Source organism: Phoca vitulina, unplaced genomic scaffold (genome assembly GCF_004348235.1).
Source record: "Phoca vitulina isolate PV1807 unplaced genomic scaffold, GSC_HSeal_1.0 scaffold7, whole genome shotgun sequence".
Lineage (NCBI taxonomy): Eukaryota > Metazoa > Chordata > Mammalia > Carnivora > Phocidae > Phoca > Phoca vitulina.
This window is the reverse complement of record NW_022589710.1, coordinates 59,933,282-60,142,311: the sequence shown is the minus strand read 5'-3', so window position 1 is coordinate 60,142,311 and position 209,030 is coordinate 59,933,282. Positions and strand designations below refer to the sequence as shown.

General features: G+C 40.5%; 4 protein-coding genes across 13 annotated transcripts; 3 read left to right on the top strand and 1 right to left on the bottom strand.

Annotated features, from left to right (window-relative positions):
• Positions 1 to 43,648: 43,648 nt before the first annotated feature.
• CPSF2 (cleavage and polyadenylation specific factor 2) lies at positions 43,649 to 76,503 on the bottom strand. 5 transcript variants are annotated; one of them, XM_032405810.1, is made up of 17 exons: positions 76,144 to 76,503; positions 75,516 to 75,645; positions 73,021 to 73,082; positions 67,866 to 68,044; positions 66,732 to 66,891; positions 66,547 to 66,652; positions 65,414 to 65,543; positions 63,397 to 63,512; positions 61,380 to 61,567; positions 60,429 to 60,719; positions 55,097 to 55,197; positions 53,554 to 53,754; positions 50,621 to 50,773; positions 48,991 to 49,216; positions 47,602 to 47,901; positions 46,320 to 46,454; positions 43,649 to 45,942 (listed from the first exon to the last, which is right to left on the bottom strand). In XM_032405810.1, exons 4-17 carry the CDS (start codon positions 68,012 to 68,014, stop codon positions 45,850 to 45,852), a joined length of 2,349 nt encoding a protein of 782 aa, XP_032261701.1. In that variant the 5' UTR covers positions 68,015 to 68,044; positions 73,021 to 73,082; positions 75,516 to 75,645; positions 76,144 to 76,503; the 3' UTR covers positions 43,649 to 45,849. The 5 variants fall into 5 exon arrangements, with proteins under 5 accessions (XP_032261701.1, XP_032261699.1, XP_032261700.1 ...); XM_032405808.1 differs by having other exon boundaries at positions 67,866 to 68,041; XM_032405809.1 differs by having other exon boundaries at positions 67,866 to 68,041; positions 76,148 to 76,503.
• Positions 76,504 to 76,662: 159 nt separating this feature from the next.
• NDUFB1 (NADH:ubiquinone oxidoreductase subunit B1) lies at positions 76,663 to 83,269 on the top strand. The gene is made up of 3 exons (XM_032405813.1): positions 76,663 to 76,846; positions 82,071 to 82,215; positions 83,158 to 83,269. Exons 1-3 carry the CDS (start codon positions 76,753 to 76,755, stop codon positions 83,192 to 83,194), a joined length of 276 nt encoding a protein of 91 aa, XP_032261704.1. The 5' UTR covers positions 76,663 to 76,752; the 3' UTR covers positions 83,195 to 83,269.
• A 4,196-nt stretch (positions 83,270 to 87,465) lies between these two features.
• Positions 87,466 to 124,555, top strand: ATXN3 (ataxin 3). Of its 5 annotated transcripts, XM_032405801.1 has the most exons (11): positions 87,466 to 87,542; positions 94,439 to 94,603; positions 94,836 to 94,880; positions 96,959 to 97,044; positions 97,460 to 97,526; positions 102,158 to 102,245; positions 107,355 to 107,487; positions 108,139 to 108,305; positions 109,609 to 109,705; positions 115,742 to 115,830; positions 120,656 to 124,555. In XM_032405801.1, the coding sequence occupies exons 1-11, from the start codon at positions 87,519 to 87,521 to the stop codon at positions 120,748 to 120,750; spliced, it is 1,056 nt and encodes a 351-aa protein (XP_032261692.1). In that variant the 5' UTR covers positions 87,466 to 87,518; the 3' UTR covers positions 120,751 to 124,555. The 5 variants fall into 5 exon arrangements, with proteins under 5 accessions (XP_032261692.1, XP_032261694.1, XP_032261695.1 ...); XM_032405803.1 differs by lacking the exons at positions 115,742 to 115,830; positions 120,656 to 124,555 and adding an exon at positions 110,638 to 110,707; XM_032405804.1 differs by lacking the exons at positions 96,959 to 97,044; positions 97,460 to 97,526.
• A 9,345-nt stretch (positions 124,556 to 133,900) lies between these two features.
• Positions 133,901 to 199,366, top strand: TRIP11 (thyroid hormone receptor interactor 11). Of its 2 annotated transcripts, none has more exons than XM_032405799.1 (21): positions 133,901 to 134,462; positions 139,336 to 139,397; positions 145,595 to 145,705; positions 148,575 to 148,853; positions 150,465 to 150,533; positions 152,918 to 153,083; positions 154,733 to 155,107; positions 157,120 to 157,160; positions 157,731 to 157,817; positions 161,058 to 161,270; positions 162,297 to 165,317; positions 166,259 to 166,399; positions 167,661 to 167,854; positions 172,242 to 172,405; positions 173,509 to 173,612; positions 177,736 to 177,835; positions 189,396 to 189,477; positions 190,518 to 190,632; positions 191,060 to 191,176; positions 192,768 to 192,912; positions 195,687 to 199,366. In XM_032405799.1, the coding sequence occupies exons 1-21, from the start codon at positions 134,324 to 134,326 to the stop codon at positions 195,905 to 195,907; spliced, it is 5,946 nt and encodes a 1,981-aa protein (XP_032261690.1). In that variant the 5' UTR covers positions 133,901 to 134,323; the 3' UTR covers positions 195,908 to 199,366. The 2 variants fall into 2 exon arrangements, with proteins under 2 accessions (XP_032261690.1, XP_032261691.1); XM_032405800.1 differs by having other exon boundaries at positions 139,339 to 139,397; positions 195,687 to 195,994.
• Positions 199,367 to 209,030: the final 9,664 nt, after the last annotated feature.

Here is a 209,030-nt window from a genome sequence, read left to right as displayed (position 1 = left end):
TTTCTCTGACTTATTTTGTTTAGAGGCAAGTTTCTATGCCTTCCCGTTTGCAAGCTTTGCTTTCAATCATTGCAATTTGTGAAAATGTCTTAAAAGCTGAAGTTCACTTTAGTGTACCATTCATTGAGTATTTTGATTAATATTTCCAACTGATTTTTGGCAAAAATATAGAGGAAAAAGGGAAAACAAAATGAAACAAAACGTGGTACCATTGGAAGACTCCAGCTGATGTACAAAATAGTCCTGCAAAAGCTCAAGCTTTTTCATGTCTGATGAATGACACAGCAAAGAAAGCATGGGTTACTATGCCAAAGTATTTTTTAAATACATCAGCTTTATCACGGTTACTCTGAGTTTGCAGGCAAATATTTGTAATTTTTAACCACCGCAGCTCCTCACAGCTGGTCGGAATGAATTAAAAAGTACATGTGCATCACAATCAACTCCAAGGTCACTGCTATTTGAAAGTTTAGTAAAAACATCATTTTGATCATAAAGCTGTGTTTCACCAAAACGTTTATTTCTGAGACCACAAAGACAATTTTAATCTTCAGTGCCAGATATTTTAATTAAATTTACAGTAGTGTTTACACTAATTTTGGATGTTTTACCTTTGGCAGGATGCTATGAATTGGTTGAAAAAAATCAAATCTCTGTCAGAGCCACTTAAAACTTCAGATGACACTGATACCAAATTGGCATCATTTAACTGTTTGCAAAGTCGTGCTTCTGCCAACAGAGGCCACACATTAACAGTTACCGCTTCTTACTTAGAATCAAAAATGAACAAAATTAATTTTTTATTGTGGTAAAATACACATAACATAAAAATGACAATTTTGACCCTTTGTAAGGGTCTAGCTCAGTGGCATTAAGAAAATTCGCATTGTTGTGCAACTCTCCAGAACTTTTTCATCATCTCACACTAATTCTCATCTCTCTCTCCCTCCGGCTTCTGGTAACCACCACTCCACTTTCTTTCTCTATGAACATAACTATTCCAGACACTGCATGTAAATACAATCATGCAATATTGTCCGTGTCTGGCTAATTTCACTCAGCATGATGCCCACAAGATTCATCCACATGTAGCATTGTATTTCGGGTATTGCGAATAACACTGCCATGAACATGGACATCCAAATATCTGTTCAAGTCCCTGATGTCAGTTCTTTGGGGTTGATCCCCAGAAGTGGAATTGCTGGATCCTATGGCAATTCTATGTTTGACTTTTTTGAGGAATTGCCGTACCATTTTCCAAAGGGGCTGTATGATTTTATATGCCCATCAACGATGCACAAGGGCTCCAATTTCTCTACAGCCTTGCCAACACTTGTTATTTTCTGGGTGTTTTGTTGTTGTTGTTGTTGTTGTTGTTTACAACGTGGGGCTTGAACTCACGACCCTGAGATTAAGACCTGAGCTGAAACCAAGAGTCAGACACTTAACCGACTGAGCCACCCAGGCGCCCCTATTTTCTGGTTTTTGATAATAGCCATCCTAATGGGTATGAAGCAGTATCTCACTGTGGTTTTGATTTGCATTTCTCTAATGATCAGTGACATTAAGCATCTTTTACATGTACCTTTTGGCCATGTGTATATCTTTTTTGCCCCCAAAATGAGCAAGATTAATTTTAAAAGACAATCATTTGATATGAATGGACAGTCGTGGAGTGGTGTGTAAATGTAATTTTTTGTAGCTGCATATGGTAAGTCATCCTCCTTGGGCATCATCTCCTAAAAAGAATCACTACCTTTTGCAGTGGACGTTGATGCTTCTTCCACAGATTTGTGCCTTCTGATTTTCACATTTGACTGTTCCTCAAAAACTGGAATAGTCTAGCCCAAGGAGGATGACTTGTTGTTTCCCGCCCCCATAGTGTCTGGGAAACAACATTTTGTGCTAGGTGTATGTTCATCACCAACTTTCTTGAGAAACAGGAATGTGGTGCTTCCATTTTCATTAATGTCCATGTCATTAATGACAGGGCATAAATTTCATTAATGTCCATGTCCATTAAAGATGCATGCAAATTTTTGAGCTCATGATGGCTAGACGGGGGCATATTGAAAAAACATAAAAACATTACCAAACAATACAGTGAATAAATAGAGTTACACCATAGAAGGGACAACCACTGGAGCAAAAGACTCTGACTTCTCTCTATAGGCTCCAGGGTAGGGCTGCTCAGCTTTACTTCCCACACATATTTTCCGACACCTGATCTCCACCGACTGCACGTGATCCGCGATCTCCCGTATGTCCCGCTGACACCATCAACTGGCAGCCTGCTGGCTGTGAGCCTTTGGCAGGATGCACAGGCTCTCGCTACAGACCATGGGCACAACTGGCTGGCAGATCAACAGCATCAAATCCTTTCTCCTACCACCAGACAAGCCTGGCAGCAGCTCGCTTTCCCTAGTCACTCATGGGGGAGCTCACTGTATTTCTTCGCCTGAGCACCGCACACTGTCCTTGAAAGAAAGGTGTTGGTTAAGTGGTGCACCATGAAAAGAGAGACGCCGCTAGGGAACCTCTGGGTCGAACCACCTATGTCGCCCACTACCCGATGAGACCGAGGTGGAAGCTAGAAGTGCCACGCGGAAATCTACCAGACCCATGCAGTTCCATGAATGGAACTATTAATATGATATACTTTGTTTAAAAATGCTCCACCAAGGCAGCTCTCTTGTCTTAAAGATTTCCCAGGCAGGAATAAAATGCCAGTTCACCGTGCTCCCCAACCCCTTGACAACAACAAAAAGTGACAGGGAATTCATTATTTTGAGATACAGTGCGCCTCCCTGTTGGGAGATAGGAAGCCAGTCAAGGTTCTACTAAGAGGGCAAGCCGTGGAGTTAGACTCCCTGGGTGCACAGCCCCGCCCTCCTCCTTAGCAGCTGTGTGACCCTGGATAAGTCACTTAACTGCTCTGGTTCCTCACCTGTGAAATGATGCTAGGAGTACTTGCCTTATAGTATATAGGATTGGCAAAAGTGTGTCCCAAACGTCACCAGACATCCTGAATTTTTAACTACTTAATCTGGCAACTCCGTTGGGGTTACGGTTAGCAAAGTGCCTGGCACATGGTGGGTCATATAGAGTTAACTTTGTTGCTGGTGCTGCTGGGGCTTTGGCTCTGAGGAACAGAAACCTTACTGCGTACGGAAAGGGGACTGTGGTGTGTGGGACAGAGCTGTTCCTTCTGCTTCACAGGTGGCTTGTGACTCCTAGCCCCTGAGTCTCTCAGAGGCCACATGGACCCTCACCATCAGCCTCTCTCAGACCATCTTTCTGTTGGCTTGGCTTCATGCTGCTGACGGACCCGACACGGCCTCCAGCCTCCTAGTAGATCCAATTCTGTCTTCATTCAGGTGGTTCCAGGAGGAGACCCTGACAAAAGGATTCTGGGAAAGTAGTTTATTTGGGAGGTATCTCGCAAACATGGGGCAGCTGGGGGTGGTGGGGAGGAACTGAGACAGAGAAGAAAGAAGTCAAGAAAGAAAGAAGTCACTATCGAGCAAGTTACCACCCCAGGCAACTGAACCTCAATCTTTCCGGGAAAACCTGGAAAACAGAGTTATCCTAACTGAGGGGTGGGAAGGCTGAGCGTTTATCCACTGGGTCTGTTCATCATGTCGAGGGCTGCTTCTGGGGACATTTACTCTCTGGCATTTCTGGCTTACCTTGTGCATGGGCTAAGCATGCTCCGCCTGACAGACTAAAGTTCTCAGGTGCAGAGCACAGGTGCGCCCAAGAGACCACCTTGGGCTTGTAGAGACAAAGGTGGAGGGGACATGCAAGGGCACCGATGCATCTCCTGCAAGCACCCACCCCAGTGGAGGAATCTAGATCTCTTAGTTCAGATTCTCAAGGGAGAGCACCTGATTGGTCGCTGGTTGGTGTGGGTCAGGTGGTGACGGGCATCCGGGCATCCAGCGCCAGATGTTCAGAGCCTGGGAAAGCATCATGACCCGTTCCTTCAGCAGAGGCATGGGCTGGATAGTCATCACAGAAATTGGCCAAAGGGGGGAAAGCACTCCATACACAACCATCTCATCCTGATAATCATGTTTGTGCTTACAGATGAAGGGAGAACCTGTCTTGTGAACCTGCCCCCTCTGGGTCAGGAGCCTCCCAGGCCAGGCCTAATCAGTCTATGAGGCTCCTTCCCCATGTCAGTGTTGCACTCACCAGCTTCATGTCTTCTCCTTTCTAGGCTGAATCCACATCCTCAGTTTCTTCAGCTCTTCTTGGTAGCGTGCTTGTATTTTCATCTGGTCAGAAGAACCACCAGTCCAAGCAAGCAGATGTGAGTGAGGAATGCAGAGGCAGGAAGTTCGACTCCCTCGTGTTCTGACTTGAGCCGTGAGGACGCAGGATGGCTGGCAAGGCCAGCTGGAAGGCAACCGAGGGGCAGAAGGCCTGCCTTGGTCTGAACTGTCTGGTTCCAAACGTCTCAGAAGCCAGATGGTGCCGCGCTCCGCTGTCTCCAGGAAGAGCTGCTGGGCAGAGAGGTGAGGGACCTGCTCTCGGCCACCCATGCCAAGCCAGCTGTCCAGGAAACTGAAGTAAACCATCCTCCTGGCAGCTGGGGGGCGTGCTGCTGCCAACGGGAACCCAGGAGGACAAAGGAACTGGCTTTGCAAAGGGAACATCTTCGTGAGATGGGCCCCTAACTAGGCCATGTCTCTCAACAGGGACCTCTTCATCAGAGGGAGAAAGTTATCATCAGGGGCACGAACTGGTATCGGACAAATAACAAAATGGAAAAAAACAAATAGGAACCAGACCAAAAGGAACACAAACACCCACCTTGGCTAATAACTCTCTCTGTCTTGAGTTCTCTCTCTGGGCTCAGTAGGTCCAATTCACCCTGGAGCTTCTTAGGATTGAGTCCAGCCAATGACTCAATGCGGCTCAGAGGCTTTCTTCACTCCTTAGTGGCTTCTGTCACTGTCAGAGCTGGCTGTACCTTTAGTTAAGGTCACCAGCTCTGTTCGTTTCCTGGGACGGCTGTAACAACTGACCAAAAACCGAGTGGCCTGACGCGACAGGAATTTATTCCCTCACATTCTGGAGGCCAGAAGTCTGAAATCAAGATGTCAGCAGGGTCGCACTCCCTCCAACAGCCCTAAAGAAGCCCGGTTCCCCGTTCTTCCAGCTTCAGCTGGCTGTCGACGTTCCCTGCCTCGCTGGCACATGGTTGCGTCCCTCCAATCTCTGCCTCTGTTTTCACGCGGTCTTCTCTTCTGTGTGTCTCTGTCTCCTCTCCTGTCTCATGAGGACACTTGCCATCAGATTTAGAGGTCACCCTGTTAGTCCAGGGCGATGGCATCTCGGGGCCCTTAACTACATCTACAAAGACCTTTTTCCCAAGTGAGGTCACATGCACAGGCTTCTCCCGGGATTTATAGAGAGACATCATTGTTTTGGAGGCCACCATTCCACCCACGACACCAACTAATTTAAAAGTCCTGGAAATTTTGTTTGCAAAGTACTTTTTTTTGTTGTTTTTATGGTGGGGAAAGGGCAGAGGGAGAGAGAAAATCTTAAGCAGACTCCATGCCCAGCACAGAGCCCGACACGGGGCTCGATCTCCCAACACTGAGATCATGACCTGAGCCGAAATCAAGAGCTGGACGCTTCACGGACTGTGCTGCCCAGGTGCCCCGGCGAGGTACTTACTGAGTGCCCACTGTCTGTGGGCTCGTGGGGGCTGGGCCTGCTCTGCAACAGCCCCCCTCCTGAGGCCTGGTGGCGGTTCAGGGGAGTACTCCACCTTCAACTCAGCCAGCGCCTGGCCAGACAGCAATAGGCAGTGATCGTGCCCAGCGAGCCGGGGAGGGCCAGGCTCCCCAGGGAAAGAAGCCCCATCAGGAAGCCAGCGCAGTGCGGACCCTAAACGCCTACTCAGGAACCTGAACTGGAAGGGTGAGGGCATGCGTTTGCTGGGGCTGCTGTAACAGCCATACATGGATGACTTGAAACAACTTGAACTGTCTTCTCTCACAGTTCTGGGGAGCTAGAATCGGGAATCAGGGGGTCTGGAGGCCATGTTGCCTCTGAGGCTCTGGGTAGAATCCTTCCCGCTCCCTCCCAGCTTCTGGCGGCGGCCGTGGCCTTGTGGCGTTCCGTGGCTCACAGCTGTGTCCTTCCAGTCTCTGCCTCTGTCGTCACGTGGCCCTCTCCCTGTGTGCCTGTCTTCACAGCTCCTCTTTACGTCTTCAAGGACACCAGTCATCCTGGATGAAGGGCCCACCCTGCCCCTCTCATCAACTTACATCTGCAGTGACCCTATTTCCAAATAAGGTCATGTGATGAGGTACTAGACGTTAGGACTGGGACGTATATCTGGAGGGGGACACAGACCAGCCCACTAGGCAGAAGTCAAGGCAGGCTGGCACCTGGGGCTTGACGGCGTCCGGGAAGCATGGCTCAGGACCACAGGCGTGCTGTCTGGGGCAGTCCTACGCAGCCCAGGCCGTCCCCGCCAGACTCGGGGTGGAATCTTTGAGGGAACCACTGACCTGGAACCTTCTCTCAGGGCAAGGAGGATGAAGGCAGCACCAGCAGATCCTGGCTGCCCCGGCCTGAAGGTGCTGGGTGCTCTGTACCCTCCCCGGCGGCCTGGCCTGTTTCCCTCAGAATATACAGACCATTGTTACCGAGTTCCAGAACATTCCTCTCCACTCACTCTTGGGGCTCCAGCTCTTCCTTCAGCTCGCAGTCTCTACCGTGGACATGGAGCTTCGCACCTGCTGTTTCTTTACAACACCTGCCCGCTGGTTCCTCATGGAAGTCGGAGCCCGTCACTCCTCTGCCCGTGGCCACAGTGGCCCCTGCCTCGTCCCTCATGCCCCTCAGGTCTTCGCTCAGCAGGGACGTGCTGAGGGAGCCGGGTCCTGGCCCTTCCTGCTACAATTTCTGCACCTCCCACAGTGTCCGATCGCCTTGATTGTCCGTGGGTGTCTCCCCGGGGCCCAGCACCGCTCCTGGCCAGGCCGAGGCGGGGTGCGTTCGCTCCTCAGATGCTTACCACGGGCGTGCGGTGTGGCGGGCTCTGGCCAGGCATCAAGCACACAGTCGTCATCCCTCGTTGCTGGCCTGGCTTGTCTCCCCTTACCTGCCTCGGGCTCACTGCTGCCCACACCCTCGGGCCTGCATTCACCCTGCGTTGCCGTCGCGGAGTGCCCGGCTTCCAGAAGCCCCCAGCAGGAGCTCTGCCTGCCCTCCGCTGCTTCCCGGGGCTGGACCGACAGAGAGGACGAGCGAACCCCTTCCGTGCGGCACGATCACAGGCGAGCCTCTCCTGACTGCTTCCCACTGCTGTTTGAGGCTGAGCTGTTGGAAGCCAGAGTTTCTGGGTTGGCTCATTTTTAAACAATGATACGGTTTACACATTCAGCACTTCTGCACAGAGCCCTTGGCAACCACTCGGGCTGGCTTCCTTCCAGCTCTCTGATAAAGCGGCTTCTGAGTCAACCTCTTTCAGTTCGGTACGAGCTTAGCAGAATCTCACCTTCAAAACTCGCTTCATCAGAATGTGACAAGACCGTGTCTGCGGAGGTGGGAGGGAGTTTCTCGGCATTATCTCTCGGGCATAGTGTTTATGGAGTTGACCAGAGATTCTCTTGCAACTTTTTCTCAGCGTTCTGGGAATATAGCTAAACATAAGCAAAAAAAAAAAAAAAAAATCCATGCGTGCAAAATAACCTCGTTTTAGCAGGCACATCCCTTCTGCTGATGGAGATCAGGGCCTGTATTTGCTGAAGCCCTGAAGGCAGCAAATTCTCCCAGAGGGGATTGAGATGCCGGGTTCAGGGACTTATCTGAAGTGAGTTGGAAATTCGGTGGGTCAGTACAGCACAGGTGTCAATATGGCGGGTGGTGGGTGTTTCTGGTGCCTTCCACAGGTGGGACAGGACACTCAAAATATTACTTCTGCACTCTTCCATGGTTCCAAGAAACAGAGGGAAGAAGGCTCACACGGAGTATTCATGGGTCTACTGCTGAAAGATACTGCTTCGGCTAGCACGTGGAGATTTCGTGTCTTGTTTGGTTGAGGGAAGAAGACAAAAGGAAAGAAGCGACTGGAGGGAACTAAAATAAGGAGACATGAGGGCCCATGGAATGGAACTGGGGAGCTCTCCTGCCCCTAAAACCAGGGGGGGTGTTGTGCAGAGAGCATGAGGTACCGCACTGCTGGTGATGTACCCCACAGGACCTCAGCACAAAACAGAACGGGGGGAATTCTGGCATGCAGCCCCCAGTGTTGGATGCAATGCAACCCTTTTGATCCTTTAGACAGAAATCTCCCCCAATGCCTCCCCAACTCCAAAGACCACAACAGTTTTGCAGAAGAACCTTAAGAGATTGAGGTTTGCCTAGTGGGGGTGTCATTTCCTTAGGAAAGTTGTAGACTCCAGGTTTGACATCATTGGTACCTGAGATTTTCTCAGCCAATCAGAGCAGTCTCACGTGAGGTTCATGCCACACATTACACCATCACCCTGCGTGAGCCCCCCCTCCAGCAGCTCCCGCACACTCATGAGTGGTTCCTTAGGGGCCTGCTGCCTGTGAAGCCATTCTTGCTCGCACACTCGGGTAGGGTGCAGATGGGTACGCCAGGGGTGATGCCCCACGGTGTTCCCTGACACCAGTCAGAGGAAGCGCAGGGTGCTGTCCCCCCGGGGCATCTTCACTGAGCAAAGCTCCTCTGGGACCTACCGGCAGGGGGCTGGGTGCTGCCCCTCACCTGGCCTCACGTTGGGCATCGAAGTAGCACGGCCCATTCCCTTCTGCTCTGCCTGTTCCTCCAACAGTTCCCAGCCAGGCAGGGCCAGGCCAAGGGGCGGCTCGGAGAGGCTCCAACCCTGTGTCCTTATCCTCTCGGGGGCCCGTGCACGACTCCTGCAGCCCACAAGCTTCGGATTCCTCAGTCTCGGTTCTGCCCATTGGTTCCTCACACTTGCTGAGGTAGCTAAATCACAGCCACGGGCACACAGATTTTCAGCTTCTGTTTGTCTCTTGGTATCTTAAGCCAATGTTTTGACACCGGATTAGAAGTGCCTGCAAGGTGTGGGGAGCAGGGAGGCAAGTGAGGTGGCCGAGAGCTCTCAGGCTGTTTGTAGCCTTGGCCTGTGCCCTGTCCAGCTACCCTGCACCCCCACTGCGTCCTACTCTCGATCCCCCTGGCTCAGACCCTTTGGTTTGGGCCCTGGTTTCCTATCCTCTTTGCCTCTTGTACTTGGCACTGTCTTTTCTGGCCTTGACCTTGGCTTCCCCTTGACAATTTTCTGACTTACACCAAAGACACCCTGGATATGCTGTCTCTAGCAGATGCTCCTCCCAGCTCAACATGGTCTTGACAGCCTCTTATTCCAGAAATGTCCCTCACCCCCACCCTGCACCTGCTGTGGATGAGGCTCAGGCTGGGCACCACAAGTAAAAACAGAAAATGTTCTTAAACTTAGCAACTTGGGCTCTAGCAGAAGGGCGGAAACTGAAGCAGGTGTTCTATAAAGCTTAGCTATACCTCCCGAGGTTAAAGAGTATGGGGGGGAAATGGGTAGATGCATGGTGTATCTGGATGTAGCTTTAGTGTGATCTAAAATGCAAACGTCTCAAGAGAGATGTTCATGGTCCAGTTCAATTGGATGAATGGACTAGGAGGGGGTGGGGACTGATTCTAGACCTGCCTGTGGCGGTTAAGCCAGGGGAAGGACTCAGTAGTGGGTGCCAAAGAAAGGCCCTTTGATACTCAGTAAAGACCGTGGTACTAAAGGGAACAGTGATTGACAACCGATAGTCCAGGTAAAGAGAGGGCATAGGGATCATTGTGTGTTAATTCAGAAGCCAGGTGCAGGAGGGCAGGTGGTATACTGGGCGAGTTACAAGGAACACAAGTCTAGCAATCATACCTAAGGACTGAGATGGAGTTTTTAAATGGTGAGTTTCACAGAGTTAGGCACGGAATACTTCACGTTGTCCTGCTCAATGGTCGGCAAACTTCAATGTCTTTGGAACAGGGCACACCTCGGGTGGCCACTGGCCGCCATTCCCCATTAATGTTGGCCCTGATTTCCAGGATCTCACGTCCCTGCCTCCTCTGCAGTTAGGAAAATCATATGAGTTGCTCTGGCCAGTAAAACCCAAAGGCCATGTGTCCTTCCGGAAGGAAGCTTTAAGAACCAGTGAGCTGCTCACTTTCTTCACCGCTATAATGGACTTGCAAGCATATGTCCAGATGTGCCTCCGCCAGCCCAAGTCCCTGGGTGGACACGTGAGCAGAACCCTCTGCGGACACATCCTTGGACATGTTGCGTGGACAAGGAATAAACTCTAATTGTGTTAAACCACAAAGTTTGGGGGTTGTCACTGCAACATAACCTAACCTGGCCTAGCCATTGGGCCCTCACTCTGTGCATGAGTCTCTGTGATGATCATCAAAGAGTTTCCCTTCATCAGGAACTCTCAAGAGTTTCTGAGTCTTTGTCAGCATTATGGGGTTAAGAGAAAACCACCAAAAGTCAACACCCCCATGCCTGAGCATTCTCATTTTGTTGAGAAATCATACAATCCTCACCAGCCTCATCAAGAGGGCATTCAGTGGTGGCCACCTAGTGACTCATGGCCCTCGAAACAGAAACCAGCCTGGTGCAGGCAGAAGCAGGGATGCTGGGGAGCCTTGGCTATGTGGCGGCCCCATAGGGATAGTCACAGCCCAATTTGCAATCCCTTGAAGGGGAAAATGACACTGGGCTTGATTCCAACTGGTGTCACTCTCCCAGGAGAGAGCTCATCCCAAATGGATCTGTCGGGCTAGGAGGGAGCCCTGAGGTTTATAGGGTTGAAGCAGCAGAACTGAGAGGCCACCTCACCATGTCCCTGCTTCCACATCTGCAAAATGGCACAATTCTGATCCACCAAATGCCCCTCTGGACTGGACACTGCACCAGGCGCTGGGGATACAGAAATGAACATGTCACGGTGTCTGTCCTCAAGGATCGCACAGTCCAGCACGGTGCCTTTCAAAGTGCTGGGCTGCAGGAAGGCAAGGGGCTTGCGCCCGAATGTAAATCAATTCTCGTCGCTAGGGACACTGTCTAGATCAACTGACTTTTTAAATTTTTTTTAAAGATTTTATTTATTTATTTATTTATTTGAGAGAGAGTGAGCACAAGTGAAGGGAGGGGCAGAGGGAGAGGGAGAAGCAGGCTTCCTGCTGAGCAGGGAGCTCAACAACGCAGGGCTTGATCCCAGGGCCCCAAGATCATGACCTGAGCTGAAGGCAGACACTTAACCAACTGAGTCACCCAGATGCCCCTCAACTGACTTTTTATAGCCAGACTTTCTCATTGAAGAAAGCAGGGAGCTGGTTTTCAAATTCTCTATTGTGAATGGCAACAGTTTGCGCCATTTATCTATTGCCCAATATTGAGTCATTGATTTCCCAAATATCGTCGAATAGTATTGCCCAGTAGTTTTTGAGACTTACTCTAAAGGGGTTAGAAGAAGTGAAACGTTCCACCCGAGGGCTTTCCCTGAGGCGCCATAATCCCTTTATGGTTTTCTTAGGTCTCTCTGGATGTACTCGAGGGGAGAGCAGATGTACTGAGAGCTGATGCCCTTGGGAGTGCCCTCGGTCCATGAAAAGAATGTGGAGGATAAAGAGCCCAGCTTTTTGCTGCTTGGGTGGGACAATCCTGAATGCTTGTTCTCTGCTCTGTCTCAGAGGTCCCCAACAAGACTACACCCCGGTCACCCACACTGGTGACCTGCTTGCTAGGAAACCCTCTCTGAGTTCCTTCCCCTCCTTGTCTTCACCTGCCTGTGCTTCCTGAGATCACCTCCCAATTAAACTACGGGCACTCACTTTCTTGTCTCAGGACCTGCTGCCGGGGGAACCCTTCCTAAGACACAGCTAATTAATGATCCCAGTAATCAAACAGTGGAACTTGGGCTGGATAAGCACTTTGGAGGTGATAAGAAAATGCTTTCTTAGAGCTGTTGCTATATCCAGGAATCTTTCCATGCTTCCTGTTACCACCTCATTGGTCAGATTTGCCCACACCGAGTGTAAGGCTCATATTTGATTAACTTTAAGGAAGCAGTGGAGTAGGATGGAAAAAAAAAACACAGGCTCTGGACTCCAAAACAGAACTCTTGATTTTTGCCCCAACCTCCTTCTCTTGCATGAGACAGCCCCATCTGTCCAGTTGCCCAAGCCCTGACCCTGACGCTGAGTCAGCCCTGACTCCTCCCTGCACAAACAATCTATTGGTAAGGCCTATTGCTTATGCCGGGAACCTGCTCAGAATCCATTCAGCCCTCTTCAGGCCACCCCTTAATTCCAAGCCACCATCACCACTCTCTAGGGCCACACCAATGGCCTCCCAACTGATCCTTCTCCCTCCATCTTACTCCTTACAATCCAATTTCCATAAAACATCCAGAGAGACCTAAGAAAACCATAAAGGGATTATGCCATCCCTTGTTTAAAGCCTTTCCGTGACTCCTCATCTCAACTGGAAAGATACCCGGACCCGCTACCATGGCCTACAAGGCCCTACAGGAGGTGGTTCCTGCCTGTCTCCAACCTCAGCTTCCTCACTGAGCTCCAGTCAGTGGCCTCCATTCAGTTCCTCCCATGTCCCCAGCTCTTTGCTGCCCCAGGGACTTTGCACTTCCTGCTCTATATGCCTGGAAGGCCCTTCCCTGGTCTTCACACAGCAATGCCAGCTCTTTGCATCTGTCAAAGCTTAGTTCTAGTGTGACTCCTCTACCAGGCCTTCACCCGTCACCCTAACTAAAATGTTCCCTCCCCCTGCGACGTGCACCAGAAACCCCAATTACTTGCCACCATATCACCCTATTTATTACCTTTCTAGCAATTATTACTAATCTAAAATACCTTGCTTACCTGTTTACATTTTCCTGCCACCCTCCTCTACTGGAATGGAACCCCCAGGAAAGCCCCAATTTACGTTTTCTTTGCACCACATCCCCAGCCCTTGGAGAGTGCCTAACATCTAGTTAGTACTCAATACATTTTTTTAAATTTTTTTTTAAGATCTTATTTATTTATTTGGGGGGGGAGGGGAAGAGGGAGAGGGAGAGAGAGAATCTTCAAGCAGACTCCATGCTGAGTGCGGAGCCTGATGCAGGCCTCGATCCCACAACCCTGAGATCATGACCTGAGCCGAAATCAAGAGTCAGATGCTTAACTGACTGAGCCACCCAGGCACCCCTCAATACGTTTCTTTAAATCACAATAGCTTAGAGTCCTGCCTCTGGCATTTAAAATGTGACCTTGTGCACATAAGCCTCAGTTTCCTCAAATGTAAAATGGGGATGATATAGTAATTACCTTACAAAGCTTCTAACATGATCTTACACACTGGAGAATCTGGCAAATGCTGCTTTATTTCCATGTCCATCAGAATACTTTCAGCTGGTCAGAACCAAACACCTCACTACGAGAGGATTCAACAATAGGGGGCCTCATTATCTCCCATACTTAGAACACCTGCGTTGGGGGGCGCCTGGGTGGCTCAGTCGTTAAGCGTCTGCCTTCGGCTCAGGTCATGATCCCGGGGTCTTGGGATCGAGTCCCACATCGGGCTCCCTGCTCGGCGGGAAGCCTGCCTCTCCCTCTCCCCCTCCCCCTGCTTGTGTTCCTGCTCTAGCTATCTCTCTGTCAAATAAATAAATAAAATCTTTAAAAAAAAAAAAAGAACACCTGCGTTGGGGATGGCCTCAGCGGTGCCATCAGGGTCCCAGACTCCTCTTCGTCTTTCTGTGCAGCCTTCCGCAGCATAATATCTCGGTCCGAGGCTTGTTCCTGTGGCCACCAAATGGCCGCCAAAGTTCCCACATCACACGTGACAACACATGACAACATCGGGCTGGAGAAGAAGAGCATTTCCACCCATGCATCTCCTTCTACTGGGGAGGAAAAGCTTTCCTGGAAGACACCAGCAAACTCCTCTTCTCATTAGTCCCATTGACCAGGACTGGAGCGAAGGAGAATGGGAAGTCTCCCGTCTGGCCATACCGGCCTCTTTGGGGGGGATGGGATGGAGAACGGTTGCGGGGGGTGTGCATCCAGGAGGTTCCCTGTGTCTTCCTTCTCTTTCCTCTCTGCTCCCTTTGCCTTGCCTTCTCCTGACGTGCCCTCTCAGGCTGGGTTGGTTTTGAATTAGGGAGTCCACACATTTCGCTCAGCTGCGTTATTCCCTGCTCGAAAAGAAGGGCCTGCAGCTGTTATCTGATGGGAGCGTGGGTGTTTTGAGGCTGAGACTGAGGATGTACAGAGGGTCAGTAAGAAGTAGATAGAAAGAGATCCAGATATCCCCGCAGGGGGAAGAGGACCATGTGGAGCAGCCTGGAGGAGATAACAAAGCCTGAGCCCAGAGGCAGGTGAGAGCCTGGGCGGCCTTGAGCAAACCTTTTCCGGGAACAAAGGAAGTGGGCAGAGGGAAAGAGAGGGCTTTTGTTGCCAAACCTCAAGTGGACCTCTACTTTTCTTCCTCAAGCCACCCTGATTTTCCTCTCCCCTGTCCTGTTCTTTCTGGACACTGATGCTTCTCAAAGCTCCCGGCTCCTAGTGCTCCAGCCTTGGGGGAATGCAGGGAGGGGGCGCCCCTCCTGTTCCTCCTCCTCTTCTCTGGGGCCTTGTCTGCTCCTAAGCTGGAAAATGACATTCCCGACAGCAGACACACATGGTGCTGCAGGATTCAGACAGGACGTCAGTGTGGGCAGGGCTGAGAGGAGCCGCTGAGCCGCAGGGAAGCCCAGAGCTCTCTACCCACGTGATGGGAGAATGTGTGAGTACAGCAGGCGGTCGTGGGTCCACAGTTCTAACCCATTCCAGCCTGAGCGGTTCTGGATTCTGGGAGCAGCGTTTAGTTACCACCTCCAGACCTGCCCTGTAATAATTAAGACATTGGCCTTGGCTAATAAGGATTAGAAACCCAACTTGCATATTTACCAGCTAAAGTGGACATTCGTCATTCCTTTTGGCCTCTAGAATCCAAACCCCTTTATTTTATGGTGAGTCCTTCACCTGGAAATGTGGATCCTCTCTCCTACTATAGAAGTGGAAAATACCAGAAGCTCCCAGTCCCCATCCCCCTTGCTGCTAAGGCATGGGCACATGGCCTAGGCCCCACACAGTCCATCATTGAGTCCCCAGATTAAGTCCGTCTCTGCTTGAAAACCTGGTGCTTTCTATTTTCCTGACTGGGCACTCATTGACGCTGGCTAAGCCCAGTGTCCAGGAGGACTCTGAGAATTTTTCATGGCTGCAGAGTTCTCTGGCCCTCCCAATGACATTTTTTTTCTAGATTTACTGAGATATTTCTTTTTCAGCTTTATTGAGAATTGAGATGTAATTGACATATAACATGTAAGTTTAAGGTATATACAATGTGATGACTTGATACGCTTATGTATTGTGAAATGTTTACCCCAACGAGATTAGTTAACGCCTCCCTCACGTGACATAATTATTTGGTTGCTGCTGTTGGTATGGTGAGCACACGAAAGCTATATAGTGTCTTAGCAACTTTCACGTATTCAGTACAATACTGTTAACAGCAGTCTGCATGCTGTGCATTAGATCCCTGGAAGTTACTCATCTTAGAACTGAAAGTTTGTACCCTTTGACCAACCTCTCCCCATTTCCCCCAGCCCCTGCTTAACCACCATTCTCTGTTTCTGTGAGTTTGATGTTTTTAGATCCCACATGTAGGGGAGGTTATACAATATTTGTCTTTCTCTTGATGACTTATTTCACTTAGCATGATGCGTTGGAGGTCTAACCACAGTGTCACAAATGACAGGATTTCCTTTTTATGTCTGTGTAATATACCGTGTGCGTGTGTGTGTGAGAGAGAGAGAGAGAGAGAGAGAGAGATCCCATTTCTTTATCCATTCTTCTGTTAATGGACACTTACATTGTTTCTGTGTCTTGGCTACTGCGAATAATGCTGCCATGAACATGGGGGTGCAGATACCTCTGAGATAATTTCATCTTCTTGAGATGTATACCTAGAAGTGGAATTGCTGCATCATATGGTGGTTGCATTTTTAATTTTTTAACAACCTCCATACTTTTTGTTGTGGCTGCACCCATTTACATTCCTACCAACAGGGCACCAGGCTTTCCTTTCCTCCACATCCCCAAAACCCACACTTTCATTTCTTGTCATTTGCGTACTAGCCATCCTGATAGGTGTGAGCTGACAGCGCACTGTGGTTTTGATTTGCATTTCCCTGATGATGAGGGATGTGGAGCACATATTCACGTACCTCTTGGCCATTTGTATTGGGGTATATTTTTTTTTCTAAATTTGTTTTTAGATTTTATTTATTTGACAGAGAGAGATCACAAGTAGGCAGACAGGCAGGCAGAGGGAGAGGGAGACGCAGACTCCTTGCTGAGCAGGGAGCCCGATGCGGGGCTCCATCCCAGGTCCCGAGGATCATGACCTGAGCTGAAGGCGGATGCTTAACTGACTGAGCCACGCAGGTGCCCCGTGTTGGGGTGTATTTTATACGCAGTGATGTTCAACCTTTTTAAGTGTAAAGCTCTATATATTTTGGCAAAATTATACAGTGGCATAACCATGCCCACAATCAAGATATGGAACATCTCTTTCATACCAAATGTTCCCATGTGCCCCTTGTGGTCAACCCCCTCCCCCCTGCCTCCACACCCTGGCAATGATATCCTTCTTGGTAGTTTGGCCTTTTCTAGAATGCCATATAAATGGAATCACGCCGTATGCTGCCTTTTGAGTCTGGTTTCTGTTACTTAGCACAATGCTTTTGAGAGTCCTTCACGTTGCTGCATTACAAATAGTTTGCTCCTTTTACTGCTGAGTCGGATCCTATTTATTTAACGCATCAGAATTTAATGCACCAGTTGATAGACATTTGGGTTGTTTTCTGTTTGGGGTGATTATGAATAAAAGCTGCTATAAACGTTCACATGGGGGTCATTTATTTTGGGTAACTACCAAGGAGTTGAATTACTGAGGCCTATGGTGAACCTATGTATAACTTTATCAGAGACCGTCAAGCTGTTCTCCAAAGCGGCTGCACCACTTGGCATTTCCAACAACGTATGAGAGTTCCAGTTGCTCCACATCTTCATCAGCATTTGATATTGTCAGGTTTTTAAAATATGAGCCCTTCACTAGCATTTGATATTGTCAGGTTTTTAAAATATGAGCCCTTTTAATATGAGCATAGGAGTATCTCACGGTTTTAATTTCCATGTGTTTAATTAGAAATACTGTTGAGCATCTTTTTATGTGATTATTTACCATTTATATATCTTGTTTGGTGAAGTATCTATTCAAATCTTTTGCAGATTTTTTTTATTGGGTTATTATTGAGTTTCGAGAACTCTCTATATGTTCTGGTTACCGGTCCTTTATCAGTTTTGTGTTTTGCAGACATTTTCTCCCAGTCTGTTGCTTGTCTTTTTATTGTCGTAAGTGTCTTTCAAAGAGCAGGAGTTTTTAATTTTGATGAAATTCATTTTATAGTTTTTTTCTTTTATGATTCAGGCTTTTTATGGCTGAACCCAAAGTATCAGATTTTCTCCTGTTTTCTTCTAGAAGTCTTATAATTATATCATTGACATTTAGGTCTATAACCCATTTCAAATTAACTTTTGTATATGGTCTGATTGAGGGGTTTGGGATGTGGGGTTTTTCTGTTTGTTTGTTTGTTTGTTTGGTCTGGTTTGGTTCTTTGTTTTTGCATGTAGATATCCAATAGCACCATTTGTTGAAAAGACTATCCTTTCTCCATTGAATTGTTTGACATCGATGTAAAAAAGTCAATTTCTGTATGGGTCTAGATCTGGGTTCTGTTTTCTGTTCTGTTGCTCTATGTGCCTGTCCTTTCACCAATACCACACTGTATTGATTGCTACAGCTACAAAGTAAATCTTGAAATCTGATAGTATGAGTCCTACAATATTGTTTTCTTTATCAAAATTGTTTTGGCTAACTGAGGTCCTTTGCTTTTCTACATAAATATTAAAATCAGCTTTTCAGTGTCTCCAAAGCAGGCTGCTGGGATTTTGATTAGGATTACATTGAATCTGGAGATCAGTTTAGGGAGAATTGACATCTTGACAACATTGCATCTTTTGATCCATGAACACAGTATGTCATTTATTTAAACCTTCTTTGATTTTTCTCATCAATGTTTTATAGTTTTTAGCTCACATATCTTACACATTATTTATCTGAAAGTATTTCATGTTTTTGGTGCTACGGTAAATGGTACCTTTTAAAAATGTTCCATTTCCATTTGTGTATTGCCGGCATATAAAGATACAACCAATATATGAATTAATTTTTAGTACATTGACCTTGTACCCTCCATTCTTGCTAAAGTCACTTGCTAGATAATAGCATCTTTGTGAATTCTTTGGAGTTTTCTATGTAGATAACACTATTGTCTACAGTTTTATTTCTTCCTTATCATTATGCCTTTTATTGCTTTCTCTGGCCTTATTGCACTGACTAGGATATTGAGAAGGAGTGATGAAAGCAGACATCCTTGCCTTTCCCCCAGTCTTTGGGGGAAAGTGTGGGGCATCTTGCCATTAAATATGATGGTAGCTATAGGGTTTTGTGGCTGCTTTTTATCGTAGTGAGGAAGTTCCCATTTATTCCTAGTTCACTGAGTGTCTTTTTATCATGAATAGATGCTCAACGACCTTTTAATACATTTCTTTTCTGCTTAAATCAGCTAGAGTTGGTTTCTGTTGCAAGTAGGTGCCCTGGCTGACATACTACCTTGCAACATTGGACAAGTCCCTTAACCTCACCTGAGCCAGGATCTAAAGAGAAGCCTGGTGATGAAAATTTAAGCCCTTTTCCTTGCCCCCACCTTAAGAGAATAACCACAGTAACCTTCAAGGCTATCCACTGTGTTGTAGACGAACCTTGAGTTTTTTTCTCCCTCCCTACCCTTGGTAACCTTGTTTATTATATGTAATTATATAAATAATATATATTCAGTGTAAAGAACTTGAACAATTCATTAAAATGTAAAGAAGACGGTGAAGGTCCACCTGGACATCACTGACCTGAGATCATGGCCATTAACAATTTGATAATTACCTTTCAATCCCTTCTTTATGCAAGCTCCCACATACATCCATGATTTCCCACAAGCGAGCATACAGAACATACATGCGGTTTTATCATGGGCATGGCACCACCTCCCCTCTCCTCTCACATCACAACACCCCCCCCCCACCGCCACATCTCTGATGGGCCATGGGGTTGACTGGGCTCAGCCAGGCGGTTCTCACACGGGGTCTCTCGTGTATTTACAACCAGATGTTGGCTGGAGCTGTGGTCAACAGAATGCCCATGTGGGCTGGAAGTCCTACTTGGTTCCCTATCATGGCCGGCAGTTGATGAGCTATCAGCTAGGAGCTCAGCAGGGGTTGTTGGTTGGAACACCTTGGGCTGCTCAAAGCAAGAAACCCCGGTTCTGAGAAGGAGCAGTCTAAGAGTTCCAAAACACCCAGGTGGGACCTCTCATGCCTGAGCCTCAGAAATCCCAGAAGCCACTCTTCCATGTTCTGTTGGTCAAGCAAGTCCGTAAGGCAAGGATTTAGAGTTTGGGGAATTAGACTCACCTTTCCGTGGGAGAATTAGCAAAGAATTCACGGCCATCTTTAACTTACCACATTTATTAAAAAATAATATATGTTGAGAACTTACTATGCACCAGGCGCTGTTATAAATGCTGGGGATATGGAGGTGACAAGACAAAGTTCCTGTGCTTATGGAAATTTATAGCGTGGGGACACAGACAATAAACAAGGGAGCAAATAAAGCTCAACAAAAATATTTTAATTCATTAAATCAATAAATTCAGTGCTGTCTCTCTGAAGTCCTGGGAGCTTCACGTGCACTTTGCTTGTGGCCCTGTTCTCTTTGTGCCTTCTAAGTCAGTGTTGCTCTTCCAGTCTGCGTCTGTGGGGGATAGATCACCCCCATCTCTGCCATCGCGAAGGGCCGCATGGGGAGCACCATTTAGCTGGGACCATACAGCCCAGTGATGAAGAACCGGAGGGCTTCGAAGCTGCAGCATGAGTTCAAATCCCCATTCTGCCCACCTGCTCACTGTGTGGCCTTGGCAGGTAACTTAATTTCTCTGCTCCTCAGTTTTCCCATCTATAAACTGAGGAACTGGGGCCAGTAACAGAACCCACTTCCTAGGGTTGCAGCGAGAACTAACATTTGTGAGCTGCTGGCAACGGTGCCTGGCACACAGTAGGTGCTTTGTCCGTGTTTGTTGAATGAGTGGACAGCTCCTCGAGCCTCTGACAAACTGAGTCAGCCCTTCTGCTGCAGGTGGTCCGCCACCACGTGGAGACCCGGAGCAGCCACCCCCCTGCCCACAGGCTAGCCTCCACCCGTGTGTGCCGGAGCCAAGGTGAAGTGGGCTCCACGGTGCCCCTTCCCCAAGTCAGCCTTTATGTTGATGAGCAGGCCTGGTCCACCTGTCGTTTCAGGAACACTAAACAGCCCTTCCCCTCCGGGGCTGCAACAACGCCGACTCACTCATGAGGCAGACAGGCTCCAGGAGCACAGGACCAGACCTTGTAAATGATTAATGGCTCACAGCAGAGCCATTATCTTCCCACGGAGCTTCACGGTGCAGCGTCCGAACCCCAACCCCAGGGATGTGCTGGCCTGCGGAGCGGGGATACCGGCACCCACTCTTCCAGGTGCTTTGTGCTGCTGACAGACTGCAGGCTCAGAGGCTGGCTGCTCTGTTGTTAAGCCAAGTGGCTTACCTCATGTGCCGTCCAGCCCCCGGGAAGTAGGCTAAGCCCAGCCTGGGAAGATTATTTGCAGGGAATTAGAGCAGGAGGGAGCAGGCTTAGGGCAGCCTTCCGACTGGTGGTGGCTCATCTGTAACTGCCATCTGCAAGGGATGGGGGCCACCTTTAGCTGAGGATAAGCACCGACTGGGGGAAGAAACCGCCAGGGGAGGCACCCGCACAGCCCTGGGCAGATGCACCCCTGCTCCCCGCCTCCCCCTCCCCCAGGACTGCTAACGAGCAATACCAATTCTGCAGATGACTGGCAAGTTCTGGCTGGGAATGAGGAGACGCGAGTGCTCCCTACCCTGTCACTCCCTGTGGGGCCTGAGCGAGCCACCTTCCCTTTCTGGGCCTTCTTTTCCTCACCTGTGAGAAGAGAGTGCTGGGCCAACGGACCTGTCAGACCCACCAACCTCTCCTTCTTGAGATGCCACCATTCAAAGTGGGGGACGTGCAGGAGAAAAGACCCATTTGGGATTCCTACTGGGTTTGAAGGCAACAACATGGAAAGAGACAGAATTGTCACCTGTGGGGTGAGGATTAGAATTCAATGAGGAAGGAAGGAAACAGTCGATGTGGATGACACACAGGACTGTCCCAGGGCAACATATTCCTCCCAGAGACCTGGAACCAACATAACCAAACTGACTTCTAAGGGTAAATTATATAGTCCCCATAAAATGGATAAAATCAGAATTACTCAGATGCTTTAAATAACATGAATAGTTAGTGTTTATTGAACACTTATTCACCAGACATTGTTCTTGGTGTATAACCTCACTTAATCCTCACAAAAATATAAAGTGGATAATATTAGAAGCCCCGATTTACAGATGGAGAAACTGAGGGGCAGCAATGTCCAAGGCTAACCTGATAGTCTGCCTTCGGAGCCCATGGGCTAACATTCCCCAGTTCAGCCTCAGAGTAGCCAGGATGGCTCTTAGGCTAGAGTGAGCCTTGGCCACAGCCTCACTGAGGTGGGGACTGTTTACCTGGAACCCACCTTGATCACCCCTTCGGGGGTAAGAGTCCTCCTTACCAAGTAGGACAGGAAGTCTGAGCTTCGGACTCCCTAGCTTGTCCATTTGGAAACCCTTGGGTTCCCCAGTGTCCTGGGCCAGCTCTGCTAGACCCACACCTCGGCTGCTTGCTGCCCGGAGCCTGGAACCCAGGCCACCATGCTCCCCCACCCCTCCCATACCAGCAAAGTCACGCTGTGGGGGCTCCCCAACCCCTCGCTCCCCGTGTCACATGCAGGCCTAGTCTGACTCCAGGCTCCTTACCCCACCCTCAAGATCCAGTAACTCAGGGGCCAGTACCAGACTTGCCACAGGATGATGGCATGAGCAGAGAGACCCCACGTCCTGCGCAATGTCAGTGCCTAGAGGTTTGGGGAAGAGATCGTGGTGGGCTCGGGTCCTCAGGCTGGTTCCACTACTTAAAACTGACTTCAGTAGGTCATGGTCTTTACCTGATCACCAGGACCTAGAGGGTTTGAAAAACAGATGAATTGATTGAAGGACAAGTGATTCCAGGGGCCTGTTCTGAGGACAAGCCCCGTGCTGCTTCTAGGGCCCCGCATCCCCCAAGGTGTGCAAGGGGAGGATGCAGAGGGCCAGCCCTGCAGACAGAGCTGCCTGGAGATCAGCGGCTGGTTATGGTGCCGCGGACGTTCTCGTGCAGGGGACCCTCTCATTGCAGTGAACTCGGACGGCAGACAGGAGGGCTGGTCACTGTGCAGTGGGCATGGGGAAGAAGCAATGCTGGAAGGGCAAGGACGGAAGGCAGGAACAGCCCCAGTGAGGGACGAGAAGGAGGGTGGAGGCCCCTCAAATCTTAACCCTCCTACTTATCAGCTGAGTGGTCCCTGCCCCGAAGAAGCCACCTCTGAGGAGGATCCACAATGAGATGCTGAAAAGCAATGCCCTTGGAGAATCGTGAGGTACTCTACGAATGTTTCCTGGTATCACAAGTACAAACACCCCCGGGCGGCTGTGTGGGGCCCATCTCAGCGCACGATCACGTGCAAAAGAAACCCCAAAACCATCTCTAATCCCTTGGGGCGGCTGGCTGGCTCAGGAGACTGTGTGACTCTCCATCTCAGGGTCGTGAGTTCGCACCCCACATTGGGCATAGAGATTACTTAAATAAAAATGATTTTTAAAAAATTTAAATCTTAATCTCTTGAAAAATTCCAAAAAGGGATTCCATGTCTCTCTTGCTTGTCCTGTATGATACAAGTTGTATCTATCCCTCTTTTCCTTTCTCTTTCCATGAATTTCCAAAACTTTTGGAGAAAGAATGGAAAAGAAAAGCTACTCAGCCCGATGGCCTTTCTCCCGTCTCAATCCCTCTCATTTCATGATCTGCCCTTTTTCTCTTGCGTGCAGATCTCTGCCCTTGCAAATAATTCAATCTACATTTTTCTTTACCCTTTAATTCTGCAGTTCTATCCCCCATCGTAATTGGCACACTACTGCCAGACCCAGAAGCTGCCCCCATAGCAAAGCATCATTTCTCATGGGGGAGTGGGGCGCGTGTGAAAACTTTTTGTTTCTAGGGCGCCTGGGTGGCTCAGTTGGTTAAGCGACTGCCTTCGGCTCAGGTCATGATCCTGGAGTCCCTGGATCGAGTCCCGCATCGGGCTCCCTGCTCGGCAGGGACCTGCTTCTCCCTCTGACCCTCCCCCTTCTCATGTGCTCTCTCTCTCTCATTCTCTCTGTCTCAAATAAATAAATAAAAAATCTTTAAAAAAAAAAAAAAAGAAAAAAGAAAACTTTTTGTTTCTGGCACATAAATAATCACTGGTGCTCTCTTGACCTGTCACAAAGCAACCGTCGGATTTGTGATTGTCAAGTAAATATAATGGAAGGTCTAAGTTCTGGTGACTTAGGTGTTATTATATACATACAAACATATGACAGGATTCCCCCCCAAACTTTCCCTCACAAAAGAAGGACTCGCCTTGTGTCCAGGTCCGTACAAAATGTAGTGTGTTATAGGAAAATCTATTCTTGCTCTTGTTGTTCTGAATGCTAAAATACTGTTTTGAGAAGATACATCAGCCTGAAAAAATAATCAGTTGATGCTAATTTGGGAGGCTTATAAAGATCGCCTGACAGAAACCAAAAAAAGAGCCAAAGACATTTAACAGATGTAGTTGTTAAGGGGAAGGGTCTGAGATGTTGTTTTAAAAAAAGAGAAAACTTTTTAAAGACCACTAAGAAGCAATGCATCTCGTTTAGCAAGGCTGGGTACCTGCCGGGTCCCCGCCAAGCTCTGGTAATCTGGAGGCTTCTCTCCACCCATCCTGGGCTTTCAGACCTAATTCAACATCACGCTGGGGAATGAGCTCAACCAGAGAGCCTCCTCTGAGGTCCTGCGGCCCCTCCACTCACTCTCTGTGGGGGGCAAAACAGTGCCCCCCCCCAAGATGTCCATGTCCTAATCCCCGGAGCCTGTGAATATGGTACCTTCCATGGCAAATGGGATGTCACAGGTGAGATTAAGGACCCTGAGAAGCGGAGATTATCCTGGATTATCCAGGTGGGCCCAGGGCATCCCAAGGGTCCTCATAAGAGAGAGGCAGGAGGTCAGGGAATATGACAGCAGAGGCCGAGACTGCAGTGACACAGGATCGCCCTGGACCACGGGCCCGGAAATGCAGCAGCCTCTAGAAGCTGAAAAAGGGAAGGAAATGGACTTTCCCCTCTAGCCTCCAGAAGGAAAGCAGCCCTGCTGACACTTTGATTTTAGGCTGGTGAGAGCCTGTGGAAACTCTGACCTCCAGAACTCTAACAAGTTGGTGTTATTTTAAGCCAAAAAAGGGCACCGCAGCTAGTCCTTATGGTGTGGAGGTCATGAATATGTATCCACAAGAGGAACTGTTCCCCAAGTCTCCAACGACAGTGTCAGGCACAGTTTCAAAAGCACCTGCATCTCTAGCAGGACGCTCGGAGGACTCAGAGGAGAGAGAACAGAGATGCGGATGTCAAGGGACCCCCAGCAGAACTCGAATACCGTGCTCCGTGAAACCTGAGAGTCAAGAAAAAGCAAATTTCTAAATTAGCATAACCTTTTACTTAATATGTGACTTTAGATATATGAAGGCACGTTTATAAATCAATCTTTTTTAAAATTTATTTTTTTAATTTTATTTTGTTAATCACCATACAGTACACCATTAGTTTTTTTTTATTATGTTATGTTAATCACCATACATTACATCATTAGTTTTTGATGTAGTGATCCATGATTCATTGTTTGCATATAACACCCAGTGCTCCCTGCAGTACGTGCCCTCTTTAATACCCATCACCAGGCTAACCCATCTCCCCCCCTCCCCTCTAGAACCCTCAGTTTGTTTCTTGGAGTCCATAGTCTCTCATGGTTCATCTCCCCCTCTGATTTCCCCCCTTCATTTTTCCCTTCCTTCTCCTAATGTCCTCCGTACTATTCCTTATGTTCCATAAATAAGTGAAACCATATGATAATTGACTTTCTCTGCTTGACTTATTTCACTTAGCATAATCTCCTCCAGTCCCATCCATGTTGATGTAAAAGTTGGGTATTCGTCCTTTCTGATGGCTGAGTAATATTCCATTGTATATGTGGACCACATCTTTATCCATTCATCTGTTGAAGGGAATCTCGGCTCTTTCCACAGTTTGGCTATTGCGGACATTGCTGCTATGAACATTGGGGTGCATGTGGCCCTTTTTTCACTACGTCTGTGTCTTTGGGGTAAATACCCAGTAGTGCAATTGCTGGGTCATAGGGTAGCTCTATTTTTAATTTTTTGAGGCACCCCCACATTGGGGTGCCTGGTTGGCTCAGTCGGTTGAGCGACCGACTCTTGATTTTGGCTCCGGTTACGATCTCAGGGTTGTGAGATTGGGCTCCATGCTCAGCGGGGAGTCTGCTTGAGATTCTCTCTCTCCCTCCGCCCCTCCCCCTTCATGCACATGCTCTCTTTCTCAAATCTTTTTTAAAAGAATATTATAAACCCTTAACTATTTCTCTACAAATTTGTATATTCAAGTTGGCTAAAAACATTGGCTTTTGGCTGGTTAGTTGGTTAGTTTAGTTTGGGGGACGCTTTAACTCTTTTCACTGGGAAAAGGGGAAATTGCTTTATTTTTCGAGTTGTGTATATGAACTGGGCACATACGGGCATAGCAGGAACAGAAGTACAAGACTGGAGTTTATGGTTTAGTCTGAAGGGAACTAAAACCTGCACTTGCCTGCAGTTTCAAGAGGATGAATCCACCAGAACATGGCAAACTTCTAGCGTGGGAGGCCTTCCCCTTACGGAGGCCAGGCTCTCCGCATATTTGTTCTCTAGGCTGTGACTTGAAGGGCAGTAGTTGGAACATTCAAGACAGACAAGGAGCAGGTGAGCCCCTTAACACTGTCATGGGAAGCATGAGGTCGCGAATTCCTTCTCAAGATCTTTAGAAGACTGTGTTGGAGCAGTGGGAGGGGAGAGTTCAGCTAGCATTGTCCTTTCCCTTCAGAGATTTACTCTAGAGAGAAATGTCCTAGCTTGACATAAAAGCCCAGGTTTTCCCCAGTGTCCTTCAGAGATGGAGTGAGAAGAGCAGAGTGAGTTGGGAGGAGGCCCAACTCACCTCCCCATGTCCTGCTTGTCCCCTGCCTTCATGTGTGTAATCCATGATGTTCTCTCTCCTGGGATTCAGTGTCTAAAGAATTTTCCAGATCAAGCATCAGCAAATTCTAATCCAAACTAAACCCTACCTCCATCCAATAATTCATTTTCCCTATAACAGTCAGAAACCTTTATTTTTTTTAAAGATTTTATTTATTTATTTGACACAGGGAGAGAGAGAGCACAAGGTTGGGATCAGCAGAGGGAGAGGAAGAAGCAGGCTCCCCGATGAGTGGGGATCCCGATGTGGAGCTGAGGTCCACATGATCCCTGAGATCATGACCTGAGCTGAAGACAGACGCTTAACTGACTGAGCCACCCAGGTGCCCCAGTCAGAAACCTTTAGAAACCCAAACTCAACGTGTGTCCCCACAGGGTCTACTTCGTGCTTCTCTTATAAGAAAAGAAAAAAAAATTTTGAAGGAATTTGGTGCTGTATTTTGGGGGAAAATAAAAAAAGGAAAATCTCTGACTTGGCAACATTTCTGCTCTACTTAGAATTCCCCGAAGAATCATGATTTGCAAGCACAGTTTAGTTGGTACAGGTGCATGGTGTTTTGGTTTTCAAAGGGCTTACCTGTCTGTCTGTCCTGTTCGATCCCACCCAACAACACTGCCAGGTAAGCAGGGAAGGTACTGTTTGTGGTTTGCAGATCAGAGGAGCTGAGGTTAAGAGGGAAATGAAAGCCAACACACATTTTGTGTGGCTCTCACAATTGTTTGGTCCCGTGCGGCAGGCACACTTTAGTATGAACTCTTGTATTCCTAATTTTAGAAAAAAAAAAACAGCTCAAACTAACTTAAACAAATAAACCAAAAAAGGGAATTCTTTGGTTCGTATAAGAAGTTCAAGGGGTCGGTTCAGAGGGCCTCAAACAATATCATCCGTGTGCATGCTTTACCCCCTCCCCTCCCTGCCTCCATCTCTACCCCCCCAACCCCCCTTATGCCTCCATCCTTAGCTTTTTTCTGTGTTGGCGTCCTTCTCAGACAGGCTGTCCCCCCAAGAAGTGGCAAAGAGGCAAAGATGATCAGCACCCACAGGATTAGATCCTACCAGTTTAGCAGCTTAGTAGAAAGCAAGGTCCTTTCCCATCAGCGTTTCAACAGAAGTCTGGAGCTGGGCCTCTCTAGCCTGGCCTGAGTCTCAGTCCCAACCCCGCACCAATCACTGTGACTGGGGGCATTGGTCATTCCCCTCCCAGGCAAATGACACGAGAGCTGAGAAAGGATGGGTCTCCAAAGGCAATCCAGGCGTTGTTACTAGCAGAAGGGGGACTCGCTGGGTAGGCAAAAACTGGGCAAGCCTATCACATTCACCATGCTCATGATTCCAGTGAGACACTGGAAGCGGAGAGGCCTGGTCCTGGGTCCCAGAGCCAGACCTGCCTCCAGATCCTGTGGCCCGTTTGCACGGGTGTGTGCGTCCACTGGCATGCCTCCAAGCGGCAGAGCTGACCCCAGCCCCCTGCTGCTCAGCTCTAAGCCCCTGCGCCCCATCAGAAATGTCAGCTTCTCCTTATCCCACAGAGCTTCACACTGTTAGCTCACCACCCCCACCCACCCCCCCAGGCCCCTAAAGCAGCACCTTTCATTTAGGAAGAATATAGTCCTGGGGACACAGTAAGTCCATGGTTGGCCTCCTTCTGTCCTTCCTTTCGATTTTCTGGGAGGCAAAGGAAAGCCATCTAGGCCCCAGCCTCCGTTTCTCCTTCTGAGGTTGGCCCTGCCCTACCCTGGCTACCCTGCCAGGAGCAGGTGCTCTGTGGTGCTCACGTCCGCCATCCCTCTGTCTGCCTCCCTGCTCTTGGGCATCTGTCCGTTCTGATCTATTTAAGAGACTGCTGTGTCTATGTTCTTAAACATGTATGATGTCCTTCAAGGAATAATGCCAGGGACTGAGCCTTATTTCTCCTCTCCCCCCGAGTGACCAGTTCTACACTTTGCATATGGTCAGCCTTCAATAAAAAAGTGATTTGCAGGGCGCCTGGGGGGCTCAGTCCTTTAAGTGTCTGACTCTTGATCTCAGCTCAGGTCTTGATCTCAGGGTTATGAGTTCAGGCCCCGGGTGGAGCCCACTTAAAAAAATAATAATTTGCTACTGATTTGCCCTAGACCCATTTTTGGGGTGACTTGAGGTTTAGCATTCAGTAGACTAAGAGAAGACACGGTGTGTGGTAGAGGCATTACTCATTCCCATTTCTAAATTTTCTGATCACAGATTGTTCCAGAAGCCACAGATTGTTCCAGAGTAGATAGGAGCAATTCCATAAGCATTACATAGGATATGAATTGGTCCTAGGGTTATTTTTCTAATCAAAGCATCTTTCACTTGCTTCGCAGTGTATTTTTTAGAAAGTAATTTCTCCCAATGGTGTCCTTTCTTAGTTCCTCACAATTAAAAAAAAAAAAAAAACTCTTTTACATTTCTCTTTTCATTCTTTGGGATACTAATTTTTTCTATAGATAGATATAGATGAATTAATATATTTCATTTCCCTCAAATTTTAATGTGTCTTCTTTAGATTCTATCCCCTACTTCAGGCTGAGAATAGGGAGTTAGATTACCCAGAGCATTAAAGATTTATCACCTCCATCACTCTTTATAGGACTTTTCTTATTTCTAAGGAATAGCTCATTTGCTTAGGTTATTTTGCAGAAGAAAGGGGAATTACAGTTTTCTGAAGCCCTGCAAGAATTTTCAAAAATCTATAGGATGGCGAGTTTTTAATAACTTCAACTAATTACCTTTTTTAAGATTAGATGTTAGGTTGAAGCCTTTAGGTTTACCACCATTGAAAATGACTAATAAAACCAACTTATTATGGACAAAATGTAGTTTCAATACGAAGATACCTCCAGGGGACAGCCATTTGTACAAGAAAGATTTTTCCCCAGTTCAGGCTTGAAGAGATCTATAGTAAATCCATCCAACAAAGGAATGTTGGTTGCAAGTGCTGCAATTATGTGAGCAGTTTTCCTCTTTACTGAGAGCAGTGAGCTGAATTAATGTAATATTTGTTTTCTACCCACTGGGTTATAATGGTAATGAGGAAGGGGAGGGCCATGTGGAGGATGAGAGCTATTGGGACCCAGAAAGGCATTCATTTGCCAGGTCTTGCTTTATATTACCTATTCCCCACAGTGTTTTGGATCTAAACAATAGAATGCCCTTCCCTAAGCACCGCAATATATTTGACATGGATGATAGACTCATAATGTAAAAGAGGGTCTTATCACCCCACCCCAGGACCATTTTACAGATAAATGAGGATCAGGGAGGACTAGAGATTTGGCCAAGGTCCCATAGAAAGTGACAGTTTCAAGCCTTCCAAATCTCTGATGTTCTTTCTACACCGAGACTCTCCTCTGTTCTCAATCATCAGACTCGTCATCCATTTTGGGCAGCCAAAATGGGGATGAGACCCAAACACGAGGGCTGAACCAAGTGTACATGTTCTTAAACATCTCACTTGAAACCATATTTAACATCAGAACTTGTCCAGACTTCACGATTTTTAAAGGGCAGTGGATCATATATTGGAAATGAGATGAACAGTGATTGTACTACTCTGTGAAGCCTTCAAAGTTAGGGGTCCTCTTGTGGCCAGGGTAGGCAAGGGGAGAGCAATAAAGGACAAGGGCAGTGATGCTGGGTTGGGGGGGGGAATGCTTCCTATCTCCCTGCTCTGTCTCCCTCCCCACCTCCTCCTCTCCTGCTCTCCGGAGCTCTGTTGCACCCTGCACCACCACGGGTTGCTGAGAAAGAGGAGCTGAGAATTTTCATGTGATATCCGTTAACAGTCTCCTTTCAGACTAATTACTCATCAAGGCAAAATAAAAGCATTAGTAAAATTCATAAACTAAACACTGAGGGAAAAGTTCATCTTTAAGGTAGACCTGGGTTAGAAGCTTCCCTCCATCATTTGTCTAGGTAGTTTCACAAAAATGGCATCATACCTTCTATATTGCTCTGAAATGGATTGTCATTTTAATATAACACAAGCATCTTTCCAGGTCAGTATGTAGTGTCAACCTATCGATCAAAATTATTTTTTTAAGGTTTTATTTATTTATTTTAGAGAGAAAGAGCATGGTGGGGTGGAGAGAAGCAGAGGGAGAGGGAGAGAGAATCTGAAGCAGACTTCTAGCGAGTGCGGAGCTGGATATGGGCGGGGGGGGGGGGGGCACTCCATCTCACAATTGTGAGATCACTACCTGAGCTGAAGCCAAGAGTCACAACTGAGCCACACAACTGAGCCCCTCAATCAAAATTGTTTTTTAAAACAGTGTTAGCTCTTCCACAGCATGGCTACACTGTAATTAGCTATTCCCTATCCATGAATGTTCAGTGTCAATCAGGTTAGCTCAGGGTCATGAGATGGAGCCCTCGTCCATCTCCGTGCTCAGCACGAGTCTGCTTGAGATCCTCTCTCCCTCTCCCTCTGCCCCTTCCACTCATGTGCTTTCTCTCTTTCAATTTCTCTCTCTCTCAAACAAACAAATCTTTAAGGGTGCCTGGGTAGCTCAGTCGGTTAAGTGTCAGTCTCTTGATTTGGCTCAGGTCATGGTCTCGGGTGAGATTGAGCCCTGTGTTAGGCTCTGCGTTCAGTAGGGAATCTACTTGAGATTCTCTCTCTCCCTCTGCCCCTCTCCCCCGTGTGCATGCTCTCTCTCTCTAATATAAATCTTTAAAAAATAAAAATAAAGTGCCTAGCCCAGTGCCTGTGGTATAGTGAATCCATGTGTCCAGATCCCTATCTTCCTTACCTCTTGGTGCCTTCATGGTCAGAAAGAGAGTTAGAATGGAAGTTACGGTCAGCAACTCCAAAGACCTGCTAATCATTTTGTCCATCTCTGTTTGCTGAGGTCATGGGTTTTCCTCGGTTTCTGAATTTGCGTTTGACCATAGTCCTTTTCCTACTTTATCTCGAAGGTGGAGATTTCAAAATGTGAAATCTGCCTGGAAAGGCTCTACCAGTAGCAGAAAAATGCTCCCAAAGTGGAACGGGGAAGCAGCATGATGCTGTGAAAGCATTTACAACAGGGAAAACGCCACAGGATCCCCAGTTACACACTAAGGTGACCACTGCTTCTGTTTTGAAATGGTAGTGAGGAAAGCAAGTTGAAGCCCTGGGAATATCCAGATCCTGGAGTTTCAACAACAGACAGCGAGGCATGGAGGGTTCCTTCTCTGAAAGATAGGAATTGGACTTGGTTTATGAACATCTTGACATTCACGAATGTTCTCTATTCAATCCATGCAGCTGACCCCTTCCTCTTTCCCGAACACCTATTTGTGGCTGCACTGGGGTAGGTCTACAATGGTAGTCACTCTTTAATCTGTCGTAGTCAAAGAGTGTGGACTTTGGAAGAATTCTCAGATCTGGCTGCATATCCTGGCTACAGCTCTTAATTTCTAGCAGTTGACACCTGGAGAATGACATGGTCGATCTGGCAGAGACTGCGCTGTGAGGATTCAGTACAAGTAATGCAAAGTGAGGAAGTGTGGGATACGTAGTAAGCATTCACTAGAAGTCCTCTTCTATCTGGGTCAGCAACTGAACAGAAACACAGATCCTTTCTCTCCCTGGTGCCTTAAATAGTGCATAGCATACTCTCTTACTGCAATTTATTTGTTGCCCTCAGTCAACTGCCGTAGGATTGCCAGTAGAAGTTAGTCCTTTCTGAGTACTCGAGAGCTAAATATGCTAATATTGGCCTCCGTTTTTAGGAAACTGAAGTCATGGAATGAACTCACCTTGGGATGGCTGCTGGAGGCTGACGTCTGTGGGGGAGTTTTGTACAGTTGCCGCAACAGCTGTTTTTTCCCCACTGCGAACCCCGTGTTGATGATTACTGGTGCTAATGTAACGAGAATGATGGTTCTAACAAATCTTTTTTTAAAATGTGTTCTGGCTCCCTTGGGTTGGTCAAGGTCAAATGTGATCTCACAAAATTTGAGAGAGAGAAAACATGAAAAAAGAACGGGGGCGCCTGGGTGGTTCAGTCGGTTAAGCATCTGACTTCAGCTCAGGTCGTGATCTCAGGGTCCTGGGTTTGAGCCCCGAGTCAGGCTCCCTGCTCAGCGGGGAGTCTGCTTGTCCCTCTCCCTCTGCCCCCCACCCCCACTTGTGCTCACGCCTGCATGCTCTCAAATAAATAAAATCTTAAAAAAAAGAAAAAAAAATAGAACTAGAGACCGTTATACTAAATTTTACACCTGAAACCAGTATTACCTTCCATGTTAATTGGGGGGGAAAAGGCAGCAAGAAAAAATAAACATAATTCACATAGAAGATGATTCTCACATAAGATGCTGGAATGGAAGCAAATTCTTGGACCCATTATGTTTGCGGGTTGGTGATAGGCACTGATGCTCTTATTTAGGGGTTGAATGTTGAAGACTTTTTTTTTTTAAGATTTTATTTATTTATTTGAGAGAGAGAATGAGATAGAGAGAGAGAGCATGAGAGGGTCAGAGGGAGAAGCAAACTCCCCACTGAGCAGGGAGCCCAATGCGGACTCGATCCCAGGACTCCAGGATCATGACCTGAGCCAAAGGCAGTCGCTTAACCAACTGAGCCACCCAGGCGCCCCGAATGTTGAAGACTTAACTCCTCTTTTTCAAAGAGGCTTTATGGCACATAACCTAAAGCCGGGGGTTGCCATTGGGAAGCTGAAGATCTGCAACTTACCTGATGGTCAGCTTCTCGGATGTTATAGTGATCCTCAGCTCGTTTCTTTGTAAGGTACACTTTTCCCAAAAGTAAGCCCTATTGCATATTCCAGCCTATATCCTTAGTGCCCATTTGCTATGGTTATGAGGCTATTCAACCAACTGGTTACTCTACTAGGGACCTAACTCAGATATTACTGTCGTTAAAATGTGGTATTTTGTAATAGTGGCTCTTTGCCATTATATGCGGGTATTAATATCACCATGATGCATGACTTTATGAATAAACCTGTCTGCATTTCAGATTATAGAGAAAAATTGGAAACCATCCAACAATTGGGTAAAGCTAAACAAACAATGGTACAGCCATATGATGGAGTATTTATAGCCATTAAAAGATATTTATAAACATGGGGAAATTTTCTCTAAAGGCACAAGGAAAACTTACATATCATTACATAAACATTTCATTTAAAAAAAGATGGATGGAGGCCAAAATGATAAAAGTACTATATTTAGTAAAAGATTTTTTTCCTGTTTCTCTGTCTTTTCTATACCCTCTAAATCTTCTATAATATGCATTTATTACTTATTACAGAGAAAAGTTAAAAGGGAAGGAATGTCTACTGAATGAAGGGCTCTAAACAGGGTCTTACCAGTAGAATGAAGCAGAATCACCATCTTTATTTTGAACAGTCTATTAGCAATTAGTCCACTAGTCTATTAGTACTATGGCCCTAACTCATTACCCTTTTTGGCATCCATCTTTCTACTCAGTTTATAGTACAAAAAAAAAATGCTTTTTTTAAACCTAGAATTCTAGTTTTTTTTTCTCTCCATTATATATTTATTTATGCCACTGGTTTAGAAAGACAGGTGAAATTCCACTCTCTCAGATTTTGCCCATAGTCCAAATTGTCAGGATCCCTGTAGGTACCAATTTTCTGTCTTCTCATACAAGAGCTAGTTCTTCCAGTGGCAGGTCATTTGCAAATTTTCTGAACCTGCTACTCATATCCTCAACCAGAAAATTTATAAAAATGTCCAGTTAAGATGAAGACAGTCTAATTCAGGCTAGCACATATTCATCAATGAGCCTTTGCAAATAGCTTTGGAAGAGTTAGAAACCCACTTGACCAGGGGCACCTTGTGGCTCAGTCGGTTACACATCTGCTTTCAGCTCAGGTCATGATCCCAGGGTCCTGGGATCAAGCCCTGTGTAGGGCTCCCTGCTCAGCGGGGAGTCTGCTTCTCCCTCCCTCTCCCTCTGCCCCTCCGCCTGCTTGTGTGCTCTCTGTCTCTCTCAAATAAATAAATAAATAAAATCTTAAAAAAAAAAAAAAAGAGGGCACCTGGGTGGCTCAGTCGTTAAGGGTCTGCCTTCAGCTCAGGTCATGATCCCAGGGTCCTGGGATCGAGCCCCGCATCGGGCTCCCTGCTCCGCGGGAAGCCTGCTTTCCCTCTTCCACTCCTCCCTGCTTGTGTTCCCTCTCTCGGTCAAATAAATAAATAAAATCTAAAAAAAAATAAATTAAAAAAAAAAAAGAAACCAACTTGACTAAATCCTAACCCAACCCCCATATCTCCCTCTTGTAAGTGTTAGAGTTATGGAATTAATATATAAGCGTTCCTGGATAATAAATATGTTCCAAGATTTTCATGCTCATTTTTCACCAAGGGATGCCTGTTTTCTGTAATTCTATGGGAAATAGCATAAAATCAGCAATAAAGACAAGAAAAGATTCAATATCTCTAGATTAATGCATTATCACTTTGACCAAACCAGAAAGTTCGCTGCGTTTAAATTATCTTAGTAAATGTCCAAAGATAAAAATGTCTTAGATCGGGGCGCCTGGGTGGCTTAGTCAAGTGTCTGTCTTTGGCTCAGGTCAAGATTCCGGAGTCCTGGGATGGAGCCTCGTGTCCAGCTCCCTGCTCAGCAGGGAGTCTGCTTCTCCCTCTGCCCCTCTCCCCCAACCCCCTCTCATGCATGCATGCTCTCTAAGAAATATCTTTAAAGGATTCTTGTCTAGAAGCTAAAGGGTAAATATTAGAGGACATTTTGTAGATCAAGTGACATGGTAAAAGAACCCGATCCACTATGGATCAGGTGTGTGACTTTGAATAAGCCATTTAGGAACTCCCTCCCCCAGAGCCAGCTTCTGATTTGTAAAACCAGGTGAAACGAGCATTTAGGGTTAGAATGGAGTAAATAAGGCAATATATGTGAAAGATGCACCAAATAATTGTTAGCATATACTGAGCTGCTTACTACGTGCCAGACACTCCAGGTGTTTGCATGGTTCATAGCATTTGATCCTCATGCCACCCTTAGAAAGAATACCGTTCCCATTCCCATACAGGCTCAGAGACATCGCAGGTTTGGCTCTAGACAACCACAATAAAGTGAATATTGCAATAAAGCAAGTCAAATGAATGTTTTGGTTTCCCAGTGCCTATAAAAGTTATGTTTATACCATACTGGAGTCTATGAAGTGTGCAATAGCATTATGGCTAAAAAACAATGTACATACCTTAATTTTAAAAATACTTTATTGCTAAAAAAATGCTAACCATCACCTAAACTTTCAACAAGTTGTAACCTTTTTGCTGGTGGAGGGTCTTGCCTCAGTGTTGGTGGCCGCTGACTGACCAGGGTGGCGGTTGCTGAAGGTGGCTGTAGCCATTTCTTAAAAAAGAGATGACAGTGAAGTTTGACACATTGACTCTTCCTTCACTTGAGCACTTAAGAACCCACTGTAGGGGTATTAACCGGCCTAATTTCAGCACTGTTGTGTCTCAGGGAATAGCGAAGTCCAAAGACAAGGAGAGAGGTGGGGGAATGGCCAGCCGATGGAGCAGGGAAAACACACACACGCTGTATGAAGTTCGCCATCCTATATGGTGCCCTAAAAGAATTACAACAGTAATATCAAAGATCACTGATGGCAGATCACCACCACAAATTTAATAATAGAAAAGTCTGAAATACTGGGAGAATACCTAAAATGTGACACAGACAGGAAGTGAGAAAATGCTGTTGGAAAAACAGCTCCAAGACTTGCTCGACGCAGGGTTGCCACAAACCTGCACTGTGTAAAAAACACAGGAACTGCAAAGTGCAACAAAGCGAAGCACACGAAAATGAGGCGTGCCTGTGTATTTTAAGTGTTCAGATATAAGTTTACCGGCCCAATCCCCACAGAAAGTGCTGCCCTAGGCGGCTGAAGCCCTTGACTTCAGAGCCCGTGCTCCTAACTACGGCATCTTCGTAGAGTGGGGATTGTGCTCTGCCTTCCAGTACCCATCCTTCCACCTTGTGGGAACAGCCCGAGATTCTCATGGTGAAGTGTCCCTATCAGTGTCTAACCTCAGTGAGCCTGACAACCAGTGTGCCCATCTCTAGCCATAGAGCCTGCTCGTGACAAAAGCCAGGACGATGATGGATTTCCCTCATGACTTTGTATGGTGAGTGGCTGAGTCATTCCCTTAGTGGTGACTTCAAAGACTGTTCGGTCAGGTGCCTGGATCCCCAGAGCTACTTGGGGTTTTTGTCCCAATAAACTCTGGGGTTTTTTTCCTAAGTTAGCCAAGAGAGTTTCTTTTGCTCAGAACTAAAGAACTTTGTTAATATATCAAAACCAGTACAAACTGTTTTAACGCCTGTTATATGTGAGAGCTGGAGGACTGTGGACAGACCAGAAGCTTCAGTTTCCTTATCTGTAAAATGGGGTAGTAACAGGGCCCATTCCACTCACAATCATTATGATTCAATGGGACAATGCATGTAAAGTACTTGGCACTGTATTTGGGACAGAGAAAATAGTGTCAGATACTCTTGCTAGGCGCTCAGTTATTTTTTTGTTAAAAAAAAAAAAACACTTGAGCAATTATTCCCATTAGGTGAACCAAATCTCTCTCAAATGTAAATAATTATGGCCATAGACTCCATTTCCCCACAGGTAGGAATAAGTTCTAATAACTATTATGCAGGCTCCCACGTTTGTTACATAACTGGACTCCATCCTGAGCTTACCGAGGAATCATTTGTCCAGTGGCACAATAGGATTCCTCCTATAACTAACTGAAGATTGAAGAACTGACGGTTTCATAGAAGAACCCCTCAGCGCTCAGTATAGTGAACTTGGTCCCGACGCTCCCAAAGTGTAAGAGTTCTAAATGATGAACTCACAAAGGTTTTTTTTTTTTGCAAGGACGGTTATAAAATCATATTAACACAGAACTGAAGATCTTTAATCACTAACGTGTTTTCACTTATAGGGCGTTCTGGATTTCGACCGCTCCTGGGCGGTGTCCTCCCGCCGTGCCCATTACCCCCCTCGAGGCTATGGTGCCACCCGCTTCCCTTTCATGCTCTCCTCCACTGACCCCCTCCACCCCCCCGCCCACACACACAGCAATCATGACTTTGTCTGGCTTACCTAGAGTAGACAGTAAGAAAGGAAACTATTGTAACAAAATAACCAAAAGACAATTGCCTGGACCGAACAGGCCCATTCCAGGCCCATTCAACGTAGAAACTTCAGCATCGGCGCTTGCTTGGCAGGTGCCGCCATGGTTGGGAATGGGAGGACATTCGAGTCACGGCAGCCGAGTGTAGGGGGCTGGGAGGAAAGCAGTCAGCCCCGTGGTCACCTTGGTTAATCACAGGGGGAGTGAATAAGTGAATTATTGAGGATTATGGGATCCTCATTTTTTACTATAGGGTAGAGGAGATAGGAATATGGAGAGGGGGAAAACTAGAATAAACCTTGTGGAAGAGTGGAATTGGAGATCTGTGTGCACTTGTAGTTTTTAATATATAGAGATGGATGGATGAGGAACATACATAGATGTATATATTCCCTGCTCTCTGCTTGGAAGACCTGGTAGCAACGCCAGCACAGTGGCATGAGCACCCAGATCTTCTTTCTAAATACCATTACCCACAGGGGCACCCGGGTGACTCCGTTGCTTAAACGACCAACTCTTGATTTCGGCTCAGGTCATGATCTCAGGGTTGTGAGATCAAGCCCCTGCGTCGGGCTGCTTAAGATTCTCTCTCCCCCCGCCCCACCGCCTCCCTCCGCACCCCCACCTCTCTCTCTGACTCTTAAAAAAAAAAAAAAAAAGTAAATACCATTCTCCACTAAACCAAAACAGGACTCTTTGGAGAAACATCTGATCCCAGGACGGGGTAGGAATAACACAAGATGGAACCTGAAACACCTTGTGGTGCCTAAAAGTAAGGAAGTGCTCAAAGAACCATGGGGAAAGCCATTATGGAGCCATTACGGAAAACAACTGGAAGTTCCTCAAAGAATTAAAGATAGAATTACTATATGACCCAGCAACCCCACTGGATACATAGCCCAAAGAACTGAAAGCAGCATCTCCAAGAGATAGTTGCACACCCACGTTCATCACAGTGTGAGTCATAATAAAGTGGTAGAAGTAACCCAAATGTCCACTGACAGATAAATGGATAAGGAAAATGCGGTATATCCACACAATGAAAAATGCAGCCTTAAAAAGGAAGGAAAAAATTTAAATAAATGAAAAGGAAGGAAATCCTGTCACATGCTACAATATGGATGAGCCCTGAGGACATTATGCTGAGGGAAATTAGCTAGTCACAAAAAAGACAGATACCCTATGATTCCACTCACAATCTAAAGCAGTCAAAAATCACAGACACAAAGTAGAAAGGTGGTTACCAAGGGCTGGGGGGGGGGGGGGGGGGGGGGGGGGCCTGGGGGTTAGTGCTTAGTGGGTATGGAGATTCAGTGTTACAAGATGAAAAAGTTCTAGCGCTCTGTTGCACAACAACGCGAATACACTTAACACTACTGAACTGTACACTTAAAAATGGTTAAGATGATTTAATGTTATGTTTTTTCACACAATTAAAAGAAAAAAAGAAACCTGAGACCATGTTAAAGAGCACAGAAGCCAGCTTGAGCGTGCTCCCACTAGCCAGACCTAGGGCAACTGGAGACTCACAATCCATCACGATAGTTTGTAGATTATAAAACAGAATCCATGTTCCATACTGCTATAAATAAACAAATAAATGGGGGAGAAGAGAAAGTATGACACTAGAATGCCAATTACATGTAGATGTTAAGAGTATAATTAGAAAGCCACCATTTGGCAATGACTGATTCAGATAAGAATCATCAATGGATGCTAAAATCAGAGGATAAAAATTTATACAAAAACAGATACTGATATAGTCCCATAGTAGCTCCCCATAAGACACTTATTCCTCATTAATTATTAAGTACAAGATACTAACTTCACAGTGGAAAAACCTTGCAGACATAACCAATTATTAACAATTAACATCACTGGTAATGGCAAAAACAGACACCGAGCACCTCCTGATAGAACACAGAGAACACAGCATCACTTCTCTCGTATTCCTGCCAAAAATTCATAACCGGATTCTAATTGTGAGGCATCAGACAAACCCAATGTAAGGGTCATTCTACAAAGTAACTGGCCAGCACTCTTCAAAAATATCAAGGTCTTTAAAAAAATTTTTGTTAAAAAAGGAAAAACCGAAGAAGTGCTCCAGGTTGAGGAAAACAGGAGGGAAAAACCTAACTGAACACATGCAGCACCGTGGACAAGACCCTGGAGCAAAAAGGCAAGGATTATTGTAAGGACGTTTTTAGAGTAATTGGTAGCATTTGAATGGGGTCTGTGGATTAAATGGTAGAATTTTATCAATACTGGTTTCCTGATTTTGATGGAAGTACTGTAGTTATGGCTAATGGGACATCATAACTGCAACTTGGTATCAATTCAAAAATTAATACGTATACAGAGAGAGAATAAGGTAAATAGGGCAAAATGTTAACAGGCAAGGGATATATAAGATTTTTTAAATTATTCTTGTAAATTTCCCATCAGTTTAAAATTATTTCAAAATAAGTTAAGAATTAAATATATACAAAGTGGTCTTTTGGCCATAAGAAATTTATGACACCGGTTTTTATATTACTGGAGAAATCGCTGCTTGACGCTTTCATTATCTCAGGTAAAACTATTCAAAAGAATAGCTGAAATAAATGTGGAAGCAGCTTTTCTGAATGGACAATAATGTAGATATAAAATCCTACTTAACTGTTAAAAATGTGCAATATTCTGAATCTTCATTAAACATGCTTCTTTCTTCCTGCAATGGTTTATCTCCTTGAAAAAAAATAATCACACACATGATATGGAAAAACCTTGAGAATTTGAGTCCTGTACATTTAAGTAACTTTTTCTCATAACTGATAAAGGATTTACATGATCTCATTAGAGATTTATGTCCCTTGATATTTAAATACGAAATTTAACCTGAACCATGACTTACGTTGGAAATTAGAATATCTTTACGATTTCTGGTATATTCTGCTTTAAATTATAGTTTGGGGTTAAATAACTGTTTAATATAAAAAATCTCCAATGGTAGCAAATGTCTGTCTATAGAAGAGGTTTTTTTTTTAATCTCCCCCCCTCCCCCGCCCTTCATTTAGAGTCAAGGGATAATGTCATGTTGGGTCAAGACTGCAAGTTGTTTCTAAAATAATTTACATTCCTCATAAGCTTGGTAAATGAATCTAAAGAGAAATGAGAGCTCCCAGAATATTAAAAACAAGGACAGCAGCAGCACCCTTGGAATAAAAACAGCTTCCCACAGAGATTGGTTAGAAGGACTTCACTAGTTGTGAATGTTCAATTTAGCAGTGCCTTAAAAACAAAAATTTCAGAGGAAAAGAAGGAAATATAATAAGCTGGATACTGAACATTACAATCAACAAAACCTCAGAAAATGATGTGGTAAGCCTGTATGAATCCTTCATACATTCTCCACTTGAGATTATCATTCGATATCAAAAATTTGAGCAGGATCCATGGAATCCATTAACAACTTCACAAAAAAGGCACATATACTTCAACTACAGTGAAGAGAAATTTAAAATTCTCCACACTTCTATTTTGCTCTTTGCAATCGTATTGACTTCAAGAACTAAAATGAAATAGGCCTGAGCACCCCCCTCCCCCCAAAAAAGACAGCTGTGTGTGCTGCACACTGTGGGGAGGAAAGGGGAAGAGAGAAAGGACAGAACAAAGATACTCTCACTTCCTGCAAAGTCCTGGGTTTATTTATTTTGGTAATTTTTGGTATTTTCTCAGAGATGCATCTGAGGTGGTTAAAAGTAAGAGACAAGCAAAAGGAGAAGAAAAACACCCCTCCTTGATCCCTGCTCAGGTAGGCAGATCCGAATGTTCCTTCTCTAGTTCCCGCTACATCTTCACTTATGTGTTCATTCTACAGTTGCTGAATGATGAATAAAAGAGGGGAAGGCGGTGGCCCGGAACAGCCAGCCCCAAAACAATCAGCGTCTCAAGCACGGACTACTAACCACTACTAGCACGCTTACACAAAGTGAACATAAACTAAGGAACGAAAGCACAGCAGCACAGAAGACAAAAAGTAGTTGAAATTTACAGCCTTACATCTCATCATGTTAGGGTAGGGACTGTGGAGCTGACCTAGTTCAACTCACTTATGTTAGTGTTCAGTGGGTTCTATAAGGATTCTAGATCCATTCATTTAGTACCGAATGAAGGGACTCTCTAAGACTGGGTCCCACTCCCACTCTGACCGGCTACGAGGCTCTCAAGCAAATTCCTTCTCTTCCTGAGGCCCATTCATCCAACAGTAAAATAAGTGAATTGAATTAGATGAATTCCAGTCTTCCTCGGCCATAATGTTGTAAGATTCTACGCTGTAAATTTCAACTACTTTTTTTTTCCCCCTATGGGTTTTCTGCAGACATCGATAAGCTGATTCTAAAATTCACACTGACATCCAAAGAGAACCAGAAAAACCAAAACAATCTTGAAAAAGAACAAAGTTGGAGGACTCACACTTGCCAATCTCAAACTTAATAGTAATCCAGACAATGTGGTATTGGCATAAGGATATATTATATAAATCAATGAGACAGAACTGAGAGTCCAAGAACAAACTCATACATTTATGAGCAACTTTCAACAAAGGTGAAATTTGATGAGGAAATGGTCTTTTCAACAAACCATGCTGGGACAACTGGATAGCCACATGCAGAAGAATGAAACTGGACCTCTGCCTCATACCATATACAAAAATTAACTCAAAAGGACTCAAAGACCTCAAGAGTTTAAACTATAAAACTCATAGGGAAAAGGTATATATCTTTGTGACCTTGGATGAAGCAATGGTTTCTAAGATATGACACCAATAGCACATGGAACCAAAAGAAAAAAAACATAAATCCTAATTCATCAAAATTAAAACCTTTTGTGCTTCAAAGGATACAGTGAAAAACAAACAGAATGGGAGAAAATGTTTGCAAATCACATATCTGATAAGGATTTAAGTATCCAAACTGTATTTAAAAACTACTATAATTCAACAACAAAAAAGATAACTAAAAAATAACTAAAAACAGACCTTTCTCTAAAGACATACAAATGGCCAGTAAGTACAGAAAAGATGCTCAACATCATCAGTCATTAAGGAAATACAAATCAAAACCACAATGAGATACCTCTTCACACACCCTAGGATGATTAGAATAAAAAAACAGGGTAACAAGTGTTGCCAAGGATGTGGAGAAACTGGAATCCTTGAATCCTGCTGGTGGGAATGTAAAATAGTATAGGCATTTTTTTGGGAAATAGTTTAGAAATAAAGTTTGGAAACCTGACAGTTTCTCAAAGGAGTTATTGTATTATCCAACAATTCTTTTAGGTATATACCCCCCAAAACTAAAAACGTACATCCACATGAAAAACTTACATAGGAATGTCCATGGCAGCATTATTTATAATAGCCAAAAAGCAGAAACAACCCAAATGTCCATCAACTGAAGAATGGATAAACAAAATGTGGTGTATCCACACAATGGAATATTATTCAACCACATAAAGAATGCTGATACATGCATAATGCAATATATGTTAAGAAAGAAAAAAAGAAGAAGAATGTAGCAGGAGGGGAAGAATGAAGGGGGGGAAATCGGAGGGGGAGAGGAACCATGAGAGACGATGGACTCTGAGAAACAAACTGAGGGTTCTAGAGGGGAGGGGGGTGGGAGGATGGGTTGGCCTGGTGATGGGTATTGAGGAGGGCACGTTCTGCATGGAGCACTGGGTGTTATGCACAAACAATGAATCATGGAACACTATATCTAAAACTAATGATGTAATGTATGGGGATTAACATAACAATAAAAAAATTAAAAAAAAAAAAGAATGCTGATACATGCTACAGTATCAACCTCAAAAATATTATACTAAGTGAAAGAAGTCAGACACAAATGGTCACATATTGTATGATTCCATTTTTATGAAATATTCAGAATAGGCAAATCCATAGAGACAGAAAATAAACTGATGGTTGCCTAGGGCTGGGGTGAAGGGAAAATGGGAGGTGACTGCTAATGGATGTAGAGTTTCTTTTGGGGGGGATGAAAATGTGCTGGAATGAGAGTGGTAATGGTTGCACAACTCTAAATATATTAAAAGCCGATGAATTATATACTTTAAAAGAGTGAACTTTATGGTATGTGAATTTCAATTTTTTTAAAAAAAGGCCCTCCTTAGAAAATTGATTTCCTCACTTCTATTTCAGACCACCTACTGGTTCATGAAAATAGAAAACTTTGCAATGATACTTGACATTTATAATCCATGGTAACAAATACTACAATAAAATTTCTCTTTAACCAAATTATTCTACATGTCAGCTGATGGTCCACTTGTATTTAGTTTGCCTCTAAACAAAATCTGAAAATTCCTCTGAGTTCATGATGTATTTATAGTCCTTTTTTAAATTTATATTTTTCTTAAGTAACTAACGCTAAACAAATGTCATTTTAGAAATTTTAGTTATTCTGTCATCAAGAAACAGGTCAAAGTACTGCTCTTCCAATGACATTAGCACAGCCATCTTCAAGAAGTACTTTAAAATTTAATTCCTTTTTCATAAGACAATAAAAAGGCTAAGCGAGAAATAATTTTTCAGTATCAGTATTGCAATGTAATATGTATAACCAGATGCTTTAAGCCATGTAACAAATGCTGACTTTCTTTCTCCTGGAATATAAATAGGATGATTCCAGGCTTACTCTCTTCAGTAACAAGAATTTAAGTGAAATTTTTTCAAAGCTCTACAAAAAACAAAAAAAATACTCTTTATTGTCACCTTCTGTAATATTGTTTTGCATTCTGGTTTTTGGTATCAGAAGACTGTAACTTTGTGTTAGCACTATAATCCACAATAAATTCTCTGTAAGCTTTGAAAGAGAATATTAATTCTACTCTGATATCACTGGGTAGTACCATACTGTACATAGATCTATATAAGTTAAACAGGAATGATCCTTCTAAAAATGCTAAGTATGAGGAAGAGGGCTTAATTACTTAAGAAGTAAAGATCAAGGACTGCCATGATCAAGCTACACACTGAAAAAGCATCAACAGATTACAAGAGGGCAACATGATTTTCATTTTTAAGTTCAATGAAAATTGCATATGTTCAGTTTTTACTCTTAAACACAGTGGCTTATAGAATACCAGGGCTGCCAGCCCCAACAAAGACAGGAACACAGAAAGGATGACCTTATCCAACTTCAGTATTATTTTTGTACTTAGGTGTATAAAATCCATCCACTGCTTCAGCAACCTTAGGAGGGAGCAAGCCTAAGTGTTGAAAACATTTACACCTTTTGATTAAATTATACTATTATCTTATAAAAATATGAGGTTCAACATTTGTTTCCTTAAAAACAGAGCACTAAACAGTTTCCAATAAAGTAACCTAGCTGATAGCTAAAATGTATACAGAATCCTTAAGACTGTAACACGGCAAGGAGTTCTTTTGCATTATGTGTATTCAAATGATGGTGGTGTAATTCAAACTGAACATCTTGATAAAACAAGAAATGGGAGAAATAAAAATTGATTTCTGAACCAAGTGTGCACCACCTTCCTAGACTGACTAACTGGGAAATACAGGTAAGGTAAGGAGATATGCCCCATGTGAAGACAACTGCCTATCAGAATTCAAAAGAAGAGTTAGAGCACAAACTCTTTTTTTTTGTTTGTTTTTCAAACACATAGGCCTCAAAAAACTGTTCCACCAGTTATTTTTTATATAGCATATCTTTTCTAAATAATTCTCACTTTTCATTCCAGAAAATGTTAAGAAACCATTTGCAAGAACTCACAACATGCAAACATGTTTCTCTAAGGCCATGAGCTGGTTTGCTAAGTTGCATTGTTTTATTCAAGTAAAAAGTCCTTCTAGAATAAGGGGTCTGTAGAGGAAACCAATCACCTTCAATACTCGGGCCTGCACACTTGTTAGGATCTCTTATCACTCTGAAAGCCAAAAGGTAGAATGCTCATTTGAACATTAGCAAAATGGACTCTATTTACATTTTTTAAAAAATCTAATGCATGTTAAATTTTTCTGGCAATTCTTTTTGTATGTTACAAAACAAAAAAGCAAAAGCTTAGAATAAGAACGCTTTTTTCTTAGAAAGGTCAAACAGATACTTCTTGACATCATATCCTTTACACAATGGCATACTGTTCATATAAAAGGTCTCTTATCCTATAAAAATCTTGACAAAGGCAGCCTTCTAATCCAATGCGTCCAGTTTCCGTCTAGAAAGTAAAAGTAAAAAAAAATCTTTAGTACATTTCCTGTTCATTAATATGCAGACATAATAAACAAGATATATTAACTAGGTTATTTGGTGATTGGTCTGGAAATGGGTTGCTCTGCACAGAATATGGATATAACATTCAAATCATGAATTTTACGACACGTAAATATCAGGATTCAAATAATAAAATTTTACAATAAAATTATACATCATTTCTTTGAGAGTCACTTTTATAAGCCTTTAAGTTCATCATTACGAATATAAATTATGGTCTTCAGTTTGTGAAATTACCAATCAAGAATTACAGAATTCAAAATGGCATTGCATCAGAAGGAAGTATTTATTCAATTCATCCCTTATTAAAAACATACTTACTCTACGGACTGCTACTTGGTTGTTGCAAACAAGTACACCTCCTACAAATTCAGCTTGAATCCCCTCCCGTAAGAGAACTTGTTTGAAGTCTGACAGTCTTGGTTCATTCATAAAAACTGACTGATGTCCAGGAACCTTAGAAAAGGTTAAAGGGGAAAGAATAACTTCAGATAAAACACCAGACACACAGTTGTACTGAATAAAGTCAAGTAACACATGATCTCTAAGATACTTTCTATCATTCCCTGAAGACCTCTGACAGATCGTATCAAGGCTGTAAATCACATTCCAAGTTGTTATTCTGAATTTTACCTCCTATTTAACATCACAAAGCCCTTCACATTTTCTGAATGTTTCCCAATTTTATTAGTCATGCCTCACAGTAACAGAGAGACATTTGGTGATGTTATGCTCTTCACTCACCCACTTGCCTGAGGGGGTCAAGGAGAGTGCCAGTAGGCAGAACTGAACCAAAAAATTCATTTTCTAGTCCTTCACTTAGTTCTGAGGGGAGTTCACCCCTGATCCCACTTTCACCTTCCCTTCTCCCTGAGAGTAAATGCAATGGACGCCAAGGATTTTAGAATCAGAAAAACAAGCGGTTCAACCTATTGCTGCTACCTGGAAATTACCTTGAAGAGCACTAGCTTTAGCACAGAGGGGAAAAAAAGATTCTTATTCCTCCCCCAATCTCAAGAGTATTACTAGAAGGGAATCCAGTGACAGCAGCTGTCTCTCTACTCCTGCTGCACAGAAAGGCTAGAGTCCCCGACATGCACGCAGGACTCTTATCACACAGTTTTAACACTGTCATTGTAAGTTAATTACCTGAAATCTTTGCTAACTAGAGTATCTCCTGAGAACATGTAAATACTATATTAAAATTATATCTACGCTTAATAAAAGATTTCTAACTGTATCAAAACCAAAAGTGATTTCAGCTGAATTGACAACATACAAAAATGGAGTACAAGAGTTTCAGTCTTAGAAAACTATAAATCTCCTGACTGGAAGCAGGTATAGGATATAATCCTCACAATCAAAATTTAAATACTGAAAAAATAAATTACAAAACAATAATGTATCTTATAATATTTGCTAAACGTTTCCTTTAAATTATCATTCCCTTGCCGTCGGGATATATACACATGCTGGTGTGTGCACACACACAACCGTATCTTAAGTAATCTTTTTCTAGAACTCCAAAATCAGCCTACACAGGACACATATTTTAAAGAGTTAAAAACATAAAAGAAAAATCCAGAGGCATGTGCTTTTTTACCTCGTGGGGGGGTAAGGGCTCCAAGGTCGGAATGATCTCGCTTTCTTCACCTGTCTCTTTCTCATCATCCCCAAACAGACTCTTCATGGCCTTCTGTTGTGCTATAACACTGGAATCCGAAGGAGCGTCCACTTGCATTTCTGAGTCTTCTCCATCATCCTTCAGTTCTCCTTCTTCTAAAATAACTCCTGTGTCCACTTTGGAAACTCTCATGTCCAAGACACCATCTATCCAAGCTAATTCGGCATCTTTTGCCTTACAAAACTGAAGGGAGCTGACAAGTGAATCTTTCAATCTCACCTAGAGAGGGAGAGAGACAAAACCCAGAGTATAAATTAACAACAAAATATAACCAGTTATTATTATTTCCTAACTCTGGTAATGTGTATTAAGATTCGAAAATCTTTCACTCATCTGATCTTCACCATGACTGGTAATGACCTAGTGACCTGTGAGATCATTAGGACCGCTGTCTACTCTCCAAAAGGTTTTTAACCCTTGGCTGCACACTGGGATCACATGGCAATTTCTTAAAATACATGTTAATGCCAGGGTCCCACCTTCAGTGACTCTAACACAACTGGTGAGACTAAATCCAAAGCACTGAGTCCCCCCATCACCCCCAAAGTTCCCCAGATGGCTCTCATGTGCAGCCAAGGTTGAGAACCACTGATAAGCCTCATCCTCTAGTCGTTGCTGCTCTTCAGGAGTACTGAATTACTTACTGTTTCCTTCATTACCATGAATTTCACACATCCATATTCTTGGAATGCTGCTTCCTCTTTTCTGCCCAGAATAACTTTGCTGCCTGGTGAATTCCAACCCATTTTTTCCAAACAAATCTAGACATCGCTCCTGCTTTAACTGACACCATCTCCCCCCTTCCAGATAAAATCTATTCTCTCCTCTGTGCTATTTCTACTTTTTATACCTGCTTCCATTTTTTTCAATTAGGAATAGACCCTTGACATCAGTGCATTTTTATAAAACTTCTGAATTCTTGACTAGTCCCCATTCCTCTCACCTTTACACACTTGCAAATGTTGTTCCCTCTGCCCTGGAATACCCTTCCCCCAAACACACACACTCTATACCACCCTGATGATCCATCTAAACATGTTAGGATTCAGATTAGTTATCACTTCCTCTGGGAAATCTTTTCTAAACCTCCACATCTGGGTTGGGGTCTCACAACATCCTGCACTTTCTCTATCAGAGATAATAACAATGTGAGAAATGCTCTTTCCTTGTTATAAGCCCCACAGACCATAAGATCTACTAAGACAAGGGGACGATGTCTGTCTCATTCACCACTGTATTCCTAATCTACTGTCCTCATCTGCAACAAAAGTATTTATTTCTGTATGGCCCAAATGCCAGCACACTCACCTGGTAGATGTGAGTTTCACTAGTGGCATCAACCGTTTCGTGTAGCTTTGGCATGTACACCTTAATATCTTTCCCACCAAACGCACGGCAGCACTCTGCAAGATCCTGACTGGCCTCTGGTGGTCCATGGACAATGATCAGCTGTCGTGGTTTCATCTGATTAATGATCTTTTTAATGGAATCTCCATCAGAGCGTCCTTCATAGTCTATGTAAGTAACCCTGGCTCTGTAATTAGGATTATTCAAGCTTACTTTTCGGATAAGTTAACTCCAAAACTATGTTATTGATGGCTTTTATCATCAGGAAAGAAATGTATACAATATATAAAATGAGGATTCGAGGAATACACATGTTATATTGTTAATATGTATTTGAACGGGAAGGATTATGGATTATTCAATAGGTATTATTAGAAAAAAATAACTCACATATTATATAAAGAAAAATAAAACTGGATCCTGATCTAATGCCACATACAACAGCAGGTTGAGTTGGAAGCCATAAAAGAGAAATGTGAAGATTTAAATTTAATAGAATAAAATGTACGAATTATGTTTGTGACCATGGACAAGGAGGGACTTCCTTATATATAATCCCAAAAACCATAATGGAAAATATTATTTCATTACATCAAAATTAAAGATTTTTTTTAAACAAAGTAGACCATGGACAATTCTTATAAACAAGTAACAGAATGGGAGAGGATATTTGCATTGTCTGAAACCAACCAGGGCTAATATCCAAAATATACAATGAACCCCTGCAAATCAGTAACAAAAAGGCAGCAACCGCTAGAGAAAAATGTACGAAGGCCACGCACATGGACTTCACAGAAAACAAAAAAGGTAACATGCATTTGAAGAAGATAAACTAATAACCACAGTAAGGCAAATTTAAACAGTAGTGATACGTTACTCTATACCTACTAGGCTGGAAGACGTTAAGAGTTAGATAATGCCAAATGTTGGTAGGGAAGCAGGAATGATAGGGAAACAGGATGATTCTGCTAGCAAAAATATAAATTGATATACAGCCATTCTAGAGAGAATTTTGTGATACTGTTAATATGCATTATTTAGATATCAGCTGTACCCCAAAATATATACTAAACGATAGCACTAGACAAACCACTTTGCTCTCTAATGACTTAAAAAAAATTCCAGAATGATGATTTACTGGCGTTATTAACTGTACCGAAAGAAAAAAGGTTTATTTACTACTTCAGGTTATAGTAACATTTTTAAGACATTAGGGCCCTAGAGATGTTTAAGTCAAGGAGTATGTTTATAAAACACTTAGAAAAATTAAACTTGTGAACTGCACAAGTTCACGTGCTACTGGACTTACTAAAAAGGCCAGAATGTTTCTTCGTATAAATGTGCAATTTAATGTTTAAACCCCACCTCACCATCAACTCAATCACACTGGCATTTAAATACCATTAATGAAAACAAAATGCCACCACACTTCACAGGTCTTTGCATTGAAAAAGAAATTAAATTTTAAAAGTACAAACTTACTAGAGGATATTCAGAAATTTCACTTTTGAAACAATGTAAATTATATAATTCAAGTTCTTAAAATTTTATCTTATAATCTAGTTTCAAAAATGCAACAAAAAGCACTTACTTTATTTCAATAGACTCTGTCGTAGAAATACACTTGGTAGGAACGTCAGATAAATCCTGATCCATGGGTTCATCTCCATTTGTCAAGCCAGATTCTAATTTGCTTTTCTCTTCTTCAGTTGCCTGAAGTTCTGGCACTAAGAAATCCTCCGGTCTAAATGATAAGTCTCTAATTAGAAGCAGTAACGAGCAAGCTAATATTATGTAATATATGTAACTAGTAGATGGCACAAGTTTTAGACTCCTCACATATCTCAGATTTGAATACACAAGTGATGCAAAGCTAATGCAACTTTATAATATCAATTACCAAATGACTGCATATATTCTGTTCTTCCTGACCACTGAGGAATGCTCTTTAAAACACGCCATGTGGGCTAGTAAAGAGGCCTACACCATTAGAAGATCTTCATGGCTATCATAAATACTGTTACAACCTGGCCTTGCATTTGTTTCAATCATTCTTTCTCTCAGTTTCTGTGGTTTCTCTTGCCAACTCCCAATTCTTATAAATCTCAGACCTCTTTTGATTTCCTTAAGAGCCCCAGTTATTCCAAAGAAATAGAAAGCAAGCATATGACTCTCCATTGGCACATCACCAAGACTGAGATACAAAATCATGAGCTCCCTCAAAAGCCTTCGCTTTTATTTCAACAAATTATGAATGCATCTATCTCCCCATTTTTACTTCCAGTATCAGAGAGAGTTGTATGTTAAAATTAAAAAACAGGGCGCCTGGGTGGCTCAGTCATTAAGCATCTGCCTTTGGCTCAGGTCATGAAACCAGGGTCCTGGGATCGAGCCCCGCATCAGGCTCCCTGCTCCACGGGAAGCCTGCTTCTCCCTCTCCCACTCCCCCTGCTTATATTGCCTCTCTTGCTGTGTCCCTCTCTGTCAAATAAATAAATAAAATCTTTTAAGAAATAAATTAAAAAAACAGGGGCGCCTGGGTGGCTCAGTTGGTTGAACAACTGACTACTAGTTTTGGCTCAGGTCAGGATCTCAGGGTTGTGAGATCAAGCCCAGCGTTGGGCCCCCATGCTCAGCACCAAGTCTGCTTCAGATCCTCTCTCTCCCTCTGCCCCTCCCCACTCTCCACACTCTAAAATAAATAAATAAATCTTTAAAAAAAAAAAAATTAAAAAACAAACTTAAAAATATTCTCTCTCACCTCCTGTATTTGTCTACGCCCCACCCCAAATGCACTCACACTCCTCTCTGGGAATGCAGGCCTCTGTTAGCCAACACCTAGATTGCTATGGTAGCTTCTCAGACCCTGGAACCCAACTTCTCCATCTGTAATCCACATAATTGCAATAGCAGTAGCAACCACTTAAAGTGCATTTACTAGGAGCTGTGAGCCACAAGTCAGATTCTATGCTAAGGGCCTTAAAAACACAACCTCATTTAATTCTTATCCCCACTTTTCAGATAAGGAAATTGAAGCAAAAGAACACTTGTCCATATGCTCAACAGATTGGACACTAATTAAGGGGAATGGTAAATAAACTCACCAATGCGATTTAGATTGTTATTTTCCCTCTCTACTATTTTAGACAGTGCAATTTTCCTAATTAAATCCAAGAATGACCTAAAACCCACTATATGCTCAAGAGGGCATTACAGAGGAACAAAGAAAGTACAAGCGAGGGACCCAGACTGTGTTGGGGTGGAAAGGAAGAAACAGGAAAGGCTCCCAGCAGTTTGTAAGGGCCAATCCAGCAGGCTGGAGACCTGGGAGGGGAAGACGGAACAAAGCCGAGGGATGAACATGTGCAAGGGTGTGACGTGGAAAAGCCGAGCAAGACACTGAGAAGGCTGGTACCGCTAGAGCAGAGCGCGCACACCGGCCTGACAGAAATGTACAGAAACCTAACAGCAAAGTAGGGAGAAACCAGGTTGTGAGAGACCATGCACTGTGCTAAGGCGTCTGACAGTCACCTGGAAAGCAACGGGGACCTTGAAGAATCTTCACACAGGGTGGCAGGGTTTCCAAACTTAGATTAGAACGTGTGATTTCAGTTGTTTTTCCAATAGTGGTGGAAAGCTGTTGATTTTCCATGGTTCCACCCATGCTATCTCATATTCCTCTTGTAACTTAAACATTTGTGTAACACTGCTTGAGATGTAACCCATTTCCCAAACTTCACACATCACCATCCATCAAAAATTCTCCCTATCCTGTGTCTTTCTCCAGTGCATGTCCCTTACCCTCTTTCTCTCTTTATTTTAGATTTATTTATTTGAGAGAGTGTGAGCAAGCAGGGGGGGGAAGAGGGAGGGAGAAAGACTCTAGCAGACTCCCTGCTAACAGGGAGCCCCGTGCAGGGCTCAATCCCAGGACCCTGAGATCATGACCCGAGCCAAAATCAAGAGTCAGAGGCTAAACCAACTGAGCCACCCAAGTGTCCCCTTACCTCTCTTTAAGTGGGGAAAAAAAAGTCTTGCTCACCTTTTTAGACTTTTCACATACCTAGGTAATAAAACTGCTACTTTGCCTTTAATATTAATTCTTTTTTTTTTTTTTAAAGATTTTTATTTATTTATTTGACAGAGAGACACAGCGAGAGAGGGAACACAAGCGGGGGGGTGTGGGAGGGAGAAGCAGGCTTCCCGCAGAGCAGGGAGCCAGATGCAGGACTCAATCCCAGGACCCTGGGATCATGACCTGAGCCAAAGGCAGACGCTTAACGACTGAGCCACCCAGGTGCCCCTTTAATATTAATTCTTTAGATGTTCAATCTTTCTATTTTATACTATACTTTCAAACTATACAAGTCCTCTGTATCTTTCAAAGTGGGGTCCTCAGAAACTATCAAAGTACACGGTATGACCAGAAATGCCAAATTTATTGAGTTCTAATGATACACTGAGTTATACACAAAATACACAGTCTAATCTGGAAGAAAAGAAAAGCTTGTTTTGTTCACATACTTGATAATTTCTCCATATTCATCCCATTTAATTCTTTCTTCTGGGGCAGGAAACATAGGGTAAGACTTTTTAGCCTGTTTGAAGAAACTTCCTTTACGACTACCTTCACCTTTCATCATCAGGTCATGCTTAGTCTTATGAGCTGACGGCTGGTCAATGTCTTCCTCAACATCACTCTCATCACTGGAATCTATGTCTGCCCTAAGAGGATTGTGGAACAGATAAAGGTCATAAAGTCCCCACAAGATTTTGAATTAATATTTACAAAATTATTTTTGAATTAATTCAAGGGTAATAATTTTTTATTGGACTGATAAGTTTGTAAAATAGCATTAACTGCCGGTTAATAAATACACATTAATACTAGCACTGAAAGTGCGAACCATACTTAAAAAAATGTTTTAAATAACACAACACACTAAGGTACATCATAATCAATGGAGGAAAACACATACATACACACACACACTACAGAGGAACAAAGAAAACAATGACAGCATTGTCTGAGACTGCCTGCCAGAAACAAAGCAGTGAAGTCTGTAAACTGCTAACCATATTCCCAGGAAAAATATCATTCAAATATAAATATAAAAAGAACTTTGCCAGACTAAAAAACAAACAAACAAAAGAAAAAACACCAAAAATCTGATGGAGGTATTGCCTGCTGATATGCAGTCCATGAAACAAAAATCAAAGGAATTTCTTCAGAGAGAAGGGAGGATGATACCATGTGGCAATATGTCCACACAAGGGAGGAATAAGAACAGGAAACTAGAAATGTGTGCAATATAAGTCATTTTAAAAAATCTCTTTAAAAAATAAAATTGAGGGGCGCCTGGGTGGCTCAGTTGTTAAGCGTCTGCCTTTGGCTCAGGTCATGATCCCAGGGTCCTGGGATCGAGCCCCACATCGGGCTCCCTGCTCCGCGGGAAGCCTGCTTCTCCCTCTCCCATTGCCCCTGCTTGTATTCCTTCTCTCGCTGTGTCTCTCTCTGTCAGATAAATAAATAAAATCTTTAAAAAATAAAAAATAAAAAAAAATAAAAAATAAAAAATAAAATTGATTTTTTAAAAACAAAAAAAACTAGCACTGAAAGAACTTGGCATTCTAGCACCATTTAAAAATGTTCACAAAAATAATGAAGTCAACAGAAAATTTAAATATTTTTTTTTTAATTTAAATTCAAGTTAGTTAACATATAGTGTATTATTAGGTTCAGGGTATAGTTTAGTGATTCATCAGTCATATATAACACCCAGTGCTCATTCCATCACCTGCCCTCCTTAATGCCCATCACCCAGTTATACCATCTCAGCAACCACCTCCCCTTCAGCAACCTTCAGTTTGTTCCCTATAGTCAAGAGTCTCTTATGGTTTGTCTCTCTCTCTGTCCTTATTTTATTTTTCCTTCCCTTCCCCTATGTTCTTCTGTTTTGTTTCTCAAAGAAAATTTAAATATTTTCAAATAAACTTTTGTATCTTAGAAGTAAGTTCTTAAATTATATGTAATTTACATATAAGCTTCTGTCTGAAAATAACTCACTCTTTTGACTGCTCAAGTTTTTTTGCCGCTTCTTTCTTTAGTTTCTCTTTTTCCAAGTATTCTTCTAGTTCTTTCCCTTCAAGCTTCACACGTTTCCTCAACTAGAGAAAAACAGCAGACAGAAGGAAGCATCAGTATCAGGGGTTAGGCGGTAGGGTGTGAGATGTAGCACGTCTGTGAATTTATCATCTTAAATTTGAAATTATTCAAGTTCCCATTATATGCAATTACAGATCCTATTTAGATCAGCACCAAAATTGAGCTGCCACATTTCTAGGCTGGGTTTAATTTAAACTGGTTAAAAATCACCAATCAGGAAAAGAAAATACAGGTAAGTATTTTTATAATTTGGAGTAGGTGAGGCCTACACAGGACATAAAACCCAAAAACCACAAAGGAAAAGATGAATAAATACGGCAACATGAAAAAAAATACATTTCTTTGACATTTAAAAATCTCATAAAATTATAGGGAACGGAGAAAATTATTTACAGCACTACATGACTATCAGAAGCTCTTTTTTCCTAAGAGCTCTTCCAAATCAGTTAAGAAAAAGATGATCAACACATCAAAAAAGGACAAAACCATATATAAGCAATTTACAAAATAAGACAAATAAGTAACTAATAGCTACGAAAAGAGGTCTCATTTCACTGGTTTTTGAAAAATGCAAAATTTTTGAAATGTAATACCATATAAGATTTTATTTATTATTATTTATTTATTTGGGGGGGGTGGCTATGAGAAAGGGAGAAGCAGACTCCCCACTGAGCAGGGAACCCAACGTGGGACTCAATCCCAGAACCCTGGGATCATGACCTGAGCTGAAAGCAGATGTGTAACCACCTGTGCCACCCAGGTGCCCCTGTAATACCATTTTAAAATCTATTAGATTGGCAATGCTAATTACTATATATCTATGGGAAAATTAGCGTAACTATGGTAGAAGGCAATTTGCCATAAAAATGTGCCTGTCATTTGACATAGCATTTCTACTTCTAGGAATTTATGCTACGGAAACAATCACAAGTGTTAGGAAAAAAGTACAATTGCAGCAATGTGTGTAACAGTAAAAAACCAGACTCAACTTTAAAATCCATCAACATGGGATGATTAAATCAGTAGATCTCCCCAACTTTTTGATCTCGGGATTGTCTTAGACTCTTAAAAATTACTGAGGACCCCAAATAGTTTTTGGTTTTTTGTAGATTACGTTTATTAATGTCTACCATATCAGAAATCAAGAATGAGGAAGTTTTAAAATATTCATCTGTAAACTAAAAAATAAAATCACTGCATATTAACATTATATTTTTATAAAAGGTAATTAAATTTTCTAAAGCAAAAACAAAAAATAGTGGAAAGCACGGCATTATTTTACATTTTTGCAAGTCTCTTTAATGTCTAGCTCAATAGAAGACAGCTGGATCCTCACATCTGTTGAATTCAATCTCCTGCAATATGTTGTTTTGGTTAAAGCATATGAAGAAAATGCAGCCTCACACAGATGTATAATTGGAAAAGGGAAAAATATTTAAGTAGCATTTCCATGAATATTCCTTGGTATTACATTAAAACTCAAAAACTGGTGGTTTCTTAAAAGATTAGTTGTAATGTGGAATCTGAAACCAACAACTTTTTATACTGTTATGTTAAAATATATTGATTTATCTTGCACTTTGAATGGCTCTTTTATTTGAGCACTATCTTGTACCTACAGGCATCGGTTATTTGCAAAGTACTGGTTCACCAAGTTACACAGATCTTACAAATGTTGACAGTATTTTAAAAATCACATTTGCAAATATCACCACCAATCTCATCAGCAAAGCCTTCTAAGTTTAAGTTGTCCATTTCATGGTGATGGGCATCGCTTTCCAAAATTCTAATTTTCACTTCAAAGTTTGAATTTTATCAGATTTAGGCAACAAATGCGACCAACTGTTTTCCTTAGAGTGACAAGCTCAACTTACTCATCTTTGAGAGAATATCTGCCGAACACCCAGTCTGAGTAATCATGTCATTATTTCAAGTAAAAATGGTGTTCTGAGAAAAAAGTGGCCAGTTAACTCTATGATACAAGTGGCTTTCTTCGAGACAAACATTGTGTATTAGTATGCAACACAGGTGCTGTACGCATACTTCCCATCTTGCCATCCAGATTATTTTTAAAAACCTTTTAGTGAAAGGATTTAATAAATAACTTTTACTGCTTCGTCAAGAACATCCTTAAGAGAAACGGGCCCTCTTTTGGCACTTCGAGTATGTGCTCATGCACAGTGCAGCGGCTGCTGCTGGCTGGGGCCACGCTGGATTGACACTAAGGCACCAGCACCTCTCGCACCACTGCTTTGACTGTGCAACGTTAAATCTAGGCACAAGCGGAAAGGCAAGTAATATCTTAACATTACTATCAGAAGTAGTTTTGACCTTGGGCACTCCCTGAAAGGGTCTCAGGGACCCCCTCTCAGGGGCCCTCACACCGTATCTTGAGAACCACTGGATTCAATAATCACAGTACACATATACACGTGTGTTATTATAAGGTTACTAAAATGAATTCATTTATTTGAAAACACTTGAATGTTTATAATATAGCCATCTGTGCATGAGAAGTCAGGATAGCGGCTTCCCTCGGAGGGGAAGGATCCAGAAGGGGATGTATGAGGTACTGCCGATACGTCTTGGTCTGGGTACAGGCTAGACAGATGTGTTCAGTTTGTAAACGTGTATCACACCGTGCACTTGCACATGCACACTTCCAGCATATGTTACATGGCAATGGACACTGAAAAAAATCTGTGGAAAGTGCTGCTATTGTCTGAGATGAGGAAGACTCAGAGAAGAGTAAGTCTGGGACTAGGGGGAGGAGAAAGAGTACAATGTTTTGCATATGACCAAGTAGAGGGAAAAACTGATAGGTCATAGAGAGAGAAGGCATAATTACAGAAGAAACATCCCTACAAGGGGAGAAGGGAAAGAATCCTAAGTGTTAGTACTACTTATTAAAAAGTCAAAAACCTAATGTTTCAAGTTACAGCTCCAAATGTCCTTTTCTATTTTTTTCAAACTGAAACCGCTTTTAATATTCTTTTATTAATTCCTCAAACGGCCTATGCCTATCAACCTTAATTGAATTTCTAGTAATTATTATTTTCAAATTCAGTATTTCATATCTGATGAAACTATTTCAAGTATTTCAAAGAGCTCTTTTAATTTTTTGCTTAAAGATTTATTTCAGAGAGAGAGAGTGTGTGTGTGCACGTGGCGGGGGCGGGGGAGGCCAGAGGGAGAGGGAGAATCTCAAGCAGACTCCCTGCTGAGCACAGGAGCCTAACTCCGGACTCCATCTCACAACCTCACAACCCTGAGATTATGACCTGAGCCAAAATCAAAAAGCTGGCCGCTTAACTAACTGAGCCACCCAGGTACCCCTGAGCTCTTTTCATTTTTAAAGAAAACTCCTTGTTTCTAAGCTATTAAATAACCCAAAGGACAGTTTTTACTTTGGTATGTTTGCTCTGAATCCTTCCTCAACAATTCTGTATTTATAGTGAATGTATATGAGATTTTAGTTACTATGTTTGTGCTTTTCTTAAGTAGAGTTAAAGACTAAGGTACACTTATCACTCAGCTTCTAACAAACAACATTCCTTAACATGGCTACTAGGAAGGAAAAATAAAAAAGTCATCCACAACTGTGCCCAACTTTGGCAATTGCCCATTCAGCATCAATTGCTAGAGACTTTACAACTAGCTTTGGAAAACTGATAGATGTGATGGGTTGGTTATTAAGCAAAATGATCTTTTGGCATACTGATCACTTGGCTACTTGTTTTGCTCCCGTTAAAACGAGATAAAGCAGCAAATGCGGATACAGAAACAAGTTAGGCTATTTAGTGTGGAGAAGATAAGGGGATTCTTGTCTGACTGCTTCTACTTCTTAGCTAAGTTTGAAACAAGTTCATGTGCTATGGGTGAAGGCTGAGATGAGTTGTAGGGTATTTGAAGAGAAGGAAGGTATGAAGCTACCTAACTGGAGAGTAGGAAAACGAGTATCTTAGAGAATGTTGGGCTGGTGCTGGGTGCCCGTCTGAGATGTGAGGTCATGAATGTGAAAGGCAACCTGTCCACACGTGTTTAACACCAGTAACATAAGGTTGCTTGGGTATAGGAACAGTTAAGCAAATGGTTCAAAGTTTTGCCAGGTGAGTATAATGAACAGGAGAGTAACAGAGTTAAAGGTGTTTGTAAAATAATGATGGACCACTGACTAGAAGCTGGAGCAATGATGGATAGTACACAAATTAAAAGTCCCAATGGAACCAAAGAATTGCTGGCATGAGAGTATTAGAGCAAGTCAGCTGTAAGATCAGAGTGGGATAATTGAGATGGAGATCTTCAGGGGTAACCCGTAACAAGGTGAAGGGTATGACCATAAGAGTAGACAGTATGATTGTGGAAAGGGATGGCTAAGGTGGAATGGAGGAAAAGATCATTAAGAAACAAGGTGTCAAGGAACTAAGAGGGCCAAGGCCTTGGACAGATCACACATATGGACACTAGAGTCATCAAGAATGCAGTCCTGAGTGAGTGGACAGGAAGACTGTGGACCAGGGTTAAAGTCACCAGTGAAGGACAGAGAATGACCAAGGGATCAGTAAATGTCAGAAGGGGTCAGTGTATTGTCAAGTCTGATGGCATGACCTAGAGAGGGAAGAGAAATGGCTTGAAACCTGCAGAACAGAAAAAGGACACCTACCCCACCCAAAGTATATGAAGCATGAAAGAGAAAAAAAGAGCGTCTACTTGAGAGGCCTACAGGAAAGACTATTGTTACAAAACAGATTTCAATGAGGGAAAGGATATGAAAAGAACTTTTCAAAGAGCACTTGAGAATACAGGGTGGGTGACACCTTCTGGGCGTGGTTCCAGAGGATAACATGGAAGGCTTAAAGAATGGGACTTTCCAATAAGGAGCTCTGAAGTTTGTGCTATTAAAGGCTCTCTATTGTTACTCTGGTAAAAATCTGGAAACAATTTCATTTTTGGTCCCTGATTTCTATAAACATCATGCATGTGTCCCCCAGTTTTGTTTTGTTTTTTTAAGATTTTATTTATTTATTTGACAGAGAGAGACAGCGAGAGAGGGAACACAAGCACGGGGAGAGGGAGAAGCAGGTTTCCCGCGGAGCAGGGAACCTGCTGCGGGGCTCAATCCCAGGACCCTGGGATCATGACCTGAGCCGAAGGCAGATGCTTAACGACTGAGCCACCCAGGCGCCAACCCCCCCAAACAGTTTTAAGATAAAGTTCACATATAAGCACTTACCTCTATTTCTGTAATTTTTTCAGAAGGATTATCAATTAGGAAACGTGCTAAAGTCCCAGGAGTAGTTCTGTAAGTTAGAATGATTGAGTTTTTAGGGTCCTGACACCACTGAATGAAGAGATCCCTTGAAAATCCACATTCCAGGTCAGGCTGGCTGGCGAGTACCACTTTGGGGCTAGGTACCCGAGCCAAGTCGGAAAGACCGTGACATAAAGAGAGATGGCGAAACTGAAATGGATTATTTCTTTTGTCTTCAAAACATCTCATCAATTTGTCACTCATCCATTCTACCTAATATAGGGGGAAAGGATGACCATAATTAGAAAATACTAGATTATAACTGCAATGTCTTCCACAAAGTCTAGAAGTTCCTGGTCTGTCTTCTTTTAAGTCTTTACCACCAATGGTTCTTTAAACATGTACCATTCTGATGAGCAGCTTATTCTCTGTTCTATTCCCCATTATACCCTCCCACCCCCATAGTTCATCCCTAAAAATCCAATTTTGCATTATATTTCAGTTACAAGTCACCTTAAATCTTACTGAGAAAGCAGAGTATAAGTTTTAAATAAATATCTTACCCAAGATTGCTATTTCAAGGGAAAGAGCTTATTCAGAAAGAAGAGAAAAATGGATTCTAACATTTATATCCTATGAAGTAGGTTCTACTTTTGTCCCCATTTTACAGATTGTGATACCAAGCGTTAGAGAAGCAACTTGCCCAATCTGTAAGATGGGGACAAAAACAGAACCTACTTCATAGGATCCAGAAGGACTAAACGAAATATTCCATGTTAACACACAGAACAAGTGGTTCATTACCATTATCATCATCACCATCAACCTCTTCAACAGAAGAATAAAATCCAAAGGGCAACTAAAACATTGTTTTCCAGAAGTCCAATTTCTGTAGCAAACTGCTGTATTACAAATGACACCATGAAAACAAACCTGGGACTTGGAAAACTCCACCACATTATAGCTGACATTATTCAGGAGTGCCAGTGAGTAGACACCCAGTCCTGCATCTTTAGTTCTCCAGATCTGATCGAGGAGTTGAGCAAGTTCCAAAACTCTGCCTGCAGTGTCCACTGCTATTAATACATTTCCATCACCTCGGAGTGTTTCCAGGACATTTGCTAGAAAACAAGAATGTAAAATCCATAGAGAACATATCAATACCTTGCTGCAAAATTAAAGATGACTTAATCTCCAGTATAAAGTCTGAAATTTATAAATAAGCAATTATTAGGCCAGGTACACAATTTTAAAAATTCCACTCAGGTTATTACAACTACTTTTTATTCTGTGAATGTATCTTCATAGGAATGAAAGACAATGCCATTAATTCTCAATTTTTTTTCACTGAAAAAGTATAAATCAGTGGTCCCCAGCCCTCTTCACCCACAGTCCACATAAAAAATGACATTCATATAGTACACTGGGGCCAATTATTTACAACTTTGTTACAAATGATTCCCAAATTTATACACACAAGTACACACATTCATACTTTATTTTGTACGTACACATTTTGTGTGTATGTATGCCTACACAATAAAATATAGATCAAATTCCCTCTTCCAACAAAAGTATCTTTAGGAGTAGATTTCCTCGCTCTACATTAAAGTCGGCTTGGAAACACTTGGTAAAACCAAACTCTAGCAAAAACAAACAAAAAAACATAAGAACTAAACACCTTCTTAAAGTGAATACAACACAATACACAAACTCTGCCTTTTTTTTTTTTTTTTTTTTTAAAGATTTTATTTATTTGTCAGAGAGAGCGAGAGAGCGCGCACAAGCAGGGGGAGCGGCAGGCAGAGGGAGAAGCAGGCTCCCTGCTGAGCAAGGAACCCGATGCAGGACTCGATCCCAGAACGCTGGGATCATGACCTGAGCCGAAGGCAGATGCTCAACCGACTGAGACACCCAGGCATCCCACAAGCTCTGCTTTTTAAGTAGGTAGATGAAAGCAGTGGTTTCAAACATATTTAAAAGTAGAATCTAATTTTCCTGTTGAAATCCCATGTTGCTTATAAAAAAAGAAGGTAAAGCAGCTGGAGCCAAAGCAGAAGCAACCAGGGATGGCCCAGAGGCTCCTCTTTAGAAATGAGACTACTAGATTAGAGTGTAAGACTCCCAACACCAAAAATCAGTGGACTATTTGCATCCTCATGTATCTCCTTTGCTCATTTTTTTTTCTTTTTTTTTCCTTTGCTCATTTTTTCTTTTAGAGTATGTGTTTTTCTAATAGATTTTTTTTTAAGATTTTATTTATTTAAGAGAGAGAGAGAGAGAGAGAGAGAGAATGAGCACACAAGCAGGGGGAGCAGCAAGGGGAGAGGAAGAAACAGACTCCCTGCTGAGCAGGGAGCCTGATGCGGAACTCGATCCCAGGACCCCAGGATCATGACCTATGCCAAAGGCAGACGCTTAACTAACTGAGCCACCCAGGCGCCCTTTTTTAATAGATTTCTATGAGCTCTTTATATATTCCGGCATTCCCTAGATCTGTATCAGTGAATGCCACGTAGAGCTAGCTATGTGCTGAATGACAGGGAGAAGTCAATCTCTACACCTATCCCATAAAAGCTGAATTCAGATGAACTAAAGCATCTTTTTGTACAAAATAATGATATGGTCACATAATATTTTTTCAAAAATATTAGAGTTAGAGGCACCTGGGTGGCTCAGTCAGTTAAACATCCAACTCTTGATTTTGGCTCAAGTCATGATCTCAGGGTCGGGAGATTGAGCCCCACATGGGCTCCACACTGGGGGTGGAGGCTGCATAAGATTCTCTCTCCCTCCCTCTGCCCCTCCCCCACATCTCCCTCTCTTAAAAAAAAAAAAAAATTAGGGTTAACCAATCTCTCATGACAAGAAAAGTGTTAAACAAAATAGAAGAAACAGTAATTCATACTACCATGCACCTCCACAGAGGACATTACTATGTAATACGTACTCAGAAGCTGCTCGTCTCTCTGTTTTCTCCGAGGTTGCACATACGTAGCATTAAAGGAATCTGTGATAAGCAGGGAGGGTCTGCTTAGCATTTCCAGGGAACACCCATTTAAATGGCTATAACAAAGTTGAAGAAGAGGAGTATTACATCACTTCAAATAAACAGCTGCTTATCTCACCTAAAAAATAAGCAACTTTCTTTTAGAAGATTTTTCCTTCCCTAACTATAAAAGGACAGGTGCTCATTAATAAGAAATCTAGTACATTAAAAAAAAAAAAATAGGAAAATTAAGATTTTCCAGAGTTCCATCACTCAGAGAAATCGATATAATATTTTGGTATACATCCTTCTAAGCATATAAATACACTTTTCTTTTTTTTTTTTTTAAGATTTTATTTATTTATTAACAGAGAGAGAGACAGCGAGAGAGGGAACACAAGCAGGGGGAGTGGGAGAGGGAGAAACAGGCTTCCCGCGGAGCAGGGAGCCCGATGCTGGCTCGATCCCCGGATCTTGGGATCGTGACCTGAGCCAAAGGTAGACACTTAACCAACTGAGCCACCCAGGCGCCCCCAAATACACTTTTCTAAGCATATATATGTGAATATATTTTACAAAACCGGTATCTCATGTATATGCCTCTATACTCAGTTCTATACCCTGGTTTTCTCCCATGACACTAAAACTGGTTTCTAAATCTATTTTTTAACAATTGTAAAAACCTCTTACTGTGTATTTTATCTGATCACTTCCCTTTGTTTAGGTTACTTTTCTCATCATTATAAATAATCTCAAAGAACATTTTTGCAAAAAACTTTGATTGCATTTCTGACTGTTTCTTTAGGCCACATTCCTAGAATATTTACTACAATACACAATTTTGCTAAATGGCTTTCCAGAAAGATTTAACCTTTTTCAGAAAGCTCTACCTTTTCCAGAAAGAATGAGCAACTCACTATTTCCTAGAAGAATACTACCATTTAAACATCATTTTAAGGATATTTAATTTTAAAAAGAATTACCATTTAAAGTTTCTTACTTTATAACTTTTGTCCATGTTGTAACTGGCATCTTTTTGATTGGTTAATACCTGGTCTTATACACGTAAGTCTTTAGCCAACATGCTGCAAATATTTTCCCTATTTTATTGGTCTTTAGTTTACTGTTTCAGATGTTTTGAATCTGTATGTAATCAAATCTATCAGAGTTTTCCTTTGTAACTTGATCCGCTGCCTTTACACTCACAAACTCTTATCAGAGATTAGACTCACCCATACGGTTTCATTTTCTATTTAATTCTAATCCATCTGAAATTTATTTGTTATGTGGTAAAAAACAAACAAGAAAAACCACAAACTGACTTTTTCCCAAAATGTTTGAATACCATTTACTCGAATATCCATACTTTCCTCATTAATCTGTGATTACAAGAGCCTAAAACTTATTAGTCTTATATACTTCTAAATAGAATGATACAAAAGATCTTGAGGCTACTGTAATCTCATACAAAATAACTATGAACTTAATGTACAGAAATTACAAAAGAAGCCTCTATGAAACTAAACGCCAAAACAATTTTATAGTAATGCTGTGAGTAGAAAACGAAGTATTTAAAATTACAACTACTGTGTCCCTTTTAAAAGGAGTTTGACTTTAAATATAGTTATATCATAATTACTAACTTTACAAAAAAAAAAAAACCCACAAAGGTCCTCAAATAACAGGTCAAGTAGCATATAAAATATAATTTTACGTACAAAAATTAATCTCCTTTGCAACATCTCCAGAGAGTTATCTGTTTTACAGACTGAATACTTACAGGTCAGTTTTTAAAATACATTATCTCTTATATCAAAGTTTCCCCTCACAATGCAAAAAATTCACTATTTGAGGCCTTTAAGTAGTTCTAGATTTCTAGTTAAAAAAAAAAAAAAAGAACTTTTTAGTTTAATTTTCCCTCCAAAGAATGAAACAATACCAACTGCATTTCCATTAGCTTTTGTCTGGATATACCTACATCTCCCTCTTGTGGTTAAAGTCAACTGCATACACAATTTCTTCTTCTCCATCTTTGACTATTTTCCATATTGTTCCACCTATCATATGACCAGCTGGCAGAGGTGTGATAGACAAGCCATGTCCTTTACCTATGTCAATAAGAGAGAGACAATACTCAGATTTCTTTTACAAGCCTAAAGAAAGCTTATTTATTTGTAAACTATTTTTAATAGCTAATATATGCAGTGATACAAAATCCCAAAGTAAAAAGGCAAACACTGAAAATGCAAGTCTCACTCTTCTGTCCCCCAGCTACTCCATTCCCTCACTGTAGACAAACTCTCTTGTCATTTTGTTATGAATGCTTGCAGACGTATCTGTGTTCATAAACTGAAATATTATAAAGAGATTGGATTTAAAAGCCAGTACCCTATTAAATTACTTAATATGAACGAATAAATTTGAATATTTATTCGGTACACACACAATCAAATGTTTCCATTTTTGCTAACCTGAAATTGACAGAGTAACAATACAAATCTCATGGTAAAAAATTTATCCTATAGAAAAATTAAGTACAAGCCAAACTGTTGTGACATTGTTATTTCTTGGTCAAATCATCAGAGTACACCATGGCACCATTTTCTCAATTTCAACGCAAGGCTTCATATTTAATCTCCCTCCACAGATGAGAAATCTATACTTAACAGAGGACTTCCTGACCTAATTAAGTAATAAACTTCTTAATACCCAATTCTAGAATTCAGTTATCTTCTACTATGCTGCCAAGGCACTGCATTTCCTTCAAGACCTCAATCACTACATTTAGTCATCTGAGCCCCTCAACCATGAACCCCTAGGAGGAGGATCTGGCACGTTACCTTTGTGCACCATACACAGTAAACACTAAATAAGTCATTCCCGAGTTAAATGTGAAAAGGCTTGAGCTATTAACATTGTGTTAGTATTTAATCTGGAATGTTTTAAAATCCAAATGACTTGGGAGAAGTTCAGAGTTCCATATGAGAACATGCTAATCTTTTCTTTTTCAGACCACAGTGCCTATGATTTTTACTACAAATTCCCCTTGTACTTTTCAAAATCAGTTAAACCCCCTTAGTCCAATTACTTACTATTGGAATCATTTTTTACCTTTCAAATTCACAATCTGAGAAAATTTTAACTGCTGTATTTTATCAAAGGCTGCATCCACATCATCTAACGTGAAGAGTGTAAAGTCTTCTGTATTGTGTCGAGACTAAAAGAAGCACATAAATCAGAGGTTAAACATGATCACTACAGGAGTGTAAAAAGCAGTTTTTAATTGCTTGAGTTACCTGGTAAAGATCATACATGAACATCTGTCCCATTTTATAAACAGGAATGGTCGCGTAGATAGCACAGTTCAGACCCAGCTTCCCGACGGCATACGGGAGAGCACCAAGATGAAGAGGATCGGGGTGGGACAACAGTACTGCATCAACTTGGTGAACATGCCTAGGAGAATACGATCAAAATGGCTTCTCAATTTCTCCAATCTCGTTTTTAAGAGTAAAGACTAGGCTGGGGTAAAAGAGCAAAAGAGCTGAAATTATGATACCTAGCAATACCAGTTATTACTACCCCGTCCTGCATAGATATCAAAAGTATGGTATGTGTTGCACAAAACAGAGGATGTCTATACACATAAAAAAAGAAAAAAGAGAATCAGTAGATACCACACATAAGCTGATTGTGAATGGCTGTTTCATATACTATTAAAGTTCAAGAACTCAACTTGAAATTTCAGAAATTGTTAGGGAGAGGATATTTAAATGGCCATATATTTATTATGGATTTTTGCCTCTGCTTTTTAGCATGGTGACTGATAGCATATTCACTATAGTGAAACTTCAATTAATAAAGCATATGGTCTCACTGACAGAAGAAATTAGAAAAAAAAGTTTTGCTAAAAGTTCTCAGTTTTTAAATATTTAAGTTCTCTTTCCTTCCATACTTAGTACAATACTACAAGCATTAAGTGAATTTTTCTTTGATAGATTAGTATCCTTTTGTATCTCATGGTCATTATTCTGGGCACCAAAGCTCAATATGAAGGATCAAAAGACATAGAAAGTAAGCTAATGTGATCTGATGGCAGACTTTTCACATGGAAGGTTTTTCCTCTCTTCAAATTCTTACACAATTATTCTTCTCTAAAATTATGGTGCAAAAAATCTCTACTGGGATCCATTAGCCAAGTAACACTTAACATTTTACTGAATTTCAATAAACACAGTTTATAATGCAATCAAAACTTTACAAATGGAAACAGTCACTATTTGGCTCTTTGGAGTAAGTAAAACTAAGTCTTTTACTATAAATCAAAATAGAGGAAAGAAAGCAAATACTGTATATCATCAAGATGGTATTACAGTGTAGAAAAGAGAAGTTCATTTAATAAAAGTCTAGAAATATGAAAAGTAACTTACTTCCTCAGGGAATCTATAATATCCATAGAAAAGTGCTCATCCCAGCCACAGTCCAACAGAAATCTAAACTCATCAACTTGCAGAAGATAGCAAAGAGCAGACTCTTCTTGAACCCCAGAGAGGGTAGTTAATTTGATAATAGATGTCATTTTTGGTCCAAAAACAATCCAAAAAGTCTTCTCAAAAGAAATAAAAACATAATTAAAAATACATCATAGTCTAACAAACAACGTACAAATTAACATTGCATCAGGTTTCTAAGTGGGCAGAAATTCCATAAACATATCTGAGAGAGAGCAAGAGAGAGAGCATGAGCAGGGGGAGGGGCAGAGGGAGAAGCAGACTCCATGCTGAGGAAGGAGCCCGATGCAGGGCTCGATCCCAGGACCCCGGGATCATGACCTGAATTGAGAGGCAGACACTCAACTGACTGAGCCACCCAGGCGCCCCAGAAAGCAAACACTTTAAAGACCTATTTCCATCATTGCTAAATTTCAAAGTACAAACATGATCTTATGTACTCTTGTTTACAATGAGTCCTTCAGTGGCTCCCAGTGTGGCTTAATGAAAAGCAGTAGACATGGGGCGCCGGGGTGGCTCAGTCTGCCGTCTGCCTTCGGCTCAGGATCCAGCCCTGCATCTGGCATCAGGCTCCCTGCTCTGCGGGAAGCCTGCTTCTCCCTCTCCCATTCCCCCTGCTTGTGTCCCCCTCTCGCTGTGTCTCTGTCAAATAAATAAATAAAATCTTTAAAAAAAAAAAAAAAAAAAGAAAAGCAGTAGACTTTAGAATCAGTTTCAGATTTGAAACTACTACTAATTAAGCAATTAATTAACCTTTCCTCACTTATGTATTCCAGCCTATAAACATGAGTATTAATAACACACATAAAACGGAGCGCCTTGGCATAGTTGGTTAAGCATCCGACTCTTGGTTTCGACTCAAGTAGGGATCTCAGGGTCATGAGGTTAAGAGTCCCGCATCTGGCTCCGTGCTCAGTGCAAAGTCTACTTAAAACTTTCCCTCTGCTCCTCCCCACTCCACCCTCACCACCCCCCAGTGCACACTCTCTCTCCCTCTCTAAAATAAATCAATCAATCTCATGGGGCACCTGGGTGGCTTAGTCGGTTAAGCGTCTGCCTTCGGCTCAGGTCATGATTCCAGGGTCCTGGATCTAGCCCTGTGTGGGGCTCCCTGCTCATCGGAGAGCCTGCTTCTCCCTCTCCTCCCTGCTCGTGCTTTCTCTATCTCTGTTGCTCTCTCTCTCTCTCTCAAATAAATAAATAAAATCTTTAAAAATAAATAAATAAATCTTTAATATAATACACATAAAAAGGATGCTGGAAGATTTCAAATAATGTGTAAATTACCTAGAATAGAGACTACCAAGTTCCTCAATATATAAATAGATAATTAATGAACTCATTCTTCAAGGTGAATCTGTGCTTCCTTTATTTTTCTCTGTGATGGCAATGATTTCATTGCATTACAATGATTAGCTTTCATGTCTCTCTCTCCTATTAGACCAGGGGTCCTTAAATAGACCCCCTTGAGAATCTGATAAAAAGCTGTGGACTGTTCCTTCTCCCCTCAGTCGTCAAAAAACAAACACATAGAAATCCACATACTTTTCAGGCATTGAATGTTAAAAATGCTTGCGCTGGAAAGTAAGCAACTAAAAAAACAAGAGGTAAAATCTCATGTTTGCAATTCCTAAAAGAGAACCTGACACACGGTAGGTGCTCAACATGTATTTGATGGAATTTATGTTGGGATGCCTACTGTATATATTTCAAGGAGATATAACATGAGCACATCTATTGGGATTTAAGACCTAGAATTGCATGCTATTAAACAGATGTTACAAAAACATTCATTAGCGAAGTACAGCTCCTCAGCAATATTTCAGATCTTAGCTCCTTGAAGTAAATTAGCCTTCCCTGGCCAACTATGCAAGTAGGAGAGGTCACGCATACCTGATGGTCTCTTACCAGCTACCCAAGGTCCTATCAACAAAGTCAGGTAAACTGTCACCTTTCATGACAATGTGTCAGGAGACCAATCCCACCACATTTCCCATCCTTTTTCTCCCCAGTCACAGGCAAAGACCCAAGACTCCTGGGTTGTTCATTATCACTGATGTGCACATCTGCCAGTCGGATCCACTCCTCTACTTTCTATCCCTCCCAAGTCCTTCCAGTATGTCCTCTGGAACGACGCTGCTTACCCTCACCCGAAACTGCACCTCTTCCCTGAAGGTTCTCTTTCTTCACCTGATAACCTTCACAGGAACTGTTTCTCCTGCAGCTTTTCAAGGGTTTCTTCCTTGTATCCCCTGTGCCTCTGAAGCAGGAAGTCTGTGCTCCTTGCTCCTCACTGCAGCTTCCAAACCAGATCTTCTCCTTCCTCCTCCAAATACTCCGGGCCCTCCCAGATAGTTCACTAGGAACCTTCCCTCTTCCCTCTTCACTGCTGGCATAGGTTAATCGGACCTCGTTCCCTGAGGACTTTAGTACCTGATTTCGGTCTTCCTCAGTAACTCCGCTACAGACTCTAATCCCCTTTCTCACTTCCAATAACCTCGTCTCACTTCAGCCTCCCACCACCACGGTTATGCCCTGAACCTCATCACCCCTGAGCTGCACCATTTCCAAATGTTCACCTTCTGGCGTCTCATGCTCTCACTCCCGCCTTGCTTACTCAGTAATCCCACCTCGAACATCCTTTGGCCTCACCAAATCTCTAACCCCCCGACTGCTCTTTCACCCTCTCCTGTCTCCATTCATGTCCTTCCTGTTGATCCACAATCCACCATGAGTATCTTGCAAACACGATCAAGTATCTGGCTGCTCTAGTCCTTCCTTGTACCAGCCTGGCAAAACCCCAACCCTGACTGACTCCAGTCCTTCACTTTGCCTATTCCAGAAACTGAATGTTGCCAGAGAAAAAACAAACAAACAATCCCACCACTGTGCTACTTACTCTTTAAATTCATGGTCAAAAATCTCAAATGGAAAAAATATATATACATATAACAAACAGGCACTAAGCACTAGCTATCAATCTAAGTTTTTGTAGTAGGTTGACTATCTCTGAGATTATGATTTCACATCACCTCTTCTCTGCTCAAGCATCATGCACCACTCCCTCCACCCTACTCTCAGCTGATCATCTCACCTCATTCTTCAGTTAGAAAACAAAGTCATTAGACAGTAACCCATTCTCCAATACCAATTCTATTAATGTATCTGCATGAACACTGTTGTGTCTCTGATTACAAGGAATCAATGGCGCTGCTCTCATCCAAGGCCAATCCCCATGAGTACTCTGGATCCCATTCTCATTTTTTTACCTTCTAGAGGACTGAACCTCTTCAGTCATTCCCTCTTTTCCCTGCAATATCCATGTATCATTGATGTACCATTCCTATTAGCATACGCAGATCCTCTAGAATTCTCCAATTTAAAAGAACCCTCTCTTAATCCTACAATCCCCTGCAAGTACTTCATCACTTCTATGCTCCCCTTTCACAGCAAGTTCTCAGAATATTTGTCCACAAATGTGTCTCTACTTTCTCGCCTCCCATTCAGACTCCCAAAGCTAGCATCTTCCTCCACCAGCCTACCAGAAGTGCGTTCACCGGGGCGCCTGGGTGGCTCAGTCGTTAAGTGTCTGCCTTCAGCTCAGGTCATGGTCCCAGGGTCCTGGGAATCAAGCCCCACATTGGGCTCCCTGCTCAGCAGGAAGCCTGCTTCTCCCTCTCCCACTCCCCCTGCTTGTGTTCCCTCTCTTGCTGTGTCTCTGTCAAATAAATACATAAAATCTTGAAAAAAAGTGCTTTCATCAAGGTCACTGACCAACCTCTATGCAATTTAAGCCAATGGGCATTTATTTCTCTGGCCTCAACTGGCAGAAATCATAGCAACATTCAGTAGAAGTAAGTGTTCGGCCTCCTTGAAATGCTCTCCTCCCTCTGCTTCCGTGTCAACCCTCTCCTGGTTTTCCTTGTATCTAACTCGTCACTCCCCCATCTCCCTTGTTAGTTACTTTCTTTAACCTCTAAATGTGGCAGTGCTCTTCAGTAGGACTTATTTCTTTCTTTCCAGGTAATCTCACCAGTTCCACAGCCATAAGTATCATCTGATCTCTGATGGCATCATCCTTGAGTCCTTCCTTTCCTTTGTATCCCACATCCAATCTATCGGTAAGTGCTGCATTTTTACCTCCATCCTATTTCTCAAATTTCTTTCTATCTCCATTGTCACTAAGATCTCTAGCTAGTTTGTATATTTTCCCTGCCTCAAATTTATTCTGAGATGGTTTTCTAACAACTCTAAAGTCCTTCCCTACCTGTTACATCCTGCAACATCACTCCATTTCCCTCAAAATACTGCTCTCTATACCTGCTACTTATTTACTTGCTTTGCCCACCCCCATCTCTCCTCCTCACCCCAGCACTAGATCATGGACTCCATGCAAAAATAGACCTTATCTATTTTGGTCACAGTTATCCTCCAATGCCTCCATAGTGCCTAACACATAGCAGAGGGTCAATAAAAGCTTCTTAAATGAATGAAGTATGGCTCGTGTCAAATGAGCTTAGTGCCCTTACCGCACCATTAACAGTTACCTATTTATATGCACTTCCCTTTGCTTGTGAGAGCTCTCTTGAGTGTAAGACCAGGCTTGATCCATTTTTGTATCCTTACTATATTAGCACATGTTTTAAACACATAGCAGTTGTTCAGTAAAGAACTGATGAAACAAGTAAGTTAAAATTAAAAATATATTGGCTTAGCATGTTCCTATTTGTGAGGTATGAGAAATACAAAGATATTAATTCTCCAATTTGATGAAAATCATTTATAAATACAATTTTGGAAAGGATCTACTAAAAATTCTCCCTGCCGAAAAGTTTCCTGTACGATAATTATATTAATGGCCTAAGAGAAACTCTTTTTTACTCAAATCCACCTTAACTTCCACTTTCTTTAGATTATGAAGTGAAAATACGAAAGATCTTGCAGACAGAAGTAAATGAGTTCATGTTAAACCTTTTTGCACACAGACTCAGATTTCAATAGGTGAAGATATTTTTAATACAATTGCTCATAACATAATAAAGCTGTATCTTTATTAGACACATTCATTACTTACTGATATCTCAGTTGTACATAGGATGAAACACCATGAATTCAAGGGAAGAGTTCTTTATAAATCTAAAAAATAAAAAAATGAGAGTCTGATGAATGTGGTACAACAGAGTCACTTTTAATTATGGTGTTTAACTTCTATGTCGTGCCCTAAGATGAACATCACAAGCAGCAGCAAGTAGTATAATAAATGGTCCTTTTTTAAAAAAGAAACTTGTCATAATTTTAGGAAGCTAAAGCTTACATAAAACAGAGATAATAAAAGGATAATAAAAGACAAAAATAATGTACCAAATTGGTTATAATCATGAGCTAAAATATGCAGTTTAGGAAATAAGATTTTAAAAACTGACATTAGCGTATGTTATTGAAAAGCATAAAAGAGGTGGGATCTTAAATTACTTGTTAAGGATTAGTAGGACCTGAGTAGAAAGAGACAAAAAGAAAAGGTATTCAAAACAGGGGAATAACATGATCAAAGGCACATAAAAACTGACAGAGTTTTAGTGGAAAAACCAGCCGAACACACCTTCATATAAGCAAAAAAATGAAAAAAAAGTACTGAATAGAAAAGGGCCAGATAATGGAAGGTCTTGGACTCTGGACCTCGTTCTTCAGGCAACAAACATTTTAAGATCCATTTTGAAGTAAGATGACATAATACAGGAAATTCCGTATTTTAGGAAAATGAGCTGGTGGGTCTGATCGATTAGATAAGATACAGAAAGCAAGGAGATCAAAAGGAAGAGTATTTAGCAGACCACTTCCTCCTTCCAACTTTGCTGGTTCTATTTTGAGACTAAATTCCTCTAGCCTCAGGTGTATTTTATAATCGTATGACATGAATTCATTAGTCCTTATCTAAGTAACCAAAGCTTGAAACTCTACATTTGATTCCTTCCTTTACTTCTTCTTGAATAGTCTGTTACCAACTCCTGATTATTTTTCCCTCAAAATGCCTCACCTGTGTATCATCCCCTTTCCCTTCCTACCACCAGTACCTTAAAGCAGGGCCTCATTACCTTATATTTGGGTTTCTCTGTTTCTCTCCCTCCAGCCTTTCCTCCTTCATCTCAACCTAAACACGACTGTCAGATTAATCTTCAGAAACACCCCTCCACATATTAACCCTTGCTCAGAAATCTCTGAAGGCTTCTCACTGCTTGAAAAAACAAAAACCTGAATGCCTTAACTGGCAATGGAGGGCACCAGCAAGCTGCTGACATCACTGCTCACCACGGTCTCAAGGCCCAGCTCAAATTGCACCTCCATACAAATTCCTTTATCATTAGTCTAGACTACATCGAATCTGCCCAACAAAAATATAATGCAAGCCACAAATGTAATTAAATTTATTTTTCATAGCACATTGAAAAGTTTTACAGGTGAAATTAATTTTAATATACTTTATTGAGCCCAACACATTCAAAATATTATCATTTCAGTATGTAGCCATTATTATTGAGATATTTTACATTGTTTTTCATACCAAGTCTTTGTCCAGTGTGTATTTTATATTTACAGCACATCTCAATTCAATCTAACCACAATTTCAAGGGCTCAACAGCTACATGCAGCTTGTGGCTACTGTAATAGCACAAATCTAGACTCTAAAATCAATGCTTCGTATGGTACAGCATTCCGCTCTCTCACTCCTTAAGGTGCAGGTTGGCACCATTCTATTTTTATGTACATATTTTAGGGTTGATTTTAATGGTATCATCATCCATTTAGTTTCCTGGACCAAAAACTCTGGAGTCACCCTCCCTCCACCAAACTGCAGCAACCCATTGAATCCTATTTGACATTTCAGAAAGGTCTTTCTTACACCCTTCACTATCCTATTTCAATTGAGGCAATCATTACCTTACCTCAATGACTACAATTTCCTCTTATCTAGTTTTCCTGTTCCAAGTTGATCCTCCATACAGCTGTCAGAGACCACCCTAAAAAAAACAAATATACTCATGCCCTTTCCTTGTGCATAGTATGCACCTTCTAACAAATAAAATCTAAACTCCTTAGCTGGAAATCAAAGTCCTTCACAAGTTGCTCTCAATCTCCCTCTTCCTTCACCAACCACCCTTGCACTGCATGCTCAAGCACATTTATCTTCCCACTCTCCCTCCGTATGCCAAAACTGCTCAAGTTTCTGCATCCAGGAATGACCTTCTCCTGAGCCTCATAAATTCCTTTTGACCCTTCAAAACCCAGCTGAAATATTTATTCCTTTATGAAGCTTTTTTGGTGGCCTCAGGAGGTTTGTTTGTTTTTTTACCTAACACAAACTGCGTACCAAGAATATTTATTGAATGGATGCTGAAATGTATAGGCTAAGAGCAAAAGCGATCATCTTTGTATCGCCAAATTCAAGCACAGCACTCAAAGCAACACACATGTGTGCTTAAAGAATGAACCCGAACCAGACCATCAATTCCTTCCTGACGGATACTACTTCATCTCAATTATCTCTCAGTTACTCGCTCTCTCAATAATGACCTTGCATGTTGCTGACAGCGAAAGGGAACTAGGCAAAATCCAACGGAAAACGAAGGAATCTGGGTTGGCCCTCGAGCTCACGAAGACCAAAAAGTCTTTTCCTGGTCCGTTCGGGAAGAGAATTGGTTTCCTAAAAAAAATCACAGGGGATATAAGATAAAAAATTAGGGGATGCGCAATGGATAACTCATGTTCGGCTGGTGACAGGAGGCCAGACTTGCCGGGGTTAAGGCTAGTCTGACCTCGTTTACTTAAGAGCATGTAATAATACAGAGTGATGGAAGCGCTTGAGGGCAAAAGGAGCCTGGAGGGCTGGGGCGCTGGGGGGGTGGGGTGGGTGGGGAGCGGGAGGCCGAGACCATTTTAATAAAACACGGTTAACAGCTCAAAAGGTCCCTGGGAATCGACTAACTAAAAAAGAACGCCTACTTTGTGCCCAGGGCTTAGCAGCCTCGTGGTCTCTGAAGCCGAGACCACGGAAGACCCCCAGCGAGGCGGCTAAAAACACAGCAACCACGAGGGCCAAAGGCGCCGAAGCTGGCGTCGGATTAACTCCTCCAGCGCCGAAACTGAAAGGTCACCGGGAAACAGCAAAAGGAGGGAAGGAGAACACAGGAGTGAATCGTACGGACTGACAAACACCGGGAGCTTTAGACCCACGAAGAAATCACGTCTCTTTCCCTCGATGAGCACTTCTGCCAGGCCCGGCCAGGACAGTCGCCACCGAAACCCCAAGCGCACGTCCCCAGCGCCGACCCGGACGAAGTGGAGCCAGGGTCTCCCTGAGGGCCGAGGACGCCCCCTCCCCCATCCGAAGTCTCGCTCCTTTCCTCCGCCCTCACTTGCCTCGTCAGTCCTCCCCCAACGCCGTCCACTGCCCTTCCCAACCCCTAGTCGAATCCAGGTTCAAGAGCGAGAAAAGCTGATGCTCGCTCAGAGGCACCCGGGACGACCAGCCAGCAGAAGCCCCCCGATGGCGGCCGCCATTTTGAAACTGGAGGCGAGCCTCTGAGGCGGGGAAGGCCCAGGGCGATACCATCTTCGGGGGGGGTGGGGACGCAGCTGTGGGAAGGAGATGGCGCTTACGACTAAAATCTCGTCACCCTGCGCCGAAGTCTTCTTTTTAAATAAGTTATAATGCGTGAGAGCTAAAATAAGTACAAGAAGAGTCCAACGTCAAAAGGAAGACGAGGTATGGTTTCCCAGCGCCACCCCTCTCTTCGAGCGAGCGGAGCGAATGGCAGGTCCCAAGGCCGCAGCTTCCGCCGGCGCCGGTGGTTGGGTCGTCGCTGCCCTTGGTCGTGGGGTCGTTTTTGGCACCAAGGCCGCAGGTGGGTCCGGGGTCCAAGATGAGCCGAGGCGCCGCGGGTCCCCGTTGTGCAGGCGGGGAGGGTCCACCTCTAGGGAAGCCCTCGGCGGCGGCGGTGTCTCTAGGCGAGGGGTGGTGCGGGCCTCCCCTGGGTTTGCGAGCGGTGGAGACGGGAAAGTGAAATGGGGGTTTCTTCCCGTGGACACGTGGGCTCACGTTTCGCACCTGACGGCTTTTGGAAAGGGCAGTGGGAGGCTGTCATTACTGGAAAACGTCTTTGGGGATCACCCGGTGACTGCCCCGGCCGGACCGGAGAGAAGACAGGCCGGGATCACGCTCCTAGGCTGGAGGGAAGGCGCGAGCATCCCAGATTCGTCCAAGTTTCAGCGTTCTGTCTCGGTGCTCAGGATTGGAAACTACCCTCGTTCTCTTCCAAATCGCAAACCCTTTTGAGCCGACCATTCCACACACAAAAAATCACTTTTTAAAAACGTAATACTTAATTTATACTAGGTTATTAAGACACGGTTGGTTCCAGACCTCAAAGAGTTCAGTTTCTCCGAGCATCCAGCACTGCTTTTCATAGATTATGTATTGTTCAAAAAAAAAAAGAGTCGATCTAAAATGCTGTGGGGACCAATTAGAGATTAGGATTTAATTTTTGAAATATTTATTCATCTACGTTTTACAACATGAATTGACTTATAGAAATACCAGATCCAGTTTTCTTTTTAGAAGTTAGGAGGGAAAAATTGGTTGAAGAAAAAGTAATGTTAGGAAAAATAAGATAACGCTGAGTGAGGTCAGTCTAAATGTTTATCCCTATAGTTACCCTAACAGACAATAAAACAAATAGCTTGGACCAAGAAGTCAGACTGCCTGAGTGTTAATCCCAGCTCTGCCACTTACTGCATCTGTGACCTTAGGCAAGTCGATTGCTCCTGGATTTCCTCATCTGAAAAAAAAATATGCCTACTACATTGGGGACATTAGTGAATACGCACATAGTATTGTGAAGATTACATGAGTTAGGGATTATGAAAAGCAATAAGAACCGTACCTGACAGTGCTATTAAGAGTTCTTTCTAGAGCTAGGCAAAAAATTTGAAACGTATTGGTAACAAAGGATAGGTGATCAGTTACGTGATTCCTTGAGTCCATAAGATAAAAACTAGTTTTTCTTAGGAATACCATAGCAAATCCCAGTTCTGAAGTAAAAGAAGGATTTTTCATGAGTCTTAATAAAGAAGACACTAATGGGGTGCCTGGGTGGCCCAGTCGGTTAAGCATCCGACTCTTAATTGCGGCTCAGGTGATGATCTCAGGGTCGTGAGGTGGTGTTCCACGTCTGTGCTGAGCATGGAGTCTGCTTAAGATTCTCTCCCTCTCCCTTTGCTCTCTGCCCCCTCAAAAAAAAAAAAAAAAAAGAAAAGAAAGAAAACACTAATAATGTACAGTACCCTCATGGGCACCCATGTGGATGTCACTCTTTATCCAAACCTCAGCTTGTTTCATTGGAGCCTGTCCCAGGACCTCACTGCCCTTTACCCATCAGATAAAGCCCCCTGTGCTCTTGGGCTCATGACCAGAGTCTGTCTAAATCCCTCCTCCTATCCATTCTCCAAGAAATCGTTGTAGCTCACTTCTTAGGTCCATAAATCTTTGTCCTCCGCAGTCATTCACTCACAGTGAAATACAGAGGACAAATTATGTTCAATGCCACTGCTTCCGAAGTCCATTAAATAGATTATACACATGTAATATGAAATGTCTCATGGACTAACATTTGTCATTTACCTGTTAGCGATGGAATCATGGTGGCTGAACCCAACTCTGGATTTTGAATACACAGAATCCTTTTATCTATCAGTCTTCACTTATAGAGTGTATGTAAGAGCCTATGTGCAGCCAGAGCCTCAGGGGTTTGTCTCACCTCTTCTCAGATTCTCAGACTAGAGCCAGACAATAGCTACTTGCCCTGTTGGAAGAATGCCAACAACAATATGGCTTATAGCCCACAGGTGTCCATGGGCTTATTTAGAACAGTCTTGGGCTAAGTCAATAAGCACTTTTGTTGTTGGTTAAAATACAGATAGTATCTGACTCACCTGTGCTGAGGGTTAGGCTTGACCCCCTGTTAAGAAATTTGAGGAACCTGTGAGGGTTCCGTCAGGGGACCGAATATATGGCCACTTGACTTCTACAGAGACCTACATTGTCTAGTATTTTGCAGTTTTGTGCTTTCAAAGTTATATTAGTTGATTAAGGCATGTATTGTTATTCCTGTACTTGACTGGTTCAAGTTTATTAAACAAGTAAGTGGCTAACTTGGTGGGCACTTGGTCAGATTCACAGAGTGCTTCAGTATCTAAATGCAAATAACGTTACTTAAGGAAGGCATAGTGCTAAGAAAGCCACCATCCTCTAGGAAATAAGGTTGCCCAAGAACTATTTTCATCAAATCATCTAAAAAGTTCTTTCAGCTATAGGTTTTTCCAGTCCCAGAAGGAAGGAGGACCGAAAGTACCTATTTTGTTTGTTTTAAAGATTTATTTATTTGAGCGCACGATCTCATGAACGGGGAGAGGGGCAGAGGGAGAGAATCTTGAAACAGACTCCCCGCCAAGTAGGGAGCCTGACCTGGGGCCCGATCCCACAACCCATGAGATCACAACCTGGGCCAGAACCAAGAGCCTGATGCTCAACTGACAGCCACCAGCCTACACCCCCCGCCCAAAAGTCCCTATTTTGATAAAGGCTCCACAGATGTTTTTGATATGCAGTCAGGTTTGAGAATTCCAGCTGTAGACGGTAGACTAAACCTTTAATTAATGACTAAACTGTAAGTTATGTATTTTAAATAACTTGTTAACATTACATAGTTTTCCAGATTGGAACCTGCTGTATGTAATATTACACTTTATCATATAGAGTATAGAGTAATTGTGCAACTGTTAACTTCATGGCCATTTTCTTGCCCGGTACCTTTAGATAGTGATGAAGTTTGAGAAATAAAGAATTGAAATGTGTTAAGTGTGAGAACCAGTGTCTTAGGAGAGGCAGGAATCCAGTCTACCTAACCCTAGCATAGTTTAGTGCTGAGCACTTTTGTCGGCAGTATTCTCTTACCAGGGTGTTGTCACATGCCTTCTCAGCCATTGTATGTGATTTATTCATCTTAGATTCATGCGTAGGCAGATACATTTTGATTTCATCTTTAGGTACAAGTTTTTGCAGAAACTGACAATTCAACTTTTTTTTTAATTAAGGCAAATTTATTTTCCATATGGTGACTTCTAGTTCTAGTCCTCCTCCTCTACCTTTTAGAAAACCTTAGAACTTAAAAGCCCTTAAGTACCATAAATATCAATTCGAGAAGAGGTCTTTGAGAGAGATATTGAGATCTAATAGAAAAAGATTTTTGGAGGAAACCTGAGCTTGGATTCCAGCTCTGTACTTAATACCTGTTTAGGTTAAGCTGTTTTCTAGTCTATAAAATGAGGATAATAATAGTTATTTCATGTTATGTATAAGATTATATGATGGCCCTGGTACCTAGTAGTTATTCTATAAAAGTAAATTCCCTTCTGACCCTATCTTTTGTAAAATCTTTGAGTTGATATTGAGATCTACCATGACATTGTTGAATGCAGTGGTTTTTTAAAATTTCTCTCATTTTATTTCCTTTCAAAAATTAGTTTTCAGCTTTGTGCATTAGCAGTATTGTAGCTAATGGGGTTTATCTGAGTCACAACTACTGCTAATTGAAAAATTAGTTTTCTTTTTTTTTTAATTTTTTATTGTTATGTTAATCCCCATACATTACATCATTAGTTTTAGATATAGTGTTCCATGATTCAATGTTTGTGCATAACACCCAGTGCTCCATGCAGAACGTGCCCTCCTCAATACCCATCACCAGGCTAACCCATCCTCCCACCCCCCTCCCCTCTAGAACCCTCAGTTTGTTTTTCAGAGTCCATCGTCTCTCATGGTTCTTCTCCCCCTCCGATTTCCCCCCCTTCATTCTTCCCCTCCTGCTACATTGTTCTTCTTTTTTTTCTTTCTTAACATATATTGCATTATTTGTTTCAGAGGTACAGATCTGAGATTCAACAGTCTTGCACAATTCACAGCGCTTACCAGAGCACATACCCTCCCCAATGTCCATCACCCAGTCACCCCATCCCTCCCACCCCACCCCCACTCCAGCAACCCTCAGTTTGTTTCCTGAGATTAAGAATTCCTCATATCAGTGAGGTCATATGATACATGTCTTTCTCTGTTTGACTTATTTCGCTCAGCATAATACCCTCCAGTTCCATCCACGTCGTTGCAAATGGCAAGAGCTCATTCCTTTTGATGGCTGCGTAATATTCCATTGTATATATATACCACATCTTCTTTATCCATTCATCTGTCGATGGACATCTTGGCTCTTTCCACAGTTTGGCTATTGTGGACATTGCTGCTATAAACATCGGGGTGCACGTACCCTTTCGGATCCCTACTTTTGTATCTTTGGGGTAAATATCCAGTAGGGCAATTGCTGGATCATATGGTAGCTCTGAAAAATTAGTTTTCAATAATGATATCTTTAAAGAATTCTGCTTTTGGCATAATAGTATAATTATATTTGTTTTAGCATTGTAAGAGGTTCTAAAAAATATTTTACACGTGTAAAAGTTTTAAATTAATAGTTGGAGGGTGCAAATATTCAGCTTTTGCAGGTAAAATTTTCCGGGGTCCAAGATGAGCGGAGGCGCCGCGGGTCCCCATTGTGCAGGCAGGGAGGGTCCACCTCTAGGGAAGCCCTCAGCGGCGGCGGTGTCTCTAGGCGAGGGGTGGTCCGGACCTCCCCCGGGGTTTGCGAGCGGTGGAGACGGGAAAGTGAAATGGGGGTTTCTTCCCGTGGACAGCTGGGCTCACGTTTCACGTTTTAGTCTAGTATTTTTTATACTCTCCATTTCTCTGTGCTATACCATATCAGACCACTAGTGGAGCTAAAAAGAAAGTTAATTGATTTTAGTGCAGTGCAGTTTTTATACTAATCATTGTCACCTGTATAATTGTCATCAAGTAGATTTTAAGTTGTATACTACATTCTGATGCCAAAGCAAATTTGAAGAGGCTTATTATGCTTGTAACATCTATCTCCCATATTCAGGGCTATCCTCCTTCAGATGCAATTTTTTAAGATATTTCAAAAGCAGTTACATTTCTGATAATCTTTTTTTTTTTCCTAGCACTCAGGATGAATGTAATTCAGATTGTTCGTGACCACTGGGTACATATACTTGTGCCCATGGGGTTTGTCCTTGGATGTTATCTAGACAGAAAGAATGATGAAAAGCTGACTGCCTTCCGGAACAAGAGTTTGTTGTTTAAAAGGTTAGTTTGTACACTTTTTAAATGAACAATTAACCAGTTCTTGGAAATAAGCCTTTTTAATATCATATGTGCCAAAAATAAACAGAAGGGGTAAATTTTCCCCCAAGGACTTATATTTAAGTTATGTTATTTTGCAGCATTAGTTGTTGTTTAACCCTTCTACAAAACAGTATGATTATTTTGGAATGCCAACAAGTCTTCAGTTTATGAACAGGCTATTTCAAATGTTTGAAATTTTTTTTGGCATTCAGGATGCACTGTAATACAGAAACAAAGTTTTAAACCAGCTCATCAAAGCCTTTAATATAGCTTTCACATATTATCATATATTATCTTACTTAAGCCAGAACATAGCTGAAATCTGTGGCACTAATAGTGGCTTGGTGCTATATTCGCAGCAACACTGCTTGAGAGCTTTAGACGTGGTGGGTGAGTGATCAGAAGGCAGCTGGCTGCTGCCTGGTCCCAGTGTGTCTCTGGAGATGGCTCTTTTGGCAGCAGAGAGTTAGTTAGCAAGACAGGGTGTCTGCCACTGGGTATGCAGCGAGGTGGGAAGAAGCTCAAGGGACCAGAGGCTTGAGCAGCACTCACAGTCAGTATGGAGAGGAGGTTTACAGTTAAGGATTTTAAGAAAGATAAAATGAATTAGAAAGGGTTTAGAAAACCTCAGATCAACTCATTGAGAGGATAATCGCTTTCGTACAGACTAAGAAATTGCAGTTCCTTAATCAGGAAAAATGAAATCAAAGGGATGCATGAGAGACTAGAATGAGTATGTTGAGTCTATATAAAAATTTTAATGGGTCAATTTAATAGAATATAAAATATAGAATTTAAAAGAATATAAATAGAATATAAAATATTGAATATTCTTCTGACTCTCTACCCCCCATAAAAATTAAATTTGTACTTTTTCCTTTCTTTCCTTTTTAATTTCTACAGGGAATTGAGACCCAATGAAGAAGTCACCTGGAAGTAAAGGCCCCGTGACTGAATTACAGAATGTTCACATTTTAAAAATTAGAAGAGAAATAAAAACACATTCATTATTTAATTTGAAGTGTGATTCTTTTTATGCCGAAGCAGTCTTCCACATTTCAAGTAATAGGCACACTTAGCTTAAAAATAAATTATTGAGTACTTGATTGTGTATTGATGTTAAATTTACAATTAGTGTTTCATTTTCTTTTCCTCATTTTAGACCATAGTACTATTAAATTGTATAGCCAATTTTTTCCTCAGATATTTTTCAGAATTTTTTTTTTCAAACTGTGTGCTTTAGAAGGATGGTACTAACAGAAAATTTTAGTGACCTTGAGTTTGGCAAAGATCTCTTAAATGCAACACATAAAGTATGAACTAGTTTTAAAATTTTTTGCTTTTCATAATACACTTATGAAAATGAAAATGCAGCCATAAACTGGGAGGAAATACTTGCAAAATGTAATATACAACAAAGAACTTCTATCTAGAATATGTAAAGATCCCTTATAACTTAGTAATATAACCCAATTTTAAAAATTACTCATTTATTTAAGTAATCTCTACACCCAATGTGGGGCTCAAACTCACAACCTTGAGATCAAGTCAAGTGTTCTTCCAACTGAGCCAATCAGATGCCCGAACCCAATTTTTTTTTAAAGATTTTATTTATTTATTTATTTGACAGAGAGAGAGAGGGAACACAAGCAGGGGGAGTGGGAGAGGGAGAAGCAGGCTTCCTGCTGAGCAGGGAGCCCGATGCAGGACTTGATCCCAGGACCCCGGGATCATGACCCAAGCCGGAGGCAGACACTTAACGACTGAGCCACCCAGGTGCCCCCCGAACCCAATTTTTTAAATGAGCAAAAGAATCTTTTTTTTTTAAGATTTTATTTATTCATTTGACAGAGAACACAAGCAGGGGCAGTGGGAGACAGAGAAGCAGGCTCCCTGTTGAGCAGGGAGCCCAGTGGGAGACCTGATCCCAGGACCTGGGGATCATGACCTGAGCTGAAGGTTAACTGACTGAGCCACCCAGACACCCCTGAGCAAAAGATTTTAATTGACGCTTCACAAAAAAAGATAGGAGGATGGTAAATAAAGCACATGAAAAGACTCCCAACATCAGTAGTCATTAGGGAAATGCAAATTTAAGCCACAATGAGATACCACTACACATCTATTAGAATGTTTAAAATCAAAGGACTGATCCTGTTCCTGGTGTTGGCAAGGGTACAGAGCAACTGGACCTCACACACTGCTGGCAGGAATGTAAAATGTAGCTGCCAGGAGTTGTACCACTTTGGAAATCGGTTTAGTGGTTTCAAATGAAAATAACACCTCCCATATGACCCAGCCATTCCACCCTGAGGTATTCGTCCAAGATAAAGGAAAGCATATGTTCACGCAAAGACTTACATGAATGTTCATAGCAGCTTTATTTATAATAGCCAAAAATTAGAGCTAACCCAAATGTATATCAACAAATAGATAAATTGTGTTAAATCCATACAATGGAATACTACATTAAAAAAAGGAATGATCTATTGCTCTGACGTTGATGAATTTCAAATTAATTATCCCGGATGAAAGAGGCCAGACAGCACACACTTTATGGTTCCACTTATATAAAATGTTAGACACTGTAAACTATAGTAACAAAGCCGACTAGTGGTTGCCTGGAGGAGCAAAGTGCAGAAAGGGGTTAGAGGTAAGAATTACAAGGCGGCACAAGGAAACTTTGGGGTATAGGTTGTTCATTTTCTTGTTTGTTGGTTCCACAAGCATGGTTTCACGTATGTTTACATGTCATCTGTTGTATTCAACTACCTCTTTTCAGAAAACATTTTGTTTTAGGTCATACTGAATTTAGGAGAAGTAACATTGCAATAAAATGATACTCCCTAATTATCACTGATAGGGTCTTCGCCAATGTAATTAATTAAAGATCTCAGTATGAAATCACCCTGGATTAGGGTAGGACCTAAATCCAGTCATTGGTACTTAGAAGGCGCAGAAGGAGGAAGGCCACATGAAAACCAAAGCCAAGGTTGGAGTTCTGCAACCACAAGCCAACTAATGCCAGGAGCCTCTAGAAGCTGGAAGAAGTGAGGAAAGGATTCTCCCTGTGACCATCGAGCATGGCCCTGCTGACACCTTGGTTTCAGACTTCTGGTCTCAAGAACAGTGAGAGAATAAATTTCTGGTTTTAGCCACCAAGTTTGTGATGATTTGCTGCAGCAGCCATAGGAAATGAATACAAGCACTTTTTTTTCTGAATAACTAATACATTAGTTTAAAAGTCAAGAATAAAACTGTATACTGTGAGAAGTCTCCTTCCCATCCCTGTCTCCTATATGCCTAGTTCCCTTCCCATCTCAAACACATACATAACCTCTGGGTTTTCTGTATATTCCTCCAGAGATTTGTAATGTATACGAACAACAACAAAAAAAAATAGATACGTGTTTCTGTACACACTTTCTTTAAAAATAAATCGGGAAAAAATGGTTTGCATATTTTTTCACTTCATGAGACCATAATTTGTTTCCCCAATTAGGCCACAGTTCCTTAAGAACATGCATGGACTGTTTTCCCCAATGCGGGAGTGTAGACTGTGCACACAGGGGCATTCAGAAAAGGGTAACTAAATCCTACCCTTGAACACCTGGTCCTCACTGGTACTCTCCATTTCCTTACCTCCTGCTGCCCCTTCTGTTAGTCTGAGCCTGCACTCACCAATGTCCCCAATGGTCTCCATAGCAACACAATTTAGTGGACTCTTGTAAGTCCTTATGTTGCTGGACCTCTTGGCAGCAACCGACACTGATTCTTGAAACATTCCCTTCTCAGGGCTTTGATAATTTCACTCTCCTGCTTTTCCTCTCTTCTCCTTGGCTATTCCTTCTCTACCCTCAGGGTTCTACTCTAGATCCTCTTTTCAATCTCTTCCTTTTCCCCTAGATGATTTTATTCACTAACTCCCCATTCTACAGCAAAACCAAGCCCCTGAACTCCAGACCATTTAGATAGATAGAGATAGATAGATAGATGATAGATAGATAGATAACCTCCACTCATTACTCGTCTTACGTATCATAGGTATTCCCCAAACTTTGCCCCTTCCTCCAGTATTCCCTATCTTAGTGAATACTATTCCTGCCACAGTGGCTGCCTAGGGCAGAAACCCAGACATCATCCCTAACATTTCTGTGTCCCTCACTCTCCACTCTCACCAAGTTCTGTTGAGTCTCCCCACTTACTAATCATCTCTCAAAATGGTCTCCTCTCCACTGCAGGTCATTATTCTTGCCCAAACACCATCATCTCTCCCAAGATTCTTTCCACAGCATCAGCTTTTTTTTGCAACTAGAGTGATCTTTATAAAATGCAAATCTGAGCGTCTCTTCTTTAAAAACTTTATATAACTCCCCAGCTGTCTTTAAAAAGCATACCTTCCTTAACCTAATTTCAAGGTGCAAAATCTGCTTCTTTTCTACTCCTCCAGCTTCATCAAACCCCTTCCCCCACTTTACTGGACTTTTCAGTTCCCCCAAGTCATGTTTCCTCTTCAGGGTCAGAATGCAGACTCTTAGAAACAATGTGTCTGGATTTAAACCCCAGCAAGGGCAACTCACTAGTTGACCTTGGAGACAGTTCTTTTCTTAACCTCCCTGTGCATCAGTGTCCTCATGTGTAAAATAGGGATCATAACAACACCTACATCAAAGGTCGTTGTATTAAATTCGTTAATATATGCAAAGTAGTTAAAAAAGAATGCCTACCCTACAGTAAGCTCTTTATAAATATTAATTACATTTTTACACAAGCGCTAGGTGTTGGGGGATGCAATGACGTCTTTTTCTTAATCAGGCTTTCAGTGGGGAAAGAGGAGAAAGATAGTAAATAATTATATGTACATATGATAAGCAGAAAGTACAAAGTGGAAAACATAAAAAAACACAGAACCCAGGCGTTCCTTATCCAGACCCCTTAATAGCCTAAAAATCCATAGCAATGGGTGGGAAGCAGAGAAGTTCCTCCAGACCGTAGGTGGCGCTGCAACACCCCCAGCCGGCCAGATAAAGGGATATGGGAGGACCCGCTACAAAGGTCACGTGTGCTCGCATTTACCGCCCTGGCGTTCACTCGCTCTTCGTTCCACGTGATTCATATCCTCGGGGATGATTGGTCTGTACGAGGCACGTGGGCAGGGGCGACTCGAGGCGGGGCGGGGCAGGGTGGGAGGAGGGGTGGGGCCGAGGGGCGGGGCTGGAGGGGGGTGGTTCGGCGCGGGGGCCGTTGGCTCCAGACAAATAAACATGGAGTCCATCTTCCACGAGAAAGTGAGTGTCCGCGTTCGGTGGGGAGCTGTCTGCGGTGCAGTGGCTGCGGTGGGGCGTGGTATCTCCTCTTCCGGGAGCGCTGGCGGGGGCCCGAGTCGCCCGCATCCCAGTCTCGCCGGGCGGAGGAGCTTCATAGGGAGGGGAGCTTCACCAACGCCCCCACAGCACCCTGTGCCCCGGAGGCGGGTGCCCGAGGAGTCCCGGGCCGGGGGCGCCGGGGAGCTGGGAGGGAGTGAAGCAGGGCCGGGGGCGCCATGGGGCACGGGAGAGGAGTGGCACCGACTGGGCTAGCTCCTGCGCTTGCCCTCCACTTTCCGTGGGATTCGTTCTCCAGTCCCTTCTCCACTCTCCCTAGGTGTCTAGCTAGTCATCTCTTGGACAAGTCCCTCGACCCTTCCCAACTCCACCCCACTCCCCCAGTCCTACTCCTGGCAGAATTAACTTTTCCTTCTCTGGGCTCCTCAATTCTATAGTGGAACCTCCCATACACTTAGATCTCTGGGGTTGTGTTCTTGTCCTCCTGCACTAGGTCCAGGAGCCTCCCGAGGGCGGGGTCCTTGGCTCGTCCCATGTAGGGCCTGACACTTAGGGAAGTGAGGTTGGAAATCCTCCGCGTCCCTAAATAGGGAAGTCGTCACAAGAGTTTTTGTTACGGGATGTTTAGGTTTCATTTCTTTTGGTAGTTGCATCTTTCCGGACAAGGAGGCCAGCTCGTTTATTAGGTATTAGGGGTGGACTGGAATAATTGTGTTGTTGTCCGCCTAGTGTTTGTCTTTTATTCTTGGATGACCACGCACTTGAAGATGCTGTGGCATGTGGAGGAACTCTCTCGTCTTTTCTCACATACATAAGCTATTTGGGTGTGAGTGATACCTTCCTCAGGACAACTTTGGCACATGATATGTTGTTTCATAATAGTTTAATGTTTGGAAAGTGTTGCTGGTGAGGCTATTATTTAGTAGGAGCAAAGGGATTTTGTTTTGTTAAAATACTTGTAAACGATCACTTATCCATTTAAAAATTAACACAAGTCAAAGCCATCAAAGACAAAAGAGGCACAGTATAAATCTGAACAAATTGTTAAAGGGAATGCTTTTCTTTATAGAAAACATTTTAACACGTTGTGGCCCTGGAGTAGACCAGTTTTTATGTGTGGGGAAGGACTCAGTGGTATAGTTATCACTAATCTTTTGATTTGATTGACATGATTTATGAATCTTGGACAAGAGAAATTTAGTTGCTTGGCTAAGGAGACTGGATGAAGAGACCCTACATGTATGTATTTTTATTACTATTTTTCAAAAGCTTTAGTGTAGGGCCAGATGTTTCAAATGGAAAATTTTAAACATTTCCACACCACCTCTTGAGATTCATATGTTTTTATAAATACTGATTGGCGGATATGGGGCTCTATTTGGATAGATTTCAGGGAAGGTAACGACTGAACCACCGGATCAGAAGAAGCTGGGTATTAGCCTCATAAAGGTGTACTTTCTGAAAAAAGTCACTATCAGGGATGCCTGGGTGGCTTGGTCGGTTGAGCGTCTGCCTTCAGCTTGGGTCATGATCCCGGAGTCCTGGGAGCGAGTCCCGCATGGGGCTCCCGCTCTCCCTTTGACAAATAAATAAATTCTTTAAAAAAAAAAAAATTCACCTTCAGCATCAGTCACTAGGCTTAAAGATACTTAAGTACAATTTACCAGGGCGCCTGGGTGGCTCATTTGTTAAGCGTCTGCCTTCGGCTCAGGTCATGATCCCAGGGTCCTGGGATCGAGCCCCGCATCGGGCTCCTTGCTCAGCGGGAAAGCCTGCTTCTCCCTCTCCCGCTACCCCTGCTTGTGTTCCCTCTCTTGCTGTGTCTCTCTCTGTCAAATAAATAAGTACACTTTACTTTTATCATCAACTTAAATGTACTTTATAGATGAGGCTGGTAAGATTTTCGGGGCGTATTTCAAGAATGGAAAGCACCTGTAACCATAGGGCCCATTGTTGATCTCATATACAGTCCATTCTGGGAATGTTTTAGCATAATAAGCCATTTTCTAGCACACTCCCTTCCCCTCTGCCACACACATTTAACCTTTGCTAGAGCCGGAGAACCAGCTTTGGTTCTAAGGAAGCTGTGTACGTAGAAATACCTGCCTACAACAGGCCTTGCAGCTACTTCCTCTTGGGATGTTGGTTTCCCCGTTTTCAGAGTTCTCACTTTGAGTGTCCTTTTTTAAGTTAAACTTAACAGTTGTTTGGTGATCTGTCCCCAGTGCCTAAGATAGCACCTGGCACATAGTAATTGCTCAATAAATATTTTATTGACTCGAGAGTTTCTTGAGCTTCTAAGATGTGTATGGTGCTATTTATTAAAGTAAATAATTTTTCTGTAAATATTTTAGGCTTTGCAGGTTATATATGGTCTCTCATGTATTCTTGTTTGTATGTGTGTATGGGTGTGTTACCCAACCATCTAAAATCATAAAAACCAGGGCGCCTGGGTAGCTCAGTCCGTTGAGCATCTGGCTCTTGGTTTCAGCTCAGGTCATGATCTCAGGAGTTGTGGGGTCCAGCCTTGCATGGGGCTTCATACTGAGCATGGAGTCTGCTTCAGGTCCTTTCTCCCTCTCCCCCCACCCCTGCTCCCCTCTCACATGCATGCTTGCTATCTCTAAAATAAATAAAAACATCTTTAAAAAATAAATAAAAACATCTTTAAAAAATAAATAAAATAAATAAAAAAATAAAATAAAAACCATTCTTAGCTACTGGAGCAGGTTGTATTTGGCTTATAGGCTAGAGTTTGCCAACCCCTAACTTAAATCCTAATGCTAAATGGCCACTAACTGCTGGGTGTTTTGGTTTTTGTTTTGGTTCTGGTATCTGCTTTCTGTCATTTTTGTTACCATTTCTCTTGCTGCCTGCTCTTGGTCCTGTCACTGTGCCATCTCAGTTGGTATTTTTAATGTAATGTGAACTGAGAATGTTAATCAGACTTGTTGGGATTGTGTTTAAAATTAATGAAAATACTTAAAAGATGCTGAGCTTTGACTATGATACTCACTTTGCCCTTTGGTGATTGTTGGTTTCTAATTGTCTTAGGATATTTGAGGTTTAGGAATAACCAAATTCCAAATGAGTGCCCTGAAGAAGTAGTAATGTCACAGACATGAAACTTCTGCCTGGCCTTGAATCCCAGCTCTGCCATTTACTACCCATACGATCTTGGGCAAGTTACTTATTCTGTCTCTCTGCTCCAGTTTCCTCCTCTGTGGTGTGAGGATAATAAAGTGTCTACCTCAGTTATAAGCACTTGGAATGCTTCCTGGCCAGCAATATAGACATGCTGGTTATTGTTATTCAGTTGTGTTTGCTGAACCTCATAATAGGGAGTGAGACCTTATCATCACTGAGATGAGATGAAGATCTGCTAGGTTGATTGTGTGGTCCTTTAGGTTAGACCATTTCTGAGCACACACCCTTAGGTTTATGCCTGGTTTCTGTTGTAACCTGTTGTAATCAGTAGTATCTCGGGGAATTTGAACTAGTTGCAGGTTGGTCCTAAAGACTTTGGGGACAGTGAGGGAATGATGTGGTTACAGTTACCATTTGTGGTATCTTGGTAGGGGCACCTGGGTGGCTCAGTTGGTTAAGCGTCTGCCTTCGGCTCAGGTCATCATCTCAGGGTCCTGGGATCAAGCCCTGCGTGGGGCTCCCTGCTCGGCGGCGGGGAGTCTGCTTTTCCCTCTTCCTCTGCCCTGTGCTTTCTCTCTCTCTCTCAAGCAAATAAATAAAATCTTAAAAAAAGTAAAATAAAATATCTTGGTAAAGCTGAACCTACAGTTTGTTCATCCTCTGATCCCAACACAATAAGTCTGGGCCTGAAATCATGGAATTTCAATACTGCTGAAATTTGACTATGGCACAGATAAACTTCTATCCAACTTTGGTTAAAGCTCTGTGAGAAAGAAGAGGGTGGGGATAAGTTGGGCGCAGGGAATGCATAATCTTAAGTGGTGCCCTGGTACAATTTTTTTTGGTTCATATAGAATTTGATTCATCTTGTGACTTTAAAAAATGATTTTAAATTTGGACTGAACAATTTGTTCTTTTCTTCCATTAAATTGTATTAGAAGTACAGAACTTGATATTTCCTATAGCAGTACAGTTTTACTTAGACAAGGTTTGATTTTAAGTGCTTATCTTTTTGTATTTCAAAGCTTTTTTATAGAGAGAATTTTTAAACAAATAGTTGGATTCACAATTTCAATCTATGTATTAAATGTGAGTAGTTTGAGAGTACCAAGTTGAGGCATGTATCCTGACAGCCGGACAGAAAATTTGCATTAGAATTGTTACCAGAAAATCCAGTGTCTGGTCACCATAGTAGGTAGCTCTTGATATGTGAAATAGCTGTATCTTAGAAGAGGTCTTTTTGTTGTTATTTGAATTTTTTTACGTGTAACAGTCACATGTTGGGGGCACACAGATCATCAGAGTACAGCTCAGTGAGGTCTCACAAAGTGAAAACACATGTGTAAATAGTTCTTAGATCAGGTAACAAAACATTTACCTGCATTCTATAAGCTCCCTTTAGGCCCTCTTCCAGATACTTTCCCTCTGCCGTACCTTCACCCCTGCAAGGGTAATCACTATCCTGAATTCTAACATCAGAGTTTAGTTTTGCCTGTTTTTGAGCTTTTGTAAATAGAATCATATAATGTGTACTCTCTTGAGTCTGTCTTCTTTTTTTTTTTTTTTTTTAAGATTTTATTTATTTAGAGAGAGCGAGCAAGGGGAGGGGCAGAAGGAGAGGGAGAGAGAATCTCAAGCAGACTCTGCTGAGCGTGGAGCCCAATGTAGGGCTTGATCCCATGACCCTGAGATCATGACCTGAGCTGAAATGAAGAGTCGGACACTTAACCAACTGAGCCACCCAGGTGCACCTTGAGTCTGTCTTCTGTAACATTGATTGATCCATATTGTTGCAGGTAGTTGTAGTTAATTCATTCTCATTGTCATATAGTATTCCCTTGTGAATATAACACAATTTACCCAGTCTACTGTGATGGGCATCTGGGTGGTTTAGGTTGGGAACATTATGAACAGTGCTTCTGTGAACATTTTTATAGATGTCTTTTGATGAATGTATATTTACATTTCTGTTGTTGGCATTATGGCCTAGTAGTAGAATTGCTAGATCATAGGGTTGGTATATGTTAAGCTTCAGTAGATACCCCAAATAGTTTTCCAGAGTGGTTGTACTAATTTACATGTCTATCAGTAGTATACAGTAGTTTTAATGTCTCTAATCTCCAACATTTCAGCTATTTTGGAGAATGTGTAGGAATAACATATTGTGGTTTTAATATATCATTCCCTGATGGTTAATGAAGTGGAGCATCTTTTTGTGTTTTTTAGCCATTTGGCTATCTTCTTGTGAATACTTACTTGTCTTGCCCATTTTTCAGTAGAATATTAGTAGGATGTCTGTGTCCCCCTTCAATTCACATTGTATTATTCAGAGGGAGTTGCTTTCTGGCAGCAGGAATACAGTAGAAGGAAAAAAGATAGAGACAAGTTCTCTCTCACTATGTGGCTGTGACTTGAGAGAGAGATTGTGTCTTCAGCTTCAGGCTACTTATTCTGTACCAAAATATGAAGATAAGCTTATCTCGGTCCCCTGTCTCACACTCAGACTGTCTCAGTGCTCCGTTCCTATTTGTTGTATGCATATACCCTGTATCATCTTCAGAAGCTGAATTTTGTTCCTAGAAAATTAATTCATCAGGAAAAATATGTGTCTTGCCAGGTGTTGCTCTTTGGGGTCATCGTCTGTTGAGTAACATAGCTCAGAACAAATTGCACAAGGTAAGACAGGCTGGATTAAGGCATAGATACTGGGGAAAAGGAGAACTTAGAAGGCCAGGGTTAGCAGAAGAAAAGTGTTCTCATCTTCTGCCATCATCCTGCAGAGGGGTCTGTGTTCACAGGAAGGGATCTCATCTGCCAGTGAATCTCCCTTTTTATAAGGCAAGTGTGGGAAGGTGGCATTGTTGTGGGGAGTGGGGTGATAGGCAGACTGCTCAGTGCCAGGCAACTTGGATTTAGATTTGGGGTGCCAGTCGTGTGAGCGCCAGCTGCCCAGCACTTGAAAACCCTGGGGCCCATGGGAAATTGTACTCCCTCCACCCCCCACATAGGAAGCCGGTGATCCCAATGATCCCATGGTTGCTTGGATGCAACTCTCCTTGCTGGTTTGTCTGGAAATGAGCTCCAGGGGTGGTTTTTGGAAGTTTTGCTCATTGTACCGTACTACATATACATTTTGCGCTGAGTTTCCGGAAGAGAACCTTGGCTTTGTTAGCTACAAGTCTTCATTAACGTCAAATGGGATCTTTCTTACCTGTATCAGTTCTTGAGATTCTTTTGTTCATTGATTTCAAATTCCTTGAGTAAGCATTTAGATTGAGTAGATTGTCTTGTTAAAAGAATACAAATGCTCTAGGGGTTAAAATTCCATTTCAGCATTTTTAATTTGCCATGGAACCTCCAAAGATGTATGTATCTTAGGTACTGAAAATGAGAAGTGCTAATATTTTTTATAGAGTAATTTCTAGTAAAGTGTGAAATTTGGCATATCTGATAGAAAATGATATTTGTTTAATATAAATCATTCTTAAGTTTTTGATCATATAACTAAATAATTGTAGTTTCATTAGTGGTAAAATTATAAAATAAGTGTTAACAAATAAAAACTCATGCACTTATGTTAATCATGCTTATCTAAAGCCAAAAAGGTTCAGTTTGGCTGCCTTAAGTTAATGATTAAATTCCTCTTTAGAGGAAGCTACTGTACAAATCTGTTTAACGAGTCACATTTGAATTTTTTCTTTTGGAAATATTAGCAAGAAGGCTCACTTTGTGCTCAACATTGCTTGAATAATCTATTGCAAGGAGAATATTTTAGCCCTGTGGAATTATCTTCAATTGCACATCAGCTAGATGAAGAGGAAAGGATGAGAATGGCAGAAGGAGGAGTTACTAGTGAAGACTATCGCACATTTTTACAGGTACTGATTTTAAACTCACTAAATCATGTTTTTTTTTTAAATGTGGGTACTGTTTAGAAAAGGATGCACCATTCTTCCTTATGGGGCTCTGACTTGTTAATTATAACTGTGCTCTTGACTGTATAAATGGGAACGCACAAGATGTTATTTTAAATATGCACACTAATGACAGTTTTTATCCTTCTCTCCCCACCCTCAACTCCCACCTCAACTACCTATCTAAATTAAACAGCAGCCTTCTGGAAATATGGATGACAGTGGTTTTTTCTCTATTCAAGTAAGTAGTCACAAGCGTGTACTAAGGGTTGTTTATGTCCAGGCCCTGTTCAAGCTGAGGATATGATTGATGTGAATATCTTTTCACAGCCTTTCATGGTCACTGTAATGATACAACCTTCAGAAAGTCCTCCAATAGATAATGTCAAGGAGTATAAGATTATTAAAAAAAATAAAAATGAGCTATAGAGGGGTGCCTGGGTGGCTCAGTCGTTAAGTGACTGCCTTCAGCTCAGGTCCTGATCCCAGGGTCCTGGCATCGAGCCCCGCATCGGGCTCCCTGCTCCGCGGGAAGCCTGCTTCTCCCTCTCCCACTCCCCCAGCTTGTTTCCCTCTCTCGCTGTGTCTCTCTCTATCAAATAAATAAAATCTTAAAAAAAAAAAAAAAAAAAGAGCTATAGAGCACAAGGAAAAAAACTGAAAAAAAGTGTAAGATTATACTCTAGAGTACTAGATTTTTGTAGAGATAAACATGAAAATTAGGATTGTAGAGCCTTCATTTTATTTTATTTCATTTTTATTTATTTATTTATTTATTTTAAGTAGGCTCCACGCCCAGCCTGGATCCCAACGCGAGGCTTGAACTCACGACCCTGAGATCAAGACCTGAGTTGAGATCAAGAGTCAGACGCTTAACCGACTGAGCTACCCAAGCGCCCCAGAACCTTCATTTTTAGAGCAGGGCTTTTTGAAAGGAGACTATTTAATTTACATCTGGATGCTGATAACCGTAATTCCAATAAGTCACAGGATTTCAAACTTACTACTTGTGTAAATTTGAGAAAATGCAACACCTCATTACCTACCATTTAAATCCACCTACCAGGATTGGATTCCTTTATTATGGTCTAAGGCCTTTGCTTGTTTTCTTTTTTTGAAACTTACATCTCCCCCTGAATTCTGAGGGTAATTGTACATGTACTTGTGAGATCCTTTTGTCTGTGGGTCTTTCATTCTGTTTCTGACCCCTGGGAGGTGTGTCCAGAGTTCTTTCAGAACCTCTCCTGAGGAGCCTGTTTCTACAAATACCTCTGTTGCACTCCCCTGTGCTGTCCTGCTGGCCTCCTCGTGCAGCGGCATTTCCGCCCAGCGCTCCATGGGGGACTGCAGCCCGCCGCGGCTGCCGCAGAGCTGGAAGAGGCCGGGGCAGGCCCAGCACCCACCGCTGCCTGTGCACGCAGTGCTGCCCTTGGCGCCCGCTCACGTGTGCCTACTGCGTTGCGTTCGCTTTGTGTCTGTGCTGGTACCTGGTTCACTTCCTGCTTTGTTGGCCACCTTGGAGGGCAGAGAGTGAGTTCTCAGAAATCCTCTTGTTTTCTCAGTTTGAAGTAATCAGATTTGTTTTCTGTGGGGTTTTTTTCCCCCTACAGATTATAAACCCATGATAATAGGAGCTTAAATTCTGAAAGCTTCCGTTTAAATTCCCAGGAAGAACTCCTTTTAATAGACAAGATTTTTGTCACTACTGACATCCCAGGTAGTGAGTTGAATATAACTTTTCTAAAGCAGGACCTGTAGCAGCCAAATTATCGTGCGTATGTATTGGACTAGTTTTTTGTTGTTGTTGTTTTTTAAAGATTATTTATTTATTTATTTGACAGAGAGAGAGAGAGCGAGAGAGGGAACACAAGCAGGGGGAGTGGGAGAGGGAGAAGCAGGCTTCCCGCTGAGCAGGGAGCCTGATGCGGGGCTCGATCCCAGGACCCTGGGGTCATGACCTGAGCTGAAAGCAGACGCTTAACGACTGAGCCACCCAGGTGCCCCTATATTGGACTAGTTTTAAGAATAGTACCCACTGAATAGAATGTACATCTGGATTTTTGAGGCAGTTTTATCTAGGAATTGTGTGCTTCTCTGGAACGTTCCAGAAACCTAGTGTAAATAGCGCTCTTTTCATGCTATTTTTTTTTTTTTTTATGGATTTAGTAGTGTATCTATATACACAGACTTTTTAAAAAACCATAACCTTCTGGGGAAAATTATATATAAAGTACAATTGCTTATACACCTGACATGACTATACTACTTAAATTTGGAATTGATGGTTTAGCTCATGGAAAGTTGCTATTTTTTTAACAGGTTATAAGTAATGCCTTGAAAGTTTGGGGTTTAGAACTAATTCTCTTCAACAGTCCGGAGTATCAGAGGCTCAGGATCGATCCCATGTAAGACTTTTTTTTTTGCTTTTCCTAAATTTGATTTTTAAAATTATAATTTCTTAAAGGATAAAAGTATATTTTGAATGTTTCTGTTGTGATGCTTCCTGTTTCAGTCCCTCAGAGTTTCCTATTAAATCTTTTGGGGATGTCCGTGCACATCTGCGCACTGAGCCTCCCCCACACCTCAGTGTCCGACCACACAGCACAGAGCTGATCCTTAAATGCTGTGTGACGCCAGCACTTTTGCCTGGCACCACTAATCTGCAGAGAGATTTATACTGTTCTGTAATTTCTTAAAAACCAGTGATCCTTAACTATAAGCGTAATCCTAATGTTTTTTATAATACTTGCCAGTAGATAAAGTAAATGAATATGAACTCTACTATTTCAACTTGTGTATGTATTTTTTTTCTTTTTCTAGAAATGAAAGATCATTTATATGCAATTACAAAGAACACTGGTTTACAGTTAGAAAATTAGGGAAACAGGTAATATTTCTCACCTTCCCTTTTTTCTCATTTTGCACTCCATTTGCCACTTAAATGTAAAGGATTGGTACCTTAAAGATGAAGAAACTTACCAGTAATGTGTGTGTCTGGTACGGTTTTAATCTTGATAGAGATTTGCAGTTTTAAAAGACAGTGTCAGTTTCCCTTATAGATTTATTTATAACAACCATACAGAGTTGACTCTTGAACAACATGGGTTTGAACTACATGGGTCCACTTATATGTGGATTTTTTTTTACAGTACTGTAAATGTATTTTCTGTATGGTTTTCTTAGTAGCATTTTCTTTTCTCTAGCTTTATTGTAAAAATAAATATATAAGGGGCACCTGGCTGGTCATAGAGCATGCAACTCTTAGTGTCAGAGTTGCGAGTTCAAGCCCCATGTTGGGTGTGGAGCCCACTTAAAAAAAAACAGTATATGATACATTATACAAAATATGTGTTAATTGTTCATGTTAGCAGTAAGGCATCTGGTCACCAGTAGGCTATTAGTAGTTGAGTTTTTTGAGGAGTCAAAAGTTACATGTGGATTTTCAACTGTGGAATGGGTCAGCACCCCTGATCCCCACATTGTTCAAGGGTCAACTATATCCTAAGAAAAACTTTCTATTTAATACAATACACATGTGGTTACTTTTAGTGGGTTTTTATGTGATAAAGATGTTTTTCCAGTTAACTGTGACTTTATAGATTTGTGTTTAACGTATAGTAGTGTCATGAAGCCTGAAACAACGTCCAGCATGAGTAAAAGTTTTCAATCATGTTAGCTTTAGCATATCAAGATTATTCACATGCCAAAATGCCATGTAATACATACATCTACGGAAAGTCATTTCTGGTTTTGGGTTTTTTCCTTTGTTTTTTTTTGTTTTGTTTTGTTTTGTTTTCAAAAAAGAACATGGAATGTGTCTTGAACAAGCCTTTCTTAAGATCAAGAAATGTACCTAAGATGTCATTTTTGTAAACAATTACCGAAGATCTTTGTATACATGGTACCACTTTTGAAACAATTATTTAAAGTCCTTTTTATTAGAATTTTGAATTTTCGAAAAAGGGTTATTATAAATGATCTAATAAAAAGAAATGAACTCTTGATATGTTCAATAACATGGATGGATCTAAAAATAATTAAGCTGAGTGAAAGAAGCCAGACACAAAATACTACATACTAGATGGTTCCATTTACATAAAGGTCTAGAAAATGCAAATTATTGGGACAGAAAGCAGATCGACCAGTGGTTTCCTGGGGATGAGGAAGGCAAGAAGCAGTGAGAGAGGAGGATCATAAGGGGCGCCAGAAACTCTCTTGGTTGTGGTGATGGTTTCATGGGTGTATGGATATGTTAAACTTCAAATTGGACATTTTAGATGTGTGCAATTTCTCGCATGTCAGTTACATCCCCATAAAACTGTTTTTAAAAATAATACAGAGCAAAAAAGAAAATGAAATCAAGAATGAGTGCATTGGATTAAATCAATAAGAGATCACTCGAAAGCAGAAACCCTACTATTATCTTATAAGTCAACCACCTAGAAGCAGCTTCATGTGACATGGTTATTTCTAAAGGTCCCTCCTGAGTTACAAAGAGCAAGGAAGGCAGCGTGGCATAGTAGAGGCTGACCTGAGTGGGGATCACCTCTAAGGAAAGACCAGCAGGACACTGCCAAGACTATTTAACCTTTGGCTTTTATTTATATATTTTTTAAAAAATATGATCAAGTATTCCTTACTTCTTCTGTATAAGGTAATCACTGGATGTTTCTAAGATCTGAAGACTTTGGTCCCAAAAGTTCCTTTATATTGATTTGCATGTAAACTTAACATCATTATTTTGAGAGGTTTTAAAAATTTCAGTTCTTTATTTTTTTTAAGATTTTATTTACGTATTTGTCAGAGAGAGAAAGAGAGTGAGAGAGCACACAAGCAGGGGGAGCTGCAAGCACAGGGAGAAGCAGGCTCCCCGCTGGGCAAGGAACTCAATGCAGAACTCGATCCCAAGACCCTGGGATCATGACCTGAACCAAAGGCAGACACTTAACTGACTGAGCCACCCAGACATCCCAAAAATTTTAGTTCTTTAAAATTGAATTTTCAGGGCACCTGGGTGGCTTAGTCGATTAAATGTCCAAGTCTTGGTTTTGGCTCAAGTCTGATCTCATGGTTTGTGAAATCCAGCCCACTGAGCAAGGAGTGCACTTGAGCATTCTCTCTCCCTCTGCCCCTCCCCCCCACTCACACTCTTTCTCTCTCTCTCAAATAAATAAATAGACCTTTTAAAAAATATATATAAATAAATAAAACTGAATTTTCACATTTTAAATTACTTTATCTTTGACAAATACAAGAAATGTTATATTTTGACTTATCTTTGGCTCTAATTTATCTTTTTGTTTATAGTTATATTTTTCATTACACACTCTTTTGTATGAGTTAAAAAGATGACTGGAAAAGTTTCTTTTTTTTTCTGTGTATTGTTTTTAATTCCAGTATAGTTAGCATACAGTGTTATATTAGTTTCAGGTGTACAATGTAGTGATTCAACAAGTCTGAAGGTTACTCAGTGCTCATCACGATAAGTGTATTCTTCATCTCCTTCACCTATTTCACCCATCCCCCACTGACCTCCCCTGTGGTAACCATCAATTTGTTCTCTGTAGTTAAGAGTCTGTTTTTTGGGGTTGTCTCTTTTTTCTCTGTTCCTTTGTTCTGTTTCTTAAATTCCACATATGAATGAAATCATACATTATTTGTCTTTCTCTGACTTATTTCACTTAGCATTATACTCTCTAGATCCATCCATGTTGTGGCAAATGGCAAGATTTCATTCTTTTTTTTTTTTTTAAGATTTATTTATTTAGAGAGAGAGCATGAGTTGGGGGGGAGGATCAGAGGGGGAGGGAGAGAGAATCTTAAGCAGACTCTGAGCTAAGCTCAGAGCCCGACTCAGGGCTTGATCTCTTGACCCTCAGATCATGACCTGAGCCAAAATCAAGAATCGGAGGCTTAAACGACTGAGCTCCCCCAGGTGCCCCAAGATTTCATTCTTTTTTATGGCTGAGTAATATTCCTCTGTGTGTGTGTGTGTGTGTGTGTGTGTGTGTGTGTGTATCTTCTATCTTTAGCTATTCATCTGTCAGTGGACACTTGGGCTGCTTCCATAATTTGGCTATTGTAAATAATGCTGCAGTAAACATAGAAGTGCATATACCTTTTCAAAGTAGTGTTTTGGCATTCTTTGGGTAAATACCCAGTAGTGGAATTACTGGATTGTAGGGTAGTTGTATTTTTAATTTTTTGAGGAACCTCCATACTGTTCTCTGCAGTGGCTGCACCAGTTTGCATTCCCACCAGCAGAGCATGAGGGTTCCTCTTTCGCCACATCCTTGCCAACACTTGTTGTTTCTTGTGTTTTTGATTTTAGCCATTCTGACAGCTGCTATCTCATGGTAGTTTTGATATGCATTTCTGTGATGAGTGATGTTGAGCATCTTTTCATGTGTCTGTTGGCCATCTGCATGTTGTCTTTGGAGAAATGAATGACTGGAAAAGCATTATCTCTGTCAAAATCAAGGAAAAGCAATTGGTCATGATGCTGACAGTAATTTTTGAAATTTCTGTATCTTGTGGGTTAAATTAGGAGTCCTATGAAGTAGTGACTAAATGATTTTAACTACATGTGATAGTGGCTTAGTGATGTTTGTAAAATCAGTTGGCAATTATAAATTCTCTTCCTGGAATGTCTAGTTTTCTCACAATTGAAATATTTTTATATTTTATTTATTTAAGAGAGCGAGAGGGAGGGAGAGCGCACACAGGAGCAGGGGGAGGGGCAGAGGGAGAGAGAATCCTTGAGCAGACTGCACTGAGCCTGGAGCCCAACATGGGGCTCAATCTCATGACCCTGAGATCATAACCTGAGCTGAAACCAAGAGTTGGACGCTTAACCGACTTAGCCACCCAGGCACCCCTGAAATCTTTTGACCAAAATTAATCAGCAGTGGGAAAATTTTGTGTAGTTTCATTTTTCTTCAGTATAATGTGATTAGGATTTTGTTGGGCTGATACCTTGAAAAAAGATTTAATTACACCTATCAATAAAGATACGTTAAAGTACTATCAATTTCTATACTCTTTTTGGGAGTGGGAGATTTAAAATTTATGACTTAGAGGCGCCTCGGTGGCTCAGTCGTTAAGCATCTGCCTTCAGCTCAGGTCATGATCCCAGAGTCCTGGGATTGAGCCCCTCATCGGGCTCCCTGCTCCGTGGAAAGCCTGCTTCTCCCTCTCCCACTCCCCCTGCCTGTGTTCCCTCTCTCACTGTGTCTCTCTCTGTCGAATAAGTAAAAATCTTTTAAAAAAAAAAATATGACTTAAAGCAAAATTTTATTTTTAAAACATTTGTAAGGGCATTTAATACTGATAAATCTGCAACACTTAGTTCTTAAAAATCACATTGCTTAATTACTTTAAAAAAATCTTGGTTTTACAGTGTTTCCAGTATTTAGATAGTCTTAGTAAGTTTAGATGGGTTATGTTTATTCTTAACATATGGAACTTCCTTATTACTTATAATGTGCCTTAACTTAAATATTTACAATTTTTTTCCAGTGGTTCAACTTGAATTCTCTCTTGACGGGTCCAGAATTAATTTCAGACACATACCTTGCACTTTTCTTGGCTCAATTACAACAGGAAGGTAAATAAAGACTGACATTTTTATAATGTTATCTTTCAAAGTAGCTAAATAAAACTAGCTCTATTAGGTGTAAGTATAAAAATAACTGTTTTTATGGCAGTGAAATCATCTTGGTGAACTTTAATCTGTGATTTGGATGACACCATCCGGGCAGAATTTTCACTGACACTTCGCCCTCGCCTGAGGATGCTGCTTCCTTAGCAGCCCCACTAAGTGATGGCTCTTTTTCCTTCCAGAACCCACAGACCCCATGGCTAAGAGTGGGGGGGGTGGGTATTGTTCTTGCTTCTCTTTGCCCCTCCTAGGCCACTATCTTTCACTTAAAACTCCAGCTCTTTTAAAATACCTGACACACACACACACACACACACACACACACACAAAATTAAAAAACTAAAATAAAACACCTGACACTAGAGTAAACTCTCCCTCCTGCTCTTTTGCATTCATCTGTGATCGTCCTTTTCCACAGAAGATTTTTAGTCTGACTCGCTGTTCTCTCAACTTGAACTCCTTTTATCATTCTTAAGTGATTTCTACATCAAAAATTCACCCAATTCAGTACCTTGCTTTTTATTTTCAAAGATCATTTTCTTCCCTCTTGCCTTGCCATTACCAATAACTGTACCACCGTCAAATCCCAATCACAGGCATTTTACACTTTGACAGTCGCCTTCTATTTTTATAACATATTTTCTCTGTTGTCTGTATCCAACAATTCTTTAAACCCTACCCAGGGACGCCTGGGTGGCTCAGTTGGTTGGGCGACTGCCTTCAGCTCAGGTCATGATCCTGGAGTCCTGGGATCGAGTCCCACATCGGGCTCCCTGCTCAGCAGGGAGTCTGCTTCTCCCTCTGACCCTCCCCCCTCTCATGCTCTCTCTCTCTCATTCTCTCTCTCAAATAAATAAATAAATACAATCTTTTAAAAAAATAAAAATAAACCCTTCCCCTTACATCCTTACTTCCTGTCTGCCCCTGCTTATTTCTGTAACCCATCATTATAATCAATCTGATGCATGCCTCAACTCCTCTTTCCTTCTTTCTGTCATACTTTCATGATAAAATGCAAGCCCTGGTTAAAATCAGATCTTGGGCTTGTCCATTCCGGTATCAGAGCAGCTGAACATGGCTACAGATAACATAAAAAAAACAGATGACTGGTTTTGCTTTAAATTTATGATCACAAATTTCAAAGGATCCTTTAGGGCTACTTGACATTCCTACTGTGTTTTTGTAGTAAGTTCACTTGTCACTCTCCAAGATGCTTATTTCCCAGTTCCTCTCTTCAAACCTCTGACCACTCCCCTCTCTCTCACTCCTAGCTTATGGCCTTCCTTTGTATTCTATTGACAAAACAGAAGCAATTAAAAGAGAACTTCCTGGGACACCTGGGTGGCTCAGTCGGTTGAGCGCCTGCTTTCTGCTCAGGTCATGATCCCGGGGTCCTGGGATCAAGTACCGCATCGGGCTCCCTCTGCCTGCTGCTCCCCCTGCTTGTGCATGCTCTCTCTCTCTCTCTCTGACAAATAAATAAAATCTTGAAAAAGAAAAGAAAAGAGAACTTCCCCATCTTTCTACCAGCAAATCTGTCAGCTTGTCTGTATGTCAGCCTGTCTGTATGTCAGCCTGTGTGTTGAGCCGAGTAAAGTAACTAAATTGTCCCCCGCTCCTGACCAAAACCAACTTGTTCACTCTGGGACGGGATCCCAGCTCCTCTTACCTACTCGAGATCTTTGCTCTTGCTTTTGCCTTTCTGCTTTCCTGCATGATCACTTCACCCCCTTTCTGTATTAGTCCTATCAGCAGAGAAATAAACCTTTTATTTCTATTGACCAAAAAAGAAAAAGCCTCTCTTTGATTCCAGGCAAGTCCAGCTGCCTGCCATTTTTATTTTCCCCTTAGACTCACCTCTGGCATGTTGTCTCCTGTTCTTGAACTCATTCCAGTCACACTGTCATAACCAGCATTTCACCAAAATCCTTCTTCCCAAGGTTACCAGTGACCTTCATATTTGTATTCAATTCTCAGCCTGCCTTTTATTTGACCTCACTACTTGAGGGTATAGTTGATTATACCCTCATGTAGAACAGAACAAAACTTTTTCATTGAAAATTTCAAACAAATAGAGAAAATAATGTGATAGATTCTCATGTACCCTTTACCCAGCTTCAACAGTTATCTCATGGCTGATCTTGTTACACCCTTTTCTTTCCCCTGCTTATTTTGAGCATCTTATTTTCTCTGTAAAATGTTTAATAACATAAGATAACGCAGTAAGTGTTCACATCTTCAATCTCTTTGGTGTGTCTTAGGATTTTCACAGGTTAGCCAGGTTGAAATAAGGTTCATTAATTGCATTGATTGATATGTCTTCGAAGTCTAACTATAGGTTTCCTCTTCTCTTTTTTTTTCCCTTGTTTTTTGTTTTTGTTTTTGTTTTTTTAAGAAAATGGGTCATTTGTTCTTTCCCATGCTCTGAATTTTGCCGATTACATCTTTATTTTCCTCTGAGCCCTGGATACCCAACAGACTGGCCTTTAGAGTTTGAGGCTTGATCAGATTCAGGTTAATTTGGGGGCAGGGTGGGGAGACAGTGGAACACTTCACAGATGGTGTGGCACTTGATGTCTGGTTGTCTCTCTTTGTGATACGAGCAACTATTGATGATCAGTTCTTAGATCGATTATTTCATTAAGGGTTGCAAAAGGGTGGTGTTAGATTCCCATTGTGCCTTCCTGTATTAGCTAGATACTTGTACACCGATAAGCTTTGATCAGTGATTTGGTTACCCTGAAGTAGAGTTCATATGGGAAAAGCAGGATACATGTTCTTCCCTTTTATCACTTTTTAGGATGAGTTGGGTTTCATAGTGTCCTTCCTCCAAAGGTAACCAGTTAGTTTGGGGTTTTCTTGTATGTGATGGTAAACTAATCCATCAAAACATAGTTCATGTGTTTCAGTCCATTGTAATTATTATTCATATTGATATTCAAATTGTCCCACGTGGACCAGGGGGAGCCTTTTGAAGTTGAGTCCTAGGTTTCTGAAATGACCACTGTAGCTTTTTGAAGGCTTTCTTTCTCATTAGACAAGATGTTTCAGGCTTACCTTGTATGTTTCTTGCCCTTTATGTTGCTGTGAAAGATCAGTCTGGGTACTAGCATGCTTATTGCTACTGGTTTTGTTGTCATGTTGTTCTTTCCCATTTACATTTAGGATTATAGTATCTTTATTTCTTTGATTTCATATACTGGTATGTTTTTTCTTTTATGCCTAAACGTTGGTACCTAAGTGTGTCCTTCCTTCTTGAAATACTGTCCACACTTGGCTTCCAGGTCACTGTGCTCTGGTTTTCCTCAAATCTCGTTGGCCTCTTTCAGATTCCTTCTGTGGGTCTTACCCTTACTAATCTCTTGTGGTTGAAGTGACTCAGAGGTCAGTCCTTGAACAATTTCTTGATTATGTGCTGTCCTATTATTGTTGTTGTTGTTGCTATCCCATTATTTTAGATATCATCTCTAAAAAAATCATTACGTCCATAATTCCTAAACTTTTATCTTCTGCCTACACATCTATCCTGAACACCAAACTCCTCACATTGACGTCTCCACTTGGGAAGTCCAGGAAGCATTTCAAACTGAACGTGTCTGCAAAAGACTGATTTTTCTTCTCCCAATATATGCTGTCCCTCAGGTTTTCTGTTTTAGTCAGGCTCTCTCTTCTTGTACTCTAGTTCCTGTACGTTAGATTGATAAAGTAGCCCAGAGTGCTTTTTAAACAATGTAATGCATGTTACGGCACTTGCTCTCTTCATCCTTCAGTGTCTTCCCAGCATACTTAGTATGAAAGCTAACATCTTGAATAAAACCTGAGGTATTTACTGTGCCACCTGAACAAGACAGTTTCTGTTCTTCATGATGCTCTTCACGGAATGCCATGGTGCTGACACATTTACTTTAACATCTGGGAACAATTTTACTGTCATGACATGCTAGACCATCTGAACTCTGAGCACATTTTGTCCTTATTTTTAAAAAGTATATTAATCATATGTCCTTGTTCAAAAAATAAATATTAATGTACTGTTTTGAATTTTTCCATTAACAGTTCTTTTGATCTTTGTTCATTGTTTCATTATCTTTTAATGCTCACAAAGGATATCCAGTAATAAGTACCAAAGTTTAAGAAAAATTTATGGTAGAAAAGCTTATATTGTGTAGAATGACTTAGGTATAGTCCACCCATGTTCAGTTTTTGTGTGGAGTATTTAGCTGGGAAAACTTTGGCTTTAAATCATATTTATAAAAAATTACACTGAATCAGTGTAATTCTTTCAAAATATGAACCATATCAGCAACACCTTGACTAGATTTTGAGCGTTGGTTTCCCAACTCCTGTTTTCAGTGAGGACGGGGTTGTGTGTGCGTGTGTGTGTGTCAGGGTGGGAGGGCAGCTGTTTCTGCAGATGGTTCGTTTTACCTGTATTTCACATTATTACACACATTATCTGATTGTATCCTCACAACAGCCCTCTGAGGAAGGTACCAGTATCATCAGTTTAACAATTGCTTACACACATTATCTGATTGTATCCTCACAACAGCCCTCTGAGGAAGGTACCAGTATCATCAGTTTAACAATTGCATAAACCAAGACATAGCTGGGTAAAGTGATTTACCAAAGACCATGCTCAGTCTTGGAATTGGAAGAGCTAGGACCAAAATCCTGGCCATCTGATTCCACACTCCTTGCTCTTCCCCACTCCTTTACCTGCCTCTCTGTTACCATTTAGTGAGTAGTCTCCTTGGTTCACACACTCTTTTGGTAGGGCCCTTTGTAGACATTATTTCATTTATTCCTCACAGTCACTCTATGAGATGGCTATTCCTATCTTACAGATGAAGAAAGTGGGGCTTAGAGACTTTCAGTAGTTTGTCCCAGATCACCCTGCCAGTAAGTGTAAGAGACATTGTTTGTACCCAGGTCTTTCTCACTCTTCAGCTTGTATTCTTTCCGCTCTACTGTGCTACCTTTCCATCTACTATCATTTTAACCTATTTTTAATCTCTTACTAGCTGTTTTAGTTTATTTTTGCCTTTTTTTTAGGTTATTCTATATTTGTTGTTAAGGGTGATCTGCCAGATTGTGAAGCTGACCAACTTTTACAGATGATCAGGGTCCAACAGATGCATAGACCAAAACTCATCGGAGAAGAATTAGCACAACTAAAAGAACAGAGGTAAAATTAAGCCTGCAGTATGGAGTATATGTTAGTATTTCATTACAAGAATTGCACTTTCTTTTTCTTTTTCTTTTTAAAGATTTTGTTTTTTTAAGTAATCTCTGCATCAGTGTGGGGCTTGAACTCACAACCCTGAGGTCAAGAGTTGCATGCTCTACTAAGTCAGCCAGGTGCCCCAAGAATTACATTTTATGCTTACATTGGATGTGTGGTCCTTTTATTGTTGGTGATTTTTTTTTTTAGCTCTCTTTTATTTTTAGTGAAGTTTTTTTGTTCAAACTTGAATCAACTCTTTGAATTACTTAATTAGCTTAGATGCACATCACAGCACAATCTTCATATTATTAGATTATCTGCCAGAAAATGTGTAATTTTTGACTTACATAAACTCTTTGGGGGCAACTGGCTGGCTCAGTCAGTAGAGCATGCGACTCTTGATTGCAGGGTTGTGAGTTCAAACCCCACATTGGATGTAGAGATTACTTAAAAAAACAAAACCTAAGTTTGAGCCCCATGTTGGGTGTAGAGATTACTTAAAAATAAAATCTTAAAAAAATTACTAAAAAAAATCTTTCGTTTATAAGTGTCTCTATGTTTTATTTAAAATAGAAGACTGATCTGCAGTTACTATCTGTTTTTGTTCTTTAGAGTCCAGAAAACAGATCTGGAACGAGTCTTAGAAGCAAATGATGGGTCAACCATGTTAGACGAAGATGAGGAAGATTTGCAGAGGGCTCTGGCACTAAGTCGCCAAGAAATTGACATGGAAGATGAAGAAGCAGATCTCCGCAGGGCTATTCAGCTCAGTATGCAAGGTATCGACATTTAGATGTGTACTTCATTTGTTGTTGAAGGCTGATGCAGATTATTCTTATTTCCCCTGGAAGTTAATGTACTGTTGGTAGAAGTTCTTTGACAATTACTGTAGAAGCAGTAATTATGTACATACAATTAGCTATTCTTTTAGCTTTCTTATAATACAAATAACTTTTTACAACCTAAGTTATATTAGGACTAGTTATATTTTTATTCTGGTTTTTCCATTTGGTTATAATACTGTACTAACATAACAAAAAATGGAGCTTAATCTTTGTGGGCAAAAAGTGGGGAGGCCCTTACCCAGATCAGCTATTTTACAAATGTATGCTGTTATATACAAAGGAAGGCCTGGGCAGAAAATATTTAAAAAGTCTAACACTTAGTGGCTGTGCAACTTAACAACTTAAGCCCACTTCGATGGGCCCACATGATAGTGACATAAGCCAAGTAGCAGAGGAGAATGAAGATGTATCCCCTTGGCAATCCAGGCAGAGGGAATTGTCAGGGATATAGCTCAAAGAGGCTTACTGAAAGGTATGCGTGGTTTTCTTTGGCAGTTTTGTTTTCATCTAATTAATGTGAATTTGCCTTTTACGTAATGAGATTACTCAATGGAATTTCTTAAATATCTAAATAAAATTGAGGTTACGTTAATATGAAGATTATCCTTTTTATCCTGAATTCTCATGCCTCCTGGCACACCTTGGAGTGCTTCATATGTGCAATCCCATTTTTGATTAGTAGAGCCCTGCTGGATTAGCCCAATAATTAACAGACAACAGCTTTTATAATTTTAGATATTTTTATGTCCTTCACTTTTCTTCCCGCTTTATTTCACCATCTGGGCAGGATCTCTGGTTGGTGCAGTTATTAAGTGAGAACAGGGACACACACTTAAGTTGGTATAGCATGCAACTATTTTAGGATAGAGGAATACAGAGAATGGTTTACGGTCACCCACTTTAAGTTGTTTCTAGTTGAAAGTGCCCATTCATTTCTAGTAAGTTAAAGAGGGCACACAGGTGTGGTATTAATGGCTCTTCCTTCCAGGTTGGTTGTTGGACTTACATCCTCACATCTGCTATATCACAGATGGGTGTGGACACAGGTTATATTTGAACTGCCTTATTCAGATTTGTCCTTGAGCATTTCAGAGCCTTTCTTATATTTACAGAATAGTAGCGCAATATTTTTAAGAAGAAAACTTTCAAAAATTTGCTCAAATAAGTATAAACATAGCATTGCTTAAATTGGTAAATAAAATGATTGGTTTTTTGTTCTGTTTTCTTTTGTTTTCAGGTAGTTCCAGAAGTATATCTCAAGATATTCCACAGACATCAGGTACACATCTTACTTCAGAAGAGCTCCGGAAGAGAAGAGAAGCCTACTTTGAAAAGTAAAGTAGTTGGTACAATATTAAAATTGCATATTTAATGTGTACTTTGTTTTGTCTACAGTTTATACACATAGAGCTTTGGTTTAAACTATTTTATGTAGGATTCTCTCCTTTTAAAAGATTGGTTACCACCTGAACCCTGTGAACATCTGAGTGTATTTTTTTAAAAATTTACGGCGAATGAACTGAAATGATACGGAGTTTTAGGGAATACCTTTGCCTCAATACCAGTTAAGTTTATATGAAATAAGGTGAAGGAAACCCAGTAAAATTTCAGTCATCAAAAGAAAATGGCGTTGGACCAAAGCAAGAACAATGCCTAATGATCCTCTGGATGTGCTTCTTGGTTACCTGACCAACCCAGCAAAGTTCTTCTGTCAGTTAAAAGGAAAAACAGCATTGTGGTCAGGGAACACTCTCCCATCCCAGATAGAGGTGGTGGTTAATTGTTCTCATTGCCTCTTATTGCCACTTCAGGGGTTACTGCAGGCCTGTCACATAGGGACGTGGGGACAAACCATAAATCTGAATCATCAGCTCCCAAAACCCAACTACACTATGTAAGTGCTCTCAAATTAGAAAATAAAAATGTCATCCTTTTCAGTAACTACCATTCACAAGTTGTCTTCCCTTTTTCTTTTTTTAAGGATAAAAGTTTATTTTAAAGGTTACACAGTAGTCTTTAGATAGATATTCAGATCCTCTAATCCCAGATCAGAAACCAGAAGGCCCGAGGCTGAATCTGGCCTCTTCCCTGTGTTTCTTCAATTCTGAGATGTACATATTTTCACACTTCAACATCTCTGCAATTGAGAAGCATCTTAAAGTCATAGCTGGCAGTATTAGTGGGATCTACAATATTGGAGCATTTTACATTTGATGGTGTAATGAAGATAATATTTACCTTGTTTTCTGTTTTGTTTTTTTTTAAGTCACAACTCAGAAGTATATGGAGGAAAGTTCTGATCAGCTGACATCCTCTTAATGTGAGATATTTCTAGTCTTTATTCAGTGATAGATTAATGGATTTAATTATATAAAATTTCAAAATAGTGCTTACTTATTAGTGCTTCACTTCCTTTCAGATTTTTAATTTTTTTAGTTTTTTAATTATGGTAAACTTCAAATATCTATAAAAATAGAGAAACCAGCATAATGAACCCCTGTTTACCTAACATTACCCAGCTTTAACAAATATCAGCACATGGCCAGTCATGGTTTTCTGTGCCCCGCATCTCTTCTGCTTTCCCCTCTCCCATTCCCAGGCTGGGATTATTTTGTGACAAATCTAAATTATTGTATCCTTTCATTCACTTTTTTGGAATATAGAGAAGTGTTATTGCCACACTGTAATGTTAATAATTATCACACGATAATTACTGGTAATTATACAATATCATCAAACATCTAGTTAGTGTTAAAAAATAACTTAAGGGATGGGACGCTTGGGTGACTCAGTCGTTAAGCGTCTGCCTTCGGCTCAGGTCATGATCCCAGGGTCCTGGGATCGAGTCCCACATCGGGCTCCTTGCTCAGTGAGGAGCCTGCTTCTCCCTCTCCCTCTGCTGCTCCCCCTGCTTGTGCTCTCTCTCTCTCTTCCTGACAAATAAATAAATAAAAATTTTTAATAAAAAAATAAATAAATAAATAACTTAAGGGGTGCCTGGCTGACTTAGTGGAGCATGCAACTCTTGATCTTGGAGTTTAAGTTCGAGCCCCACATTGGGTGTACATATTATTTAAAAATAAAATCTTTTTAAAAAATTAAAACTGTTTAATTAGATAAAAACCGATATTCTAGAAAATTTAAGACATATCAAAATTAAAAGAAAACAATCCTATCCTTTAATAATGAACGTTAGTATTTTGACACATTCTCTTCTAGTCATACAGACACACATATATTGTATATTAGTTACATCCATTTTCCCATCATAGTAAATAGTCTTTGTAATAGGCTATGTGATATTTCATAAAATGAATGTATGTATCATAATTTATATGTGAACCTTTGATTTTTACTATTACAATTAATAGTGCAATGAACAATCTTTGTACTAACCCTGTGCCTCAAACCTCTTATCATTTCTTCCAATTATTCTGAAATTTTTGGGTTAAAGGACAGAAACATTTTTTAAGGTCTTGGTACAGATTTCTAAACTGCTTTCCAGAACGTTCCCAAATGATACTTCTATCATGCTTATTTCACATTCCATTTTTTGCCAGATCAAATTGGTCCAAACAGACATACTTTATAGCGAAACTACAAAATTCACAAGTAGATCTAAGAAAAAGAAAATTTTTTATACTTTAAAAAACAAATCCCTTTTTTATTTAAAAAAAGTTTTTAGTTTTTTTTGGGGGGGGAAGGCAGATTGAAAATATAGAACTTTTTAATAAATTTAATCTTTATAGTAGAAAGGATTTAAAATGTTTGAGCACCAGTGCAGCTCTTTCCCGGTTGGAGGATAGTTGACTGGGGAGGAAGGTGTGCGGTGATGGTTTCTAGCTTCAGCTTCATCCTGTGCCTCCTGGTCTGACCTTGAAAATACTGCTGGGAACTTAAGGAGAACTAGAGAATATTTTACAGAGTCACATGTTACTGAGAAGCATTAAGAGCTAACTTCTTGGTGTTTCTTTTCAGCATTGTCTAGCATTCAGAATCTTGTAGGACTCATTAGTAAAGGAGCTGAGAAACAGTATTAGTTTCCAATATGAGGCCTTTCACTAGAATTCCTGATTACTAAAACTACAAGGTCCTTGTCTCTCTAGCTTCAGTCTTTGGGAACTTGGCCCTAAGGTTATTGAGCTAACTCTTTGTTTCTGACCTTCTCCAAACTGACCCTGGTGCTAACTTGTTAGTCAAACAAATTTTGAATTCAAAATAAGGGGTTTTTTTCCATTCAGATGGTTTATTTGTTACTCATTCACATAGTTTTTTTTCCTATACAGTATTTGAAGCTTCATGCCTAATGTAGTAATCACAGTATTCATGCATCAAGCATAAAAATACTGTTTAAACACCTACCTGTTACAAAGTCACAGTTAATGGGGGCGCCTGGGTGGCTCAGTTGGTTAAGTGTCCAACTCTTGACTTCAGCTCAGGTCATGATCTCAGGGTTGTGAGATCCAGCCCTGCGTTGGGCTCCCCGCTCAGCAGGGAGTCCGCTTCTTCCTTTCTCTTTCTCCCCTCTCTCTCTCTCCCTTTGCCCCTGCCCCCACTCGCGCATGCGTGCACTCTCTCCCTCTCTCTAAAATAAATCCTAAAAAAAACCAACAACAAAGTCATAGTTAAGTTAATGAATGAGTGTTAAGTAATATGTTCACAGCCGAGATATATTTTTCCAGTAGTAATATCTAAATCCATTTTAAAACCTATTAAAAAAACCTATTAAAACCTATTATAAAACCCTAAGTAAAACTCTTACTATATCAGCAATGTCACTATAAAACCTACCTTAAAAAGTCACAAACTGAGCATCAAATTAGGCAATGTGTGTAAAACTATTGTGTAAACCATAAAGTATTCCACAGATATCTTAGTATTTTAATGTCTTCTCCAGGTGTAGCTCTGAAACGATGCATTCTTTTCTTCTGTTACTAAAAAGGTGTTTCCCAACAAAGAGGGAATTACTGGGCATTGTCTTTATGGTCATGGATTGCTGTGATTTTTTGATTGTCTAACACTTGAGCCACCACCTCAGTGGCATGGCATAACAGGATTCAGTTTAAGAAACAAGCTAGTAGGGACACCTGGGTGGCTCAGTCAGTTAAGCATCTGCCTTCGGCTCAGGTCATGATCCCAGGGTCCTGGGATCGAGCCCCACATCAGGCTCCTTGCTCAGCGGGGAGTCTCCTTCTCCCTCTGCCTGCCGCTCCCCCTGCTGTGCTCTCTTTCTCTCTCTCGCGCGCGCGCGCACGCACACACACATTCTCTAGCAAATAAATAAATAAAATCTTTTTTAAAAAAAAGAAACAAACAAGCTAGTAGAGGTATTTTAAACAGGAAAGTAGTACAGAAACTTGGGGCTTACACAGTCTCAGGAAGAGCTGGAGGTGCAGTCTGTAGGCCAGGCTTCCGGAATTCCACAGACCGACTTGTTCCAAGAGCTGCGTCCACTGCCCCAGTTGGCATGATGGGGAGTCGGGATATGGAGTTGAAGAACACACTGCTTTAGCTGTGATCCTAGGATCAGGAAGCTGCCACCACAGTTGCCTAGACATGGGAACACGAAGTCTAGCCCCGACTGCAGCTGCCATGAAGCAGAATCCTGGGACAGGCAGCTCCTTGACTTTACTTGCCAGCAGAGAACAGCCAAAGCAGCAGGGGGATGGCTGTGTCTCATTTCTGCGAGGGCTTAATTGGTAACCAGAATCCTAGCTGTTGAGAGACCTAAGATGTTGTTTTTAGCTTTCTGGCCTCTATGATTCCGAGGGCACATTCAAAGCCACAGTGGGAATGGTGCTGACTTGCTGGTGGAACATGTTGCATTTTACTGTGTCATCAAATATGAAAGGTGTCAAAATTGTTTCAAGTTTGGCAATTCATTTACTTCTCACTTTTCATAAATTTAAAGTAGAATAAAGATTATCCCTCTAAGGTCACTGCCTCACCTACCATGCTCTTGTGTTCTGACATGTTGTCTTGATTGGAGGGGGAAAGGGCATGGAGAGAGATCTGATGGACCAAGATTCCTCCTGCCTCACAGCCTATCTGTCTCATGCACATCTCAGATTCAGGGTATGCTGATGGGAGCATCCTGCCCTCTTGTGCATCATTAGCCACGCATGCCTGAGAATAAACCGAGACAGATGTCAGTATACTTGGGTTTTCTTTGGTACTCATATTTAAAACAGAAGATTGAGATTCTAAGGGGAAAAAAGTATGCTATTCTATTAATAGTGTTACTGGTAAATTTAAAATACTGGTTCCTTTAAAAATCCTTCCAAGCATTTTTTTAAAAGCTATGGCTTCTCAGAGTATCAGCTGTTTGTAAGTTTTAATTTTCAACATATATGTGTGTATGATGTGAAATAATTTGAAATTTTACGTACAAGCAGAAATAGTTCACAGAACTCCTTTATACCCTTTGCCCAAATTCCCCAATTGTTGACATTTCTGAGGGATTTGAGAATAACTTGCAGACATGATCTCCCATTACATCTCAGTACTTCAGTGTGTATATTTTTACATACAAGGACACTGTCCTACATATTTACATCATAACCATCGTGTTTAAAAGTTTTAAAATGTGGATTTTTCTGAGATTGTTTTTCCATCTGAAAAAAATACAGGGAAAATTTATTTTAATGCAATAAATGGTACTGAAGCTTGATCATGCATCTTAAAAAGTTAATTCTTTCATTCATCAAGTATTTGGTGAATGTCTACCATGTGACAGGCACTGTTTTAGGCACTTGGGAAACAAGATAAGGTTTGTGCTCTTGTTAGCTGATGCTCAAAAGAGGGAGACACAGAATATCAGATGGTGATAAGCTGATGCCGGAAATTGAAAGGGAGCAGCGATGAGATAGTGAGGATGCCTGGAGGCTGCTGCAGGCGGCTGGTCTGAAAAGGTCTCTCCGAGGACCTGCTGAAGCTCAGAGCTGAATGACAAGGAGGAGCCGGCCATGGAAAGAGCATGTTAACTTGCATGGTAATGGGGATGGCTTTATATTCTCAAAGGTGCTTATTTTTAGTGACTTCCAACAATATTAAGGATCTGTAAAGCAACACATTTGCATAAGAATAGCTACCAGCGAATGCTTGTGTTTATGTGTTCTGTTGTGGTGAAAATCTGTACCTATTAATTTGTCTGATAATTCAGATTTTATACCTAGGTTTCCTAGGATCGGCACTGTGATACCTTTAAGTAACATAAATCAGACTGATGGCTCTGGCATTCTTTTGTAGAGCTCGTGGCAATGACTCTTGTTTTGTGGAACCTTATATTTTCCATGTGAATACTTTCTCTCATGGCGTATTTATTCTTAGGGTTTGTTTTTTTAATGCATATTCACTTTTGACTGTTTCAGGCAGCAGCAGCAACAGGATCCACCAGGGCAGCTTTCACAGCCAAGTGAGAGGCCGACCACAAGTTCAGGAGCACCAGGCAGTGATCCAGGTATGCGTCTCTGACCATGCTCGGACATAGGCTCCCTGTGATTTTAGCTTTACAGGCTTTTTTTCTCCCCTCTTTAATTATACTGAAACTCTTGTATGAATTCGTAATCTGCTAAATATCCTTAGATTAAGAAGCAGCAGACTAGAGCACTCAGTGAATATGTTGCTTTAAAATTACAAACAACACTTGCAACTTTACAGTAACTAATACATTCTCCAAAAATTCCTCAGAGATAATGGATATTAGTAGGTGGAAGCTGAATACATTTTACCACCTGGAAAACTAAAACACCCAAGTGTAGTCTAAATAATAGGCAATCTAGAATTATTTATCAGGCCTTGGTTTAATAGGTCTTAAACTTTGGCCAATTATTGGTAGTACAAATTGAGTAAGAAAACAACTGTATGTGACAAAGGCCAAAGGCCTTATAAGCAGACCATGTAAAGAACTCTCAGACGGAAAGGGGAAAATTCAGATGGGTGAAGGGCTAGAATAGATACTTCACCAAACATATGGTTGACAAATAAGCACATGAAAATATGGTCAGTAATTGATAATCGTTAGGGAAATGCAAATTAAAAATACAAAGAGATACCATTACACACCCAATTATAAGAATGGCTTAATAAAAAAATAAAATTGACAGCACCAAATGCTGTCTAGGATCAGAGCAACTAGACACCCATACATATAAAATGGAACAGCAGCTTTGGAAAGCGGTTTAGTATTTTCTTATAAACTTAAATGTACACTTAACCATGTGATTCAGTAGCCCCACTCCTAGGTATGTAACCAAGAATAAAAGAAAACATAAGTTCACAGAAAAACTTGTAGGTGAATGCTTACAGCAGCTTCATTTGTAATTGTCAAAAACTAGAAGTTACCTAACTGTTGTCCTTCAGGGGTGAATGGATGCACAAACTGGGGTACTTGCAAACAATGGACTACTGTTTAACAATAAAAAGAATGAACTGGTGCTTTTTCCTATTCCTCCTACTGTTTACGGCTAACAACCGTGGACATTTATCGCAAACAAATGTAAGAAAAATCTGAAAGGTAGAAAGAAGACAGGTTGTGTAGGAGGCTCAAGGACCAGAGGAATGACATAGTGGTGTGTAGCCTGGATTTTTTTTTTTTTTGTCTCACATATTCTGAACTTGGTGCTGAAGAAGCCACAGCAGAGACGAAGTAAAGCCTGTTCTATGTAGTCAAAAGGTACTACCTAGCAAGTAAAATTAGATAATAAATACTCTATTCTAGCCAAACAGAATTAGGTAAATAAACTGGCCTTAACTGTCACGCCACCCCATCGGCACAGGCCAAGTAGGAGCGTAGACTGGTACCCCCCCTGGCAGGAACGAGGTGTACCTCCTGCTTCCCCTGGCCAGGGTGATGTCAGAGAAAGCCAAGTGGGGAGCTGGGACTTCGGTTCCCTCCAGGAGACAAGGAAGGGCCCTTTCCCATGGTGTCCGTGGTCATAGGGAGCCTAGACTTCCACCCAGCGATACAATATGGAGGCATCCCTCTGGCTTCCCGCCTGGGTGGTTTCAAAAGAGGCCCAATGGAGAATCAGGAGTTACTGATTCGAGGCAGTAACAAGACCACACCCAGAAGGTCAGTGAGAAGCAGTAAGGAGGCATTCCTACCCCTTCCGGTCAGGGAGGTAGCAGTGGAGGACAGTGGGGAGCCAGAACTCCCACGTGTGCACAGCAGTAATGATCACACACACGCTCCCCCTCTCTGGCCGCAGCAGGGCAGCATCCGTCTCCCCCATGGTGCTGTGTCAGAAGCAGCCTGCTAAAAGAGAAGATTGAAGTAAGACTCACAGTCTTGTAACATGCAACACCGCAGATGTTCAGGATTTGGTCAGAAGTGTTACCATACCAAGAGCCAGGGAGAATTGAGAAAAGACAGTTCATAGACACCATCACCAAAATGACACTGATATCAGAATTAATCTCACAAGGATTTTTAAAGCAGCCATCATAAAAATGCTAAACTGAGCAATTATGAACTGCTTAAAACAAATGAAGAAATAGACAGCTTCGAGAAAGAAATAGAAGGTATAAAGGTGAACTAAATGGAAATTTTAGAACTGAAAAATAACAGTACCTGAAATTTGGAAATGCAGTGGATGGATCCAATAGGTGAATGGAAGGACAGAGGAGAGACTCTGTGAACTTGAAGACAATAGAAATTACCCATTCTGAGCAACAGAGAGAATTAGACTAGAAAAAATTAACAAAGCCTCGATACCTGTGGGACTATAGTAGAAGATCTAATGTGCCATGGGATTCCCAGGAGATGAGAAGGAGGGTGCAGCTGAAAAAATATTTGAAGACATAATGGCTGAAAATCCCCAGCTTTGGCAAAAGATCTAAAACTACAGAATTGTGGCACCTGGGTGGCTCAGTAGTTTAAGCGTCCGACTCTTGATTTTGGCTCAGGTCATGATCTCAGGGTTGTAAGATCGAGCCCCATGTCGAGTTCCACACTGCGCATGAAGCCTACTTTAAGAGTCTCTCTCTCTCCCTCTCTGTCTGCCCCTCCCTGCCTAAAAAATTAAATAAACTATAGAATTAAGAAGGTGAGTAAGCCTCTAACAGTTAAGCCCAAAGAAATTTATGCCAAGACATCATAGTCTAGCTTCTGAAAACTGAACAAAAGAGGAAAATCTTAAAACCAGCTAAAAACATCTTGCCTATAGCAATTTGTATGACAGCACATTTCTCATTTGAAATTATGGAGATCAGTAGGAAGTGGCACAACATTTTTTTTGAAGATTTATTTATTTTAGAGAGAGCATGCGCATGCATGCACGAGCAGGCGGAGGGGCAGAGGGAGAGAGAGAGAGAGAATCTTCAAGCAGATTCCCCACTGAGCACAGAGCCCAACACAGGGCTCAGTCTTGTGACCCTGAGATCATGACCTGAGCCAAAATCAAGAGTCAGATGCTTAACCAACTGAGCCACCCAGATGCCCTTCATTTTTCAAGTGCTGGAAAGAAAAAACAACCCAGGGGCAGCTGGGTGGCTCAGTTGGTTAAGCATCTGCCTTCAGCGCAGGTCATGATCCCAGAGTCGTGGGATTGAGTCCTGAGTCGGGATCCCTACTTAGTGGGGAGTCTGCTTCTCTCTCTTCCTCTGCCCCTCCCCCTTGATGGTGCTCTCTCTCTCTCTCTCTCCCTCTCAAATAAATAAAATCTTAAAAAAAAGGGGGGGAGAAAAGAAAAACAACCCAGAATTCCCAGTGAAAATTTCAGGAATGAAGAGAAAAATTAGAATTTCTCACCGGTAGACCCATCCTAAAATAATGGCTAAAGGAATTAATCTAGGAACATCAGAAAGAAAAAAAAGAATAGTAGAAAGAGTAAAAATATGGGTAAACCATAGATATTTCTCTCCTTTTGAGTTTTGTAAATTATATTTGATGATTGAGGGAAGAATTAGAATATTGATTTTGTTCTTAGTGTATATGTAGAAAATATTTAAGGCAATTACATTATAAATGGGAGAGTAAAAGGAGGTGAGGTTTCTACGTTTCATTTCAACTGTTACAGCCATTCTGGAAAATAGTTTGTCAATTTCTTTAAAAACTGAACTTGTACTAACCATACAACCCAGCAGTTAGACTCCTGGACATTTATCCCAGAGAAATGAAAACTTACCTGTCCATGCAAAAACTTGTACACAAATGTTCATAGCAGCTTTATTTCTCAATCTGGAAACAACCAAAATGTCCTATAGGAAGACGAACAGTTAAACAAATGGTAGTACATCTGTGGAATACTACTCAGGACTAAAAAGAAACCAGCTCTTGATACATGCAAAAATTTGGATGAGTCTCAAGGGCATTATGCTGAGTGCAGGAAAGATCTCTTGGAGTGTGATTATATTTGTGTAACATTCTAAAAATGACAAATTTGGGGCCACCTGGGTGGCTCAGCTGGTTAAGCGTCTGCCTTCGGTTCAGGTCATGATCCCTGGGTCCTGGGATCAAGTCCTGCATCGGGCTCCTTGCTCAGCAGGGAGCCTGCTTCTCCCTCTGCCTCTCCCCCTGCTTGTGCTCTCTCTCTCTCTCTCAAATAAAATCTTTTTTAAAAATTAAAATAAAAAATAAAAATGACAGATTTGTAGAGATGGAAAACAAATTAGTGGCTGCCTGCAGTTAGGAAAAGTGGGGGCAGAGAAGTGGGTGTGAGTCAAAAGGGACAGCAGGAAAGAGATCTTTGTGATACTTGAACAGTTCTCCGTCCTGATTGTGGTGCTGGTGGTTACAGGGATCTAAATGTGTGATGAAATAGCATAGAACTACACACAACTTTGTACCAATGTCAATATCCAAGTTTTGGGTTAAGCTATAGTTACCTAGGATTTAACTCTTCTGTGAAATTGAGCTGAAATGTACACAGGGTCCCTCTGAACTATATTTGCAACTTCCTGTAAATAAATTATTTCAAAACAAAAGTTGACAAATTATATATATATATATGTATATATATATACATATATGTATGCACAACTAAGTAAAATCTTTTACTTGGCATAATGCACTTGTTTTGAAATACAGAATAAATGTATTATGGGGATTGACCACAAAGGGGCGGTGGAGCATTTCCGTATCTGGGTGGTGATGGTAGTTATACAGCTCTGTGTATTTGTCAAAACTTACAAAACTGTAAAAGAGTGCATGTTGCTTTACGTAAGTTCTAAAAATCAAAAAAGGAAGCTATAGTAGTTAAACATACATTTTCTAAGAGCTTACCTTTTGATGACTTTGAGAATTTTCCAGAAATGTCTGAGATGCTTGTTTTCTTTCCCAACAGGAGATGCTATGAGTGAAGAAGACATGCTTCAGGCAGCCGTGACCATGTCTTTAGAAACTGTTAGAAATAATTTCAAAACAGATGGGAAAAAATAATACCTTTTACAAATCATTTAGATATTCATACTTTCCAACATTATTATTCTGTGTGGTTACAGCATAGAGGGTCCATTTTAGTAATGTGTCAAACAATGTTCAACAGAGGAGATAAGACTTTTAGGTGGTTTGCAACAAAAAGATGAGAAAGTGGAAAAATGAGTCAATTGTAGGACTAAATAGTGATCCTCCAAACACTAGCCAAAGAGGCATTTAGCAATTAAAGAAATTTAAAATAGTTTTCTAAATGTTCCTTTTTCTTTTTGAGTGTGCAATATCTAACATGTCTAAAATTAGGGCATTTTTCTTAGATCTTTTTGCAGACCAACTAATTAGCTCTTGCCACAGAACTTTTTCCATACGTGTTCTTCTCATCCTTTCTGTCCGGGTTGCTTGACTCACTTTCCATCATCTCATAGTTGCTTTTCTTTCTCATTAAGCAAGTTAACCATTTAGGACAGTGTCTCTTCTCTGTGTTGATAGTAGTACGGTTCCAGAAGGATTCGCTGCTTTCCCTCCAATTATGTAGCTTGCCCTTGGATGTTTTCTCATGTTATTTCTCTGATCACAATTTCTTTGATACTTGGTTTTCCTTACTTTTCTACAGCTCTTTTGAAAGATGGTAATCTTTCTTGAGGTTTTGCTTTTTAAGCCCTCTAAGATGGGATCATTAGTTCATGATACATGATACATGCATTCCGAAACTCTGAAATCAACTCTGCACAAATATTTGAGAATAAATGAGAATTTTTTTTAATGTGTGAGCACATCCTTTTCCAGATGTTTTATGAATGTCTTCTTAATTATGTTAGACCATCACAGCTCTACTGAGACCTTTTCTCCTGCACCTTGATACTTCCTTTTCTCCAGTTGAGAAAAATAGGAGAAGCACAGTATGCAAGCAAGTTTCCTTCTGTGTCAGACTTAACAATACCACCATGAATGTATGAGAGACAAAATTTGGCTTTCGATTTAGCGGCAGCTTCATTTTATTCTCTCTTGTGACCGGAGCTCTCTGGTTACGGTGGAGTCACGGAACGTAGATGTCTGCTTCTGCTGCATATCTTGTAGTAGGTATCGCTTGCCAGAGATGATGCTCTGGAACATGAAAATAATCTACTAACAAAAGTACATTTACATTTATACTGTGTTTTGACACTCACATCATGTTTAAGTAGCTTAAGAATTACAGAAGTCACACAGTACTTAATGGGTCTGTAAATAAGAAAGCCTTTAGTTTTGATAAACATTCTTTAATTGGGATGCACAGAGAGTTCCTTGCTGGGTCGATACAGTGGTATGATTTTGGTGAAAATTAACTATGTCTCTCTGAAATGGACATTTCGGATTCTGTCACTGATTCCCCATCCCTCATTCTCCACGCCCTTTGAAGCCGTTTGGAATGTTGAATTGTTCATAAGCTAAAAGTTAGGAAATTTCAGCCAACAACATAGAAAATTAAAGTATGATGTGTTGCCATGACCAGTGTATGGCTGGACACATTTTATCAGGGAAATTTTTTTGACCTAGGATTTATTGCCAAGGTGAAAAGAGATGAAAAAATGCCTTTTATGATTATGAAATAGCTTTTTTTTTTTTTTGGATAGAGACAGATTTTTTTTTTAGTCATTATTTTGTGCCAAATAACGTTTTCTGAAGTTTCCCTTGCAAAAGTAGACCACTTTAAAATCTAAAGTTTTCTTTTGAGAATTGAAAATGTTTCAGAAGAGTTCTAAAACTTTAGAATTGCAAGGGATGTTGGAGTTTAGTACTGCTCCCTCAAGATTTATAAACCAAAATATTTTAAGATTGAACATTTCTGTAGTTATCCCCAATATGCTTGTCCTGTTTTCCATGGATATTAGTTTTTACCTTGTCCCATTGAAAAATTACATTAAACTTTTCATACGCTTGAATGGATGAGTTACCTAATATAAAAATGAGAAAAGAAATATGCATTTGAAAGTTTTAACCTTAGAGTTTATAAAGTTCTTATATTACACGCCTTTATTAAAGCACTTAAGGAAATGTGGCATGTTGACCTTCACTTAGGGATTTTTTTTTTTTTTTTACAGCAGAGCTGAGCACACACTGGATACATTTGAATGTGTTTATTTAATTTCTTACGAATGTTGCATTTGGCAGGCAGATCCAGAATGACTAGAGAACTGCCGACTTGTTTGGATTGGCTTAAACTTAATTTAGATTCCATTCCTTAATTGATTGGCCAGTATGAAGAGATGCCAATGCTCATAACTACAGTATCAAAAAACTTAGTTATACAAAGGTATAGTTCACACATCAGGAGCTGTTATTCACTGTAAACAACCTGCAAGAAAGTTAGAAACAATGAAATTCACAATAACTGTCCTGCTAAGAACTCTATATAAAGATTTCCATTCTGTTTTACCAATTGGGAACACCTTAATGTTTAATATTTAAACTGTTGGTGTCATTTTTCTAATGTATAAATTGTGTTACCAGGATAAAATACGTACAGTGGTGATGCTAGTGTTTAAACAAGTTTTGGAAACACCACTTTCATATTTTGAGATGTCATGGATATAATAAGTACTTATTTATGTTTTAAAAATTCACAGTAGTTAAAAGAAATTAACAGTAGTAACCTCTGCTCTAAAACCATCAAACATTTTTTATAGTAATTCACATACAAATATCTCAGTAATGTAAATTGTTTGAAAAGATTGCTGCAGGTAGACTATTAACTTTTAAGATCTTGGTCAAATAATTTACAGTTCAGAATATTTAAGGAGGTGCTTTTTTGCTTCTTTAAAACTTTATTTTCCTTAATTAAGACTTTATTCTTGCCAAAGTTAATAAGGAAAAAAGTTCAACACTTGTTGAAGGTCATTATAGGCAAAACTACCGATAGTCTGTGTTTTTTTCATTTAATATTAAGTTGAATAAAGTAAATTTTATTCCTGTCAGAGCCTAAATCACATTTTGAATGTCTGCATGTTTGATACTCTTTTTAAATAGTATCATGCTAGTGCCAAGATTTATTAAATGTCTTAACATTGGCCTATTGGTCCCATGCAAATTTAAAGAAGATTGAGTCAGTGCATAAGCAAAATATAGTGATAGAAATTAAAATATCTCCAGTTGAAATAAATCTCGATGTTTTTAAATTCTCAAGAGAACTCAATAATATTGATGACTTCCTATTTAAAACTTTATGTGCAACTGGAGAGCCCAACGACTACTACTCTAAAAGTAAATAGTTTGTTGTATCTGGGCCCAAACAAGTATGGAGATATTATATATGTGATCTTAATTAAGAAAAACAGATTGGATCAACTAATCATTTCAGCAGTGTCTATTTAATAATTTTTCATATTTTCAAAAGAAAAATTTTCCTTTATTCCTGGTCCCTTTATGAATCAGCTTCTTTTGCTAAAAAGATGAACTGGCTTGTATTTTTTAAAGTCTTATATTAGGGAAAATATTTTGTTCCATTTTACTTTTATGAATGAAAAGATTATTGACATGGTTAATTCTTGAATTTTGATTTTTTTTTTTTATTTGAAGAAAATCTTTGCTATTTTTTTTTCCAAAATGTTCTGACATTTTAAGAATTAATGCTAGTAACATAATTTCTAAATTTACAGTAATTGGCATGTTGAATTAACAATAGTGTATCAGTAAATATTTTAATTAAAACTATGGATTCACAGACAAGGAATGGGAAGCAATAGTGAAATATATGTGAAAATTCCTGATTCATTTAGGAAGCACTTCACCTGTTCCTTGCATAGGTCAAAGGCGAATGTCTCCAGGAACTTTTTAAATTTTTTTTTAAAAGAGAAAAATGTACATTTTAATGTGAAAAATTAATTTCTACAACACTGGACTACTAGAAATAACTTTGTAAAAATTACTGTTCTGTATAAACTATTTGAAATTCAAGTACAAAAAAACACCTGAAAGAGCATTGTCTTTTGGCCATGACACCAGTGCCCTGTGGCAGTGCCATTTGCTCAGGACCCAACTCTGCAGCCCTCTCCGTGTGTGCCCCCCTCCAAGCTCTGTTGCTGTTACTACACACACAGGCCTTCCTGTCTGGTCCATAGAAAAGCCGGGCTTCCAAAGCACTGTTGAACACTGAGGATTCTATTGTTAATGTGGATGTTCCATGAGTTGTATTTTAAATATCAAAGATTATTAAATAAAGATAATGTTTGCTTTTTTATTTCTGTTTTTATTTGTATTGACGGTTAATTGCTCGCCTTGCTACGCGAAGGATGGTGGGAAGACCAGCAGCCTCTGCACCACCTGAGAGCTTTTCAGAAATGCAGAGCTTCAGGCCACACCTACTGGCTCAGGACCTGCATTTTTAACAAGACCCCCGGGGAATTCACATGCAGATTGAAGTTTGAGAGGCGTTGCTTTATGGGCTGCGAGTGATGAATAAAAGGGCGGGGGCATTGATAACTCCATTCCAGGTCACGGCTGCCCAAGGACCCATTATTACTGGAACCTCTCCTCTTTTTTCTAAGAGACACTAAGTCCAAATTTTTACTTGAAATTTGATTTTTAAATAGTTGCTCCATTTTTTTTTTAAGCCTGAGGGCCAAACAAAGCACGTTGGTAACAATTTTTTTTTTTTAAAAGATTTATTTGACAGACACAGCGAGAGAGGGAACACAAGCAGGGGGAGTGGGAGAGGGAGAAGCAGGCTTCCCTCAGAGCAGGGAGCCCCATGCGGGGCTTGATCCCAGGACCCTGGGATCACGACCTGACCCGAAGGCAGATGTGTAACCACTGAGCCACCCAGGCGCCCCACATTGGTAACAATTTTTATGAGTGCTGTTTTTTCCTCACCCAACTCTGGACACCAGAATCCAACTGTAGTAATTGGAATCCACCCACTTGGACTGATCGAGGATTCTAGAATCCTCAAATCATAATGACAGTTGTATATCCATTTTATCCTTAATTACGGTTGGGCACAAATATTGAAATACAAAATTTTCAAATTGATTACATGAATCTTTTTAGCAAAACCTCATAGCTTAATGCTTAAAAGGACCATTTCATTGAATTTGGATGCCACCAAATGGCTCTGATCTCAACACCTACTTGTGGGCCCTGTGAAATATAAGTTGATTCGAAGGCCCATTTTATGTTAGCTAAAAACTTTATCTTTTATAAAAGGGAATTTGAGGGTTGTCTTTATCCTGAAGATTTGCATGTTTGAGGACCCTTTAACCATTTTGTATCTGTGTCACCAAATGCTCAGAAATTCATTTTTTAAGTAATTTGGGTCAGGCTGACCTGTTCTCTTGACATTTCCCCTTTACACACTGTGGTCCTAGCAGGCCTCCCTGCGGGTATTTCCCACCCCCAGGTACTCCCTCACATTCTCCTCAACCCCTTCCCTTCTCTCTTTTGGTATCCCAGCCCCAGAAGTTTGTTGGCCATCCCCTGCTGGGAGGACTCTTTCAACTGGACTACCACCCTTCACTGTGCCCTGTTCTCCCCCACCATTGTTCCCGTTCTTTCTGTGTTGGGAACGCACCGCCACCCTCTGTCTTGGGCTGCTAGGGAAAAACAATAACTGGGGCATTCATTCACTCATTCAACAAAACATTTGAGTGCTCCCCATGTGCCAGGAATGGTTCTGGGTCCTTGGAAACAGAGTCATGAATAAGATACTGTGCTCTCATGCTCCTTGCATTCTGGTTGGCTGTTACGCAGAGGAGACCTTTAAGGAACATAACTTCATAACACGTGAAGAACTGTGCTTGTTCTGTGAGATATGAAGACAAACAGGGCGATGTAATGGAGTGTGATTGAGAGGGAGAGCCGTTTTGTACTGGATTCAAGAAAGGCCTCTGCAGGGGTGACCTTCACACAGACACCTCAAAAATCATGAGGCAGCCATGCAGAGGTGAGGGGCATGATACCTGCCTGAGGAAACAGCAAGCACAGCAGCTCTGAGATGAGGGGTGGCTGCTTGTGTCAGGGGAACAGAGAGAAGGCTGAAAGAGGCTACCGGGTAGTGAAGAAATACAGAATTAGGATGTAGACAATTTATGTAAGCTTTTATAAATACAGATAAGTTTGTATTGTATTTTTTTGCTATTATACCAAGACATCTGCTTCCATTTTCTAAAATATTCCCCACTTCTTTCTAGAATATTCCCACGACTTTAAAAAAAAATTTTTTTTAAGGCTTTATTTATTTGAGAGAGCGAGAGAGAGCGTGCCTGCCTGCATGAGTGTGAGCAGAGGGAGAGGCAGAGGGAGAGGGAGAGAATGAATCTCAAGCAGACACCCAGCTGAGCATGGAGCCCAACTCGGGGCTCAATCCCCCTGACCCTGAGATCATGACCTGAGCCAAAATCAAGAGTCAGACACTTAACTGACTGAACCACCCAGGCGCCCCCGAAAAAAATAATCTTTTAAAAGGTTAGTAACTACATCTAACAAAGAGCATGCCAGTGCTCACCTTAAGCAACCCAAAAAACTGGCTGTATTTTTAGCATTAAAGACACTGCTTAACATTCCTCAGATCAGGATTTCAGGCAAGGCTCCCACTCCCCAATTGTGCATTTTGTTTTTCTTCCTCTTATATCTATGCAATTGTTTTCATCACTATCAGACGATTATAGTTCCGTTTTGAAATCTTAGCATATTTTGGTTGTTAATCCACATCATCAACTGTAGGGATTAATATCCAGATACCTCCCAGTTATACTCCTTCTGTCTCTCTGCCCCTTTTCGTCCAGGACACCATCATATTATAGAAGCATGAGCAACAATATCATAGCTCTTCACTTAGACTTCAGCCTTTAGATTTGGTTGTCCTAGAAAAACTTAATATATGACTTTATAAGCTCTAAGTTTTTTCTCTCTCATCTTAAGGAAATCAGAGCTGATTGGGAAACACACAAAGATTTTTTTTTTTTTAAGAATCTGCTTTCTGGGAGCGCCTAGGTGGCTCAGTGGGTTAAGTGTCTGCCTTTGGCTCAGGTCATGATCTCAGGGTCCTGGGATCGAGCCCCGTGTCAGGCTCCCTGCTCAGCGGGAAGCCTGATTCTCCCTCTCCTCCCCAGAAAGTGCTCTCTATCAATATCTCCGTGTCTCTCTCAAATAAATAAATTAAAAAAAAAAAAAAACTTTAAAAGAATCTGCTTTCTGTAAAGCAAATTCTTGCTTTACATACATGGATGGCTTCATTGCTAACATTAATTCATGGTTCAAGAAAGCTGCTGCGGAGCCCATGATTACATCTGCATCCCAGCAGTCAGAAAGCAAAAAGAGGATGGAAGAAGGCCATGTGCCCGCCCTTTTTTTTTTTAAGTAATATCTATAGCCTAAAGTGGGGCTCGAACTCACGACCCTGAAATCCGCGTCACATGCTCTACTGAATGAGCCAGCCAGGTGCCCCCATGTGCCTTTTCTTTAAGGTTACCTCCTTGAAGTTGCATACGCCATTTCCACTTATATTTACATGGGCCAGAACTGAATCACATGGCCACTCCCAGTTATAAAATGGTTTTTATTTTGGGGCGCCTGGGTGGCTCAGATGGTTAAGCGTCTGCCTTCGGCTCAGGTCATGATCCCAGGGTCCTGGGATCGAGCCCCACATCGGGCTCCCTGCTCAGCGGGGAGTCTGCTTCTCCCTCTCCCTCTGCCTCTCCCCCTGCTCATGCTCTCTCTCTCTCTGTATCTCTCTGTCTCAAATGAATAAATAAAAAATCTTTAAAAAAAAAAAAGGTTTTTATTTTTATTTATTTTTTTTTAATTTTTATTTATTTATTTATTTATTTTTAAGATTTTATTTATTTATTTGACAGAGAAAGACACAGCGAGAGAGGGAACACAAGCAGGGGGAGTGGGGGAGGGAGAAGCAGGCTTCCCGCGGAGCAGGGAGCCCGATGCGGGGCTCGATCCCAGGACCCTGGGATCATGACCTGAGCCGAAGGCAGACGCTTAACGACTGAGCCACCCAGGCGCCCTGGTTTTTATTTTTATTTTTTTAAAAGATTTTATTTATTTGACAGAGAGAGAGAAAGCGAGAGCAGGAACACAAGCAGGGGGAGTGGGAGAGGGAGAAGCAGGCTTCCCGCCGAGCAGGGAGCCCGATGTAGGACTCGATTCCAAGACCCTGGGATCATGACCTGAGCTGAAGGCAGATGCTTAATGACTGAGCTACCCAGGCGCCCTATAAAATGGTTTTTATTCTGGGTGATCATGAGTCTTAGCTTGGGCATCCTAGAGGCAGACCCCAAGATCAGGATTCCTGTGAAAATGATTTTTTAAAACGTGTTTTCAGGGGTACCTGGGTGGCTCAGTCAGTTAAGCGTCTGACTTCATTTCAGGTCATGATCTCAGGGTCCTGGGATTGAGCCCCCCATTGAACCCCACATCAAGACCTACATTGGGCTCTCTGCTCAGCAGAGAGTCTGCTTCTCCCGCTCCCTCTGCCCCTACCCCTACTCGTGCACTCTTTCTCTCAAATAACTAAAATCTTAAAAAAATAAAAAGTATTTCCAGGAAGTAAGGGAAGGGGCACGGTGGGGTAAGAAAGTGGCATAAGGAAAGGAAGCCAAGCAAGGGTGTAACAATAAGCAAAGCCTCAATCCTGCAGACAGGTCTGGCCGGACACAGTATATTCACATCTTGGAGCTGTTACAACGTGGGCAGGGGAGCTGCATCATTTTAAATACTACTAAACAAGGTTGTTTAAGCATTTCTGGGCACACACGCAGTGTGGGCTCTGGGAGCCTGAAGGCACTCCTCTGCCAGAGAGGAACACCTGTTGAGAGTGAAAGCACCCCAAGAAAAGGTGTGCACAAAAGTGGTAAAGGGATGAAGGCATCAGGAGGGGGCCCTGGCATTTTCTGCTCTACCACGCATCCAGGCAAAAAGTTAGGGTTCAATAACTGTGCACGAAGGGGGGAACAGACTCTGGGGAACGATTAGCCACTGCTAAGCGAGGCAACAGCAGAAGCGAGATGTAGCATTTTGGGCAAAGATGGAAAGTCTGTACGGGAGTGAGCAGAGCTGAGGAAGCTGAATACTGTGTTGAAGAGAAGTACACCCAATAGCAAACAGGAAACAAAAGCAACAACTATCTTGGAAGGTGGGAGTGAGATGTGGACTGAAATCAAGAGGACTGATTAAAAGTCTCCGAAAATAGCAGATTCCCCAGAGAGGAGGCATTCATCAAATAAAAAACAAACAAACAAGCAAAAACACTCTTTTAAATAATTTGCAGAACTAAAAGACATGGTTTTTGAAAGCGTTTGCTGAATGCCCAGCATAATGAGTGAAACTACGAACAACCCATCGCAAAACACATCATTATTAACATGTTTCAGAGCATCGGGGCACCTCGGTGGCTCATTCGGTTAAGCATCTGCCTTTGGCTCAGGTCATGATCCCAGGGTCCTGGGATCGAGCCCCACATCAGGCTCCCTGCTCAGTGGATAGCCTGCTTCTCCCTCTGCCTGCCGCTCCCCCTGCTTGTGCTCTCTCCCTCTCTCTGATAAATAAATAAATAGATAGATAAATAAAATCTTTAAAATAAAACAAAATGGGGGCGCCTGGGTGGCTCAGTCTTTAAGTGTCTGCCTTCGGCTCAGGTCATGGTCCCAGGGTCCTGGGATCGAGCCCCGCATCGGGCTCCCTGCTCCGCGGGAAGCCTGCTTCTCCCTCCCACTCCCCCTGCTTGTGTTCCTGCTCTCGCTCTTTCTCTGTCAAATAAATAAATAAAATCTTTAAAAAAAAAAGATTTTATTTATTTATTTGAGAGAGAAAGAGAGAAACAGCGTGAGAGGGGAGAGGGTCAGAGGGAGAAGAAGGCTCCCTGCTGAGCCGGGAGCCCAATGTGGGACTTGATCCCAGGACTCCGGGATCATGACCTGAGCCGAAGGCAGTCGCTTAACCAACTGAGCCACCCAGGCGCCCATAAATAAAACCTTTTAAAAAATAAAATAAAATAAAGCAAAATGGTTTTTTTTGCTTTACACTTGCATAAATAAACCCATTTAGATAGTCTTCTCACAAGAAAGGAACTGTTTTTTCTAGAGAAATATTGATGATCCCACCACTTGAGAAACGGAAACCAGGTTCCAGCCAATAATATTTTTGTTTGCTTTTTTTTGTTTCTAGCTATTGAGGTTTCAAAAATCCTAGGTTCAGGGGGCGCCTGCGTGGCTCAGTCATTTAAGTGTCCAACTCTTGGTTTCAGCCCGGGCTATGATTTCAGGGTCGTGAGATAGCCCCACATCGGGCTCTGTGATAGGCATGGAGCCTGTTTAAGATTCTCTCTCTCTGCCTCTGAGCCCCCTGCCCCCACCCCTGCCATAGGGCGCTGGCTCTCTCTTAAAAAAAAAAAAAATCCTAGGTTCAGAATTTCAGCTAGGCAGCCTAGATCGCATCACCTGGAGCCACTCAGATTCATGGGCTCTTTCTGATGTGAAATGTTTGATTGTGCAGGGCTGGTTTTGCTACTCATTATGTGATAATGAACATCCATGTTAGCTACAGGGATATTTGGCAGGAAAAGGAGAAGTTATCTTCAGCCCAAACTTCATCAAACTTGGATGTCTTTTAACTTTTTATTATAAAAAATTTCAAATATATGCAAAAGTAAAAGACTAGTATAATGAACCTCTATGTACCCAGCTTCAACAATGATCAATTCCTGGCAATTCCTGTTTCATCTACTCTGCTCTCATTATTTTGAAGCACATCCCAAACATCATGTTATTTATCAGAATCATTCTTTAAGTCTCTTGGGCCATAGTTCATCCCAGAGGAAAAAAAAAATACCCCATAAGGAATTTTCAGGACATAGCTTTTTATGTTACTTAAAAAATGATGTAAAGGCATGTAATTGTGTTTGTTTTCTTCATTAATTGCAGTATCTTTATGGCATGACATGAATTTATAGGATGGCTCCCCAGAGAATTTACAGCTGTAGGCAAAAAAAGCTTGATTTACACTAGCTAAACTTTCCACTATGGTCCAGAAACCCAGTTAGGTCCCGTTTATGTGACTCCTCTGTTCAAAGCAGTTTTCCCCTCTGCTAATAGTGCCCCATCCTACTCAGTAAAAGCCAGAGCCCTTACAATATGGCCTACCAGGCCCTATGTGCTCCGTGCCCTCCCACTCTTTTTGTCCCCATCACTTAATCACCCTTCCTCACCCCACTCTGTTCCAGCCATCCCGGCCTTTTTGCTAATCCTCTAACCTGCCAAGGACCCTTCTGCTTCAGGACCTTTGCAGCAGCTGTTTCTTTCTGCCTGTACTGCTCTCTTCCATATATATCCACATATCTCACTTTTTTTCCCCCTAAGCAAGCTCTAGACCCAATGTGGAGCTTAAACTCACAACCCTGAGATCAAGAGTCACATGCTCTATCGACTGAGCCAGGCCAGGTGCCCTGACATATCTCATTCTCTTAATTCCTTCAAGTATCTGTTCAAGTATCACCTTATCAGTGAAGCCTTCCCTGACTACCTTCTATAACATTACAAGTGCCCTCTCTCCTATCTTTTGCATATGATCCTGACCCTGTGTTTTTTTCCTCCAAGCAGTCATCACTACTTGTCTATATTTATTACATTTTATTTATCATCTGTCCCTTCCCAGTAGAATGCAAGCTCCATGAGACCAGGGACTACATATGTTTTTTTTTCTCCTGCTGTACTCCCAGTGCCCAGAATAACGGTAGACACATCAACTTGCAGGTCATCTGTATGCCACATTTTTGAAACTTTACAAACACTTAAATAGAACTCACCAGGTACCAGGCACTCTTCCAAGCACTTAAAAATATTACCCTATTTAATCCTCCTTACGACCCCACCCAGTAGACACTATTATTATCATTTTCCATTTTACAAAAAAGAAACTGATGCACAGAGAGTTTAAGTAACCCACCCAAGGTCGTACAGCTAATAAGTAACAGCTCCAGGCAGTCAGGCCCTGGAGTCTGCACATCTAACCCTTGGGCACTGATGTCTTACAAATAAAACATTTAATAAACACTTCCAGAATGGGATGCAATTTTCTTTTAAAAGCATTCAGGTTTCAGGGAGAGCTGCTATTGCCTGGTGCCATCAGATTCTAAATAGTGGAGGCATTTCCAATGTTCCAGTCACAAATAGTGTAATCTGCAGTGACCCCTCCTGTAAACGAAATCAAAGGGAAAGATGCCAGTATATTTAGTGCTATGCTTAAAAGGACTGCAGACCTATTCTTTCTAAAGCAAAAAACGTGATAGTCCTCTGGCCGGGTAATGCATCCCCGGACCATTGCAGCAAGTACTTGTAAGTCACGTGACCTTTCCTCCCCCTCAAGCAAGGCAGGACACTCTGCTGTGTGCACCCACTCGTGTAACAGGACTGTGAGACGGGTGGGCACTTGCACACTTAGTGCCACCAACACCATAGGAGAGTTGCTGTTAGAACAGCATTTCTTCATAGTAAGTTGTCCTGCTGTCCTTTAATGAGTTTTTTTTTTTTTAAGGTGGTCTGTGTTTTAACTTCATGGGTTATACCGGCTTCATGAACAAAGCTCTTGGTATATTAGAGAAGGCAGGGTTTCAACGATGAGCTGTAAAGCTACCAGGAAAAATGACTACTACAGAAAGTAACCAACGTGTGTTTCCTGCCTGGACACGAGTTTGCAGCCCATCCTTTCTATCTGTGTATCCCGAGCTCCTACCGTAGTGTTGGGCACAGAGCAGCCCGACAGGCTGTTGCAGAATCAACACAGTAACTGTGATAAGTAAAACCGCTTGCTGCGCAGTGCAGCGACCCTGCCAAGTGCCCTCGCACCGCTGGCTGCGTGTAGTCAGAATTAAACACTCAGGTTTCACCGACACCGTGAGGGTTCTGGGGCTTCCCGGGCCACGCCGGCTTCCAGAGGCACCCACTGACGAAGGGCTCTGCCCGAAGGGCAGGTGCAGCGGGCGGGGACCGTCGCGTCACCCCTGGCTCTGGAGACCACTCCCTCAGAGGCCAAAGCCGCGGCGCTACGTGGACGCTGACCTTGCCCCCTGCGCCGGAGGTATGCGGCCCCAGGCGCCAGCTCTCGGTCCTCCGCGATCCCATGCTCCCTTGCGCCAAGGACACGTCCGGCAGCTCCGCAGAGCCCTTCTACGCCAGCGCGGCGCCTCTCTATGATCCGTTGCCGCGTTCAGAGTGGGTGTCATGGCGGCTGGCGTCGAGTTGGCAGGAGTTGCCCACGGAACTGGGGAAAGTCACTAAAGCAGAGGAAGAAGTGGCCCACGCTGGACGTTGGGAAGTCGTGGGAATGAGCAGAGGCCTCGCGGGGTTGACAGTGGCACTGGAGGCGGGCCCCTGGTAACGTCCCAGGTCAGGCCTCTGCGTTTCTAGGCAGAGTCCGGCGGTTAGTGGGAGCCCCCCGAAGCCGGCGTTGCCTAGGAACCCCTCATTGTGTTATCGAATCTTAAGTGTTTTGATTTGGACTGGTCCCGTGAAGGCGGCGGTTCGAGGACATTTGGCGGGATCGTCCGACGACGCTGGACGCTTTTCTCGGAGCGGACCAGATCGTTCTCTAAACCGCAGCGATGTCGTCCTGGCTTGGGGGCCTCGGCTCCGGCTTGGGCCAGTCTCTGGGTCAAGTCGGAGGCAGCCTGGCTTCCCTCACTGACCAGATTTCAAACTTTACAAAGGATATGTTGATGGAGGGCACGGAGGAAGTGGAAGGTAACAGCTGGAGCGATGGGAGGGAGGGCTTTTCTGGGAGCGCCCGATCGGTTCCCACTTACATCCGTCGGGAGTGTCAGTCCTCCCTTTTTTCGTTATACTTCTTTTCCCTCTTAACAGATTTTCTCTGATGAAAGACACTGGGGTCCGGGGAAGAGTTCTGGTTCTTCTCCCATTGAATACTGTGGGTATTTCAGAGTGGAGGAAAACTGCTCCTACATGGAGTAGTTTATTTTTGTTTGGTTCTTCCACGCCCACCGCTTACTTTGCCTTTAGCTTGGGGGCGGATCTGATTTTGATCCTTTTCCTTTATACTGACACAATTAAAAAGTATCTGTGCATGACACATAGTTACTTTTTTCCTTCGAGTTTTGTAACAATTGAAACAACTCATTAAAATATTTAGTGAATCTTAAGCCCTTTCTGACTTGAATATATTATTAAACATGGCTATAAGTTTTTCCTATTTATGTTTTTGCTTATTCTGGTGACACAGCGTTCCAGCTGAAATGTATTTTTGTGCCTAATTGCCCATTCTGCCCATATTTCGACAATAAAACAAGGAAGATACGCTACCAATCCTTAGCAACTTCCACTCATTTTTGAAGTCCTTGTTTTGTTTTACTAATGAATAGTGACCCAGAGTTACATAGTAATCGATAGTTACGTTAATATTTTGATTTCTTGACATTTCTTTCCGCAAGTAGTATTTAGATCTGAAGAGTTCTTTCTTTCTTTATTAATTAATTAAAGAGTACTTTAATTTCTTTTTTTTTTTAAAGATTTTATTTATTTATTTGACAGAGAGAGACACAGCGAGAGAGGGAACACAAGCAGGGGGAGTGGGAGAGGGAGAAGCAGGCTTCCCGCCGAGCAGGAGCCCGATGCGGGGTTCGATCCCCGGACCCTGGGATCATGACCTGAGGCGAAAGCAGATGCTTAACGACTGAGCCACCCAGGTGCCCCAAGAGTACTTTAATTTCAATGGAAGTCTGCCTCCACAGAGACGATGGGCTGGTCTTTTGGATGAGAGCACTTCCTTGGATAATTTTATTTCTTATAAATTAATTAGCATTCTGGTTTAATTTTTTTATCCTGATATAATTGAAACTTCCAGTTTATTGGGTTGAAGTAGAGAAAGATAGTTTGAGAAAAAGAAAGTATATTTAGAATTTCTGTCTTTTTAGAAAGGAGAAGCATTGGAGAGCTGCTGAAATCCATTTCACTGCTTGGAGTACACCTTGGGTGGGAGTTGCATCAGGTGGGACAGGTTGAGGATGAGAGTGAAAGGGATTCTCTCTCCCTGTGTTCTATAAAGGATCGTGTGACCTTGAAATTTAGAACAGAAAAGAGCTGGATGACATGGGAAATGACTAGTCTCTCCTTGTAGCCTAGGTAGGGGAAAACAGTTGGCTATTCCTAGAAAATATGCATTCCCCTCCCCCCCGCCACCTGACTGTCCTATAGGCTTAAGGTGGAATGCATTTGTTCTTCCTGTCAAATGTACTCCTGTATTCTCATTCTTAATGGTTTCATCATCTGCCCAATCTACTGAACTAGAAATCTTTGTCACCTTTGTTTTGCCTCTTTTCCATTTCCTGTTTCCAGTTGGTCACCAAATCTTATTCGTTCTATGCCAGAATTGTTTCTTATATTCGTCCTTTCCTTTTTTACCCCTTTCCTTTAGTTCAGACCCCCCTCCTCCTCTCTCCCATGCACTTTCTCCTTCCCATCCTGTCACCCATTTCTCCATACTCCATTTCCATTTTCTGTGTGCTCCCAGTTTTCTAAAACATAGGTGCTTTAAAATCTTTTAGCTCTGTTCCTTACAGGATAAAATCCAAACCTCTTAGTTTTGGGAGACCAGAAACCTATCCTATCTGAGGTCAACCTCCCTTTTCTAGTCTTACCTCTTATTACTTCCTCTTCTCTCCAAATTGCCATACATATGCATGTTCACACACATAAGCGCTTGCACCCAGAGCTTTTGCCACATGAAACTTTGTGAAGTACCTACACAACTCCAAGCCTCTGCATGGAAAGGCCTTCCTTTTCTACTTCCTCCTCTACCCTTCTTTGCTTGGAAAACAGTTTTTTCCTATATGACTTTGCTCACGTGCCAGGTACTTGGTGAAACCATTCTCAGTCCATGGCAGGCTGAGTTGATTGCATGTGATCTTGTGGATCTCTCTTTGAGAGCACTTACCATGTTGAGTTATAATTTACCTCTTTTCTTGATGCCCAAGGTAGGGACTATATATTTTTTTATCCTTATATTACCAGTGTTTGGCACCTTCCTTGGTACATAGTAGATGCTCAGTAAAAAAAATTGCTCAGTATTAAAAATCTGCAAAGTTGCTTAATGCTTTTATTATTTCCCTTTCTGTTAAAATAGGACTTGCTTAACACCTAATTTATTGATTTTATAAATCATTTAAAGGGTCAGAGTACAGTTCATTTATTCATTTAACAGGTATTCATTTAGCGTCTACCCTGTGCCAGCAGTGAACAAGATAACAGTTTCAAAATAGCACTGTTGGTACAGCTTGAAGTACATATTTGTACATACCAGAAAGTTGCTCTTGTACCAAAACTGTACTGATTTATTCAGGGTTAGGAACTTGGGCTTTTCAATTAGACATGGGTTGAAATTCCACTTCCATGCATTATAGATTGTGGGTCTTTGGCAAATTTTTAAATACTTAACCTCTATAAAGCAGAGTTTCCTTACCTGTTAAATAGATGTAATCATACCTATCATGGGGTTGGGAGGATTAAATGAAATCATGAGTGTAAAATGCCTAGCAGATGGTAAGCATTAATAAAGAGTAGCTGTTGTTTTGTTTTCCCTCAGCGAGGAAGAATTTTTTGGTCTGCATAATATCTCCGCTTTATTCTTAAAAAGACCAGGTTTTTGGTTTTTTTGTGTGTGTTTTTTTGGAAGGAGGTAAGAGAGGAGGGCTGCATAAACCTATTTTTATCCCTCTTTGAAGCAATTTCTGCTTCTAACAATGACCCTCCTAAACAGACTAGATTATAATTTGTTCTGAGTAGCAGTTAGACAATCTGTCAGAGTTCAGGCGAGATGTATGAACAACCACAGAAGCACCTGCCCCTGGTGATTTTCAAAACAAGAAAAGTGGGTTTGTCACTCTTCTTTATTGGATGTCACTTGTATTTTCTTTTGATTTAAACTGTAAATCAGACTTCTTTTTTTTCCTTCAGAGAAGTTATTTCTATGGTATTAAAGTGCTGTGACTAATGAAAAATACTAGCACCTAGAAAAAAAATTTTTTTTTTAAAGATTTTATTTATTTATTTGACAGAGAGAGACATAGTGAGAGAGAGAGCACAAGCAGGGGGAGTGAGAGAGGGAGAAGCAGGCTTCCCGCTGAGCAGGGAGCCCGATGTGGGGCTCGATCCCAGGACCCTGGGATCATGACCTGAGCCGAAGGCAGACGCTTAACGACTGAGCCACCCAGGCGCCCCTAGAAAAAAAATCTTAACTGATGATGATGTTCTGGTAGCATCAACAGTGCCATTTTGACAGAGCTGACCTCTGACTCTCTTTTTTGTTTCTGGGTTTTTAATTTTTAAAATTATTATTATTTTTAAAGATTTTATTTATTATTTGACAGAGACATAGCGAGAGAGGGAACACAAGCAGGGGGAGTGGGAGAAGGAGGAGCAGGCTTCCCGCGGAGCAGGGAGCCCGATGCAGGGCTCGATCCCAGGACCCTGGGATCATGACCTGAGCCGAAGGCAGACGCCCAATGACTGAGCCACCCAGGCGCCCCACAAAAATTATTTTTTTTAAGTAAACTCTGCACCCGATGTGGGGCTTGAACTCACAACCCCGAGATCAAGAGTCGCACGCTCCACTGGCTGAGCCAGCCAGGTGCCCTGTCTCTGACTCTCCTTTTATTTTTATTTATTTATTTTTTTTAAAGATTTTATTTATTTGACAGAGGGAGGCACAGCGAGAGAGGGAACACAGCAGGGGAAGTGGGAGAGGGAGAAGCAGGCTTCCCGCAGAGCAGGGAGCCCGACGTGGGGCTCGACATGGGGCTCGATCCCAGGACCCTGGGATCATGACCTGAGCCGAAGGAGGCAGATGCTTAACGACTGAGCTACCCAGGCACCCTCTGACTCTTTTTAAATGAAAATGTACAAGAGAAGACTGAGCTCATTCCCATTTTAAATAATGCCCATGTTACTTAACATAAGTGTTTTTTTTAGTGCATTTTTATTCTTTATTTAGGGGTTATTATTATTTGATAGATTGGGAGCAGAAGTTAGAAGTAGGGCCTAAACCCCAGTTGTATAAGTTTTGTCTAAAATTAAACTAAGCCCACAGAGAGAGATTTAATTTGTAAAACTCAATTTTCCATAATAAAATTTTAATGAACACTTCCAAGGGGGAAATGTAGATGTCCTACCTAGGTACAAAAGATAGGCAAAAATAGGGACGCCCGGGTGGCTCAGTTGGTTAAGCGACTGCCTTCGGCTCAGGTCATGATCCTGGAGTCCCGGGATCGAGTCCTGCATCGGGCTCCCTGCTCGGCAGGGAGTCTGCTTCTCCCTCTGACCCTCTTCCCTCTCATGCTATCTCTCATTCTCTCTCTCTCAAATAAATAAATAAAATCTTTAAAAAAAAAAAAAAGATAGGCAAAAAGAATGACTTACATGATGATAAAGCACATATGTGGCAATAGGAAATTGTGATAAAAATCAAGTGGTATATGTCTTCTGAGTTTATTCTCAGATCAGCATACCATTCTGTTGAAAGCTCAGTGCAATATATGTACTTTAAAATGCCTGTTTATTCACATGGTGTTGATCATATATTTAGTATATGCTGTTTCTTTCGTAGCAGAATTACCTAATTCCAGAAGAAAGGAAATTGAAGCCATTCATACAATCTTAAGATCAGAGGTAAGGAAAATTAAAGACTATTATTGAACTTAAGATTTTTTTTTTCTTTTTTGAAGGCATGACAGTAACTTACACTGTTTTTCAGTTCTCTCTTTTTACTGCACTGCTTGCCAGTTTTATTTCTTCCCCTTTATCCCAGTTCTTTTTCAGTGTTATCATCATCTTTTAGATGAAGAATATATTTACATATTATTCCACTTTGCTGTTTAATATTCCCATCATCTTTTACGTGCTGGAAGTTGGAAAATGGCCTAGTGTAGAAATACTAGTGGCAACAATTTATCAAGGAATTACAGTGTTCTGACAGTGTGCTCAATTGCAGTAGTACATTTATTGAAGTATAATATGAAGAATGCAATTCTATTTAGACCTTTTTAATCTGCTAACATGAAAAAAAAGTGATATTTGTACACAAAGAAGAGTATAGGTATAACTAATTTTACCATTTTTTTTTCCCATTGTTAGTGCCTCGTGGTGACTACCTCTGGACATTGTACTTAATGGGGATGAGGAAAACTTGGGAAGGGTTCAAAGGAAAGCTGTAAAGAAAATGAAATGATTTAAAATGGGATCTACTGTAAAGTACTAATGACACTCAACAATTTAGCCTATGGATAAGAATAATGAGGGAACACTTAATATTTCATTAAAATATATTTTTAGGGGACTGTGGTAAGCATGTTTTCCTCTTTGCTAAGCCCATAAACAGAGAAAATTGAATTTAAAATATCGGAAAATATTTACTGACAAGCATTATTGAACTCTGGCCCAGATTACTAAGGTGGATGTAGAGGGACCTCTCAAGAGGGATTGTCATGGTATTCTGTCTCAATTCTCGATGGCAGTTTGGTGACACTTGAGGTGTTAGGTATAATTACCTAATAAGTAGATGCTTCGGTGACAGATGAACTTAATACTTCTTTCTTTGTACGGCTGAGAGAGAAAATTTTTCCTATAATCCCTAAGAAATCCTTGAGAAAGCACTCATTAGTTAGTACAGGCCCATCCAGAAGAATTAAATGGCAGAGATGTATGTAGTGGCCTTAATTTAGGTAAATTCGCCAGTGTCTATTTGGGGGAAAAAAGTAAATAGGGTGAACCTGCTTAGTGAATGTCTGCTCTCTATTGAGCTTGAGAGGGGAGAGAGAACTCTTCTGTCCCCCTGTTGATCTCACTTTAAATCTCTCATGTGGGGTTAATGCAAGCATGATTCTAGTGTTTAGAAATATTTTTGGTATAATGCATCCCCAAATTAAAGAAAGCCACCTTCCTCATTTGATGCTTATTCACAGTAGCTTGAGCTACTCACATGCTGGAAGAAAAGAGACTGTTGGATTTCCCAAGGGCTTTGTTTTCTAAGGTGACTGATTCTTGCTGTGTGTCAGCACAAAAACACTTCATACCCTCGCCCCATACATGACTGTGTAATAAGGGAATAAGGTGAAGCTATGATTAAAGCCATCAGGAAACTAAAAAATATAAAATTCTATTTAGAAAGTCTTAGATTTTATTTGTTTATTTTAGGGAAAGAAAGAACGTGAGTGGAGGAGGGGCAGAGGGAGAGGGAGAGAGAATATCAAACAGGCTCCGAGCTGTGGGGCTCGATCCCTCAACCCTGAGATCATGACCTGAGCCAAAACCAAGAGTTGGATGCTTAACCAACTGAGCCACCCACGCAGCCCTATTTAGAAAGTTTTAGTATAGACAGAGGGCATTGTGTTTTCCAGAGGAAATTAGATTTGCTTACAGACATTAATATTTGAAGCTGACTGAATTAGTTAGGTTTCTTCAATTTAACCCTCTATACCAAGAAAAAGTCTCATCACATTTACCATCTGGATCCAATGAACTCCTAAATTTTTTTTTTTTTTAAGATTTTATTTATTTGACAGAGAGAGACACAGTGAGAGAGGGAACACAGGCAGGGGGAGTGGGAGAGAGAGAAGCAGGCTTCCCGCGGAGCAGGGAGCCCAATGCGGGGCTCGATCCCAGGACCCTGGGATCATGACCTGAGCCGAAGGAGACGCTTAACGACTGAGCCACCCAGGTGACCCCAATTTTTTTTATATTAAATCATTTTGTAAGTAATTTACAGAAGTAGGAATAAAGTGATAGTGAAAAACTTTATTAGAAATTTTAATAAGAACTTATTTATGGCGGGGCGCCAGGGTGACTCAATCGGTTGAATAGCTGCCTTGGCTCAGGTCATGATCCTGGAGTCCCGGGATCAAGCCCCACATTAGTGGGCAGTCTGCTTCCCTGATCAGTGGGCAGTCTGCTTCTCCCTCTGCTCCTCACCCTGCTCTTGTCCTCTCTCATTCTCTCTCTCAAAAAAAATAAATAAAAAATCTTTTTAAAAAAGGACTTATTTATGGCAAGTCCATATTTTTATTCCATATATTTCTGGTTTTGAAAACATATATACTCAAAATAGACAGTGTTCTTTGCAGTTAACTGCTTTTTAACTCTTATGCATGAACTGAAATGCATGTTATTTTGTAAATACTGATTCCAGACTTCAGTTACATCTCTAATAGGTTTCAGCTGATCATGACTTTGGTTTTTCTCATGTCATTAAAACCAGTATTTTTTAAAACTTTGATGGCTTATGATTTTGTTGAAGAGATGATGACTGTCATCTTTGCTCCATAATTACAAAGCCAATTTATAAATATCAATTAGATTTACAAATACCAATTAGATATATAAATACCAGTTAGAATGATCAGTCCACTGAATTTTTTTCACTTTATGTTATCTTTTTCTTCCCAGTCACCTTTGTATACACACCTGGCTACAGCATTTGTCCACGTATGAACTATATCAAGTAAATGTTGGTGTTCAAATATCATATATAGTAAAAGAATACCGTCACATAGCCATTTAGCAAAGTGGGATGGCTCAGGGCCTTGTCACAAAATACTGTGAGGTAAAATCTTTTCCTGTTGAATGACTAACTTGATGAGGACACCATATTTCTTTTTTGTTCTTAGAAATATATTGTTCACTCATTAATTTTGGAGTTTGAGAAAATTCCTCTAGGGTATTTTTACTTGAAGACTTGGCTAGGATTTTTGCCTCTACAGCCTGCTCACCACAACCATCAGACTCTGGAATGCTGTTTTCTGTCTCTTCACATTTGTCTTCTGAGTTGTCTTAATAACTGAAATGTTTTCCTCTGTCAGTTTTCTTTTCTTTGTGGAAACAAAAGTTCTGAATTTTCATGTGTTCACTGAAAGCAAAAAACAATAAAACCAAAAAGGCGCTACTGAGGTGGGTGTCTCTAGCTTTTTCCTTTTTAAAAGGTGGGACAGTACTTCGGGCACTGCAGTCAGAAAACTGGTTATTTCACTATTGCGTCATTCTTCTGAGTGATTCTGTCAGGCTTCTGTTTTCTTATTATATAAGACTTTTTTTTAACCTGCTTGAGAATAATTGGTGAATAATGATAAAATCATTTTTAGGATGATAAAATATCAAAATGTTTCAAAGACAGAAAAACAAGGTCATTATAACCTCGTGAATATTCTTAGATTTATAAAGGGCTCAATGACCCTTTATGGTAATTGCAAGATAGAATGAGTTTTATTTTATTTTATTATTTATTTATTTTAAAAAATTTTATTTTGAAGTAATCTCTGCTCCCAGTGTGGGGCTCGAACCCACAACCTCGAGATCGAGTTGCACGCTCCACCAACTGAGCCGGCCAGGTGCTCCGAGTTTTATTTTATTTAAAAAATAAGTAATTTTTCTTTGTTTGTTAGAAGACGTCTAAGAAAGAATGAAAGTCTTAAGTATCTGTCCTTACAGATAGTTAGGACTGCTCAAAAAAGAAACTCAAAAAGTAAAGTTGGTTCCAGTAGACCTTGATGGTATAACAGGGGTTGAGCATGATGGAATAATATAAGGATATGAGAATCTCATGGATTTCATGGGCAGAAATCATAACCAGATTTTAGAAAGGGGATGCAAGCAAAACGACCACCAGGGATTTGTCTCTCTCATTTTTACTCCTCTGTTCTTTATGTGTGTTTATTCGTTTTCCTTTCACATCAGACAAGCCCTCCTGGTTCCATATTCCATATAATAGAAAATATGGCCACTCACAAGTAATGTCATAGATCAGCCACATGAAGAGAATCTGTCCTTCATGTACTTTGTTAACTGTGACTCTCACATGGCTAGGGAGGTGAGGGCAGACAAGCAATTAGTTATTGGCCAAATTGGAAGTTTTCAAGTTCTAGTTATTAACCAGAGTTCAACAAATAGCCTTAGTTATTTTTATCTGAAAAAGCCTAGAGTGGGCTTTTATGACTGGGTTTTGACTTCACTATATCGTGTTGCTTCAGTTATGTTTGGTGTTTTTCATGTTAAAAGCTCACAGAAAGTTACGCAGAAGCCACCAGAAGAATAGAAGGTAATTAGTTGCATGGGCCTGGTCTTATTTCTCTTTCTTCAAGATAACCAAAATCTGTATTAGATTTCTGGAGGCAGACTCCCAAACTAGGGTTTATGTTTATTCCTTTAATTTTTCTCTGTGTATTTATATAATCTCCCTGGATCATAACTTTCACATCTGTTGATGTAAGAAATTCCTAGACTCTAAGAAAACGGGTGATATTCTCAAAGTGAAAAAGTCTTTACCTTCTAGCAGGAACTTTTTTCCCCACCACATCTGTCACCTTTCTCTCAGTTTTCATTGTTAAATTGTGTTTGTAGATATATTAGTGGAATTCTTAGTCTTACTAAGTTATCTGTGATAATTTGTAAATTCTTTTGCAAAAAGCTTTAGTGCCCATTTATTTTGCTCCATAATGTCCTTATTCATTGAAACTCAAGGAATGATAATAGGTTAAGGTAATTTAATATTTGAGTACATAGAATTTAAGTAAATTTTTTAAAGATTTATTTATTTGAGAGAGCGCCTGCGTACTAGCATGAGTGGGGGGAGGGGCAGAGGGAGAGAATCTTTCAAGCAGACTCCCCGCTGAGCAGGGAACCCAACACAGGGCTTGATCCCATGACCCATGAGATCATGACCTGAGCTGAAACCAAGTTGGACGATTAACTGACTGAGCCACCAGGTGTCCCAAAATTTTAAGTAATTTTTTATTTTATTTTATTTTTTTTTTTAAGATTTATTTATTTATTTGAGAGAGCGAGAATGAGAGAGAATACATGAGAGGGGGGAGGGTCAGAGGGAGAAGCAGGCTCCTTGCCGAGCAGGGAGCCCGATGCGGGACTCGATCCCGGGACTCCAGGATCATGACCTGAGCCGAAGGTAGTTGCTTAACCAACTGAGCCACCCAGGCGCCCTTAAGTAATTTTTTAAACGTATTTTCCAAAATCGTAGAACAAAAGACTGTGATATCTAGATTCATTGAATTAGAGTATTTTGTGTACTTCTAACTAGTTTTTGAACTGATCTCTAGTATGGTTTTCAAATTGGATTTTTCAGAGGTACCTCAGGAGCCTAGCAGATAGGTAGTATGGAAGGTATGATAGGTAACATGAAGCTTTGGCCTCCTACCGGTACTTCAGCGAGAAGTCTTTTTTAAAAAGATTGCTTTTAAAAAGTTATGTTTGGGAAGAAAACACAAGTTGAAATGTGTAATCTAGTTTATTCATTAACCAGACATATACTGCCTATTATATGCTAGACCCTGGATATGCAGAGATGGGGGAAACATTGATCATTGGCTTTTTTTTAGCAGAAAATCAAACTGAACAAGATTTACTTTTTTTTTTTTTACTTTGGTTCAGAATTTTGCATAATCTCTATAAACATGCTTATTGCTCTTGTAGCTTTTTTATTTTTTTATTTTTATTTATTTTTAAGATTTTTATTTATTTGACAGAGAGAGAGAGACAGTGAGAGAGGGAACACAAGCAGGGGGAGTGGGAGAGGGAGAAGCAGGCTTCCCGCGGAGCAGGGAGCCCGACGCGGGGCTCGATCCCAGAACCCTGGGATCATGACCCGAGCCGAAGGCAGACGCTTAATGACTGAGCCACCCAGGCGCCTCACTGTTGTAGCTTTAATTAAAACTATATTTCAAAGGCCAGAATTCTGAGAACTTTTATATTTTATATCTTTTTCTGTATAAAGTGATATGTTTTTCATGATGCCATGCACATAACTTACTAACATGTTTTACTTTTAGTCTTTTTGTTGAAAATACTTTTTTCTTTGTTTCTAGAATGAGAGACTCAAAAAACTTTGTACTGATTTAGAAGAGAAGCATGAAGCGTCAGAGCTTCAAATAAAGCAGCAATCTACAAGTTATCGAAATCAACTACAACAGAAGGAGGTAAAAGTTATTACAGTTACTTCATATTTATTTCCTAGTAATGTTTTTAGGAAGGTTTTTAAGAGTTATAAATCAAGCTATATACAGATCCATAAAAATACTGAAAGGGTGATGAAGTTAGTAATTCCCAACTCAATTTGATACCAGTGTTTTAACAAGAACTCTAAGCTTTTCTGTTAAATTTATATTTTATAAGCTAACCTTTACTTCCTACTTCCAAAAGCGGAAAACTCTTCCAATAATGTATCTTCAGGCATCTGTTGCTTATAATTTCTGATTTTATGACACCTAATCTTTCCTCTATTTACTTAAAATGGTGACTCAGTGTGATCATTGCTAATGACATTTTGTTTTTAAAAATGATTTTGACTACCAGTGTTCATATATATTGAATTGGCATTTATTTGACTTCCATGGAAAAACAGAATATTAAGTATATTAAGTTGACTTACATTGTTCTATAAATATTTTTTCCCTTTAGTGTTAGAAATGTTTATTTTGGAATTGGCTTATCTTTTCTTTGCCATGCTGGTAATAGATATTATATAATTTAAACAGCGCTATAATGAATCCTTAAAATATAGACTATGTCTCCATGTTTCATTTTGTTGTTAAATTATCTTCAGGGTGTAGTACATAAATGGAATTCAGTAAATACTCTTAGGAATTGAGCTGTTTCTTGTTTTATTATCCAGATCATTTGGGTTTTCTTTAGTTTGTTGATTAAGTATTCATTTCTACCATAAATTCATATATGAGTTGGTTTTTTGTTTGTTTAAAAGATTTACTTATTTTTATCACTTCTTGGCATTTTGGCTAAGATCAAGTGTAAAGATTTATTTATTTTAGAGAGAGAGAGCATGTGTGAGAGTGGGGGAGGGAAGGGTAGCCGGAGAGGAAGAGACAGAATCTCAAGCAGACTCCGCACTGAGCATGGAGCCTGACACCATGCTCGAACTCACGACCCTGAAATCGTGACCTGAACCGAAACCAGGAGTTGGATGCTCAACTGACTGAGCCACCCAGGCATCCCCATATATGAGTTTTTAAAATTTACATGCACTGATTTTTAGTTCTTTCAGTAACATACTAAGTTGAAAAATAAAAGCAAGCCACGTTAAAGATGAATATAAACAAGAGCTTAAATTTCCAATCTGTTGGGAATTGATTTCATAAAATACAATAAAAATAAATTACTACAAAAATAAAATGAATATAAGAAAAGAAAATTACGAGTTCAAGTTAAAGGTAAAAGCCCACTGGTAGTAAACATTTATACCTTCAGTCCACAGACCACTTTGATCAGCACTGACTTATAAGTATTACAATAGTGCAGTAGTTCCCACCCAGGGATTTACAGCTGAATCATCCATGATACTTTAAAAAAATATACACATTTATGTCCTCCAGGAGATTCTGATTTTGGTGTGCTGGGAAGGGGCCCTGGTATTGGTATTTTTCAGAAACTCTATAGGTGATTCTCATGCTTACATCCTAATTGAAAACACTGCTGTGGAAAATCTGGCATTTTATTTCCTACTTAACTATTGATATTAGAGGGCAAATTAAGCATTTTAGTTTAGAAATGCCTCTTTGTTATTAGCTTGCATTTTTTTAACTCAATAACTTGATATAAATACCAGTTTTATAATGAGAACTTTCTTTGTATTAAAGCTACACTTGAAAATAATTTTGGATTTCAGTATTTTGTACTAGAATGAAAGATAATATATGAATATACTTAAGTTCTGCTGTTTTCTGCCCTCATTATGATGTTCATATTCCCCAGAGATGCAATTTAACTCTGTCAGTTATGGGCAAATGAATGAAATGTGTGCTCTCTCATAAATTTTTTTTTTTAGAGAAGGGGTTTGGTACGAGAAACCTGTTTGTTATGACACTTGACATAATTGTGTTTGGTTTTTGTTTAATTGCTTGGCTTTACATGTGTAGAAATATTGTTACTTGTTGGCTAATTCTCAGTATCATATTCTCCGTTGTGGCAGCATGTCTTTTGGGGTAGGTATTTTACAGAAAGCTTATCTCAATTCTCCCTAGCTTACTCACTTTTATATTTTGAGTAATCTCTCACTGAGAATGGATATGGCATTGTGGTAAGTCCGTATGTTCATAATTTCTTTTGGACAGTGAGTTAGTATTGCCCCCCCTTAGTCAAAACTCCACTAAGGGTCTCAGAATTTTTATACTGTTCTTTCCCTGAGTAAAGTCAAATTTTCACTGGCTCTGTTTTCCAAGGCTAAAGCCAAGGCCTCTTTCATTATATGATTTCTTTCTAAGACTCAAGGGCTAATAATAACCACAGGCTCACTGTTATCTAAGAATGGATTAATAAAGCATTCTTCCAGCTATTGTACAGACCACTACAAAGTTACTCCTGATTCTGGTGCATTTGAAGCCTAAATTCCGCCATAATCAGTAACATAAGACTATTCCAGCAGATGCTCCAAAGAAACTTTCTAATACACAGACTACTGCAGCTTTCATTTTCCCATCACTTATGCTTTGATAATACAAATAGAACCCTTGGAAATTGTCTGTACTACCTGATACATGAAGATAGTTAAGCCCATGTTTAACTGAGAATTTCGTTGCTCTAGTTGACATATGAGTGAGGTATTCTGATCTTTGTACTATTTGAAACATTATCTCTGCTTTAACTGGTAGTCATGTTTGGTTTTTAAATAAAAATGTACTGGTTGGGGTGTTATAGAAGACTTGGATTCAGCTGAAAGAGTTACTTGGATAATCTTAAACAAATTATTATAACTTTTAACATTATGAGTCTATAAAGACATCAGTATGGTTATTTTAAAGTACCTTCTCTAAAATACAGATTATAAATGTGTAGGTAGAAATCAGCCATCTTAAAGCAAGACAGATCGCACTGCAGGATCAGCTGCTGAAGCTGCAGTCAGCTGCTCAGTCCACACATTCAGGAGCGGGTGGCGTACCAGCAGCCCCTGCATCCTCTCCCTTCGGCTATCGGGTCAGTCACCAGGCTTCAGCTTTCCACGACGATGACATGGACTTTGGTGACATAATTTCATCACAACAAGAAATAAACAGGTTGTCAAATGAAGTTTCAAGACTTGAATCTGAAGTTGGTCATTGGAGGCATATTGCTCAGGTAGGTAAAATTATCATGAGTCTTTGAAAACTATTAGGAAAAATAGTAGTTCTATATGTGGAACTTTTGGTATCAGAAAGAACCCTGGACTAGGAAATTGAAAACCTGTGTTGTAATTCTGCCAGTGATTTTTCTGAGTGAGTTTGGTCAGGTCATTTTTCTTTCTCAGCCTCTGTTTCCCCCTCTATAGAATATTTGGAAGAAATTTTCAAAAAAATTGAGAGCTGGGCACCTGGGTGGCTCAGTCGGTTAAGCATCTGCCTTCGGCTCAGGTCATGATCCCAGGGTCCTGGGATGGAGTCCTGCGTCGGGCTCCTTGCTCAGCGGGGAGTCTGCTTCTTCCTCTCCCTCTGCCTGTCACTCCCCCTGCTTATACTCTTTCTCTGCCAAATAAAGAAATAAAATCTTAAAAATATGTATATATATTGAGAGCAACAGAACCATGTTTTAAAATAAAAAGTTACAAGTCCAGGACTTAAAAGAGAGAAAAATGGAGTTGCTGTGGATGAACTAGCATCTTTTCCCCTGGAGTCCCTGGGGCTTCTTAAATGGCAACTCCAGGGCTCCAAGACCCCAGATTTGAAACTACTTGTGTAGATGTTCTCTGAGGTTCCTCTTATCAGTTATGTGTAAAATGAAAATCTGATCATTGGTGTAAAATATGTTAAACTTTTGTGTTGTTTTTTGTACATTAAAAATTAAATCCTTGCTATTTGAGGCATAAACTTTCTTTCAAGGGACACTTTTCACTTTATATATCAGATTCTATATACTATTGACGTCAGTCAACATGAGACCCAAAGGAAACTGGAACATTGTACATTTGGATTTCATTTCATCAGTGTGGAGAAAAAGTATATAAGTAAAGAAATTATTTTCTTTTTGTGAGTGCGATCTAGTTATATAAAGGAGAAACCCTACCAATTAAAATTACCTTTTTACTTCCCAAGTTGCTAGACATTCCCAATATCCAAAATAAATCTTAGAACGATCAGTTTGTCCATCTTATCTCTAAAAATATAGTAGTTCTTAAAGTACTATAAAATTGTAGATTCTCTGTCCTACCATTAGAAATTAGGATTTCATAGCCTATTTTAGAGCCTTGGAAATTGCATTCAAACAAGTAAATTCCTCAGGTGATTCTGATACACATTTTAGGAAACACTGCCTAGGATGAGCCAAAATCAAGAGTCGGATGCTTAACTGACAGCCTGGACGCCCTTTGAAAATTATCTTTTATTTGTTGTGTATTACTCACAATTAGACTGGGTTCTTTAAAAGGTGCTTGGCATTCTTTAATCCGAATTTGTCTGGGAAATGCCCCCCCGCCAAAAAAATATAGATATATATATTTAAAAGATTTTATTTATTTGAGAGAGAGAATGAGCAGGGGGAGGGAGAGGGAGAGGCAGACTCCCCACTGAGCAGGGAGCCTGACGCAGGGCTCGATCCCAGGACCCCAGGATCATGACCTGAGCTGAAGGCAGATGCTCAACCGACTGAGCCACCTAGGTGCCCCTGAAAAATATTTTTTAATAAAATTGGTTTGTGACTTTCTCTTTTACAAGAAAGCCAATACAATTATTTTCTAATTCTGTTTTTCTGATCTAGACTTCTAAAGCACAAGGATCAAATAACTCTGATCAAAGCGAAATCTGCAAACTGCAAAGTATCATTAAGGTAAGGAGCTTGTTGGAACAATGACTATTTTTTCTTTTTCTTTTTTTAAGATTGTATTTATTTATTTGACAGAGAGACACAGCGAGAGAGGGAACACAAGCGGGGGAGTGGGAGAGGGAGAAGCAGGCTTCTTGCTGAGCAGGGAGCCCGATGCGGGGCTCAGTCCCAGGACCCTGGGATCATGACCTGAGCTGAAGGCAGATGCTTAATGACTGGGCCACCCAGGCGTCCCATGACTATTTTTTCTTAAGATTTTATTGTTTGTTTATTTGAGAGAGAGCAAGAGAGAAAAGGAGCAGGGGGAGGGGCCAAGGGAGAGGGAGAAGCAGACACCCCGTTGAGCAGGGAGACCAACGTGTGGCTCGATCCCAGGACCCTGGGATCATGACCTGAGCCAAAGGCACACTTAACTGACTGAGCCACCCAGGCGCCCTGGAACAATGGCATTATACACCTAAAATTTGCGTATTAAAAGTAAAAGTACAAGTCTGGGGCACCTTGGTGGCTCCTTCGGTTAAGCATCTGCCTTCTGCTTGGGTCATGATCCCAGTCCTGGGATCCAGCCCTGCATGGGGCTCAGAGAGTCTGCTTCTTCCTCTGCTTATGTGCTCTTTCTGTCTCTCTCTAATAAATGAATAAAAATCTTAAAAAAAAAAAAAAAGTATGAGTCTAACAGAAGTCTCAGTTATAAAACTAATTATATAGATTATGATTGTTTCTTTTTACCATTTTGTATTTTCATCCTTTATGACAGCAAGGTATATAAAATGTCTCTTTCCAAAATCAGTTGGTTTTGAACATTTGTTTTTTTAAGTAGTTTATATTTCATTAGTCTCTACTTGCTATTGCATCTTGTAAAGTTGTCTTTTTTTTGTTATTTTTTTTTTAAGGATTTTGTATTAGAGAGTGAGTGGGAGGGGGAGGGAGAGGGAGAGAGAATCCGGAGCAGACTCCGCACTGAGCACAGAGCCCAACGTGTGGCTTGATCCCATGATCCTGAGATCATGACCTGAGCTGAAATCAAGAGTCAGACGATTAACCACTGAGGCTCACCAAAATGGTCTTTATTAAAACATTTCCGAGGTTGCTAAAGTTTCAGGGTTTAGGGTTAAAGGATATTGACGAAATGTTAATACTGTTCATTGTAAATAATTATTTTCCCTTAATGGTGGAATTTTGCTACTTTTTGTCAGTTATTATTTCAAGAAAAGTCTTAGTTACATAATTGTATCATATGGCAATGAATTGTTTTTAGTGTATAAATTATTGTCAGGCATATGGGGCCCCTGGGTGGCTCAGTTGGTTAAGTGTCTGCCTTCAGCTCAGGTCATGATCTCAGGGTCCCTGATTGAGCCCCATGTTGGGCTCTGTGCTCAGTGGAGAGTCAGCTTCTCCCGCTCTCTCTGCTCCTGCCCCCACCCACCCTGCTTGTCCTCTCTTGCACATAGGCGCGTGCTCTCTCTCCCTCTCTCTCTCTCTCAAATAAATAAACTCTTTAAAATTAAAAAAAAAAATTATTGTCAGGTGTAGAATTTTTCGTTTTTGGTTTTATTTTTATTACAATACTAACATTGGGTGGGGTCCCAAGTCAGACTTGTGTTTGAATCCTGGACTCTGCTGTTTACCAGCTGTTGTACTTTGAGCAAGTTACTTAATCTTTCCAAGCTTCCGTTTTATCATCAGTATAGTAGATTTCATCATACCTTCCTTGTAGGATCATTTTAAGGTTTAAATGTGAAGCTGCTTGCCAACTGCTGGCACATAAATAAGTGCACAGGATTAAAGAATAACTTGTCTTCTCGGGAAATAGAAGCTAATTTATTGATTAGGATTCTTGGTTATAAGCAACAAAAACCACCTCTGGCTAAGTAAAGCAAAAGAGGATTTACTGGAAGGACCCAGGGTAGTCTGTCCCCAGGATTAAAAGAAGAATTGAGCATTCTGGTCTTGGGCAGGACAGGAATGGAAATAGGATCAGGGATCTAGATAGTGGGACACAGTGGACAGACTTTTCTGGGTGCAGCTATCACATTGCTTGTGGTCCTAACAATTTCCTTTTTTGAAGGACTAAGCTCAAGATCCAGATTCCTTAGGAGAGAGACTGGTGGTCTTAACTTGGGTAGCCAAGATATTTTTACTCATCTTTTGTTTCATTTTTTTTCTTGCTGGTATTCTCTCATTAAAGTAGAAAAACTGTTCTTAAGACCCAAGAAAGGAAAGAGTAGAATTTTTCAGATTTGTCCAGATTTGGGGCCTGTGTTTAAATTCTTTACAGCCTTAGCATGTTCAGAGAATTATTTTTAATACAGGCTTTTGCACAACAATGAAATGGCTAGGTATGTCATTGATTATAAATGTAGTTAACCTTGTTTTTATTTTTTAAGGAACTCAAACAGACTCGAAGTCAGGAAATCGATGACCATCAACATGAAATGTCAGTTTTACAAAATGCATACCAGCAGAAATTGACAGAAATAAGTCGTCGTCATCGAGAAGAATTAAGTGACTATGAAGAACGAATTGAAGAACTGGAGAACTTGTTACAACAAGGTTGTTAGTTTTTGTTTTTTTAAGATTTTATTTATTTATTTGAGAGAACGAAAGAACACAAGGGGAGGAAGGGCAGAGGGAGAAGCAGGCTCCCCACTGGGCAGAGAGCCCAACTCGGGGCTCGATCCCAGGACCCTGAGATCATGACTTGAGCCAAAGGCAGCCGCTTAACGCACTGAGCCCCCCAGGCACCCCAAGGTTGTTCGTTTTATTAACTTAATGGATTAGATGACAATTAAATGACAAGCCTAGTACTGTAAGACCAACACACTGATGTAAACTTGGACTACATTCTAAAGAATGAGTGAATGACTAGTTTTTTCATCTGCCTGAGATTTGCGATGGCCTCACTGTTGCAAGATTATGCAGAAATGGTAAGGTCCTTTTGCCTTTGTGGCAAATAGTTACAATATATAGATTTTTTTGCATTGTTTGGTGATGATACTTTGGTAATAAATGATTAGAAATATTTTCACTTTCTTTCAAACTCATATACATAGGTGTTTTAGTAGTTGATTCAAATAATATTTTTCCTCAACTATTTATTTAAAAATGCTTTATTATGGGTGTGCCTGGCTGGCTTAGTCAGTGGAGTGTGTAACTCTTAATCTTGGGATCATGAGTTTAGTCCCACATTGAGGATAGAGATTACTTAAAAAAAATCTAAAATAAAAATGCTTTATTTTGGTAACTTAACTTTTTAAAAGACTTTCTTTTCATAACAAAATTGAGAAGGAAGTACAGAGATTTCCCCTACCCTTACACATGCATAGCCACCCCCACTATCACTATTACTCATCAGAATGGTATATTTTTTACCAAAGATGAACCTACATTGACAGATCATGATCCCTCAAAGTGTGTAGTTTACCTTAGAGTTCACTCTTGGTGTTGTACATTCTCTGGGTTGGGCAGACATATGATATATATTCATCATTATAATATACAGAGTAGTTTCAGTGTTCTAAAAATCCTTTATGCTCTGCCTACTCACCTCCCACCCACCCTCCCCCACAGTCTTTTTACTGTCTCTATTGTTTTGCCTTTTCCAGAACGTCACATAGTTGGAATCATACAGTATGTAGCCTTTTCAGATTGATTTCTTTCACCTAGTAATGTGCATTTGAGTTTTCTCCATGTTTTTTCATGGCTTGATACCTTAGTTCTTTTTAATGCCGAATAGTATTCCATTGCCTGAATGTACCACAGTTTATCCGTTCACCTACTGAAGGACATCTTTGCTTCCAAGTTTTGGCAGTTATGAATGAAGCTGCTATAAATATCATTGTTCAGGTTTTCATGTGGATAAGAGGTTTCAATTCCTTTGAGTAAATACTGGGGAGTGCAATTGCTGATCATATGTTAAGGGTGTAAAACTGCTGAACTATCTTCCAAAAGTGGCTCTATTTTGCATTTCGCCAGCAATGAATGCGAGTTCTTATTGCTCCACATGCTCACCAGCATTTGGTGGTGTGAGTGTTCTGAATTTTGGCCATTTTAATTGGAGTGTAATGATATCTCATTGTTGTCTTAACTTTTGAAGATTTTTCAAGTTCTCAAGTCTGTTAAATCTCTTGGTCGTATATAGCAAGCTACTTATCTCTTGGTAGTTGACATTGGCTGTCCTTGATTTTCTGTTTATGTTCTAGGTGGCTCAGGAATTGTAATAACTGATCACTCGAAAATCCATGAGATGCAAAAAACTATACAGGATCTACAAAATGAAAAAGTAGCGTCTATAAAAAGAATTGAAGAACTTGAGGATAAAATAAAAGACATAAATAAAAAATTATCTTCTGCAGAAAATGACAGGGAGATTTTGAGGAAGGAACAAGAACGCCTAAATGTTGAAAACAGACAAATAACAGAAGAATGTGAAAGCTGGAAACTGGAATGTAGGAAATTGCAGCCTGAGGCTGTGAAGCAAAGTGATACTGTGATAGAAAAAGAACAAATCCTTCCACAGAGTACATCGGTGGGAGAGGGAGCGCTCAAACTGCAGCGAGCACTGTCTGGTGTAAAAGGTTTGGAACTCACCTATGACTGGTGTTTTATTGCATATTAGTTTTTAGAGACAGACTGAGTACTTTATGAAAGTGGAGTATTCATGTAATTGACTGTAGAAGTGGAATAGAATTGTTTGGTTTTGGATTCAGTGCCATAATTAATGGATCACAAATAGGAATTTTCTACTAAAAAGTCTTCATTGTTGGCTGGATGTCTCTCAGCCTCCCTTTCTCATCCTTTAAGTAGTTACATGGAACTCATTGATGTAGGAGGCCATGTAGATTTCTGAGAAATGTATATATAGTTATTTATTGGGAGGAGGTATGGGCCTATTTCTGTTATGCATAGAACCAGATACTTTCTGAAACTCTAGGTTCCAGACCCTCCGATGAGGGAATGCAGCCTTCCTTTTTCAAAATTCTGTATTTCATTTTGAAATGATGTCCTGTATCTAAGCAGACATGAGAGTGATAAGAGCCATAGGTCCTTCACCATTTTCCATGCTCAAGATGATACTTAGTTACCTGTGTTGTGTGTTAGAAAAAGTAAGTTATTAAATGAAATAGGCCAAACACCGGTGTTCATTCATGCCAGGAACACGTAATGGGAGCTCTTAGCTGTGAAGATGTATTTTATTTTGTACTTTTGTCTTCTCACAATATAAACTCTCACTTTATGAACTGTTTCATTGCTGCTCTGGAGGTTTCTAGCCCTTGTGTGCTGTGTTCCCCCCACCCCTTGGCTAGTTGTTTATCGTGAGCTCCTGACCTGGATGGCCAACTCTATAAACTCCAATTAGAGTTAGGTTCAAAGTCACCATGTCCTCCTCCTCCTCTTCCTCTCCTTACCTTGGTGATTTACCAGAAAATTTGAAGTCATCACCTAGCATGTCCTGTAAGTTCTATTTCCTTAGCTTCTCTGGTTCAGTAATATTTCAGGATTGTACCCCAGAGGAGCTCTAGGGTTTCTTAGAAGGGCCTCAGTCCTGGGAGCTGCCATGAAGGCAAAGAGAAGACCATTCACTAGGGTTCTAGACTTCTCTCTCATTTGACTTCCAAGTAGCTCTGCTCCTTTCAAAATACATTTTTCCATTTATTTAGCATATTGGATGACTCATATGGGTTTATTTGCTTTCTTTTCTTTTTCTTTTTTTTTTTTTTTTTTAAGGTTTTATTTATTTGACAGAGAGAGATACAGCGAGAGAGGGAACACAAGCAGGGGGAGTGGGAGAGGGAGAAGCAGGCTTCCTGCAGAGCAGGGAGCCTGATGCGGGGCTCGATCCCAGGACCCTGGGATCATGACCTGAGCTAAAGACAGACCCTTAATGACTGAGCCACCCAAGCGCCCCGGTTTATTTGCTTTAAAAACAAATTTGCTGCCTTAGTCCTTCTTCCTCTTTTTCCCACTTCCATTGCCACTGAAAAACTTCAGCCAGTCATAATTTCTTTTGCCTGGTTATCTATAGCCGTTTCTTTTCTTTCTTTCTTTCTTTTTTAAAGATTTTATTTATTTGTTTATTTGTCCTAGAACCACTTCTGTATGTGGATCTATCTGTAATACCAGCTTGAATGGTCTTTTTATCTGTTGTCATGTCTAAGTCATTTTAGAGAGTTGAGAGATTATTTTATCGTTGTGGTATAAATATACATTTTTGTCTTTAACCATTTCCCCCCAATCTCAGTCCCTTTACTGTTTCCTGCTACACAAACTAATCAACTCATTTTGAAACATTGTTATTAATGTTTTTATCAAGGCAATAACTTATAACTCATCCGCAATACAATTATAATTCTTCTATGGTTCCATAGGACTGCATTTAATGGAGCGTCTAACTGGCATTTATATTTTGATTTCTTTGATACAGTCAAATAGAAATATAAAACAACAAAAATGCATTTCACTACGAACCATTTGGGCTTGCTGATTGTGCCTCTAAATAAATTTTACTTTGTTTTTTTCCTGAGTTCAATATAGGAGGTAATTATTAAGTTGAAGAATTTTAATGTCAGATTCATTGTTGTTTTTACAGATGCTGAAAATGAAATTTTGAGACTGAGTAATTTGAACCAGGTAAACTAATTTTAAAGAGAAAAAGCTTTTGGCTTTGATTTATCAAGAAAAAATATTTTGATTATTGTAATTGCTTGTTTTGTGTTTTTTACAAATTCACATGAACTTATCCTAGGAACTTGCATCTTAGTAATTTTATGTTTGCTGATTAATAACAAACTTTTTGAATCATAAATTGACATAATTTTAAAAGTTACATAATTTAAAAATGCAAGTATATCACTTTCAAGATTAATTTGACAGACATTATGTTTATAGACAGTGGAAGCAGATTTTCCACCACAGTGAGGAATGCATTTTGATTTCTCTGAAGGAATTCAGAGTTGCTTCTATTACTAATGATTACAGGCTATTTTGTAAATGTATTTATATATTTTTTGAAATATAATAAAATTCTAAGAATATTTATAAAATGAGTGACTGGCTTTAGATGGTCCAGTGTTGCATGCCTATAATTTTTATGTATCACTAGAAGAATAATGCTGAGTACAAATGCACAATAGTACAGCTCACCTACTTTTTTGTAAACTTGAAATTTATCTGAAAAAATACTGTTTTAACATTTTTTAGGATAACAGTCTCGTTGAAGACAATTTGAAACTTAAAATGCATGTTGAAACTTTAGAAAAACAGAAGTCCTTATTGAGTCAAGAAAAGGTAGGTACAGTAAAAATGGGGGCAGAATTAAAATGTGTGTATTACAGGTCACAGCCAAGGGCCAGTTTATATCAGAATGGAATGTTTAGGTCTTGAGAGTCCTGAGGATAAAACTGGTGTCATTGATGCTTGTCAGACCAGGATGAGGTATTTGGGCAAAGTTCAAAGTATGAGAGGCTGGCCAGAGTTCACATTTACAGATAAGACAGCCAGTAGGCATACAGTAGGAGCAAAAAAGATAGGTAAAGACTCTGTTTTGGTTTCCGATGAAGTCCGGACAGCAGCAACATACACAGGTGGTTCTAGAGTCTGGAGTGGCCGTAGTGGCATCCTACAGAATCTACTAACTGCTCGAATGTCCTGGAACGTATCTAGTGTGGTGGAATTTCTTAGTGGTGAGGGATGAAGAGGGATACGTTCTCAGTGGTAGAGATAGAATCTTTGTGTATATTGGTAGCAGGGTTGGAATGTAATGCAGTGTTGGGGATGGGGAAAGGTATTTTTATGTTTATAGTACTCGGGGATAATTCCCTGGCTAAGACAGGTGCTTAAATGCAGGATAGTTCTAAGCTGGTATTATGAAGTTATATGCCCGTGTCTTAACTCAATTGAAAAAATTAATTTTTAAAAAATAATACATATTCACTGATGTACAAATTCAGTAATTCATATGGAAAACCTTTAGATGGTACAAATGGAGTATCCTTTGCACCTCTTTTGGTTGACCTCTTTTCCAAAGACAATCTTTTTTTAAATTTTTTTTTTAAGATTTTATTTACTTCTTTGAAAGGGGAGAGAGCGAGAGTGAGCAAGAGAACACACAAGCAGGGGGAAGGGTAGAGGGACAGGCAGACTCCCTGCTGAGCAGGGAGCCTGATGCAGGTCTCGATCCCAATCATGACATGAGCTGAAGGCAGACGCTTAACCGACTGAGCCACACAGGTGCCTCTGAAGGCAGTCTTTCTTACCGGTTTCTTGTATGTCCATCCTTCCAGACTACACTTATGTATGTATGATTATATAAATAGCTTTAAAAAAAATACAACTGTTAGCATACTATACATACTATTCATGTATACCTTAACGTATTTTCAGCATCCTTCCACATTAGCATATACGCAGTGTTTCTCAAAGGGATGTTATCAGCATGGAAATTTCTTAGTTTTATGCACTGTTGTATGCATTGTGGGATCCTTGCCCCCACCCTTTCTATCTACTAAAAGCCAGTGTCTCCTACACTTTTTAATTCTTTTTTTTTTTTTTTTTTTTTTTTTTAAAGATTTTATTTATTTATTTGAGACAGAGAGAGAGAGCACATGAGAGGGGTGAGGGTCATAGGGAGAAGCAGGCTCCCTGCCGAGCAGGGAGCCCGATGCGGGACTCGATCCAGGGACTCCAGGATCATGACCTGAGCCGAAGGCAGTCGCTTAACCAACTGAGCCACCCAGGCGCCCTTCACTTTTTAATTCTTATATTATCTATATTTTCTCTGCTCTTTTCTGCTCCCTTTGCATTCTGCTCCTTTCTCTATAGAACTCTCCTAGGTGTACTTCGTAGTTTGCAGATCTCTGCGCATATCTGATAGATCTGTAACTTTGCCGTGATATTTTTGGATTCTGTAGCCAGGCCTGATAGCTGTTGCTCCTTTCTTTGATGTTAAGTAATCTTTCATAACTTGTCCTTTAATTTTCTCTGATACGGGTCTGCTCACTGCTTAAGAATGCCAAACGTACCTGCAAGGCCGTGCATGTTCTTAACATCTACCTGAGAAAAAACTTGTGATTCTCCTGATTGAACATATAACTATTTTTTTTAATTTAAATTCAATTAGCCAACATAGTATGTCGTTAGTTTCAGATGTAGGGTTCAGTAATTCATCAGTTGCATGTAACACCCAGTGCCTGTCACATCACGTGCCCTCCTTAATGCCCATCACCCAGTTACCCCATCCCCCCAACCATGTCCCTTCGCACATATAACTTTAGAAAGGCATAAGAGAATGCTGTTTTCATCAACTGTAGTTCAGAATAAACTTTTGAATTGGAATTAAAAGGAGAACCGTGAGGCAGATGTTCTAGTTTTCACTGGTCTGTTTGTGAGGTATGTATAGTCTCTTTATTTGTAGAAATTTAAGATTCTTAATTTGCTTTAAAGTAGATTCCATAGAAGTTTGATATTTCTCTATCGGTGAAAGAAGGCTTTAAACTCTTGTTGTATCACAAACATCACAATCAGGTTGAAACAGTGTTGGAGCATAGAGAACTGTCCCACTTCTGGAGTTTGGAGGAAAAGCATTAAATACCAGTAGAACAGAACATAAAATATAGTTTAAAAATCATATATAGATAGCTAGATCTGTAAGACTGTTAAGAGTTGAGGAAGGGGAACCTAGTCTCTGCTCAGGTTGGTTGGCAAAGGAAGGAAGGAGCCTACTTTCTTGGGTCAAAGAAAAGTTTCATGTGCTGACAGGAGCCAGTAATAAGGGAAATTCCTTTAATGAAGGAAAAGAAGCCTTTTGTTTTCTAATTAGTGAATGAATGTTGATTTTTATAGATGTTTATTTAGTTTATGGTTGTTGGTGACTGGACATTAGGGAATGGAAGTGCAGAGAGCTGGGAGACTCAGAACATTTTGAAGAGTGTGTGTGGGGCAAGAGAAGCAGCAGACAGAAGGGAAGCAGTGGTGGGAGTGGGATCAGGAAGGCTCCCAAATGGGAAAGTTTTTGTATAAAGAAGCTGGAGCTGGATGAACTTTAACAGTCATTCCATCTTGTCTTGGTGTTACAGAAATGTTTTTCTTGAAGCTACACATAAAATTGCACATGAGTGAAGGCTGTGATTTGTTGAATTTTTATTTATTATTTATTTTAAAGATTTTATTTATTTATTTGACAGAGAGAGAGAGAGCGAGAGAGGGAACACAAGCAGGGGGAGTGGGTGAGGGAGAAGCAGGCTTCCCGCCGAGCAGGGAGCCCGACGTGGGGCTCGATCCCAGGACTCTAGGATCACGACCTGAGCCGAAGGCAGACGCTTAACGACTGAGCCACCCCGGCGCCCCGAATTGTCGAATGTTATGTATCGTTGTGGAAGTCTTATTCAGTGATGTTTCCGACACAGGCATCTGAGAATAGATTCCCAAGTTTTGTTTATATATATATATGCAATTCTTTTTTTTTAAATCTTTCAGTGTCTTCTTTCAGTTGACAGTATATGTTGTTTTTCCCCCTTTTTATTATTTAAGGAAGAGCTTCAGCTATCACTTTTAAAATTGAACAGTGAGTATGAAGTAATTAAAAGTACAGCTGCGAGAGATATGGATTTGAATTCAACATTACACGACTTAAGACTGACTTTGGAGGCAAAGGAGCAGGAACTTAATCAGAGTCTCACTGAGAAGGAAATACTTGTAGCTGAGTTAGAGGAATTGGACAGACAGAACCAAGAAGCTACAAAGGTAACACGATGTGAAAACCAGAGCTCTTCTCAGTACACTGAACACTGGAGTAACAAGTGAAAGTGATGGGTGTGATTTAAACATGTGATTTAATTAATATTTTGCTTCATTGATAATCTAATCATACAGGTTGACAAACTTTTTCTGTAAAGGGTTAGATAGTAAATATTCTTTTTTTTTTTTTTTTTTAAAAGATTTTATTTATTTATTTGAGAGAGAGAGAATGAGAGAGAGCACATAAGAGGGGTGAGGGTCAGAGGAAGAAGCAGACTCCCTGCCGAGCAGGGAGCCCGATGCGGGACTCGATCCCGGGACTCCAGGATCATGACCTGAGCCGAAGGCAGTCGCTTAACCAACTGAGCCACCCAGGCGCCCTAGATAGTAAATATTCTTTGGCTCTGCAGGCCATATAGTCGTCTCAGTTGTACTCAGCTCCGCTCTTGTGACATGTAAACAATGAGCATGGCTGTAGCCTAGTAAGACTTGATCTACAAAAACAGGTGGCTGGCCGGGTTTGGCTCACGGGCTGTATGACTCCTACCCCAGTGTTGAAGAGTTGGAAATGAGCAACATACGTCATGTACCTTCTCTGGCTTTAAGTTCTAGTCTCTAATGAAATTGATTTGCTGTAAGATGTTAGTAATTTTGTTGGGATTAAATGATGGGATTTAAAAAAAAGATTTATTTATTAGAGAGAGTGTGTGGGTGTGCACATGAGCAGGACAAGGGACAGAGGGAGGGAGAGTCTCAAGCCGACTCCACATTGAGTTTGGAGCCTGACGTGGGGCTCGATGCCACGACCCTGAGATCATGACCTGAGCCGAAACCCAAGAGTCGGAGGCTTAACCAACTGCGCCACCCAGGTGCTCCTAAATATTGGGGTTTTTTTAAAAAGTATTGTTTTAAGAAGGATTAGATGTATCTGAGGATTATTCTTCTATTATTTATGACATTTTACAAAATTTTTGTTAGGTACTAAAATGAGAGAGTGTCTTAAAGTTACCATACAAATTATTTTTCTTTCAGCACATGATTCTGATAAAAGATCAGCTATCAAAACAACAAAATGAGGGAGACAGCATCATTAGTAAACTGAGAAAAGATCTAAATGATGAGAACAGGAGAGTCCATCAACTTGAAGATGATAAAATGAACATGACTAAAGAGCTAGATGTGCAGAAAGAGAAGTTAGTTCAAAGTGAACTTGTCCTAAATGATTTGCATTTAGCCAAGCAGAAGCTTGAGGAGAAAGTAGAAGATTTAGTAGATCAGCTAAATAAATCACAAGAAAGTAATTTAAACATGCAGAAGGAGAACTGTGGACTTAAGGAACATATTAAACAAAATGAGGAAGAGCTTTCTAGAGTCAGGGATGAGTTAACTCAGTCTCTAAATCGCGACTCTGGCAGTGATTTTAAGGATGACTTACTTAAAGAAAGGGAAGCCGAAGTCAGAAATTTAAAGCAAAATCTTTCAGAAATAGAAAAGCTCAATGACAATTTAAACAAAGTTGCTTTTGATCTCAAAATGGAGAATGAAAAGTTGGTTTTAGCATGTGAGGATGTAAGACATCAGTTGGAAGAATCCATTGCTGGTAGCAATCAGATTTCTCTGGAAAGAAACACTCTTGTGGAGGCTGTAAAAATGGAAAAAGGACAGTTAGAAGCAGAATTGAGTCGGGCTGAACAGAGGCTGTTGGAAGAAGCCAGTAAGCACGAGCAGACGATTATAGAACTGTCAAAGGCACATGATTTGAGCACCTCTGCTTTACAGCTGGAACAGCAGCATTTAATGAAACTCAGTCAAGAGAAAGACTTTGAAATAGCAGAACTCAAAAAGAACATTGAACAAATGGATACTCATCATCAAGAAACCAAGGAAATTTTGTCATCTAGTTTAGAAGAGCAGAAGCACTTAACACAACTTATAAGTGAGAAGGAAATTTTTATTGAAAAACTTAAAGAAAGAAGTTCAGAGCTTCAGGAGGAATTAGATAAATATACTGAGGCCTTAAGAAAAAATGAAATTTTGAAGCAAACCATGGAGGAAAAAGACAGAAGTCTTGGGTCCATGAAAGAAGAAAACAATCATCTAAAAGAAGAACTGGAGCGGCTCCGGGAGCAGCAGAGTCGAGCTGCACCTGTGGTGGAGCCCAAACCCCTTGACAGTGTTACTGAGCTAGAGTCTGAGGTGTTGCAACTGAATATTATAAAGGGGAATCTTGAGGAGGAGATAAAACATCATCAGAAGATTATTGAAGATCAAAACCAGAGTAAAATGCAGCTGCTTCAGTCTCTACAGGAACAGAAGAAGGAAATGGATGAATTTAAGTGCCAGCATGAGCAGATGAATGTCACCCACACCCAACTCTTCTTAGAGAAAGATGAGGAGATTAAGAATTTGCAAAAAACAGTTGAACAAATCAAAACCCAGTTGCGTGAAGAAAGACAGGGCGTTCAAACGGAGAATTGTGAGATCTTTCAAGAAACGAAAGTACAGAGCCTTAACATAGAAAATGGTAGTGAAAAGCATGATTTATCTAAAGCCGAAACTGAGAGATTAGTAAAAGGAATAAAAGAACGAGAATTGGAGATTAAACTTCTAAATGAAAAGAATATATCTTTAACGAAACAGATTGATCAGCTGTCCAAAGATGAGGTTGGTAAACTCACTCAGATCATCCAGCAGAAAGACTTGGAGATACAAGCTCTTCACGCTAGAATTTCTTCGGCTTCCTACACCCAGGATGTTGTCTACCTTCAGCAGCAGCTGCAGGCCTACGCTATGGAGAGAGAACAGGTATTAGCTGTTTTGAGTGAGAAGACTAGGGAAAATAGCCACCTGAAAACGGAATACCACAAAATGATGGATGTCGTTGCTGCCAAAGAGGCAGCTCTCGTGAAGCTGCAAGATGAAAATAAAAAATTGTCCACTAGATCTGAAGGTGGTGGCCAAGAAATGTTTAGAGAAACTGTTCAGAATTTATCACGTATCATTCGAGAAAAAGACATTGAGATAGATGCATTAAGTCAGAAATGCCAGACCTTATTGACGGTTTTACAAACATCCAGCACTGGGAATGAGGTTGGAGGTGTTAACAGCAATCAGTTTGAGGAGCTTCTACAGGAACGCGACAAATTAAAACAACAAGTGAAGAAGATGGAAGAGTGGAAACAGCAGGTGATGACCACGGTCCAGAATATGCAGCACGAGTCTGCCCAGCTTCAGGAGGAACTCCATCAGCTTCAGGCACAAGTTTTGGTTGACAGTGATAATAATTCTAAATTACAAGTGGACTACACTGGCCTGATCCAAAGTTATGAGCAGAATGAAACCAAACTCAAAAATTTTGGGCAGGAGCTAGCACAGGTTCAGCACAGCATAGGGCAGCTGTGCAGTACCAAAGATCTTCTTTTAGGAAAACTTGATATTATTTCACCTCAGCTCTCCTCCGGATCATCGCCTCCTTCCCAGCCAGCAGAGTCTCTTGGGACAGTTAAGCCCGATACATTGAGGGAGTCTTCCACGCAGGAGCTAGAAGAGCTGAGAAAGTCACTGCAGGAAAGAGATGCAACAATTAAAACGCTCCAGGAAAATAATCACAGGTTGTCTGATTCGATTGCTGCCACCTCAGAGCTAGAAAGAAAAGAACAGGAACAGACGGATTCAGAAATTAAGCAGCTAAAGGAGAAACAAGATGTCTTACAAAAGTCACTTAAGGAGAAAGACCTCTTAATCAAAGCCAAAAGTGATCAGGTGCTTTCTTTAAATGAAAATTTCACCAACAAAGTGAATGAAAATGAACTTTTGAGGCAGGCAGTAACCAACCTGAAGGAGCGGATACTAATTTTAGAAATGGACATTTGCAAACTAAAAGAAGAAAATGAAAAAATAGTCCAAACAACCAGGGAAAAGGAAACAGAGTATCAAGCATTACAGGAGACTAATACAAAGTTTTCCATGATGCTTCGAGAAAAAGAGTTTGAGTGCCATTCAATGAAGGAAAAGGCTCTCGCGTTTGAGCAGCTCCTGAAAGAAAAAGAGCAGGTATGTTGGGGATGGAATTGTATACAGGAAAATTGGGGTGGAGAAGATTTTCCAGTGGGTTGATTACTTTATAGATAATTATGTTTGAACGGGAATGTGAAGTTGTTCGTTCAGAAATACTCATTTCAGGGTTTTATGAAATTTTCCTCAAAGGTACCTGGAGGTTTCGCCCCTAAATTACTAGATCTTTCCAAACATTTTTAGCAACAGGTTAATTTAAATAGAAAAAAAGACTTTAGTAGCAATTAATATTTTTCTTTAGAAAACAGAAGTGTTGAAATGACTTCCCTGTCTTTTCTTTGCCAGTGACTTGTACTTTCTGAGGAACAGTTGTGCAGGCCTGATGAATGAACGCACACACACATCACTCTCTCTCATACTCTTTTGATTGATTTTGGGATCTGTGAACACTTTGTTGTATAGGGTAAATTTGAAGAGATTGTGTCTTTTGAATTAAAACCTTTTTTTTAAAAAAGATTTTATTTGAGAGTGAGAGAGAGAATTCTTTAATTTTGTCTTCCAGAATAGTTTATTTGAAAAGTTGGAAAGATAATAGAGTTCCCATATGCCTCACACCCAGTTTCCCTTGTTTATTAACATCTTAGATTACTATGCTATACTTGTAACAACGAGTTCACGAATATTGATATATTACTATTAACTGAAGTTCCTACTTTTTTTTAAATTCCTTAATTTTTTTTTTTTTTTTTTACCAAAAAAATTACCAAATGTCTTTTTTCTGTTCAGGATGCCATCCAGGATAACACATTATATATTTAGTTGTCATGTCTCCTTAGGCTTCTCTAGACTGACAGTTTCTCAGACTCTGTTTTTGATGATCTTGTTATGGTTAACTGTATCTCAAAATTAATTATTTAATGAAGAAAATGTGTCTTTTTAAATGTGTTTTTCTTAAGGCTAAAGTTATTTCTTTCCAAAAGGGCAAGACTGGGGAGTTAAATCAGCTTTTAAATGCAGTTAAATCAATGCAGGAGAAGACAGTTAAGTTTCAACAGGAGAGAGACCAGGTCATGTTGGCCCTGAAACAGAAACAAATGGAAAACAGTGCTTTACAGAATGAGGTATGCTTTTACTCTAAAGAAATTGATTCAAGCAATAAGCTTAGTAATTGTTAAGAAAACTAGAATGAATTATTAAAATTAATTTCTCTCTTAGGTGATTTTTTCTCAGTCTTCCTCCGATGTGTTATATTGTAGGATCTTGACCTCCCAGAGTATATATTATTTCAGTTTTCAGAAGTGAAAACCATGGCATATCTTGGGTATAAAAAAAAATTTCCCATTGATGCAATCACTGTAGAAAACAGTATGTAGGTTCCTCAAAAAATTAAACATAGAAATACCATATAGTCCAGTAGTCCATTACTGAGTATTTACCCTCCAAAAATGAAAACACTAGTTCAGAAAGGTACATGCATCCTCATGTTTACTGAGCTAAGATAGGGAAGCCACCTAAGCATCCATTGATAGATGAATGAATAAAGAAGTAGTGTATAAATGGAATATTACTCATCCGTAAAAAGGAATGAGATCTTGCTATTTGCAACAACATGGTTGGACCTGGAGGGTGTATTATGCTAAGTGAAATAAGTCAGACAGAAAAAGGAAAATACTGTGTGATTTCACTTATGTGGAATCTAAAAAAACAGTGAAACAGAGACAGAATCATAAACATGGGGAACAAACTGGTGGTTGCTAGCAGGAAGGGATTTAGGGAAGATGAGCAAAATAGGTCAAGGGGATTAAGAGGTAAAATTTTCTAGTTATAAATAAGTCAAATAAGGGCTGAAAAATACATCATAGTGAATATAGTCAATAAATTATAATAATGTATGATGACATGATAACTACACTTACCGTGGTGAGCAGAGCGTAACATGTAGAATTGTTGAATCACTATGTTGTATACTTGAAACTAGTATAATATTGTCAAATACACTTCAGTTTAAAAAAAAAAATTCTCACCCATAACGTATGAAAAAATGAGATTTTTACTGAAAAAGTGGCCTGTCACAAAGAGCCTTGTACTTGGTACAATTCCATTTTTCATTATAGCCACAGGGAATGAGCTCTTACAAAATAAAACTTCCAGATGAAAAGTCAAGTTGAAACTGTAAAAAAAAAAAAAAAAAAAAAAAAAAAAGAAAAGTCAAGTTGATTTTTGGAGACTTTTTTCCTAATATAAATACATCTTGCAATATGAGTAATTAGTATATAATTAATATACTTCAGTAATGGGCAAAAGATTTGATAACAAAGTGGCTTGTAGAGGGGAAAGGGGAACATTTTATAGAAGAAAAATAAAGAGGTGTCCTCTGCCTAGGTTCAACATTTACGCGACAAAGAATTACGCTTAAACCAGGAGCTAGAGAGATTGCGTAACCATCTTTTAGAATCAGAGGATTCTTACACACGCGAAGCTTTGGCTGCAGAAGATAGAGAGGCCAAACTGAGAAAGAAAGTCACAGTATTGGAGGAAAAGCTAGTTTCATCTTCCAATGCAATGGAAAATGCAAGGTAACTTTTCCCTGTTTTTAGCCCTCACATTAGTTGAACACTTCTTGAGTGTCAGAATCAGTAAGCATTTTTCCTGGCTTACCTCAATTTACTCTTATGAAATTCACTATCTCCAAATGACAGATGAAGATACTAAGGGTAAAGAGGTTTAGTAAGCTGCCCAAGGTCAGACGCAGAGTATGTGTTTCATGTTCGGGTCTGTAACTCTTGACCAGATCTGGCTCAAACAGCTCTCTCTGAATCTGTCTTTTCTTTTTTCCTTTTTAAAAAAAATAATTTTATTTCTTTATTATTATTATTTACTTTTTATTATAAGTGTACTAACTACCACCCTAGATAATTGCCTCTCACTGTTTTAAGAGTTTAGACTTAAATTCTGATTTTCTTTTTTTTTTTTTTTCTCCTGACGGATTTTAATTGACTTTGTCATGCTCCCAAAGAACTAATTTGACATACGTGGTTTTATTCGTGGTCAAATGATCTAAGGTTGAATAAAGTTTGGATATTAGAAGGGAGAGAGTAAAGGAAGTAGCAAGGTAGGGGTACCTGGGTGGCTCAGTCGTTAAGCGTCTGCCTTCGACTCAGGTCATGATCCCAGAGTCCTGGGATCAAGCCCTGCATCGGGCTCCCTGCTCCGCGGGAGGGCTGCTTCTCCCTCTCCCACTCCCCCTGCTTGGGTTCCTGCTCTTGCTGTCTTTCTCTCTGTCAAATAAATAAAATCTTTATTTAAAAAAAAAAAAAAGGAAGTAACAAGATGAAGACCTAAGTCAGTATGAATTAGCTCTTGGTTTGTTGGAACTTTTGAATTACTAGGTCCCTGCTTCTATATTTTTATTTTATTTTTACTAGAGTACCAGTTTATTATAAAAGGCCTTAACTCAGGGAACAGCAGATGGAAGAGATAGGTAGGGCAAGGCATGGGGTAGGGATGCAGAGCTTCCAGCTCCCTCCCAGCAGGCAGCCCTCTCTACATCTCCCAGTGCTCACCAGCCTGGAAGCTTTCCAAACCCTCTCCTTGTGAGGTTTTATGGAGGCTTCATTACGGAGGCATGATTGATTCCTTACTTATGTATTTTAACATTTTATTTCTCTCAGTAAAATCTATTTTCTTGGGGTGCCAGGGTCCTGGGATTGAGCCCCACATCAGGCTCCCTGCTCAGCGGGGAGCCTCCTTCTCCCTCTCACTCTGCTGCTCTCCCTGCTTGTGCTCTCTCTCTCAAATAAATTAAAAAAAAAAAAAACTTTTAAAAAAATAATGTATTTTCTTTTTTCCCCTTTTTATTATAAAAACCCATTTTGTACTTCAGGAAAATTACATAAACCAAAAAGAACATGAAGTCACAGTCCCATCCAGAGATAATCCTTTTTTTGTGCCTTTGCATGCTTCTTATATATGTATGTATATATTATATATATATTTTTTTTAAGTAGGCCCCCAGGCGGAGTTTGAACTCACGACCCTGAGATCAAGACCTGAACTGAGATCGAGTCGGTTGCTCAACCGACTGAGCCACCCAGGCACCCCATATTATATGTATTTTTAAAAGCAAAATTAAGGTCATACTGTTGATAGTATTTTGTACTCTGCTTCCATACTTGATAATATGAGTATCAGCACATGTTAAGCCATGTTTCTGCATTATCATTTTATGGCTACATAGCATACCATTATTTGGATTTTCCATAACTTCTTTAATCCAGTCATTTATTATCGGATATTTAGAAGTGTTTCAACTTTTCAGAATTACTAAGAAAGCTGTCATGATATCCCAAGATAGGTATTTTTGTGTTGATGACAAATTATTTCCTTAGCTTCAATTTTCAGAAATGGCAGGTCTGGTTCAAAGGGCATTCTTAAAACTTTTGAGATGTACTGCCAAATAATCTTCCAGAAAAATCATGCCCATTTATATTTCCGTTAGTGGTATGTACATCTTTCTGTTTTTCACTGTGTATGATGCTGAGGGAGATACAAGGACGTAGTAGATATTACCTCTGTCTGCAAAGAGATTATAGGCCAGTGGAGACCGTATTTCTGAGGTGAACTCCCACTGCTTTGCAGGGAATATTATTGTACCTTCAGTCTCAGAAAGAAAACTTGTTTAAAATGATAATTAAAACAAGTGATCATTTGTGTATGTGTTTCACATTGGCAGAAATGCCAAAACATTCTCAGGCAATAAAATTAGATAACCTTTCCTTCGAATTTTTGGGTCCTTATTTTCTCTAATTAAAATAGTTTCTGGGCTATCTGCACCCTCATTAGCCTTATTTTGCGCTATCACCTATATCCAGCCAAACTGTCTTACTCAGTCCTTTAGCTAGAGATACTGTTTTCCTATTTCTTCTGCTTTTTCTTTTCTTTTCTTTTTAAGATTTATTTATTTATTAGGGAGAGAGAGAGAGAGAGAGCATGTGGGGGCGCATGCGTGAGCAGGGGTGGGGGGTGGAGGGAGAAAACCTACAGCACACTCCCCACAGAGCCCGATGTGGGACTTGATCTCACGACCCTGACTGAGATTATGACTTGAGCCGAAATCAAGAGGTGGATGCTTAACTGACTGAATCACCGAGGCACCCCATCTTCTACCTTTTCATTTTATATTCTTCTGCTTAGAGTAGGCCTGATTCCTAACAGTTTTTCTATTAGTCCCACCTTCTTCAAATAGCATATCCTTTGTAAAGAATGCTTTAGTTAGCATCCTGCTCCTCAAATTCAAAACCAAACCCTGGTGTGATGTTTTTCTTTTGAACCTGCATAATGCTTTGTTTGAATCTTTGATAGCACACTTACATTTTACTTTAGGGTACAAAAGTAATTGTTGACCCATCTTATATCTTCTCCCATCCAGTGAAATATAAGGTCACTGGGAGTGGGCATTGATGCTATTTATTTATTTGTTTATTTATTTATAATATTTTATTCATTTATTTGACAGAGTGAGCACAAGCAGGGGGAGTGGCAGGCAGAGGGAAAGGGAGAAGCAGGCTCCCTGTGGAGCAGGGAGCCCAACATGGGGCTCAATCCCAGGACCCTGGGATTATGACCTGAGCCAAAGGCAGACGCTTAACCGACTGTGCCACCCAGGCGCCCAAATGTTCAGTAATATTTTTGAATGAGTGACTCAGATCTACAAACCAGATTACAGTGTTTTGAGCCCTTTATTAACTGTAGTAATACCTGGTGTTAACTTTTTGAGTGACCTCATAGTGCATTTCATCCTTGCAACCACCCTTTCAGTGACATGCTAACCAGCAAGGTTGCATAAAATCCAGTGATATTGGAGGGCGGAGTTGTCTCTTGATTATCAATTTACTGCTCTTCCCACAAGAGGGTGCTATTGGGTAAAGTTTCCTCAAAGTGCGCTGTGCTTAATGGGCTTTAATGGATGGCTCCTGAATAAGAATTTATTAACTGGATATTAAAAACCCAGGAAAGGCTATTGCAGTATCTTATTTGTAATCATTATACATTAAGGAAGTACATCAGTGATACAAACCTGGACAAATAAATCTCTAAGGAATTTCTGATTTATTATTTGGGGCAGATATAGGGGTTATTGTATTTAAAGAGAAAGAAAGATGATAGTGAAAGATAATTAGTAATTAGAGCATTTTGTCAATGGGATAGCCTTTGGAAAATTGTGAGTTCACCATAGTTGCAAGTGTCAAAAGCGAAGAAGGTTTCAGAATCCATTGCTTGTTGGGTTGGAAGCTGGACAAAATGACTTCCAAGGTCCTTGCAATTTACAATTTTATGATAAATTACATCTTAGAGTTTTAGCCTGGAAACATGAATGTTGCAGGCTGTTTGTAAATTTTTATTATACTTATGTTTCTTGTTTAGTTCAGCTTTTAATTTTTAAAATGACTGCCATTTGTTCAAAGTCACTTTCACGGGAAGAATGAATTAACAAAACAGGGGGAACAAAGTTTCTTTGAAATCTAACTTGAATTTAATGCAATGAAATGTAAGGAAGATCAAATTCATAGAGACAGAAGGTAGAATGGTGCTTGCTGGGGGGAAGGGGGAGTTAGCTTAATGGATGTGGAGCTTCCCCTTGGGAGGATGAAGTTCTGGAGATGGATGGTGATGGTTGCACAACATTGTGAATGTTGTGTATGTATTTCCACACACACACACAAAAAAGTAGGGAAGTGGTTTTATCTTGTTAAAGTAATAGAAACACTTTGACTTTTATTCTTTTTCTTTTTTGGTGGGCGGGGGGCAGAGAGACTCTTAAGCAGGCTCCACGCTTAGCATGGAGCCTGACGCAGGGCTCAGTCTTAAAACCCTGAGATCATGACCTGAGCCGAAATCAAAAGTCAGACGCTTAATCAACTGAGCCACCCAGGCACCCCTGACTTTTATTCTTTTTGTTGGAAGCCATCAGGCCAGTTTGCAGGTAGAGTCACTGCAGGAGCAATTGAATGTGGTCTCCAAGCAAAGGGATGAAACCACACTGCAGCTTTCTGTCTCTCGGGAGCAAGTAAAGCAGTATGCTCTATCACTCTCCAACCTCCAGATGGTACTAGAGCATTTCCAGCAAGGTGAGTTGTATGGTCAGTCTTTCAATGAAGAAAAATTATTGAGGCTATTGGGAATTCTGGCCTATCTTGGTGCTACTTTCAGATAGGCACGGGGAAATCTTTGAAAGGTTACCCACTTGTAGGAGGGAAAGATAAGTTGCCATCAACAAGTTAATGTAGACTCCTTTTACAGTTAAGACTAGAGAATGTGATATACAGGAATTATTAAAGGTATGTTTTAGTATCATATTATGACCAGTGAAGGTGAGAGTTGGGGAAGGTTAATAAGGATAACATAGGAAGGATGATCACGTGATAAAGAGGGGACCATGTAGAAGCAATACTTAGATTTTGAGATACTGGTCAGAGGTTAAATCTACTTCAGAGAGTTAATCATCAGTAATTACTGTCCTTTGAAATATTGATTGACTTGTTCTTAGCCGTTCATATACCTTGAGGTAACTACATTTTCTAGTCCAGGTGGAAAATATTTTTCTGGAGACACAGTAACAATGACCAGAGAGCAGTATTACTCTGATAACCAAGTATGCTTTTTCACATCTACCTGCCATCCTCACATTTACCTCCTTTACATCATTCATTTTATCCATCTGTCTGTTTAATACATTCAGTAATGATTGGCAGTGAACTAACTGCTAGTAGGGGGCAAGTGATTGGGGGATAAGAGGGTCATGAAGTAACGGGTTATAATTTTTGTGCCTAAGCAAAACTTTGAATTTGTACATATCTCGATCTTCAGGCTTACTCGTGGTTGAAATCTTGAATTTTAAAATAAGAATTCTCAAGGTCCATTGTATGTAATACTTACTAGAATGGACAGGTGTACAAAGTAGTATGGCTGTAGGGAAGGCTTTACCAAAGATGAAATATTTGAGTGGAGTTCTGAAGGGAGGGAAGAGTTTGCATGATGAACAAGGTAGAGAAGGATTTAGGCAGAGGAAACTAATTTCTTTAATTCCAGCTCACATGCTCTAAGGCATATGTAATTTTCTTGTTGAGACATTTGAACTGTTTCTGTTGAATTCTTAAAATTTCAAGTGGTATAAAATTCTAATTTTATCACACAATTGCAGAATAGTAATGTAACTTTATTTTCTCTTTAGAGGAAAAAGCTATGTATTCTGCTGAACTAGAAAAACACAAACAGCTTGTAGCTGAATGGAAGAAAAAGGCAGAAAATCTGGAAGGAAAACTGATATCATTACAGGTTGGTTGAAATAATTTTCTCTTACAAATATTATTATTCATGAACAATTGCTTGTAGAATCTTTATCTTGAAATAATTTCCTAAACAATTTTAGTAAATACTCTGGTTACTTGTTACCCTATGCTGGGATGTAATGGTGAACAAGATATTCAGGACTTTCCCCATGTGGCTTATAGTTTAGACACAACAAATATGAGATGATGGGAAATTTTAATTCTTTAGCACAGATGAGTATTTTAGGGGCCACTAAAAAAATTAATTTACGCTTGTAACTTTATAATTTTCTCTTTTCAACAAGATATATTGGGCACTCTATTTCACATGGATTAAAATAAAGTATATTATCCTTTAGATCTTTTTCTTTTGCAGCATAATCCTTTAAAATATCTTTCTTTGTTACAGTTCATATGTAGAAAAATTATATATAAAATATAAGTAAAATGAATCCCCATGAAGAGATGACTTGCTTTTAGAATTTAGGATGAACTTTTCTAAGTTATAAGTAGACTTTGTCGACACCTGATGGAAAGTAATAATATTTGTTTACCTCTCATTAGTGGTGAATATGCTGTTCAGCCCTATTAATATTCCTAATAAAGGAAGACATATTTCCTTTAAAGTTTTGAAATTTTTATTAAATACTGAGTGGCTGCAAAACAGTATTTAGATAATACATATAAAATAAAAGAATAGCAGTACAGCAGGTACCCTCGTACTTGCCTACCCATTTTAAGAAGAAGAGTGTCACCTTTGGAGGTCCTGATGTACCCTCCATTTCTCATCTGTTTTGTTTTGTTTTTAAGATTTTATTTATGGGGGGTGGGGGGGGAGGGAAAGGGAGGTAGAGGGAGAGAGGGAGTGAGATATCACGAGCAGGGGGGCAGGGGCAGAGGGAGAAGCAGACTCCCCGCTGAGCAGGGGGCTCGATGTGGGGCTCGATCCCAGGACCCTGGAATCATGACCTGAGCCGAAGGCAGACGCTTAACCGATTGAGCCACCTAGGCGCCCTCTCATCCCCTTCTTATCACTTCATAGAGAACCACGAGTCCAGAATGTTGTATTTATGCACCCCCTGTTTTTTCTTTATGGTTTTATCACATGTATTTGCATCTCCAAATGATACAGTGTATGGTTTTGCATAATTTTGAACTCTGTGTAAATGGAATTTTGAAATGGATGTAAATTCAGTAATTCTCCTGAAACTTGCTTTTTTCACTTAGTTACTATGTTCATGAGTTTTAGCTGCGTTACTGTGTGTTATGGGTGCATGGCTTATTATTTTCACCACTGTATTTACTGCATGAATGTATAATTTATCCATTTTACTGATAAAAGACCTTGCCATTATCTGCTATACAAACGGTGTGGTTCTGAACTTCCTTGCTTACATCTCCTGGTGCACACGCACGGGAGTTTCCTCCAGGCATGTATCTTGATCGGAATTGCTGAGTCCTGAGATATATATGGGCAGTTTCAACTTTATACAATGATGGCAAGTTGTTTTATAGCAGTAGTGCTAATGTCTCCTAACAGTGGTGCATAAGAGTTCTTGGTCTGCATCCTTGGCAATACTTGGAATTATTAGAATTTTTAAAGTTTTTGCCAGTGTAGTGGGTAGGGCTGTCTTCTATGGTTTGAATTTGCATTTGACTGCTAACAAGATCAAGCATCTTTTAATATGTTCATTGACCATTTATGCTTACTTTCTGGTCAGTTCATTAATATGTTTAAAAAGATATTTTATCCACTACTTTTAGTTGTTTCTAGTGGGTCCAGAGTATGTTGTCTGCCATACCAATAGAAGTGCAGATCTTCTTTTTATTTTTTTTTTTATTTTTTTATTTTTGCAGATCTTCTTTTTAAACTAGCTTTATTTTTAATGTAAAATGTGACATATACTTAGAGAACAAATCAGAAGAAACTAAGAGGGAATTAGTAAAAATAAAAGCTAAAATTGGTGAAATAAAACCCAAGCAAATGGTAGAAAGAATAATTAAGTCTAAATCTTAATTTTAGAAAAAGTCTTAATGTAGTTTTGAGATTTAATAATTTTTTTTTTTTTTTTAAGATTTTATATATTGATTTGATAGAGAAAGAGCACAAGTAGGCAGAGCAAGAGGGAGAAGCAGGCCCTTTGCTGAGCAGAGAGCCCAATGTGGGACTTGATCCCAAAACCCTGGGATCATGACCTGAGCCAAAGGCAGACGCTTAACCCACTGAGCCACCCAGGAGCCCCTGAGATTTAATAATTTCTTAACTAGAAATGCTGTGAGGTTAAAAAAAATTATTTGAAGATTTATTTAAATTTCCTTTATACTAAATTTCATTTTGTGGATTTGGAATATTAAATTTTTTATTTAAAATTTTTTGTTTCAGTCCCTCTGTGTATCAGTTAGGGTTCAACCTGAGAAGCAGAACCAGTAGGGAGGGGGTGTTGTGTGTACGCACACACAGGCACACGCATATATTGATATGCCATATATAGATAGACATCTATGAGATTTATTATAAGGAATTGGCAGTGTGATTGTAGGAGTTGGTAGTCAAAATGGGAAGATCCCATCACAGGCATGGGCCAAAGTTGTTCTCCACAGATGGTCAAGATAGAAAATCACAACCAGGATATACGACTCTGTGGGAGGGGCTGAAGTTGCAGTCCGGCAGAAATTTTTTCTCTTTTTGGGGAAGGCTCATCCTTGCTTTCGAGGACTTTTAACTAACTCAGTCAGGCCCACTCTGATTATTCATGCCTTCCTTAAATTCAGCTGATTAGGGGCTTTGATTACATTTGCAAAATACCTTCACAGGCACATCTAGATTATGGTTGATTGAATAACTGGGGGCTATAGCCTATCTAAGATGACACATCAAAAAAATGGTCACTATGATTCAAGGTGGTAAAATTTGACCTAAAATTTACATGGGTGAATACTCTAAAATAGCCAAGAAAACTGTGTGAAAGAACAACAGTGAGGAGTGACTTCCTACTAACTATCAAAATAGAGCCATTAATCAATAGCATATTGACTAGATTAATCAAACAGAAGGAGAATCCAGAAATAGAGCCTAGGATATATTTGAGAATTTAAAATGAAACCCTAAACTAATTTCAATTTAATGGGAAAAGGATAGATTATCTAACAAATGATGTTGCCACAGCTGGCTATCTATATGGGAGAAAATAAGATTGGATCCCTATCTTATACCATGTGTAAAAATAAATTCCAATTGTATTAAAGCTCAGATTCTCACCTGGGAGTGGTGCTGGAAATCTGGGGCTGTTTTTGCTCATTACAGTGACTGGATCTAGTGGGCAGGGGCCAGGAATGCCAGAATCACACACATTGAGAAACACTATTTGAAAGATGTAAATGTTCAAAACAAAACAAAAAACCTTGCCAGAAAATCTGGAAGAGTACATGTAGAGTCTAGGGGCAAGGAGGAACCTAACCAAGACTAAAACTCAAGAAGCTGTGAAAGCAGAGGAGGACATGTTTAACTGTATACAGTGTTTAAATACTTTTACATGGCAAAAGGTATCATGCAGTCTGGCAAATAATACTTGTAGCACTGGTGACAAAGCGTTCATGTCTACTCTATAAGGTGCACTCAGAAACAGACAAGAGAAAGCTCAATAGAAAAATGGACAAGGTATGCAAAGAAGTTTTCACAGAAAGGCAGCTCTAGCTGTCCTGTAAACATGGAAAAATGCTCAAATTCACTAGTAGTTAGGGAAATAAAAATTAAAATAATCAAGTAGTAATGAAATGTCATTTTATACCCATCAGACTTGCAAAAATTAAAAAGAATGTTTGTTGTATTTCTTGACTTTTTGTATCTGCCTTTTGTAGTGTTTATGCTCTTATTATTGTCACTTTTTAAAACTTTTGTCACCATATTGTCTTTTAGTGGCATCCTCTTTTTTATTTAGTTCTGAGGGAGACAGTATTGTGCTGTGAAGTATGGGCTCTGTCTTTGATACTTACTGTGTGAACTTGCCCAAGGTCACAGAAGCACAGCTTCATCAGCTGAACAGAAGAGGGTCGATTGACTCTGGCTTCCAGCTATGTAGTTTGTGAAATAGTTTTTGCATGCTGCTTTTTAATGAACTTCTCTTCCTCAGGAGCGTTTCGATGAAGCAAATGCTGCATTGGATTCAGCATCAAGACTTACAGAACAGTTAGATTTAAAGGAAGAACAAATTGAAGAACTTAAAAAACAAAGTAGGTGTTTCTTTCATTTTTTTCCCCCTACAACACTAGTGTTGAATCGGAGGTAGTCTTTTCCTGGACGTCCATGTAGTTGAGTGAGCCCAGCTTCCACTGGGTGGGACTTCCATTTCCATCTCCTGTGACCAGCTTGCTTCAATTTTAATATGGTCCTAGTGAAACCAGAGTCGAAAGTTGGCCCTGGCTGTCCAGTTAAGTTTCCTGCATATGGAGGCAATCCAGTTGTGTTGGTTGTCACCCTACTGACCATCATTGGGAAGTGATTTTACTGACCTGACTTTTTATGGCTAGGACTTCTCTCTGTTCATTCTGTGTTCATCCAGGGGATGTAGTAGGACAATATTCTCAAGAGAAAGAGTAACTTCTTGTGGAATGAATGTCTGAGTATAACTAGCTTTTTATGATTATAGATGGTGCTTTACATATAAGCACTCATTATGTGATTGTGTGATGCTGGTAAGATATAAGCCTTGCCAATTCCCTAAGGTGAGCCTATGCTTAGCATTATCAGTTGGGCCTCAAGTAATCAGGTGGTTCATAATGCTTTGTTGAATCTAACAGGTGACTAAGATTGCATGTCTCTGTTTAATCTCGGATTTAAAAGTCCCTGGAAGTTGAGCTATTCTAGAGCTGTATTCAATAGGTAATGATATAAGGTGATCATGGAACCTAGAAATGTACCACCTTTGGGTATCTGGGTTGGGCACAGTAAGTGCCAAGGCACGTAATTGAGGAATTAAGAAGTGCTACTTAACATAAAATAGAAATTAGGAATAGGCAAAATTAGGAGATGGCACAGCAGAGATGCTGTCAGATGACAGAAATAGTGACTTGGACAATAAGGAGGCAAACAAGCAGGAACCCCTGTACTAGCGGATGAGCCAGAGGAAGTTGTCCTGAATCTTAACAGCAGAGAGCAGATGAGAGATTTTTAGAACTACAAAAAACAAGAAGTTACATCGTGTGAGGTAGGTGTCCTCAAGATAGTTTGATTCTGAGCAAATTACTGCCCGCCCTTTCTCAGACTTGGCCAACCTTGGAACTCTAAATCTCGTAGGGGGCCAGAAATGGGCAGCAAGGAAACAATTACATATTGAGTATCATGGGCGTTTTATGTAACATACACTGCGTTATATGTAGTCTTCTCTTATTTACTCTTCACAAGCATTTCTAGAGAAGGTGATACGAGTTTCATTTTATAAGTCAAAGAAACTGAGATTTGAGCTCTGATCTTCTTACCCTTGACCAAAGCTCATGATGTTTCCATGTTACTTTATTTTGTCCTGTCAGGAAAATGGTTATTTATAGTCTGACTTATATTTTGTTCTGTGTATCTCCATCTCCTTTAAAGATAGGGCAGCATCCTTTATATTGTGCCCTGAATGTTAACATGGTTGCCCTTATGGGGAGGCAGTATTTATTGGGAAGATGCCAGAGCAACTCTGGCATTATCTGCAGACATGGGCAACCCAGAGAAGAATTAGCCAGAGAATTGACAGCGTAGGGTAGCACTGCACTAATGGGAGTGAACAGTATTCTGAGCCAACTCATTGGTCGTCCTGTGACACCCCAATGCTCTGTGGCATGCTGCTATATACTGTTTAAGGCCACATCCCTTTTTAGATACCTACTTGAGTCATTTCCCCTAGATGATGCTAAGATAAAAAATTCTGTGACTTATTGTAGTTGGTAAATATTATCAGAGTCCCTGCACTACTTAGTACTTGTTCAGGCACTGAGTTAAACCCCCCAGTAGTAGAATATTTCAGATTTAGATTATATCTGACAAGACTTAGAGGTCCCTATTGATATAAAAAAATGACAATTACCATTCAGTGTAAATGTATAGAAACTGTGGACTCGTTTTATGGGGTAAATATTAGCTGCAGGAAACTGATTGTGCTTACACAACTGGCGTTTGGGAGGACAGGCAAGAGGCCAGTGTCGCACAGACAGGAAGGGGAGTGAAGAGACCGTTCTGTTGTGTCTTTAAGTCATTCTTGTCATTTACATTCTTCTTAACGATGTTTTCTTTTGTTACTTCAGTGCTTAATATTGCTTTTATATCTGTAAACACAAATGTGATTTTATTTTCTCAAAGCTGCACTCTTGATTTGATAATATAAATAAACCTTGATTGGCTTGGTTGTTTCAAAAGAATCACTGTATATTTTCTTTCATAGATCATTAAGTACTTTAAATGTTGATTGATGTTGTAATACTGTACTTTATTTTTAACACGAAACTTGGCCAGACAGCGAAAATATTTGCCAGGAGAAACAATTTTGAAAGAGACAGATTGGCTTTTGTTGCAAGAAAGTACATAGAGACTTAAATTGTAGAAGCAAAGTATTGTTTTATTTCTAAGCATCTGTAGACTGATGATTAGTTGATATGCAGTTTCAACATTTAAACAATATTGGGAAACTTACTTTAAAAGTGGTATTTTATTCAAAATGCTTGGTTATGCTCTTGCTACCAGAGATGAGATGATTCATTCTGGTCAAACATATGAAAAGGGAGCCATTACATACACCACCAATATTAAAGCAGTAGATCGTTGATGATTTCACTCATTCTTAGAGTACACAGTTGTGTAGGTACTTGGAACTATAGTTCTAGGTTCAGGTATTTACAGGCCTTGTATGAAAAATCTGAAGATACCTTATCAGGCATTAAGTAATTAATGAGAACCGGCTACCTGGCCTCATGCTAGATGCTGTGTGAGTGAGATAGGGAGTAACACATGGCGTAGATCCAGCATAGGTTCACAATGTAAGATGGTGGTGCACAGCAGCGGTCACAAGACATGCATATTTACCTCTCCAAGAATCTCCTTGAGTGTCAGGGGCATTCCACGGAGGAAAGGAACTTGAGTAGAGCCCTAAACTAGTAGGAAGATTTCACCCCTAAAATATAAGAACTTCTGTCTCCCTTCCCTGCATGACCCCCTTTCCCCATAAAATAATAAGAAAAGGAAACCCTAAGATCCTATAGGTGCTCTATTTTAATAGATAATGTGTCTGGTAGAAGAAATACTGCTTTCCTTCCTACTAGAAATTATTATCATTTTGCCTGAAAGTGTTTTTGTTCAATATAGTTCCAAAGACTCACTTCACACACCAATCCTGTATTACTGATTTTTCAAACTTAAGATGCTAGTCCTCTGTGAAGCAGATAGGAGGAGTCTTTCTTTCACTATTTTGAGTTGATCAGAGTTCAGAATTTCTTTGGAATTGTCATACATGGGAAAATGCACACCTATGGAAACCTAGACTACAGCTGAACCATTAAAAGATGTGTCATCTTCCTGTATTTATGGCCAGACTTGACGTTTTACTTCTTTCACTTCTTGTTCTCTACCATCGTCCTTGAGATAAATTCCTGCCTAAATGAAAATGATTGGATAAAATTGGAAATAGCACAAAATAGTTCTCATTTTGATAACAATTATTTTATGATACACAGAAATAAGCTTTCATAAACAGTACAAATTTAGATTCTAGCATCGGGAGTATCTTTTGGTATGTCTGCCACTACAGAGCTGCACCTTGAAGGATCCCATACTGATTTTTTGTTTTGTTTTTGTTGTTAGTTTTTTAAGACTTTTTAGAGCAGTTTTAGGTTTGTGACAAAGTTGAGAGGGAGGTACAGACATTTCCTATATAACCCCTTCCCCCTGTTACTAACATCATTTACCAGAATGGTACTTTTTTTTTTTTTTTTTAAATTTTTAACCAAGGATGAACCTACAGTGATACATCATCGTCACGCAAAGTCCACAGTTTACCTTAGGGTTTACTCTTGGTGTTATATAGTCTATGGGTTTGGGCAAATGTATAATGAATTACAAAATTATAGTATCATGCAGAGTATTTTCACTGCCCTAAAAATCCTCTGTGTCCCTTCTGTTCATTTTTTCCTCACCCCCTCTCCACCGTCACCTCTGGAAACTACTCATCTTTTTACTGTCTCCATAGTTTTGCCTTTTCCAAAACATCATAGAGTTGGAATCAGACAGGATGGAGCTTTTTCAGAGTAGCTTCTTTCCCTTTGTAATAATGCATTCACGGTTCCACCATGTCTTTTCATAGTTTGTTAGCTCATTTCTTTGTAGTGCTGAATAACATTCCATTATCTGGATGGACCACAGTTTATTTATCCATTCATCTGCTGAAGGACTTCTTGGCTGCTTCCAGGTTTTGGCGGTTATGAGTAAAGCTCCTGTAAACATCTATGTGCAGGTTTTTGTGTGGACATAAGTTTTCAACTCCTTGGTGTAAATACCAAGGGGTGCAATTGCTGGAACGTATGCTAGTTTTGTAAGAAAGTGCCAAACTGCCTTCCAAAGTGGCTGTCCCATTTTGTATCCCTGCCAGCAACATATGAGAGTCCCTGTTGCTCATCCCCACCAGCATTTGCTGGTGCCGGAGCTCCAGGGCACCATTCTAATAGGTGTGTAGTGATAGCTCGTTTTAATTTGCAGTTCCCTGATGACCTATGATGTGGAACATCTTTTCATGTGCCTATTTGCCATATGTATATCTTCTTTGGTGAAGTTAAGGTTTTTGGCCCACTTAAAAAAAAATTTTTTTTAAAGAAGTTCTGGTGACTGCTTTTTAAAAAGTCTATAAGTTGAGAATGGAAAATTTCCTTACAGTGTTTTTTTTTGTTTGTTTTTTTGAAGAAAATCTAGAAGAGCATATAAAATAAGCCCAGTAAACCTAGTGTAATATGAAGCATAAAAATGTTTTAAAACTACACATATAAAGGAGGTTTAAAATGTTTTTCATGGAACTACCTTTATGGTGCTGGATGGTGGAGTTTTTATTTTAAATGAAGACATTCCGTTTTCCAGGACATGATTTATACAAGAAAACATATAATGTCCTGTTGAACATAGGCCAAATACATTCCCAGACGCTTTGTTACCCAAACCTTTTGAGGGATTTCTTTATAGATGTTTTTGGCAGAAGTGGTGATTTTAGAGGAAACATATAAGAAATACCAGATGCAGTTTTCTGAATTGCCATAAATGGTTAAAAAATTATTTGTGATGATATAAACATCTGGGTATACTAGACAATGCCAGGACTTTAGTTAAGAAAAAAGTTTATATCAATTAGATGAATAACTAAGCCCTTTTAAACTTAATAGTTATATTTTATTTTATTTTTATTTTTTTATTTTTTATTTTTTTAAATTTTATTTATTTATTTGACAGAGAGAGACACAGTGAGAGAGGGAACACAAGCAGGGGGAGTGGGAGAGGGAGAAGCAGGCCTCCCGCGGAGCAGGGAGCCTGATGCGGGCTCGATCCCAGGACCCTGGGATCCTGACCTGAGCCGAAGGCAGACGCTTAACGACTGAGCCACCCAGGCGCCCCCTTAATAGTTATATTTTAAATGTGTGTTTTATTCTTCTAAAGTACAAAGGAAAAAATAAATTATGTAGAGATGGGGATGTTTTGAGTTACTATGTTTTGTGTATTTTCCCTCATATGGACAGAGTCAGAACATAAATCATTTATTCTTTTTGTCCTGTGTTCTGTTCTTCCCAGATATTCTCCCTTCCTAGAGGAAAATCAATCATTCTTTGATTTACTTATCAAAAATGCATTGTTTCTTGCTATGTACCCAGCACTGAAATAGGCACTGGAGATACAGAGATATAGGGGACCGGTGCTTTCAGGAGGCTTAGAGTCGGACAAGAAGGGGAAGATTACATGTAATCACATACATGCAACCAGTTGTTTCAAAAGGAGGAACAATTCATTCTACTTGGTGATGGTGATATGGAAGGGTAGAGAAGGCTAGTGAACGGTATACTTGACCTCACTTGAGCTATGAATAGGTACAGCTAAGCAGGCAGGAGTTGGGGAAACAGCATTCTAGATAGAGGGAGAAATTCATATAAATCTATGCAGTTTAATCCGGAAACTGGCAGATCTGGTGGACTGGTAGTGACCAAAGGGGAGGTGGTGGTAGAAGTGGATTGTTATGTGGAGAAATGAAACTATAAGTATGGATCACAAACATAAATTATAAACTGGGGCCCAAGAAATAATATAACAAATCGGACCAAGTAGAGAGAGTGGTGAATTGAAGAGTTTCTTAGGGAGGCAGCAAATTCTCGGCTCCATCCGACTGTTGCCATGCAGGCCTGTGGGGCCCAGTGTTGCCAAATCTCCAGATCTTTCAAGAGACACGGGAAATGTAGACTTTCATGTGAAATATTCCAATTTTTTTTATGTGATACCAAATTTAAAACACCCTGTGTGGGCTGAAAAAACATTTCTTTGGGCCAGATTTAGTCCATGCCATTTGCAGCAGGGAGCTTTCAGAAATGAGTTGAGGTTCAGTCATAAGCCTAGAAAGCCTTTTGTCATTATTTTCTATAGTGGTGATGATATTCAGTAAGTGGCAAAATTATTATAATGGCTTTACTTTTCTCTGACAAAATTGCAGCCCTTTGTTTTGGGATATGGGTGGTCTGTGTGCACCTTTTAAAATTATGTAATTTGATTCACAATGTTCAGTCTTTAAAAAAATTTTTGTTTCGATATGAAAAAATGCAGTACAAATTATCTGAATTCATACTAAAGGATTGAGGGAGGAGGGGGAGAGGGAAAATAAATTTGATCTAGTTACATTAAAGATATTTATATAAGACCTGTTGTAAATGCTCATAGTAACTCTAATTGTACAAATAATCCAAGAGACCTCAGTGTTGCTATTTTAATGGAGTCACAGATTCTGACCTAGTGAAATTCAAATTAATGAGCTTATATTGTATTAATAATGTCTTTTCATGTGAGTTCATTGCTAGGAAGTGGAATTTAAAAAATTACTTTTCATTCATCAATTATTAATTACAGTTAGGGAATGAGAAAGCACTCACCATGTACTTCAGACCTTAAAATTCTATGATATGGTTGAAAAGAATTGAGTTAAAAGACCAAGCAGTTGCCAGTATGTCTTAACTTCAAATGTTAAATATAAAATGCCTTTAAAAAGTATTATTTGGTGTTTATAAAGAAATCGATCTTGTAGAAGTTGAAATTCTGTGATAAAAAGATCATCTAATTTTTAGCCTTTGCTTTGATTATATTTAATTAAATGAAGAGGCTAAGTTTCCTTATATTGGATTTAATGTATTAAGATTCACATTTATTTTTTAGGTAGCTAGTGCAAGTAAGACACTAGACCCAGTTTATTTACCAACCTATCTATAAGTGAAATCATCTTCTAACATTTTTTCTTCCTTCTCTTGGCTCCTTGTTTCGTAAAGAGGACAAGACAAAACGGAGGCAAAATTATCAGTGTTAATAGTAACTGAAATGATACATTATTGGTATTGTTTAGGGGTAAAAGATGAATTCTTTAGTTATTTTAAGAGATCAGATGAGTGAGTACTAATGCTTAATATAGCACTTCACTGTTTAGAAAAGTCACATTTAATCAGTAGATTGAAAATCCTTTGAGATTAAGCATGCATATTTTACAAAATAGGCAACAGCGTCTGGCCCTGGTGAAAGGACTGTGACTCATATGCAGGTCTTCTGACCCTCAAGTCCTGTTCCAATCACCTTTCTTTTCTCTGTCAGGTGACTGTTAAATAAATCTGACTTGAGTTTTGTCCAAGGGAGCTAAGTCATGCAACAGCCAGATGACTTTGTAAGGAGTGTGACTTAATTTTACGATGTGCTCTGAAGACAGTATGATAATGCAGTGTTACTAATCACAAATAAAATGTAAAGTTATGATGGACTTATTTGTTGTAGTCAGTACATTTTAATGTTCAGTTTTGATTTTAAATCAAGTGGTGAGGGCCGCAGTGTCCTCTCTAGGCATTATGGAGAAGAGGCTGTGATATGGCAGGTTTTAGGATGGCATATATTTAGAGTAACTCTTCCCCTAAACTAGACTAACTCTCAGTTGCTTTATTGCTCAACTTTAAAGCGTATCCCCCTGCCTTTTCTTTTCTTTTTTTAACTTCCAAAGAATTATTTTGGCATGTTAGATTATTTCACAGGGATATTATATTTGGCTAAAAACTCATTTCTGAATAACCGTTATTTTGTCTGCCCATATAAATACAGTTCTGATTTCAAATTGTGGTTTGAATTAGTGTTCAGTTTTTGTGCAGAAATATTCAGAATCTCTGATGGGAGGAAAATAAGGGTGCCTGGAGAAAAAGAGAAGTCTGTAGGGACCTTTGAAGTCAGTATTTGACTTTCTTTTCTAAACCTTTCCTAGTTAATACCATTCTTCCAAGCCCTCCCTCCAAATTCTGAGGGTTTCTTCATAGACTTTAATATCAGAATATGTTTAAACTACTACTTGCATTTGAAACAGCCCTCTGTATGCCGGCAAGGATATGCAGAGTTATCAATTCTCTATCACATTAGTTTAGGACTAACTTGTATTCTGATGAGTTTAAGAAATTTTTATTCTATAATTTTGGCTGTTAGGCTGTTTTGACCCTACCTTTCAGAACAGAGATTTTAATCAAAATTATATTAATGAATTTCATCAAGAAGATATCTTTGACTTGAACTTTATTTTTATTTATTTATTTATTTATTTTACGATTTTATTCATTTGACGGAGAGCACAGGTCGGGGAGCGGGAGCAGGAGAGGGAGAAGTAGGCTCCCCGCTGAGCAGGGAGCCCAATGCGGGGCTCAGGACCCTGGGATCGCGCCCTGAGCTAGAGGCAGACACTTAACTCATTGAGCCACCCAGGCACCCTGAACTTTATTATTTTTTTTTTAAAAGATTTATTTATTTTGTGAGAGAGAGAATGGGGGCCCGGGGCGGGAGAAATGAGGGGCAGAGGGAGAGAATCTCAAGCAGACTCCCTGCTGAGTGCAGAGCTGGATGCGGGACTCAGTCCTAGGACCCCAGGATCATGACTTGAGCTGAAATCAAGAGTAAGATGCTAAACTGACTGAGCCACCCAGGCGCCCCTTGATTTGAACTTTATTAATATAGATTTCTTGATCTGTTTTTTTATAGAGCAAAATTAAATTTTTCTAATTTATTAAAATTTTAATCAGCAAAATCAACTCTTTGCTCTATGAATTTTACTCTGAAGATGTCGATCATTCAGTTTTATCTTTCTTTTCTTTTTTTAATAAGAGACAGTATACTGTAGTGGTTACATTCTGGTTATGCTCCAAAGCAGGGCTGTCCAATAAAAATATAATGCAGGCCACATGTATAATTTACTAATGTTTAGTAGCCATGTTAAAAATAAAAAGATACAGGTGAAGTTAATTTTAGTAACATTTTATATAGCCCAGAATATTATTATTTTGATATATAATCAATATAAAAAATCATTAATTTTAGAAGAAAGTAGATGGAGATCTGAGAAAGGGAAGGTGGAGGTAAATTTGACCTTTTTCTCTGCTACCTTTCCGTAGTGGGGGAGGATGAAACAGAAGACTGTGCCCATCGTTACTCCGGCTCTTACTGTAGTTCATGAGTGGGATGGTTAATTCAGGACATCGACAAGATACTAATTTACTTGCTGTTCTTCCTCTGAATAGTTGAGAATTCTATTTACATTCAGAATGTAGTAATAGAAAGGGCCCAAATAACACCATGTGTTCGTAGTATTTATGTGCACATTAAGAATCTAAAATGTCTTTTACTGACTCAGACTTTAATAGTAATCTTGTTCTCTCTCTCTCTTTTTTCTTAATGTCCAAGCTTAAATTCCTTACTGGAAAGACAGGAAAGGAAATGTTTGTAGTAGATTTTCCAAACACAAACCTTGCTTTTATAATATGGTTATGGCAACCATCTCTATTTTGGTAAAGTTAGCCTATTATATGAATTACATTTTGCAATTTAGATTTTTGCAATTTAGAAGAACCACAAGCCATTGCAAACAATTAAACTGGACATTTTTGTATAAACACTTAGTACTTTAAATAAGGATATTAGGCATTGTGCAAGGCAGATTGAAAACATAAAGCAGATGGACCTGGCCTAATCTGTAGGGTTTAGAGAAAACTTTGAGGAAGTGACCTACAAACTTAGATGTGAAGGTGAATAAGAGTTAATAGGCGGTCCTGATGGAAAAGAACTTTCCAGGTAGAAGAAAAAATACCTGCAGAAGTCTTGTAGTAGGAATTGAGAGTCCAGAAATAAACCATACATTTCTCATCAGTTGGTTTTCAACAAGGGTGCCAAAAAAATAGTTTTTTCAACATACGGTACTGGAACAACTGGATTATCTACATGCACGAGAACGAAATTGATCCCTTACCTCACACCATGCGTGAAAATGAACTCAAAGTGGATCACAGACCTGCATTTTAGAGTTAAAATTATAAAACTTTTAGAAGAATACACAGGAATAAATCTTTGTGATGTTGAATCAGGCATTGATTTCTTTGATGTGACTAAAAGCACAGGTAACAAAAGAAAAAAGTTGGCCCTCATCAAAATTAAAAACTCTTGTACTTCAAAGATAGCATCAAGAAAGCAAAAGGACAGCCCACGGAATGGGGGAAAATGTTTGTGAGTCCTATATCTGACAAGGGGACTTGTATCCAGCTACCACCAGGAAAATGCAGCATAATTCAGAGTAGTTTTGTGGAAAGAGGTCAGAGTCTAGTGTTTGGATTGGAGTGATTCTTGATTTGAAAAGTAGAGCACTGCTGCAGAGCAATCTCTTCATTTCTTTCAGAACCAAACTTGTAATCTAGCTTGGGTAAGCATCTCCTTCAGCTCAAATTATCCACTTCTGAGGTGACAGGTATCAGAGCTCGCTGGGTCTGGCTGAGAGTGCCTTCGTCTGGGAATTGTTGGCCCCGTGGCACAGTTGGATTTATGAACAGGGTATCTCCTGTTGTAATTCTAGACTTTGCCTGTAACACTGCTTGGATTCCAGCTGTTCCACCAAGATTTTACAGATTTAAATAAGAATCATAAAATAAAATAGTCCAGCATTCTTCTGAATTAGTCACATAAGCTATCGTTATTTTGATTAATAGGTTAGAACCAGTGATCTGAATTGGGTTTTGCAACCTATATATCTCAGAATACTTTGTCCTATGAGCTGAACCCCGAGCTGTGCTCTTAGTTGTATTAAATACTCTTCTTAGCTTACTAAAAACCAGAGTCCAGCCAGGAAAATGGAAAAGGAAAATCTAAAATTGTCCTTTCCACTTCTCCCCCATTAAAGAGTGGCTCTGGAAATGTTTTATGCACAGAAGCAGTGGTGAAAAATCTTTTGCTATTAAGTTTCTGAAGAGAATGAAAACCCTTTTTCAGTTTTTAAATTTTCTGTTAAAGAATCAAATACTTTATTGGGGATAAACTGTGTGAATAAAGGCATAGTCTGGCTGCTAGGTAATTTCTATACCAGAAAGCCCAGTTCCTGAACCAAAGAAGAGATGGAAGTTATTAAATATTACTAATTAGAATAAGTGTACATATTCAAAGTTAATAGGAAAGATGTTATAAATCTCATTATATATTCATCCAGGCTATTTTAATCAGTTTAATGACTGTCTTTATTCACATGTTTTAAAACAGATGAACTCCGACAAGAAATGCTGGATGATGTACAAAAGAAATTGATGAACTTAGTAAACAGCACAGAAGGAAAAGTGGACAAGTATGCTCTGCCTTTTAACTTTTATGTATTTTATGGAGATTACCTTTATGGTAAAAAGAGCTTCTACATGTAGATGTTTATATGTGATTAAGTTTTTAAAAAGCCTTTTTTTGTATGGTGATGAGATGTAGGTCGTTTTCATGAGGAGTCAGTAGAATAACTTCTCTTGGTTTTTAAATGGATTTTTCCCAGCTCAAATTCTTTTTCTTAAAACCATGTGGAAGAGTTAAAACATCACCATAATAGGAAGTATGTAGAAAATAAAAAGTTTTATTCTTAGCATTCTTTTGAACTCTCTCTTGCTGTCCTTAAAGAACATACCTTGCTTCAGTGCTTTAGGTCTGAAACCTAGGTATATATGTAACATATCATTAATATTTGAAAGATTTAGATATTATTAGCAAATTTTTAATAAATGTGAGCGTGGGCGTAGAAGCATACCTGTGAAGCACAAGAGCTGTCCTCACCATTTGAGGTGGGGAGGGAGACATTGGGAGTATCTTAAGGCAGAAGCCAGACAGACACTGAGAGTCACTGAGCACCATCTCAGTTGATTGATTTGGTTGGAGAAAGTAAGTGGGTAATAACTGATGTTTTAAAAGGTATGCATTTTTAGATTGTTTGAAATGTCTTTGGTTAGACTTGTCAAGAGGTTTTTTTTTTTTTAAGTACTTCAAAATATTTTGTTGTTTAGTGGTTTCTTGGTAACTTTTTTTTTTTTTTTTTTTAAAAGATTTTTTATTTATTTATTTGAGAGAGAGAATGAGATAGAGAGAGAGCATGAGAGGGGGGAGGGTCAGAAGGAGAAGCAGACTCCCTGCTGAGCAGGGAGCCCGATGCGGGACTCGATCCCGGGACTCCAGGATCATGACCTGAGCCGAAGGCAGTCGCTTAACCAACTGAGCCACCCAGGCGCCCTCTTGGTAACTTTTTAAAGTATAATAAATATGTATATGTTTATAGTGTTTATTGTGTGGGTACACTAAATATGGGGATAACTTTTGAGTTAGCCTGAGCTGTTTCTGCCTTTATTTTCACAGAATCCTAATGAGAAACCTCTTCATTGGACATTTCCACACGCCAAAACATCAGCGCCACGAGGTGCTACGATTAATGGGGAGCATCCTGGGTATCAAGAGGGAGGAAATGGAGCAGGTAACTGAACGATGGACAGTCATTCTGAATATTTTTATAACTCAGATAGTGGCATCATATAAAAGTGTCTTCTTTTACTCTATATTATACAGCTTTTCCTTTTTCTCAGTAATGTGGAAATGGACCAGTTCATACTACCATGAAGAGGTGGATTTGTTCAACTTGTGTAATACTAGTTTTGTCACTTATAAGTCACGTCTCCTGTCAAAATGCTAAGTTTTGAGACATGACAAGCCTCAACTCTGATTTGAGATAGTGCTTAGGATGACATTTTATTGTATGTGTAGCCTCTCCCAGTAAGAAGCGTTTACTAGGAATTGGACTTGAAAAGCATAGTGTGCTACCATCTGAAATCAAGTAAAAATAGTTCTTATTTTTTTCTTTTCTTGTATTGATAAAACTTTTCTGTTTTAAAATAATCTTTTAGTTGCTTCACGGAGATCAGGGTGGTGTTACCAGGTGGATGACTGGGTGGCTTGGAGGAGGATCAAAAAGTGTCCCCAACACGCCTCTGAGACCAAATCAACAATCTGTGCTTAATAGCGTAAGCGCCAATTTTATTCTTGCTCTGATATGAGTGGTCAGATGGATGTGCCTCGCATTCATGTGTGAAAATCACATTTCTTGTTTAGGCTATTTTATTATACAGCCCTTTTATTTTGGAGTTGTGGAAACTGATATCCAGAGAGGTGATTAGCTTAAGGATAATAAGCCAGTTTATTTATTTTATTTTGTTTATTTATTTTTAAAGATTTTATTTATTTATTTGACAGAGAGCACAAGCAGGGAGAGGGGCAGAGGGAGAGGAGAAGCAGGCTCCTCGCTGAGCAGGGAGCCCGATATGGGACTCAGTCCCAGGACCCTGGGATCATGACCAGAGCTGAAGGCAGATGCTTAACCGACTGAACCACCCAGGCACCCCATTAAGCCAGTTTAAATAAATTTATTGCATATATGTTTTATTTTAGCTTTTTATTTATACAGTACTTTTGTTTTTCAAAGTATTAAGTATTTTTGTATTTGATCATGCTGCTATAGGCACAGCATCATTTGTCTTACTACTAAATTATGAGATTTTTAAAGACAGAGGCTTTATTTTATGCATGTTTGTACCTACCTGGTCATTCAGCACTTACTTACTGAGCACCTGCTGTGTACCAGACTGTTCTCAACTTTGGGGATGCAGCAGCAAACCAGAAGACAAAGTGCCTGCCCTCAACAAACTTACATATTGGCAGGAGGAAGAAGTTAATAAACATGAAAACACAGTGCCTGGTAGTCTGAAAGAACATTAATAGAGTAGCTTGGGACACCTGGCTGGCTCATTTGGAAGAGCATTGACTCTTGATCTCGGGGTCATGAGTTCAAGCCCCACATTGGGTGTAGAGATTACTTAAATAAATAAATAAAAACTAAAAAACTAAAAATAAATAAATTGAGTAGCTCTGTGAATTATGTGGAGTTTGCTTCTTTATTTTACTTTGTTTTTTAATAAAGAAGAAACTGAGGATAGGTAATATACCCAGAGCTGGTTGAAGATAAAAAATACCCTAGTTTAAATCAGATGGCATGAAATTTATTTTAAAGGAGAGGTCTAGGGGTGCCTGGCTGACTCAGTCGGTGGAGCAGGGGTTGTGGGTTCGTGCCCCATGTTGGGTGTAGAGATTACTTAAAAATAAAATCTTACAAAAACAAAGGAAAGGTTTACACTACATTATTTTAATCTGATAATATTACTGGTGAGCTTTTGCTATATTCATTGATTAAATATGACTTTTAATACTTGTTTTTGGTGCTGTGTTTCATGTCCTTGTAAATAGAACTAAAATGATTTAAGACGATGTCTTAAGTGCCATCAATGGCAAGAAATTTGTCATCAGGTAGCAAATTATGACTAAGGTTTGTAACAAATGTTATCATCAAACATTATTGATTATATTGCTAAAGGTTTTAATTGATAAACATAACTAAAGCACTAGTAGTTTTAATGGTTCATAAAGCTTAATTATAAAGAAATGATTCAGAAGGCATGATTAGTTTTTGATATTTAATTAAAGTAGCTGGTACATTTTTTTGGTTGTAATAAGTATAATTTAATATCTGCCTAATATATAACCCAAATATTATTTCCTTAGTCTTTTTCAGAACTTTTTGTTAAATTTCTAGAAACAGAATCTCATCCATCTGTTCCACCACCAAAGCTTTCTGTTCATGATATGAAACCTCTGGATTCACCAGGAAGGAGAAAAGTAGTTACAAATGTACCAGAAAGTTTTAAAGGTAAAACCAGATATTTGTTTTTTCTACAATTTAAAAAATTGAATGTGTAATTTATGATTATGTTTTACCGTGATCTTAACTAAATTTTTAGTGTTTTTGAAAATGTGCAGTGAATTCTTCCAAAATTCCAACAAAGCATTAGATTTTGGCTTCATATATTCTGTAGCAATCTGATACTTAATTAGCTTAGATTAACCTAAACAATATGAAATATTTTTCCTTTGTATATTGCAATAATTCTTCTCTCTGCATAAGCCACTTTGAATTATTCTTAGAAGTGCTGGTGAACCAGTAAACCTTTGTTTGGTCATCTGTTTTTCTTTCATACTAATGGTGCTTATTGCTAAATTAGAGTTAAAAATGTAGTTTATATTCAGATTGTTTCAGTTTCTCTGTTATAAAAATTTATCCTTGATAAATTTTTGCACACATCCTTAATGTTTCCCTTAAGATAAATTTTTGAAAGTATAATACCTACATGTAGACATTTCTTTTTTTTTTAATTTCTTTTTTTTTTTTAAGATTTTATTTATTTATGAGAGAGAGAATGAGAGACAGAGAGCATGCGAGGGAGGAGGGTCAGAGGGAGAAGCAGACTCCCTGCTGAGCAGGAAGCCCGATGCGGGACTCGATCCCGGGACTCCAAGATCATGACCGGAGCCGAAGGCAGTCGCTTAACCAACTGAGCCACCCAGGCGCCCTACATGTAGACATTTCTTAAGAATTAAAATATAATGGCAAATTACCCTCAAAAAAAAAAAAAAAAAAAGTAGTTTATAGTTAGAGAAAAGTTTTTCTCCCTGTGGACATCTAAGTGTTAATATTCAATAACCAAACCTTGGTATGTTAGTAATATTTGTAAGAGCGGTTTAGTAAACTGGCTTAGACATCCAAGAATGTATTGAAGCATTCTTGTATGTTAAAAGGTCTGCCTACAAGCAAATGGTTTGGTGGTTCTGTGATCTGTATGTATAGTTTTCTATCCCACTAGGTCGAAAGGGCCTTATTTATATTTATGTCCCAATATTACAGGCATGCAGTAAATTTTCTTGAGTTGAAATTGCACTATAATCCATTAGACTATGAACAGATTGTTTATTAGAAAGTCTCTCTTTTATCTGAAATCTTCGTATTTTAATACAGACTAAAATGTTTGCTAGTTGGACTTTAAAAGTGTATGTTATATACTCTCAAGTTTATATCACATCAGATACTTCAATTTGGATAAAATACTAAAGAATTTATATTTTGAAATTTTGAAGTCTAATTTAGCCAGATTATTTCTATTTTCCTGAACTTTTATATAAAAAGAAATGGTAAAATTTGTTTGGATAAAAGGTTTGGCTCCGAAATTTAATAAAAAGTCTTCACTTTATCGAACAGCTACAGACTGTACTAAAAACACTTTTTTCTTGGGGCGCCTGGGTGGCTCAGTTGGTTAAACATCTTCCTTTCGGCTCAGGTCATGATCCCAGCGTCCTGCGTCTCCCTCTCCCTCTGCCTGCCGCTCCCCCTGCTTGTACTCTCTCTCTCTCCCTCTGTCAAATAAATAAATAAAATCCTTAAAAAACAAACAAAACCATACTTTTTTCTTGCTACATTAGGTTGTAGCATCTTCAAGTGGATTCCAGAATTCATTATGGCAATGTCTCCTGCTCCCTGTCCTCCCTTCCGTCTCCATCCCTTCCCGCTCCATCTGTCCCCCCTCCATCCCTTCCCCTTCTTCCCTCTCTTCTTCCCTTTCCCCCCTGCCTTCACTTATCAAGACATGTGCCCAGTTTGGTTTGGATTGATCAGAGACAAAAGCCAGTGATATTCTGAGCTGGTACAGGGTTTACATTAAAAAACAACAACAAAAGACAAGCTTAGTCTTTAATGCTGGATTTGGAAGTGTGTGACAAGGGTCAGAGCTTACTAAGGAGCACCGGAAGCTTTTCCAGAGTTTGGAAAGTTGTCATTCACAGAGAAGTAAAGCTTGGGGACCCAGGGTGCTTGACGTTAAGTTGATTGGGTGAATTTGTCTCAATGCTTTCTTTGTGTTAGAGGCTTCTTTTTATTTTGAGTTTCCCATTGCTTGAGTGGTGCTTGTCTCTTAACAAGGAAGTTGTTAGCTGTCTTGGGTAATAAAGCAGAGTTCTATCCACCAGGACATTAGGGAATTAACAGATACCTATTCCAATAAAAAACTAGTTTTAGCGTAACTTGATAGAGAAATGATCTAGTGGAGAATTGTTTCAAACCTTTGAATGTCTGAAAAAGGAGGATTAGGTAATGTAATGCGAAAAAATTGTTTTTCTTTGGGTAAATTAATATTAAATTTGATTGTTATTGTGGAATTGGTGCCAGTTTTTTTCATGGCCCTCATAATTATTGGGGGAAAAGGAGTTATCAAGTCCTTCCATGTTTCAGGTGAATAGTTAGAAAATTTGCATTGTAACATAGAAAACACCCTCTGAGAAGCCATTATTAAAGTAAATGAAATTCATCAGTTATATAACTGGTATTTGGATATCAAACAACAATATTAATGTGCTTAATAAAGTATTAGCTGTGTGTACAGATATTCCTCCCTCCCCAGTTCTTTCTCCATTCCTCTCGCTTCCTGTCTTGTCTTTTTTTACCCTTTATATGTCATAGACCCTGTTTAGCGGATCCAGAACCCAGCAGCATGGGAATTAAATTTATTTGGGGGCCAAATCTAGGAACCTAAACACATGTGTAGTGTTAACTAAATAATATATAGGAGATTAACTAACTTGTGTTTTATCATCTAGATACCACAGAATCCAGATCTGGTAGAAGAACAGATGTGAATCCATTCTTGGCCCCCCGCTCTGCGGCTGTGCCTCTCATTAACCCAGCTGGACTTGGGCCTGGGGGGCCTGGGCATCTTCTGTTGAAACCCATTTCGGGGGTGTTGCCCACATTTACACCTTTGCCAGTGTCCCCTGACCACAGCGCTGGAGTTGTGTTGAAAGACCTTTTAAAGCAATAGGTGATTCTCAAGCCAGAGACAACATACGTAGCACTTTAAAGAAACCGTGAACACTATATGTATGTACTTTACCACAAAGTGGCCTTTCAGAAAAAGTCATGTATTTGTTTGCAGTTGTACATTCTCTAAACTTAATAAAAATATTCTTTTTGCTTTTAGAAATTGCAGGTGTCCCAGGAGGAAGTGTTTGCTGTAGTATATGCTTTTTTCCTTCTCTGATTTGGCCTCATTTAAGCTAGAAACATTGGATCTTTCATCTTAATTTACAAAAAATAAGAAAAATATAAAGAAAGATAAAAATTTCTAGTAGCTATATATCAGCTCTTTATTTCTATGATTTTCAAGCTCATTTAAGCTAGAGACATGTGGTTCATCTTTTAAAGATTATCAAGAGATTTACAAAAAAAGGAGAAAATAATAGTAGTGGCTTATCTGTATAGTGCAAACAGTTGATCTGAAGCGTATATTGGTCATCTTTTTTTTTTTTTCTTCATTAGTCCTCTTGAGAGGACTTTGTGTAGACAGGCCAACAACAGGGTTGTGCCTGGGAGATCATAGGTGTCGGGACGTGGAATGTGTGTGTGTTTGGTTCTATGCAATTTTATCACACGTGTCGATCGCTGTGATCAGCACTACAGTGCAGTTCAGATACCCAGCAGTTTCGTCAAGGCTCTCGAGCTGCCCTGTTGTATTTTATAATCGCCTAGTCTCTGGCAACCACTGACTGCTCCCAAGCTCTGTAATTTGGTCACTTCAAGAGTGCTGTGTAAGTGGACTTGTGCAGTATGTAACCTTTGGGATTGGCTTTTTTCACGCAACATAATTCCCTTGAGACCTGTCCAAGTTGTTACATGTATCATGATTTGTTCCTTTTTAATGTTGAGTTACATAAGGTGGAGATATGATTTAGTTTTAAGAGCCAAGGTATCTTTTTAAAGGTATCATCTCAAAAATGTTTGCTCACACACGTGCACACAGCTTTCGGGTAGGTGTTACGTCAAACAGCTGCGTTTACGTACCTACAGTTGGCGATATCGCTGAACGGGATACCTCCCGCCCTTTCTGCGGAGCGGTACAAGAGCCGCGTCGGTCCGGGGGTCCCCGCTTCTCATCCTCCTGCTCACTGAGGGCAGAGACGTCAACAGCACCAGCACCAGCTGTTTGCAACTGAAGAGGAAGGGAGTAGTTCTTTAATTTTTCACAAACCCATCCTAAAAAGTCTTGACCTGGAACTTCATTATATCGGGATGTTCGTGTTTGTATTAGTCGTTGGAATTGTACATTTAAAGACATTTCTTGCGAATTTTGTAAATTCCAGTATACCTTGAAAATAGAAACATCTGTATAACAAGGAAAGGTGAAAATAATACTAATTCAAATATGTAAATAGGCCTGGCCCTGGCCAGGGCTCAATTTGGTTGTTTGTAAATTTTGCTGTGATGAACTGTCTACTGTCTACTGTGTTTAGATTGGAAGATTAGAAGTCTTCATGTGTGGATGGGTAAAGCTCGTTTTTCTGAAATGTTTAGTAGCCGAGACGTCGCTGCCTCAGAACCTCACCTGTCTCCCGAGCTAATGTATTTATATCCCGTTCTTTGTTCAGTCCACTTTAAAGGAAGTTGTTGGACAGGTTCTATATTAGAACTGTCAAACTGCCTCTTGTCCGTTTTGCCCATTATTATTTCTCTATGAAATTATTACCTTTAGGTTTTATATGATCCTTCCAAAGATGCTTTCACTGGCCATCCTAAATTATGTGCTGCTTGCCATTGAAGTTTCATTTCAGTGTGGAGCATCTGAAATAAAAGTTTCTAAGTTAAAAAAAAAAAAAGACACATGATCCTTCATTTTGAAGAAAGAGAACATGCAAAAAAAGTTTCATCTTTTAATTTGAAAAGGAGATGCTACATATTTAAGTAGCATATCATCATATTTTAAAGGCCTTTGAGGACATTTTGAGCATCCCCCCACCCGTAAGTTTGAAAGCTGTTATGGATGCACTGCATATCTAAACATCACAGCATGACCTTTCATGGCTGCTATTGAAGTATGTGACTTTGTCCTCAAGCTGTGGTACCTAATGCATGGTTGAAACTATAGCTCACTGGTATGCATACTAAGTGTGTGTTGATCTAAACCAGACATAACTCATCTACTTTTCTGAAACCAAGTTGTGTCAGAGATGAGCCATCTGCTCAAGGAATCTTAGTAACCATACAGTGGTGAAGCATATAATTGTTATTTTAGCAATAGGACATGGCAAACGGTATTTTTCCTGCAATATTTTAACTACAGTACTTTTACTGTTTACTTCTCTCTAAACTTACTAGAATTTGTGGTTTAATTTTGCTTTAGCTGCCAGTTTTTCACAACATTCCTAATGGTTTTCAACTGCTATAATATAGTAGAAAAGCCATCCAGCCATTGAATTTGATTTTAATATAATCCTGTATCATGGTTGGTTGAGTTTTGGACCCTGCCATTATCGATTTAAAAAAAAAAAAAAAAAAGGAAACAAAACTAAAATAACAAAAGCATAGGGAGAAAGGAATGACTTTCTTAAAACCAGCCAATTAAAATATTAACTATCCTCTGCAAATAAAGCCTCCCGTTTATTTTAACCTTTTAATGGTTAATTGAAAAAGGGGGAAAAGACTCAAAATACTTATCCAATTAGTAGATGGAAAACAAACTTTGTCTTCAGGGTTAGGGGAGTGATAAAGTAAAGAATTAATGGGGGAGTGCCATTATGCGTCAGACTTAAAGCATTTGAATCTGATTTTTCAAAACCAATGAAGTTTTTCATATATCAAAGTATTTAAAATGTCTTCCATCCACAAAAATTTCCTTTAATTTTGTAAATATCAAGTAAGTATAACTGATATTTATTTTATATATTCCTATGGAAAAAGTAATGGTATTTTAATGTTCTGACATTTGTGATTATTTGCCAGTCTTTACTTTTTAACTTATTAAGGTTTCTCTAATTAAACTTGATAAGTTGTCTTTTGGTTTTTAGGGAAATATCTAAATGTGGGAAATTTACAACCCAACCTTAATATTGGGTTGTGTTTTATAGAGCTAAAGTCAATGCATTTCTGAATTTCTCAGGAGCACTGCAAGGCAAAAAAAATACTCTAAGTAAAAATGATATATGTAAGTTGGCAATGTCTTTATCCACAATAAAAAAATTTTTTTAGCAAACAGCTGCTGACTTTTTCTTTAGAAGGGGGAGAAATGACTTACACATGTTGTTTATAGCAGCAGTTGAACTACGGAAGCTAATGTCTTCAAGTGTTCACCGGATGTTGCTGTTAGGATGCCGTGTGAGCCTTGGAAATGTTAAGTATGAACAATTTAATAGAGGCCGAAGATTTTGTATGAAAAGAGGATCTGAGAGGTTTTAGCCAGCCTTTTAATTTTTTTTCAGAGGTAATATGCATCATTGGGCTCTTGGTTTTTCAACAAGATAATCAGTTATGTCTTCCATTTTTTTCTGAGGTGTAGAACTTGAATATTTTTAACAGTTTATGTGATGGTGGTATTGGAAGGAGCATGGTTTTTAGAGTTGGGAGATGGAGTACTGATTTTGATCGATCCTTTCTCTGTGATCTTTAACAAAATTGCCTTGACTATGAGACTGATTTCTTTCATCTTTGAACCCCCACATAGTAAATGGTCAGATAACATATTCACTCACAATATTGAATGAATAAATGTATCACTTGTGGAAATGCTTTATTTATAAAGCCTATAGTTCTACACGGATTTTAGAAGTTGTGATTATTACTGCCAAAAAGTGGGTAAGAATGTCAGGGGTGGGGGTGTTACTGAAGCCAAGGGTTGTTCAAGAAGGTAGGAAGAGGTCAAAAGTGTGAAGTGCTTGCTGCCCTGGCAAGATAAGTTTTGAGAAGAATCCATTGGATTTAGGGACTGGGAAGTTGTTGGCTTTGAGCTTGAGCTGTGTTCATGGAATGGCGGAAGCAAAAGCCATATTGTCAAGTGGGTTGAGTTGGTCATGAGCAAGTAAAGATGTGTTTGTAGGCAACTCTTTGAGAAATCAGGCTGTGAGGGGGAAAGAGGACTTGAGTAGATGAGTTGGGTGGAGGGAAAGTCGTGTTAGGCTGGGAGGCTGAAGCCTGTCTGAGTGCTCCTGGGAGGACACAGCTTAGGCCAGACCAAGAGGCTGAAGACCATGCAGAGAGTTCCTGAAAAGGGGGAGCTGATAGAAGCAGAACACAGGGGACGCCTGGGTGGCTCAGTTGTTGGGCGTCTGCCTTCAGCTCAGGTCATAATCCCGCGGTCCTGGGATCGAATCCCACATCGGGTTCCTTGCTTGGCGGGGAGCCTGCTTCTCCCTCTGCCTGCCGCTCCCCCTGCTTGTGCTCGCGTGCGCGCTCCTTTTCTCTCTCTCTCTCTCTGACAAAATCTTTAAAAAAAAAAAAGCGGAACACGGAGGGTTGGCCTGAGAGAGGAAGGCCGCCTTTCTTGGGACCAGAGTGAGGGAAGAGAGGGCAGGTGGAGGGTGGACTGAGGTGGAGGGAAGTTGTGGGAATTTAATTCGGTGACGTTGGCAGGGAGTTTATCTGCTAAAAATGAGGGGATGGGGAGGGTCTGAGGCAGGAGAAACCCAGTCAAGTGGGAGAGAGAGACGTGTGCAGATCACTGGAGGAATGTGAGGCGTACCAAGCACTTGGAGGCCTCACGGGCAGGGGCCAAATGGGGCCAGGGGGAATGGTGGTTAAGCACATCTTAGAGCAAGATTTGAGCACTCTAGAAGGAAGCAAGCTAGCAAATTAAATGTCAGATAAGAGGCAAGCAGTTCTTGCCCTTAACCAGCAATCACGGGGTATAAAATGTTACGAACCTGAACCTTGTTTTCCTGTCCGTGGGACTTAGGTCATGTGAACATAGGATATATCTGGGGGGTTTACAGCATGCCTTTGCCATAATTAATACATCCAGTGAATTAATCATCCATTATAATTACAACAGTATTTGCTTTGGAGATAAAGAAAAATTCAAGAATGTAAATAAATAAAAACTTAAGGCAAATATTTGAACCCTTAGTTGGTTTTCTGCCTTGGTTCTTCTGTGCATCAGGCTTTCAGCCCTCCTGGGGTTAAGCAATGAATGATTTGCTCTATCTTGATACCATAACCGTGATCATTTTCATCTGTGGCTGTTTTCACACGAGTCCTCTCCTGTTGAGCTCCAGCATCCTCTGACCCTCAGAAATTAAGTCTCGATCGAAAATACCGTGAACTTAATGTTAAGAGTTTGGTAAGGTTGTTTCCCAGATATCTGTGGCCTGTTAGAAATGTGAGCGACATCATTTTTTCTAAAATATGTGGCATTTGGGGATGCCTGGCTGCCTCAGTCTGGGGAGCGTTCGATTCTTGATCTCGGGGTCGTGCGTTTGAGCCCCACGTTGGGTGGAGAGATGACTTTAAAAATAAAATCTTTAAAAAAATAAAATACACGGCAATTAGATGTTGAAGGACCTTGTATTGTGAGACACTTCAGCAATGGGGAATCAACCTCAAGCCCTTCCTGACCCAGGGCAAATGCAAACACTTCCCAGAGGACAGTCCATCCCAGACGGTGAAAGGGAAACATGATTTCCTTTCAAGAAAAGACTTGGAAACCACAGTCCTAAATATTTGCTTCAGGTTTCCTGCGCAGCTCCTTCCACTGAGGTGTGTTTCTAAAGAACCCGTGGTGGTCATCTGTGAGTTAGCACATTAATCCCTTCAAAAAAGGGATTTTCAGGCACTCTCCGTGAATAAAGAGGGTGACGGTGATGGAGTCACAAGTTCTAGACTAATGAGGTAATTTTTTATTTTTGAAAACTTACATGCAATGTGTAGTCTTTTGGAATTTTTGGAATCATTTCAAAGTCGTCTCCCTAAAGCATTTACCACACCACGTGCAGATGTATTCCTCCCGGAGGCAGCCGAGGTGTGCGGGCTCAACCTGGGCTGCTCTCTCCACGCTTGCCCTTGCCCACTGCAGCTCCTGTGCTGAAAGATATTCAAGAGGGTGAAAATCAATTCTCCACAGAACTGCCGCTGGAGAAATGAAGACTTCAGTTTTTAGAAGTCTTTCCACTTTTATTTACCCCCCTCCTTGGGCCATTAGTTTGACTTGGTGAAAAATAATTTTCTGCTGTCATCCTTTAATGTGTGTGTGTGTGTGTCAGATATTTCAGGCATATAAGAAGAGACAATAAGGATATTTAGAGACATCTGGCTATAGCAGTGGGACGAGGTCTGGCCATCCCTCCCTGGAAAGAAAAGAAAAAAAAAGTAGGAAACTAAAATGGTCAAAAACCACCTTTTGGGGGCCCTGGTAATTGACCAGAAACAGGCAAGAAACTGAACATTGTTGATTTTTGAAAAATGTCTAGAGCTTCCGATAAGAACCACTGGAGTCTGTAGGCCTTCCTGCCTGGGGCTCCCCAAACCTCCCAGTTTTCCTCGCACCAAGCCCATCATGAAAAGCTAGCAAAAGCTAGCAAAAGCTAATCATGCAAACCAGCAGCTTTGTTGCCCGAGGGGGTGGGCTGCATGGTGGGGGCCGGTGTAGACTATGCACAAACTGCGACTTTGTCTGTTAAAAGTGCTGAACTTGGAAGGAAACGTGGCAAAAAGTCAGCTCTGCCCGTCTTCAGATCGCAATTCCAGACAGGGCGAGGGGCCGACCCGTGGGAACGTAGCGGGGAGACTCTGAACTGAGAAAGCCAAGGAAGGACTGGCCTTAGAGCGTTTCTCGGTCTGCGCCCGGGGCCGCGGGCCGGGGATGGAAGCAGCACGGGCTCTGAGGACCATTAAGGCCACGCAGGAGCAACCTCTGGGAAGCCAGAGCACAGGATAAAAAAAAAAAAAGAATATAAAAACAGCAGAGACACCAGGAGCTGCACTCTCCCATGGGGGAAACCGATTTCGTCGGTTTAAATTGAATCAGGTTTTTTTACATCAGAATTTCGTACTTGCTCCAGTATCATCCAAATTGTCCAGATTTCAAGAAAAAATTGTGAGTAAGGCGAAGAAGAAGGTGTGACCCAGGCTCAGGAAAAAAGGCGTCAGAAGAAAGTGTGTGGGCCCAGCTGTTGGATGTAGCCCACAAAAACTTGCAAGCAGGGATGGCAAGGACAAAACTTAAAGTCTGTTCAAAGGGTACAGAATAAATACTTGCATACACATACCCAGCTTTATCAAATCTTAACATTGGGTCATATTTCCTAAAGAACGATGCTTTTTATTAGAGAAAATTTTGAACTTGGACTTTATGAAAGCAGAGAAAGCAGCATCATGAGCCCATGGATGCACTGCCAGCTACCTTCTTCCTTGTTCTTTTTTTCTCTTCTTTCTTAAGTTTTATTTATTTATTTGACAGAGGGCACGAGCAGGGGAAGCAACAGGCGGAAGGAGAGGGAGAAGCAGACTCCTGGCTCAGCAGGAAGCCAAAGTGGGGCTCGATCCTAGGACCCCAGGATCATGACCTGAGCCGGAGGTGGACGCTTAACTGACTGAGCCACCCAGGCGCCCCTTCTTCCTTGTTCTTTATTTTGAAAGCTTTTTCACATAGCGCATCTTAAAACTGTAACAAGTAAGGAGTCAATTTTGTTACTTTTTGGAGGACAACAGAGATGATCAAATAATTCATGCTGCTTCCCTTCCTGAATTCTCCAGGCGCATTGTTAAAATTTGCCATCCCAGGGGCGCCTGGGTGGCTCAGTCAGTTAAGCGTCTGCCTTCAGCTCAGGTCATGACCTCAGGATCCTGGGAACGAGTCTAGCAGCGGGCTCCCTGCTCAGTGGGGAACCCACTTCTCCCTCTCCTGCTCCCCCTGCTTGCGCACTCTCTCCCTCTCTCTCAAATAAACTTAAAAAAAAAAAATTTGCTATCCTATCTGGATATATAGAGAGGCTTGCAAGGTCTGTCCTATGTTTGCTGTTAAAAGTCCTTCCTTTCGTGCAATATGATGACATATAGGATAGTCGTGTAAATTTTTAATTTTATTTTGGCAAAATTCAAAGTTGACAGATAATATCGTTCCCTCTAATTTTTGAAGGTGCTGATTTTACTGGTCTGATTAATTGAGGAATTTGGGAACTGCTAATCTTAGGTGGATTGTGAATAGGAAATGAGATAATTTGAACATCATGCCATCATGAAGTCATATTAAGTTTGCCCTAACCTCAATCCACATTAAGTGTCTGAAAACAGAGACAAAAATGAAATAGAAATGGCAAATAGATGAGTGCCGTTAGCTATTTTCTTGAGTGCAAATCTGGGGCCCCGTGGCAGAAGGTGTGCTTGCCTAAAGTCTTTTATAGTAGAGATCCCATATTTTACATGTGGTTATATGTTAAAACCACGGCCAGTGAAAATAATCCATAAGAAAAACCCAGGTGTTTTCACAATTTGCTGAATTTCCTGAGAATTCCAAGCATGTGCAGAAAATTCTAACGTCTTTGAACAAGTTGGTTAAAGTACAGTTAGAGATCCCAAGTCATCAGGGAAGAAACCCTGAAAATCTGGGTTTCAGTTTCTGTTCTGCCCCTAATTCTCTGATCCTAGGTAAACGAGTCTCTCTGGGTTTTTGTTTTCACATTTGTAAAATTAAGGGGTTACAGTAAATGATTTATAAGTTTCAGGACTAGGTCCCCTCCTCCAGGCAATGCCCTTTTAAACCTTCTCAAGACTGGTGAGGGAACCTCTTTGTGCCCTCCCTTGGCCGATGCAAACTTACTTGCACTATAGAGAGATGGAGTGGGGGGAGAAGTTCCAAATCTTTATTAAGGGCCTACTGTGCATTGGCACCTGCTAGGTACTTTATGAACACTATCTTTATTACAGCACCATGTTGTTATTTTTGCCCCCATTTTATAGCTGAAAACCTGGAGCTCAGAAGGTTAAAGATTTACTTAGGGTCCTATATTCGTCAGGGTTCTCCAGAGAAACAGAACCAATATTTTCTTTTCTTTCTTTCTTTTTTTAAGGATTTATTTATTTGTCAGAGAGAGAGAGCACAAGCAGGGGGAGCGGCAGGCGGAGGGAGAACCAGGCTCCCCGCTGAGCAGGGATCCTGATGCAGGGCTCGATCCCAGGACCCTGGGATCATGACCTGAGCCGAAGGCAGACACTTAACCGACTGAGCCACCCAGGTGCCCCACAATGGAGAACTATCTTTACTATAGGAATAGAAACAGGCAAGGAAAGTAGAGACACAACTGATGCTCCTTAGGGTTTCTGGTGGAAGCAGCTGCTTGTCCTCGAGTGTCCATTCTCTGCGTTCCCAGTAAGAGAACTCCAGATTCTTAGGTAAGTCGGTTTGTGATCACTCAGGACACAGGCTACATCTCCTAGCGTCTCTTGCAGCTGAGTGCTACTATCAGCTTCTATCCTACTTCCTGAAATATGAGTGTGGTGGTGGTGCGCCATTTTGGACCAGGTAGAAGGAGGTCAACACTCGAGAGATTGCCAAGCAGCAAGATAGATGGAGCCCGAATCTCTGATACCTTAAAGGGATACAGCTGCCAAGTAGCCCTAGACCACCATCCTGCAGAGTGTAATGTGAGAACACATATCATTCTGTCATCAAACGTAACTGTTGAGGTATTTCTATTAAAAAAAAAAAAATCAACACAAACCACCACCACCCCAACCATAAACTACCACTAGGATGGAGTCCTTTTGACTTATTAGTTCACAGAGAGTGAACTTATCTCCTTGATGTGGTACCTGATAAGTCAGGAGAGGAAATGGATTTGGAGAAGTAGCCCATAAAGAGTTGAACATGAGCAAGAGAGAAGCCAGGGATGGTGAGGGGGCTTTATTCAAGAGTCACCAGCATAACTGAATGTTTATGGGACCTAAGTCCCATAATAGCTCTGGGACCAGTGACTATGCCCAGGAGGGTAATGGGAAAGAGTACAGAGTCTGGATCTAACTTTGGGGGACCCTTCAGTTAGTGGAGGGAGAACAAAAGGGGGCTGGAGAAAATGCAGTCAGAGTCATAGTGGGAAAACCAGGATAACTTAAAGTCTTAGACACAAGAGAGGAGAAGATGGGTCATTAATGGTCAAATTCTTCAAAGGGACAGGCGAACAGTTAGGAATGGAGGAGGAATGCATTTGGCCATGAGATCACTGGAAAACTCAGGAAGTACCATTTTGGGTAAATGGTGGGGCATGGACAGAGGTCCGATGGCTAAGGTGGGAGTAGGTGGTGAGGAGGTGGCTGGCCATGGACTCACTGAGGAGCCGGAGAGAGGGAGGAGGAAGAGAGGGGGAGCCACAGGGGCATCCGAACAATAGAAGGTCCCCCTCCCCAGGTTGGGAAGACCTGAACCATGGAGCCACTGCCCGGCACCTGACTTGGTGCTTATTTTAGTTTTCTGATTGTTTGGGTCCAACTTTGAATGATATAGGAAGCGAAAGGCTTTATTCATGCTAAGAAAAGGAGAGAAGGTAATGATAGGAGGACCTATGGAGTTCTAGACTGTTTGCGGGGTGCTAGGAAGGAATCAGCCATGTAACCAGCAAGTCAGAGAAAGCAAATCTTGGTAACTGGAAAGCATGAGGAACCTGGAGCCAAATAGGCTTGGTTTGGGCTGGAATTTGTTTGTTTGGGTTTATTGTCTGCGTGGCCCTAATCTCTTTGGGTCTCGTCTTCATCTGCAGAATGGAGGGCTTCCTATTTTACAGAGTTATTATGGTGGTCAAAGGAGAGGGTTTGTGTGGATTCTAGCATGATCTAGACATTCAATAACATTGTCTTCCCTGTTTTGCTTTTGCTTTCAGAAAGGCATTGTGATGTAATTATTTTTGGACAGTAAAACATTAAACAACTTAATATTAATAGTTAAAATATATCGTTAAATGTATAGTTTTGTGAAATCCCCCCCAATTTGAATATCTTTTTTTTTTTTTTTTTAAATAGCCCATCTGTCTTCTAACCCATGGCACAGTGAGGACCTTGAGCTTCACTGGGCCAGGAAGGTCCCATTCAGTAGATGATAAACTTTTAGATGTTCACTACCACGTACATTTTGTGAAGTTGTGTTATAGCTGTAATTGTATTTGATTCTGATGATGGCAGGAGGGGCAGATGTTGGGATTTCGATGTAGCAACTAAAAAAGGAAAAACACTTAGGGAAGTGATGGTTCCTAAGAAGCCAGCAAGGGTCCCCTAGCAGTTCATGCTCAGCAAACCTCATTCCCTTTTTTAAAACAGAATTGCTAGATCGGGAAATGCTATAGATAACATGTGTTTTGATGTTAGTAGGACATCTGACAAGGCCTCTTATCAAGTCTTTGTGGATGGGGACATGTACGCTGAGTGGGAGAAGCTGGTGACACCCCAAGTTAGACAATCAGCAGTGGCCCCAAAACGTTGAAGAAAGAGAAGCAGATCGGGGCCAACCTGGACAGAGCACATCACTCCAGCCCGTGTCTTAGTCAGTGTTTTATTGATGACTCTGATAAAGTCAAAGAAGTCACAGTCAGCAGACACGTAGTTGTCAAAGCTGGGAGGGATACTTCATAGTTTACATAGTAAAATTCATGTTGGAAAAGATCTTGGACAATGGATGACAATTTAAGAGGACACGTGGATGACCTTGTTCTCCGTTAACGGGGACTCGCAGTCCGAACACGGGATGAAGGAGAGGGTGTTAGCAACCTGTGTACCACGGGTTGTTTTTGTTGATGCCAAGTCAGTTTGAACAAAAGGCTGATGCGGCCATGGAGGAGGAGACCGAGCATTTGGCGGCAGAGTCACATGACATAGGAGGAGCCCTTGAAAGAACCCAGGGTGCTCCTCCTGGGGAAGAGGACACCAGCACTGCTAGGAGGGGGAGCTGTTTTCACGAAAAGGAAGCTGGTAGCCACGTAGAAGGTGGAGTGGTAGCCCAGGACTGCAGAGGGGAGAATCATATAGGGAAGCTGATTTGGGTTCAACTCAAGGCAGAACTTTCTAACAATGTGAGCTGTTCAATGGTGACCTGGGCTGTTCAGTGAGGTTAGGATTCCCTTTTGTCCATGGAAGTGCATAATTCGCTAGTTTTTAAAGATATTTCGGAGGGGATTGCATAGGATAAGGATTTGGACACAATGACAATCATGAAGATAACCAACTTTTATTTTATTCTCACAACAACCCTGAGAGGTAAATATTATCTCCTTTTTGAAGATGAGGAAACCAAGAGGCAGAGAGGTTAAGTGATTCACCCAAGGTCATCCAGCAGGGAGGTGGCGAAACCAAGACAAAGACCAAGTCTTTTCCCTCTTCCAACCTTGGAGTTTTATTTATTTTTATTATTTTTTTATTTTTTTAAAGATTTTATTTATTTATCAGAGAGAGAGAGACAGAGGCAGGCAGAGGGAGAAGCAGGCTCCTTGCTGAGCAAGGAGCCCGATGTGGGACTCGATCCCAGGACCCTGGGATCATGACCTGAGTCGAAGGCAGACGCTTGACCGACTGAGCCACCCAGGCGTCCCAACCTTGGAGTTTTAAAAGGGAAACAATCTCTGGTCCAAGATGGGTCCCTGGACAGTTTTGCTTTCAAGATCCTCAATTTGCTCAATTTGTAGAAAACAGGCATATTGATTTTCTCTCCCTCCTTTTCCTTGAAGAACGTTGATACTATAAGTGAGGTCCATGGACTAGTCATTTAAAGCTCTTCTTACTCCCCAAATAGTGCTACGTAAATAGAATATATGTTTATTTTTATTATTTTTTTTAGAGAGAGAGAAAGAGAGAGGTTGGGGGATGGGCAGAGGGAGAGAGAGAGAATCTTAAGCAGACTCAATGTCCAGTGTGAAGCCTGATGCGGGGCTGGATCTCAAGACCCTGAGATCATGACTTGAGCCGAGATCAAGAGTCAGACGCCTAACCCACTGAGTCACTCAGGCGCCCCTAATATATGTTTAAATTAAAGTAACCTCATATTTTGAATAGTTAATACATGCTCATGGTACAAAATTCAAATTTTACCAAAAGGTGAGCAGCAAAGAGCAAATTTTCCTTTCACTTCTCTTCCCCAGCTGCCTACCCAGTTTCCTTCCCAGGAGACAAACTACGCTAACAGTTTCTCATGTATCCTTCATGAGATG

Bases quoted from the DNA above. Each gene is read 5' to 3' on its own strand.
- CPSF2 (XM_032405810.1), bottom strand. From the start codon at position 68,014: ATGACATCTATTATCAAATTAACTACCCTCTCTGGGGTTCAAGAAGAG. The intron at 65,544-66,546 runs GTAAAAAATGAT...TTATTGACATAG, and splicing joins TCAGATTGTGAATTTGAAAG to GTAAAGGACATGGCTTGTCT. The intron at 61,568-63,396 runs GTACGTATTACA...CTTGTTTTCTAG, and splicing joins GAGAGACGAGCAGCTTCTGA to CAAATGTCCTGGAAACACTC.
- NDUFB1 (XM_032405813.1), top strand. From the start codon at position 76,753: ATGGCAGGTCCCAAGGCCGCAGCTTCCGCCGGCGCCGGTGGTTGGGTC. The intron at 76,847-82,070 runs GTGGGTCCGGGG...TTTTTTTCCTAG, and splicing joins TTTTGGCACCAAGGCCGCAG to CACTCAGGATGAATGTAATT. The intron at 82,216-83,157 runs GTTAGTTTGTAC...TAATTTCTACAG, and splicing joins AAGAGTTTGTTGTTTAAAAG to GGAATTGAGACCCAATGAAG.
- ATXN3 (XM_032405801.1), top strand. From the start codon at position 87,519: ATGGAGTCCATCTTCCACGAGAAA. The intron at 87,543-94,438 runs GTGAGTGTCCGC...TGGAAATATTAG, and splicing joins AGTCCATCTTCCACGAGAAA to CAAGAAGGCTCACTTTGTGC. The intron at 97,527-102,157 runs GTAATATTTCTC...ATTTTTTTCCAG, and splicing joins TTAGAAAATTAGGGAAACAG to TGGTTCAACTTGAATTCTCT.
- TRIP11 (XM_032405799.1), top strand. From the start codon at position 134,324: ATGTCGTCCTGGCTTGGGGGCCTCGGCTCCGGCTTGGGCCAGTCTCTG. The intron at 150,534-152,917 runs GTAAGGAGCTTG...TTATTTTTTAAG, and splicing joins AACTGCAAAGTATCATTAAG to GAACTCAAACAGACTCGAAG. The intron at 161,271-162,296 runs GTAACACGATGT...TTTTTCTTTCAG, and splicing joins AGAACCAAGAAGCTACAAAG to CACATGATTCTGATAAAAGA.